This window comes from Dromiciops gliroides, chromosome 1 (assembly GCF_019393635.1).
Source record: "Dromiciops gliroides isolate mDroGli1 chromosome 1, mDroGli1.pri, whole genome shotgun sequence".
NCBI classification, from domain to species: domain Eukaryota; kingdom Metazoa; phylum Chordata; class Mammalia; order Microbiotheria; family Microbiotheriidae; genus Dromiciops; species Dromiciops gliroides.
The window spans coordinates 759,368,665-759,594,917 of record NC_057861.1 but is presented as its reverse complement, the minus strand read 5'-3'; the positions used below and the strand labels follow the sequence as shown (position 1 = coordinate 759,594,917).

Here is a 226,253-nt window from a genome sequence, read left to right as displayed (position 1 = left end):
ACTCGGCTGATGAGCCCTGACTCATCTTTGCTCATGCTCTGAACAGCCCTGGGGGTGGCCATGCTGGGGTACACACAGCGCTGAGGACTTTCCAAGCAGCCTTCCCTTCCCCAAACAAAGAAGGGGCCCAGTGCCAAATAATCAGCATTTATTAAGTGCCCATTGTATGCCAGGCACTGTGCTGAGCCCCTGCAGTCTGAAAGGGGAGACCCAGAAAAGGAGGCAGGAAAGATGGGGAGGGGAAGGGGACCTGGCTAGTGGGCATCTAGGTCTGAATGGGGGCACCTGAGAGCGGGTCCCTGCCCTCCACCCAGGAGGGCATTGGGAGTGCTTCATCCTGCAGAGGAGAATCGTCTGCCATCCAGGCTGGCACTTAGAGGGCAAGATGCTTCCGATGTCACACAGGAAGCAAAGGCAGGGGCAGGAGGAGGAGGCTCACCGCCTGACTCTCACTCAGAGGTGGTCAGCTGGCCAGACTCCCAAGCAGCTTTCAAGGTGAGTCCACTGCTTTGGCCACAGCTGCTGGGTCAAGGAGAGACCTTGAAGATGGAGGCACCAACTGGGGTCTTCTGGGGGGTGCAGCCAGTCCCTGACCGTCTCACGCTCAGAGTCTAGTTGGGAAAATGAGACAGCTTAATGCAGGAGCAAGAGTCCTGACTCAGAGTCAGAAGGCCTGGGTTCACGCGCCCATGCCAACAGATCCTGTCTAGAGCATGGCTAATGGAAGCAATCTCTCTGAGCCTTCGATTTCACACCCACAAAGTGGGGTTACTACCACTTGTGCCGACCAGCTCAGAGTCTGTGTAAGGAATACACTTTTTTTTTCTTTTTTTTTTGGCAGGGCAGTGAGGGTTAAGTGACTTTCCCCGGGGTCACACAGCTAGTGTCAAGTGTCTGAGGCTGGATTTGAACTCAGGTCCTCCTGACTCCAGGGTCAGTGCTCTACCCACTGCGCCCCCTAGCTGCTCCCTGGAATGCACTTTTGTGAAGAAAAACTTGAAGGCTGTAGAGATGTGTTGTTCTTGTTATTAGTTCTTGTTGTTCAGTTGTATCCAACTCTACAGGACCCCATGGACATTGTCCACCGAGTTTTCTTGGCAAAGATACTGGAGTGCTTTGCCATTTCCTTCTCCAGTGTGTCCCCGTTTTACAGCTGAGGAAACTGAGGCAAATAGGGGGTAAATGGCTTGCCCAGGGTCACCCAGGTAATAAGTGTCTGAGGATGGGGGGTGGCTAGGTGGCACAGTGGATGAAGCACTGGCCCTGGATTCAGGAGTACCTGAGTTCAAATCCAGCCTCAGACACTTGACACTTACTAGCTGTGTGACCCTGGGCAAGTCACTTAACCCCCATTGCCCTGCAAAAAAAACAAAAACAAAACAAAAAAGTGTCTGAGGCTGCATTTGAGCTTAGATCTTCCTGACCCTGGACCGAGCGCTTGATGCACTGGGGCGCCACCTGGTGGCCTCGTGTTATTCAAACATAAAGGTGAGGGGTTTATTCTCACCCCAGTTGCAATAAGGGAAGAAAGCAGGGGCCACTAGCACTCCTAGCGACTGATGAGGCACCAAATCATGAACCCTGAATCTAAACTCTGTCGTTCTGCTGCAGAATTTTTTGTTTTGTTTCCTGATGACTGTAAATGTCAAACATTTATGGGTCGGACAGAATTATAATTAGGGGAAAACGACCCTTCCGACCTCACTTTAAGTAGAAATAATTGTATATGTGTGGCCGCTAGAGAGTGCTCTAGTACACACAGCACCAGGCCTGGAGTCAGGAAGACTCATCTTCCAGAAGTCAAATCTGGCCTCAGACGCTAGCTTCATGACCTTGGGCAAGTTGCTGAACCCGGTTTGCCTCAGTTTCCTTAGCTGTAAAATGAGCTGAGAAGGACATGGCTCCAGTATCTTTACCAAGAAAGCTCCGAATGGGGTCGCAGAGTTGGGCACAGTTAACTGTTAACCCCCCAAACCCCAAACCCCACTGTATCTGACTAACTCTCTGGCAGCGTGTGTGCTGCCCTCCCTGGGAGGGGAATCCCTCCCATCCCATGGATTCATCTTCGGGGCCGGGGGAGCAGAGGGCTGAGGTCTTCTGTGTAGCAGTGGGATTGAGGAGAAGGCCCCGTTTTAGGGGCCACAGCAGCAGGCACCAAGCCCCCAGGCCACTCTGCCGGCCCTTTCGGCCCCCTCCGGCAGCCTGGTCCCAAACCAGGCCCGCCATCTGGTCTGCCGCTGGGGGCCTTGGGGAAGCTCTCCTTGCGGCTGCCTGACTACCCACAGTGGAGGGTTTAGGGGATCTGTCTTGTTTTAGAGGTGAGGAAACCGGGCGAGAGAAGAGGAAGGCTCTGCTGGAGCAGGAGGGAGCGAGGTCACATGGAAGGGCGGAAGGATGCACCTACTGTCTGTGAGCCCCTGGCCCGGTCCCTCTATCCCTCTGTGCTTGGGCAGGTTGGCTTCAGGGGAGGGTGCTTCTTCACTGGGACACACAAGAAAGAATGAGGCGTCGAGCCAGTCTGGAGAGAGGGTCTGCACTCTAAAAGGGAGATTGGAAAAGACCCTAACTCTGGGAGGATGCTGGCTCAGAATGGAGAGAGGTGGAGGCTTCTCCAGCGAGGACACTGTGGACTCCTGGCCCTGTACCTCAGTCAGCGCAGCCCAGTGCTCTGCACGCAGTAGGCACTCAGTAAATGCTGTCTGAGTTGAAGGGAGAATCAGTCCAAGAATTCATGTGGTGGAAGTGGGACAGAGGTGGAGTCAGAGGCCCTGAGTTCAAACTCTACCTCAGCCACTCATTGCCACCCTTGGGTCTCAGTTTTCCTGTCTATAGAAGGAGGGGGTTGGACTCCACAGTAGCCCTAGAGGATTCTGGGTTGCCAGGAAACTGTAAGGGAGAACAGGAAATAGGTGTCCCCCAGACTGATCCAGGCCTTGGCCCCCGCCCCCAGATGAACACCGTGGCTCCAGGAGGTGGGAGCATGAGCCCTGAAGGCACACTCTAGGCCTGCCAATGGTGCAGACCCCAGCAAGTGATCGCTGACAATGGATGCACGCAGCCGCAGTCCCTCCATTCTAAGTTCTTGGGCCAATGCTATCTTGGCTGGCTGACCTCAAGTGGGGTGGGGTGGGGCAGGGGCTCCCCTTCCTGGAGGTCTTGACACAGAGGTGCATGACCACTGGCCAAGAAGGATGTGTGGGCTTCCTCTGCAGCTCCTCTGATTCAGAAATCTGTGATTGGGAGGTGTGAGGGCCCAGCTTCCCAGGACTCCCGCAGTTCATGGGAGTCAGCCTGGCACTGGATCATCCCTGGCTCTCTATCTTGTTAAAGAGCAAAGGGTCAAAGGCTTTGGGCCGACACCAAAATGAGGGAAGTCTGACCCCCAATCCTGAAACAACACTGGGCTCCATTTACATCCTGCTGACTTTCAATGCCCAGAAATCTCCACTGAGCAAAGGCCTGTGTGTCACGCCCAGGATGTCATGGGGTTAGGGCTGCAAGGGACCTTAGAGCTGCTTGTTCACCATCACCTCAGGGGCTACTTCCCAGACTTGTCTGGGAAGGAGCACTGATCACTGAACCCAGCCTTCCTCACTTCCTGTTCAGCACTCTTTCCATCTAAGCCCAGCGGGGACTGGACAGGCAGGAAGTGAGAAGTTCAAAGCCAAACCTCCTGCCTCCCTTCTGATTTCAGACAGGTGACCCTAGAATAGGATTGCTAGGGGGAAGACTGACTTTTGGGGGGAAAGTATATTGTTTATCTTTAATATTCTTTTCTTCTAGAATTTCTGAGTCTCAGATTCTCTCCCTCCCCCACCCACTGAGAAGGAAAGCAGTATATCAATTATTCATGTGAAATCACGCAAAACATTCCCGTATTATCCGTATCATAAAAAGAGAAGAACGTTTTAAAGCAAGAAAATTATGCTTCAATTTGCACTCCGTTCATCAGTTGTATCTCCGGAGGTACATAGCAGTTTTTTCATCATGAGTCCTTTGGAACGGTCTTGGGTAACTGTAGTGATCAGAGTACCCAAGTCTTCCACAATTGGTCATCATTACAACATTGCTATTACTATGCACTATGATCTCCCAGTTCAAGAAAAAATAAAACCAAGTCAAGAGACTGAAAGGATAGAAGAAAATGTGAACCCTCTAATTGGAAAAACAATTGACCTGGAGGTGAGATAATTTCATATAAGAATTAATTTAATTTAAAGAATTAAATTAAAAATAATTTAAGAATTGCTGGACTACCTGAAAGCCATGATCAAAAAAAGGATCCTAGACACCATACTGCAAGAAATTATCAAGGAAAACTGCTCCGGTATCCTAGAACCAGAAGGCAAAATGGAAACGGAAAGAATCTACTGATCATCTCCTGAGAAAGAGCCCCAAAGGAAAACTCCCAGGAATATTATAGCCAAATTCCAGAGCTCCCAGGTCAAGGAGAAAATACTGCAAGCAGCCAGAAAGAAGCAAAGTATTGTGGAGCCACAGTAAGGATGACACAAGATTTAGCAGCTTCTTCATTAAAAGAGTAGAAGGCTTGGAATATGGTTATTTTGGAAGGCAAAGGAGCTAGGAATACAACCAAGAATCACCTACCCAACAAGATAGGGTATAATCCTTCAGGGGGAAAAATGGACAGTCAATGAAAAGAAAGACTTTCAAGCATTCCTGATGAAGACCAGGGCTGAATAGAAAATGTGACTTTCACATACAAGACTCAAGAGAAACATAAAAAGGTAAACATGAAAGAGAAGTCATAGGGACTCAATGGAGTTAAACTGTATCCATTTTTTTTTTTTTTTAGTGAGGCAATTGGGGTTAAGTGACTTGCCCAGGGTCACACAGCTAGTAAGTGTTAAGTGTCTGAGGCCGGATTTGAACCCAGGTAATCCTGACTCCAGGGCCGGTGCTCTATCCACTGCGCCATCTAGCTGCCCCAACTGTATCCATTTCTACATGGGAAGATGATACATGTAACTCCTAAGAACTTTATCATTATTAGGGCAGTTCGAAGCCATCTGCATAGAGAGCACAGCATGCGTGTGAGTCAATTGTGTTGGGATGATCTTCAAAAAGAAGAAGAAGAGGTGAGAAAGAGGGATGCACAGGGGAAAGGAAGAGGTAGAATGAGGAAGCTTTTCTGACATAAAAGAGGCTCGTAAGGAAGAGATTTTATAGGGTTGGGGGGCAATACTCATTGGAATTGGTTTGAAGGGAAGAATACACACGGAGTTGGGGATAGAAATCTATCTTACCCAATAGGGAGATAGGAGGGGAATAGCATCAGAGAGATGGGGGAGGGGTGAAAAGGGGAAGGGCAAATTGCAGAGGCAGTGGTCAGAAGCAAAACAGACTTTTGAGGAGGAACAGGATGAAAAGGAGAGAAGGTGAAACAGAAAAATGTGATGGAGGGAAATGGCAGTTAGTGATCATAACTATGAATGTGAATGGGATGAGCTCACCCATAAAATGGAAGCAAACAGAAGAATGGATTGGAAACCAGAACCCAACAGTATGTTGTGTACAAGAGACATCCTTGGCAAAGAGTCTAGGGCTGGAGCAGTTCCTTATGCTTCATCTGAAGTGAAGAGGGCAGGCAGCAATCGTGATCAGACAAAGCAAAACCAAAGCGAGACCTAATTGAAAGAGATCACTAGGGAAACAGCATTTACTAAAAGATACATAGACAATGAAGTGGTAGCAAAAAAATTACGGCAAACTTTTTGGATAAAGGCTTCCATTTCTCAAAATATATAGGAAAGATTAATTTTTAAAAAACCCAAAAAAGAAATGATTTGTAGTGCTCACTCAAGCTGCTTTTCATCCCTCAAAGGATCCCATAGTTTCATCAGATCTGTGGAAAAGGAATTCAGACTGGACTCGATGAAGAACACAAGGGCCCCAGAAGAGATTCTGGAGGGATGGAGGAAGGAAGGAGGAGGACAGCTTTTCCCTGGGATGCCTTGAAGGTGGGGCCCAGAGGACAGATGACCTGGCAGGGGGCTCAGGCCCTGGGCTGCCTTGGGAAGAGGCAGAGGCAGCAGAGAAGGGAGAGACAAGGGAGGTGTATAGGAAGCTCCCTTGGGTGAGCAGGTGGAGAGCCCAGGCACCTCGCAAGCTCGGCTGGCTGGCTGGCTGGACAAAAATTGGGCCCTTCAGGAGGCTCATCACCACTCAGGGCCTCACCAGATCCCAAGGCCCCCTCCTTCCCACTTGGCCCCTGGACTTTCTAGAAGACATCCTGCCTGGTATGGTGCCCTGGGAGGCTACTGTTAGTCGGGCTAGGTCTCAGGAAGGCAGTCTACCCTGCTGTGGAAACATCAACAGAGACTTCTAAAAAATAAAGACCAAGATGTAGCCAAGGGCTAGAATGAGATTAGAGGCTAGATCTAGAAGGGAGCTTAGAGACCAAAGACTAACCCTGATTTTACAGAGGAGGAAACTGAGGCACAGATAGGGCAAGAAAAGTGCCCAAAGTCAGACAGCCTTTCAGGGAGTGCTCTCTCTACCCAAGACTCCACGCTACCTCCTTAGGTGTGGGGAAGCCCAACTCTCTCTAATGGGTGACTGTTGCAGAGGGGCCTGGCGACACGTAGGCAGAGCTAAAAACCAACCCAACCAGGTGGCCAGGTTCCCCTCCCTGCCCTGCCAGCTGAGGACCCCCCCAACCTTCAGAACCAAAGCCCCTCCGTGTGAGCTGCATCTCCATCCTCAGGGCCAGGGAGGAGCTTGGCCTCAGGTTTATACAGAGCAATCAGCCTGTGGTGCCACAGACTGTAACAACAGAACCTGGTGCCAAGGGCGCAAGCCTGGCGTCCTCACCCTCCGTGTGCATGAAGGTCAGTGACTTGCCAGAGCTCACACAGGTAGTGACAAGAGCCAGGTCAGGAGCTCAGGTCTCCTCATTCCTAGCCCTTCTGCCGGGCCACACTGCCCCCTTCCAAGCCAGCAGCCGCCCAGATAACCTGAAGGTCGTTTCAAACGTGGGATTAGGAGCCGTTTTGTTCAGTACATGGACAGATCTGGGGGCTCAGCTACAGGAAGAAGGGGTCCCTTTGTAGCTTAGAAGTCATTCTGATCCAGATAAATCGGATGCTCTTTCACTCACTTTGGTTCCTCCAGGATCTCTACCTGTTCCCATAAGGCTTTGTGAAGCTTACTTGGGGGTCCCTTCGCACGAGGAGTCCCTATTTACCAGAGACATGAGTTGGTCCCTGACTTACCCCAGGGCCGGGGCACCTTCCAGAGCAGGCCTGTCATTCTCATAGCCTTTAAGCCCCAGTGAGGACCAAATGAGATAAGAAGTGTGTAACTGCTTGGCAGAAGGCCAAGCACAAAGTATACGTAAGGTTAGCTATTATTTCCTTCAATTGTGACTTAGAAACAAACAGACCGCAGAGATATTCCAAAAGGGGTCCACAGATTTCACCTGTCACATAAAAGGTTGGCATGGGCTGCTTCAAAGGCAGGAAACCATCTTCCTCACTCTCAGGGACTTGCTCCCGTCTGTCCTCCCCCCCCCCCCACTACAGGCTCCTTCCCCCCTAGGCTTTACTTTTCTTTATTAGCCAGGGGCTAGCAAATGCTTAACTGAGGCTTGCTTACAAATCTCTCTTCCTCTCTCAAAACCATTTTAACTACAGTTTCTCCTCCACAACCCTAAGAGATCAGAGCCAGTGAACTTGGCCTCCCTTCAGTGTCAGGTTTGGCTGCTCGCGAGTCCCCACTGACCCCCCCTGCTTTGGACAATGGAAGGTGAAGGAGGGGCGGGGAGGGGCGGGGGGAGTCAGGCCTCCTGTTGGGATGGTGCTTCTCTAAGTGGGAGGGTTCTGGACCGTGTACACAGCCTGTGGGCCTTCCTCTGAGAACCCCAGGACAGGAGAAGTGACATCACCACCATCACAGCCCTACTGGGTCCGCTGGCCTTTCTGCCTTCCTGGATTGCCGTGGCTCTCTGGTTCCCTACGCCGGACCTCCTCTGCTTCCTTTACCGTCATTCTCTCCTCTGCCTGTAAACAGACCACCCCACCCCACTCCCATCTCCTGGGACTCTTCTCTGTGATCACATCAGGTTCCTGGGGTCAATCATGATCTCCATGCACATAATTCCCATCTTCTGGATGTCTTACTGGCACTTTAAACTCCACATACCCAAAGTCGAATTCATTGTATTCCCCTATCCCCACACATCCACCAACTTCTGCACTGATGGGGCCACCATCCTTCCACAGCTGCCCAGGCTTGGAGTGACCCCTCTCCTTGCAGTAGCCTCCCTGACGCCATTCTCTCCCCCACTCCAACACCTCTTCCTCACAACAGCCATCACATTCCCCATCTACTCAAAAACCTTTCGTGGTGCCACATTGCTTCTAGGACATCTGATTTTGTACCACTGCCCTGCCTGGGTTCTGTTCCCCAGACACGACATTCCATCTCTGGCCTCCACACTTTTTTTTTTTGGTGAGGCAATTGGGGTTAAGTGACTTGCCTAGGGTCACACAGCTAGTAAGTGTTAAGTGTCTGAGGATGGATTTGAACTCAGGTCCTCCTGACTCCAGGGCCGGTGCTCTATCCACTGAGCCACCTAGCTGCCCCTGGCCTCCACACTTTTGAATAGACATGTCCCTTCATTCCTAGATCCTGTCAAACGTTGGACCCGATGCCACCATTCGCACCGGGGTCTTCTCGCCCATCCCCACCATCACCCCACGTAGTTGGCGCATAGTGTGTGGTCACTTCTCTGGCTGTAGGCTGTTCCTCTTCAAGCAAGGCCTCAACAACTAGTTTAGGGGTTCAGGGGAGATGGAGTCAGAATTAGGCTTAGAGGAAGTAGCATCCAGGGGCTTTATTTCAGAACGTCAAGGTTACTTCTAATAACAGCTGGTCGCTACTGAAAATCTCAACAGTTTACAACACAAACATCACATACTTTAAACATTTGAACAAAGATGTAGAAGGAAATGACAATTGTGTTCCACCTGGCACACAGTAGGTACTCAAAAGCTTCTAGTGTCTCATCTCGATAGACTTCCCTGGGCTGACGGTGTATAGGTGGAGTCTACTTAGAATCCCAGCAGCTGCCCGGGCCTGGCGTTTCCCATGCTAGAAATCTGCTTCAGGGAACAACACTCTGAGACACTTCAGAAGCACAATCCTTTGACAAAGAGACTTAAGGAATCACTGCTTTGCAACAGGAGACACTGAGTTCTGCAGTGACGGTAAAACAGAATGGGGCCACAGGTCACCATTGGCCAGAATCATCCAGCTCACCCAGTCCTTCCCTCGAGAGAAAGACATCTGCTCTTTCATCCTCTTCCCCCGCACCGTGGCTGAAATCCTGTGTTTCTATCAGAAATACATGGAAACTGCACTTGAAGGGATAAGACAGCGGGAGGCCACGTACAATGTGTCATGACAAGGAGTTCATGGTCTGGTCTAAGGGTCCAGTGTGCACCACCAGGTTCCCACACTGAAAAGTATTCAAAATATTGGCTTTATGGTCCCTGGCGTGAGGACATTTGCCTGCCCTTGTAACTATTTGTGAATGCATTTTAACAAAGTCAGTGTGATCCAAAAATCCTTTCTCCTCATCGTGAATCTTGATTTTACTTTTAAAACCATTAAGGCAGGAGGAGAAAACGCCTGGTTACAACTGCAGAGGGTAAAGAGTTTCATTCTATTTCATCTTAGAGCTAGAAAATTAAGGCTACTGTGATTTTTCTTCTTGACTCTGCACAACACTGAGCTTAACAATGTTATTGCCCAGGAATGCAAAATACACCAGTGTTTCCAATGAGCCTGGATCATCAGCACCCACATTTCTGCCCACATTTTAATCTGTGCTACCAAGTGGGAAGTGCTTCATTTCAGTTTTCAATGAGGTCTGAGGAAACTTGGGAGCATCTGCCACTGCCGTCTGATGTTTTAAAGACAAGCGGCCGGCCAGATGAAGAGCTGACTCTCTCCCGGGGAGGCCCCTGCTTTTGGAAGCATTGCCTCTTCCCACAATGGCTTTGGGGAATCTATGCAGCTGTGTCCATTGACACGCATGGAGGACATACTAGCCCACTGAAGAACAAACCGTGTGCATGGGCATTTCCATATCCTGCTCCAAAGGTACTGCCCGTGCCTGCCAAGTTTTCCACAGTGAAACCTTTCAAGAAACCCAGCTGACTGACATCCATGCCAGTATGTCTTCACTGGCCCAGCTCCCCACCCCCAGCCCAGGCCCTTGGTCTGTGGTGGAGGGGAGGTCCACTCAACACCTGGAGAGCTTATGACAAATGTTTCCTTATGATGACGGCTCTTAGCCAACATCCTCCAACTGATCTGTGTAGGGCAGGATCCGGCCACCTTCACAGTCTTGGCCAGCTTCCTGTTCAGCTGATTGAGTCCATTTCCAAAAAGACTGAAGACAACGCTCCAGTATGACCTGACTAGGCTGGAGTACAGGGCACCCTCACCTCACCCCCTCTTCTTCACACACTCAAAGCCTCTCGGGGGATACAAGACTTGCATCAGCCCTTGACCACCACATTATGTTCTGACACAGTGACCTCACTGTCCACCAAAACCTTGGTGTCTCTTCCAGACAAACTCTGTCCACATTTCTCCCATCTCATATTTGGGGAGCCAGATGTCTTCCTCAGATGCAGGCCAGAGCTGGAGCTGGGTGAGCTCTTTGGGCATCCACTGTGTCAGCTATCTTCCCAGAGGGAACAGCAAACAGCCCGGGGCCAAGGACAGGGCCCCAGGGCCTCCACAACAGACCAAGCCATTCATGTCAGCTCTGCGAGCACAGATTTTCACCCAACCCCAGATGCATGTGACGACTGAGTCGAACCCACGTCTCTCCAGTTTTCTGAAAGGACGACACGAGAGACCCCTCCCCCCCCCCCCACTGATCTGCTGAAATCTAAGTTCATCTTCCTCCACATGGTCTCCGGGACAATTCCCCTGAATGCACAATGAGCCCTATCAATTCTGGTAGCAAAGCCTGGGAAGGGCTGTGGGGAAAGAAGATGCAGGTGAGCGGCCCGGTGGGCGTCACTGCCCTAACAATGTGGCCCAGGCCAAACGGACTGACCAGAACATCAAGCTGTTTGTTGTCCCACCGACCCATCTTGCACATCCCGACAGGGCGGGGCCAGGTCACAGGTCACTCTGGATCTGTTCCCTGGTACAGTCTTATAGAGGCTTTGTTCTTCCCACGGCTCATCCATCCTGGTAACACAGTCGTGTTCATTTGGCTTTTTGCTGCTGGGGAAGAACTGTGGGCTCTGAAGAAAGGAAGCTGCACCTTTGGAGGGAGTGGTCTGAGGGTGGGGAATGGGAGGGAAAGTAAAGACCCACTCCTATCATTCCCATCAGCCTTAGCTGGGGAAGAAATATGGCCCTTGTGGTCATTTCCAGTGTCCAGTACGAATCGCCTCCAACGCCACGTCAGCCACGTGGACCATGGCTGGCTCCGCCATTGATGGTCAGTCTCCACATCACATGGCTGTATAAAACCATACTGAATACCCCAAATCGAGTACTCCAGTGATTGTTTTTCTCTATTCCAAGTATAAATCCCTTTGAATAAACAGTCTCCCCCACCTCCATTTCTGATATCAAAACATTTAAGAGCTTGCACTTAGGACAGCCCCTCCCCCCCCTTCCCAACCCGAGGCCCTAAGTGTCGGCTAAGAAAGAGAAGGGATGGGAAAGGAAAGCACTTGCTGAGTCAAGGGGAAGCCAAACGAGAGGCCACCGTGAGGCCCCTTGCATGAAGCCAACAGAGGGGCTCCAGCCGGCCTGGGATCCACTGGAGAGGCTGACTGTTACACTGAGAAGAGAACCAAAAAGAGCTGACTTTTGCCCCCCGCAAAGAAACATTTCTGGGAAATTGTTTCAGGTTTGTATTTGAACGCACTTAAAAACCATTGCTGAATATGCAGATCTTCCTCACCAAAAACGCGGAATAAATCGCTGCTTTGCTTCCCTAAGGTTCTGACAGCGCCCGGCCCAGGTGCGTCTGCGGCTCTCCAGGGGCGCGTCAGCTGTCAGTATATGAGATCTCGGAGTTCCTTGTCAGTCAGCTCATTCACGTCCATGATTTTCTGTAGTTGCTCCATGTACCGTTCGTTGTCTTGCAGGAAATGCGGCACCCTCAGGTTTTCTGTGACAGCCAGCGTTTTCAAGCGCTCCACGTCCTCAAAGGACACCTGGGAAGGAAGGGGATAAGGTGAGATCAGAGTGACAAGCGTGGCCTGGGCTCAGCGGGGAGCCTGGCCCTGAGGTGAAAGCAAACCACCCCAGGGACCCCGTCCATCCGGATTGTCTAGGGAACCCTTCTCTGGGTCTCGGCGGGCCAGTTCTTAGATGTCTTTTGGCTAACAGAATCTCAAGAGAAAGCTCACTTTTCACTGAAAAACGGAAATCATCTGCTTCATTCCACTGGCCTAGCAAGCGAACTGGCTCTCCATTTCTTCTGCCATGCCCACCTAATCAATCTATTTATCTAGTGAGCTCTCGCACTCTCTCATTCCTCTCCGTCTCAAGCTCTGTCTCTCCTCTCTCTCTCTCTCTCTCCCTCCCTCCCTGCCGTCTCTCTCTTCCATGTTCTCGTTCTCTCTCTCCCTCCCTCTCTTTTTTTCTCTTTCCCTTCTCCCTCTCTTCTTCTTTTCTCTCTCTCTGAGATAAGGCAAGATTCAATGTAACCTTGTTCAGAAGTTGTTCATAGAGATGAGAGGGCTCTTGGAGGCCCAGAGACAGGAAGGGATGTGCCCGAGCTCACCGTGCCCATAAAGCCAGAACCAGGATCTGAATTTGGGCCTCCTGACTGTCAGTCTGGCCTTTCTCTTCCTGTGGGCTCTAAGACCCATCTTGGAATTGGCCAAGCTTTCTGGAAAGGCACTGCCTGCATCCTGGGTGGATGCTACTCTCTGTGGCTGGCTGGCACCCAGCAGTGCTGCTTTCTTCAGGGCCTTGGGAAGTGCCAGCTTGGATTCTACCCAGGTCAAGTTATGGGCTCTTCTCTCTGCATAACAAGGAGCCACTCAAGGGACCTCAGTGGAGCAGCCTGGTCTGGGAGGGCCTGAGGTCACAGCAGCCACAGAGGAGACTTTTAGCTGTTGTCTTGGTGGCCAGGCCACATTCCTGGCCACATCCCTGGCCTCATCCCTGGTCTTGTCCCTGGCCACATCCCTGGCCTTGTCCCTGGTCTTGTCCTGGTCTCATCCCTGGCCTCGTCCTGGCCCTCCTCGGTTCTAGGGTCTCTGCTGAGTCTTGGGCTGTGTCAGATTCTCTTCTTTTCTTGAGATTTCCTTGTTCTCATAGATTAATGAGGGGGTTTGCCAAAGATAACAATATGTTTACAAGATCCTCCGTGTCCCTCTGTCGTACAACATTGTAGATACGATATTCCCTGTAACAGCCCAGTGTGGTCAGCCAGTACCAGTGAGAAAGCCTGGCGCCAGGGCCTCAGCTCTCAGTATCCCAGCCTGTCACTACGCCAGCCTGGATCTTCTCCTAAAGCAGAGGCTGGACCCTCTGGGCCACGCGTCACAGATGCTCTAGGAAACATTCTCCGGCCTGCCATGGGTGGGGCACCATGTAGATGAATCCATGTGGAATCTTTCTGTTTCCCCTGTACGGCTCCCTTTCTCCCGCCAAGCAGAGCGCTTCTTAAAGAGACAGGAGTATTCCAGGATTTGCTGCCCACACCATGCTGGGATGGTCTGAATCATTAACGCCAAGCCTAAGCTTTCTGTGAAGCTTTCCCATGCTGCCCCTGGTGCTGCCGTTCGGGGCTGAGGAAGCCGGGTGGATCCCTCTCCCATGGGCTGGGCCGTCACAGACTTGAAAACAGCCTTGTATTTCCCCTAATGCTTCTCTCCATCCGACAGGAGCCCGGGCCCTTCAGGGAGTCGCTCCAGTGACCTCAGCGGCTGAGGTCTGCACTGTCTTTTCTGCCACATGGGCCGCAGGCCCTGACACAAACACCAGCCTGCTCCAGGCCCTCATCCTCCCGCTCTGCTGCCTCAGTGGCATTCCCAGAGCCTCCTGGGGCAGCCCACAAAGCCCCAGCCCCCACTCCCCCTTGCCCCAGTGCCTCTAGGAGAATGTCCTCAGCTCCCTGTGCACACCCTCTCACCTCCTCTCTCTGAAGGGCCTGCGTGGCAGCCTCTTGGTCACCTCTGTGAAACACAAGCTTCCTACAAAGCTCAGCTGGGGGCCAGCTCTAAAACGACCCCTTTTGAGTGCACCCCCTCCCAATCACTGTGTGCGTCCTATGCAAAGTATCTAAAAGCAATGAGAGGGAGTTGGTGCCAGGAGCGCTGGGCCTAGGGTTAAGAAGCTCTGAGTTCGAATATGACCCCAGGCACCTACTAGCAAAGACTCTGGTGAGTCACTGCTGTCTGCCTCAGTCTCCTCATCTGTAAAATGGGGATCCTGGTAGCCCCTGCCTCCCAGGGTTGTTGTTGGGATCCAGTGACATCACCCATATAAAGGCACTGTGTGATTGTGAGGACTGTTTACTCAGACCCCCTCTAGGAGTGAGGGGCTATGTCATTGTTCTCTGTGCCCCAGAGTCTGACATGGGCAGGGGACTGAACCAGGGGTCTCCCTTTGCCCATACTCTGCAGCTGGGTCTCAGAAGGTTGCCTGGTCAGGGAGGGGTTAACTTAAGACTTGTCCTGGCTCACACGGCCAGGTCTTCCTGGCTGACTAGCAATACTACCTCATGCTGCTCCTGCCTGGCAGTGTCCGTGGAAAAACGGGTCTCATGGCAGACACTTTTGAATTCCTCTTTCCCCCTCCAACATGCAGTTTTCAGAATCTAATGCCTTGCTGCCCTTTCAATCCAGTCCCCTCTGTCAGCCCCCTTTCTCCCTGCCTGCAGTGTCTCCCGGGCTCCTGGCTCCTTCCCTATACCTACAAACACATCCACATCTCCCCCAAGCCCTCGCTTGATCCATCCATCTCTGAGAGCCGCCATCCCACTCCCTTTGACAGCTAACCTCTTTGAGAATGCTGTGTAGACCCAGTGCCTCTCTGTGCTTTGGCTTCTGACCTCATCATCCCACCCAAACCGTTTTCTCCAGAGCTACCGAGGAATGATCTCCTGGCTGCCCAAAGCAATGGCCTCTCTTTGCTCTCTGACATCCTGGCAGCCTTTGACCTGTGCACCCTCTCTCCCCGTAGCTCTCGGACGCTCCTGCCAGGCATGCCAGCTCACCACGGGTGAGGACATGGGTGTGACCCATGGCTTTGTCTCAGGTCCTCTTCTTGCCTGCCTCCACACTGCTGTGCTTGGTGATCCCCTCAGCTCCCAAGCATTCCCAAGCAAACCTACTTAGCCAGCCCTAACCTCTCTCCTGACCTCTAGTCTTACAATCTCAGCGGCCTGTTAGATTGTCCTGAGCAGGACACCTCACATGCAGACATCTGAAATTCAGCGTGACCCAAACTGAACTTGACTTCTCTCCGCTCAGCCGAGCCTGCAGCCTGGGCGTCCCCCTTGACTCTCTCAGCTCAGCGGCCACTAAGTTGCTAACTCATGATTTCTCTCTCTCTAAACCTGTCTTACCCACCTCCTTCTCTCCTCTGACAAGGCCACTCCCCTGGTCCAGGCCTCCTCACGTCCCCTGGCTCTTGCAATCACCTACTGGTTTTCCTTCCTCAAGGGTCTCCCTGCTCAACTGTCCAGTGGAGTTTTTAAGTCACACAGCGTGCTGCAGGATAGGCTTTTAAAGCTCTTCCTCCCCCAGCCCCTCCGACCTTTTCCGGCGCTGTGACACTGACCTCCTCCATGATCCGCTGGCTGGGACCCTCTCATCTCCACAACATGGCTCCCTTCCGGTCTCCCCTACTGTACCACCTTCTCTAGGACGCCTTTCCCAGTTCTCCATAAGCTGAATGCTCTCCCTCTGAGACTCGCTCCAACCATCGTGTCTCTCTTGTCTGTCCCTAGGTCTTTGCCTGTTGTCTCCTTCGTTAGACCTAGAAAGCAGGGCCTGCCTTTTGTTTTCATCTGTTCTGGCCTGTCTGGTCTCCTCAGTCCTTAGCCCAGCACCCAGCAGGGACTGAAGGAACGCATGCTGACTTGGCTCAGGCACCTGCTGTGTCCCAGGCTGGGTGCTAGGCACCCAGAGACAAACAACAAGACGGTCCTTGCCTTCAGGGGACTCCTCCTGCTTGCTGGGCATAATGCCACATGAACCAACACACACCAAATGCCTTGAGCATCGCAGAGCACACTACAAGCATCTCATCTGATCTTCCAACAACCCTGGGAGGTTGGTGCTTTTGTTAACTCCATTTTAAAGACGAAGGCTGAGACAATACTGAGACTGGCCCGGCGTCAAAGAGCTCTGAAGTGTCTGAACCTTCAAACCGAGGTCCTCCTGATGCCTGCCTGTGTGCCATCTACCCTGATAACCAACCAGCGCGAGACTCGTGACCAGGACTCCTTTTTCTGCACATTTCCTAGTCTGGACTCCCCAGGGAGTGTTTGCCAAATTATTCACCAGATAAGTCCCTAAACAGAGTAACAGAATTAACCATCCGGCCTTTGTCCATGGAGCTATGGGACCGATTCACTTCCCACGAGACTGATGCTCCCTCTAAGCTGTCTCTCCAACACTACATCAATTGAGCTCTTGCCTGGATCTTCTGTGCTCAGACCCCAGAGCACTGAGTGGGTGCCATTCCCCCTCCTCAAAGCCTGGCCCGGACTTCCACCCTGAGAGCAGAGGCGGCTTGATCCTGGGGCACAGACCAGCTTGGAGCTGTCGCCGTGCCATGGCTGACAGCTCACCGTGCCAGTCTGTGTTCAAAGACAGTGTGAATCCAGGTAAATGGGCCCCCATACCCAGCACTGGACCTCCCACTTTGGTGGGGGGCTTTAATGGCTATTTACCCTCAGACTGAGCCACAGTCTCCATCCCACAAACCCTCTGTCTCGGCATCTCCACCATGGAAGCCTGGATAATCTTCCCCCAGCCCTTCCTGCTCCTGCCTGACTCCCCATTTCTTGGTGTCCCAATCTGGGTCTCCAGATCCATTCTCTACCCCTTCCTTCCCTCCCTCCATTCTTAGAGTTCTCTGCAGACCCTCCCCATTCATCTCCTTGCAGTCACCCCATCCTGCCTTTACGTTCCTACTGTCCTCACTGTTGAGGCCAGGGAAGAGGGGCCCCGGCTCTGACCTGTCCCCACCCCCTCCCCCTTTGCTCAGCTCCTGCACTGTGACCCTCCATCCTTGCTGCTGCTGCCACCACCTGCTCTCAGGGATGCCGGCGGCCGGCATGGTCCCCCACAGGCCCCATCCATGCTGTACCCTCTTGAGGCCCTGCACCTGTGGGGAGGCTTGGCTCGGCCCACAGCATAACCTAGTTGTGAATCAAATTCAGCAGAAGTGACTCTTTTTTAAAATGAAATTTTATTGATATTTTCAGTTAGGAAAATTGACTTTTATGTCTTCTGTTTCCTTCTTCGCCTTATTACTTAGCAAGCCTCAGTTTGTTTTTTTACAATGAACTCATATTTTTTCCCTGTGTTCTTAGACAAAAATGTAATTGAACAAAAATGTTAAGGTCTGAGTTTGCCCTTCCTTGAGTGTCCAAAGATGCCCACTGGACAGCCTGGGGACCAGGCCAACAAGCTGAGGGTGCTTACCTTGCCCAAGGTGGTCAGCAAGTGGAAGTCAATGGATTCTCTGTATCTCAAGATTTGGAGAATGCCGTCCAGGTAGACTTGGTCTTTATTGAAACAACCTGACGGAGCAAAGGAACACGCAGATCGGTCAGACATCTTTCACTGTGGGAAGCGCCCTCACAGACAAACTCTTCTCCATCGTCTGGGGTCAGGAAGACCAGAATGGAGGGACAGGCAGGATAGGCGATGCGGAGTCTCGACAACCAACAGGAACGTTTTTAGGAATCCCAAAGCAGATCACACAGCCCCTCCCTACTCAAACCTGCCCAGATTCCACCACCCCCCCCCCCCGCAAGAAGCTGCCCCAACATGGCTCTTGCCCTGCAGTGCTTGGGGCCATGGGACCCATCTGGAAAACCAACGGTGTTTAGGAGAAGCTGAGGAAGGACGACATGGAGCCAGGCAGAAACCGCTTACGGCACCTGTGGCTGGCCATGGAGAGGGCCGGGTGCATCCAGAGGTGGCCCCCTCCCACTGTCCAAATAGCTTGTTGCGCTGTGTGAAATTCTGCTCCACAGAGCAAGTCATCTGGGTCAGTGAGAATGCCCTTTCTTGGAATTCCCCTTTTTTTGTTTCAGAAAACAAACCTTTACTTTCTCTCCCTCCCACCAAGCAAATCTGCTTAGTCAAGCAAACCAAACTGCACCATGGCCCAGTCCCAAGCAGCTCGTCTAGTCATCCCCCTGGTGTCAGGAGGACAGGAAGCAGCCATCCAGTTCTGGGGGCCTCTGGGCCAGCCTTCACCCCGAGCAGCCTTCTCAAGACGTCCCCTCACAGTGCTTACCTGGCTTGGAAGTGTCCGTCCAACCCCTCTTGGCTCGCACGCAGTAATCCCACCGGGTGTTGGGGTCCTTGACGAACTTGCCCACATCCTGGAAGAGCTCACTGAAGGACATCTGGCTGGCTTGGTAGACTGTGTAGTAGAGGAGGGCGGCCCGCCACAGAAGGGGGTCCTTCCGGAAGAGCACACTGTGGATGCTCGCCAGCCCTTCCTCTGTGGGGTTGTTGGGCCGCAGGCCGTACTTTTTACGGCCCGTCCAGTTGCTCCAAGGCTGCTGAAGATTGTTGATCCCGCGAAAGTAGTGTGTTCCTACAAAAAAGCCCAGGAGAAACAGGCTCTGAGGCAAAGGAACCGCTTCTCCCTTTCACTGTTCTGCATGACAGAGGCGCCTCGCGGATCCAAGAGCCCAGGCCCCGACCCAACTTTAAAAAAGACCCATGCTGCATGTAAGATGGTGTGTTGTGAAGTCGGGGCTATTTTCAAAGGAAGAGCTACAGAATGTGGCACCGGTCTCACCCGGTTGCCTCATTTTGCCCCTGAAGCTGAAGTGACTTGTTGGAGGGGACCTGCCTAGGCAGGAGCCTGACGGCAACTCTCAGTGTGGGGGAGGAGAGCGCTGGGAGGAGGCAGCATCGGACAAGAAGAAGCCGCCTGAGCCAAAGGGAAAATGCTGCCTTTACCTATTTCGTGCCTCAGCATCCCCTCCAGCCAGTGCTCACGCGCAGTGGAGACGTTGATGGTCAGGGTTGGACAACCGTTGACCACTGTCATTGATGCTCGGGATAGCAGATCTTCAGTGAGATGAACCACAATCTAAGAACAGAGAGGAAACAGAGCTGGGCTGTGTCCTGTAAAGGAAAGCCCTCCCCGCAAGGGACACAGGAATCCACACGCTGTCCCTTCCTCACCTTGAAGACTCAAGAACACAGCCCTTCCTGAGCGGGGCCTGGGGCAGCAGGTGAGGTGCTGGGCCCCCCGGCCTCTGGCCAGGAGCATGCAGCCTGGAGCAGACTGGAAGCACAGTCCCTGGCTTGGCCTCTTGTGCTCACCCCACATTATACTAGGCTCTACAGGCATTTACAAAATGGCAGCCACATCTGTTGTCCTGCCGGTCATTACAGCCAAAGCAAACCCCCCACCATGCTGAGCGTGGCTACGATAGGAAGCTACCTGGACAGACAGGATCATGGGTGGTCTCTGGATGATAACTGGCTCTCCATGTAGACATCTCACAACACTGAAATCTGTTCAATTCCCCAATCCAAACTAGTGCCCACATGTTTATTGAATTGGCCAAAGGATGGGGAAAAGGCAGAGGTGGAGGTGGGCCCAGAAAACTGCATCCACAGATAGCACACAACTCTTCTGGACAAAGGAACCACTGGTGTACAGGCCTGGGTTGTTTCAAGGAGAACCGAGGGCTCCTTTACAACTATTTAACTGGATGATCTGCTGAGGACTGGCAAGATGGAACTCCTACGATGTTCTCTTTCTTTCCTCCAAATTTATTAGTATCATTTAAACATTCTTTGTAAAAAATTGTTGAGTTTTAAGTTCTCTCCCTCCCTCCCCCCCACTCACTGAGAAGGCAAACAATATGATCCCCATTATATATGGGAAATCCTACAAAACACATTTCCACGTTAGCCATGTTGGGGGGAAAAGGAAAAGCAAGAAAAACGGAGTAAAAAAGTATGCTTCCGGGGCAGCTAGGTGGCGCAGTGGATAGAGCACTGGCCCTGGAGTCAGGAGGACCTGGGTTCAAATCCGGCCTCAGACACTTAACACTTACTAGCTGTGTGACCCTGGGCAAGTCACTTAACCCCAATTGCCTCACTAAAAAGAAAAGTATGCTTCAATTTGCACTCCACAGTTCTCTCTCTGGAGGTGGAGAGCGTTTTTCATCATGAGTCCTTTGGAGCTGTCTTGCATTTACGATCTCCTTTAAGGCCACTGGCCAACAGTTGGTCGTGTAGGGTAAGCGCTGGAAGCGATGTGGACAACTTACCTCTCCGAGGCAGCCTTCCTTGGTCATGTACTTCCTTACGTGACTCCAGATGCGGGTTTTAGACAATAAGCAGCCTCCGGTGGCCTGCTCAAAGTTCTCATAACTCCCATATCTCTGTAGCGTCCTTTCCATAATGCTGACAGACTGCAAGAGGCAGAGACACAATGATGTTAAGGGGCTAGAAGTACAGTGCGGGAGTGAAGCCCTTCTGGGCTAACTGCTCATCGCCCTTCCTCCTAATGACCATGAGCACTTGTTGGGTCGGATCTCGTGTTAACCGGCATTCTCTGGCTTGCAGTGTTTGGGGCCTTGCCTCCGGAAGACCCAACAGTACAGACACCTGACGAATATGTCTTAAGGTATAGTCAGTGTCTACATTTAAGGACAGAGAAGCTGCTTCAGGGGAGTTCTGAAGCCTTCTCACGTCTCGGCGTAATTAGCTGGAGAAGGAGCAGTGGAATATGGGTTTCCTACTTCCTGTTTATCAGCTTGTCGTGAATGTCGCCACTGAGATAAAGAAAACTTGGGGAACACTTATTTTTCTTCCAAGGGAAAAAGCAAAATCGTTTAATAACCTTCTAAGATGACTATTGCAGAATACTCATTTTACCCTAATTCTGACCAGGTCACTTGTGCTTTTAAAGCAGGCTTGGATAACCTAGGAACTTGCTGTCCAACCCTCATGTTCTCTCCCCATTTTTTCCTCTTTGAGGCACTTTTACAGATACCACCTCACTGGATTCTCACCACAGCCCTGAAAAGTGGGGGCAAAGTAATTACAGCCGAGGAAACTGAGGCAAACAGAGGCAAAGTGACTTTTCTCCGTTCTGAGGATCGGCGCCTGCCCTCAGAGCACTCGCCTCAGGAGGGGACCTCATCCTAGAAGAAGGAAGTTGGGTTGGATGCCTCAAAGCAATGACCTCATGAGCTGGCTTACAGGGAAAACCCAGTTTTAGTAGCTAGGAAATGGCGCCCCCTGCTGGGCCTGGCTAAGCAGGACGGGCATCGTCTGTAGAGGGTTTCTGCACCCACCAGTGGTGTCACCCTTCCACGCTCCCCTGTCTCGCGCCCCAAACCAGAAGGCAGGTGGGTGGCGGCACTGACAGACCTGGACCTGGAGTAGACCCCTCTGAAGTGCCGCCTTCCCTGCCCTAAAACCAGCTCTTATCCCCACAGCAGCTTCCTGCCTCGAGCCACCTGGGCCTAGCAAAGCCACTGGTCCCTGTGTTTCTGAGCAAGTTGCAAAGGGAAACCGCCCAGTCGAAGCCCCCGTGTGTGGCATCTGGGAACCGCTGGGCAAATGGCGAGCTGCACAGTGACAAAACAGACCCAGAGCCTGAGCCTCAACCCAGGACCATGGCCGCTTGCCCTGCACCCTTCCTCGGTGGTTCTCTGCCACTGGACCCTCAGCCTGTAGACCCTCCCCTCCAATTCAATTCAACTCAACAAGCCCGGATAAATCCCCTCCTCCCATGTGGCCCGGGCCCGCCAAGCTGGGGACACAGAGACAAAACCGACCACATCCCCCTCCTTTTAGGAACGTTCATCCCACTGATTAAACAGACTTTGGTTACTCCAGGATGCGGTGTGGGACAGTGGTCAGAGCACTAGACTCGTCAGAAGAGAGCCAGCTCCAAATTCTGCCTTTGCCACTTACTAGCTTTGCAAGTCTGGCCTTCATCATCCATAAAATGAGGAGAATAATACCTGTAAACGGGCAGCTATGTGGTACAGTGGATAGAGTGCCAGGTCTGGAGTCAGGAAGGCCTGAGTTTAAATCTGGTCTCTGATACTTAACTAGCTGCGTGACCCTGGGCAAGTCACTTTACCCTGTTTGCCTCAGTGTCCTCATCTGTCAAAGGACATGGCCGACCACTCCAATGGGGTCATGAGGTCAGACACGACTGAAACAAGTGCACAACAATAGACCTTTAATACCCGTGTGATAGAATTTTTGTGAGGATGCCTGTATTCTGGAAACCTTAAGGCCCTATCCAATGCCAGCTACCACAGAGATGACACGGGATGTCAAGAAAGGACCAGCAGCTACTCTCTGGCTGCCTCATGGCTCGGGCGGCTCCTGTCATTCTAGGGAGGCTTCCGGTCCAGGCCCAATACCAGACACTGAGAGAAGGATGTGCTGGGCAGAGGGAGGCTGAGCACCACCAGGTGGGTGAATGAGTGCCAACCTTTCGAGGCCACACCTCATGAGACCTTCCCCTAAGCCCGGGAAGCCACCCAGGAGACGCCCACCTCTGAAAAGCTCAAGCTGGGGTGTTGGTTGGGACTACGCTTACCGGGACCTGACACCCACATCCTGCCCCGGGGCTGCCCCGGCGCCATACCTGCTTCAGGAAGCGGTCGGACGCCTGGCCGTGCTTGGCCAGCACGGCGGGCACAGTAGGATTGGCATATTCAAACTGAGGGTCGTAGGCGAACTCTGCCTTGAAGAACTTGGCTTTCTCTCTCTCCAAGTTGGTGGGCTTGATGGCCGTAAGGATGCAGAGCTTCTTGGCTGGGTCATCTCCCTTCTCAAAGTTCTTCGGCACTGTGGGAGGCTGCTTGGGCTTGGCCAGTGTGGAGAAGCCGTGCCGCCTGGCCTTGGTCTTGGTCTTCGGGGTCAGGGTGCTTCCCGTCACACTGAAGCTGCTGGAGAACTTGACATTGCCGGCGAGCGGGTTGTTGACAAAGATGGAGGGCTGCTTGTTGAGGTAACACCAGCTACTGTTGGTCAGGGGCATGGGGACCTTGATCTTGCGGTGATGTTGCTCTTTACCACGCGGGGAGCCAGGAGACCTGTTGGGCTTTCGGTGGCGTCGGTGGTGGGCCGGGGACGACGGCTTTTGGAGCTGGTTTTTCTTCTCTTCTTTAGACTGGAGCAGGACATTATAGCTACTGGTTCCGGTCGTGAAAATGTCTTTGAGTATTCCAGAGGTCACCTGGGAAATGTCATTTTCACAGTCAATGATCAGTTTCTCTCCAGGGCTCAGAAGGGACTTATTAGTAAATTCTTGCTCAGGCCAGTGAAGCTTTTCTGGAAAAAAAGACAATCGTTTGTGCAAAGGCTTTTTAATTTTATATACTCAAAATGGTCTATTTGGCATTTTGTCTTGCTCTCTGTACCTTCTTTGGTGCTAAATTCGTCCTCTGCCCAAAAATCTGACAGACACATGATTCAATGCTCTCTTGATTTGCCGGTGGTATCAGCCTTTATGTGGAAATCCTTTACCCATTTTGACCTTTTTTTAGTATGCAGGAGCTGCTGGTCTGCACCTGGTTTCTGCCCTGCTGTTTTCCAGTTTTCCCAGCTGTCTTTGTCAAATAATGCATTTTTGTTCCAAAAGCTTGGATCTTTGGATTCATCATATACTAGATTACTACAGTGATTTACCATGGTGTAACTTATACCTATTCTGGTCCACTGATCTACCTCTTTATTTCTTAGCCACTATCGGATTGTTTTGAGAATGACTGCTTTATAATACAGTTTGAGATCTAGTACAGATAGACCGCCTTCTCATGCACTTTTTCATTGACCCCCTTGATATCCTTGAGCTTTTGCTCTTTCAGATTAATTTTGTTATTATTTTTTCTAGAGCTATAAAAGAATTTTTTGATAGTCTGGTGTGGAACTAAATCAATAGATTAATTTAGGTAGGATCGTCATTTTTATTATATTGGCTCAGCCTACCCATGAGCAATTAATACTTTTCCAATTGTTTAGACCCGACTTTATCTGAGTGATAAGTGTTTTATAGGCCAACAGATTACTTGTACGGTAACAGCCTAACCACAAGATAACTTCTGACAAATGTAAATAAAACCCACTTATAATACACTGAAAATCTGTGGTTTTACAATGAACTTTTTAAGATAATTACTATAGGATCAAACTACTAGACTATGTATATTAACGACTTATTTTTTCTCACTTAAACCCTCCAGGTCAACCCTATTCAAACAAACTCATTTTATTAAGCATGTGCTGCATGCCAGCATGGGATACAAACCAGCTATTTTAAGAAAAATCCTTGATCTAAAATTCATTTCTATAACCAAGATCTAACTGCACAGTATACAAACATGTTCATCAAAAGAAGTCATTTACTCCAGAATTCTATGAAATGACACATTGTTCAGTGAAAGCGCACAATGGGAAATTGAAAGAGTTCAAGGAAAGTTCAGATAATACAACTTTGATAATTCACTCTAATGGGAAGCAACATCTATTTCATTTAATGAAAAGCCCATCACGATGCTGACAAGGACAGTCTGCTACATTGTCAGGAGCGCTTCCCTCCTATCTGCTTTCCCAAAGAGATACAAATGGTCCCCACATAGTGCCATCCACACTACTGAAGCTACTACTGAAGGGGTGCTTGGGGAAAATGGGAGGGTGCTGGCCTTGGCATCAGGAAGGCCTGTTTTAGAGTCTGGTCTCAGATGCTTATTGGTTGTGTTACCCTAGGCAAGTCACTTCACCCCTGCCTGTTTCCTCATCTGTAAAATGGGGGTCATAGTGGCAGTTTCCTCTGGGGTCATTAAGTGCTGTGCAAACCTAAAGATGCATATCAATGCTAACTATTGTCATCATTAAGCTCAAAAGGAACAGGAATCATGCAAGTTTAGAGAATCCAGCCCAGATGTTCACATGGACTATTTGTGCCCAACCTGTGGTAGAGTCTCCCGGAGGCACATCGTGGTCTGCTCAGCCAATCTGTTCATGCCGTGTTGGTCCTCTTCCAGATTAGGACCAACAGCCACCACTAATTGTGTGACTAACTGTGTGATCATGTGCACAGGCACATGGGAGCCTTCCCTTCATGTGCTTCAAATCTAGTTGGGGAGGGGGGGCAAACTACCCAGTGTGTTAGGCGGCAGACATTCATTCAGTGTTCCCCATATGCCCAGCACTGGCCTGAGGAGCTGGGCATCCAAAGAAAAGCAGCAGCAGAGACTCTGTAATACAGCGGGAAAGAACTAGATGCATAAAAGACTGACAGAGTAGATGGAAGACTGGAGAGAGAGGAAGGTGCCACAGCTGGGGAGGGGGAGGGGGAGAGAGGAAGGTGCCACAGCTGGGGAGGGGGAAGAGAGGAAGGTGCCACAGCTGGAGAGGGGGAAGAGAGGAAGGTGCCACAGCTGGAGAGGGGGAGAGATGGAGACACCACAGCTGGGGGAGGGAGAGAGAGGAGGGCACCACAGCTGGGGAGGGGGAGAGAGGAAGGTGCCACAGCTGGGGGAGGGAGAGAGAGGAGGGCACCACAGCTGGGGAGGGGGAGAGAGGAGGGCACCACAGCTGGGGAGGGGGAGAGAGGAGGGCACCACAGCTGGAGGGGTATAGAGCTTGGGGAGCTGTACAAGATCTCAGCCACACACTGTGTGACCCACGAGCGTCATGCCCCACAGAGATCCCCACTCAAACATACCCAACAAGTGGTTTCCAGTCTCTGGCTGAAGACCAAGGCGGGAACAGTCCACGGCTCCCAGAGGCAGCCCCCTCCACCCTGGGAAAGCTGCAGGTTTATTCTGGCCCAGGAACCGGTGCCTCTTTGCAGCTGCGGTGCCTCACTGTTGGCCAGGGGCTCTGGGACCCAACAGAGCCGTCTGCTCCCTCCCCAATGCGACAGCCCTTCAAATAGTCGCATGCTGCCATCCTATCCCTTGCACGTGCTCTCTTTTCCAAGCCCCATATCTGCAGTGCCTTCACACAGTCTTCCTGTGACGTGACCTCAGAGCCCTTTGCCATGATGGTTGTCTTCTACTGGACAACCTCCAGCTTATCAAACCATGGCCCAGATCTGAACCCAACCCTGCAAGGGAGACCTGAGCAAGACAGAGCACAGGGACTTTCACCTGCTGGTTTCTGGGCACTGGGCATCTTTTCATGAAGCCTCCCACTGCTGACTCCCACGGGGCTTAGGGACCACTTGGCACCCCAGCTCTTTTTCATAATGGTTGTCTAATCCCATCTACCCCACCTTATACAGAAATGTACCCTGATTTAAGGGAAGCTGCTTTTTGTATCCAAGTACCAACCTTTACATCTAGCCTTATGGAATTTTATCTTACTGGATTTGGCCTCATGAGCCGGCCGGAGAGAAAGCACTCCTCCTAGTGTCACATGTCAATGAAAATCAGATGAGAATCTAATTGGTCCCTTTATGCAAGTCAGTGCTAAGAATGTGAAGCAGCAGGGGTGGGGGAAGGGCAGCACGACAGGGGGCAGGGAGCCTCCCACGGAAGACCTGGAGCCGCACTGCACTGACCCCTCCCTTCTCTGCCAGCCAGCTGGGTCCCCGTCTCCACCCACAAGGAGAGTGGGGGATAGTGACCACACACCAGGCTAAAATGCAGGCCTTGAATACCCCAGAATTCCCTTCTCAGACCAGTTTAGGAATTCTCCTTTGAACAAAAGTGTTGCATGAGCCCTTCTGGCTGCAGCCACGTTGGCTCTTTGTGCCATAGCTTTGCCACCTGTCTTTCTAATGGCCAGTTTTAGAATTTGCCCAGGAATTGAAGCTTCCAGTCTCTTTTTCCCCTTTCAGAAAACTGGGCCAGCACCTGCCCTTGTCCAGGCTTGGGCGAGTTCTCCCCATGTTCCAGGATCTTTCAGCTGTCACTGATGGGGGCCGGCTTTTCCAGGACCCAAGGAAAGAGGCCATCGAGGTCTGCTGACCTGCCCTCGTCAAAGGTGCCAGAGCAGGCTCTCTTACCGTCTCCGATATCGACGGGTTTTCATTCCATCATTTCCAGCGTGAAGGTCATTGTCCTTGGCAGAGAAAACCAGCAAAACCCAAACTGGGCGGCTCTGGCTCCTCTCTACTGCCCGTTATCATCGCCCATCCATCTCCTGTACCTCAACCATAATACAAGGCAGTGAGTGACTGAGTGCCCAAAGGAGTGGCACAAAGTAAGTACTGTTGAGGACATGGGGGAGGATGGCAGTGGGCAGGGGCATCACAGAAGCTGAGGCAGGTCTTTGTTTGTGTCCGGAAGAAAAGGAAAGATTGGGCGAGGTGGAGCAGCAAGGCAAAGGCACCCCAGGTGAAGGGAACAGCATTAACAAAAGCCAGGGAGGAGGATGACCTGGTACCATGGGAGGTAAGTAAATCAGGCTTGACGGAAAAGATGAGCAAAGTTTCGTTTGATCCCATCAATACTGGGAAGCCACTGAAGGCTTCTGGGCAGGAAAGTGGTACAATGAAAAACGATTTCAGGAAGCTGAGCATCTTGAGGGGATGTGGGAAAACTGGGACACTGATGCTCTGCTGGTGGAGTTGTGAACTAGTCCAACCATTCAGGATGATAACACTCTGGAACTATGCCCAAAGGGTTATAGAACTGCATTTCTTTTGGCCACAGAATACCTCGTGTTCTTCTTTATCCCAAAGAGATCAGAGAAAATATTTATATTTTTGTGGTGGCAAAGGATTGGAAACTGAGGGGATGCCCATCCACTGGGGAATGGCTGAACAAGTCATTACTATGATGTTGTAAGAAATGATGAGGGGGATGGTTTCAGATAATCACTATAGGATCAAACTACTAGACAAGACTTATATGAACTGATGCAAAGTGAAATGAGCAGAACCAGGAGAACAGTGTATGCAGTGACATGATATAAAATGCTATCTGCCTCCAGATAGAAAAGGGATGGACTCGGAAGCCAGCTGATGGAAAGACCTTGCGCCATTCATTTTCTTTTTTTTAAGTGACATTTTTAAAAACAGCATCTTGTTTTTCCAATTATGTGTTAGACAATTTTCAACATTGATTTTTTTTTTTTTTTTGCGGGGCAATGGGGCTTAAGTGACTTGTCCAGGGTTACACAGCTAGTAAGTGTTAAGTGTCTGAGGCCAGATTTGAACTCAGGTCCTCCTGAATCCGGGGCCGGTTCTTTATCCACTGTGCCACCTAGCCACCCCAACATTGATTTTTTAATAAGATTTTGAGTTCCAGATTTTTTCTCCCCACCTCCTTCCCCTCTTCCCTCCCCAAGATAGAAGGAATCTGATATAAGTTATACATGTGCACCACTGATTTTCTGAGGAAGACCTCTCCTAAACAGTGGCAAGTGGTGTTGTTTCTGAGGTCTCGGCCCCAAAGATACCAAGGGGCAGAAATACTGGTAGCAGCTCCTTTTGTGGTGGATAAGACCTGGAAACTGAGGAGGTGCTTGTCAATTGAGGAATGGCATCTAATGGGGAGATCAATTACAAAGTTACTGCCATAGTTCTGGCACTCGCTGATGAGGGTCTGCACCAGGGTGGCGGCCATGTGAGGGGAGAGAAGGGGCAGATACAGAGATGTCAGGGAGGTCAACAGGACTAGATTTGACAACAGACCGGATTGTGGCTAAGTGTGGGGGAGGAATGCAGGATGACATGAGGTCGCAAGACTGGGTAACCTGGAGAGTGGTGATGCCCTTACCAATTGATAAGAAAGTTGGAGGGCTTGGGGTGCCAGGCTAATGCATTCTCTTTTGGAAGGCTGAGTTGGAGATGCCTATGGGACTTGCAAATCAAGGTGTCCAAAAGCAGAGAGAGAGAGGAGTGGGGAGAAAAGGGTAGGGGGAGAGAGGGGGAGAGGAATGGAATATAGCCATCCCTTCCATTTCCTGAAGGCTAGGGGCACAGTGCCCCCGTGATCTGGACAATCTGTGGTATTAAAATATGTTGGCGTTATATAATACTATCCATATGCTTTATGTATTTCTGAGTTTCTATGCTTTTCCTGTGTCATCTACTGGCCTTCACATTTCATCTGTGGCATCTGCAAGACGCCCCCCAAATTCCCATTCCATTTTTTATGCAGACTCACAACAGATTGAAACCAAGATGGGGAAAGCTCCAACGTGGGAGGGATGCCCATATAGAAGCGGGGATCGTCTGCACAGAAACGGCAGCTGGACCCATGGAAACAAATCGGATCACCAAGTGAAAGAGTATCAAGGGAGAGGAAAAAGGGGCTCCCAGGTGGAGTGTTGGGGACACCCAAGGTTAGTCAGCATGACCTAGAGGAGTATCCAGTGAAGAAGCATCCAGAGAGGATGGAGGGGAAGCAGGGCGGGGGGAGGAGGCCAAGGAGGATGAGGATGGAGAAAGGCCAGTGGACTGGGCAGCTGGGAGATCCCGTTTAACTGCACAGAGATTGGTATCGTCAGAAGGATGAGGTCTCGAGGTGAGATGCTAACACGAAGAGGAGGAAATATCCAAGGTGCCAGCTAACAGGCCTCTTGGATCAAGTGAAACCTTTAAAGGACAGAGAAGACAAGAGTGTTTGTAGGCAATAGGGAGGGAGATGGTATAGAGAGGGAGGGAGACTGAAGATTAGAGGGAAGGGAGGCGCCCAGCAGGCCTAAGCAGGGATCGAGGCTAATGAGCAGATTCCCTTTTCAGACGCATGTGTCCTACTTTGGGGTCCCGTGCCATAGCATCCACCAGAAAAGGTTTTCCTTTTCCTCAAACAGCCCCTTCATCATCTCATATGCTGGGGAAATGCTGCTATATGGATACTAGACAGATGCTCCTTTGCCTTCCAGCTGAGCTGAGCTGAGAAGAGACTTCCATTCAGAAGATGTGGGAGTGGCAAGCGCTCAACAGCATGGATCAGTCCACAAGCATTTATTAAACATGCACCAGGCACAAATGAGATTCACACACACACTCTCTCTACACACCTTTGCCTATCTAAAGCATCAGTGAGCCTAAAGATATGGTGACTGAAAACTCTGACCAGACTGGATACAAAAAGAAGCTTTTGGAAACATGTATAAATATACAGGCAGGGTGGCTCCAGTGATGTCCATCCTGCGGAGCCTTTCTTCATGAGCGAGATTTCCACAAAGACTTGTTTCTTTGGTTTTCTCCTCACTGAATAAAAGGTCTTGGTTACAGATCTTTCCTCCTGTTTCTCCCACTCCACAGGTCCCACAGAGAGTGGCTGTTTAGTGAAGAACAAGCTGGTAGGGTTTTTCCTACCTCATTGAACTCGAGGTCCCAACTCGTTGGCTCAAGACTTTTAATCACACTGTCAACTTATTTCGTTCACTCTGTGACAGTGTAAGACCTTGAGGAATAAGCTTTCTGCTGCCTCAGGTCAGGCCGTCAGCGACTGCATGTGTTACATTTCAGGGCATAGATTTTTCAAATTCACCTGGAGCCCTGCCAAGAGCACCAGGACCCCGGCTCCTCTCCCCGCTCCGTCAATGAGCCTCGGTCGCTAACCCGGCAGAGCCCCCCTCCCTTTTCTCAGCTAAGAGAACAGAGGCAACCTGATCATGTGGCTCTTGGGACAGTGCTTCCCAAGGGAGAGTCAAGTTCCAGTCACCCTGCCATCCACAGCTCACGGGGACTCCGAAACACGGTCATCTAAACAAATTAGACAGTGAGCACCTGTGAAACCTGAGGGCCCTTGGCTGTTTTTGTCCGAAAAGAATAAGGCCGTTTGAAAGAAAACCCCGGAGTCTTCATCCTACCAAGGTTTTTTTTTTTCCACTTAAAACTCAAACCAGTAAATCATGTCTGCCATTTTTTCTTCTTTGGAGCAACTGGTGGTACAGTGGAGACAGTGCCAGGTTTGGAGTCAGGAAGATTCATCTTCCAGAGTTCAAATCTAGCCTCGGACATTTACTATCTGGGTGACCCCGGGCAAGTCACTTCACCCAGTTTGCCTCAGTTTCCTCATCTGTCAAATGAGCTGGAGAAGAAATGGCAAATAACTCCAGCATCTCTGCCAAGAGAACCCCAAACGGGGTCACAAAGAATCAGACATGACTGAACAACAGCTACAATTTTTTTCACCACATGCTATTTAGATGTTTTAGAATATAACCACATTATATAATACATATAATATAACCAAATACCCATTGTTTCTTATCTCAGTGTAGCATTAAATGAGGAGCAGGTATAAAAGATTCCCCTAAAATTATCCCATAGGTAAGAAACACAAAGTGCATGGAGTTTCCCTGATTTCATCACTAGTATGACCACTGTTATTAATGGTGAGAATGAATAGCAAGGACACCCTTTGTGGTCAGAAACTTCATTTACCAGAGGCAAAGATAAAGCAGTGAAGACTCCTCTGGGAGGCTGGGGTGGCGAGGCCATGGCTTTGAGCACAAAGACGCCTTTAAGTGCTATAAGAATGCCAAGTGCACAGGCATTAAAGATGTGCCTGGGAAGTGGGGGCCCAGGGAGAGAAGGAGGAAGGCAATGATGGTTATCTGTGCTCTAAGCAGGGGAGGGACGAGGAGCCAGCCTGGAAACTGTGCTCCCAGGCAGAGAGAACCAGCACGTGGTCTTTTCATCAGCTACCACCTCCCTGACATGGAGGACCCCAAAATGAAAGACCAAGGCGCTCCCAAGCCAACGCCGGGTCTTAGAGGAAGTGTGTGATAGGAGGGCTTGTGAAAAGGCATCCAAGCAAAAGGCACGTGGAAGAGTCCAGTGTCTGCCAGCAGGGGAGACGCTGAGGTTCCCTTATGACCCCGAGATGAGGACTGTAAATCTATATGCTGAGTAATCTCAACAAGTATGTTTCACTTGGCCACAACAGAACTATGGCCTCCCGTCAGTGTGCCTGCGATCCAGCGACGCCGTCTGCCGGCTCTTCCTTCATCTCTGCTGCAGGCCTGGCATTCTCTCTTTCTCCTGGCTCCCTTCAAGATCCAGCTAACAACCCCCCCCCATGCCATACACACACACACACACACACACACACACACACACACACACAAGGCTGCTGGTGCCTTCATGTCTCAGGCTTGCTTGTCTGTACTCCATCTGCCCCTCGGAAGGGGCAAAGGGACTGTCCTTTTGCCTTTCTCTCTCCCCCCAGCATCTAGCACAGTGTCTGGCACAGACTAGGCACTCAGTAAGGGCTTGCTGATTGGACTGAGTAGCCATTCATATGCTTGGCTTATGGGAAATGTCGCTGAGGGTTATGGAAACTTGTCTTGGAATTTAATAGAACATTTTAGTACAAACTGTCACCAGAGGGCCCTGATTCATGCCAGCACCCTATTTTTTAGCCTACACCAACAGATGCAGCTCAAGAACCTTTCCCCATAAAGCTTTTGCCAAGGGCTAGACTCTCACTTTTGTCTTCTTATCCAGAACTCCCAGACCAGCACCTGGTACACAGAGAGAGATGAATAAATGCTTAGGACAAGAGCCGGGCCCTGTGCCAAGTGCTGAGGATACAAAAAGCTAAAAGACAGGCCCTGCCCTCAAGGCGCTCACAATCTAAGGGCGTGGAGGGGTCAGAGGGACAGCAATGGAACAGATCTATACAAAGCTATAGACAGGCTGGATAATGAAGAGAGAGGGCCTGGGGAAGGCTTCCTGAAGGAGGTGGGAAGAGTCAGAGGGCCAGTGTCCCTGTGTGGCGGGCAATGAGGTGCTGGAGACTGTGAAGGAATCAGTCAGAAAGTGAGGAACTTCCAGACTCTAAGAAGACTGGAAAGGAAGGAGGGGCTCCGAATGCCAAACAGCATTTTGGATTTGTTCCTGGAGACCACAGGGAGTTGATGGAGGTTACTGAAGAGGGGGTGACATAGTCAGACCCAGCCTTGGGGAAGATTCCTTTGGCAGCTGAGTGGCAGATGGACAGAGCTGGCAGAGACCCCCAGTAATGAAGGTGTGAGGTGCTGAGGGCCTGCACCTGGGAGGTGAAGTGAACAGGTCTTAGGAAAAACTTGGTGATGGGGGGAGGTTCGGGGACTGCTGGGTGATGGGGGGTGAGAGGGAGAGTCCAGGGTGAGTCCTAGGGTGTGAGCGAGATGTTCTGGGAGGGGGGGTACCCTAGGCTGTAACTGAGAAGGTGGAGGGGGAGGCGAGGGTAGGGAGTGGAAGTTTGAGGAAGATGATGGGTTCTGCCTGGGATGAGCTCCGTGCTTAGTTTAAGATATAGAAAAGAGAGAAAATGTTACTGCTATAACTTGGCCATGCTGCAAATCCACAACATTATAATTACATATATATGTGTGTGTGTGTGTATACACACATAGATATATACCATATTTACACCATACATATGTAATTATATGTGTCAAGTGAATACGTGGATGCTGTAACATAAGCTAGTATGAAACCATAACCGTAACACTGTTAATACCCCACCCCCTCCTGTACATTCATCTTGTTTGGTGCCTGTAGAGACGACGATAGGCACCAAACCTGTGTCCCAGCCCAGAAACGTTAAGCCAATGGCCACGGTCACACAGCAAGTGTCTGGGCAGAGAAGCTATGTCATGAATGGTTTCCTTTCCCCCCAAAACTTGGGGCTTGACAACGTAAGAACTTATAGGAAGGAGTCACATCACAGAAAGTTACACCACTTCAGTGTCTTTGAGTAAGAAAGAGGGGTCTGGTTTGACATTCACTGCCTCAGGAATGGTGGAGAAGGGGAAGAACTCTTACTAAGCAGCAGTTGTGTACAGATGTGGTGGGTCCTTCACTCTGCCACCCACAACACGGGAACAGAAGGAGATCATCTTTCAGGCTGGGGCTGGGCAGCACAAGGAGACAACTGGGAAGCCTTCCTGAAGAAACAATGTTACTGGGGGCAGCTAGGCGGCTCAGTAGATAATGCACTGGCCCTGGATTCAGGAGGACCTGAGTTCAAATTTGATCTCAGACACTTGACACTAGCTGTGTGATCCTGGGCAACTCACTTAACCCTCATTGCCCCGCCAAAAAACAAAAAGAAGAAAAAGAAAAAAGAAACAATGTTACTGGTACAGAAGATACAAAGTCCCCACAGGCCCAGGAAAAGGGTCAGCTGCCGGAGATGTTCCAATTTTAGGCTTGGTCTTTGAGCTCAAACTGAGAAGTGATGAGAGGTCCAGGACTGGACTCCTGATTTCGAGGGTACAAGTAAGGAGCTTAGGGTTAGAGGGTGAAGAAACTCCCTCTCCTAATGGGGGGGGGATTGTCTCTGCAGTTACAGGGAGAGAGTAAGGGTGGGCATTCCTAGAGCCAGGCTGTGTGCCAAGGAGCCCGGGAACTCTGCTGTCTGGTTCCCAGGCCGAGGTGTTACTCTAGGCTAGGGAGAGGGAGAGAGGGGGCAGAGAGACAGAGGAATAAGAGACAGAAGAAGATGACAACGACAGAGACCCAGATCCAGACCCAGACACCCTGGGACCTGGACAGACGGACAGAGCTGCCCAGCCCAAAGCCTCCTCCCACCCAGTCAAGCTCCGCGATTCCGGGCATGGCCCACGAAAGGGGGCGGGTCCCGCTCTCGGCCTCGGGGCCCATCCTCCCGGTACTCACTCCCGGAGGGTGGGGTGGGGGATGGATGCTGGGGGGCTGCCCTCGCCCCCTGCCCCCTGTCCCGCCCTGCCCCGCGCGCGGGCACTCACCCGTGACCCGGATCCCCTCCAGCATCCTGGGCCGGGGCCTCCTCCGGCTCTTGGTGGGGCGGCGCGCGTGGCGCGGCCCGGGGGTGGCCGCAGCAGCGGCAGCGGCCGCGGCCGCGGAGGCGGCGCGGCGGGCAGAGGCGGCGCGGCGGGCAGAGGCGGCGGCCACGGCCCGCGCTCGCCGGTGGATGGCGGCGGAGGCGGCGGCGGCTGCCGAGCGGGGGCAGCGCCGGCCCCGCGTGGCCGCCCGCAGCCTGGGGCCTCGGCCGGGCCGCAGCGCTCCGGCGGCTGGCGCGGCGGGGGCACTGGAGGCGCCGCGGGCGGGCGGCGGCCGAGCCGGCGGGGCTCGGGCTCGGGCTCGGGCGGGGGCGGCCCGGGCGGCCCGGGAGGCTCGGGAGGCCGAGGGTGAGGAGCGCGGGGGGCGGCGGCGGGAGCGGGGCGCGGGCGCGGGGGGCGGCGGTCAGCGCCGCCGTGTGCATGGGTGCGCCCGCAGCCCGGGTCTCAGGCCGCGGCGGGCGGCCGGGGCGGGGTGGTGGCAGTGACGGGGGCGGGGGCACGGCGGGGCCACCTGGGGAGGGGCGCAGGTGAAGGGCAGCCCGGGGTCTCCGCTGGTCCCTGCGGCCAGCTCCCAGCGAGCGGCAGTGACGTGCGCCGCTCCCGCGGTTGCTAGGATACGGCTCCCGGAGCCCCGCCCCTCGCCCGGCCCCGCCCCCCGAGCAGGTGGGCGTGCAGGTTGGGAGGGAGCGAAGGAACTACGAGTCCCGGCAGGCACAGCGAGCCGACGTGGATGCCGGGGAAAGCGCCCCCCTCTCAGTCACCAATCGAGATTCGGGGCTCCAGAGGCACTTATTTAGGCGCGGAGTCCCCTCCCCGCCCGCCCCGTGGGAGCGGGAGGCCGTTTGCCTGGTTCTCGGTTTCGCTCGCCCTCTCCCTCAACCCTTCACCCCGCGCCCTTGCTCAGACCCCCTGGCACTTAGTCACCTAAGTGGTCAAGAGTACAGGAAATCCCGCGTTAGACACCTACTAGTTGCAACCTTGGGGCAGGCACATCATTAAACCTCTGTCCTCATCTGTAAATTGGGAATCATGACAGCACCTCCCTCCCAGGGTTGTCATGAGGATCAAGTGAGCTAAAATGTATACAGCACTTTGCAAACCTTAAAGCACTGTTACTATTGTTCTAGCTTCGAAGTGATGAATGCTTGTTGATTCATTCATGTTATACATACATATATGTATGTATGCGGATGTATAAATCTAGGTATGTGTTGTTTATTATTCAGTTGTTCGGCCATTTCCGACACGTTGTGACCCGCTACGGTCCATAGCACTCCAGCCCCCCCCCCCTCCCCGCTATCCCCTACTACCGTATTTATTGTTTCCCGACACCATCCATCTCATCCTCTGCCGTCTCCCCCTTTCCTTTTGCTTTCAATCTTTTCCAGCATTAGGGTCTTTTCCAATGAGGCCTTTCTTCTCATCATGTGACCAAAGTACTTCAGCTTCAGCATTTTATACATACATACATGCATAGACACACACATGTATATGTATGTATGTAGGTATATCAGCCCCCCTCTCTCTCTGAAACATTACTCACACAGCTAGTAAATATTAAGTGTCTGAGGTCGAATTTGAACTCAGGTACTCCTGAATCCAGGGCCGGTGCTCTATCCACTGCACCACCTAGCTGCCCCTAAGAGACAAATTTATGACCAAACAAAAGACAGAGAGGATCATAAGAAGTAAAATGGATAATTTTAATTACCTGAAATTTAAAATTTCTTGCAGAAATAAAACCAACATAGCCAAAATTAGAAGTAGGAAATGGAGAAAACATTTTACAAGTTTCTCTAAGAAAGATCTTGTTTTTAAAATTTACAGTGAACTGAGCCAAATTCATAAAAATAAGAGCCATTCTCCAATTGATAGTCAAAGGATATGAGCAGAGTTTTCAGAAGAAGAAATCAATAGACATATGAAAAAATGTTCTAAATCAGTAATAATTAGAGCATGCAAATTAAAACAGTTCTGAAATACCACTTCATACCTTTCCGATTGGCTAATGTGACAGAAAAGGAAATGCTAGAAGGGATGTGGGGGGAAAAAGGGCATATCAAGACACTGTTGGTAGAGTTTTGAACTGTTCAGACGATTCTGGAGAAAAATGTGGAATTATGCCCAAAGGGTTATAAAACTGTTGTTGTTCAGTTGTGTCCATCTCTTTATGATCTATTTGGGGTTTTCTTGGTGTGTTGTTTAAAATCTAAATTGTGGGTTCTAATTTGCCTTCCCCCAGTCTTGGGGGGAAGCTAGCTAAAATCACTGATAAATTCAGCAAGAGTCTAGGCTTTTAAAGATTTATTAAAATATATATTATAAGTTAGTGAAGAGAGGGAGATTGAGAACAGATTCCTTATAGCATGGAAATCCTAGCTCAGATCTAATTCAGTATAGTCAGAGAGAAAGAAAGCAATTAATTTCCTTTCTTAGCAGCTCATGTGAAATCTCTCACCACCAAACCGGTATCTGAACGACTAAGAGCTCCCCCCCCCCCCTCCATCTACTGACATGCTGGTTCCTCCTCACCAAAAATAAAAAAAAGTTCTTCTATCAGGGAGTGTCCCCTTCCTAATTCCTCTCTCCCTCCCCGCAAGGGGAGGTCCTTCAAGCTGGTTGGTTGAGAGTGGTCTCTTGCTGATGTCAGTAGTACACCAACACTCACTCAGGGCCAGCCAGGTGTGGCTTCTATCCAATCATCCTTAAGGTACTTAGTCAGTTTCTCATTCTCACCCAATTCAAACAATACTAAATCAATCAGGTGGGCCCCCTGGGTGTCTGCCAAATTCTATTTTTTTATCACATGGGCAAAGATGGGGCAGCTAGGTGGTGCAGTGGATAAAGCACCGGCCCTGGATTCAGGAGTACCTAAGTTCAAATCTGGCCTCAGACACGTGACACTTACTAGCTGTGTGACCCTGGGCAAGTCACTTAGCCCCCATTGCCCCGCAAAAAACAAAACTAAAAACAAAACATTGGCAAAGATGTTAAAGCTGTTTAGCATTTCCTTCTCCAGCTCATTTTACAGGTGTGGAAACTGAGGCAAACAGGTAAAGTGATTTGCCCAGATTAGAACTCAGGAAGATGAATTTTCCTGACTTCAAGCCTGTCGTTCCACCTAGCTGCATAGCCTTTAACTCCACAATACGTCTACTCGGTCTATATCCCAAAGAATTCAAAGAAAAGAGAAAAGGACCTATTTGTACCCCAAAACCCCCACAAAAACCAAAACCAAAAACAAACCTTATAGCAGCTCCCTTTTTGTGGTGGCAAAGAATTAGAAATTTAGGGGATGCCCATTGATTGGGGAATGCCTGAACAAGTTGTGGTATATAATTGTGATGGTATATGAAGTGACAAAGCTGTGTGACCCTGGGCAAGTCACTTAACCCCAATTGCCTCACACACAAAAAAGTGACAAGCAGAATGGTTTCAGAAAACCCCAGGAAAACTTATATGAAGTGATGCTGAGTGAAGTGAGCATAACTAGGAGAATATTGTACACAGAGACAGACACATTGAGTAATGATCAATTGTGAAAGACAGCTTCATGATCAAGACAACTCCAAAGGACTCTTGATGAAAAATGCTATCTCCCCCCCTCCCCCTGCAGGGAGAACTGATGAATTCTGAGTGGGTAGGGAAGCGTACTTTTTTCACTTTGTTTTTCTTGTCTTTTTTTTTCCTTAAGCTTGGCTAATATGGAAATGTTTTTCATGACTTCACCTGGAAAATTGACATCATATTGCTTGCCTTCTCAATGGGTGGGGGAAGGGTTGAAGAGAGGGAATTTGGAAATTGAAATTTTAAAATGATTTTATGTCTTTGTTTTGTGTACATGTTCAAGTTGTCTTCTCTTAGAGAATACAAACTCCTTGAGGCTGGGGACTGTTTGTTCCTGCCTTTGCATCCCCAGTATCCAGTGCAGGGCTTGGGTTTGAATTCTGGCTCTACCTGAGTCTGTCTCGACACCAGTTGCTCTGTCTCCTTGGCATTCTGTTTCCTCATCTGTTAAATGAGGGGCCTAGAATGATTCTAAATCAAAGAATTTGAGAGTTCGAAGAAACCTTTTAGATCATCTGGTCCAGGCTATGAACAAAAGGAATTTCAACACTGGACAAGTGGTAGTTCAGTCTCTGGCTGAGGTCTCAGAGCAGAGGGAAGGCAATGTCTCTCAAAGGTCCCTGTCTACTCTGGAGCACGTCTGTCAGGAACCTTGCCCTGATCTCCAGTTGTACTTAGTCGCTGCCACATCTACTAAGTTTCCCTGGTTAGGCTCACTCGGGTCAAACAGAATAAACCTAATCTCTCCTCCTCAGGCTCACCCTCCCCACCTCAAGTCTTCTTGGCTCCCCCTGGCTCCCCCATCCCCAAGGGAAAAAAAAAAAAAACATTTGAGAGAAACACAGGTACAATTCTGTTCAACCAACAGACCTTTCTTTTTCTTTTTCTTTTTTTTTTTTTGGTGAAGCAATTGGGGTTAAGTGACGTGCCCAGGGTCACACAGCTAGTGAGTGTTAAGTGTCTGAGGCTGGATTTGAACTCAGGTACTCCCGACTCCAGGGCCGGTGCTCTATCCACCGTGCCACCTAGCTGCCCCCCAACAGACTTTTCTATCCAAGGGGCTAGAAAGCCCCAACCTCAAGACGTGCCTGTCCTCCATGGGGGCGCACCAAATACTTGGTTGTGTTTGTTGTCCCACCTCAATAGGTGGGCATTCTTTTCCTGGACACGGATTGTGGTTCTGTGTTGGCCAGTTCCGTAGTGAAGTCAGAGGGCCCACAGAGGGCGTAGGAGGGGAGGAGATGAAAGAGGACAGCTCCTGCTGCTGGGGATGCCTGAGCAGGGGCTGACAGAAGCAGCCAGACACCTTTTCCTGCTTCATGATTGATCAAACCAAACCGCTGTCCCTTGGAGCATGGTTCCTTCTCAAACGCTTTGGCCTGGTGCTATTGTTTACAGTCTCGGCTCATTGCATTTGTTAATGAGCCTGTAATTTAATTGATACAGCAATCAACCCATGAAGAAACTCCTCTTCCTGTGCTGGTTGGCACCTCCTCTGCAGCTGTAGTCATATTGACAAGGGAGCCACAAGGGCCCAGGATGTCAGAGAAGGGACATGAGCCCGGGTCTTCCTGACTTCTAGGCTCACTCTCTGTCTGGTACACCATGATGTCTCTTATGTCAAGTGATATTAGCAAAATATTAGACTGTCTAATATTATACAAGGCTATAAACTATGGCATGTTTGGAAGCAGCTAGGTGGCTGCAGTGGATAAAACACTGGCCCTGAAGTTGGGAGGACCTGAGTTCAAATGTCACACTAGCTGTGTGATCCTGAGCAAGTCACTTAACCCCAATTGCCTTAAACCCCCCAGGGCCATCTCCAGGTGTCCTGCTAACCCTAACCCTAACCCTAATGCGATCCCTAATGCCACTGGACCCAGCTGGCTCTGGAGGAGAGAGTGAGGCTGGTAACCTTGCACAGCCCTCCCTCACTTAAATCCAATTCAGTGCAAGTCATAGCATCACCTCCTTCTGTCATGGTCCTCTTGAGGAACCAAGGACAAACAACAACAATTTGTCAAGTCTAATACTTTTTTTTTTTAAACACGATATGTAGGCATGAGAGGGGCATAAGCAGTAAGAGACATTGTGCTCAGAGGAAAACAGTTTTATTCTCCCTTCTGAATCATTGTCATAGTGACTGAAATGGAGCCAGAAAGCCCAAACAGCTGCTTCTCTGTCCATGACAAGCCAGAGAGAGAAGTAAAAGACAAAAAGGCCCAAAGGTGACTCCTTTGAGCTGGTGCTGAGCAGGTAAGTGGGAAAGGCTCCAAGGACCCATGGGCCCCATATCGTGTTTGAACAGGAACGTCCTTGTTGTTCCTCTCAATGGGACAGCTTTGTCCTGCGGTCAGCAAGGAGACAGCACAGTGAAGGGACTGACCTGCAGTGACTCTGACAACCTTCCTACAAAGGACAGCAGATGGTAAAAGAAAGTTGTGGCTCAGTGGAAAGGTGGGCCCCAGGTTCTCCTTGGAAAGGCAAATAACGAAGTTGGTGGAATTGGTTTTAACTCATGTCTGAGGGCAGCCATTACATTACATTGTTTTGTTTTGAGACATTACATTGTTTAGTTATTTTATGTCTGTCCATCAATCAACAAGCTTTTATCAGTGTCAAGCACTGAGCTCAGGCTGGGGCTACAAAGACAAAAGGGAAAATAGTCCTTGCCTTCAGAAGCCTGCCTTCTACCCTGGGGAGAAGTGTGTGTGTGTGTGTGTGTGTGTGTGTGTTCTTTATCTAAATCTATGCAAAACAGACACAAGGTCATGGGGCTTGGGAGGGGGCAGCTGGGGGTGAGGATGGGGATGGGTCATGAAAAGGCTCACAGAGTCTGGAGTTACTTGGGCTAAACCTTATGACTAGGGATTCCAAGAAAGAGGGGAGAACCAGGGACTGCATTGAGGTAGTGGTTTGGGCAGATGAAGTGTAGTATATGAAGAGCTGCCAAGGACACCAGCTTAGCTGGGAGGGAGGGAGAGGGGAGACAGAGAGAGAGAGAGAGAGAGAGAGAGAGAGAGAGAGAGAGAGAGAGAGAGAGAGAGAGAGAGAGCCAGAGCCCTTCCTCTTTGCAGCCTCTGAAATGTTAACTAGAAGCTGGGTTGTAAATGGCTTTAAATGACAAACGGATGAGTTAATACTTGATCTTAAAAGGGATAGTGGAATTTATTTAGTAGGAAATGACGTGACAAGCACTCATTAAATGCTAGTTATGAGCCAGGCAGCGTGCTGAGCACCTTAGAAATATTGTCTCATTCGGTCTTCCCGATCCTGGGAGGCGGTGCTATTATTCCATTTTACAGATGAGAAAACTGATGCAGAAGTTAAGCATCGCTTGGGGTCATCCAGCTGGTAAGGTGTCAGGCTGGATTTGGACTCAGATCTTCCTGCCTCCAGGCCTAGGGTTCGAGCCACCTAACTTCCTCTAGTAAGGCGATTCGATTTTCGTTTCGTGTCTGTATCCCTAGCTTAGCACAGCCCAGCGTTTGGCACTTAATAAATGCTTGTTGGTTGGCAGATTTCCCTCCCCACCCCCTTCGGGCGCTATCAGTTCAGCTTCACCTTGAGGTCCTGTACCACCCTAACCCAGCTCAATGGGGTGTCCCAGAGAAAGCCCGGGGAAGCAATCAATCACCAAACGTTTATTCGTTGTCTAATGACGGGCCCTGGGGGAAACCTCCCAGAAGTCCCCGGAGAAAACCCCCACAGCCACAGGATCGTGGTTCTAAGAGTTGGGGGGGGGGAAGGGAGTGGCGTAGCAATCATCTGGACCCGCGTCCGAAAGAGGAAATTGAGGCTCTCAGAAAGTGTCTACGGGCGCCCGTGGACAGCAGCATCGGAGCCCAGCTCGGCCCGGCCTCCGGGCTCCCTCTGGACTGGGCTAGGACAGAAGCGGATACAAAGTATATGGAAGGAGCTGGGAGCGCTCGCGGCCTCCGGCGGCGGCTGCAGCAGGGGACTGGCTTGGATGACCTCCACGGCCATAGCTCCAGGCAGGAGGGGAAGTCGCACTTGGGCCATCCCTGCTCCCCCGCCAGGGCCAAGAATTGAGCAAGAAGGAAAAAGACGCGAGAACCCAGTCTAGCCATATGGGGAGGAGACAGCGCCCTCTGGCGCTCGCGCAGAGAAGCGGCCGCAGGGCGCAACTGCGGTGCTCGCCTCCCCGCCCAGGCAAGGGAGCCACGTGACCGCACGGTTCCCCGGGGCGCCGGGACGCGCCTCCTCCCCTCGCGCATGCGCAATTCCGAGGCGCTGAAATTCAAATTTGAACGGCAGCCCGGGCAGCCGCACCAGAGGGGGCCCCGATCCGGAGCTGAGCGAGTCGAGCGCTCCCGCATCGCCCCGTCCTCCCGACCTCGACCCCAGCCCGGCCTACCCCGCCAGACCCCTAGGCCCAAGCTTTCCCTTTTCTTTGGCGGCGCCGGGGCGGCTGGGGGTGCGAGCCGACTGCGGCGCTGGGCGCGATGGACCCGTTCACCGAGGTGAGCCGCGGCCGCGACTTCGCGGCCCTCCCTCACTCCAGCTCCTGCCCTCCTCCCGCCCTTCCTCCCGGGGTCCGCGGCACAGGCGTTGGGGTCCCCTCGGAGCTCGCGGGGAGGCGGCCAGTGCGCACGCGCGGTGGGGGTGGGGTGGGGAGGAGAAACACGCCTTGGTCGCACGGGGGAGGCTGCCAACGCGCACGCGCCAGGGGTCCCTCTACCCCTCTCGCTAGCCCGGAAGGTCGGGGTCGGGGCCGGGGCCGTGGCGTGGAAGAAGTTTCGCCCTGCATGGAAGGGTGTGGTTTCATGGAGCTCGGGCTGGGACTCTGGCCCACTTGATGACACGGGAGAGGGATCCGTGTCAACTTCTCAGGAGTAGGATGGGCGGGTCAGGGAAGCAGATCCGGGGGGCTCTAAGGTCTCTGGTCATTGGGGTCATAATGAGTCTAGAGGGTCTAGAGCCGAAAGGAATCCCAGTGGTCACCTGGTTCAACTCCCTGACTTTACAGATGGGGAAACTTAGGCCAGAGCCAGCAGGGGTCTGTTAGCATAAGCCGGGCGATCCGAGGCTGCTTTAAGAGGGGCCCAGCCCCAGCCCCAGCCCCAGCCAGGTGTGATTAACCTGTCATCCCCAAGGTGGAAAATGGTGCGAAATTTCCTAATGGAGCTGGAGATTTCCAAGAGTGGAATAAGCTGCCTGGGGAAGACGTGGACCCCCTCTCCTTAGAGGTGTCTGAGCAGAGCCCGCTTGTGGAGTTTGTTTTGTGGGGACATCCTTGTTCTGCTACGGATGGGACGGGGGCTTGCGAAGTCTCCCGTAGCGCTGAAGTTAGGGGATTCTAACACCTGGTTGTAGGTGAAGGAGGGGCGGGGTGGGTCTGACTGTCATTTACTGGCCACGAGACCTCGGGAAACTTCTCTCACTAGGCCCCTCCCTCTTGAAAGACCCGGCCGGCCGGTACGCCCCTTCTAAATTCAAATGAGTCCCAGCTTATAGGGAAAAACTGCATCGAGGGTGGAGTCAGGCGGCTGGTGTAACTGAATCGCTGTAACTGACATTTTGAAACTGACAGATCCTTTGGGTCTCCTGACCCTAAAGATGAAAGGGAAGGGCAGTCACCCCCTGCATCTCTTGTTTTACCCAGAAGACTTGGGCTTTTGTTTTCCAAGAAAATAAGCAGTAATTAGAGTGAATCCAGAGGTGAATTGTTTAATTAAGAATCCTGTTAGATTTCATTCATTGCTGTATTCATCTTTCTAGGCAGCTGGGTGGCACAGTGGGTAAATCCATTACATACACTTATTAGCAGAGTGGCTTATCTTAAGTGCTAGCCATTGTCATTATTATTGTGGACCTCTGTGCAGGGCTGGGGAGGTCAAGGGTAGTATGGGTTAAATGCTTTGGAGCCTGTTGTGGACTCCACCTGTCCAAGGAACTTTTGGGGAATGGTTATGGGGTGATTGGGGGAGCTGCAGAGCTTGCACTTCGATTCAGCAGCTATTTCTAAGTAGCTATTGTGTCCAAGATACTAGGTATACCTCTTCATAGAGCCTGCAGTCTTATAGGTGAGATGATACACCCAGAAGTACACATGAGATGGAGGCTAGAAAGAGCCCTTTTGACCTAAGCTGGACCTTTAAGGAAGTGAAGGATTTCTTCTTGAAGACATTATTCAGTGGAAAGAACCTAGTAATTTGAAATCAGAGGACTAAGTTTGATTTCTGGCTCTGCCCATAACTCTCTCTGACTTTGACCAGGTGGCCTGGAGAGGTTTGGGGTGGGGGTCCAGGCCGGCTGGCCTGAGGGCAGGGCAATAGGAAACAGTTGTTCTGGAGTCTTGTGGAACTCTTCTAGGCCTGGGACTGTCACTTGATACATCTTTTTGCAACCCTCCACGCCAGGCACAGGGCCCAGCACATAACCAAGTAAACATCCCTCTCCCCCCTCCCCTTTTTCTTTGACTTGTGTCTCTGTGCCTAGGCTGGAAATGCAGGGGCCCTTTCCAGGCCCATCCCTCAGAGAAGCTTTGGCCCATTCCTTAACCAACTTTGTGCTATTCAGGCCTTCCCCCACTCCCCCCTGAAAAAGCCTGCTGAATAGATTCATGGCCAACCACTTCACACAGTCAACTCTGAATATTTATTGAACTGAGTGAACAGCCAAGACCTCCGTATTTAGGCAATAAAGAATTACTGAGTGCCTGTGGATAGTGGTCTTTGACATGCTTAGACCTATGTGCATTAGGAAGGTTTTTGACTCTTGGCAGGAAAGGATTGGAGGGAGGAGAGGCTAATTAGGAGTTTCTTTGAAGAGATAATGAAGGTTTTAGTTAACCAGGGAGGAACCCTGGCTGTGAGATTAAAGGCTTGGGCTGTGGACTTGATTCCTTGTTGAGGCAGAATTGGCAGCTGATTGGCTGTGAAGGAGGAAGTCACATCTGTTGTGGCTGAGTTCAGTCTAGTCACCAAGCATTGATTAAGTGCCTACTGTGTGCTGGGCACTGGGGATACCAAGGCTCCCTGGAGCACCCGGTCTAATGGGGAGACAACATGTAAACAGCTGTGTGTGAACCAGCAGATGAGGATGCTCTCAGGGGTAGGCACAGAGATTGAATCAGTGTTTGGAAAAGACTTCACCCAGAAGTTGGGCTTTAGCTGAGACCTAAGGGAGGCCAGGAGATGCAAGAGAAGTCTGGTCAGCCAATGAAAATGGATGGAAGGAGGCTGGCTTCCCTGGGCTGCCTGGAAAGGCAGGACTCACAGCCAAAGAGGATTTGATGTTTGCTCTTAGAAGAAACAGGGACCACTGGAATTGTCTGGTGGGTCAGTTTGACAGCCAGGCTGAGGATGGATAAGAGCAGGACCACCCACCTGTGGCAATGGGCCTGCATCCCACAGGGTGCAGGGTGAGAGGAGTGAGGGGGCCTGGGGGGAAGGGGGCCAGCAAAGCAGAAGGGGAGGGCCGTCGGGCCAGCTCAGGGGAGATGGCAGTGTTGGACATGCACCCATCAGGAAACCCCGAGGAAGGCTGGGGGATCCTTCACCAGGGGAGCCCAGAGGTGGAAAGCCAGGGCCACTCCGCCCAGGCCAGGCTAAGAGGCATTTAGGCAGAGCAGGGGCCCTGCCTCCTTTTGTTCCTGCTTGGCCATCCTTAGTCTGCTAACTGCTAGTAACAGAATGTTGTGAGAATGGGCTCATTGTGCATTCTTAGCTGATTAGCCGGTGGACAGTTTGCATCCTGCCTTTTTCACATGTTAGTGCCTGCCACTGGTGGGTTTTCCTTAGTAGGTAAGGAATGACACAACACACTCTTGGGCTGGGTCCATCTTCAGGCTGCTAACGGCTGGAGATTCAAATCCCAGCCCCCCTCTCCCCCTTTCTCTTCAAGTCAAGAGCCTGTGTGCTTAGAACTTGGTAGTTAGGTGCAGGGACTGGCAGGAGCTGGGGCAGGAACTGGGGCAGGAGCTAGGGTGGGGCCTGGGGGCAGGGGGCAGGGGCTGGGGCAGGAGCTAGGGTAGGGCCTGGGGGCTGGGGGCTGGGGGCAGGAGCTAGGGTAGGGGCTGGGGGCAGGGGCTGGGGCAGGGGCTAGGGTAGGGCCTGGGGGCTGGGGGCTGGGGCTGGGGCAGGGGCAGGGGCAGGAGCTGAGGCCTGAGCTAGAGCAGGGGTTTGGCTGGGGCTGGGTGGGGCAGGGCAAGGCAGGCCCTCAGTTCTCCCTTCTCAGTTCTACTTCCCTTGGCTTTTGAGAAAGATGAGTCAGAAGCTGGAGAGTTGAGGCAGCCTGGGCCAAGCTGCCCGGGCGCCGTGGCTGGTGGGCAAAGTTACATTCTTTGGGGATGACACACTGCACACAGTAACTGGAAACTGCTGGAGGGTTTCTAACTGGAAAGACTGGAATGTGGACCTGCCCCTGGGAGGGAACAAGCAGCGATTTAAGCGCCTACTGTGTTCTGGGCCTGTGCTGGTGGATGTGGCTGTGGGGGGATGGGGAAGTTCAGAAATAAGCTTCACTTGAAAACCTGAACTTTGGCTCTTTACACCTCCCCCCTTGCTTGGGAGCTTCTGCAAAGACACTTTCCATGGCAAAGGTGGTGATTGAGTGACTGCTAAATGCAGCCCTTGTGAGCCTGCAGTCAGAGCTGATTTCACACTTCTCCCGGAGCCCGTTGGAGGACTGCTCTCCAAGAAACAGCGGGCGGGCTTTCCAGACAGCACTGACTTGGAAGCAGCCTGGCCTTGTCCTTAATCCAAGATGGCTCTTGGGCCGTCCCTTGTCCTTTTCCCTTGGTCCCAAAGGTCTGCTGTGCAGGGCCCCGGGAACAGTTGCTCCTCCCTTTGCCCAGACTCTTGCTTTAAGTTCAGCCTTGATTGTTCTTTGCTCTTCGTTAATTATGGAGATGGGCAGGAGGAGGCCTCCCTCCCTTCCCAGAGTTTACCCAGCTGCTATTCTGGTAAGAACAATTGAGGACTGACATGTACTAGAATGGGGAAACTCCTAGTTCTATTCTCCCCCCTCAGCACCAATTCAGGCCAGTGATTCTTCTGGAACTCAGCTTTCCTCTCTAGTCTTCCCCCCTCCTATTGCTGGGTGCTCCAGCCTCCTCCCCAGCCCCCAGGGCTCACACCTAGGGGTCATTCTGGACTCCTTCCCCTCACTACCCCAGAGCCAAGGCCTGTCATTTCCACCTTCAACATCCTCAAATTGCCCCCTTCTCCCCTCAACCCCCACCCTGGTACAGGCCCTCATCACCTCAGGCTTGGCTTAGTGTAGTAACTTCTGGGGAGGGGGCTCTGCCTGTCTCGAGTCCCACCCCCATTCCATCTTCTATTTAGCCACCAAAGCAAAGGTCAGACCATGCCACCCCCACCCCCCACCCCCCAATAAACTCCAGTGTCTCTCTATGGCTTCCAGGAGCAAGTACAAAGTGCTCTGGTCAGCATTCAAAGCCCCTCCTGCCTTTCCAGTCTCCTTCCCCTCATTCCCTAAGCACTTCCTCTTTGGTGCAGGGGCACCAGCCTCCTGGCTGCTCCATCTCTCCATTCTGGTGTTCCCCAAGCCTGGAATGTGCTCCTTCTTCTGCTCTGACCACTGACCTCCCTGGCCTTTCCCCCATTAATTATTTCCCATTGAGTCTCCTTTGTCAGACTGCTGGGAGTTCCTTGGGACTGGGGCTGGCCCTTTGCCTCTCGGTATCCCCAGTGGGGCCTGTGTAGTGCCCTGCACACAGTAGAACTGAAACATGGATGACAGATTGACTTCACGGGGCCCTGAGAGATCAGGGAGACAGCTTAGGTGGGGCAGCACTCACTCCTGTTGCCCGTAGTTATTCTTGTAACACAGAATGTGAGCTCATCATGCGACTCTGTCTTTTGAAAAGTGGCTCGTCCTTTGTTTTTAGCATTGTTAGAAACGCAGCTAACTGCTCTTGGTGTTGGTCAGCTCAGTGTCAGCAGCCCTGGTGTTGGAGGCTTGAGTGTCAGCAGCTCTACTGTCGGCCCTAGTGTTGCTAGCAGGTCACTGTTCAAAAATCCCAAGCAGGCAGCAGTTGGTGAGCGAAGGCTTTATTCATCTTCGAAGATGGGCACTCTTCTGAATGTGCCGAGAGGGCCCTGAAGTGAGGTCCCTCACCCCTATTTATACCCCTCAAGGGATCCCCTCTGACCAATCACATTAAGGCCTTTGGATACCCCTCATTTACATTTCTGTTGTTACAGTTATTACAGTTGCTATTTATACAGAATAACAGTAACAGCCTAAGAACCTATCAGGTGGTACCACTTAACCAATCAGATTTTACAAACTAGATACCAGGCCTTAACCTATTCTGGGCAAGAGTGTCTGCATTAGCATGCATAACTCTTCAAGAAAGAAAACCTGTCTTGGGGTTTGACCAATCGGATTGCTCCGTTTATCAACCAATCAGATTGCTGCCTTAGGCCCCAACCCTATGCTGGAGTAAGAATGTCCCCATTCTGTACTAAACAGTGCTTGTATGAACATAACCTTTCTTTTTAAAAAACTAATTAATTAATTAGTTTTCACTGACCACCTTTTTATTTATTTGTTTGTTTTGTGGGGCAGTGAAGGTTAAGTGACTTGCCCACGGGTCACACAGCTAGTAAGTGTTAAGTGTCTGAGGTCGGATTTGAACTCGGGTCCTCCTGAATCCAGGGCCAGTGCTTTATCCACTGCAGCACCTAGCTGCCCCTATTTGTTAGTTTTCAACATTTGTTTATATCAGATTTCCAATTTCAAATTTTTCTCCCCCCCTTCCCTAGATAGCAGGTAATCTGATATAGGTTAGATATACATAATAAAATTAAACATATTTCTGCATTAGTCATGTTATAAGAGAAGAATCAGAGCAAAAAGGAAAAAATCTCAAAACAGAAAAACAACAGCACCAAAACCAAAAGAAATAATATGGTCCAATCGGCATCCATATTCCACAGTTCCCTTTTTTTTTCCTGGATTTGGAGAGCCTTTTCCATCATGAGTCCTTTGGAACTTTCTTATACCATTGAATTGGTGAGAAGAATCTAGTCTATCACAGTTGATCAACACATAATGTTGATGATGCTGTGTATAAAAACATAACCTTTCAAAACAAAATTCAAGTCAGAGCTTGAGCTCCGAGTCACGTGGGAATCACCTCGGGCGCCTCAAGGTGAACTCCCAACCCAGCTCGACTCCCATAAAACCCAGGCCCTTCTTCAGGCCCTGATCGGGCCTAAGGCCCAGGAGCCTCAATGCCCAGCGGTCCCCTGCTGGGAGGTTTGGGGCCACAAAGCTGTTGGCTTGAAACCAGACTCACTCTCTGCCTTTAGGGCTCTGAGAAGAGTCCAAATAGTCTTTTTTCTCAGCATGATAACTTGGCGTGTTTTATTCTCATTCTTACAACTCTGCTTCCCTTCATGGGCCTCAGGTCACAGTGCGTGTTTCAGAAACACCACGGGGCTCACTCATCCAGTGGCTGCTGGAAACTCTTCAACTTTGGACGTCACTGACCATTTATCCCGTTAATTCCTCAGAAACTCCTCGAACGAACTCGCGCCAGACGAGAGAACCTTCAGAAAAAGATGGCTGAGCGGCCTAAGGCAGCGGGTCGGGCCACAGCCCAGACCAAGAGACCTCGGGAGCCACTGGCAGAAACCAACAACCACCTGCCACCCCAAGAGGGGGAAGGTAAAGGTCTGGGTGCCCATGTGGGCCTTCAGCTTCCCGTTGGTCAGGATGGAGCATTTATTGCGATTCTGCTGTGTGGAAGGTGCTGGATGGCGCAGGTGGTGGGGAGAGGGTGCATTTAAATGCTGATGACCCCTGCCCTCTGGGAGCTTGGACCCCATGGTGGGGCAGGGGGTGGGGCATGTGGGGGGCCGATGGCCGCCTTGCACAGAAATGTTCCCAAAATGTGGGTGAGCGTTTGTCCCCTGGCTCAGAAGGGCAAGGAGAGTGTGGGCGCGGGATGGTAGCGTGGTTGGCACGCACTGGCCCAGGATGGTTGGAGAGGGACGTGAAGGGGAGAGAGGAAGTGAAGGCCCAAGTTGGCCTCTGGCTGTGAGCTAAAGGGGAGCCAAGGGGACTGACAGGCGCACAGGGGAAGAGACAGCAATGGCGCCGAGAGGCCCTGTTGGCTCTGAGATGCCGGCAGGTAGATGGGTGAGGCTGTGGCTGGCACTGAGCGAGGAGGGGCGGGGGCTGTGCATTTGTTTGGAGGCTGTTTTTATAGAGAAGATGAGCCCATCAGAGGGGGAAGGGTGGAGAGCAAGGTGAAGAAACTGTCAGGCCAGAGGTTGGAGGGGGGGCCCAGGAGAGGGGGTGGGGAGCAGGGGGGGAGGGGGGAGAGAGAGGGGGAGGGGGGAGAGAGTGCGTGAGCTAGCTCACAGGAGGGGCTGGCGTCTGGGGGTCACAGATCTAGAGTCAGAGAGGGACCTCAGGCAACTGAGGCCCCAGTCTTTGGTCTCATCATTGGAGGGAGGGTCAGTGTAGATGCTTGTGATTGCTGTCTCTGCGGGGGGTCGGGAGGCTGAGATGGGTTAAGTGGCTCTGAAGCATTGGAAATCTGGTCAATGTTTGTTTGCTCACCTATTAACACAAATGGATGATTTGGGTCATCTCTCTTAACACTTGTCCCTAACGCCTCCAAAGAGCTGGGCATTTGCAATATTTCCTAGGGAGATTATATAGCATATTCCCTAATGTTTTTGTCAGAGAAAGGGACCCACTTACAGAGGGACTGAGTAGTGTTTGTCAGATTTTGGGAAGACCTGGCTCCGAAGGATTTCATGACATTGAGTAGCTGTGTGACCTTAGGCAAGTCACTGAACCTTTCTGCTTTAGTTTCCCCACGTGTGAAATGGAGATATGAGGAGGACCCATTCAGAGGGTTGTCATGAGGATCAGGAGAAAGCTTTCTGGCAGCTTCGGTTCTTGTAACATTCATAGCAAAATTCCCCAAGTTTTGGGGTTAAAGTAAATGGCTGCCCTGACGTCACTGTTACCCTGTTTAATATCTAGAAAGAACTTGTACCAAGCCGTCGCCCTCCAAGAGGCCCTGCTCAGACCACCACGCACAAGTACCGGCTTCTAACCTGGAGAATGAGCAGCCGGTGGAGTCACCACCATCCACAGGCTCTCGCTCTCCGAAATACCTTTCTTCTCACAGCGTGGCCCAGCCTGCCTTACCGCCCGTGGCTGCTGAGCCCCCGGCGGAGCTGGGACCGCTGCTGGGGGAGGCGGAAGTGCCGACCGCCAAACCTGAAGTGCCTGCCGCCGCCTCTGTGAAGACGCGCATGCAGAAGCTGGCGCAGCAGCGTCGCGGGTGGGACAGTGACGGTAGGTGCCCTTCTGAGTGAGCCTCGGGGCCTTTCCCCCAGGGGTGTCACTGGCGCTTGGACAGCTGCCACTGCAAGGGCTCCTGTTCTTCGGGCTCCCTTCCTTGTTGCCCCATGTTCTCATGGCTGCCCCATTTCACAGGTGAGGAGACCTTGGCCAGTGCTCGTTAGGGGCTGGGGTGGCAGGCGAGCCCTGGGCTCTCTCACCGCTGCCTCTTTATGAGGAGATGCTTTTCCCACTGCTCAGACATTGCCCTTCTTGCCCTTGATGGTGTGAATGATTGCCTGCGGCAGCCACTGAAGGCTCTAGAGCCCTCTGGGGAGGCAGAGAGCCCTGGGTCAGGCCGGGCAAGCTGGACCCAAGGCAGTCTGCCCCCAGCACAGGCGGGTGCCCTAGGGAGGCCTCGGGGGGCATGGCAGCAGCCCCTTCATTGACAGATGAGGAAACTGGCCCAGGCAGGGGAAGTATTTTGCTCAGAGATGGGTTTTGAACTCGGCTCCCCTGTCCCGAGAGCCTCTGTGCTGCTCCTTAGTAGCTTGCCCTGCTGCCGCCGGCCACAGGCCTACCCTTTCCTCCCCCGCCCCGTCCTGTGTGTTGGGAAACGCATGCCCTGAGCTGGTCTTGAAGAAAATAGGGACTTTCTGAGGCCGAGGGAGGAGGGGCAGCCCAGACAAGGGCCCTGAGCAGGAAACACACAGAGGAGGCCGGGTCAGCGGGGCACAGAATGTGGGAGGGGTCCTCAGAAAGGAGACTGGGAGGTGGGCCGAGGGACAGAGCGTGGAGAGGGGGCGCGACGAGGGTCTGGGGTCAGACTGGGCCGCCCTGGGGGTGATGCCGGTTTGTGGCACAGCTCAGTGCCCCGAGGGGCTGCGGTCAGCCCTCCTGTGCATTGGCTCCCTCTCCCTTTCCAGACGGCGCCCTCGAGCACCCCTGCCCCCTCGAGCACCCTTGCCCCGGCCCTGCAGTCGAACGGGCCGTGGCTCCCCCGGCCCCAGGTCCCAGCGCAGACGCGGCTGCCCCGATCGGGAGACGGGGCCGCCTGGCCGACCTTGCTGCTACCATTTGTTCCTGGGAAGATGACCTCAGCCGTCCATCTGCAAAGCCCAGCCGTGGCCAAGAGCAGCCTGGCACGGCTTGTTTGTCCCCACCGTCCTCCTCCACGGCAGCATCTGCTCGCATCAATAGCGGCTCTGTTGGCCAGAGAACTCCCGGCTGCTCCCGCCTGGAGCTGGGGGCCTCGGCGGCTGGCTCGGCAGCCGCCTCAAGGGAGGCCTCTCATAGTCGTGGGGCGGCAGCGACGGTGGTGGCTAGCAGCAGCCCTCAGGTGAGTGTCTTTGTGGGTAGGGGACCTGTTGGTAACTCAGTGATCTATAGGGATCTTTTTCTCCAGTTGTTGGATATAAGTCAGAGAGATGGTAACAGCAAAGGACTTCATTTATCCAGAATGCCAGGGACAGGAGAGAGCTTAGCCAAGTGGAAACCAGACATGTGGAGAGTCGGATGTTCCCAGTGTAGCTCTGGGTGTTAGTAAGGGGATGGGGGCTTCATGGGACCCTGAGAACACCAAGCAAGGAATGAGACTGAGGTGGGGTCCCAGCATGGCCCCTAGGAATGCAGAGCACGCATGCCATCCCAACCAGGCATGGGATGTCCAGTCAGCGGCTCCCCAGGGGATGGTCAGGAGACCTTGGCTCTGCTGTGGCTCAGCCCGGGGGAACCCAGCTCGAGCCTTGCCCGGGTTTGCTTTTTCAGAAAGTTGCTTCTTCCCCGGTGAAGTCCTGCACGGCCCCCACGAGTAGCCCCTCCCGGGGGAAGGGGAAGGATCCAGAGCCACTTTCCCCCGCACATCCTTCCAGCCCGACTCTGCAGAGCGAGCTCGTGAAGCCTAGCCTCAGGAACACTTCATCCCAGCCGGGACAGTGCAGGGGAGCCCGGGGGCCGCCCCCGAAAGAGCAGGCGGTGACTCCAGGTGATTGATGTCTCCTGGCTGGAGGGGGTGGGGCGGGAGGGGCCCTTGGAAGGAGCCCACAGAGCCAGCCCCTTGCAAAGAGCTTTGGCTGCTTTTAGCTGTTCTTGTGAGAGGCCCTGCCATGGGTGGTACAGAGTAGGTGCCAACTTCATGCTTGTTTTCTTCCTGACCCGCAGTGCCCCAGGATGGTACCATTGTTACTGTCCCATTTTACAGGGGAGCCAGCTGAGGCAGATGGGCTAAGTGACTTGCCCAGGGTCCTACAGCTAGTACGTGTCTTGAGACTGGACTTGAACTCGGGCCTTCCTGGCTCCTGGCCCAGTGTTCAGGGTGCTGTGGTCCCCCTGCAGCCCCGGCTGCTTCCCAAAAATTCTTTGCCTCCCAACCCATCCAGTGGGTCTGCTTGGACGGCAGCTTTGTGTCTTTCTCTGAGCCTGGGAAGGGAAGGGACTTGGTGGAGAGACCCTCCCGATCCCCTTGGAGCCGTCTGCCCCCACCGGCCCAGCCCCTACCAGTCTCCCTCATCTCATGTGACCGGCAGCACTTTGGGGTTTGGGCACCAGCCCAGATGGCGATAGACGGAGCTGGGTCTCCGAGTTTCTGAGAAGTGGGGGCAATCGAGTCCTTTTTCAAGATGTTCTTTCACAGGATTCTCCAGGGGCTTCTCCTTTGGTTGGGGGGGTTTGGGGGCCTGGTGGGGGAGCAGGGCCCTTCCTTCCGGGGCCTCCCCTCAGGGTGACTGGAGGCAGCTGCTGCCCGCTCCTCTTCCGTCCTCACCTGCGTCCCCAGGGTGACCTCTGACTTCCTGCTGTGTGTGTAGGGGGGGCCGGCATCAAACCTTTCCTGGAACGTTTTGGAGAACGCTGCCAGGAGCACAGCAGAGCCAGCCCCGCGGGGCCGACCGTGCCTCGAACTCCCCTCGTCACGCCCAACACAAAGGCCCTCCAGGAGAGGTTGTTCAAGCAGAGCTCAGCGCCGTCCTCCGTCACCCTCAGCCAGCAGCTCAAGCAGGTGGGGCAGGCGGGCTCTGGCGTTGGCCCATTGCGAGCCCCGGGGCAGGGGTGGAGGCGGTCACCGACCCGCTGGCCTGGCTCTAGGGCCGCTGGGCTCACTTTGTCCCACGTGATTTCAGGAACGAGAGAAAGAACTTGCTTGTCTTCGTGGCCGTCTGGACAAGGGCAATTTGTGGATTTCAGAGCGAGGAGAAAACTCAAGGAGTAAATGGACGGAGGCCAAAGAGGTGAGAGAAAACGTAGCGATTTGGGATTGGCTATCGTGTGGGAGTCGAGGGAGGGCAAGGCTGGCAGCGGTGACCCACAGCCCTCAAACCAGAGACATGTCCTCGTGCCCATGAGCTACAGGTCGTGCGTCTTCACCCAGCAGCCCCTGTGGGCCCTCTCCGCCAGTCTGGCCCTGCTCCCGCACCTTGATGGGCATTCCCTGCCTTTTACCTCTTCTCACTTGCTTGTCTTTTTGTGCTCCTCTATCTGCTCTCTCTTCCCCTACTGTGCCTCTTGTCCAGGGGCTTCACGGCAACTTGGCAGCCCCCATACAGTGGATTCCTGGAGAGATGAGGGGAGATGGTCATGCTCTCCTCTGCCCTGTCCTGCCCATTCTCGCCACTCACCACCAGCAGCAAAGCCCCTTCACATGCCAACAGCTCCTAGACCTTTTCCCTGTATTCCTTTAAAAAGCATTCTTTTCTTTTTTTGATTAACTGAAATTAATCTTCTCTCCCACTGAAAAATAAGCAGACCCAAACCCCTATAACAAATGAGCAGAGTTAGCGGAGTAGCCGCTGCCCCACCTTGATGATGTCCTTTCCAGTGTGCCCCTTGACCTGTGCCCTGTCCATCTCCATGGATCCGGGGCCAGTGTGTGCCTGCTCCCTGGAGGGGCCATGGCCAGTCACCCTCCCCGCTTAGAGAGCAGAGCTGCCCCAGGAAGTGAGCAGCCAGATTGTCTAGCTAGCTGAGGGTTGCTTCCTCCTCCTAGTTGGGAAACGAGGTCCCGGTAGCACTGACCCAAGACTGCACGAGGAAGATGGTTTTTCTCTGTGAGTTACGGAGGCGTCACCTGTCGGTGTTGGTGCTGGGTGGGTCCCCAGAAAGGATGGGAAAGAGGACTGGCCCACAGGTTGTGTGGCGCCCTGGTGGGCCAGGGCCTAGGTCAGAGGGCATGGGGGCCTTGGAGGTCTTAGTAGAGAAAGAAAGGACAGGCAGGGACGGCTGAGAGAGCTGGGATCCCAAGACCTGGAACTCGGAGGAACCTTGTGGGTGAGAAAAGATCCCACGAGAGCTCAGTGGCAGAATTCAGATTCACATGCAGGCTGCCTGCCTCTGGACCCCCTCCCCCAACCTCTCTGGATCCACTCCACCCCCCCCCCCCCCAACCTCTCTGGATCCACTCCACACCCCCCCCCCCCCCCCCCGGCTCGGGACATTGAACAGGAAGGCTGTGTCCGATGCTCTGGGCCGCTACCAGCACCCACAGCAAGAGGAGGGGAGGGTCTGCTCTGGGCAGAAGATGGAGTCGATTTTGAACATGCTGACTTTTGAGCAGCTGCTTGGAAATAGGTTTCCCTTGTGAGGAGATAATTTTAACTACTGGTTGGGGGTGGGGTGAGGCAGAAGTCAGCTCCCCATAGGTTCTGTATTTCTCGCTCGACTCAATTCTCTGGCCTCCTCCTCCCCCAAAAGGTGTTGAATAGACTGCATAGACACATAGAGCTGAAACTACGAATGAGAAAGTTGTGCAGGTGCAGGGCGCACGTGTGTGTGTGTGTGTGTGTGTGTGTGTGTGTGTGTGTGTATGAGAGAGGACGAGAGACCTCTGGAACCCCATGGGTGGGCAGCCAGTCTCTTGGAGCCTCGGGGGCCTCTTACAAGCATGCTTTTGTAAATATTTGAAGGAGACGCTAGATTCCAATTTGAGGTCAGCAAAGATAATGACGTCTTTCTCTTCCCACCAAGTTCAGGGACCCTTGGACACGAGCCCGTGGGCTCCTTGTGGGTCTGTGGACTCTAGAGAATACGACTTCGGTGAACACACGGTCTGTCTGGCCCATCTGGCATTGGTGAAGCAGGAGAACTTACTTGTCGTCTCTGGTGCATCTCCTTCCGTAGGAAGCCCCCCGTCAGAATGGTTCACCAGGAAACCGTCGGGCCGATTGTGAGAAGGAGCCGGCCGCGGGACCGCAGACACCCGTAAAGCCTCCCGGCGTCCAGCCTGTGGGTGAGTTTCTTTCTCAAGATGTGGACCCATGATTGATGTTGGAAATGATCTGCAAGGAGGCCAGTAGCACTCGAGAGGCGGAGCCGTGCTGACGCTAAGTGGGCGTGAGGTCTCCCGGCCTCGTCCCTGGAGGCCGTGGGCAGGGCTCATGGGGCCCTGCTCCTTGGAGGCCTGTGGGGTCACGTATGCAGTACAAGGAGGTTACCTTTATCTCCTTCCTTCTGCTGGGGAGCGGGGCACGGGGCAGGGCATGGGGCAGGGTGGCTCCTTGGCCCCTCACAGTCTGAGGTGTGCTGGCATGGTTTGGCAGGGGCGCTCTCCCCTCCCCCATTACTGTTTAGGCCAGGAAGGGCCCCGCTGATCTCGGTCCTTGCAGGGGCTCCCACCTCTCCCCCTCCAAGATTCCAAAGCTGTTTGCTTGTTGCTGCCGGGGATGTGTGGAGGAGAGACTTCTACTCGTGGTGTTTCGGGCGACTTTTATGTTAATTCTTCCATTTAGAGTCAGATGTTTTATTTCATAAACTAAGGGGGATGAAGAATTGGGCAGAGGCCGTTCTGGACATTGGTTCCTTTCCTGATGCTCAATGTGAAGCAGCGGATGGATGGGGCTGCTGAGCTTGAAGCCTGGAGTGACCCAGGAGTGCATTTATGGAGCACTTTCTGTGTACCAAGCACTATCAGGAGGACTGAGCTCGCTCACAGCCTGACCCTGGGCAAGGCCTGCATGCCTGGGCCTCGGTGCCCTTATCTGTGAAGAGGGGACAGTCACGGCTATATTGCCACCCACCCCCACGCTCACGCACACGTGCCCTGAATCATTGGAAGGCTCATGGGAGAGAATGTCTGTCCATGTGTGCAAACCATCCGGGGTTATCTCAGCGTCTGTGATTCTTTAAAAGATGTGAGAACGCTGAGGGTGTGAAGTGGCCGAATCTTTAGGCTTCTGGAATCCGTTTTGGCTTGTGGAGATGAGGTGGGTATCTGTTTCCCATATTTTCTAGGCATTCCTGAAAACGAAATGACCACATCTAGCCCTTTGAAAATCACTCTGTTCTTAGAGGAAAAGTCCCCCAAAGTCTCTCTGGACCCCAAGGTTGAGAAGCAGACAGGTGCGCTGATCCCTATTTCCTCTTATGGGGTCTGTAGCCCCCACTGGGTCTGGGCGGGTGACCCGTGGGCTCCCCCGCTGTGCCTGCTGCGATGGGCATCACTTAAGGGGGTCGCTGGGCATCGGGCAAGAGTTTCTGTGAGCCAGGAACATGTATGTTGGCCACATTCTCTTGGGGTTTTTCAGAACAGCCCGGACTTCTGGGTCAGCGGTATTGGAGATGGAGCTAGGGACCGCGGCCTTTGGGCAGAGGCACGGGGTTAGATAGGGTCGGCCCCTCAGCCTCAGTGTGTCCTCTTCCCTTTAGAAGAGGTGCGTGAGGGAGAGAGCAGCTTGGGCGATGAGGAGATTCTCAACAGCTCCAGGGTCATTAATGACATCTTCAGTGGCGTCTTGGAGGAGAACGACATAGGCCTGGAGCCTTTGGAAAGTAGTGAGGACGCAGACAGCCCCGACGAGCCAGGGGATGCCCTGAATATTTCCTCCATGTCCTTACTGGCCCCGGTAGTAGAAACAGTGAACGTGAGAAGTCCCGAGGTGAGCAAGCACTCGGCGACAGGGCTGAGCACGGTGAGGGGGCGGGGAGGCCGGCCAAGGCTTCCTCTCAGGACAAGGGCGCCCTTGGGGCTGAAAGCACAGCTCCCCCTCGTTTTGCAAGCAGACTTTGCCTCGGTCTCTGTCCAGCTCTCTGAATGTTTCCTGAAACAGGGAGTGTTATTCAGAAGGATTCTGCTGGTGGCCATGCTGTTTATCTGACAGTCCTGTTTAGGTGGAGGATGGGTGCAAAGAGCTGACGGGGTCATTCTGGGGATGGACTCATCTCGCTGGGACTCGAGATGTGTGGGATCCTCATCACTGTCTGAAATGTGCTTTTCCTCAGGTGTTTGCTTCCTCTCCCAGTTTGGAAGTCAAAGATAGCGGTGCAAGTGATGAGAGCCCAAAGCCTGGGAAATACCAGAGGACCCGGGTCCCGAGAGCTGAGTCTGAGGATAGCATCAGTTCGGGAGAGCGTGAGCTTCTCTATAGGTGAAGGGAGGAGAAGACCCGCCTCTGGGGGAAGCGGTCACTGGTGGCTGATTGAGAAAAGTGGCCCAAGGGAGGGGGGGTGGCTGGGCCTGGCAGCAGGAGGCCTGAATCTGAATCCTGCCGCCTTGGGCCCTTCCCCTGGGGGGCCCCAGGCCAGGGAATCCTGAGAGCTTTGATCCCCGGCTGGCTGGGAGCGTGCAGTGAGGCCGTCTTTGTGTCCAGTGCCTGTGAGCCACTGGGGACACAGAGGGGAAAGCCTTTTTTGTCTCGTGTGATGTCCCTTTGGGGGAGACACTGCCCTTGGATTCTGTGGAAGGTGGGGCTGGTGGTGGCTACCGGTGAGACGTCCCCCCTTCCTTCTTCACAGCATTGATGCCTACCGGTCTCAGAGGTTCAAAGGGACGGAACGTCCCTCGATAAAGCAGGTGATTGTCCGCAGAGAAGACATCTCCTCGAAACTGGAAGAGAGGAAGAACGAGCCCTCCCCCTTTCAAGTGAATGCCAAACAGAAGATACAGGTCAGTTCTGTTTTCTGAGGGACAACCAGGCCTCTGTAGCTGATTTTCCCTGGGTGTGAGTCAGGCATGCGTCGTCACGTGTGTCTCCATTCACTCCTGTCAATGGCAGTTTGGCCAAATTGTTGTTCCGTTGGCAGTGCGTGGCACTGGGCGTGGGGCAGGGGACACAGACCAGGAAAGACCCTGCTCTTGGGGGTCATTCCTGGGGAGGGTTAGGGAAGGCCGCGGTGGGGGGGCTCTCCCAGCTGACAGGGGCCAGCCATGCACGGGGCTCACTTGGCCACCGTCCTGGTGATTACTGCCATGGGACCAGAGACTTCGCTGTCTTAACTGTTCCTCGATTCTGGCTAAACTCATGAACTTGGATTTGACAGGAGCTGAACAACGAGATCAATTTGCAGCAGACGGTGATCTACCAGGCCAGCCAGGCCCTGAACTGCTGTACCGACGGCGAGCACGGAAAGGGCTCCTTGGAAGAGGCGGAAGCTGAGAGGCTCCTCCTGATTGCGAGTACGGGGGTGTGGCCGGTGTGGGGGGGCCCCGGGGGGGGGGGGGTGACACAAGTCCCCACGGCCGGGAGGTCTTTTACCTTTCCCCTCTAGAGCCCCGGTGAACGTTGGACCTTTCTGAAGGAGCCGAGACGCGGAGGGCTCTGGGGTTAGGGGAGCCTTGGGCCATGGAGCCAGGGCTTCTGTCATGCTGCCCAGGGCAGGATGGGGAGGGCTAGAGCGCTACCTGAGAGTGACCTGCCCCACGGGCCCATTTCCTGCCTGCCTCCCTCGAGATACCGGCCGGTCCAATACGTGGCCTCTTTTGACACAGCCGAGAAGAGGACAGCTCTGATCGAAGAGCTAAACAAACTGAAGGCTGAGGGGCCTCAGCGACGGCCCAAAGCCAGCCCGACGTCTGGCGAGCTGGCCCCATCGAGGGGTTCCATCGCGCTCTCCGAGTTCCGGCTGCCTCTGAAAGCTGACTTTGTCTGTGACCCAGCTCAGAGAGCAGGTAGGGCCGCCCCTCCCTAGACGGGGACAGACCTGGGCATCGACAGCGTGGGGGATGATGGCTCTGCTTAGGTGGAATGATAGACGTGTGTTCTGGGCCGAGGCAGAAAGTCTGGTCTGAACACGTCCTCACCATCCTTGCTGGGCATACGTCGGGTGACCTAGAGATTGGGGCGTCGAGGGGAGTGGGCGTTGTAACTCTGCTCTGGGGACAGGAGCAGCTTGTCACCGGGCTTATGTGGCTAACGTGTCCTAAGAGAGTGCAGTTCCTCGTCTGTGCGCCTTCTGAAGGCCTTCCCTCACAGACAAAAGTGTTGGGGCCCGCTGCCTTGGAGTGCTGCCGGGTCATGCCTTTTGTGGGGCTGAGACTCGCTCTCTCCATAGAATAAGAATATTTGTCACACAGGGACCTCCCCAGCCCTGCTCTGGCCATTGTTGGGCCCGGTGGCACAGCCTCAGAGAAGGTGTGAACTTGAGACACTTCTGGAAAGCCTGTGCATTTTGAAGGGCATGATGCCCGGGGGCGTCACCTCCATGTGGGGTGCTCCGGGCCTTTCTGAGCTCGAGTGTGGCTCGTGTTGCATCTGAAGTCGATGTCTCGTTTCCTGCAGAAGCCACAAACTACTACTTGATCATGCTGAAAGCAGGGGCTGAGAACATGGTTGCAACGCCACTGGCGAGCACTGCGGACTCTCTCGCTGGGGACGCTCTGACGTTCACCACCACGTTCACTCTGTGAGTAAGAGGGTCCTGGGAGTGTCCTTTTCAACAAGCTACGAAGCCACGGTTCATTTGTTCGACCCAGATGGGAGAGGGCCCGGGGTGGGGGTGGCCAAGTGGCCGACCAGCTCTGGGGATGGAGATTCTAGGCCCTCGAGCCTGGGAGTCATTGACCAAGTCAGCCAGAGCCCCGTCTCTGATACTGATAACCTGCATCATCCTCAAGCCAATGCACTTTGCTCAAGGGCCAGGCCCGGCTGCGTCACCTCCCACAATCGGTTAAACCCCAGCGGTAGCTCACAGGCCTCAAACCTGTGGGTGAGTCAGGGCCGAATGGGCGGAGGAGAACACCGTGTTCCAAGGGCTGTGAAGGTGGCTGAAGCAGGGGAGAGCCCAGAGCTGGGTCAGACAGCCAAGACGCCAAGGTCACCCACTGCGTCCCGGGCCATCGCCCGTTGGGACATCGCCTGTGAGGCCACTGGTCCTCTCGCAAAGGAAGGATGAGCCTCAAGTGGCCCCAGCTAGAAGTGCCTCTGTTCTTTAAAGGCCCTCTGCGGCTGACTCACCTGGGAGGTGTCCCGGTGTCCTGCCTTCTGGGCCTCCCACTTCCTGTCTCTGTGTCATGGCCATTCCCCTCCTCCTCCCTCTCCAGCCTAGATTTCCATTTTTCTGGTCACCCTGGCTCCTGGCTTTAGAGCCTCCATAGGAAGCCACGCCCCATACAGGTGGTTCCCCGGGGGTGAGTGTTTTCTTTGCTTAGGGGCCTCCTCACTGTGGGATGAGGACCCAGGCTGGGCAGGAGGCCCCTGGGGGAGGGAGCTGCCCCCCCCCCCAAGGCTTGGTGGCCAGGAGGCTCCGGGCCCTGTCGCCTCCTTGTCCTAGGCTTTCACGGGCGGTTGGAGGAACCGGCACTGACGCTTCCTTTATCATCTCTAGGCAAGACGTGTCCAATGACTTTGAAATCAGTGTTGAAGTTTACAGCTTGGTGAGTGTTTTCTGATTCTTACAGCCGCCCCAAGAGTCTGAGGTTGTCAGGCTTTCCATGTAGTTCTCTGGTCGATGACGTGGAGGGCCTGCCCCGAGCCCCCTCCCCCAGAGCAGGGGGAAGACGGGCTCTTGGAAAGGTCCGGTGCTTCTGTTTGTACAGGTCCAAAGGAAAGCTTGCTCTGGGCCCGACAAGAAGAGGAAGACATCTAAGGCCAAGGTAAGGAACCCGTGCGGGAAGCTGCCGGCTTTAGGCATCATTCCGTTGTCTCTGGAAGGCGCTGACCTCTTCCCCTCCCCCCACGTCATGGTCATCGCCCATCAGGTCACAGGGACTTCTGGCCTCTGCTCGCTCTACAGTGGGCGTTTAATAAACACTTTTCATTCATTGACAACCTGAGAAAGGGCCGAGCCATCTGAATGGTGCAGAGGTCAGATCAGCAAGGGCAGGGGACGGAGGCAAGCGGCTTCCCTAGAGTTTGGCCCCCTGGTAAACAGGGAGGATGAGGAAGGCTCAGGGAAAGGGGAGATTTGGGCAGAGAGTAGAGAGGATGGAAGGGCACAGGAACAGAAGAGGAGAGATGGACAGGGCAGAGGGTGGAGGTCTGAGGTCCGGGCACAGGGGGCTCTAGAGGGGCAGGAGGGGGAGGGGGAGGGGGAGGGTCTTGAAAGGAGGCTGAGAAAACCTCCAGGCTCGCTCTCCCCCCCAGGCCTCTGGCTCCTTGCCTGGTTCACCTCACCTGAGCTTGCTTCCCTCCTAGGCCATCACTCCGAAGCGACTCTTGACCTCCATCACCACCGTAAGTAGCCCTGACTTCTTCCTTCGTAGAACTGAGCTTGGGGGCTCTTGGCGTGAAGACTGAGCCTTTCGGTTTGGGGAGTCTCAAACTTGGGCTTAGAATGAATTTTTACTACAAAAGGAGGGTCATCTGAACCACTGCTTTGGGTCCAACAAAGAAGGAAAACAAACTGCATTTCCTTTTCTTTCTTTTCTAGAAAAGCGGTCTCCATTCGTCAGGTGAGTCAGCCTCAACATCTTAAAGTGAAGTGGGGCTAAGAGGAGAAGGACAGCCAGCCGGTGGCAAGTAGGGGCATCTGAAGTCTCACTGGCAGGAGCAGAGCACAGGCCCTGGGGGGAGGGGGGTCCCTCCGGGCTCCTCCCATGCTCACTTCCTATGTAAACTTGTGTCTCTTCTCCATAGTGATGGCGAGCCCAGGGGGTCTCCACGCCGTGCGCACCAGCAATTTTGTACTCGTTGGGTCTCACACCCTCACACTGTCATCCATAGGAAGCACCAAATTTGCTTTGGACAAGGTAATCTGATGTCTTTTTTTTTTCTTTTTTTGATGAGGCAATTGGGGCTAAGTGACTTGCCCAGGGTCACACAGCTAGGAAGATTCTGATGTCTTTAATAAAGGTTTGTCTAAGGTCATTTTTATTTCCCCCCAAAAGCCAATTAAAAAAATGAAAGGACTTTTCAAATAATAATTTCATCATTTAAAAACAGTGATGTTTTAAGAATCTGGTGAAATGGCACAGTGTGTTTTGATAGGTCTCCTTTTGAAAAGCCATTGGTCGCTTTGAGTAAATCAGTCTTCCCTGATTCTTAGAGATATTTGACCCAAGATTGTGTGGCTAATCCCCTTGTGCCTCAACTGAGCTCTTTGGGTTCCTTGTCCCCTTATGATACTGAGGGGACCCTGCACCTGATGTGCTGGGTTTGAGGCACATTTTGGGCCCTTTCCCACTGACCTTTGGCAACGAAAGGTAGAATATCCCAAGGGGTAATTCTGGCCACCTACCTGGGGAATGTGGAACTTAAGTTTGAGATGAAATCGTTGGGTTTCTAATGCCATGACATTTTCTCACTGTGAATTAGCTGATGTGTTCAGTGTGAATCTTTTAGCTAGCAAGCTCTTTGGGGTCACCCAGCAAAAAGAACACGCTTTCCATTTGTTGAGGCGGCTCATCCTTTTTATATATATATATATATATAATCAGACTACACTAAATGTCTCCGTATTTAATCTCACTCTGGGAGGGGGTGGAGCAGAAGAGGACGCGTAGATCAGGGCCTTAGCTGGCTGTCATCCAACAGAGCATATGAGAAACTTCAGTTTTCAAGCTGTTAACCAAGTTTTTCCCTAATGTTGAAAACTTTAACGATAAAACCTTAAAATTCAGTTAACGTCAGCTAGTCTAACAAAGAGCAGTGATCCTGGTATTTCTTTTCTTTTTTTATTTTCACATTTTAGATAAATTATGATGTAAAAGAGCGAGAGCTACTGGGTTATATGTTCCAGGACAAGGTTGCTATATTTAATTTGCTTAAAACTAATAAGCGTCAAGAAAGGCCCCACCCTAACTCTAACTCTTGGCTGCATGTTCTATGTTTACCTTACTAACCCGTTACTCTTAAGAAAGTAAGGGGAAAAAACCTACGATTCATAACCTTATGTCAATGACCCTTTTTCTGGACTCTTGGCAAATGCTTTGGTTTGTTTGGGGTCACGTGGACTCTTCTAGTGAGGGAGAATGGGCTCCTTCTCGTGCATGCCTGTGGGTATGAGATTTCTTTCCACCTTTCATGATTCAGTACAATCCTGGGCTCCCTCTGCCATCATCTAGCAAACCTTGGAATTGCTAAGAAAATAGTCTCGTTGCATTTGGAGTCCTTGACCTTTCATGGGCGTTGGGTCTTTCTATAAGAGCCTGTGTGTGAAAAGTTTCTCCTTGGTAGCCCGTTTACAACAAATGTTCTTGTGCTAATGCACCGGATGGGTCATTTGGTGTGGGGGCCTAGCGAAGGTGCTGTTTGCCTGGGGGCGTTGGGGTGCTGGGTTTGGGGGGGCTGTTCTGCAGAATAGATGGAGATGGCCACTGTTCAAATGCCTGACTTGCAGTTGTTTGGTCATTTTATTCATATCTGACTCTCTGTGACCCCATTGAGGGTTTTCTTGGCAAAGATACTCGAGCGCTTTGCCATTTCCTTCTTCAGCTCATATTACAGATGAGGAAACTGAGGCAAGCGGGGCAAGCAAGTGACTTGCCCAGGGTCACATGTTAAGTGTCTGAGGCTGGATTTGAACTCGGAAAGATGAGTCTTCCTGACTCCAGGCTGTCACACTATCCACTGCAGCGCCACCTAGCTGCCCGACTTGAAATGAATACATATGTAATGTGTAATGGTAAAGTGCTGGAGAAGCGGGTGGCCAAGAAAACCCCAGGCGGGTCACGGAGAGTTGGAAGTGACTGAAAACAACTGGACGACGGCAGTGAATGGTAGCGAATAGACCACAGGGCCATTGTTAACGCGGATCCTGGGCTGTAGCTATGCTTATGTGTCACGAAGCAATTGATGGAGTTTTCTTTACTTTTGAAAGGTCCTAACGAATGACGGAGAGAGAGGAGAGGGAGAGAGGAGAGAGGGAGAGGAGAGAGGAGAGAGAGAAAGAGGAGAGGGAGAGGAGAGAGAGAGAGAGAGAGAGAAAGAGGAGAGGAGAGAGAGAGAAGAGGAGAGGAGAGAGAGAGAAGAGGAGAGGGAGAGGAGAGAGAAAAAAGAGGGGAGAGAGAGAAAAAAGAGGGGAGAGAGAGAAAGAGGAGAGGGGAGAGAGAGAAAGAGGAGAGGAGAGAGAGAGAAGAGGAGAGGGAGAGAGAGAGGAGAGAGAGAGAAAGGAGAGGAGAGGGAGAGGAGAGAGAGAGGAGAGGAGAGGGAGGGTTGGAGGGGGGAGAGAGCAAAAGAGGAGAGGGGAAAGAGAGAGAAGAGAGGAGAGGCGAGAAAGAAAAAGGGGAGAGAAAGGAGGGGAGAGAGCTCTCAGTTCAGGGCTTGGCACTAGGATCTCTCTTTCCTGCCCATAGCACAGATAAGGCTGAAAGCTTAGGTTTGAGGGGCAGACATTTTCCCATCTTCGCCCCCAGACGTCTCACAACATATTGTTGAACAGATAGGTGGAATGTCGTGGGTACCACAGCCCCCACTGACTGACAGTTGTCACAGTGCTGGTTGTTGATGCTCCTCGGGGTCTTCCTCCTTATGAGGAGGCCAGTCCGTTGGTCAGCTTGCTCTCCACCAGCCTCTCAGTGCTTCGTGTGGCCAGTCTTGCGCATATCCTGCCAGGCAGGATAAGCCTCAAGCCCCTTGCCCACCCTGTGATGTGTCCTTGGAGTGGTCTTTGCAAGTGGCTGTTGTTATCTCCTGGAGAGGTGGCCCCCCCTACAGGCCACTACGTGCCGTGGGCTCCATCCTTCTTGGCCTGTGGTCCTTGGTTGGTGTTGGCGAGGGGGCAGTGTCTCAGGTGGTTTTTCCCCCTAGGATCCATGAGCGCCCCTGTGGAGCGCCTGCTGCCCATGTGAACGTCTCCATCTCCATTTCTCTGTCGTGCTCTGAAGGCCCTCTTAGGGGGCCTCATATCGCTTTGACTTTTTAAATCGTGCTTCTTGTTGCTAAGGTCAGATGCTGGAAATAGGCATCTCCCCCGCACGAGTGTCGCTCCAGAGGCCGTCCCTCACCTACCTGGCTCCCCTGGGCTCGGGAGGCCTGAGGATAGCCCCCTTCCTGTTTCAGTGTGACTGTGACCGCCATGGTGCGTGCGCTCAGGCTGCTGTCACCAGGCCGCGAGGCAGCCTCCTATCGTGCCTTTGTTTTCACAGGTGCCTTTCTTGTGTCCTTTGGAGGGCCACATTCACTTAAAAATAAAGTGCCAGGTGAACTCCTTCGTGGAAGAAAAGGGATTTCTGGTGAGTACAACTTGTGCTTTCACTCTCCTCAGATACTGTGGTTGGTTTGAGGGTGCTAGTGAAGGCCGCGTGGGGGCTCCCAGAAGTGCTCGCGCTGCAGGCGCCTTCTGCCTCACTCCTGCAGCCAGGAAGCAGCCTGAGAACTTGCATTTCGGGTAGAAGCCCCGGCCGTCTTGTCCCATTGTTGCTGGAATCTCACTTGGAGTTCCCAGGTCCTTAACAGCGGGGGCTTCTACTCTGGGCCTGAGCCCTGGGTCATCCCTCCGGTCCTGCTGTCAAGCTCCACATAGCATCGCTTGCATTAGGAAACCCAGCTGGCCCTTGGTGACGAAAGGGAGGAGGAGTGCTGGACAAGGAGCTGGCCAGTGTCCGGAGCCTCACGGAGTAGGGGTGGGGCTGCTCCTATTTTCTGTAAGATACCTACATACAGACATACCAAGCCAATGGGGCGGGCAGAAAATGCCCTAATGACCTCGGGAGGGAGAGCCCCCCGGAAGGGAAGAGGCTGCAGGAGGAGGGGGTTCACCAAAAACCCCATTTCCAAGTTTTCTTCTTCTATCTGCAGTTACAAGTGGATCCAGCAGGTGGCAGCAGATGTGCTTTGAAATCCCATTTTCAGAAGCTTGGCCCCAGTTTTTAGAGAGCTTTAAATGCTGAATTTAAAACTGTTTTTTCAATTGATTGGGGGTGGGGTGGGGTGGGGGAGCAGAATTTGGTTTTCTAAGACAAACATTTGGCTGTGGTGCAATTGGCAGCTGTGTTAGGGTACTTTGAGCAGTTGGTTTATTTGGGGGCTCGGGCCAATGACACCCAGATTATTGTTTGCTTGGCTGCCAGCCCCTCCCCTCCCCTCAGCCTCACCTTCAACACAAAGGAGTCATTTTAGATGGAAGGATGCCCAGGCCAGCAGAGGACCCTAGTCAGAAAGGGAGTCCACCTTGTCCCTGGAGGTCACTGGAGAATTCGGTGCTCTGTGACTTCAGAGCTGACAAATTTTGGCTGAGCCAGTGGAGTGATGACATGGTGGTTTGGGTAATAAGTTGTCCCTGATCGAGGCTGCCTTCTGCCAGTTTGTCTGACACTTCTCTGGTCCAAAGCAAGCAAAAAGAGAAAGGGAAACGGGAACCTAAGGGCAAGCTCTGGGCTCCCAGGCGCATAGTAGGTTGACTGGTTTTGTGGTACTTTATGCTTCCCCAGAAACAGAATGAATTTATTCTTAGGAGAAACAAGTATGGGTGTGGGCGGAGACAGGGCAAAACAAAACCCCTGGCTCTCCCACCAAGCCTGTGTTGTTTTTTGTGAGCTTGATGAATGATTCTGCTTCAGAACCAGATTAAATGTCTCATCATAAAGAATCCCATCATTAGTAAAATTAGGGCCAGAAACTGTTGCCAGAGAAAAAGTTCAGTTTTCTTTAGGCTAAACTCATCCAGTGGCAGTGGCGTGGGGCCTGGACCCTTCTCTGACCAGAGCCATTCTGAAGCACAAGTTGAAATTTGTCAAAGCCCACTTAATTTTTTTATTTTTTTTTATTTTTTTTTTTGGTAAGGCAATTGGGGTTAAGTGACTTGCCCAGGGTCACACAGCTAGTAAGTGTTAAGTGTCTGAGGTTGAATTTGAATTCAGATCCTCCTGACTCCAGGGCCGGTGCTCTATCCACTGCGCCATCTAGCTGCTCCTCACTTTATTTTTTATTATTATTATTTTTTTCCTGTGGGGCAAAGAGGGTTAAGTGACTTGCCCAGGGTCACACAGCTGGTAAGTGTCAAGGGTCTGAGTCTGGATTTGAACTCAGGTCCTCCTGACTCCAGGGCCGATGCTCTGTCCGCTGCACCACCAAGCTGCCCTCAAAGCCCACTTTAAAAATAGATGATGAAGGACAATCGGATCTCACCAGGCCATCTGGCTTTGTGCTGGGGGCTGAGCCCTTGCTGGCTTTCCCAGAGCCCCCGTGCATGTGCGTGCCTATCCCCGGGGTTCGGGCAGCACCCAGGAGCTGCTGATTCCTAGAACTTAACATGGGTCTCAGACTTCTCAGTGACAACTTGTTGGCTCCACTCATTTTGCCAACAAGTTCAGACCTGGCCTCTTCTCCCTTCCTGCCCTGCCCTGTCAAAGAGGGTTGGTTTGCCTTGGCTCACTGGCCATCCGATTTTTCCAGACCATATTTGAGGACGTCAGTGGCTTTGGAGCTTGGCACAGGCGCTGGTGTGTTCTTTCTGGAAACTGCATCTCTTACTGGACCTACCCAGATGATGAGAAGCGAAAGGTAGCGAGGGTTTTGGGGGGCTGCGGAGCACTTGCTGGGGCACCGTGCTGGGGCTGCCTTTGTTGGGAGGGCTGGAGCTTCACATGGCTCGTTTCACTAGACTTTCAACCAGTGAAAACTGACCCACTGTGCTTCAGCCGGCGACGGCCCCCTTCCAGCCATTCCTTTTTGGAAGATGCTCCATCCGGAGCCCTCTTTCTTCCTCCCAGGATTTCTTGAGGAAGTCTTTGTTGTTAGGTGATGTACACACAAAAGGGTGGCAGGAGGTGAATACTAGAGAACCACCCACGGCCCAGCTGCAGAGCCCTGATGATGGGGCATCACTGGGGGGTGTGGGACTGAGGCAGGTGCCCCCCAGGTCACCTTGGCCCCTGCATTCTAAGAATGACCCTCCTTCCCTGCCTCTTCAGCAGTGGCAGCCAACTGGCTTCACTTGGAGGGAGACGGGCTCTGAGTCAGGTATCTTTTTTTTTTTTGGTGGGGCAATGAGGGTTAAGTGACTTGTCCAGGGTCACACAACTAGTCTGTGTCAAGTGTCTGAGGCCAGACTTGAACTCAGGTCCTCCTGAATCCAGGGCCGGTGCTTCATCCACTGCGCTACCCAGCTGCCCCATGAGGTGGGCATCTTAGCAGGTGCACTTACTATCCAGAAAATAACAACGGAATGGTGATTTTTTGGTTTGTTTTTTTAGAACTTTTGATCCATAGTTTAACATAAGTAAATAAAAATGTTTGGCATAATTCGTGCTGGCTTAAAATGTGATTTATGATGTGGAAAGTTTGTGTTTGTGTTTCTTAAAGACCCCCTTAGGGAGGATAAACTTGGCCAATTGTACCAGTCGTCAGATTGAGCCAGCCAACCGAGAATTCTGTGCCCGACGAAACACGTTTGAGTTAATTACTGTCCGGCCACAAAGAGAAGATGACAAAGAGACTCTGGTCAGTCAGTGCAGAGACACGCTCTGTGTCACTAAGTAAGTATTGCCCTACACAGTCATGCCCAGCAGTTAGCAGGCCTGCGGCGCGCCTTGCTCGGGGTGGTGTAAGGGGAATAGCTTTGGCTTCGAGGGGCACAGGTGGGGAGAGGCCGGACATACAAGCAGTCAGGAAGCAGAACTGTGAGCCTCCATTTTGGTGTTTCTCCCATCCCAGCTGGGCTGTGGAGAGCCTGGGGGGGGGGGGTGAGCTTGGGAAGGCTCCTGAGCCGTTTGAGGGCCAAGGATCTGGAGTTGGGTTTTGCAGTTCAGCTCTTTGTGCCCCTCCCCCCCCCAATCTGATTTGTGGTGGGAAGAGGTTGAAGACCACCCAAGGGCTTGTATACTGTGTGTGAGTCAGCTGGCGGTCGTGGGCAGAGCCTCCGGGACTAGGGCCCTCGTCACCCACATCGGCCCTCAATGGCATCCTGTCCTGGGGCCAGAGCTCAGGACCGTCACGGGTCACCTGGAGAGCATGGGGGGGGGGGGGACACATGGGGGATGAAGGGCATCAAGTTCTTGTCAGGTAGGGGCTGGGGAAAGGAAGGGGGTAGGGTGACGGACCTTCAAGCTGTGGGGCTTGGGCCTGGGAGCAGAAGGCAGGTGTGGGGAGAGCAGTCTGTTCCCAGGGCAGGAGGGGCTCCTCCCTGGAGGTCTTCAGCAAAGACTCTGAGAGCCTGGGAAAAGAGAACCCCAGTGGGAAGCCAACACCCCGTTATTGGCCAAAGTGAATGAGCTGGAGGAATCAGAGGAGAGACGTTGGCAGACTCTTTGGGGGGAAAAGCGAGAGTGAGGGTGCTTGGGGGCTGGTGACAGGACCCTGGGGACGCCTGCTTGGCTGGCATGGTTGGACCAGTTTTACTGGGGATGCCCTGGGTATCAGCCGCTCTCTCCATAGAGCGGTGCCTGGCAGGAGCCCGGGAGCCTCCCTGTCTCCCCCCGGTCATGGGGGGCATGGCCCACCCACCTGGGAAGGCCTGCTGATGTGGCGCCCTTCTCCCCGTAGGAACTGGCTGTCAGCTGATACTAAAGAAGAAAGGGACCTGTGGATGCAGAAACTGAACCAGGTCCTGGTGGACATCCGACTCTGGCAGCCTGATGCCTGCTACAAGCCTGTGGGGAAGGCCTGAGCCCCTGTGGGAGGGCAGATCGGGAGGGCTCTTGGCGCCAGCAGAGGCAGGCACTGACTTGGGTTTGGGGCACACGGGTCTCAACGTTTCTATTGCTCTTCTCTGTGTGTGCAGACCTTTCACTACTAACCTCTCCTCTGGCGCCCATGGACAGCAGGGCAGCCAGCCTGGCACAAGCTATGCTGCCCCTTCTTTCTGAACCTCCCTGTCCTGGCCAGGCCTTGTGGCCCCTGTCCGTGTATGATGGGGTGAGGTGAGGGAGCCTCTGCTTGGCCTCCTGCCGTGGCCAGAGAGCAGGGAAGGGTGTTGGAGCAAGGCTTCGTTGGGCCAGGATTTTACTACGGCTTTAGGACTTTTCCCTACAGATACTTGACTCTCCTAGCACCACTTCCCTCACGGTGGGAGAACACTATAGAAGGCGTGCTTACCGTCACTCGCTATCACGGGCCAGCGGCCCTGGGCCAGGCTGCGGTCTTCTCACGTAGCTCACAGACTTTGCACACGCTCCTGTCCCCCCAACTGCCCCGAGATGAAAGGCGTTGCAGAAATTGCTGTGGAATTGTGACATAAAGGCAGTAACTTTTATGAAGCTGCTATGGACTAACACTTTCTTGCCAAAAGTCTTGTTTGTTCTGTGTCCAGAAATGGCAATGTCTACATGCTACACTTACTCATCAGGGAAGCCTCAGGCATGTGCGCAGTTCCTAAAAACGATCAAGCAGGGTCCGTCAGCTGGCCACCATTTTAAGGAGCCTTGGAATCTTTCCTCTGAATCTTAAAGCTGTTGGTTCTCACTTAAAAACACTAATTTCCGTCATTGTTTTCTTGTTATATGCTATTATTTCTTTGGAAATCTAGTTTTTCTCAAATATATATATATATATATCTCCTAAAAATATATTTTATGTATTTACCCAAATAAATGCTTGTAAATATCTTATTGAATTGGCTATTTTTCACAGTACACTGAAACCTCAATGCACATTGAGGGAGGCTATGTGGCCTGGTGGAGCCATCACTGACCTTGGACATGTGGGGGGATCTGGGGGGACCCTCCAGGACCTTCTCCTTCCATCCTCAGTTGGCATCTAGCGCTCATACTAAGGGACCTCCCTCAAATACCTGAACCTGCTTGCTTCCCATGATGCCCTCCTCCAGCCCAGCTCAGCTGCACACAGATGTGGCCTTTCTTTCCCCATGAACCAAGTGTCCAAGGGTCACCAACCATGAGAGTCTATTTGATCATAACTTGTTTTTTTTGTTTTGTTTTTTGTTTTTTTTTTTTGCAGGGCAATGAGGGTTAAGTGACTTGCCCAGGGTCACACAGTTAGTAAGTGTCAAGCGTCTGAGTCTGGATTTGAACTCAGGTTCTCCTGAATCCAGGGCCAGTGCTCTATCCACTGCGCCACCTAGCTGCCCCATAACTTGTTTTTTAATTGAAAAAAGTTGAGTTTTATTTTCAGATCAGCCATCTCACCTTCCCCTCTCCTTCCCTGCCAACACACACACACACACACTGATAACTGGGAAAGCAGAAAGAGCCCAAAAAGCCCAACCCCCAGTACAAGATGTGAAACAAAGCCCCATTGGGCACATTCCAGAGATCTGCTTCACTCTGTGCTTGGGGTGGGCAGGGCAAGGGGCAGAATCACTGTGCTTTAATGACACTGATTGTGGGGCTGCAAAGAAGGGCTCCCACCAGCTTGGTTCTTGACAGGCTGTGCTAGGCTTCCTTAGGCTAGTGGAGGAAGTTTGCCCACAAGAGGCCAGTCGTGCTGGGCAGCTGCAGGACAGAGCAGCATCATGGACGTCTGAACCATCCCCGGGCCAGGTCAGACAGCAGAGCAAAGAAGGCGCGGTGCCAGGGATGGCCCAGGGTCCCGTGTGAGTGTTGGTGCCTCCTTTGCCATTTACCTCTCTACTCAAGGTGGTTGCGGTTCTTCTGCAGACTCATGGGTCACTTGGGTCCTCTGGCCCAGAGCTTTTTATTCCACCCTTCCCTCTGCCTCGTGGCCCCTCAGGTCCACCTTGACCCTTCGCTTCCCAGGCCGGCTACAGCCACCACCTTCCCTCATCTTGCCCCGTGCCTCTTCTCTACTGAAGAGCCTGCCAGATCCCAGCCTTGGATCCCTCCCAACATCCTGTCTTTGCTTCTATTCACATGCCTCGGAACAGGGGGGAAAGAAACGAAGCGGCGGCTGGATCCACCCCAGACGGTGTTGGGTGATCTCAGCTGGGTCCTAATCGATGGAGAAGGAAATGGAGAACCACTTGTGTCTTTACCGAGACAACCCCCAATGGGGTCACGGAGAATAGGGCACGACTGAAAATGCCGGAACAACCACAAAGGAAGTCATTGTCACACCCTACGTGTGGCCCTTCCAAACCTCCCTCCCTCCCCACCCCACCAACTGCTCTTCTCCCCCTTCCTCCACCCTCTCCCCGAGAGCTGGGCTTCCTGTTTCACTGAGAGCTCCTTCCCAGGTGCCTTCCGCCACCATGGTCTCCTGTCCTCCCCTGCAGAGTGGGCAGCCCTTCCTGCCCAGGCATAAGTGCTCATTCCATCCCATATTTATCCCTTTCTTTTCTGCAGTCATTTTTCAGTTGTGGCTGACTCGGTAACCCCATTTGGGGCTTTCTTTGCAAAGATACTGGAGTGGTTTGCCATTTCCTTCTCCAACATATTTTACAGGTGAGGAACCTGAGGCACACGTGGTTAAGTGACTCATCCAGGGTCACACAGCCAGAAAGTATCTGAGGTCAGATTTGAATTCAGGTCTTCCTAACTTCAGGCCTGCCACTCTATGCACCATGGCACCCCCTAGCTGCCCCTTACCACCCCTACTCTCTCACTAATCTTGGTTCTCTCTGTCTACTGCCTACAAACATGCCAATGTCTTCTCTATCCTCCAGAGCCTCATGGGCTGTCTTCCTGGGTCTCATCTTATTTTTCTTGTTGGCTAAACTCCTTCAAGAAACCACCCACCACAGGTGCATCCACTTCCTTTCTAGTAACAATCTGTCTTCCTCTCCACGTGCTCCAGAGTTAATCTTTTAATTGCCAAACCTAATGGCCTTTTCTCACTCCTCATCTTCCTTGACGTTTCTTCAGCCTTCGACATTGTCAATCAACCTCTTCTCTCAGATTTGCCCATTGCTCTTGCCTGGCTCTCCTCTTACCTATCTGACACCTCCTTTGCTGCATCTTCATCGAAGGCACACCCACTAGCAGCGGGAGCCCTCCAAGGGCTGTCCTGGGCCGCCTTCTCCCTTAATACTGTTTCACTTGGTGATCTCATGGGCTCCCGTGGATTCAAATCTCATCTCTGAGTCAGTGACCTCCTGTCTCACATCTCCAACTGGATGCCTGATAGACATTTAGACCCAGTGCCCAAAACAATTTACTTTTTCCTCCCAAACTCTCTGTCTTCCTAACTTCCCTATCACTGTCAAGTGGACTCTTGTCTCTCCTGCCATCCAAGCTTGCAACCTATGTGTCATCCTTGGTTCCTCACTCTCACTCCCTCTTATGCAATGTGATCCTGTGCAGCTTTCGTCACCTCACACCTAGACTATGGCACTAGTCTGCGGCTGGGTCTGCCCACCTCAAGGATCCCCCCCCCCCCCCCCGCTCCAATCCATCCTTTACTCAGCTGTCAAATTGATCTTCCGAAAATGAAGGTCTGACGCCATGTCACCTCTACTCAAAATTCTTCAGAGGCTCTCCATTACCTTCAGCTTCAAACATTAAATCCTCCATATGGCTTTTAAATGCCTTCATAACTTGACCCCTTCATATGTTTCTTTCTTTTTTTTCTTTTTCTTAGGGCAATGGGGGTTAAGTGACTTGCCCAGGGTCACACAGCTAGTAACTGTCAAGTGTCCGAGGCCAGATTTGAACTCAGGTACTCCTGAATCCAGGGCCGGTGTTTTATCCACTGTGCCACCGAGCCACCCCCTATGTTTCTTTTTAGACAATGAAAATCCAACTGTCCTCCTGCCTGCCCCCATTGAGAAAGAAAGCCTAGTCCTCTTTTTCACAAGCGTGTGTGTGTGTGTGTGTGTGTGTGTGTGTGTGTGTGTGGTCAAGCAAAATCAATTTCGGCATTGGCTATGTCCAAAATAATGCCTCAATCTGCCCTCTGGGTCCATCACTTCTCTGTAAAGAGGTGAGCAGCATATTTCATCAGGAGACCTCTGGAAGGGTGATTCATAATTGCATTGGTGATGTGCCCAAAGGGCTCTAGAAAATGTGCATCCCCTTTGATCCAGCAATACCACTGCTAGTTTTCTATCCCAAAGACAACCCCCATACAAACATTTCTAGCAGCTTTTTGTGGTAGCTAAGAATTGGAAATCAAAGAAATGCCCATCCATTGGGGAATGGCTAAACAAGCTGTGGTATAGGATGGTGATGGAATATTATTGTGCTATAAGAAAAGACAAGCAGGATGATTTCAGAAAGGCCTGGAAAGACTTGTATGAACTGATGTATAGTGAAGTGAGCAGAACCAGGAGAATGTTGTGCACAGTGACAGCCATATTGTGTGGTGAAGAACTGTGAAGGACTTCACTATTCTTAGCAATCCGATGATCCAAGACGATCCCAAAGGACTCATAATGAAGCAGACTGTCCACCTCCAGAGAAAGAACTGATATTGAGGGAACAGACTGAAGCAGGCGATTTTTCACTTTCATTTTTTCCTTTTATTCAAGTTTTCTTATACAAATTGACTAATATGGTCATGTTCTGCATAATTGCAGATATACAACACATATCAGATTGCTTGCTGCCTCAGGGAGGGTGGGACGGAGGGAGGGAAGGAGGGATAAAAATTGGAACTCAAAACTATAAATAATATATATGTTTGTTATTTAAACATTTAAAATATGTGCAAAAATATTTGCATTGGTGTTTTTAAGTCTTTCAAAGTTGTTTCTTTACACTATTGTTATGGTATAAAATGCTCTCCTGGTTCTGCTCACTTTATTCTGCAACAGTTTATACAACTCTTCCCACACTAGGTGCTAGGAATGGGAAGAAAGACAAAAGACAGGCCCAGTCCTTCAGAAGCTCACAGTCGAATGGGGAAGACAACGTGCCAACTAATATTTACAAACAAGCTGTATTCAGGATCCACTGGAGATTGTCAACAGAGGGAAGGCTCTAGCATTAAGTGGGAGCAGGGAAGGCTTCAGGTAGCAGGTGAGATCTAAGCTGAGGCTTGAAGGAAGCCGGGAAAGCCAGGGACGACAGCCAATGAGGCGCGGAGTCCGGTGTCACTGGATGGTTGGCTGCGTGCGGGCGTAAACGTCGGGAACCTGGGAGGAGAGCAAGGAGAAGGTGACGTTTTCAGTGTCACCTTCATAGCACATGATGAGAAACGTGAGCTAAAAGGATAGGTTGGAGGTAACCCTAGAAAAGAGCATGCGATAAGGAATAATGAAGGGGACAGCTCCAGGGAAGACTGATACGGACTGATGCAGAGTGAGGCAAGCAGAACCAGAACAACATATATATATATATATAATCTATCTATCATCTCTCTATCTATCTCTATCTGTCTCTCTCTCTGTATCTATCTATCATCTATCTATCTACCAATAGCTATATTATAAAGGCAAACTACTCTGAAGGACTTAGGAACATTGATGAACACAATAACCAATCGCGATTCCAGTATATTTGTGATAAAAACAAGCTGTCCACCTCCTGATAGAAGGTTGATGGCCTCGGGGCAGGCATTGTGCTTGGTATCAGGGATAAAAGGACAAAAATGCAAATGTCCTTGTCCTCAAGAAGCTTATATTCCACCAAATTATGAAAGTAGAGATGAAAAAATATTTGGCTGGTAACTCAAAATTCAGAGGGGTGTGATGTTTAAAATCTAACTGTGGGTCCTAATCTGCCTCCCCCCCCCTCCCCAGTATTTTGGGGGAAACTGGCTAACATCACAGATAAATTCAGCAAGAGTTTAGGCTTTTAAGGATTTATTAAAGTGTATTAGAAGTTAGTGAAGAGAGAGTCAGTATAGCCAGAGAGAAACCCTTGCTTTTCCTGGCAGTCCACGTGAAGTCCCTCTCCACACCAAAGTCCTGGACAGAAAGGGGGGGCCCTCCTGTTCTCTGTCTCCCGCCACCATGTCAGTTCCAGACCAAAAGAGACTGATTCAGCGAGCCAGTCTCACCTTCCTACTTCCTGTCTCCTTCTCCAAAAGGAGAGGTCCTTCAAGCTGATTGGTTGAGGGTCATCGCCTGCTGATGTCAGTAGTCCACAGCCTCTGAGAACAACAACCCACTCAGGGCCAGCCAGGCCTGTCTTGATTTAATCATTCTTTTTTTTTTTTTTTAAAGTGAGGCAATTGGGGTTAAGTGACTTGCTCAGGGTCACACAGCTAGTAAGTGTTAAGTGTCTGAGGCTGGATTTGAACTCAGGTACTCCTGACTCCAGGGCCGGTGCTCTATCCACTGCACCACCTAGCTGCCCCGATTTAATCATTCTTAAGTAGATACTCAGTTTCTCAGTCTCACCCAATTCAAACAATTCTAAATCAATCTTCAGGTGGGGCCCCTGGGTGTCTGCCAAATCCCATTATTTTATCACAGGGGGGAAAGACTGGGTCCAAGGACCAGCTAAGAGGCTATTATAGTTCATCTAGGCATGGAATAATAGACTAGGGACTTATGTAATTTAATGGTCAGTTATATTTCTGGGAGAGAGACTATGGAATCCTCTTCCAAAAAAAAACAACAACAAACCAACCCATGAAACAAAGGAAGGTAAGACACTAAAGCCCCATATGTAAGTCCTGAATTGAATTGTTGAATTTGACCACTGGATGTCTTGAGTTTGTAGCCTCGATTTTTTAAAAATGGAAGTAATCGGAATTCTTTTAATTCAGGGTAAAGGACTAATGATGACTCATACTACCCACCTCCAAAGAAAGAACTGATAATGGTTGAGCACAGACTGAAGCCTGCTCTTTTTCACTTTCTTTTATTTGTTTTCTTGTACAAAATGACTAACATGGCAATGTCTTACATAATTGCACATGGATACCCCACATCTGGCTACTGACCACCTCAGGGAGAGGGGAGGGGAGGGATAGAACTGGGAACTCAAAACTATCAATACAAATGTTTATTATTATTTTTTTTAAATGCTGCACTTAGAGTCAGCAGAGATTTGTGAATCTCAGTTTCCAATTTTGTAAAATGAGGCTAACATGGCTGTAATAGCTATTCTATACCTAAGATGACTGAGAAATTCCAGTAGTTAACACTACTATTATAACAACCACTACTTGTGGCTGATACATTGTTATATTGCATCAGCATGGAAACATTATAAGGGAAGTTCTTTGTGTTAGAACATTCATCACAGAGTCTGGCATATAGAATGCCCTTAATCAATGTTTATTCATTGAAAAAAGAAAGAATTTCAGGGAAGTTCTCTGCTATTATTTCCTTTATTATGATCTTAAGGTTTTTTTGTCTGTCATGTTCTTTTGGGAGACCCAGAATCCTCAAATTGTCTCTATACATCCTGTCTTTGAGATCTATAGATTTTTTTGGGGGGTGAGGCAATTGGGGTTAAGTGACTTGTCCAGGATCACACAGCTAGTAAGTGTCAAGTGTCAACTGGATTTGAATTCAGGTCCTCCTGAATCCAGGGCTGGTGCTCTATCCACTGTGCCACCTAGCTGCCCTGAGATCTGTAGATTTTGCTTGCTTTTAATGTTCTTGAATTTTTCTTCTCTTAGATCCATTTTTCTCTCTTTTCTTTCTTTGGTGAGACATCATCACAGAGGACAAGTCTTCTATTTTGCCCATTTTGGCTGTGGAGTCCATATATTCTTCTCATTAAATCTCATTCCTCTTTTGAACTACTCAGGAACAACATAATGTGGTTCTGTGTTCTCACATTGCATAGAGTCCCCTCTCTCCTCAACTGTAAGATTATTTCCCATTGTTTTGCCACTTAATTTCTGTTTTGGAAAGGTCAGAGAAAATTGCTAGTCCTTTATTTTGTTGCTCACATGACCCAGAAATGTGAATTTTAGCAAAAACTGTAGCATTTTAAAAAGCCCTCCCAGACTCTCTGGAATTGGTAGAAGGTCAAGGTGACTCGGAGGTCTGAGCAGTGGGGTCCACGGATCTTTCTTTTCTTGAGGACTCAGTAAACCATGCAGGCACATGCTGGCCACTGGACCTCTGCTCTGCCTTGCCTTGCCAACTTTCTGGGTCAGTGTAGCATCCAAGACTTCTACCTTTGTTTTAGCTGGAGACCATCTCATTTTGGACCTACCTGCTGATGTTTCTCAGTGGATCTCTCTGACCCCTCCCAGATGTACGGGAAGAAGCCACATGGGTATGGCTGCCCTTGGACCTAGGCAAGCAGGGCCCCTAGCCCTGTCCTGAGTCTCATTGGGCCCCAGCTTTAGAGGACCTTCCTCTATCATAGGCCAAAACCATGATTGAGATAAAAATGAAATATGCCGAATAAGACAAAATAATTCTAAATGACCGGCATGACCAAGCAAATGTTACCTTATTTACATGGGATTTGGGTTTGGGGTATGGTAACATCTCAATACCCCTACATTCAGCCAGTCACTTGTCCTGGCTCAGACAGGATATTTCTGGGCTCCAACAGCCCCAGATCCCTGTATGGTGATGAGCCCTGGCAAGCGTCCCATACCGACCCCACGTTTTCCGAGTGTGATTTCCCTCTTGACTCACATAGCATCGAATCGCCAAAGTGCTCATGGATTTATCACTTTTTGTTAGTTAACTGTTCTGTTACTTGAAAATACAAGACAAGGTGTTGACAGTGTTACTCAGAATTACTCAGAATACATTGTTGTAGACAATAAATTTAATAACAACACAAATATTCACTAATGTGCACAGCAACAACGTGTGGCTAAAAACCATAAGTCTTGTTACAAGATAGTATTTTGGGGGGGGGGGAGCCAAGAGGATTAAGTGACTTGCCCAGGGTCACACAGCTGCTAAGTGTCAAGTGTCTGATGCTAGATTTGAACTCAGGTCCTCCTGAATCCAGGGCTGGTACTTTATCCCAAGATAGTATTTTATATGAGAAAGGAAGTGTAATAGCATGCTGCCATCAGTTGCAGTCGAAAACTTGTAATGTGGACCCCATGGACGGGAATCATCTGGTTTTCTAACTTGGGGGAAGAACTGAAAGATCATTGTTGAATTTGAGGCTTTTCTTTTGACAGCTCATGAAAATATGTTACATTGGGTTTGGAGAACATTACTCTTGACATCTTGATGGGAATAATACACTCTCTCTCTTCTGGGCAGTGCATTGCTCTGGATGGCCTCAATTTGCTTCTTAAAAATGTTTAGTATGTCACACATTGGCTTCTGAAATATTGTGGGTGCTTTACCTGAATGCCTCATCATTCACAAGAAGCCTCTAGTTCTTTAAATCTTCTTTTAATCTATATTCTAATCATTGACATTATGACAGTAACTATAATAAACCACATTTAAAAACTCTCCTTTCAAAGGAAGGGAAAGATTGATGGCTACCATCAAAGGCTCCATCCATACGGTCCAGCTCCTCATGTTGTGTAGGTAGCTGTCTTCTGTTACATGAGGTTGCATTAAAGGTGTGCACAGACCAGAATATTTGAATTTTCTACTTTTTGTGTTTGTGTTTAAGTATCATAAACAATATTTAACACCAACAAAAAACCAAACCCCAAACAAACTCTAACACCACCAAGGTGTGGTGTGATTTTTATTATGAAAATATTACGTTTGTATCAACACTTGAAATGTAAGTTTCACTTGATTTCGTTTTCTTAAATTATAGTTTTGATGTCTTGTATATTTAGTACAGAGTGGTCACTCTTCTAATTTCAAGAAAGACAGAACAGAATTATTGTATCTGACATTTCAAAATGCAGGATACTATGAAATGTAAAGACAATATCAACATTGTATTTTCTGAATTACTTGTACTGTCAACACAACAACTAATATTTTATTTTATTTTTTTTGAGGGTAATGAGGGTTTAGTGACTTGCCCAAGGTCACACAGCTAGTAAGTGTCAAGTGTCTGAGGCCAGATTTGAACTCAGGTCCTCCTGAATCCAGGGCCAGTGCTTTATCCATTGCACCACCTAGCTGCCCCCACAATAACTAATTTTTTTTTTTTTTTTAGTGAGGCAATTGGGGTTAAGTGACTTGCCCAGGGTCACACAGCTAGTAAGTGTTAAGTGTCTGAAGCCAGATTTGAACTCAGGTACTCCTGACTCCAGGGCCAGTGCTCTATCCACTGTGCCACCTAGCTGCCCCAATAACTAATATTTTAAAGACAACAACTTAAACTTTAGAATAGATGGGGATTCTGCATTTTATTAGTCAATGTTCAGGTGTGCCAAACAGAATTATAAAGCAAATGGTTGTGTGGATCCAGTGGAAATCTACACTTAGCCGGTCATTTTAACTCTACACACACACACACACACACACACACACACACACACACACATTTGCATATATATATATAGACATGCATATCTATATCTGCATTTAGATAATTGGTTCACTTTACAATCCTTTGTATTTTGCATTTAAAAACATTATTCTGGGGGGCAGCTAGGTGGTGTATTGGATAAAGCACCAGCCCTGGATTCAGGAGGACCTGAGTTCAAATCTGGCCTCAGACACTTGACACTTACTAGCTGTGTGACCCTGGGCACGTCATTTAACCCTCATTGCCCCACCAAAACCAAACCAAAACCAAAACAAACAAAAAACCCATTATTCTGAGAAGGAACCTGTAAGACTTCACCAGTTTTTAAATATAATAGAAATCATATTTTTATAATATATAAAGACATGTATTTACTTTTTTTTCTTATGAAAAGGATCATGAGGAGGGAGAGATGGTATCTGGTCATTATGAAAAATGTAGGGTTAGACTGGATTGATTGGGCAGTCAACCAATACCAAAGTACCTCTTCTCTACCCATTATTCTAAATCTTCACTGAAAAATCAATATACCTCAATGGACGCATGAATTTTATAACACATTTTTTTTGAAACCAAATAGTTTCTGTAGACAGGGTCCCGCACAAAGAACAAAATAGTAAAATTGCCCAAGGCCCTGTGCATCCTGGGGACAATCCTGCATGGCTGGATTTAGCCTAGTGGCCTGACTTCCAGACTGGCACCAGGATAGGACCTCAGAGACACTGAGCCACAGGGGAATGAATCGGTTGCTAGGAAAAGAATGGCCCTCTCTTGGGGAAGGTCTACGTTGCCTGGACTAGATCAGGGGGCCATCTGCTGGGACATGGCAGAGAAAGTGGGCTGCAGAATCAGGGGCAGGGCCAGAGAGTAAAGTAATGTCCAAATACCAGCTTCAGGGGGCTGTGACCTTTCAAAATGCTATTTCGATATAATTGGTTTCCTTTTGTAAAGAGGGTAGTGCCCTCCCAACCCCTGCCCCCCCCATAGCATGGACACGTCATGTGGCTCCAAGGGAGGCAGAATAGACATCGCTCCCCTTTTCTCCCCTTTGCCCTTATCCAAGGGAGACTTTGCTGCCCTGAGACGAGAAAGGAGGTGGGGCCAGAAGCTTGGTCACTCGGCAGTTCTCAGAGAGGCGATATCAGGCTAAAATGACATATCTGCTCCTCTCAATAGTACTAGTCTAGGGCGTGTGACTCTGGTTCGATCTCGCTTCTGAGGGCTGTTTCATTAATTGGGGGAAGCAGGGCCCCAGGCTTCCTATCCTCTCCTTGTCCCCTTTCCCACCATATAGTTCCACAGCGAACACAAAGAGCAGGTAGCAAAGAAACCCATTTATCCAGTTCGGTAACAAAACAGAAATTGGAGAAGGAAATCAGACCTCATGGAAAAGGGAGGAGCAGGATGCTGACCTTTGTTAGCAACTCCAGGTTGGAATCATGTAGCCCAGGGGGAGCCTTTCATTCTCCAAGATCGTTCGCATTATTGTAGTCACTGGGAGTGACTATTCTAGGCCAAATCAGGAAAACGAGGTCCCTCAGGGCTGACAAGTGCGCTCACAACATACCCTGCCCTCCACCATGCTGGGAGCCTCTTCCTGCTCTTCATGCCAGCTGGTTGATCTGGTTTTGTGTGTCATCTGCATCCCAGAGCCTACTAGCCCAGGACTCTGTCCTCCTTAGCCAAGTTCAGTGCCAGGGTGTCTGCATGAGGTTCGGGGTGCAGCTGGAGAGAACAGGAAAGCTCATGTGTCTTCGGGTCTTCAAAATTTTTAGAGCTTGAGAGTCTCTTTGGCTCTGTCAGGAGTTTGAGTCTCTTCAGGCTCTGCTGGTGCCTTGGGGGCTGCTGGCTTCCAGCTTCGAGGGAAGATGCATGAGGCCAAGCCCACTTTGGGCTGCTTCAGGAAAAGCCTCTAGGAAGACACAAGAGGAGCCAGCAGATTGCTCACCCCCAGACTGCTAGAGCTGAGCCCCTTGGATGAGATTCTCGGTTGATCTGAGTTCCCTCCCTCTCAATAAGAGGGCTTCCTCATTCTGCATTTTCTGGTACAAATCCTCCTCCGAATCCATTCTCTGGTTTCTGTTTTGCTATGACTTGGACAAATGGGTTTCTTTCCTATTTACTATCCGTGTGGTCATTGTGGAGCTGGCATTTGGTGGGAAGGGGGTTGAGCCTTGAATACAAAGCATAGGCCTGGCTTCCCTTGGTTAACGAAAGTTAGATTGATCTGAAGACCACATCCTCTAGACTAAAACTATCTAAGGGAAAAGAGAGAGAGAATTCTAGGGGCCAGGTAGCCCCTCTCTCTGAGGAGAGCAGAGCGACCGACCAAGCTTCTGGCTCAACCTGCCACTTCCCCTCTCGGAAGAGATTAAAGTCTGCTTTGGAGAAGGGTTGGGGAAGAAGAGGCTAAAAACATCTCTTCTGCCTCCCTTCAAGCTACCCAGTACACCTCCATGCCACATGTGAGGGGCAGCCCTCACATGAGATTGGATTGAATCTCAATTATGTGATTTTTCCTCCCAATGAATAAAAGGGAAACAGCAAATGATAAACTCTTGAAATTGAAAAGGGCCCTATATGTTGTCCTGTCTAAACCCCAATACTGCCAGAGAGGACTGGCCAAGGAGAAAATGGTCTGGCCATTTTATTTTGTACTTTTGGAGAACCTGAGTCTCCCTGCCTTTGCTCTTACTGTGGGATATGGAATTCTACCCCTGCTCCCAAGAGCCAGGTGTTGAATTGTCTTTTATAGAGCCTCGGATCACTGTGTAGCTGGTCAACCCTCCTTTGTTCACCGCCGATGGGGACTTCACTATTCCTTGAATCAGCCTATTCCATTTCTGGTCCCCTTGAATTCTTGGGAAAAGATAGAAACTCTTTCTATAGCCACATAGAGATATCTATAGCTAGAGCAAAACATAAAATTATTTTTCCTAAGAATTCAAGGGAACCAAAAATGGAATAGGCTGCTTTAAGAAGTGGTGATCTCCCTCCCTCCTTCCCTCCCCTCTGCATGTATGCATACCTGCATGCACATACATATGTCTGTGTATCCACCCTCAGTAAATCCCACCAATTAGTTGTAGTTCTCCCTTCTGGAGTCAGAAAAAAAGAAGTCTCTCTTCAAAATGATGACCCTTCTTCTCCTGCTCTTCCTCTTCCTCCTCATTACAGATAGCTAGCACTCTAAGGTTGGTAAAGTGCTTTTAAACATGCTCTCATTTGATCTTCACAACAAACGGGGTGGGGGGGTGTCGATGCTATCAGCATCTCCCTTGTATAGATGAGCCAATTGAGGCAGGCATATCTCTGAAGATGGTGATTGTACTTGCCTGAAGATTTCTCAATCCAATTTATTCCTCCTGGAAGGAAATGGGGAATGGTCTCCTCTCAATAAGAATCTAAGTCACCACTCCTCCGGACCTGTTTGAGGAAAAAGGGCTCAGTCCCCTCCTTCCTCTCCAGCAAACAAGATCACATGGTTCAAGGAGCCCTGACTTGGTCTCCACTAGGTCCTCCCTGAGCTATGTCCACATAAGGCAGGATTTAAGAAATGCCCCTGTGTCACCTGCCCCATTGGCTAAGAACCTAATTATGGAAATTAGGGTTAGGAACACTGCATTCTGGTTAGCTAATTTTTGCACGTAGATTGTAACCCTTGAGTAATCATACCAGTGATGAAAAAGGGAAGGTTCCATTTGCCTTAGGGACTAGGGTTTAAAACGGGACCTGCAAGCCCCCATTCTTTGCACCCACCAGCGGCACACTGGGTTGCCCATTCTCGAGAGAAAGATAATAAATGAGCCTTTGACACATCACCGCTGCTGCATTCCAGAGAATTATTGAGCAGGAGTCATTTTGCTCACACCTCCCCTGTCCCTGGATGTCTCAGCTCCCTCCAGAATCGGGTCATTTGGACACCCTTTACTGTACTGGTCACTCCAGGTTGGGCCTGAGCATTGACAGAAATGGGCAGATGTTCATTGAAGATCTCTGATTTCGAGACACACATGTTCCTGTCCTTCCCCTCCCTCCGTCTCGATCCAACTTTACCACCAAACATATCTAACACCCATGCTACCTGCCTACAGGCAGCGTACAGGCAAACATAGGCAGGAACGTGGCTAGAGGGAACTTTTCCTGGGATTTCCTGAGGGATTTTTAACCATAGGTGAGATAGGGGTTTTGACAGAGATCCTAACTTCTTCATTGGGAGGTTACAGTTAAAAACCAGTGGCTGGGCAGGGTGGGGGGGGGGTGCGCTAGGTGGCCAAGTGGATAAAGCACCAGCCCTGGATTCAGGAGGACCTGTGTTCAAATTTGGCCTCAGATACTTGACACTACCTGTGTGACCCTGGGCAAGTCACTTAACCCTCATTGCCCTGGGGGAAAAAAAACAAACAAACATCCGGAAGCTTGGAGGCACAAATTAGTAAGGACTCGCAGGTCATCCAAAGGCCTCCAGTCCTGAGACAAGGTCTCCTGGTGAGGAAATTTCTATTGCAGTCCAGTCTTTGAGCCTGACCAGACCTCCCCTACCCCCTTTCTGGGAGGGAAAGCCATTGAGGACTTTTTCCTAGACCAGTGACAGGGTATGCGAGGTATGTGCCTTGATCAGAGCTATGACTAAAAGCTTCTGGGCTTTGAGGTAAGAGAGGTGGTAGAGCCCACTAATCCTGTTATGGAGAAGAGGGGGCCTTTCAGCTGAAGGAAAGAGAAGTGTCAGCCAGTGGCACCGGGCTAGCGGTGACCACAAGAGACATCAGGGCCAATGGAGGAGCATTCTACAGTGGCCAGGAGAGACCGGTAGGGAGGAAGCAATGGCAAATGCTCTGCTCCACACTCCCCACTGGACAGAAATCACACACTTGGTAGAGACTGCATGGCATGGAAGACCAGGAGGGGGCTGCTCAGCAAGAAGCCTACAAGGACCTTGCTAGAAGGCATGGGACAGTCAGGCAGAATGGGAAGTGTGGGCTACCCCTTGCTACACGTGCCCCTTTCATCTGTAACCTGGACACAACTATCCCTAGCTGTGGGTCCTTCCATGTGTGACAGATAATGGGGACTGTGCTGTATAAGTCACAGCAGCCTGCACTTGGCTCACTCACTTCCCTGCTTTCTGTAACTTCCTGAACAACAGGCTGTGGATCAATCAGTTAATTAACCAGTGATGGAGCACAATATGTCATTTGGCCAGCAGGTGGCATGCCCTCAAGCAACCAGCCCGAAGCAAGTTGTTCCTCAAAGGGTAATCCGTGTGTATGCACTTCGGGAGTTCCCAAAGGCTGCTGCGTGCCCATTGCCCACCAGAGTGCGCTCAACTTACGACCTACAAGACCCTTTCCCATCCCTCCATCTTGAGCTCACACAGCTCTTGTCTATTGGGGGTTGGCCCTAATTCAATATGGATAGAGGTATCCAGGTGGAATATCACTCTGAAATAGTAATGCTGTGAACATCTTGATGTTTTCCTCCCTTAACAAATATTTGAGAAACCTGCTTTTAACCTGCTTTAACCAACTTCATACGAAACAGGTTCAAACAATTGATTTTAAAAATGGGCACATTATAAAAATAGGAAAATTTCGATGTACACAACACACGGTATATTGTACTGTGCACGTGTACTTGTGTGCACATGCATGTATGCACATACACAATGTGTATATTGTCCAAGACACAGAGGGAATGAGGATAAAAGAGAGAAAGGTCTGCCTCCCTGCCCCCTTCTGCTTACCATCCCTCCTAACTCCAAAACTGCTGCTCATTCCCAGCACTTACTTGGGAAGCAACATCCCTCGAAACCTTGGCTGGAAACTTGCATGTCTGTTCCAGGTCCCAGGCTGCAGAGCTGATTGGCCCCGGTCAGAGCAGGCAGCATCTCAGATGCGGCGGGAGGAGCAAAAGCAGTGACAATGCTGGGTAGCAGCTGCATGCCTCCCTCTCTGGTTCTCCATCCCTCCCTCTCTCTCAGCTCTCTGGCACCCAAACCAGCAACTGAACGGGAAAGAATGGCAGAGGGGCCACATGGAAAAACTCAAAGGGAATGCAATGAAAACCTGAACTCTCTGGGATGAAGCCTGTAAAGCAATCACAGGGGCAGTGTATGAAAATCTCACCCCTCTCCCGGCCTTTCACATGCTGTTATTACATGCAGAGATGACGCCATTTCTTAGACATCATGAAGACAGCCTTTTGGCCCCCCACACTCCCATCAGCCTAGCCTGATGCCTGTCCAGGATCTAGCAATGGTTGTGGAATACCAACACTGGGGGCCTTACCGACCCCTGGCTCTCAGGCCAAACCCCATCACATCTGGGGGCTTGTTCTTTCTCCCTGGTCTCACAGTCTTGTGACAATGGGGACAGATGCCTCAGCTGTCCACTAGAGAGGCTGAATGGGCTCTGGCGTTGTTCTTGAAGAGGCCAGGAGGGGGCGCTACCCTCAAGGAAACATGGCCCCAAGTTCCCCATTTGCTTGCGCTCCCTCTGCCTTTTCTTGCTAGCAGCTTCTGCTGTAGGTAACCCTCTACCATGACAACCTCCCGGGAGCTAATCCCCATTTCCCCTTTGTTTCTGAAGCCAAGGCCTGGTAGAAAGGGCTTCAGTGGCAGGACCGCCTGTTCCTGGAGAGATGTGAGCCAGATCACATGACGGGAGTGCGTGCTGCCGGGCCAATCAACACCCAGGGGCACAATCGCCTTGAGAAAACAGCCTTTGGATTGCCTGTTGGTGCCGCTATTCAGCCAACCTTCCATACAGTTGGGTTGCAGAGAGCTTTCTTTATTTCTTGATTTTTATGAGAAAATCCACTCTGATGAGAGAAAAAAATCCAGCCTCAATCCAGTTTAGCTCCAGTCAATCAGCAAATCTATATTCAATACTTAACTATGAGTAAGGGGAAGGGTATAAGCGCCTACTACGCATCAGGCATCATTCTAAGCACTTCACAACTCTTATCTCATTTGAGCCTCACACCCTGTGAGAGAGGTGCCATTAATATCCCCATTTTATAGTTGGGGAAACAGAGGCAATGGAGGTTAAGTGACATACCCAGGGCCACCCAGCTAGTAAGCATCTGAGGTCAAATTTGAACTCAGGTTTTCCTGGCTCCAGGCTAGGCTTCCACTGTACCACCTAGCTGCTTTGTAAGTAAGGCACTGGGCTAGGCAAGGTGTACAATGACAAATAGGTCCTTGCCCTGAATGAGTTTAGATTCTTTTTAAGAAATATTTTAATAAACATTTTTATTTAAAGTTTTGATTTCCAAATTCTATTTCTCCTTCCCTCCCCTTTCCCCATCTCTGAGGCAGTAAACAATCAGATATAGGTTGTACATGTGTAATTATGCAAAACATTGCCATATTAGTCCTATTGTACAAGAAAACTTGAATAAAAGAAAAGAAAGAAAGTGAAAAACAGCTTGCTCCAGTCTGTGTTCAATCAGTACCAATTCTTTCTTTGGAGGTTCATAGTGTGCTTCATCATTAGTTCTTTGGGATTGTCTTGGATTATTGGACTGATGAAAATTGCTGTGCACAATGTTCTCCTGGTTCTGCTCCCTTCACTCTACATCAGTTCATCTAAGTCTTCCCAGGCCTTTCTGAAGTCCTCCTGCTGGTCATTGCTTAGAGCACAATACATTCCCTCACCATCATATAGCACAGCTTAGCCACAGTTTAGCCATTCCCCAATGGATGGGCATTCCTTTGATGAGCTTGCATTCTATTTCTTTTCTTTTTTTGGTGGGGCAAAGAGGGTTAAGTGACTTGCCCAGGGTCACACAGCTAGTAAGTGTCAAGTGTTTGAGGCCAGATTCGAACTCAGGTCCTCCTGAATCCAGGGCCGGTGCTTTATCCACCGCGCCACCTAGCTGCCCCATGAGCTTGTATTCTAATGGAGGAACGTATGACATGAACATAGATGAGAAATCCAAAGTTTATGATGTGATTTCAAGAGGAAGACAATCCTAAAATTGTTTTAGAATTAATGTAGTTAATTAATGCAATTAGGACTAATGTAAAACGGGCAGATCAGGAAAGGCCACTGTGGGAGGCTTGGTGTTCTGCCAGGCTGGGGGAAGAGGACATGCTTTCCAGATCTGGGGCACACACCTGGGCAAAGGTAATGTGAGGAGGGAGAGAACACTGAGGGGGGTGGGGTGGGCAGGGAAGATTAGGAAAGACTCCATGGAGCATCTTCTCCCCAGGCTGATGAAGGATGACAGATTCCAACAAGGCGGAAATGAGAGGGCAACCCAGTCCAGGCAGAGGGGACAGTCAGTGAAGGCAGGAAGGCAGAGGCAGAATGTCAGGTTCAAGGAATAGCAGATAGGCCAGTTTGGCTGGAACTCAATGCATAGAGCAAAGTCATGAGCACAGTTTGGGAAAGGAAGGCCCTGGCTTCAAGCGCCAGACACAAGGGTGGGTATGGGATCCTCCGGGCAGCAGAGTCACTGAAGGTTTCTGAACAGAGAGATGCCATGGCCAGCCCTTGTGCCTTGGGAAGATCATCTTGGCAGCCGAGTGGGGGCTGGGCTGGAGAGGGGAGGGACTTGAGGCAGGGAGACCAATGAACAAAGAGGCTACTGCAATGTGCCAAGTGGAAGAGGAGATCGGGGTTTGGATGGAAGAGCCACTCTGGAGGCTGGATCATCAGGACTTGGCAGCTGATTGGACACGGTGGGTGAGGTAGAGAAAAGAGCTGGGGATGACTCTGAAGCTATGAAACTGGCCAACCGGAAGAACCCCATCTCTAGAGCTGGGAGGAACCCTAGATATCATCGAGTCAGTCCTCTCATTTTACAGATGAGGAAATGGAGGCCCATAGAAAGGAAGGAACATGGTCAAGGTCACCTGGAAGATATCGGGCATGGGATTTGAACCCAGGACTCCCTGATTCCAAGCCCAGTGCCCTGGCCGTGCTTCCTCTCTGGGAATTTTGTGGGAGTGCCGCTTTTAGGAGGGAAGATGAGCGTGGGCTTAGGCAATAGCATCATTATTTGCTAGCTGGAGAACAGAGTCGTCAGATTCTCCCATTCTAGCCATCGAGATGTTTCTGGGACAACCAAGGGGAAAGACTGCCCAGGCATCTGGTGATGCCGAGCCAGAGGTCAGGAGGAAGCCAGGCTGCATGTGCCAGTCTGGGAGTCACTAGCTGCACAAGAGCAGATGCAATCCCCAAGGAAATGGAGCCTAGAAGTGCAATGGAGATGCTGCTGTGAGTCTTGGGACATGCCCTTCCTGGGTACATTGGGGTGTATTCATTCTGATCGGGGGTAGGGCCAAGGGACATTTTGCTCCAGCTTCCGGAGGTCAAAGGCAGTGTTGCCTGAGAGCCAGACACTCAGTGACCTCCTTGATCTCCAAACAGATGCTCAATCTGATCGTTGAATGGATTCTCCTTTCCAAGGACATGGGGCCATTTCTGGAGGACTTTCTCCCAGAACAACTTTGCTGTTAGCTGGGAAGCTACCTGTGAGAGAGAATCAAACTCTTAACCTGGCTTTGGGCTGTGTGTCTCCTGGGCAGCATATCTTGGTTCGGGAGTCATCAGACGCCCTCCCTCAGGGGCCATCAGTCCAATGACCCACTAAAACCAGTGGTAGTCAGCCAGGCTTTGCTTGAAGACACACCTCCCCTCCCAGGGAGAGGGAATTCCCAAGGCTGCCCCCTCTGCTCTGGGAGAGCCCCCTCCTACTGAGCCCATGTTTGCCTCTGAGTTCTGCCCTCTGGGGACAAGCACAACAAATCCTCCTTCCTCTCCCACATCCAGCCCTTTCTGATGCCTGAGTACGGCTACTTACCATGCTGAGCCTTCTCTTCTCCATTCTGAATGCTCCTTACTAGATTTGTTTTAAAAGAATGATCTTTTAGCACAGTCCCCAAAGCAAGTTCTGGCGCCCTTCAACATGCAGGGTAGATGTGTGTGTTTGGCCATCGCTAATTAAGTTTTTTGAACTGTATGGCTCTGTGAACCAGGTAGCCCAACATGTCAAAAACTGAACTCACCACCTTTCCCCTCAAACGGCCCCTTTTCCTAATTCTCTATTATCATCAAGGTTACCATCCTTCTCCTGGTCATGAAAACTCACCACCTAGGGGCCAACTTTTACCGGCTCTCTCCCCATTCCTTCAATATATATAATCATTTTCCAAGGGTTGTCCTTTCTACCTACATCACATCTTTAGTACATGTTCCCTTCTCTCGTTTGACACAGTCACCCCACCCAGTGCTGGCCTTTATCACCTTGAGCTTAGGCTACTGAGATAGCTGCTGCTGCAGTTGCCTGCCTCAGATCTCACCCCATTCCAGTTCATCTTCTATTGACCTTCCTAAGGTATGGGTCTGAACATGTCCCTACTTCCCCTAGGACCTAAAAAATGGTCCTGTTTGGCTTTTAAAGCCCTTCATAGAGGGTAGTTAGGTGGTACAGTAGATAAAGCACCAAACCTGGATTCGGGAAGACTTGAGTTCAAATCCTGCCTTAGACACTTGACACGTACTAGCTGTGTGACCCTGGGCAAGTCACTTAACTCTCATTGCCCCACCAAAAAAAAAAAAAAAGCCCTTCATGGCCTGGCTCCTTTCTCCCCTTCTAGTCTTCTTACATGTTCTGTCTGTCCATGTGACACTGGCCTCTTTTCTGCTCCTCCAACAAGATGCACCATCTCCTGACTCCAGGCATTTTCACTGGCCAGCCTCCATTCCTGGAATTCTCTCCCTCCTCATCTCCACCACCTGGTTTCCCTGACTTCCTTTAGGTTCCACTTGCAATCCCACCTTGTGCAAGAAGCCCTTCTCCATTCTCCTTAATTCTAGGGTCTCCCTCTGCTGACTCTCTCCAGCTTAGCCTGTCCATTGTTTGTCCATAGCAGTTTTATATTGTTGCCCCTGTTAGACTGGGATGTCATTGAGAGAGGGACTGTTGTTGTTTTAACTTGTCTTGGTATCCTCAGCACTTGGCCCAGGGCCTGGTACACAGTAAGTGTTTAATAAATGCTTGCTGACCTGGCAGTGCTGGCATCCTTGTCTCATGCCTCCTGTCCCTCTAGTCCATCTTCCTAACAGCTGTCAAAGTCATTTTCTCTAAGAAGAAATATGGCCACATCAGCCCCTGCTCTGTGAGCCCTGGGACTAGAATCAAACATAAATTCCCTAATGCAGCCTGGAAGCTCTTCACTCCCTGGTCCCAACCCATTTTTTCAGCTTCACTGGACATTCCTGGACTCTGTGAATCCAGCCAAACTGACCTTCTCTCTGGCCCTCACACAGGGCATACCATTTCCCATCACCACACCTTTGCATGGCCTGGCGCACACTCCCTCCTCACCTTTGCCTCAGGGGATCCCTAGTTTTCTTCAAGGCTCAGTTTAAGTTCTTCCTTCTATATGAAGCCTTCCTTGATTCCCCTAAGCTGCTAGTACCTCTCTGCCCTTCTTCAGTTGTACATTCCGTTAGAATAGAAACTTCCTGAGGGGAGGGGCTTTTCCTCTTTTGTCTTCGGATCCTCAGCACTTAACATAGTGGCAGAAGCATAGGTCTTAATAAATGCTCGTTCACTGATTGTATCTATTTTCTATCTATGTATCTGTCTGTCTCTCCATCTCTATCCTTCTGTTTGTATGCCTATATCTAGCTAGCTGTATGTCTGTTTATTTATCTCTATATATCTGTCTGTGGGTCCATTCATCCATCCATCCACCCACTCATCCACCCATCCATCCATCCATCCATCCATCCATCCATCCATCCATCCATCCATCCACCCACTCATCCACCCATCCATCCATCCATCCACCCACTCATCCACCCATCCATCCATCCATCCATCCACCCACTCATCCACCCATCCATCCATCCATCCATCCATCCATCCATCCATCCATCCATCCATCCACCCACCCATCCATCCATCCATCCATCCATCCATCTCTCTCTCTCTCTCTCTCTGTTGCCTCCCCTGGCCAGAATGCCAGTCTCCCAAGGGAAGGGGGAATGTTTCACTTTCATCTTGGCACACCCCGCAGCTACCATACTGCTTGGCATGTAGTAAGTGCTAAATAAATGGTATTAATGCAACGTATAAAGCAGGATTTATACCCATGTTCTCCTCCAAGTCTAACATGATGAATAGTATGGTTAAGTCAGTGAGTGTGAAGAGCAATTAGTCTTTCAGAAACTCCATTCCTACAGGGCTTTTCCCAGAATGAAAGTAGAACCGTTTCTTGGTTGGGTTGTCTTCAGTTTGTCATTGATATGCCTTGGTCACTGGTTCCTTTTTAGAGGGAAGTCTTGGACACTCCTTACACTGACTTTGACCTTAGCCTCCATCTCCACTGCTAGGACTAGTCACTCCACTCCCAGGTTAAGTGTCTCACTTTCTTGGTCAAACGATCTCACATTCTCAGGATTAAATACAATTACTCAAGTCTGTATACCCATTGCCACCAAAGTTTTAGCTTCTTCTTCCAAGAAAACTTGGTTTTTGAAATGTTCATCTATCCCCAAACATACTCTCTGCATCCTGTTCTTTATCTAGCTCTAGTAGCTATTATGAGGTGAATGCTGAAATGTCTCTAATTCACAGATAAGAAGGCCATTAGACAGGTTCTCTTCAGGGATTAATATCTGAGAGAAACAGGTCTAATGCACACTGAAGCCAAGCATGGTTTTGCATGAAAATATAACTTGATATTAAAATAACTGTCAATCCTTGATAATGCCTGCAACTTCATCTAATAAAAAATTGGAATTTTCTAATAATCATAAACTGGGAGTGACCTTGGGTGAGTCACTTCACCTTGGGCTTCAGTTTTCTCATCTGTAAAGTGACAGTGTTGGACTAGATGACCTTGTAGGACCCTTCTAGCTCTAGCCCAGGGGCCTCTAAGGAATAAGCAGTTGAGAACCATGTGCTACATGGGGATGGGATGGTGATCTTTCTATGAACAAGGGCAAAAGGAGTGTGTTGTGTTGGCTTTCCAAATTGGAAAGAACCAAATTATTTGTAATAAAAGAACAGATTTTTGGGGCAGACATTGTAGGTAGCATTTCTCCTGTTTTACATAGGAGGAAATGAGGCTCAGAGAGAGGTGAAGTGACTTAAGGTCACACAATGTATGAGTCTGAGGCAGAACTCATACTCACACCAAGACCAGGGCTCTGTTTGTCTCACCGTGCTGCCTCATGGCTCAGAGAGGTGTGGCAGAAAGATGGTTCCTGGCTTGTAATGAAATGCACCTGCACAAAGCAATCAGCTTTCTGGAAACAAGACACTGGCCCCAGAGCCAGGGAACTGCCAAGCTCAGTGGGGGCAAATGAAATTGCTGAAAGTTATGTGGAAATTAACTGGTCTGCTTAAAAAAACCAAACATCAGCTAAGCTATTTTCCTAAAAATCGTATGAAACCAAGGTACATGGTGTAATTTCCCCATAGGATTCGGTAATTGAGGTGGGAGAGGTGAGGATAAGGAGGTGGAAACAGAAATGAATTAGCTTGGATTTGAGCAAGCTGCAAATAAGTTTCAGAGAGAAATTAGCTGGATGTTATCTTAACGTTTATATAAAAGATCAGTTGGTAGATTGTGGGGTGTGCATTATTAAGTTACACTATTAACTCTATAAAGAGTGGAAATAGCACAGGTGATTTCAATGGCCTTTTCTTGGTCCCCATCTGCATTGCCCACCTTGGACACATCTTGGCTGTGGGACTCTGGGCAAGTCACTTCCCTCAGTGCTCAGGTAGCTCTCCAAGGGTCTGAGGGGCAGAGAAGATGCTCACCCGCATCAGAAGAGGGCCTTCCCTTTTCCCAGGAAATTATGGACCCGATCCCAACCCTGGTCCTTGCTCTCTGTAGCTTCTCTGGAGTGCCCCTTTCCCCAGTACACTCTTCTCTGGGCTTACGTGAGACTGACCTCACCTGGTTTGTCTCCACTCTCTCTACTTCTTCAAAGTCTCCTTTGTTGGAAGTTCCCCCTATCTCTTTCCGTCTAAGTGTGCTTGACTTGATCAATCAATCGAGGCACAGGGATACAGACAGAAGTAGAACAGGCTTTGCTCTCAAAGAATTTATAGCTTAACTGGAGAAACTATCTATCTATCATGGATCCATCCATCCATCCATCCACCCACCCTCCCATTCACCCACCCTCACCCATCTATCCATCGATCTAATCTAGCTATCATAGCTATCTATGTTTATGTAAGATATCTCTCTATATCTCTCTTGTATATATCTAAGATATCTACGTATCTAAACCTGAGATCTCTCTCCCCCCTCTCCCTCCCTCCCCCCTCCTCCCCCTCCTTCCTTCCACTGTGCTATACTCTCTCCCCAAAGACTTCATCTACTTCCGTGGGTCCAACTTTAGCCCTCAACAGATGCCTGCAAAGGTGCAGCCCCAGCTCCAAGCTCTCTCTTGAGCACCTGTCTTGCAGTCCTGGTTGCCTGTGAGGCACCTCAGACTCCACACATCCCACTCCACCTACCCCAGATCATCATCTGCTCCCCCCTCCACCTGCTCATCTGGTCCAGGAGGGAAGTGCCAGCAATCTTCCAATCTCCCAGGTTCACCCCCTCACAGTCCTGTTGGACCCATTCTTCTCTTGCCTTTGTGCATTCACTCCTAACACCCCCCCCCACCACCACCATGTCTTCCTTGGTTGCTTCAGCCTATGAAAATCCTTAACTTCCTTCAAGGCTCAGCTCAGTGCCACCTCCTCCCTGAAGCCTTCCCTCATCTTTCCCCCTGCCCCAAACAGCCAGTTGTTAGCAGGGTCTGGCTCCTTGGATCGACTTGTATTCATTTATCTGTGACACTGTCCTCTTCATTCAAGTGTTAGGCTGCCTGAGAGCAGAGGCAATTTCACTATGGTCTTTGCATTCCCAGCATAAACACATAGTCAGTGCTTATTGAATGAACTTAATAGGCATGAGTTTCCCCCCTCGTTTTCTATATAATGAATTGTATAATAAAAAAGCACCCCCAGCCAATGGGCCCAAGTGGCAGTTGGGAGGAAGTCCCTGGAGCGCTCCTTCCAGCCCTTGTGTTTATAGACACTCACAGGCTGTTGTTGTGTTTTTAAAAACATAGTTGCAGTTGGTGTGGATACAAAACTTCACTTGCTTTGGTCTCTGCTTCATTTATTCGTTCCTCCCCTGGAAGCCCACATGGTTAGTCCTTAGTGCCTGGAAATGATTCTGGGAGATTTAGGGTAGCCTCTCCTAGAACACGCACACCAGGGGTCCACCCCTCTTGGATGAGTAGTTATGTGGTGCCGTGGATAGTGGGCTGGATCCACATGCAAGAAGACCTAGGTTCAAATCCAGCCTCAGACACTCACTAGCTGCGTGACCCTGGGTAAATAATTTAACCACTATCTGTGTCAGTTTCCTCACCTGCAAATTTGGGGTGATAATAGCACCTACTTTGCATTGTTGTCATAAGGATAAAATGAGATAACATTTTTTGGGGGGGCAGTGAGGGTTAAGTGACTTGCCCTGGGTCACACAGCTAGTGTCAAGTGTCTGAGGCTAGATTTGAACTCAGGTCCTCCTGAATCCAAGGCCAGTGCTGAGATAACATTTGTAAAGGGCTTCACTAACCTTAAAGTGCTATTATGATGAAATCTGAGATCCGCTGAAATACGATTCAAACAAAGGCTTTCTAAGGACATCTAAGGATTGGGATAGTTGTGGGAGAAAAGTTGGGGGCAGGAGAGGAAAAGGGAGGAAGAAGGAGCCAGACTTGGGCTGAGGCATCGCGCATCATAAGGAAGTCTGATGGGCATAATAGGAGGAACATGGAGAGACTGAGTCAAGTAATAGGGAAGAGTCGAAGGAACCCAGCAACCTATGTGCCTCAGTTTCCTCTTAGGACTTCCTCTTAGCAAGCTGATGTTGGCTGTTTTCAGAGAGGTCACGTGCCTCTTGCTGGTCTCATTGGCAGTGTGGAAGGTGAGGGACGAGTAGCCCTTGTCAGATGGGAAGTCTGGGAGGTGAGAAGGGTCTGGAGGAAGCCAAAGGTTTGCTGTAGCAGCCCGAGAGAGGAAGAGCAAAACCCCGGGCCACACGGGAGCTCAGCAGCATCTGGCCGAGCCCCGCCCTGGGCATCCCTCTGGCTGGAGCCACTGCCACCGGCTCCTTGGAGTGCCCTTCCTGGCCTCCCTGCAGGCTGCCCCACGGGCATGCACCGCTCTTACCTCATTGGGATGGAAGCCGTCGGCGGGCTCGATCAGCTGCCAGGTCTGTCCCCCTCTCTTCTGCCACTCCTCAGCTACTGTAGAGTACACAACAGAGGGGAATAGCAGTCACAACCAGAGCAAGCACCTGGCAGCCTCATCATCCTCGAAACTGGAAGGCGGGTTCGCTGGTATTATTGTTGCCATTCCCCAGAAGAGGAAACTGAGGCCCAGTGAGGTTAAAGGCCATACAGAAGGGACGCAGCAGGGAGATTCGAACCCATCTCCTTGGAGTCCCTGCTTTTGGACTCCAAGTCTGGGACGGGGAGAGGTGGCTCTCAGAACAAGCCTGCACGCTTACATAGTCGCCCATGTACACGTGTGCGCCCCAGGGCGCTCCTTTCCTGACTTCTGCCGGCAGCACCAGAAGGCCTCTTGCTTTGGAGGCCGGCTCCCCACCCAGCCAGGCCTTCAGTCTAGGTCTGCAGCAGAAAGAGCGCCGGCTGTTGGCTTCGCGGGCAGCTTGGGTGACCCAAGCGCTGCCCAACATGAGCGGGTCTGCAACAAGACTCCAAGGGCAGGGAAGCCCGGGCCAGCCGCCCTCTGATGTCACGGGCCAAAGGCTCTGTAAATGCTGCCCCAGAGGCTGGAGAACAATCAGATCCCATTTCAGATGGGGAAGGGAGTGAGGTGCCTGCATCCAGGTAGTTTACAAGCTTTCCCAGCCCTTCTCAGTCAGCCAAGGCAGAGGCAGGGTCAAAAGTGAGGGAGTCAGGCTCCCACGCCAGGCTGAGCCGATGGACCAACGAATGAATGAATGAACGAAGGCGCGAACGAATGAAGCAATCACTAAGTGCTTCCTACGTGCAAAGCTCTGGGCCATGGCGGAGACACAAGTACAAGTCAGGCCCCGCTCGCGAGGCGCTCTCGTTGGAAGGAGCAGGTGCCCCACGGAGGAGGTTTCTGCCACAGGCGCGATGGGAAGATCCCGTGGTCCTCCGGAGGCTGCGGCAGGGCAGACAGGTGGCCAGGCCCCTTCTCAGCGGCCATTTCCCTGAGTAAAGCCCGATGCATTTCTGACGTCGGCACGCCTGCTGGTGCCAGAGATTCTCCGGCTGGCGAGCCGCGCGTGTCCGCTTCCACGCCCCGAAGCCTCATTCCCTGCATGGGGCCCGCAGGGCTGGGCTTCTGTTCCCAGGCTCTTGGGCCACCTCCCCAGGGATGGGAGAGGGGGCGGTGGCCAAGGTGGCAATGGTCCGTATCCTCCCCTAATGTGCCACAGAGACTTCACCCAGTGCCGCCCCCCCCCCCTCCCCAATGAGGAAGAGAGCAGCAGGGGCAGCACTGGGAACTGGGGCCGGAGAAGGGATGCCGTGGGCATCTAGCATCGTGAGCTCGGGAAGCAGCAGGTTGTGGCTCATGCACGCGCCCTATCTCGGTTAGTGGATTCTACGGAGGCTCAATCCGTGAAAGCCTTAGCGAAAGGCAGGCTCCCTCCACGTGACTCGCAGAGGTTAGACAAGGGTGGGAGGGACCCAGCTGGCCCAGTCGCCCTCGCTTTTGCAGAGCTTTGGAGCTGGCGCCCTGCCTCCCTCCCTTCCTTCCTTCTTTCCTCCCTCCCTTCTTTCCTCCCTCCCTTCCTTCCTTCCTTCCTTCCTTCCTTCCTTCCTTCCTTCCTTCCTTCCTTCCTTCCTTCCTTCCTTCCTTCCTTCCTTCCTTCCTTCCTTCCTTCCTTCCTTCCCCCCTTTCCCCCTCTCATGCCTACATATAAATCAGTTTTCCAGACACTTGGGAATGCCAGAGGAATCAAGGAACCTCACCTCATGTTTTATAGAAAAATTGAGGCCAGTCTCCATGAGCTCCCCCTTCTTGCTTCCTATCTCTCGGGCACCTTCTGCCCCTCCCTCCTCCTTCACCCCAGTCCGACATGATGAGGTGGCCTAACCCTTACCCTCCCCCTCCCATCCATCCCACCTCCTCCAACAGATTTTCTCATTTGTCGTCCCCCTCTTTCAATGATTTCAAATTCTCCTTTCCTATTGCCTATAAACAAGGCAATGTCTGTCCATCCTCAAAAACCCCTCACTTGATCCTTCCATCCCCACTCTAGACTTACTTCTCTGTCCTTCGTAGCTAAATTCCTGGAAAAGGTCACCTACGATAGGGGTCTACACTTTTTATCCTCTCCTATTTTTTTCTTTTTCTAATTTTGCAGGTCATTGAGGGTTAAGTGACTTGCCCAGGGTCACACAGCTAGCAAGTGCCAAGTGTCTGAGGCTGGATTTGAACTCAGGTCCTCCTGAATCCAGGGCAGTGCTTTATCTACCTAGCTGCCCCGATCCTCTCCTTTTTTTAAAAAAATATTTTCCCAGGGGCAGCTAGGTGGCGCAGTGGATAGAGCGCTGGCCCTGGAGTCAGGAGGACCTGAGTTCAAATCCAGCCTCAGACACTTAACACTTACTAGCTGTGTGACCCTGGGCAAGTCACTTAATCCCAATTGCCTATATATATATATATTCCCCCCTAATTAGATGTAAAACAATTTTTAAACATTTAAAAAAAGTTTTGAGTTCCAAATTCTCTCTCTCCTTCCCCCTACCCTGAGACGGTAGGCAATATGATGTAGGTTCTACATGTGCAATCATGTAAACACATTTCCCTCTTAGTCACTTTGCTCTCACTCTCTCCTTAACCCCTTACACAAGCTCTGAGCTCATCATTCTACCCAAAGTCTCCGGTGATTTCTTAGTTACCAAATCCAGTGGCTGTTGCCCAGTCCTCATGCTCTTTGACCTCTCTGCAGCCTTGAATGCTCCTGGTCACTCTCTCCCCTTTGATACTCTCCTCCCTCTGGTTTTTTGAGACTCCCCCCCCCCAACCCCGGTTCTCCTCCTTCCTCTCTGCCGGCTCCTCCTCTGCTCCTTGGCTGAATACTCCTGCAGATCACCCCCTCTGACAGTGGGGTCCCTCAGGGCTCTGGCCTGGGCTCTCTTCTCTCTCCCCTCTGTTCTACTTCACTTGGTAGCTCCCAGGGGTTTAATCTCTTTGCTGAGGATTCTCAAATCTGCTTCATCTATTCTAATCTCTCTGCTGGCCTCCAATCTTGCATCTCTAACCGCCTTTCAGACATCTTGAACTGCGTGTGCAGAAGACATCTTACACTAAGTCTAAAATAGACTCATCATCTTTCTCCCCACACCCCATTCCCTGTTACTGCAGAGGACGCCCCCATTCTTTTAGTTCCTCAAGCTCACAACCTAGGAATCACACTATCCACCCCTGCCATAGCCAATAAAATGCCAAAGCCTGCCAATCTCTCCTCTGCAGGCTCTCTCCAGTACGCCCCCTTCTCTCTTCTGACGCTGCCCCAACCCTGGTGTACCCCTTCCCTCCTGGATCACTGCAATGGCTACTGGGGGCGTGCCTGCCTCGAATCTCTCCACTGCACTTCATCCTCCATCACCAAAGTGATTTTTCTAAAGCATGTCACTCCCCTACTCTGCAAAGTGCAGTGGCTCCCTATTGCCTCCAGGAGAAAATGCAAATTCTCTGGCTGACATTCTTACTTGACTGGTCCATGAACAAGACCCTTCATCTCTCGGCTCTGGGCATTCTCTCTGGCCGTCCCCTAGGCCTGGCCCGCTCTTCCTCCTCCACACTGACCACTGATCTCCCTGGCTGCCTTTCAGTCCCACCTAAGACCCCGGCCCTTTCACGAAGTCTTTTCCTGCCCCTCTGAATCCCAGGGCCTTCCCTGTTCCTTGGCTCCTCTCCATCTTGTCGATAGCTTTGCTCCACACATTTCCCTTTGCTTGTCATCTCCCCCTTAGACTGTCAGCTCCCCGAGGGCAGAGACTGCCTTCTGACTCTTTTTGTAGGTGAAAAAATCAAGGCCTCTGGAGGGGCGATGACTAGTCCAAGCTCACACTGGCAGTAAGAGGTACAGTCAGAATTAGAACTTGGGTCCCCAGAGTCTAAATGTAGCCATTTTCCCCCTGAGCCTCGCAGAAGAGTTGGGGTCACCATATTTTAAAAACTTGCTCTCCCAGCAGGCTGGGAGAGCCTGAGGCTCAGGCCGCGCTGGCTACTGGATGCTTCTTCCACCCCCAAATGGAAGGGCATACTCACTTTCTCTGAAAGGGTAATCCAGGTAGAGGAGACTCAGGTTGGCAAATTTCTCACTGGCTGCAATTTTTTCCAGAACGTTGGAAAGTTGCCCGGCTCTCTGCATATAGGGAAGTGGGCGGGAACGGGAACAGTCAGGGTCTAGTGCAGGATTTCAAAACTTCGCCCTCCTGGCCCCTCCCAGACTCCCACCCCTATCCTAGCCAGAGATCAGGTCTAACAGAAGTCAGGCTGAGCTTAATTTCCTCCCTTCTTCCTTTTCTTATTTCTTCCCTCCCTTCTTCCCTCTTTCCCTCCCTCCTTTTTTTCTTCCCTCTCTCCTTCCTTCTCTCCCTCCTCTTCTCTCCTTTTCGTCCTCCCTCCCTTCTTTTCTCCCTTTTCTCCTTCCCTCCTCTCTCCACCTTTCCCTCCTTTCTTTCTTCCCTCTCTTTCTCCCTTCTTTCCCCCCTCCCTTGCTTTCCCCCTTCCTTCCCTCCTCCATCTCTCCCTCCCTCCCTTCCCTCTTTCCCTCCCTCTCTTCCTCCCTTCCTTCCTCCTTCCCACCTCTCCCCTCTCTCCCTTCTTTCCTGACAGGTTTCCATACTAAACAGAAGCTTGGCTGTGGGGCTCACTTAGAGCAGACCCCCTCCTAGAGAACACAGAAGGGTCAGCGTGTCGTACTTGGGAAGTGAGAGTGCGGAGGGTCTCATTGGAGGACATCCAGCCTCGGCAGGGGTTCACCTGCAGATGAACAACATTGGGTACTTTGGTGAGAGGGGAAAAGGCCGTAGTGCGGAGTCCTTGTCTGGCACCAACCCCAGGGACCTGCTTACCTGGAGGCAGCTGAGGAAGGCGTAGAGCTGCTCATAAGTGACATCTTTATTCAGCTGGCCTAGAAGACAGAGGGATTGTCTGCATCAGAAGTGATCAGACACTTGTGACAGAGGGGGCAGAAAGCCACAGCCTTCAAAGGTTCCCAATGCACTGCTTTTTCACTGGGGTAAATGCTTGTCACCTGGGCACACGTCCTACTCCGACCTTCAGGCCTCAGGGCATCCCTGGTTCTGGGAGGCTCTGAAAGCAGGCCTAGTATTGAGTTGGAGTCCAAAGGAGTCTAGAGCTGACCGGAAGGGACCAGCGCAGCCTTGGGGCAGGCCAATGCTTCCTGGGCCTGGGCTTTAACTGGGGAAGAGACCTGGATGGGGGGGCTGCTAAGGGTGGAACCATCCCAACACATGCCAGGGTGGAAAAAAGGGTCCTGAAGGCTGGCACCCCATTCTGGGCATGGCCTGGGATCCAAATTATGGAGGGCCTTGAAATAACACTTTCAATCTTACCCTGTGGACACAGCCACCTGCTGATGGAAGCAACCCTTCTACCCACCCCTGACTCCTGGGGGCACATTGGGACTAACTGAGATGATTTGTTACAACTGTAGAGCTGACCCCCCCATCCTGCCCCTCCCTCACCCCCCCACACTCACACACACACTTGCTCTCGCTCTCACACAGACATACACTCACACACATATTCTCTCTTACACACTTGCTCTCACACAGACATACACTCTCACACACACACACACACACACACGCACGCACGCATGCACACACACACACACACACACACACACAGAGGACTCTCTCCCCATCCCTCCAGGTTTCCTGACTCCCACTCTTCGGCTGAGCTCCCATCCTGCCCCTTCCTCACCCCCCCCACTCACACACACTCACACACACACACACACACACACACACACACAGAGGACTCTCTCCCCATCCCTCCAGGTTCCCCAACTCCCACTCTTCGGCTGAGCTCCCATCCTGCCCCTCCCTCACCCCCCCCCCACACTCACACACACACACACACTTGCTCTCGCTCTCACACAGACATACACTCTCTCTCACACTCACACACACACACAGAGGACTCTCTCCCCATCCCTCCAGGTTTCCCGACTCCCACTCTTCGGCTGAGCTCCCATCCTGCCCCTCCCTCACCCCCCCCCACTCACACATACACACACACGCATGCACACACACATGCATGCACACACACACACAGAGGACTCTCTCCCCATCCCTCCAGGTTTCCCGACTCCCACTCTTCGGCTGAGCTCCCATCCTGCCCCTCCCTCACCCCCCCCCACTCACACACACACACTTGCTCTCGCTCTCACACAGACATACACTCTCTCTCTCTCTCTCTCTCTCTCTCTCACACACACACACACACACACACACACACACACACACACACACACACAGAGGACTCTCTCCCCATCCCTCCAGGTTTCCCGACTCCCACTCTTCGGCTGAGCTCCCATCCTGCCCTCCCCCTCTCCCCTCTAGGAAGATGACTAGTGCCTTGTGTGAGAACATGTCTCTTGCTCTGCCCAAATGGATGAAATCGAGGTCACATCTCAAAGCCGTTGGCGAGATTGATGGTGACAGTGCGCAGGCTTATTTTTCACTTTGCTCCCAGATGGGCTGGACTGAGAGATTGCTAGATTCCATTTCCCTGTCAAAGAGGTGGCTCTGCCCATGTGGGTGAGTGAGTGGGCGAGCCCCCGGCTGGCTCCACAGCCAAGCCGGAGTCCCAGGGACAGACGGGAGTCTCTCTTGGGATTCTGTCAAAGTGTCTGGATGCTTCAATTAGGCAGAAAACCAACAATTAAAACCAAGCTTCCCCCAGCTGCCCTTCTGCCAGGGAGCTCAGGTAATACTGAGCTACATCTCCTGCTTTTGGCTGCTTCCAAACTTTCAAGTTTCCCTTGCTCTGATTTCTAGTGCTCCACTGTCTTCTGCTCCAACCTGCAGCCCTGTGTGCATTCGATGGGCATTTAAGTGTCACTGTTAGGCCAAGCAATGTGGTAGGGCCAAGAGGGGAAAGAGAGAAAGGGCAACACGATCTCTCTTGGCAGCCTTGCCTAACCCCTGTGACTCCCTTCCCTTCCCCTTGGTCCTAGGGCTCTCTGGTAAAGACCTTGCCTGTGCTGAGCAGCTGCCCTATTCTTCATGCCTTCACTCGTTCATTTATTCATCTACTCACTTATTCATCCATTCACTTATTCATTCACTCATTCATTTACTCACCCACTCACTCACTCATTCGTTAACTCATCCATTCACTTATTCATTCACTCATTCATTTACTCACCCACTCACTCACTCATTCGTTAACTCATTCCTTCCTTCATTCCACAAGCCTCTTCTTTGGGCACATATGTTTCTGGGAGGAGAACACTATGGCTTCACATCCTCCCTCCTCCCTGAGGTTTCCTCTGACGACTCTAGCCTTCATAGGCTACAGGTACAGATATGTGCAACAACCAATATCCCACAGCCATTTGCCTGCGTGCTCCCAGCCTGGAGAAAGGGTTGAGAATGGAGGCTCTTGCTTCCAAACCGCAGGAAGCCACAGAGTATGTGATGGCTGTGTTTCCGTTGTGGCCAACTTTCTGCTCTGAGTGCTCAAGGCACAGGCTTGTCTCCTTCCTAGATTTCCATCAAAGGGCCTTGGGGCTCTCGTTCCACTGGCTCGGTTATCAAGGAGAACCAGGCGTCCTAAAAGTGGACGAGGGATTTCAAGGCAAAATCAAAGAAGACCAAAGACAGGTTGTTGGTATGTTCTTAGTCGCTCGGTATCTCCCTCATTAAACTGTGAGCTCTTTGAAGACAGGGACTGTCTCTTGCCTTTGTATCCCAAGAGTTTAACCCTGTCTCTGGCACACAGTAGATGCTTAACACATGTTTACTGACTAACTGACTAAGAGGTAGAGGGGAATCCTGACCCACATGGGGAAGGTGAAAGAAGGGGTGACCAAGGAGCCTGGGAAGGACCACCAAGCATTGGGAGTCAAACTCTTCCTGAAGGAAATACAGCTGAAGACTCCTTGGGGATGGGACAGTACTGATACAGTTCTTTGTTGACTTAATCCACAAGCATTAATGAAGCACCTACTATGTGCTAAGCACTGGGCTAACCTCTGGGATACAATGCTTCATAATAGCACTAGAAAGAACTGTTGTCTTCTGGGGGCTGGTACCTAGAACTTCAAAGAGTCCATCAAACTGGATGAGTATTGGGAGCAAGAGTCCAGTGACTGCCCACGTGACTGCTGGCTGCACCCCCTTATAGCCAACCAGGATCCAGAAATCCAGCCCTGTTCTCACAAAGCATGCTCTAGACCAGCTCTTTGATTCCCAGCCTCTGGCTTCCAAAGCCATGGCTCAGTGGTTAGCTTGAAGACAACCCCAGCAGTTCCTTTAGGCTCTTCAGTCTCTTGACCAAGACTTCAGAATTCCAAGAGCACTGCTCCCTGTTGGTAGCACCATTTGTGCCCATGTTAGTCAGCCAGGTCAGCATTCCATCCATGACACCCCAGGTAATGCTGTTGGTTTTAACCATGTACCTAGAATCTAGGAGCCCTTGGGAATTCAGAGCTAAGAGACCCAGAATCGATCCTGATTTTTACCCAGTGGATGGTATCGGTCATGCAAATGGTCCCAGAGGATGCGTCCATCTGCCAGGCCATAGAGGACCACATGGCTGCCCGGAGGGAGGTGAGAATTCAGAAACATCAATGTTTCCATGACATGAGCCCGCATGTTCTCTGGCGTGGTCATGTGTGACACTGAGTCAACATACCTGTTGGTGAAAGAAGCAGAGGAAAGCCCTGAGCAGCAGGCCCAAGGCAGAAGTGGCCACCTCCCCACCCCACACACACCCCTGGGGAAACTGTGCTCTCCCAGCATTCCCGAGCCCTCGATCTCTCACAAACCACAGGGACCAAAAACTAGAAAGGAAATTCATGACTCCAGGCATCAAGATGGGACCGTTCCCTTTCCTCTATGAAGTCAATGTCCAATCAGCTTCACTGAATTAGAAGGGCCAGCTATATTATCCTCTGAGTGGGGGCTGGAGCCTCCCTGCTCAGGAAGCACTCTGGGCTTTTCCCACTTCCCACCTGCAGGGTGTGGCCTTCAAGCATTTCTTGCAGACTTCTTGCTGGAGTTTTATCTCTGGCTTAGTTATGGAAGTGGAGCTCCCAGAATCTTGGCAAGGACGTGTGGGGGTCACGGCCTCACAGGATCTCTCCTTGGAAGTCCCTGGGCCCTCCTTCCTGCCTTTGGGCTCAGATCACTGCCAAGCTGCTAAAATGATTTGGTTCTTCCATGGAGGATGAAGGGCCCAGAGCTGGAGCCAGAAGGACCCCGTAAGAGGCCAATGAATCCAACCTCCTCCTTTTACAGAAGAGGACGCGGAGAGTGGGAAAACCCAGGTGATGTGTCCAGGGTCATCTTTGCATAGAGTGAGGGCTTGATAAGGCTTCATTCATTCACTCACTCACCCAAGTGTCTAAAGAGCAATTTGAACCTGGCTCTTCCTGAGCCCTGTTCCATGACGATCCCTAGGCATGCCCTTCCAGATACCACAGGAAAGGGCCCCTCACCACAGGCACCTATTTTCTGACAAAGACCATCCCAGGCACATCAACGCCCCTTTGACTTGTGGGTCATCTGACTGTTGACCACACAGTGTCTCCCAAAGAAAGGCGCAGGGCGGCAGGCAGCATTCCGAGAAACTCAGAAAGAAAAACCAACCCCAACTGTTCTTGGTGCCTTCCTTGCTAAACGCCATCTGGTCTCCATCTGACCGGCAATGAGAAGAAGGGCTGGCCAGTGGAGATCCCAAACCTACCCTGTGTTTTCTGAGGCTGGGATTCTTCTCAGGCTCATCTGTACCATCTTCTGCGTCCCATGTCTGTCTAGCCACCCCAGGGTCCTATCCCTAACTCCTCAGAAAATACTGGATCTAATCACACACAGTCTCAAGGCCAGGGGACCATAGTATTGAGCATAGCTGACACTGACATGATACATCAAGATCTGTCACCCACTTGGGGCATATTGGCCTCCCCACCATCTATGCTCCAGGGCCTGGCTTTGGAAGGGGGTGGGAGGGGCTGAGCTTCTGGAGGCAGAGCAGCCCAGTTTAGACAAGGGGGAGCAATGGAGTGAAGGAAGACATCTGCCCCATTGCCTCGGGATCCTGCCAGGCAGCTGCACCATCCCCAGTCACCATGCTCCTGGCCCTGGCGAGCTGTGCCCACCCCAGCAGAATGAGCCTGTTGGTGCCAAGCTGGCCCTGACAGACATACTTCTGCTGAAGCCCATTTCACCATCAGCAGCCAAACACAGTCACTGCCGGAAATCTCTGCCTGCCGACTGTCACCATTTCCCCTTGGCCTTCTCCCTTCCTCTTCAGAGGAAGTGGGCCCACACCTTTGGGACTGGCACCTTCCTCCCTTCTTGGCAGAGGGACTGTTGGTTTTGTCTTGGCATCCCCAGGCCTCTTGCTAAATGCTTGTTGGATTTGATGGGTCCTTCCCCCAACCCCCTCACTTGTCAGATTTAACAGAAAACAGAGGCCTTGGCAAGTAAAGAGACTTGCCCTAGGTCACTGCAGCTAGAAATGCCAGGCTGTGCTCAGAATACTTCTTCCTATTTTATACCCAAAGGTTTTCACTCAAATGGCAGAACATTTTTAGAAATAGCTATGGGGGAAAGTTTGTATAATTTTTCAATATAGAGAGTTCTAACCTCCTCTTTGTCTCCTGTCCCCTCAGGACCAGCATGGGGGAAGGGGCATTCTTCCACCATCCCCTGACACATGCTGGTGTTACACCTGTCATGCAGCCTGTGTGCAATGGTGCTACCCATTGACTCTCAAAGGTCAAGGGAATGCCCAGAGAGTTCTGAGAAGTGCAAGGACAGAGTCCCTCTGGCAGGGGTGCCCCAGCCCTGCCCAGGCACAGCAGAGGGAATCTGTGCCCAAATCTCTACTGGACGCGCCTTCCTTGTTTGGGTGCAGATGTTTGCACTGTGGCTTATGGGAATACTTTGCCCACTGCCCTGCTCCTGCACCTTGCTCCTGGGAGCCCCCTCAGCACATTGGCAGCCTTCTGTACCACCTGGGCTGGTCTTGTTTCTGAGGCCTATGAGGACCTGGGGAATCAGGAATGTCCAGTGGAGACCTGGTTCTTGGTGAGTAGATGTACCTGAGTCATTTTGTATTAGTGATGCAGTATGGCATGAGATATGAGGCAATGTAGGCAACGGGAAAAATGCTGGCGTTGGAGTCTGGGGAAGACTGCATTTGAATTCTCTCTGCCCTTGTAAAGTTGATTAGTCTTTTTTATTAGTCTTTCAGGGCCTCAGTTTCCTTGTCTGTAAAGTAGAGATAAGAACACTTGCTCTGCCTCCCTCACAGGGTTTTATTTATTGAGCAAATCAGATGAAAATGAACCCTTGGGCATGAAGCCCCTTGTAGATGTGATGTTGCTTGGGAAGCTTAGTTTTTGTTCATGCCAGGCTTGAATGGCAGATAAGAGGGTATCAGGGGAGGGGAGAGGGGCAGAGCTGAGCCTGTGCTTTTCCCCCAGAGGTTGCAGTGGAAATGATCTCCTACTGAGGATTCTTCCCGTAAGGGAGAGGGTATATGGGATCCTGGGGCATGCTTGAAAGGAAGTAGGAACAGAAAAGGGCCTTGGGAACCTCGACGTTAATTTCTAGCACAGTCTTGGCTGGAAAATTGGGGAGAAGGTGTTGGGCAAGGACAGCACTGTTGAGTTCTGTTTCTACCTTCTGGGCCTCTCAGCTTGGACCCTCATTAGCTGTGCGATCAAGGACATGGGCTGCATTCCCTCATCTGTAAATGACAGTGGTTGGATCCCATGATCCATCTGGAAGACTGCTTTGAGCTTAGACACTGAATGTTCTATTTCACTTGCACTGGGTACCAAGGTAGAAAGAAGGGAGGAGGGTCAAACACTGGAAAGACTAACCAGAATGACCACAAGCCTTTGTCAACTACTCACCCGTTACACACATCATTCCCAAGCATGGTGTAGATGACAAGGGCGGGCTGATCCAACAACTGGTTCCTGGACAAGCTGATAAACCAGAGAGAAAGGTAGAGTTAGGGAACTTCTTGACTCAGAACTCAGGCTGAGTGATCTCTGAGAATCTAGGGTTGCTAGAATCCTCCATCTAAGCAGGTTGTTCCTTACAATAATGCTTCCTGTCTTAATTTCTTTCCCTCAAGTTTTCCTCTTCCTATAGTGATAGATCACTTTCTCAGTTCTTTTATTTTCTTCTGTGATCTTAGTTCCACCACCCATTTCTCAGCAGGAGGAGTCCAAACCAATTAAATAGATTTGAAAATAATGGACCATGAGGGTGACTATATGGGCAGGTCTTGGAATGCCACGATTTCAGCAAGACATTTGACAAACATTTATCATGACATCCAAACTGACCTGATATTGATGTGCGCGATAAGATGATGCTATAGTAAATGACTTGGAAATGTCTGGATCCACAAAATACTTATTATCAGATTGATGTCAACCCAGAGGAAAGTCTGTAGAGAGTTGATGAAGGTATCTCTCTATGGCTTTCTGCTACTCACTATTTTCCTTAATTAAATGATTAGTCTTATCAAATATGAGGATAATACAAAGTTGGGAGAGAGCTAAAATACTGGACAACAGAACTGAGATCCAAAAAGTTCTTGGCAGACTACAAGTATAAGTTGAAACCAATATGATGAAATTTAATAGGGATAAACAATATATTTTGTTTTAGTGGACTGAAAAATGAAATGGATTATACTTAATGGACAAGAAAAGATTCTATTGATGTTGGAGTCATCTTTTAATCAGCTCTCTGTGTAGTCAGACTATTATCTTCTTCTTCCTTTTTCTTTTTTTTTTTTGGTGGGGCAATAAAGGTTAAGTGACTTGCCCAGGGTCACACAGCTAGTAAGTGTCAAGTGTCTGAGGCCACATTTGAACTCAGGTACTCCTGACTTTAGGGCTGGTGCTCTATCCACTGCACCACCTAGCTGCCCGAGACTATTATCTTCTTAAAGCAAAAGTCAGATTTAGTTTTTGAAAAAAGCTAGAAGAAGAATAGTGAGTGAGATATTACATAGAATTGAAACAACTTCAAGCAAGAAAATGATAATGGAAGGTGGGTGGTGGATGTTATGAGTGGTATTGACACATAAAGTAGAGAGTGGCAGTGGGAATTAAAACAGTTCATAGAAAGCTTTGGAAAGACATCTAATTAAACAAAGTCATCCCAAGGGCTAACATTTAAGGACAAAAAAATGAAGGAGAGCAAATAGAAAAAAAAATGGAAAAGATCTGCAAAGAAGAGGAGATAATACCAAAAATATGGCGGGGGGATCTCAATGTTACATGACAACTACAGACTTACACGCCTACTTTCCCATTTCTACAAAATCTCTGAGAATTATCTACACATCACCAATGGTCTGCTAGACAAGGGTTTCAGTAGGGAACAGGCAAGCCTTCATGAACGAGCCATACACTACCAGAGGACCACACCCTGACCGTCTTAAAATTGGCTGGAAGGTGTAGACAACGGGAGATCCCATTAAGCTTCCTCTTTGTGTAATATAACAAAGCCTTTGATGGAGTACAATGGCAGAGAATCCCCTTCAAGCCGCCTCCAACAAGCTACCTCCTGTTTGTGCATCACAATAATTTTGGGTTCCTTGAACATTTGAGAGCTGAATAGACACTGTTCGACAGCCCTGTGATGGTACACTTGGGTGAGGCATGATCATCGGAGGAATATGTCCCATGATGGAGGAGACCCAGGACAGAGTATAAGATGAAGGAGATTCTGTGTGCAGGGTGTGGTCCTGCATAGGCTCCCATTGGCAGATGACAGTGTGATGATTGCGTCAAGCCCCCAAACATCAGTGAGCCTCCTGGAAGAGACTCAGAAGCACTGGAAGGGGTTTGGCCTGACTATTCACACAGAAAGGACCCAGGGAGTGAGGAATGCCAGATTACAAGAGGCAGTTGGATGGGCAGTGTGTATGCTTGGGACAGCCAGTACAAATGGACAAGATAAAACAGGAGGAGGAAAGTGGGTGCTATTGCTTTTTGGGAAATGACAGAGATTTTTTTAGGAGTCCAAGCAAAGATGCTCTATTTAGTCCCAATATTTACAAGTTTTGTTGTTGTATGACTGTGAGACACAGAACAGAACAGTCTCTGGAGGATGGGAAAAGGAGATCGGCTGGAGGGCAGTGGAGAGGCCCCAGAGGGTGGGCCGGAGGGTGACCAGGCTGCCATGTAGAATCAATGGAGAACCCCAAAGAAGAACAGGCTTAAATTAAGGAATTGGATGACAGGAAAGAAGGGATGGGAGAACCCATGGACAACAAGCGAGGCCACAGGGACCCTCATGATATCAAGAGAAACTGAGGAAGGGATCCAGCCTGTAGGGTACATTCTCTGTGGTGCTCATGGGAGCACACAGACAAGAGGTGGGCAGGAGGCAGTGGGGATCAGAACCTTTCCAGGGAACATCCAGACGGAGATTCCAGGTCCATTGGAGGAAATAAAAACTTCCACTTTAAGTTAAACAAGTACAAGATGGGGGAGATTTAGCAAAAAAAAGATCTGGGGAGTCCTGGTGGACCTCAGGTTCAGTATGAGTCAGTTGTGTAACATGGAGCCAAAAGGTCCCCACCGAATTCTTGGTTCTTGGTCTGCATTAGAAGAAGCTCAATGTGATAAGAAATGATGAGCAGGATGACTTCAGAAAGGCCTGGAAAGACTGACATGAAGTGGTGCAGAGTGAAGTGAGCAGAACCAGGAGAACACTGGACACAGTAACAGCAACAATGTATCAGCTGTGAGTGGCTTAGCTCTTCTCAGCAGTGCGATGATCCAAGACAACCCCAAAGGACTCATGATGAAGCATGCTCTCCACCTCCAGAGAAAGAACTGATATGGATGGAACACAGACCGAAACTTGCTATCTTTCACTTTTCTTCTTTTCCTTTTATTTGAGTCTTCCTGTACAATATGACTAATATGGAACTGTTTCACATAATTGCATATGTATAACCTATAGCTGACTGCTTACCATCTCAAGGGAGAGGGGATAGAATTTGGAACTCAAAACTTTAAATAAAAATGTGAAAAAATTGGAAAAAAGAACAGGTATAATGTCCACGCTGAAGACGGCAGTGGAACTTCCTCTGTCCTCCACCCTGGTCAGACCATGGCTGGAGCTTGGCAGCTAGCTCGGTGGATTATGTTTTAGGAGGCTATTGACAAGTTGGAACACAGCCAGAGGAAGGCGGCAGGACGGTGCGGGCCGGGACACCAGGCCATACAAGTGTTGGTGGAAGGAGCTAGCGTGGCTTAACCTGCTTAAGACTTAAGGGTCCAGCTGCTGGCTCTTTTCAAATGTTTGAAGGGCCATCACCTGGAAGAGGAATGAAGGCCTCAGAGGGCAGACCTAGAGATGAGGAAGGAAAACCTTCTTAACAATCCCCAGGGGGTGATTAGCTGCTTTAAGAGGGTGAGTTCCCTTGCAGTAGAAGTCATCATTTGTTATGGAGAATATCTGTTAAAGTGTGTGAAGGTCCAGATGACCTTTGAACTTCCTTCTAAGTCTGTTGTGTCAGGAACCTGGGTCAAATCTCATGATGGAAGAGGCTTCATTCGTGGCCTGAGTCCCAGGAAACCTCAGGCCAGCCTCTGCTGGCTGTTCTTTTCACACCTGCCAATCCCTTTGCATTCTGGTTTGGCTCCTTTCCTCATCATCTCTGCAAACTCCTCCCTGAGGTGTGTACACAGTGGTCACCAGCCTGGCCCTGGGACTGCCTGTAATATTGTCTCCTACACTAACTCTCTGCACTGGGCATCTTTTCATTTTGTGTTCAGACTTAGAAAATATATTTGAAAACCTTTGTTGCGTTGCCATCCAAGTACTTACCTTCCTATGAACCTCTTAAGGTTTTGGGAAGAAGCACCTAGATCAGGGAGAAAAGGAATAAGTGAAATCTGACAGCAGCAAATGAGGGGTGGATTGGAGAGTTTGAAATGAAAGAGTAATTAAAAAATAGCCCCGAACACACATGATCTCATGGAGTCTCACAATAACCTGGTGAGGCAAGTGCCATTATTACCCTCTGTTTATTGAAACTGAGCCTGAGGGCAGTTAAGTGACTTGCCCAGGGTCTCACTGGCAGGAAATGTCTGAGGAGGGATTCAAACTCAGGTTTCCCTGATGTCACCCTAGCCACATTAGGTACTGGTGTTTTCAAAGCTGTGGCTGATTTTGGAGAACAAACTAACTGGGGGGCTCTGCCTCTTTTTCTAAAGTTCTGAAGTGTCTGCTTGATGTCCCATTGTGGGCACTTCATTTTCTTTACCCCCACAGTGAGAGAGTCTCACCTGTCACAATCTGCATTTCCTGTGTTCACCTTGTCCTTCCTCTTCCATATTGTTCTCTTTCTCTAGCACTTCCCAGATTCAGTTCCTTTTCCCCATCTTTTTGCTGGGTTAACAGCTTCATCTGAGCTGTACTTCCCTTCTTACTTCCCTCCTCTACTGGAATGTCTTTCCTCCTCCTGATAGCTTTCATTTTCTTATGCATAAACTACCACCCAGCTGCACCCCACATGCCTACCCTGCCCTGCCCTGCCCCCACATAATCCAGCCATCAGCTGAAGCATCTCTCCTCAGCCTATTGAGAAAACCAGCAATGCCCTGGAGTGTTCCACCTCCTGTTTGCTTTTAGTTCAGTTTCATCCCATACTGGATGTTGCCCACTGGGTTACCTCTCCCTCCATGCTTGGTGTCACCTGCAGACCCAATGAGCATGTCCAGGTCACTGATAAAAATATTAGCTAGAACAAGGCCAAGGACAGATCCCCGTTTCTTAGCAACTGTTACACATAGAAGATATATTCTTGGGAAGGTGAAATTAAGACTATAACACTTATCTATGACTCTTTTAAAAATTATTACTAGAAAAACCATCCATGAGAAATAAAAATATTCAAATATGCCCCTTTCCAACCTTTACCAAAACATATACACACTCATACAACATAATACATTTTGTAATTTCTACTATTGAGACTGTAAGCTATTTTTAAAAACTCAACTTTTACATCTTCCCTCCTTTTTGAGACTGTGCTACTCCTCTGAGATTACTTCTGCTCCTTTTAACCTCTTCTACCTGCTTTGCCACATTTATTTTCTTCTTTTCTTTATCTGTGACAACCACAAGCAACTTATTCCTCTTTTCCCTATCCCCTATCCTTATCTCCAAAGTCTATCTGTATAACTTAGTTGTGAATCAAAACAATACTATTGCTTTGTCACCCTAGATGGCAACAATTTAATGACATCTGTCACTTCTTCTATACCTTGCAATTTTGAGGATCCTCTTTTTTCTTGAGCTATTCAAGTCAACATTAAAGCTGCCTTAATGTTAACACCCTACAAATGCTTGAAATCCCTGTGAAATCATAAATGTCCTTCATCTTCAAAGATAATTCTTAACCAGAAAACTGATTTGATAATGATGAAGTGCTGCATTTCTTAATTTTATGCATATCATATAACAGATCAATCATTTCTTGTTTATATAGAAATATTCTGTGCCATTTTAGCTACTTGTTTTTGATATTTGATGTTTTCCTGCTTGATTGCTTGTAATACCATCTGCTTATCATTGTACTGTTGAAGCTTCACCATGATATGTTTGAGTGAATTGAATTTGGGATTCACTTTTATTGACACAAAGTGAGTTCCATTTGCAATCTGTCCTTTTTCAGTGTTTCTGTGAAAGTTTCCAGTATGATTTCCCATAATGTAGCAGTCAGATCCTTGGTTCAGTTTTCAAGCAGTTGGATAATCTAACAATCTTTCCTTGCCCTGTTTTCCATAGTGGTTATTTGTATATGCAAAAATTCCAAGTATTTTTCAAGCTGTGTCATTTTCTTGACATATTTTTCTGCTCTCTCTGATGTTTCTGACATATCATTCTTCACTGAAATAATTCTGTTTTTCATTGAGTCTATTGTTTTTTTTTCCGAAATCATTCTCTTAGTAATAGCTGACATCTACATAGTAACAATTTACCAACCATTTTACATATATTATCTCATTTGATTGGAAAATTTAGCCACAAGTTTAGTTTAAAAAAATTTTTTTGGGGGCAGCTGGGTGGCGCAGTGGATGGAGCGCCAGCCCTGGATTCAGGAGTACTCGAGTTCAAATTCGGCCTCAGACACTTGACACTTACTGGCTGTGTGACCCTGGGCAGGTCACTTGACCCCAATTGCCTTACCGAAAAAAAAAAAAACCAAACAAACAAAAACAAAAAATTTTTTTCAGGGCAATGAGGGTTAAGTGACTTGCCCAGGGTCACACAGCCAGTAAGTGTCAAGTGTCTGAGGCCGAATTTGAACTCGGGAACTCCGGAATCCAAGGCCACTGCTTTATCCACTGCGCCACCTAGCTGCCCCCACAAGTTTAGCTTTTCTTTAAAAAAAGATGTGTACAGATGATATAACTAAGGGTGGGCAACAGAGAATTAACACACAAGCATGGGATTATATTAAAACAAGTGTCAGGACTGCTAGTTTGGATGAAGTTGAGACTGATGAAGAAAGCTAAGGATACCAAGCTTTTCTTGCTTTGCTTTAAAAAAAATGGGAAGAAAATAGGGGAACAATGAAGGGATGGGACCAATGCTTGGGAGTGGGTAGGAAAAGGACAACTGGAGATAGAGATCGGGAGGAGCCGCTGGGCTCATTTAACTTGTGTTCTCTGCCAGGGAGAATGACTCTTGGACTGCAAAGCACAGAACCAAAGTGGCCAGTTGGAAGCTGGTACCTAAGATAAGGGAGGTGCTGGGAAGAGGATACTTAGATCCCTGGATAAATGCAAGTCACCTGGTTGTTGTCAGAGAGGGAGGAGGGAGCTAGTTTATGAAGGGCTTGAATGCCCACAGAGCAGCAAAGCCTCGCCTTGCCTCGGGCAGAGCCAGTAAAGAGTACGGTAAAGTAAAGGGCTCCGGACGCTTCAGGGCTCAGGGTTCACTTCCCTTGATCCCTTTGCTGATCCTTTCACTCTGGCCCCGGGGAGCGGGCCTGGTAAAGAATGAAAGTACAGGATGTCAGCATGGCCCGGAGAAGGTTCCCCTTCACCGCTCAGCCCCGGTATCCTTCCCCGAGAAGTGAGGAGGCTGGACCAGGGGGCTCTGGTGAAGTGAGGAGGCTGGGACGGGGGGGGGGGGGGCGGCGTGGCTCTGGGTCTCAGCGGCTCCTGTCTTTGAACCGAAGGTGGTGCCAGAGGGGAGAAAGTCTCCTGATCCCACTCCCTGGCCCGTGCTCCCATACGCCATCATATGGACGATCACCGAGGAACAACGCGCACAGACAGCCCCAGTCTGCGCAAGGGTCCCTCGGAAGAGAGCTGGGGAGCGCACGTACCATTTCTGGAGATGCTCTGGTAGTCCCGGTGATTGCAGCGGTTCCTCTGACGTAGGCGGAGGTAAATAGAGCGTTCGCGAAATCTGAAAAGAGTTCACAGCTCTTAGACGGGCCAATAAAAAGACCCAAAGAGACATCTGGCTTTGTTGGATTCCCCCCAGCAGGAGATTGTTGGTAAGGGCTTAGTGAGCTCAGCAAACGAACTCAGGGCGGCTGCATTCTCCGCTGATCGGATCAGTCAGTGAATCAGCACTCCTGCTGAGGTACCTACTGTGTGCCTGGTTCTGTGCTGGTGCTGGGGATGTCAGAAGGTGCACTTGGACCCCAAACTACTAACTGAGTACCAGTTCTCGTCGTCTCGGCTCCTCTGTCACCTAGCAGCTCGTCTTCAGAATTGTCGAGTAGCCCTCTCTGTCTGCAGCCTTAGACGGGATGCTCCCGGGAGGACAGGTGTGAGGACCATCCCAGATGGGACAGGCCTTGATGGGGGCTTTCGGAAGTCTCAGGTCATCCTTTCCCCAGCCAGGATGAAGCTTTGGAGGAGAACATTAGCGGAGGGCAGTGCTCCTCAGAGGCAGGATTTGAACCCAAGTCTCTCTGGGTTTCAAGTCCAGGGCTCATTCACTACCTTGCTGCCACTGGAATTCCTAGATTTCAGGCCTAGATTTCAGGTTAGCGAACTCTACAAAGTGTCACTGCAACAACTCCTTCCTCGGCTTTTCATAATCCACAGCATTTGACAGCATTGGAGGTCAGCAAAGCCTTTCACATGTCTTATCTAACTGGCTCCTCACAAACAGCCCAGCGAAGTAAGTTCTAGTTTTATCTCTCATTACAGGTGAGGAAAACACCAGCTACCTGTGGTGAGCCCTGGGCTTAAGTGCTGGGGATATAAAGAAAGCCCAGAACAGTGCCTTCCCTCAAGGGGCTCATAATCTGAAGGGGTAGACAACACACAGATAATGATACACATCCAAGATATACTCAGATTAAATGGAAGGTAGACTCAAAGACAAGTAGCATATGCACATGTGCCCATGGGTGCATGTATGTGTGTACACGTACATGTATGTGTGTACATCTGTGTGCACATGTGTGTGTGCACACACCTGAGTGCATGTAGGTGGGCAGAGAGACCAGGAAAGATCCTCAGAAGAAGGTAAGATTTGAGCAGAGACCAAGCTAGATCCCAAATAGAGCCTAATTAAGGAGAATCAGCTTTGAAGCTATCCAGGAGCTCACAGGAGATGCATTCCCAGATAGGAGTAAGTCTTCACAAATACACAATGTTTGTACAACAAGCAAGATTAACCAGAGGTCCTAAGGCAACAATGGTGTGTGTGTGTGTGTGTGTGTGTGTGTGTGTGTATTGGGGGGGGGTTGGGAGATGAAACCCATAAAGGGAAGATGACTGTGGCTGGGTGCACCATATTCAAAAGAAACAGATAAAAGGGAATATGGTGCAGTATTGTATGTTGACGGCATAATAAAGGGGGGGGGGTGGAATCCAGGGAGGAATCCTGGTGGAGATCACTGGGGTGAAGATCGATACAAAACAAAAGTGCTTTTGCCATGAGAGTAGCTCACAACCCACCAGGGTGTGCCAGCCACCAGAGTGTGCCAGCCACCAGGGTTCGCCAGCCACCAGAGTGTACCAGCCACTAGGGTGGCACAGAGGCAGGCTGCAGTAGTGATGGTATACTCCAACCACCCAAGCGCCAGTTTTTCTGGCAGAAGCAGAGCTGCTTATAATTTATTGCTTTACCTTGATAGTAAAATGGAAGAACCAAAAAAAAAAAAAGCAAACTGCTTTTGTGAATCAAATTCTCATCAATAAGAAGGGATGACCCACTGGGAGTGGACAGCATCCCCGGAGAATGGAGAACTCTGGGAGGTGGGGGGAAGTGACTGTAAACTTGGTTGTGACAGAGGAGAGAAACGCTGGACCTCATCCCATGCCAGATTTGGGGAGAGCCAACTTCAAAGGAGAGAGAGAAAGTTTAGCCTGGACCCAGGGAGTAAAATTCTACAGGGTAAATCAAACTGAGGAGGGATGGGAAACTTCTCCAAACTCAAATTCTGAAGACACAAAGTGGAACAATTTCAAGGAAGAAAAACACCAGGTGTTATATGGAGAACTGGATGTGAATGCACAAACAACTCATCTGCCAATGAGATTTTTCAAAGGGAAGCACAAGGGGATGAGGTGCCGGTTGGATTTGCTTAACTTTGTTTTTTCCTCTTCTTTCTTTTGATCTTTGCTACCAGGAATGGAGGCTTATTAGGTAAGGGAGGGAGAGAGAGAGAGATCAGAGGGGAAAGCGATATAAAAAGATGTCAGTATGATAAGACAGAAGATGTAAGCAAGGGCAGGTGACAGAGAAATAATCCAAATATTGGAAGGATAGTGAGTGCAAGAGGTGATAAAGCCCAGGATGAGCTGAGGCTAGCAAGAAAGCAGGGGACTAAAGAAACGATTTAAACATACAAACGCACGAAATCCTTATTGGAGGAAGAGGAGGATTTGAGAAAGGTTGAGCATAATGCTCAGGGTGGATGGGAGAGTGACGACTGGCCACAATGGGAAGGCAGAGCCGCTCCAATACTATCATGCTTTGTTTCCTCCTTCAGGGAAGATGATGTTTGCACTGGAAAGGGCAGAGCAGAAATGGCAAATGGGAAGTCGGAGAGAATAAGCAAGTACTCAGCTCCCCACTTGGTTAGGAACCTGGGGAGGAGTCGGGTGGAATAACTGGTGGGTATGATCCTTGCTGAGCCCCCATTGTCAGTGAAGTTTGGGGAGACCAGGAGACACCCCCTAGGGCTAAAATAGAGCAGAGTTTGTCCCAATGTGCAGAAAGGGAAGCTATGGGAGTCTGCAGGGCCAGGGTGCTAGATTGGATTTGTTATTAAAGAGATGGTTAGTGGACATCTAGAGAGGAAGCTAAGCTGCTAGAGAACCCACTTGGCCACATTAGGAACAAATCATGTCAGAATAACCCAATTCCTTTTCCTTTTTGGCAGAATTGCTCAACTGGCAGATTAAGGGACTGCTAGTGATGTTAAGCAAAACATTGAGTTTCTCACCTATTCTTTTGGAAAATATGGAATGATGTGAGTGAAGAAATGGGAAAATTAGGTTTAGAACTGATTGAGTCGTTGGACACAGCAACCACTGACATTTTGAAGCTGAATTGGAAAGAAGTCTCTGGTGGAGAACCCCAGGGATCTCTCCTGGGCCCTGTGCTGTTGGTGTTTTTATCACTGACTCTAAAAAAAGCATCAATGAGATCTGTATCAAATCAGCAGACGAGACAAAGTCAGAAGCCATAGCTAATAGACCTCATGACAAAATTGGGATCCCAAAAGATTTTGGCATGCTAGAACATTGGGCTGAATCGATCAAGACTAAATTTGATAGGAATGTAAGGGTAGTGGCTGATTGAGTCAAGCAATCATTTGTCCCATTCCAGTTAAGGTAATGAGCTAAGCCCTCCATTTCTAATACTTTTATTGGGTGAGAACATCTCCGTTGAATGAATAAATCAATCAAAGGCACTAAATGGATGTATACCCAGCCATGCCCTGTTGGTCCTCTATAAAACAGCACACCAGTTTGGAAACAAGACTAATTTGCGTGTTTGGCATCATAGAGGAAAGAGCATTGCAGCTGAGCTCCTGAAATGCAATCACATGGTGGGGGCCAGCAGGGGGAGGGAAAGGAGAGAGAACCTTCTTCTCCTTTCCCTGCCCCCAGACCAGATGAGGACTCTACAAAGGAGCCCAACAGAAAAACGAACCCAAACCTAAGGGAACCATCCCAAAGGCTCCAGCCAAGAGGGTTCTAGGAGGTGGAGGTCACCCCCTTTGCCCCATTTTGGGGACTTTTGGGGATCGATACTTTTGGGGAATGTTTTGTACTGACTGTACTACCTTAAGTAAAATATACTGTCTTGCTGACTAATTGATACCAACTAATACTCATTAGGGGAAACACACTGGTGGGGGCTTGTGGATGCTGGTGCTAGAAGCCATTGCCCTAGTCCCTCAGGCTCCCCGAGTCTTTTTCCCCCCTAGAGTCTTGAGGAGACAATTGCCCATCTGCCCTCTAGAGACCCAGTTTGCCACTGTCATTGGGGAATTGGAATCGGTGATTGGTCCCAGAGCCCATGCTGTAGAGATAAATATAAAGTCATGTAGTTCACTTGGGTTCCAAAAAGTCAGTTTCTCAAGTACAAGTTGGGATAGCCATGATGAGATAGCAGCGCATCTGAAAATGGAGGTTTGAGTGTCCTGCAGGCTATGAGTCAACAACATGGTATGTTTCACACCCCCCAAGCTAATGTGATCTTAGGCTGCATCAAGAGAGGCAGTGACTGCTCTGTAGTCCCCTGCCTTGGTCAGGCCATTTAGACTCGCATTCTGGGCAGTTTAGGAAGGACATTGATAAGTTTTGAGAGGCTCCTGAGAGGGGCAGCCAGGACGGGAAGACCCACGTCATTCATCGGAGCACAGGTTGAATGAATGGAATTCACTTAATGTAAGCCTTTGCCTGCTCTCTGTGCGCCAGGCACTGAGTGAAGAGCTGGGAATCCAAATTCAAGAGACCGATCACCCCTGCCCTCAAGGCTCTTCCATCCTAATAAGGGATGAATAGAGAATGGAGTAACATGCCAGGAGGATAGTCCAGGTAGCATGGTCAGGGGTCTGGGGTCAGCTGCTGGAGGGGGCTCTCACCAGTCAGGACTGCGTGGCCCTGGGTGGGAACCTGAGCTCACCCAGGGAAGTCTCTGAAGGAACTAGAGATGTCTGTGCTGCAGAGAAAGCTGGGACCAGTATGAGGACAGTCCAGTATTCGAATGGCTGTTATATAGCAAAGGGGCTGCACTTTTGGCTTGGTCCCCGAGGGCAGAAGCAGGAGCAATGTGTGTGTGTGTGGTGTTGTAGAGAGATGCATTTTGGTTTGATGTCTGTATGGCCCCGAGTGGAATGAAGGCTCCGAGAGAGAGAGAGAGAGAGAGAGAGAGAGAGAGAGAGAGAGAGAGAGAGAGAGAGAGAGAGAGAGAGAGAGAGAGAGAGGGGGGGGGGTGTCGAATTCTCCCTTCCCAGAGCTCTTCAAGCAAAGGCAGGACAACCATCCATCACATATGGGAACATTTTAATTTTCTGGTATGGACTGGCTTCTTCTAACGCCACAAATCTATGACTGATCGTGTGACTGAGAGAGAGAGAGATGCCGGGGACAATGAGCTCACAAGCCACAGAGACCCGGCTCAAGTCCCACTTCTGACCCATATTGGCTATGTGACCCCGGGCACTTCAATTAAATCCACAGTACCCAGGCAATTCTCTAGGACTATAAATTGTAGCATAGAGAGGTGCGGACTTACATTGATAGAGGAAGTTCTCTCATGTGGGAGTGCCCTGCAACAGTAAAATCACAGGCTCAGTCCCTAACCCTGTGACTAAAGAGAACCTTTTCTCTCACCGGAAAACCTTATTTCCTTGCTCCAAACAGGGAACCTCTCCTATCAATTCTATAAATTGAATTTCTCATCGAGGACTTGAGAGCTGTGAGAAAATTGAATAATCAATAGCTCATTTTGTGACAGAAAGGACTGTGAAATGGAAACCATATATAGGCAAGGTTGCCTTGACCTTGTATTAATAAGAAATCAAAGATACCTTGCTTAAAAGAGTTTAGGACATGTAACACCCCCATCCCAAGATGTAGACACACTCTCTGCCTCTGTCTCCCTCCCCCCCTCTTTCTCCTGCTATTTTGTCTGTCTGTCTGTCCTGGCTCTCCCCTAACTTCTATTAGTATTCCTGGCTTCTTTCAAAGCCCAGCCCGGGTGCTAGCACTTGTGTAATTCTTCCCATCCACAGCTGCCAGGGCTTCCCCCAATGATTCCCTTGCATTTACCCTGCATATATTATCTAGAGGCGTGCCCATTGTTTTGCGGTATAGAAGGCGAGCCTCTTCAGGGTGCAGCCTGACTTCAGTCAGTATCTTCAGTGTCTGGCTCAGAGAAGGAGTGGGGGGTGCAGAGGACTCCTGACTCCCTGGGTGCTGCCCCCTCCCACCTTCCAGCTTCCTTTAGGCATGATTTTCATCCATTAGAATGTTAGCTCCTTGAGGGCAGGGACCATCCTTGTGCTCGTGTTTGTATAGTGGGGGCTCACCACGTTATTGATTGATGCTTAATAAGGCTCGAGGGACTGACCGTGGGCATAGGAAGCAGTGGTCAAGCTCTTTAGTCTCCTGCTGCTAAATTCTGTCCTAATCATTTCGTGATGCGCACGATGAGCCTTTTAGGGCTAGAACTCCCTTTTCTGTGTGGGAGTACAATCTTACTCCACATCCGGTGCATGTTTGTACACTGGGAACCATTTTTTTAACCGTCCCCTCTTTCTGGGAATGCCCTTAGACTTCAAGCCTTAACTTGAACAATTTTCCCCAGGAGAAATGGCATGAGGATGATAAACCAATGGCTAGGAGGATGGCTCCTTCCCCCACGGAGAAGTCGTTTCTCTAATAGCGAACCTGGGTGGGCCAGGGTGGCTGGGGAAAGGCCAGCGACGCGCTGGGATTTCAGCGGAGCCTTTATGTTAGATGTAGCTGTGAGAAGCTCATGCTTCTGGGCTGGGCTCTGGATTCTGGGCCACCTTGGAAAGCCGAGCTTCTCTCCAGGGGAAGGAAATCAGGGAAGTGCTGAAATGAACCAGTGGGAGTTCTAGGCTGACATTAACGTGCAGAGCTTTTATCTGGAGCAGGTGGGCCGAGGAGACGCGCTCACCTTTCTAACTTCATTTGCTGAGTGGAGACAAGTTCAGCTCCTGTTAGAGATGCTGGCTGTGGGGCACATGCTGCCAGGCCACTGTCCCTGAGGAGGCCACAAAGGACTGAGCCCTGGGGTCTTCTGGGACAGAGGGAAAGGGAAGAAGCCTGCGGGTGATCCACCCAGCAGGATGTAGAGGGATGCACTCTCGCCTCTACAAATGAAGGGGAGACAACCTGCACGGTACTCACCAAGAACAGGCAAAATAGATGCGGAAGAAATGCAGAATCATTCCTAAGGGGTGGGGCCAGAGCTGGCAGCTGGAGAGATCCGGGAAGGCTCCCGGTAAGAGGTGGGCTCTGAGCAGTGCTAAAAGAACCTAGTGATTTTACAGCCCTCAGGTGGGGCACGAAGCCGCTGCAGGTGAGGGAGGCATCTGGGCAACCGGGACTCGGGAGGTGGAATGTTGTTGTATACGAGGAAGAGAAGGGAGGTCAGCTTGGCCCGAGTGTAGAGTTCATGGGAGATCTGCCTGGAGAGACAGCTGAAGCCAAGCTGCGAAGCACTTTAAGTACCCAATAGAGGCGTCTTAGAGGTAATAGACATTGCCGTTGGTCAGAGCCGAGCTTTAGGAAGTCCTTTTGCCAACTCTACAGAGAGAGACACACACACACACAGAGACGCAGAGACCGAGCGCGCGCGCACACACACACACACACACACACACACACACACACACACACACGGCAGGAGGGCCAGTCAGAAAACTATGGTCACCCAGGGAGGTGATGAGGGACTGAATGGGGTGGGGCGCTGCGTGAGTGTGAAAGGTTTAGCCCCTTGCCACCCCTGATACCCCCCTTCTCTGTTGTTTTTTTGGGTAATGTGCAGAACCCCCTGGGTCTGCTTTGAAATGGAGTGAGCTCCCTGTCCCTGAAAGGATTCAAAAAGAGGCCGATTGATTGTGGTTAATGATAGAGTGTGTTCCTCTACAGCAGGGATAGGACGCTTCGGTAGACACTTCTGGATGGCATGAGGACAACGGTCAGTTTCTTTCCTGTCTCTGCAGAAAGGTGGAGCCCTGGGGTGGGCCCTGGGGTGGTCAGGTTCAGGCCAGGCTCTCTTCCACCCATTTCTCCAATAAGATCTCAGCCGGCTTGCGTCATAGCCAGGCTGAGCTGGAAGAGGCCATTTTACCACAGAGAAACTGAGGCCTGGATAGGTTGAGTGACTCACCTAAGGTCACCCCTTTAGCCATCATCTCCCTGAGGGTAGGGACTTTTGTCTTACCCAGCCTATAACCACTTAGCAAATGCTTGCTCGAAGACTGACTTGGAGGTGGCTTCCAAAGGTATGTGACTATCAAGCCGTCACATTTGATCTTTTTTCCTGAGAGCTTTTCTCATGCCCAACCCCTCATCAAAGCTTTGTCCTCCCACCTCAGCTCCTACCTCACCCCAAATTCCCATCTCCCAGTGGATTTCCACTACCTGAGTGACCTTAGGCAAGTCACTTAACTCGACTGGACCTCAGTTTGCTCATCTGTAAAATGAGGGGCATGAACAAGATGGCCTTCAAGATCCCTGGAAGTTGTATGAAGCTACACTTTAGCCCGAGATCCCCCTTTAGAGAAGAGACTGCCTTTTCACTTAATCAAGAATAAATATTTCCTCAGGACTGTCAGATAAGAGAACAGTGTTGAAAGTGTTGACTCAGCTGAACCAAGGAAGGATGTGCTAACCTCAGGGCTTATGTTTGTTTCTTGACACACACACACACTTTTAGGTAGAGGACAACGGGCAGGGCGGAGAGTGGCCACCGTTGTCTGGCCACCCCAGGCTGGAACAGGAGGCTGCTTTGACCTGGCCCTCGCCTGCCTCACCTGAGTAACAGAGTTAATGCGATTTCTGCCCACGCCCTCTCTCTTCATTCATCTCTTCATCTCCACCCACCCCCGCTCCCAACCTTCTCATATCCCTGTGCTCATTCTCCTGTCCGGTGCCAAGAGAATCCTCCCAATGCACAGATCGGAGTCTAGTCAGCAAGGGTTTGAGATGCCTCAACCGCCCTCCCCAGCTGTCTGTACACTTTCTGTTTACTGATCTGTGTACTTGTCGCCCCTGTCCTAGACACAACTTGGGGGCAGAGAGCTGGGGTTCGAATCCTCTCTCTGATGATGACTTTGGTCAAGTCACTCAATTTCCCTGGTCTCCGTTTGCTCATCTGTAAAATGAAGGGCTTAAGTTAGATGCCTCTTCTGGCTCTAGATCTAGGATTCTAAGTGGACACAGTCGGTGTTTAATAAATGTGTGTTGAATTGAATTCAATTTTATGCATTTCCTTTCACAAATGTTCATACCTGTGATTGGATATTAGACAATTCCCCTCTGTCTAAGCTACCCATCTAGTGGCATTTTCTTTTCTTTTTTTCTTTTTTATTTTTTTGTGAGGCAATTGGGGTTAAGTGACTTGCCCAGGGTCACACGGCTAGGAAGTGTTAAGTGTCTGGGGCTGGATTTGAACTCAGGTCCTCCTGAATCCAGGGCCGGTGCTCTATCCACTGCACCACCTAGCTGCCCCCTTTCTTTCATTTTTGATAACTTTTATTTTCCTTTCACCTTCATTTCTCGGTATATGCCTCCCCTCCCCTCCTATCTCTGGTAACAAAATATAAAGAAAAACAGGGGAAAACCAAATCAATTTGGCAAAACTAACCACTCCAACCATTTTCTATCTGAGGTCAGTGCCATGGGCTGTGCAGGGATATTTGTCTTAGTTACAATCCAGCTTCCTGTCCAGCCCCCAGGAGCTAGGCTGGGGCTCAGCAGGGCCTGCCCCATCTAATGATGCTCCCCCTCCCCCCTCCAGTAAGAAGGCACAAGCCTGAGCCCCAGGCCTCTCCCCAAACAGCCCAGACACGCGCACTTACCCACTGGTAGAATTCAGAAATCCCGTCAGGCCTGAGAGCTGGGGCCAGTCGAGCTCATTGCTCACAGCCATTGGTAGATTGGAGAAAGTTTTCTAAAATAAAGAAAAAACAAGGAACTCTGTTTAGTAGGGAACCCTTTCTCCCTTCTAGCCCCAGCTCACTAAACACTTTTAGGAAAGGGTGAACATTTCGTTAGAGTTGATGAGCAGCCCGAGCTACCTGTCAGTGGACAATCCACAAGATTTTCCAGGGTGAGGCCTTACAGGCCCCGGTGACCTTCCTCCTTGTCCTAATTGGGTGGGTTGGTTCCAGCGTAGGCTGCTCTTCATATGTTGAGTCAAATCACCATCTCTTGTTGGTTGTCTCTGCCAGGGGCTTCCTGTGGAATTTCTGTGGAATCCTGTGGATTTTAGCTGGGACTTGAAGGTAGCAGGGGAACCAGGAGGCAGGGATGAGGAGGGAGAGTATTGCAGGTAGGGGGACAATCACTGAAAATGTCCTGAGTCAGGGGAGGCCAGTGTCACTGCAGGGAAGAGTGGAGGAGGAGGAAGGTGGAAGAACCTACAAGAGGGGGCGGAGCCAAGATGGAGGAGGAAAGACATTAAATGCACAGAGCTCCTGATACAATCACCCCAAAGAACCTACAAGAGGGGGCAGGCTCTGAAGAGAGGATCCTGAAGGTGACAAGGAGTCTGTTGGGAGTGACTTGCCCACACTTGGGCAGCTGAATGGGGGAGGATGGAGGATGGACGGAAGGGGCACCAGGTGATCTCGGAGTGGACCCTGGAGCCCGGGCATCGACACCATGGAGGCGAGGGGAATGGCTCTGGGTCTCACAAATAGGTACCGAGTCCTAATATAAGTCGCAGAGCCGACCTCTATCAGAGCGTGCACTCAATGCTATCCCCCCAATGAAGGGCTCCCCATGTCTTTTTCAGAATATCTACCAAAGAGGGAGATTTCCCCATCATGTGTTGGAAAGCGTTTTGTCTTGGTTGCCTTCCTATGTGTGCTGTTTCCCACTCTCATTTCTTCCTTCGACTGTTTTACAGAGTTTCTGAAGCCCTTTGGCCCTCATTTCAGAGGTGGGGGGGTCCCCAGTGTTCCTGCTGCAGTCTCCCCCTTCTCGCTATGGTGAGGTCTTCTCATCACTTTCCTTTGCTCCATCCTGCCCAGCCCTCTTTGGGTTTGGAACCCACTTGGCTGATGTTTGCTGGTCTCTGCATGGTTTGTCCTAAAGATGGATTCCTTTCCTTTCCCCTTTTGTTTTTGGCTTTTGTATTCTTGCTTTTGCTTTCTGAGCAATCTTTGCTGTTTGGGGGTGTGGAGGGGAGCTGGGCTCTGACAAGACCTTGCATTCAGCCCCCTGCCTAAAACCCTCTCCTGGGACATTTGGCTTTTCTCCCCCTTGTCAGCACCTCTTCATTTCTCCCATCTCCCTCTTTTATTATTTATACTTGATGCGCTAACATCATGATTTATTTATTCCAGGAGGTGAGGGATCCATTTGTCTAAAAGCCAGCCTGCCCGTCTCCCCCTCCCCCAAGGCCGATGCATTTAGCAGTTCATTGTCTTCCACTGGGGTGATTTTGTGTTCTCTTTTTCCAAGGGGGGGGGGTGTCAAAATTATGAAAGAGGAGGGGGGGACAGCTTGGGGTTTGGGGTTTTTTTCTGCTTCAAGGATGAGAACATTCTCTCTCCTTTCTGCGCCTCCATCCTTGGCAGCGAGAGAGAGGGGAACAATCCTTCCTCGAAAGTCAGTACCTTCCAGAGATTTCTATGTGCTCTCTGGGGCTCTTGGTTGGTCTCATTTAAAGCTTCCTGATGCCAACATGTCTCAGATGGGGGGGGGAGTTGTTATCTTAGGGAAATAAACTTTGAGAGGCGGTAAGACAAAAACAAACCCAAAACAACAACCTACTATCCTATTTCTTTTTTCTTTTTTTCAGTAAGGCAATTGGGGCTTAAGTGAGTTCCCCAGGGTCACACAGCTAGTAAGTTTTAAATTTTTTTTTTTTTTGTGGGGCAATGAGGGTTAAGTGACTTGCCGAAGGACACAACTAGTATCAAGTATCTGAGGTTGGATTTGAACCCAGGTCCTCTTGAATCCAGGGCTGGTGCTTTATCCACTGTGCCACCTAGCTGCTCCCCTATCCTATTTCAAAGGGGATACTTGGCAGGGGTACATGGCTCGGGTGGCTCGGGATTGGGGCTGTCATGAAGAGATCAGTTGAGAGCTCCCATAATTACCTGTCAGTCAACAATAAGCAGTTGTCCAGCATTTTCTGTGCCAGGCTCCGTGCTAAATGCTGAAACTACAAAGGGAACCCTGAGACGGTGCCTGCCCTTGAAGGGCTCCCAGTCCAACAGAAAGCCAAGCTGGCCCCAGAGAAGCATGGTGGATTCTCCTGTCAGATGTCCAGGTCACCTCATGGACATCACAGAGCTAGGGAGCGTCCTCAGAGCCTGTCCTCTCTCCCTCCATCCAGTCCCTTCCCTTTGTTGTTGTAGTTGTTCCTCCTTCCTTCTCTTTATTTTATTTTATTTTTTATCTTCTTTTTCTTTTTTTGGTGAGGCAATTGGGGTTAAGTGGCTTTCCCAGGGTCACACAGCTAGTAAGTGTTAAGTGTCTGAGGCTGGATTTGAACTCAGGTTTTTCTTTCTTTCTTTCTTTCTTTCTTTCTTTCTTTCTTTCTTTCTTTCTTTCTTTCTTTCTTTCTTTCTTTCTTTCTTTCTTTCTTTCTTTCTTTCTTTCTTTCTTTCTTTCTTTCTTTCTTTCTTTCTTTCTTTCTTTCTTTCTTTCTTTCTTTCTTTCTTTCTTTCTTTCTTTCTTTCTTTCTTTCTTTCTTTCTTTCTTTCTTTCTTTCTTTCTTTCTTTCTTTCTTTCTTTCTTTCTTTCTTTCTTTCTTTCTTTCTTTCTTTCTTTCTTTCTTTCTTTCTTTCTTTCTTTCTTTCTTTCTTTCTTGTCCTCCTTCCTTCTCAAAGAAGATCGATGACATCACAGTCTTAACTTGTGGGTCCTGGGCTTTAAGTGAGGCACAGCTGCTTCCCTTGAGCTCTCACCCCAAAGAGCTCTCAGGGTCATCCCAGCATTCCCAATCGGTCTCAGAAATAGATGCAGTATCAACCCAGTTCAACCCAGGCACAAAGCTCTGAATTCTTATTCAGAGTGCCACACATCCTCTCACCAACCCCCTACCCCAATTGTTACAGAATCGTGGGACCTTGGAGGTTAGCTATTCCAGACTCCTTCTCTGGCAAGTATGAGTCTCCGTTATGAAGTTCTTGATATACCTTCCAGTCCCTGCTTGAATAACTTTAGTGACAGGGAGCTCACTACTGAATAAGGAAGCCCATTGCTGGGCATCTTCAGTGACTCGCTGATTCTTTTTTTTTGGTGAGGCAATTGAGGTTAAGTGACTTGCCCAGGGTCACACGGCTAGTAAGTGTTAAGCATCTGGGGCCGGATTTGAACTCAGGTCCTCCTGAATCCAGGGCCAGTGCTCTATCCACTGCGCCACCTAGCTGCCCCTCGCTGATTCTTCATGAGGTTCCTATTTTGGTTAAGGAGTTCTTTTCTCCTGTCTCACTCACTGGAGACCTCTGGAGCTACATGGCCCTTAATCAAATACAGGAAGATCTCTACCATAAGCATCATTCAAGTCTGTGTTCTAAGCTAAAAAGAGCATTTGGTTTCCTGGTCCTTTCCCAATCCTAGTCACTCTCCTCTCAATACCCTCTGGGTTGTCAATGGTTTTTCTGAAAATGTGCCCTCCCAGAGGTGAACCTGGTACCCCAAGCACGGTTGGAGCCAGTCAACCTGAAAGGTAGAGCCAGGTGATGAGGCTAGCATCAGAGACTGAGAGCTGGCAGGGACCTAGAGGCTATTGGGATCAACAGCCCCATTTTGCAGAGGAAAGATGAGGCCCAGAAAGTTACAGTCATTTGTTCAGTGGGCCCTCTCTGCGCACCCCCCCCCCCAGTTAATGTCTGGGGCAGGAAGTGTTCTCAGGTCTTTCTGAGTCCAGTCCCAGCTTTCTGTCCACTGTACCACCTTAGGTCCTCTTGGCAGGAACTGCTGTGTGACCACCCTCCCCCTGCCCCGTACTTGTTCTTTTGGTGTTTTTTTCTTAACCAGAGATTAAAAACTATACAGCTATCTCTATAAACTTTAACCTTCCTAAATTCTATTCCTCATTCTAACCTGTCAAGATATTTTTAGATCCTGATTTTGCAATCAAACAGAATTTTTTGTTTTGTGCCACTTACAAATGCAATGAAATAAGCATTTGACTCTTGATCCAAGGGAGGAATAAAAAGGTTAACCTCAGGGTGGTCGATGACAGAGCCCTGTGGCTCACCACTAGAGACTTCCTCTCAGGTTGATTATTTAATGAACACTTTCTAGTTGTAATAATACTTTTAGAATATAACAATACTTTTTCAGTTAAACAGTTGTGAGCTCCCCTAGGGCAGGGGCTGTCTTTTTGCCTCTCATACCTTGGTGCTTAGCACAGCCCCTGGCATATGGTAGGTACTTAATAAATGCTTATTGACTGGTGGAGGTAATTATATCATTAACCAGTTTACATTTTCCCATCTTGTCTACAAGTATATAATGAGAAACTCTGTCACATTAAAGAATCACAAGATGACCAATATAGGGCTGGAGGACTTCAGGATTATCTAGTCTGATCTCTCATTTCATAGATAAATCAGAGGCTCCCACAAGTAAAGGGATCTGCCCACACTTGTACAAATAGTAAGTGGCACTGGCATGATTTGAACCCAGGCCCATTCCAAACCCAGCACTCTTTAAAGTGTCCCATCATGCCTCAGACTACAGCCCTAGTTGGAAAAGTTGGTGGGGTGAGCTTGGAGGACCACCTCTCTGAGTACAGAGGCCAACCCTTCTGTAATGATGCTGGGGATGGAGGCCAAGCTCTGTCATCCACAGTCTGTGGAATCTTCCTTCTTCATCTTTTTGGAAATTAGGATGGTGCTTGGCCAGTGCCTCAGAATTACCAGTGATGGGTGGGCACCTGCATCTGAAAGAATCACTTGGGCTGTCCTTTGTTAGGTTGGGGCATTCAAATTAATTCAGAGTGGTGAGGTGATCTCTTACCATTGCCTTGTTTATCTTTTGAATGATGTAAATATCATTTTCTTTCACTGAGGCATTTTCCTTTCTCTGTACCCTGTGTTACTGCTCCTCCTGGCTGTCCCATTGGCTGGGGCTAAGAGCCTTCTCTGGTGGTGGTGAAGAGTCTTCACCACTCTGGCATAGTTGTCTGCCTGCCTTGCCAGGGAGTAAGACATGAGTGTCTTTGAGGGGGTGGTAGACAGTTAACAAAACACCATTATTCCAGGAAGTAGATCAATTCCTTCCACATTCTCTTTGTGTCCAGGAGAGCTTAAGAAACTCTCTTTGTTGTCTTGGAAGATTTCTGTTATAGACATAGTAGAGTGATCCATTTTGAGCTATAATTTTCCTGATATTATTTTGAAAAGTTTTTGCCCTCTTGTATTATATGCTCTCGTTTATATCTTTTCCACATGCCCTTTTAAAATCTGGGCTTATTAGAGAGCTCCCTATGCATCCACAATATCCTTTTTAGGTACTTTTCCCCACTTAGAGATCAAGGACTTAGAGCTGGGTAGGAACTCAAGGATCTTGGAGCCAACCTCTTTATTTTATAGAGGAAGAAACTGAAGTCTTGTTAGGCTGAGTAACTAGTTTAAGGACATTCACATAGTAAGTGGTAGTCAACATTTGAACTCAGGGCTTGACTCCCAATTTAATACTCCTTCTATTATACCATGCTGCCTCTTCCTTGGCAGCATCATTCTTACTATCTTCGAATGTTCTTTGACCACATAGAGTCAACTTCCCTTTTAGAGCCTCAGATGATGGAGTTAAGCCTATTTTTGCTCTAAACTTTTTGAATTTGCTTTTTTGAGATCTTGTGTGCACATCTGATTACATCCAGCATTCTCCTCTTTGTCCATTATGAACTCTAAGGTGAGATGCCCATTCCCAAGATTTCTGATGCTTCCACTTCATGGAGCAGTTCCGCATTGGTGATGATAATTAGCTCGGAATAGCAATTCCTTTTGCTACTTTCTCTAGTTTCTGAGAGATAAAGTTGTCAGAAAGACTCAGATTTTTGTCATATCCTCTCTGCTGTATTTTGTATTTTATATTCAGGTTCGACAGACCTTTATCAAGTTCTGTGTGCCAGGCTTGTGCTTGGTAGCAGTGATACAAAATCAGAAATGAATCCACCACTGCCTTCAATGGACTCATCGTCTACCACATGCATTTCTCCTAAACAGTCCATGTGGTTGCATTATCATGTCAAAGGGTGAGGACCTCACAGCCAAGAAAGTCAACTCATATCTAAAATGAAGAAAAGGACCAAATCTGGAATTGAACGCCCTTGAGTTTGCAAAGCAAATGAAGGTTTGAAGACATCTCTGGCTTCATGCTGTCCTGACCTTGGGAATTATCCAAGAAATCTTGTTGGGAGTACAGCCACATGGACTGAATAATTCCAAATGCCTTTCACAATTATGCAGCTTAAAATAATTTTCTCTTTTATTTACTTGTAAATGTTTAGCTTGGCTTTCTCAGAAAGTAATTTGGGGAAATTGGGAGGTCACCTTTTTTCTTCAGAAGAAATGCAGAGACTAGCCAGCATGTTCCCTCCACTGCTGGCAGGTAGAAGACCTGAGGGCTCACCTTCAGCATGTGGGAGAAGGGCATTGAATTCATCAGAACTCGGTCCGCCAGCTGTCGGGTCTGTCATCACAAAAAATGGAAAGCAACAGAAATAACCAACTGTCCCCTGTGGTTTGGTCACTGTCTGCAGGAAATGCGTACCGAGGCAAATGCAAAGTCCTTTTCTGATAGAAGAAACGAGTGGTGACTTGGCTGGCCATCTCCTTTCCAAACTCCAGCATCTCAATCTTCCTGGCTATAGCATCAGAGGCAAAAAGGAGTTGGTTTTGCCAAAGGGAATCTTGGAGACCAAAGAAATCCATTTTTTAAAATGACCCAAACGTGGAGGTAAAGTCACCTTACCAAGACTGGTGGTCCATTTTCTACGGACCTGTGAATGCTTTCCCCCAACTCCAATCTCCCTTTTAGGCCCAGGGACCTTCTCTGCATCTGGTGATTCTCCCAGGGAGTATGGAAGCTGGGCTGTGAAATAGTTCAATAGCATGAGGCATTCTGTGGCAGTGGAAAGAACACTGACCTTGGAGCCATGGTACCCAAGTTCAAATCTTGGCTCTACCATCACCACCTGTGTGACTTTGGGCAAACCACTTAACCACCACGGGCCTCAGTTTCCTCTTCTGTAAAATGAGGGGGTAGGGCTGGACAACCTCTAAGGTCTCTTCAGACCTAAGTCCATGATCCTTTGCACAGTGCTCTGTTTAATAAATTGAATCAGATAAGAACCTCATCTCCCAGAGTAATATAAGATGTGACCTGGAAAGAGCCACATCTCCTTGGTCCCGGGTAAATATGCATTTGTTTCCTCCCGAAAAGCTGAAAGAGTCATCAGACCCTGGGCACAGAAGGAAGCTCGCAGATGGGCTGCCTCCCAGACAATGGTCAGACGAGGGTGCAGGGGCGATGGCAGCCGATGGCCCCATGATGGGCACTTGGAAGATCAGATGTCTCTGGCTCAGCTGTCCTCCCACTGCCACGCACCTGGAGATGCTGCTTCCATGAAAAGACAGCTAAAATATTCGAGAAATCACTGACGAACAGATGGGTGCCATGGCAGGAGGGCACCATCTCCTGCCAGGCTGGAGTACTTGGCTGTCTGGTTTTTTCTCCTGTTTTTCTTTTCAAGGGAAAATTAGTCAAGCAGAGAAGGCCTTTTTCAAAGACAAAGATACTGATTTACATTCACAGGTCTGCTCGTGCCCCCTGCGGTAGCCCCCAGACATCACTTTGGGTATCTGGAAGTTGACATGGTTGTAGTCGGCTCATTTTGTCCCTGTCTGATTTCCCTAGAGTCAGGAAGAGTCATCTTTGTGAATTCAAATTTGGTCTCAGACACTAGCTCTGTGACCCTGAGCAAGTCACTTAATCCTGTTTGCCTCCATTTCCTCATTTGTAAAATGAGCTGGAGAAGGAAATGACAAGCCACTCCAGTATCTTTACCAAGAAAATCCCAAATGGGGTCATCAAGAGTCAGACACGACTGAAAGATGACTGAACAACAATAGTGACCAGGGGCTATTCGAGGAGGGGGCATAGGTCTTCAGCCTCCTTTGTGCCTTGGTACCTGTGCTTTTGTTAGAAGTGGGAGGGATAAAACATTTCTAGAGAAGCCTGGGGGCACATTTCACCCTCTTCTTATTGACGACAAATATCTTTGCAGCTGAATCTTCAGGCAATCAGATCTGTTGGAACCCCCCCCCCCCGCCCCGGGGCCACCTTGCTTAGGGAGGGGGTGGCGCCAGAACCAAGGAGGGGTGGGGGTTCTGTTAGGACTGCTAGAAGAGAAAGCAAGTGTGCCTCTCTAGAGGTTCTCAGGTGTGTGCAGTGGAGGAGATGGGTGTGGCAGGCTGGGGTACAAGGACAACGACAGAAGAGCATTACCCATCAATGCTCTTTGCTGGACCTTGGACCCTCAAATACCTCAATGCTCAAGGGCTTTGGACAGCTTTAGGGGGAACTCCAGGTGAGAAAACCCCCTTCCAGCTAAAACAGTGCTAGAGCCTTGGCTGAGCCTGAGTCTGAGCCCAAGGCAGTGTCCCAGGTGGGGCTGAAGCTGCATCTTCTGGACTCTGAGGTCAGCTCTATAACTACTAGGCCATCCTGCCTTTCCAAAGTTGCGCAGTAAGCCTTGATCCCCACATCCTTCCTTATGTTCTCGACAGACAACAGAATGATCTCCTTGGTCCGAGACAGTGAAGTGGAAAGGAATTGTTTCCTCTCTCTGGTGAAGGGGCCACACGCTGATGAAGCCCTCATGACCTCCTTCCCTTTCACACCCTCCTGCTAAACTTTCTGGCTCTTCATACTCCTATTCTTCACACAGGACAATCCATCTCCGGCCTCTCTGCCTTTGAATTGGCTGTGCCCCATGACAGGCATGCCCTCTCCTCTTGCCTCTGCCTCCCAAGGCTCTGATCAGGTACCAGAAGCCTCTCTCCCTCCTCAGGTGACCTTATATTTACTTACCTATCAGCACCACCCCCCCCCTTCCCCTGCAGACTGGAGCTCCCAGGGGGCAGCGACTATTTCTGTTGTGTCTTGGGGCCTAGCAAGTGCTGCACACTTGGTCTGTTCTTAATAACTCTTGTCTAAATGGAATTGGGCTGAAGGAGATGGGCACTGTTTGAAGTGGGTCACATGCCCCACGGGGCCCAGATTGCCTCAGGCTGGGCTTCTCTTTGAGTTTGTAAACCAGAAAATCAGGCAGGCTGGAGCAGCCTCCCCACCCCCACCCAATCTGTTTTCCTGCATTGCTTTTGCTGCTCTGGCCTTGACACTCTCACTCTGAGGCACTTGGGAGCAAAGGCAATTCGAAAGCCGCATTCCCAGTAGGAGAAGCCCGTCCAGAGCTCTGCATTCCCGCATCCTGGAAGCTGCTCATACCCAATTCATGGAAAGAGATGATGCTGGAGCTGACATTCTGCTCCCGCGGAAGCCTGACAGCCTATCCAGTCCAGAGAGGAAAACTAGAGAGGGCAGGGTGTTGAATGGAGGGCCTGTCTCTGACTCCTGGTGGGAGCCTGAGCTCCATCCCACTCCCCAGCTCCCAGAGAAGCTACTGAAGGCGGCCTGTGTCCCAGCAGTAATCAGAGAGCAGAGCACCTGGGAACATTGCAGGATCTGGAAGAAGCTTTCAAGCCCAACCCCTTCCTTGTACAGATAAGTAAACTGAGGCACAGAGAGGCTAAGAGTCTTGCCCAGCATCACACAGCTAGTGAGTGTCTGAGGTAGAGGCTGTTTCCAGATTGGCCTGGATTCCATTGGCAGGGCTGCCCCCACCACTTCTCTGGGACTGCTCACATTTTCCCAGCTGTGTGAGGGCAAGGCAGAGCTCAGCCAGAGCTGGGTCAGAGAGGACCACCCCCCACCTGTCCAAGTCACACCAATAAGATCTCCTTCTGCAATGTAGCTGATGTGGCCATCCGACTGCCACTCCGGTGAGCTCTCAGCTGCTCCCACCTCATGAGGGAGGCAGCCATCCCTCCCCGGCACAGCTGAGGTTGTTGGCAGTTCATTCTGATCCAAGGCCCGAATGCGCCAATTGTAACTTCTCCCCATCCTGCCCTAGGGGGCCCAGCAGCTCACAGAATCTCAGGGTGAGACGGAGCCTTGGCCCAGAGTAGCCACAGCTTGGGGTCAGCTGTGTTCTGGGGGATATGTTGAATGCAAGGGAGAAAGGGAGAGTGGCAGCGGGGGAAACAGGCAAGCAGGGGCTCAGAGAGCCTTCAGAAATCACAGCCGCCTGGCCCCCACATTGGGGGAGCTCTGCCAACCCCTTGGTGCGGCAGAGGATGCTGGAATGCTGGAAAGCTGCTCACAAATCCTCTGGGACCTGCTTCCAATAACACAAGAATAGCACGATCCCTGTTAATGGTCCTGCATACCAGCCAGGGTCGGAAAGGCAAGCCTGCTCCAGCAGAGAACTCCTAGAAGTTTGTATCTTTCCATTCTTCTGGAGAGAGGGAAGTTTAAAATCCAAAGGCATCCCTCATAACCTCAGGCCTCCCTCTGCCCCATCCATCAGCTTTGATGGATCAGAATCGATGGGAACACCTTCCCTGACCTCAGCCTATCACCTCACCAGGCCAGCATCTCTCTGGGCATGGGCAGGGCTGGTGCCCCCAGAGCTTTAGATTGGATGGAAAGAGGCAATGCCAGCCAAGCATTCATTGATGCCCAATCTTCAATTTGTATACCTATTATCCATGAGCTGGAGTTGGGATTAAAAAAAGATAAGGATCCTGACTGTGAGAGATTCAAAACACAGCAGTCACAAAGACTGAAATGATACTGCTATCACTGCTGTACTTAATGATGTCACTGCCATGGTCAATATCATTGCTGTGGTCTATGATGGCACTTCCTGGTCAATGTCACTGCTGCAGTCAATGATGTCACTACTATGGTCAGTGTCATTGCCCCAGTTACTGACAAGGTCAATTATGTCCCTGCCTCATCACTGCTAAGGTGGGGGCAGGAGGAGTGCCACTCCAATAACTGCTAAGCATTGTTGCTGCTACACCAATCAGGCAAGACTTTCATTGAGTTTGACCCCTCAGAGATAATCATTATCCCTGACATTTCCATAGACCTTTCAAGTTTGCAAAGCGCTTTAGCAATCGATCAATCAAGAACCATCTCTTAAGCCTCCACAGTATGCCAGGCACTGACTGAGACACTGGGGATAGGAAGGCAGAAACCAAATCCTAAAAAGAGCTCACGTTCATTCTCTCATTTAATCCTTTTTAAAAATCAAAATGTTTTTTCAATGAATGAAAATCTGCTTCCTCTCCTTCCCATGTCTCCACCGCCCCCGAGCAAGAAAGAGAAACAGAAGCCCTGCTGAATAGTCAAGAAACACCAAGCGTGTCTAAGAACCAAGCCTCAGTCTCCCCAAGTCCATCTCCTCTCCATCCAGAGAGGGGCAGCTCGCTCTTATCATGAATCCCCTGGAGCTGTGCTGGGTCACTGGGTTGACAGATGTTCTTGAGCCCCTCAAAGCCATTCGTCTGTGCAATGTTGTTGTTATTGTACAAATGGTTCTCTTGGTTCTGCTCACTTTACCCTGCACTGGTTCATGCAGGTCTCCCCAGGTTTCTCTGAAGTGGCCCCTTTCATCATTTCTTATGACACAACAGCTTTCTAGCCCCTTCACGCACCACAATTGGTTCATCCATTCCCCAATCGATGGGTGCCCTAGTGTTTGCAATGCTCTGCCACAGGAGAAAGAGCTGCTATAAATATGTTTGTACATATGAGTCCTTTTCTCGCTGAATCCTTTCAGCATCTGTGTGAGGCAGGGCTGTCATTATCTCTATTTTACATTCTAGGAAAACTGAAGCTCTGAGTTTCACTGGCTCGTCTGTGGTCACAGCCAGGAAGTGTCAGAGATGGGAACTGAACTCAGGTCTTAGGACCTTGGGATCAAGGATTCAGAGGGGCCGGGCTGGCTTCTGCATTCCATCGTTGCAGAAATGGAGGTACAGAGAGGCTGCAAGTGGGATTTGAGGTAGAATTTGAAGTGGGATTTGAATCCAGGTCTTTGTGATTCCAAGTCTAGTGCCTCAGCTGCTTTGCCGCATGACCTCACCAATGTTCTTGGTTCCTGACATTCCTCGGCAGCCCTTCCATCTGTCAGCTCTTTAAAGATGGGGGCAGGAGGAGTGCCACTCCAATAACTGCTAACGTAGAATACTTCCATCGGGCCCTGGTAGAGTCAGCAGGATGTGGACAGCACCTGCTCTCCATGAACGGTCACTGCTATGCCTCAGACAGAGTCAGGCAGTGCCCTCTCCAGCCCTTGGATCCCCCGGAAGGCCAAGGGAGCTAGACTTGGGATAAGGAAAAGAAGAGAATGACTACGTCAGGGGGAGGGGCATCCCAGCCCTTCCAGGTGGGAAGAGTCTTTGGGGGCTTCTATCTGGAAATGAGCCTGGAGCCCTGGATTGGGAACTCAAGAGTTCTAGGCTCAGTCCCAGGATGGCCAGTGTGGGAGAAGCTTTGCTTTCATAAAGACCCGCCCGTCCACCCACCATTTACAGATAATGGCGTTTGGGTGGGTTCAGCATCCACCCCCATCTCTGCAGCTTGTTACTGTTTTGGGTCTATGCTCCGGACATAGTTCGGAACTATAGACATAGAACATAGACATATGCTCCCAGAGTCTGTGTGTCTGCCCAGCCACTGGGGGCTTCACTGAGTCACAGATGCAGCCGGTGCTGTGGGCAATGGGTTCCCAGGGAGGCAGAGGCCACCAGGCAAAGACCTGCTGCATTCTCATTCAGTTGCAGGATGTTCCATCTCAGAGATTCTTGGAGGATTCCAAAGCACGGCAAAATAGGGGATGGAGAAGGGAAGGCTCAGGGGGACATCAGGCTTTGACAAGCTGCACGGTGCGGGGGATGTGGGCTCATCTGGGAAAAGACCATCCAGAGAGAAGCGACCAGGAGGGTGAAAGGCCTAGAGGTTTGCTAGAAGGCACTGGAATGCTTAGTCTGGGAAGAGGCCTCGAGGAACCAAAGAGCCGTCCTGTCTGGCTGTTGTGGGGGAAGGGACTGGATCCTCAGCCATGGGAGCAGAGAGGCAAACGTGTCTCCTCAGGAGGGCTGCTCCAGGGTGGAAAGAACAGCCCGTGGAGGCAGCCATCCGGCTTGGCCGGCTGCTTGGAAGGATGCTCTGGCTCGGGCCATGCTGGGCTTTCTGGCTCTGGGGTCCCTTCCAAAGCTGAGCTTCTTGGCCTCTGTGAAGAGGGAGGGCCCCCTTTGAAGGCCGCTGGCCCGAGAAGGTCAAGTCCAGAGGCCTGGGGCCATTCTTTGCTCCCCTCCTTTGACCCTCTTTCGCATGAACAAGCTTGCTTCAGCTCCCATAGAGGCTCCAGGGCCTGATGAGGCATGCCCACGGACAGCCGTGCCCTTTCAGGGAGACCCTCAAACGTGAGTACAACCCAGAGCATGGGAATGGGCTGATATAGTGGGGAAATGTGGGGAGGGGACGGGACCTGCCCTGCTGAGGGAGGCCCTGCACCAACAAGGCCATGGATTGGGGGGCTCTGAATGACCCCCCTGTCAGCAATAACTGTGGCAACAGTAATAGGGTCCCCTTTTTTTTTGGTGCTTTCTAATTTACAGCATCAAGGGGGCTTCATAGGGCACAGAGCACCGAGTCTGGAGTCAGGAAGACCTGAATTCAAATCTGACCTCAGACACTTACTAGCTGTGTGATCCTGGGCAAGTCACTTAACCTAGTTTGCCTCAGTTTCCTCCTCTGTCAAATGAGCTGGAGAAGGCAATGGTAGACCACTCCAGTATTTTCCCAAGAAAACCCCAAATGGGTTATGAAGAGTCGGACACAACTGAACAACAACAAATTTACAAAACTTTTGGCAGACAATGTTTTCTGGATGAGGAAGCTGAGAAGAGACTTGCCCGCTCCTGGGTGCCAAGGGTGGGAAGTGTAGGAACCAGGACCTGCCCTGGGTCTCCTGAGTCTGGGCCCTGAGCTTAGGCCCTAGAAGGGGCTGCTTCTTGCCTCTTTTCGTATCCCAGCACTTAGCAGAGTGCCCGGCACATAGTAGGCTCTTAATAAATGTTTATTGATCAGTTGGTAGGGTGGGGCAGCAGGAGGAGACAGGCAGCCTGTGGTCTGGCCGGAAGGCTAACCACCTCAGGCGACACTTACCACAGACATGTTCGCTGCTATCAGCCACTCTGGGGGGATGTGGAAATGGGCTGCGGCCGAGTCCCCCAACACGATGAGACCCCTGGCTTCTGAACCTAGGAAGGACAGTTAGGGTCATCTCTGCTCTGGGGGCGGGGATGGTGTCCAGAGCGGGCAGCAGGAAGGCTCCCCAGCACACTCAGGGCCCAGCAGAGCACCCCGCCCCTTGCTGCCGCTAGGAGAGATTTATGATGCAGAGCCAAAAGGAGAGTTTGGTGCTCCAACAAAACCAATACAGGTGTGTACGAGCTGGGCGTAGTGTGGAATCCAGGTTAGAGGATCTGGATTCAAATTTCACCTCTGCCTCCCGGTGTGACTGGGCAAATCGCCTCATTTCCCTGGGCTTGATTCTTGGAAAATAAGAGAATGGGGCTGAGCCGCTTAGGAGGGCCCTTCCAGCTCCAGAGCCACGATCTGATCCTCCAGGCGTGTCGGCGCCACCCGCCATTGACTGAGGAATCACAGCAGCATCAGTGCCCATGAGAAGAGGGGCCTTCCTCTAGTCTAGTCCTGCCCCTTCCTTCCTAGAGGAGAAGCTGGGCTCCCCTGAATGCATAATTACGTCCTGACGCTCAGCACTGCAAACTCACTGAGAAAGAGAGGGCCCATTTCTGTGGGGGCAGATCCTGGAGCACTGTCTGCATTCTGGGCACAGTGATCCATGCAAAGATCGTGCAAGTGAAACCCTCTTCTTCTGGCTTCTGGCTGAGGGGTAGAGACGCGGAGGCTGTTATGAGCCTTCCTCCTGTCTCCTTGAGCAGTGAGTGCTCTTTGTAAAATTTAATTTGATTTAATTTTTCAATTAGCCAGCATTCATTTCCCCCTGTTCCTTTTAACCCTGAGAGCTGGTCCCATTCAGGGGAGGGCCTTAGATGGAAGATAGGCAGGAGCCCTGGCACCGTGTCTCGGGTGTGACTTTGGGTGACCTTGGAGAAGTAGACAGCCCTGGGGGCCGTCCCAGTCTGGGGCCAAGGAAGGATGTGCCCAGGAAATGTAGATCCATACAGCTAGAGCATAGGCTTACTTTAGGCCGAATTCTTGCCAGGTGAAATGCAGTCCCCATGAGGGACTTGGGCATAGACACAAATGAAGCACTGTCCTGTGCTGGGCTCTCTCTTTTTCTCTCTGACCTCGTCAGTTCCCACAGATTCAATTATCTTCTCTATTGCTGACAATTCCCAGATTTGCAGCCCTCGTCTCTAGCCTGCGCTCCCAGCCCACATCACCAATGGCCTGTTTGACATGGCCACCTGGATGTTTGGATGTTCCACCGGCTGCTCAAGGACAAAGCAGAGCTCATTGTCCTCAGAACTTTCTCCTTAGGGGCAGCTAGGTGGCGCAGTGGATAGAGCACCGGCCCTGGAGTCAGGAGTACCTGAGTTCAAATCCAGCTCAGACACTTAACACTTACTAGCTGTGTGACCCTGGGCAAGTCACTTAACCCCCATTGCCTCACTAAAAAAAAAAAAAAGAAAAGAAAAAAAAAAGAACTTTCTCCTTGTTTCTGTCAAGGGTGCCACCCCCTCCTAGGACCCCTGGATTGTGACCTTGAAGTCATCCTCAATTCTTCCCCCCCCATCCAATATGGTGCTCATTCTTGCCAATTTCACTTGGTAGAGTCTCTCCTTTATAGACTACCACTGCCCTGTTCCAGGCCCTCGTCACCTCTACTCTGGCTGTTTTGAGAGCCTTCTCCTCCCTTGCCTCCAGGCACCCCCCTCTCCCATCCATCCTACACCTCCCCAGTCACCTAAAGCATAGTTTTGACCACATCCCTGACCCCTGATCAGTAAGCCTCATTGCCTTCTTAGCTCTAGAATAAAGTTCAAGTTTCTCTGTTTGGCACTGAAGAGCCTTCCCAGTCTGACTCCAGATGATCCTTCCTCAATAACTGGAGATGACCCTTTGATATTACCCACCACTCTGTACTTGAGGGGAAATGACTTCTTTGCTGTTCCCTGCAGATGACACCTTAGTCCCCACTCTGACTTTGCCCAGGCCATCTCCCAAGCCAGGAATCCTTTCCATCTTTGACTTTCCCTCTTGCAATTCTGAAATCCCTTTGAGGCTCAGTTTAAGCACCATCTCCTTCAAAAGCCTCCCTTTCCTGACCCCCCCATCATTAATGCCCTACCTTCACCTCATGTTTATATTGTACATGCAGTGCTCCATTAGGGTTGCATTACAGAGGAGCCCTTCCCTCACTTCAGAGGAGACACAGATAAGCTGTGTTTCCTATCAGCCATAAAGACACTCTTAGCTGGCTGCTGAACTGAAGTCTGTGGATATACTTAAAGGAAATTCCTGCCTCTCGTGTTTTTCCTCCTTCAGGCTTCAAGGTCTCCATTCTATCTTCCCAGACTTGTTTCTTTCAGCAACCTCAAGTGGCATTGGCCTCATCTATCCTCCCTCTGGAGTGCCCAAAGTGACTTGAAGACAGCTCTAAGACCAAAGAGCTCTCCTCTCTCTACTCTGCCAACTCCTCCCTGCCCTTCACCCAGGTGGGGCTATTGATCTTTACCAATAAGGAGAGAGTCCTATACCACAAGGCTTTGGGGTCAAGGTTACATTTAAAAATCCATTTTATCTTTGCACTAACTGCCCAGCTGTGGGCTGGCCCTGTTGGTTTGATCCAGAATGAACAAAACAGATTAGAATCAGCTATTAGACCTAAAGACGTACCTTCACAGAACTTCTTCTCATATGGAATGCCATCTTTTGGATCTATGCCCTGTCAAGGAAAGGATCAAGAGATTAGCAGGTGTTTGTGAATTGGTGCAACAAAGTAAACACTTTCCAAATAGCTTGAAGAGATTAATAAGTGTGAGACCCCCAAGTAAAGTATAGTAGTGCCCTCCTACATCAATCTGTATCCGTGTTCAGATATGGATCAGGTCAGATCTAACTATACAGGCCTGATGGAACAGCATATAAAACAATCCTGTTCTGCTATCAGAAAGACCTGGAAGGACCTACATGAGCTGATACAAAGTGAAATGTACTGTAAACAAAATAACAGCAATATTGTAAAATGACCTGCTGTGAACGACTCAGATATTTTTAGCAATGCAATGATCCAAGACAAGTCTGATGGTCTTATGAAAAATTCAGTCCATCTACAGAGAGAGGACTGATGGTATCTGAATACAGATTGAAGCATAATTTTTGTTAGTTCCTTTATCTGAAGTTTAGTTTTTGTCTGTTTTCTTTCACAACCTGGCTAATGTGGAAATGCAAAACTGCATGACTACTCATGTGTAGCTTATATTGAATTGCTTGAGTTCTTGAGGATGGGGTGGGGCAGGAGGGAGGAAGAGAATTTGGATCACAAAGTTTTTTTAAAAATTGATGTCAAAATTTGTATTTTACATGTAATTTGGGAAAATACAATTCTAAATATATAAAAAACCAAAATAATCCTGTTCATTGTTATCAGTGTCAGGGTAGGGATTTAGTCAATCAACCAAGCCCACGCCCTTCAAGTAGTTGCCAAAATGGTCACCAGCTAAACCATCTCCTTTGAGACAATCAATCAGAATTGTGAAGTCGGTGGGAACATGTCCAAGACATCTCTATTGAATGAGCATTCATACTGTAATGATTGGAATGACGCCACCTGCTGGAGACTTACTGTAGGAAAGCTCCAACATGAGGAGAGGGCCTCTGAGGGCAGGACCATGCGTCTTTTCTTTGGCGTCAGGAAGTGACGTTTGCTGGTGGGGGGAAGAAGGGGGAGGCTGGTGCTCTGACTCGTGCTCTTTCGTGTGGACTCTGGCGGAGAGCGGAGCTAGGAATGCTCTCTCCCTTTAATAGATAGAGGAATGCAGGCCTTTCTCTTTCTCTTTCTCTTTACCAAATTCTTATTCTCCTTAATAAATTCTTAAAAGTCTAACTCTTGCTAAAGCTTATAATTTATTGGTGACCACTCATTAGATATTTTGGACAGTATAGCTAGAATTTTAGCCTTTACATTCATTCATTCATTCATTCATTCATTCATTCATTCATTCATTCATTCAATCATTCATAGTCTTTATATCCAAAAATTACTTCATCAATTTAGAAATCCTTGAAACCCATCAGATGAAGTAGTCATGTGGCACTGGGAGTATATTCTATTGGGTGAGACTTGGCCACATCCTGTGGGATTTGTATAAAATAGCAAGCTAATTCAGAAATGTGTATTTGAGGAGAATATTGGGAAGAGGAGAGAAGAGCTGTTCCTACCAATCTCTGAGAAGGAATCACTTTGGGGGGACAGCTGGAGAGCCCTTACCTCTCTCTCAGTCTCCTCCCCTCTTCTAACTCTTGGCCAGAGGAGGGCTTTTCAAGCTTTGGGAGATCAGAGGATTTGGAACTTTTCATTGATGTCCTGGCAGTGAACCTGGACCAGCAGTAGCTGGTGGCCATGTCTACAACAGGAACCAAGAACAAACTAGACATGCCAAGGAAAAGACAGCTTCAGGATTTTATAAGGAACCCAGAAGAAATCTACACCACACACACCTCAGGGGAACTTCATGAGTACTCTTCAAAGTGAAAAAAGACTTTCAGTGACCAAAAGTTAGTAGTATCTCTTTTGCCACATGTGCTGTTTAAGCGTGAGCCCATCTTCCCCTAGAAGACTGGGTCATAGATTTTTTTGGGGGGGGAGTGGGTAGGAGGAAGAAGAATATTTGTACCAATTGTTCTTACTAAATCACCCTAGTAAATACCCCTTCCTCAAAGCCAATTAAGTCTGGGTAACTAATTGACATGAACTGATGATTATGGGGTGGGGAGAAGTATATGAGTGGGCACTGACCCTTCTGGGTTAAGTCTAGAGGCCCGAGGGGGAGGAATTGACACCTACAGCTATTTCTACTGCGAGATCCAGCCTGTTATTTTAAGTGGAAGTTGGGAGAATAGCTCTGGAGAATGTGCTACATGAGCATTCAGAAGAAAGTTTCCAGTGAGGGGAGCAAAGGAAAAGTATCCAAGAAATCAATGTGGCTGCACAGGGACCTCTTTATTGAGCCCAGCTATCTAGAGAGCTCATACAAAAGAATAGGCAGAGGTATATAACAAAGGAATAACAAAAGTCTGGATTGATCTTGGACTGGTATTTTCAGGGAGACTAAAGACCAGCATGAGCATAGGCTTGTGAACAATGCCAAGTATAAGTAACTACTTGTCTATCTTTTAATCTCAGCTCAGGTCAAGATCACCAATAAGTTTAAGGTAGTGCCACTGGGTAGACAGATTGGTGAGTTGTTAGCAGATGACAGAAAAAGAATGAGTGATATTTTATTTTTTTTCCTTTCTTCTTCGCCAAGGAGAACAGTTTTTCTATTTGAAAAGACAGCGGTGGTGAAGGGAATGTTATAAAAGGAAATTGAAACCCAGGATAGGAGAGGATTTTGTAAGAAAGGCTCCAGTGTCCAGGCCCAGAGAAATTAGGGCCCAAGATATTACAGTAGCCAGAAGGGTGATTGCAGCACTGCTGTTGGCCATTTGTAAGAAAGTGTGAAGAATGGGCAAAGCAGCAGGAGGCCAGAGCTGGAAGGATATCGTCCTGATTGGGAAGGTGGATTTCATGAACTGTTGCTCAGTTAGGTTGGGGTCGGTCTCTGGCTAAGCTTTAGAATGTAATTGGTCATCAGGTCTCCCAGCTGAATGTAACCTCCTTGAAAGCGGGGACTGACCTTCACTTCTCCTCTTTTATCCCAAGCCCTTGGCATAGCACAGACCATCATCTGTGTTTAATGATTATTCGTTGAATTGAAATGACTTAGAAAAGAAAGACCTTGTAGGCTCAGGACTGGAAAGGACCTCAGGTTCTCTCATTTTACAGGTGGGAACTGAAGTCTAGAGAAGCTCAGTGACTTGTCCCTGACCACACAGGGATGTAAGTGGCAGGGCTGGGGTTTCAACCCAAGGAGTCCAGTGATCTTCCTACTGTGCCACACTGCCTGCTCTTGGATGGTCCCTGGAAGCCAACATGAGTTAAGAATAAATCGAACGTAATTCAGACTGACTTCCTTCTTGGGCAGGTGATGGTTGGGAGATTAGGCAGATGCTGTCCTTACAAGGGACAGTGACTTTAGCAAGGTGTTTGACAAAGTTTGTCACATCTTATGATTAAGACTAACCATTGAGGGCAATCATGTGATAAGTTCGGATGCTGCTGTTTGAAAATCTCTGCCCAAAGAGTGTTGATTCATTTGTTCATCTCCCTCTGAAGGAAGTCCCTAAAGTACTGCTGAAGGGCTCTGTATGAGCTCTGGGCCTTTCTCGCCTTTTTAGCAAGCCCTGGGGCAGAGCTATAGAAGATACACACAACCAGTGAGCCAAGGACCTTGTGGTGGAGGGAGAGAGAGGGCAGCAGCAATGTGGCTTATTTTAGGCCAGAGGAGAGCTGAGTCCACCGGAGTAAGGCAGCTTCTGTCCAGTCACAACACGGACTGCTGGAGGCCGTGAGCACAGACTTGCTTCCCTCCAGTGCCATGAAGAAAGCAAGAAAAACATGGATTGTACCCACCATGGGCTCAGACCTGTGGAGCCCAGAGCCCTGGGTACAAATTCACACTATGTCTGCTCCTGCTGACTTCCCTGGCAAATAACCTGCTGGAAAGGCTTGGGTGGCCAACTGTGGACCCCAGATGAGCACGTGGTGCTCTGACTATTGGATCCAAGTCTGAAAAACAGTGATCAGAAAGTAGTGGCAGCAGGTGGTTTGTCCATTCATTCAAGCACAGGAAACATGTGATTGCATGCCCTTCCCATCCCACACCTCCATCAGTTTACTTCCTCTTAGCTTTGTTGATAACTTATGGAAAGGAAGCAGGGCCTAAAAGCCTCCTTCCATGCACATCTACACTGAAACTTTAATTCAGTGACCAATCCAAGAAGCAGTAATTAGACTGACTGTGCACCAGGCACTGTTCCAAGCACTGGGAAAGCAAGGACAAAAGTGAACACACCCTCAAGGAGCTTAAATTCTCCTTTAGTCAGGAAGGGACTGGAGGAGCTCCCTCCACCTCATGCCCATCATGCCCAGTTGGCAAATCTGCATTCAGAATTCTGGAGCTCACTCTTTTTTTCAGGGCAATGAGGGTTAAGTGACTTGCCCAAGGTCACACAGCTAGTAAGTGTCAAGTGTCTGAGGCCCGATTTGAACTCAGGTCCTCCTGAATCCAGGGCCAGTGCTTTATCCACTGTGCCACTGAGCTGTCCCTGTAGCTCACTCTTCCAAGGTCCCAGAAGGGAGGGCACATTATATGACCTAATTTTGTCCTACCTTTTTATACTTCCCACACTCTATGCTCCAGGCAGACTGTCAGTTCTCCAAGATAATAGTCCATCTACCACCTCCAGACCTTTGCACAGGCTGTTTTGTATATATATGTTGACTTCTCTGTCATGTTGCCTCCCCTCAGCAAACAACTTCTAGGGCAGGGATTGCTTCATTCTTTGTCCTGAAATCCCGAGAGTGAAGCACAGTGCTTGGCACATAAAAATGCTTCCTGAATTGAATTGAATTGAATAATGTGGAGGGGAAGGCTATTTGTAAGGGATGGCAAATTCAGAAGGGAAGTTAGGACCATCTTTCTGTGACTTACCCAAATGCCATTACAATTGGAATCCTGCTGTGCATCCCAGTTCTCTGGGCTGAAAAGGAAACAACAAAATTGCTATTTCTTACCCCAAAAGGTGGTGTCAGTGAAGGAAAATGAAATGGGCCCTGTCTGTTAGCTTTGGCTTGTTTTGCACACACACGTGCACATGTATATATGTATATCTGTACACACACGTATATATGCATATGTGTGTATACATACACACATATATGTATACACACACGCAGAAGTTGTGGACCACTGGAGCCACCAATGTGGCAATCCACATGGCCCTGACTCTAAACACAAGATGGACAATGTGAGGTGTGGCATGGCTGTGGCAGCCTGGTGAGTCCAGGCATCTTTGGGATTGATGCCAATGGCTACCACCCAGTCAGGCATAGTCTGAGGACCCTTGCTTCAATCCCTGGGGACATGATTCATAGAGCAGCCACGTGTTAGTCTGCTAATATCGGCTGGATCTATAACAACATTGAAGAAGCATATATAATATCTGGTCAATTTAGAATTAACCCAACTGACTGGACTCTGAGCAGATCCCCTAACTCCTCTGTGCCTCACGTTCCTTATCTCTAAAATGAGGGCCTTGGGTTTACTAGTCCCTAAGGTCTATCCCAGCTCTAAGTCTATATCTGAGCACCGGTCACAGCCAGATGCCACCTCTCCTCGTTCTGGTAAACTCAGAAGAGACTGGACAGACTGAGCCATGAGCCCTCTGGGGCCAGGTAGTCACAGCCCCACAGCAGATACTCATGTTTTACAACAACTCACCTGAACCCCAAAACACAAATCTCTGAAGTGGACATAAGTTGCTTATTTGTGCATCAGGCTTCCCCCCCCCCAAGAGGACACAAGTTGGGCACTTCTTGCTACAAATGAGAAGAGCTCAAAGCTCAGGAGCCCCTGTTTTTAGGAGATATCTTCAAAAAACTCCGGGCAATTGGGAAAGTTACCGTCGGCCTGGATAGATGTTCCTGTTTCTGTCATTGCAGTCTCGTCCTCTCCAGTAAAAGCCTCTCAGAGTCTGAAATGTCAGAGATGATTCTGTTTATTTTTTCAGTAGTTGATGGTGAGGTTCATCCTGGATCTCAAGGTTCTCAGATGTCATTGCTGTCTCCTAGGCACAGAGTCTAGAGGCTAGAAGGGCCCTCGGAGGCTTCTAGTCCAACATGGAGCTGATCAAAGACCTGACAAGCTGGCACCAGACTTTGCTTGAATTCTCTTCAGTGAAGGGGAGCTCCCTACTTTCCTGGCCAATCCATCCTCTGTCATGACAAAACCTGCCTTTGGGCCATGTCCCCCCATCCCACTGCTCCTGAGGCTGCTCCCTGGGGCTGAGCAGAACACGGCTCATCCTTCCTCACGAAAGCAGCCATAGCCCTCTCCCTCCCCCCTCTCCCCTGTCCCCAGTCTTCTCTAGAACAAATACCCCTGGGTTCTGCAACTGAACTCAACAAGGCTTGGGTTCAAGGTTCCTGGCGATCTTGGTAAGACTTTTTGAAATCTTTTCTCTCTGAGTCAGAGCCAGCCCAGCCCTAGCCAAATTCACTCGCTGTAACAGGACCTATATCAATTATAACCACATAGCATTAGGTGTTAGGGGTGTCCATCACATCTCTCTCCTGAGGTCTCAGTAGGCTCACATTATACTGTAATACAATCCAATGCCAAGACCATTTCTTACCATTTTACCACTAATCCTTCAAGGAGCCTGCTGGAGTCAGCCAAACAGGGAAATCGAACTAGAAGGGACTTGGCAGAAGCAAGGGGCAAAGGTCAAAGTCAATCCAAGCTGGCTTGGCAGACAGCCCCACCATCCTGTATTCTAAGGCACTGGCAAGATGGAAATGTGGTGGCCTCTGCATACCTGCTCCTCCATACCCTGTGAAACATGCTAATGGCCTGGGGTAATTTTAAAAGCTAGAATTAATTGTTTTTGAGAATTATTGAAAGTTTCGTGAGATCTTCTTTAAAAAAAAAACCAACAACCACCAACCATGGATTCTATTGTCTTTATGAACATTTGTGCCACAATGTGACAGAACGGAGGGAGGTCTGGACAGGAAGATGTTGGTTCAAATACCACCTCTGTCACATGACCCTGGAAAGGTAATTTTATCTCTCTCTACCTCAGTTTCCTCATCTGGAAAATGGGGGCAGTATTTGTTGTTGGTTAAGTCAAAAGGTGGAGAAAGAGACAGATGGACACAGAGAGAGAGAGAGTCAGAGACAGAGAGAGACACAGAGAGAGACAAAGAGAGAGACACAGAGCTCACATGGCTATTGAGAGGCTCCAGTGAGGTGTTTACAAAGGGGTTTATAAATGTCTTGAAATGCTTTATAAATGCCACTTGTTGTGATTATGGGAGCTTGGAGGCTGCTGGCCCCTAGTAGATATTTACTGAGTGATCGTGATGGACTGATGGACTGACGAGCAGGCGCCCTTAAAAGAGCGTAAAGAGGAATCTTTTCCCCAATGCACCTCACACTTAAAGTACAGTAAATCCCATCTGTTTGCTCTAAGCAGTGGGGCTTTGCGGAAAGGAAGAGACATTCTGAGGAAACGCTTGGCGGGCGGCGGCTTGTCCTTGTACTCACCGGGAACTTGCTGTACTTGTCCCTGTCTGTGTCTTCGAAGGGTAGGGCAGAGTTCAGAACGCTGGGGAGCAAAAGAGCAGAGCTCGGTAATGATCATGCAAGGCCCTCCTGGGACTTGTCACAACAAAGGCAACTGATGGCTGGGAATTGAAGAACGATGTGCCCCACTCTCGGTGACCCCAGAGGTTTCTTCCAGAGAGCTAGGTGCATGCCCTGCCCTCCCGCACCCCGGGGGCTGTGTCTTTTCTCTCCCTCCTTTAGGTCTCTCCTCTCTCTGTCTCTATCACTGTCTCTGTCTTCCCTCTCCTTCTGTCTCCATCTGTGTCTGTCTCTGTCTCTCCCTGTGTCTGTCTCTCTGTGCGTGTGTGTCTTTCTCTCTCTCTGTCTCTCTCTCTCCACCTTTTGGCTTAGCCAACTCCCTCACCACAGCAGTTTCACCTGGGCTTTCACTGGACAGATTCCAGTCTCTTTAGTTGAGCATCCCAAGACATTTTATCATCAGTAGAAACTCTTTCTGATGGCTTCCTCTGACACAGTTTGGGGGCAGTCTGGGGAGAGAGCTGTACAACTCCATATTCACTGGCTGAGCCAAGACTCCAGACTGAGAGGGTGGGACAGCTAGGGCTGCAGTGCTGGACTTGGAGACACAAATGAGCTGTGCGACTCTGGACAAGTCACTTAACCTCTGCCTGCCTCAGTTTCCTCACCTGTAAAAGTGAGCTATCTCACAAAGTTTTTTGTGAGGATCAAATAAGATGACATCTATAAAGCACCTTGCAAAACTTAAAGTGACATATAAATGGTAGCAATTAAGGGTGGACTTTCAGCAAGTGGCTCTTCACCTCAGAACCAGTTACCCTCCTGTGCTGTACTCTGTAATGATGATGGTGCTAAGACTATATAGTGCTTACTATGGGCCATGTGCAAAGGAAAGCTTTGTTTTGCCTTATGAACTGAAGCAACATATGGAAGTGTGATGTGCTCCCCCCCCCACACACACACTCTAGAGTAAACAGGGACAGGGGCAGATCTGGGCCGTAGACACACCCTCTTTATGTCCCTCGTCCCCTACCCCAATACACATACTTGGGCACCCCCAACCTTGACCAACACAGGCCCCTTCCCAAGCTCATTGCTAACCAGCCAAGCATGGACTGGGTGGACAATTCCATGGGCTGGAATCTGTTCCTAGGACTAAGTCACTGTGGGGCCCAGGATGGGTAAGACACTGCCCCTCTCTGGATGTCTGTCTCCTCATCTGTAAAACAAGGGAGTTGAATGAAATGATCTCGGAGGTTCCTTTGACCCTGAGTGATGGTGGGAAAAAGACCCAAACAAACGACAGCTGAAAATTAAGCCATGGAATGAGCTCAGGAAGGTTGAAGTGCTGTACTTACTATTCAATTTTCTGGCAGATCTTGGCCAAGGCAGGAATTGAACAGAACTTCAGCATGCCACCATGGCTGGCCTAGGAAAAGGAGGAAGGTGGGTTAGGTCCTGGAAGGGACCCACTTGGCATTTCCCCTGTAACCTGGCCTTAGCTCAGTGCCTCGGGCTGCTCCTCGCTGTCCCCGAATGTCTCAGGCACAGTCAGGACCCCCTGGACTTACTCCAAGGCTTCTAGCACCTCCCCAGGATCTTCCCTGGGTGCTCTGTGCCCTGATTGTTTATTGTTACTACTACTGCTACTACTACTACTACTTCTACTACTACTACTACTTCTACTAGTACTACTACTACTTCTACTGCTACTGCTACTACTACTGCTACTGCTACTACTACTTCTACTACTACTACTTCTACTACTACTACTACTACTTCTACTACTACTACTACTTCTACTGCTACTGCTACTACTACTGCTACTGCTACGACTACTTCTACTACTACTACTACTACTACTTCTACTACTTCTACTACTACTACTTCTACTACTACTACTACTACTTCTACTACTTCTACTACTACTACTTCTACTACTACTACTACTACTTCTACTACTACTACTACTTCTACTACTACTACTACTACTTCTACTACTTCTACTACTACTACTACTACTTCTACTACTACTACTACTACTACTACTTCTTCTACTACTACTACTACTTCTACTACTACTACTACTTCTTCTTCTTCTTCTTCTTCTTCTTCTTCTTCTTCTTCTTCTTCTTCTTCTTCTTCTTCTTCTTCTTCTTCTTCTTCTTCTTCGTGGGGCAATGAGGGCTAAGTGACTTGCCCAGGGGTCACACAGCTAGTAAGTGTCAAGTGTTTGAGGTTGGATTTGAACTCAGGTTTTCCTGAATCCAGGGCTGGTGCTTTATCCACTGCGCCACCTAGCTGCCCCTTGTGCCCTGATTGTTGAGATTCCTCCCCAAGTTTTCCCCCATCCTATGGCTCAGGGGACGGGGAGGAGAGGGGGATACAGCATGTAGAAAGCACTTTTATAATGTGTCTAATAGGGAGCCAGAGCGCCTTGTGTGTCACAGGAATAGACATGGGGAGGAGGTCTGGCCCACCCCTCCCCAAGGGACCCCGTGATCTCTGACTTTGGGGGAGCAGGAGGAAGGGCAGCCATAACTGGACACTTGTTTCTTCCCTTGCCTGTGTCAAGAAGGGTATTGGGTGTCTAAGGGGATGATGCTTTGGACAAAGGTCATTTCCTCTCATCATTCTCCAGGGGAGCTTCTTCTCACCTTTTTAGCTTCTTTCCATCAAATACTGGTGACACTAATGGCCATCATAAGGAGTCCCTACATCTCTTTTTCCAAGTAAGAATTAAACAGAAAATGGGGAAGTTTATTAGAACAGGCCAAAGTATACACAAAAATAAATGGTGTCTTTGGTTGAGTTGGGAGATAAGATCTTGGCTCAATAAAGAAGAGAGAAGATTATCTCACCAAGGAGAGTCTACTCTTAGCAGTCCCTTAGATGTTAAGGGACATGTTGGGAGCCAGCTCCTCGCGTGTCTGGGGCTCCAGGGAGATCTGCTGTCTGCCATTCAAAAGTCCAAGCTCGCTCTCTCTGCTATCTCACAGTCCACCAACTATCTGAAGAAACCCTTTCTCTACTCACACAAGCATGCTGTACTAGATGTATAAGAGGACATGACTCCTATTGAATTCTGAGCTGGGATACAGCATGCTGGCTTACCCTACGCTAATGCATCATTTTGTGCAAGAGAGAGAGGGATGGGAGGGGAGGCTGCTAGCTCTCTCTCGTCTGCCTGCTTGCCTTTGCCGGAGGGGCTCAGAGACACTGAGGGAGGACCTGACAGCTGGTCCAGAGCCCTGGGGCTCCATGGCCCCCACAAGCTCAGGTCCAGCTCCAAACTGGCCGAGGTCTCACAGGGAATCTGGACAATGAGGAAGATGGGGCCCACGTGGTGACTCAGGTCTTGGCATCAGCAGCATCAACTCAAGCTCCAGGTTTCTCTTCAGCAGGGGATGCTCCCTGACCATGAAGGATGGGCTCTGAGGAGAGCTGAGGCTCAGAGTTAGGTGACTTGTCTAAGGTCCCATGGCTTATGAGTATCCTCCAAACTCCACCGGCCACACATGAGTGTCCCAGATAGAGGAAAGGAGGCCCCTGAGCTTCCCAGCCAATCCTTCCCAGCTCAGAACCTGAGGGCAGCTCTGGGGCATGGGGGAGGGGCTTACCAAGGTTGGTGAGTGCCGGACAAGCTCTCTGGCCCTGATCAGGGCTCTCTTCAGGCCCTCCTGCAAAGGCACAGTTGAATGGAGTTAGGGTCAGAAAATACTTTACGCTTCCCATACTCTGTGTGTGTGTGTGTGTGTGTGTCTGTGTGATTGTATGTGGGTGAGTGTGAGAGTGTGTAGGGACTGGCTGGGATATAAGGAAGGTGGGGCCCAGGTTTTAAGACACAGTGAGGACCCCTGGATGACAACAGGACTATCTTTCTCATGGTTTGGGCCTGGGCTGGGTTGATGACCAAGCAGCCCTGCTCAGGGACAGGCCTCTTGGCCACATGTTTGGAAAGACGTGCAGGGGACATGTGTCCCTTTCGATCCCAAGCAGGAAACACTCCCCGATAGGAAGCAAAGGACTGTGCTGTCATAGAACCTGAGGATCTCAACGAGGGAAGAGGCCTTAGTGGCGCTAGTCCGACCATCCTGAGAGGAAGGCCCGCCATCCTGAGCTTGAAGCTCTAAGGAGGGGAAGATGCCCCCCACCCCACCCCAGGGCAGCTCTTTCCAATGGGACAGCTCCAAGTTGTAGGAATGTTTCCTGACCTCAGCCCAAATTTGTGGCAGACACTCCTGTCCATCCTTCTGCCCTGGGGGGCCAATCCCCCCAGGAGGGGCAGCCCTCTCTCCCACTGTGCCTCAGGCCTTCCCCATTAAACACCCCAAGCTCCCTCAGAGGATTCTACCTCATCAATTCAAGACCCTCCCCATGCTAGCTGCCTTTCCCTGGGCTTCCTCTAGCCAGTCAAACTCTTGGTTCTTTCTCTTTGGAAACGACCAGACCAGGAAATGCTGCATCTGTGACTCAGATGCAGGCATGAGCTCGCTTGGAGTCCAGCCTGGTCCAGCCCCTTTGCAGACTGGCCCCAGATTGCCAGGGAGGTTGGGAACAGGAGGAGAAACCTTGTTTCCCACCCACAGCAATAGAAAACATTTTCACATTTCCAAAATCCAATGCTTCTGGGATGAGGCTGTCAGGCTGAGGGTCCCCTGGGGTTAACTCGTGGCCTTCTGGGAGGGGCCAGGGCTTTCAGGAGGCAAAGTCCCACTAACAAGTCTGGGCCAGTGTCCCTGGCTCCCCCCTGCCCTGAACCTGCTGTCCTCTGCACCTGAGATGTAGCTCATGGCTCCCCAACAGGGCTGATGGGTAATTAGTAGCTATCCTCAGGAAGTGCCAACTTCCTTTAGTTCCCTCACAAGGCTGGGAGCCTCTCAACCTCTTTTTTGGGGTGGAAGGAAGCAGAGCCATCCCCCCCTTCTTCCCTCCTCCCCCCCGCTCCAGTTGTCTCCCAGGACTGGCCCAGCTGTCCTGCTCCCTCTTCCTGAAGCCCAAGGATGTTCCCATGGGCCGCTTGGCCGGCTGGCACTGCCACATGCCTGCCATCCATTCCTCTGCCCTCACCTTGTGCTGACGCTGGGCCTGGCCTGCTGTTGTCCCCTCCCCTCCATGTGTAGGACTTTCGTCCTGACGCACCTGCCCAGGAGACAGTGTGGCCCAGGGCTCTGGGGTCAGAGAACATGGATTCTAATCCTGCCTGATCTGCACTGCCTGAATGACCTTGGAGGAATCACGACCTTTCTCTGGGCCCTAGCTCTACCAAATGAAGTCGGACGTGCTGACCTCCCTTCCACCTTGACATCTGTGATGAGAGTTTGCGGTCCGATGCCAGGCATCAGACCCCGGGGGCCTGGGGCGTCCTTTGCTGGCACTCTGCAATGCAGGTAAGGAGCCTTGGAAAGGTCGGGTTTTCCGGGAGGGAGGGGCTTAAGTGCTCCGAGGCGTTTTAGAAAGCGAATCCATCCGAAGCTCTTTAATGAAGAGGAAAGTGGCAAATGGACTGCGTGCTGTAGAAATGGAAATAATTGCTCCTTCTCCCCGATGATCTATTTTCCATGTTGGTAATTCTGTGTGTGCGCCAGCCTTGGTCTCTGAAGTGCAGAGGCTGTTCCCCTATCTCCTGAACGAGTTATGACTTTTAGATTGCAAGGAGCAATTATCTCGGGTGGTTCCGACAAGGCTTGGAGATGGATGGGACTGCCGCCCTCCTCGGCACGTTCTGATGGAGGTGCCGCAGCCAGAGCCAAGGACAAGGAGGGGCATCGATCCCCATGAGGCGCCGGGGTCGGGGGGCACAGCTGAGCCCCGCTCGTGGTGCTGAGGAAAGCAGCGGGTTTGGAGAGATGTCACAGGTTGGGGGGAGGTGGTGGTGCGTGTGCTAATGCAGGAGCCGTCAGGCAAAGGCAGCAAACGCGCGGCAGGTAATGGAATCAGAGAGGAGAGGCTGGTCAGAAGCAAACCCAAACCCAGGTGAAAAAGAAATCTGAGAAGGACAGTGAGAGGCAAAGACACGGGCAGGCGACTGGCGAGGGGAGCAGCCGGGGCCCACACCCAACAGAGTCCTCTCATTGGGCCAGGAAAAGCTCTTTGAGACCCTGCGTGTTTGTGCCTGAAGAGTTTGGGCTCCAGAGCTGAGGACCTGGGTTCAAATCCCTCCTCTGACCTGTCTTGTAATCTCGGGCAGGTCACTTTAACCTCTCTGGGCCTCAGTTTCCTCATTTGTAAAATGAAGGTGTTGATCTATGCACAGGGGGAAGAGTTCCTGACCAAACAAGGGATGGAGATCACAGAGGATAAAATGGACAATTTTGATCACATGACATGAAATCGGTTTTGCATCAGCAAAAAACATGCCATGCAGTTACATTTTAAAGGAAAGCAGATAACTGGGAGGAAAATATAATTTTTTTCTTTTTTCTTTTTTCTTTTTCAGAGCAAGTTTCTCTGGTGAGGATCTCATTTCCAAGATATATATATATATATATAAAGATTCAAATGTATAAGAATAAGAACCATTCCCCAGGTGATAAGTGGTCATAGGATATGAAGATCAGATCTCTAAGAAAGAAATCCAAGGTAATTATAGCCATATATATGAAAAACAAAAACCAAAAACAACTGCTCCAAATCGCTAATAACTAGAGAAATGCAAATTAAGTTCTGAGGTTCTATTTTATTCATATCAGACTGGCAAAGCTGACAAAAAAAGAGAATGACAAATGTTGGAGGGGTTGTGAGAAAATAATAACAGTAGCTAATATTTATATAGTGCTTGCTATGTGCCGGGCAGTGTTCTTAGTGCTTTACAATTGTTATCTCATTTGATCCTCACAACAACCCTAAGAGGTAGGTGCTGTTCTTATTTCTATTTTGCAGATTAGGAAACTGAGACAAACAGAGGTGAAGTGACTTGCTCAGGAATACCCAGCTAGTGTCTGAGGCTGGATTTGAACTCAGATCTTCCTGAATCCTGAATGAAGTCAGGTGGGCCTTTGGAAGCATTGCTAACTATAAGGCTAGAGAAGGGGATGGAATTCCAGCTCAACTATTTAAAATCCTAAAAGATGAAACTGTTTTTTTTTTGTTTGTTTTTTTGCAGGGCAATGGGGGTTAAGTGACTTGCCCAGGGTCACACAGCTACTAAGTGTCAAGTGTCTGAGGCCAGATTTGAACTCAGGTACTCCTGAATCCAGGGCCGGTGCTTTATCCACTGCACCACCTAGCTGCCCGATGAAACTGTTAAAGTGTTGTACTCAATGTACCAGCAAAGTTGGCAAACTCAACAGTGGCCACTGGATTGGAAAAGATCAGTTTATGTTGCAGTCCTAAATAAGGATAATACTAAGGGATGTTCAAATTACTGAACAATTGTGTTCATTTCACATGCCAGCAAAGTTATGCTAAAAAATCTGCAAGCTAGACTTCAGCAATATGTGAACCAAGAATTACCAGAAGAGCAGGCTGGTTTTCTTTTTCTTTCTTTCTTTTTTTTTTTGTTGTTGTTATTGTTGTTTTTTTTTTTTTTTTTAGTGAGGCAATTGGAGTTAAGTGACTTGCCCAGGGTCACACAGCTAGTAAGTGTTAAGTGTGAGGCTGGATCTGAACTCAGGTCCTCCTGACTCCAGGGCTGGTGCTCTATCCACTGTACCACCTAGCTGCCCCTGGGCTGGTTTTCAAAGAGGTAGAGGAACTAGAGACCAAATTGCCAACATTCCTACATTATGAAGAAAAGGGAGTTCCAGAAAAAAAAATCCACTTCTGCTTCATTGAATACACTAAAGCCTTTGTGTGGATCACAACAAAATGTGGCAAGTCCTCCAAGAGATGGGAGGACCAGATCATCTTATTAGTCTCCTGAGGAACCTGTATGCAGGTCAAGAAGCAACAGTTAGAACCAAACATGGAACAAATGATTGGCTGATGATTGGGAAAGAAGTATAACAAGGCTGTGTATTGTCATCTTATTTATTTAACTTATGTGCAGAGTGAATCATGAAAAATGCCAGATTGGATGACTCAGAAGCTGGAATTAAGGTTGCTGGGAGAAATAACAATCTAAGATATACCAGTAAGATGATACCACTCTGATGTCAGAAAATGAAGAGGAATTAAGAACCCTTTTGAGGAGGGGGAATGAGGAGAGTGTAAAAGCTGGCTTGATGCTTAACATAAAAACTCCCAAAGCAAAACAAAACTAAGATCTTGACAACTGGTCCCATCACTTCCTGGTAAACAGAGGGAGAAGGAATGGAAGCCATGTCCGATTTTCTATTCTTGGGCTCAAAGATCCCCACAGACAGTGAGTGCAGCCATGAAAATAAAAGATGCTTGCTCCTTGGAAGGAAAGCTCTGGCAAATCTGGACAGCAAACCAAAAGGCAAGGATATCACCTTGCTGACCAAGGTCCATATAGTCAAATCTGGGGTCTTTCCAGTAGTCGAATGGAAAGCTGAGTGCCACAATGGACGCTTTCAAATTGTGCTGGAGAAGACTTCTGAGTCCCTTGGATAGCAAGGTCAAATCAGTCAATACTTAAAGACATGAATTCAGTGGCAGGTCAAATGCTGAAGCTGTAGCTGAAATAGTTTGGCTATCATGAGGAGATGAGATTCATTGGAAAAGAGCCTGATGTTGGGGAAGATTGAAGGCAAAAGGAGAAGGGGCCAGCAGAGGAGGAGATGGATGGATGGTGTCACGGAAGCGATGGATGTGAGCTTGGACAGACTATGGGAGATGGTGGAGGATAGAAGGGCCTGAATGCTATGTGGTGTCACAAAGAATCAGACATGGCTGAACAACGTGAACAACTTCCTGAATCCATGCCTAGGGGACTTTGCACTGTGTCACCCAGCTGCCAAGAGAGACACGTTCCCACACCATGGGTAGAGAAGAACTACTGAACATCTGGAGCTTAGTAATGGAGTGTGGCACTCTCAGAGGATGAAACAGATCTTGTTTCCCACAGTGAGAATGGGAATCATAGGTATTGTCCAGGAAGGGTCAGAGGAAGAGGAGAAAAGCAGTGGTGGTTGGTGACTTCAAGCTGGGAAGTGCTGAGTTGGCTATTTATCAACCTGGCAACAGTAATAGCAGCGACAGAGAATATGGCCAGATGGGTGACCACTAGCCTGTATCTGTGTGTGAGAGGTTCCTGGGTGTCGGATGGATAATGGGCATACCTAGGACAAGGATGATTCTTAGCTCAGGTAGGCACAAGTAAGGCACTTAATACTGCTACCTCAGCACAGGATTCAAATGGACTGACTGGCTGGCAGAAAAAGTTTTAATGGAGGACATGAGAGGCAGCATGGGAAGAATTTGAAGGTGAAAAGGGACAGAAGGTTGAGGGCTGAGACTGAAGAAGGTGTATGCCTTCCTCTCAGGGAAAACACGTGGATAACTGAGGTAGCTGCTTAGTATGGGAAGCAGCCATTTGTGCCCTTGGCCAGGCAGGGACTCGATACGCATGTGCTCTCTGCTTCTCTGGAGAGTGACCCTCCTCTTCAGTCATAGCAGCTGAGTCTGATCATCAATTATCTACAAAGCCAAGAGCAGCAGCCATTGTGCCTGGCATCTCTCTCAGCCATCTGTGAGATGGAGAGAACGATCCAGCTTTGAAACAAATTGCTCACGATTGAGAACTGTGGGGACTCTTAAAATTCGTCTGCTTATGGAGTCATTCACCAGGGCTTTCATAGGGAATGGCTTGAGGGCTAGGGTCAGGTTTAGCCTGGTGGGACTCCACTGAGGGAAGGTTTTTTTTCTCAGGCATTATAATGAAATTCATGGTTAATGTGAGTTTGTCAACTCATATTGATTTTCTTATATTACTCTGCATCTTCCTTTTGCTAATTAGATTGTTTTGCTTGACCATGATGTTGAGGCTTAGGTGATGGAAATAACAGTCAGACAGATCCAGGAGGAAGAGTTTCTATTAGGATGAGGGAGAAACGACATGATTGACAAGCAATCCTAGATGGTGCTCAGGAATAAGAAGAGGGAAGAGGAAGCAGCTAGGTGGCGCAGTGGATAGAGCACTGGCCCTGGAGTCAGGAGTACCTGAGTTCAAATCCGGCCTCAGACACTTAACACACACTTACTAGCTGTGTGACCCTGGGCAAGTCACTTAACCCCCATTGCCTCAATTAAAAAAAAAAAGAAGAGGGAAGAGCAGGATGCTAGTTTATTGGTGGTTTGTTTGCAGAATATGCCTCTTCCAATTATCCAATTACGTGTAGGACATAGAACGGAACAACTCCATGACATATGGTGGCTACAGAGACTTGCTCTTTGTGGTTCTTTACATTTTCATCTATGCAGATGAATGAAAACTCCTAATTCTAAACTTCCAGCCCTATATTCTTATGACATAATTCTCTATTTCATTTAAAAAAATTGAAGCAATTTTCAGCATATGTATGAGTAACAAAATTTATTGCCTTTCTCCTCTTTGTTAATTTGACGGATATCAGGTAGAATCTATGGCTTCAATGTGCCTGTATTTCCTTGACTTTTAGAAATTTTGAACATTTTCTTTATGGTTCTGGATATTTGTGTTTCTTCTTCAACAACTGCTTGCTATTCTTGGGTTTTTTGCATACTAGAGAATGGGCTTTATTCTTATGAATCTAGGCCAGTTCCTTTTAGGTGCTGGATGTTAGACTTTTTTATGAGAAACATTAAATTCATGTTTCCCCAGTAATTTTTTTCTCCTTATTCCAAATGCATTGCTTTTTTCGTTGTTGTTGTGCAGAAGCTTTTTATTTTCAGTCTAATTGATTTCATATATTATTTGACTCATAATTTGCTCGAAGTCAGGGCTGGTTAAGAATTTGTCCCCTTTCCACAGCTGTGAAAAATGCAATAAACATTCTATTATCCTCTGGTACTTTTCACATTTTGATTATTGATCTGTTTGAAATTTAGTGTGGGGAGTACTGGGCTGGCCCCTTCCTCAATTTTTTTTTAAACCAAGCTCTTGTTATTCAGGGTTTGGTGAATAATGAATCCTTTCCTTAGTGTTTGGGCATGCTGGGAATATTGAGAGTAATCTGCATCTGGAGTCAGCTCGCCATGATTTCATCCATCCTACGTATCATCTTTTCTGTTTTATGTCTTCCAGTAACAGATTGAATTCCCTCTCAGGCTACACATTTTTAAACTTTGCTCAAATTACCTCTGTTGATGGTTTTGTTTGATTTGCATATCAAAAGTTCTAGCTGAGTCTGACCCCCTTTACCTGGGAAAGTTGGGCTTCTGGATGGATTTGCATATCAAAGGTCCTATTGGGGTTTACTGGCTTTCTATAGATAATATTGGCAGCATTTGAGGAGTTTTTCTTCCTTTAATGTGTCTGGGTGAGTTCAGCCTGACAGTCATTTCTGTAGGTGTCCAGTAGTTCTGCCACTCTATACTCTGTCCTTTGTTCTCAATCATTTAGGAAAATTTCTGTGCCACTTCCTAAAATATGGTGGTTGGAGTTTTTCCTGCTCTCACATTATTTGGGGAATTCGACTGGAGACCCTCCAGTTCTCTCTTGGCACTCCTTCGTCTCCTGTGACCTTGACTTATGTGCAAAGTCATGGAGCCTTGTTCATCCATCCCAGAGAGTCGTTCTTTGATCTGGTTTTGCTGCTGATCCTGTTTTTGTCTTCTGGCAGAAGCTTTCAATTTCTCTTTGGTTCTCTATCCCTGTTTATATTGTCCACATGTCTCGGTGCATTTGCTTTCTAGGACCATTTTTTTCCATTTGGCTTGCAGCAGATCTCTTTACAGATGTCAAGTTTTGTCTTTAGTGGCATCTAGTTCCCTTTTTAGTTCCCTTACAGTGTTTATTATCCAATCCAGAGACTCTCCTTGATATTAATGATTTTTTTCTTTCTGATGTTATCTCCCTGGATGCTTTAAACCATAATATTTGTTCTTTATGCTCTAGTTTAGTTCTTACTAACTCATTCTCTTGATAATTTTTCCCCTTTATGAGAAACTAATCTCTTTTGAGAATTTTTTGGTTATTCTCTGTTATTTCCCTTCTCCCCCACCCCTTTGGGGCATTTCTCTATTCGTATGGTGGGCATTGGAAAAAAATCTGATCTGTCCTAATACCTCCTACTCTCTTCATTTTATTGGAAATATTTCTTCCTCTCCCCCCTTTTAACCCTTGCTTGGGCTGTCACAACAGGCCATAACTTCCTAAGGTCAGAGAGTATTTTATTTTTTCTCTTTATACCTGCAGAACTTAGCACAGTGTCTGTCACACAGTAGGAGATTAATTGTTTGTTAAATTGAAATGAAGTCAGTCAATAAACATTTATTAAACACCTACTATGTGCTAAACACTGTGCTAAGCACTGGGAAAACAAAAAAAAAGGCAAAAGACAATCCCTGCCCTCAAAGAGCTCATATTCTAATGGGGGAAGACAATAAGCGTGTACAACAAATATGTACAAACAAGTTATATACAGGGTAAATAGGAAATAATTAAGAGAGGAAAGGGAACTGGGAAAGGCTTCCCAGGGAAGTCAGTAGACTAGAAGCCCCGTTAGAATGTGTCCCCCCACCCCAGTTTAGTGTGGCTGGGGTGGGGGGAGAGGTTGGGATCCTTATGGTGCCTGGAATCTGCATTTCCTCATCTTGTCCAGGCTGCCCTCAGCAATAGAACAAGATTAACTAAGGCTCAGACTCATCCGTCCTATGGGGGAAACATCCCTCTGCCCTCCTTGGAGGCTTCAATTCAATGCAACAAAGATTTTCAAGTACGTGGCTCAGCACCTTTGTCAGCTTCAAGGGAGAAAATGTTCAGTCACTGCAGTTCTCAAAGGCTGGATGCCCATGGATGGCACTGTGTCCTTATCCTTATTCCTTTTGCTCCAGTTACCTCCCAGATACAGAATCCATTTCAAAAGGCAGCGCCCCTCCTGTGGTCCTACCACAGCCTCCCTCCCTCCCTCCCTCCCTCCTTCCTTCCTTCCTTCCTTCCTTCCTTCCTTCCTTCCTTCCTTCCTTCCTTCCTTCCTTCCTTCCTTCCTTCCTTCCTTCCTTCCTTCCTTCCTTCCTTCCTTCCTTCCTTCCTTCTCACATCTCCAACTGGCTTTCAGATATTGGGCTATTAATCATATATAGTTCACAAATATGCGGGAATCAAGTGAAATAATAGAGCAAAGTACTCAGCAAACCTTATGGCGCGATGTAAAGTGAGCATTAGGGCCACCAGCTCTTAAACATTAGGTGAGCATGTGTTAAATGCCTACTACATACCAGGCAGTCTACCATGCAGATGTGAAGAAGAAATGAAAGTCCCTGATCCAAAGAGTCTGCATTCTGGCAGACACGGAGAGAAGGGGAAAGAGGGTACAGATCTTAACTTGCTCTAACCAGAAGAAATCCAAGATCAAATCTCAGAACTGGAAGGTAGCACAGGGGCCACCTATCTCAAACTTGAACAAAAATTTTCTCTATAGTGAACTGACAAGTGCTCATCCAACCTCTTGTGGGGGTGGGGGGTGGGGGAGTTAGGGCGAGGGCAGCTCTTGTTGGAGGGAGCTCTGTCTTCGCCTCCAGCCTTCATTGGCCTCTTTTCCATTTCTCCCCATTGCTTAGGGTTTTGCCTTCTGGGGAGCAATTAATAAACTCCCACCAAAATGAGAACAGGTTGGGTTGTATTTTGCTGAGTCTCCTAAAGGTGTCTCTATTTGATTGTACCCTAAGTACTTTTTTTTTTTTTTTTGCAGGGCAATGAGGGTTAAGTGACTTGCCTAGGGTCACACAGCTAGTTAAGTGTCAAGTATCTGAGGCTGGATTTGAACTCAGGTGCTCCTGAATCCAAGGCCAGTGTTTTATCCACTGCGCCACCTAGCTGCCCCCAACCTAAATACTTTTTAAAGAGATGACTTGTCACCTACTTAGAGTCCACTGCTAACTTCCCATTTGCATTACTGAGCCATTGGCCCTAATAATTATCCACTACCAGGCAAGATTCCCTAAACATTTACAGATAGCCTCTCATTTCCAGATGTGGGACTTCAATCTTCAGTTAGTCTCCCTGAAATGGCTTGCTGAAAAAGAATGGACACGAGCCTAGCAGTTGGAAACACACATGCACCACAGTCATACACGCTCACTTACACACACACACACTCACACTTACTCACACTCACTCTCACACACAGGCACCCTACACATATTCATGGTATATGTAAGTCTCTGAATAGCCTAAAACCAATTTAATTGATTATTAAAGCCCTTCCTATTTGTATTCTGTTAGGATTATTTCCCCTCTCAAAGCCTCAGTTTCCTCATCTGAAAAAAGAATATAACGACACTCCCCACATTTGTCTTTCATAATTGCAGGGCATTTGACAGGGCAGGTGCTTTCATCCTCAAACTCTGCTACAGTTTCTGTCTTTCTGTCCAAAAATGGGGAACTGAAGTGTTCCCAGAAGCCACTGCTCGGAGCCATCCTGTGCCACTGTCTTGTTCTGTCCTCTCTCTCCTCTCTATCATTTGCCTCCTCTTCTATTTGTTCCTTCTCTCTTATGGGGACGGTCAGTGCTCCACCCCCACAGTGACTCTCAAGGCTAAGTCGACACTGACAGCTTGACACACTTCACTCATGTTCTGGGCTATTTCAGGACCATCCAGGGCTGGAGCCAGCATCGGGTCTTCCATTTCCAGACCAAGCTTGTGATTTCCTGACAACTTGTCAAGGCAAAGCAGAAGGTCGAGCCAGAATGGAGAAAGGAGATGTCCCTGACTGGAGGATTTGACAGCACCGATGCTTGTCTTTCCCTTGACTGATTTGTCTTCCCAGAGGCTTGGCGGTAGGAAAGCAGACTCGTGCTCTATCCCAAGTTCCTTGGGAGGAAAGAGGCTGAGCAAACACGAGCGATGGATGATGAGCGTCTGGGACTGTAGCTGAAAAGCCACCATGTCCCCATTGGCTTCGTGCTCTCGTCTACACTGTTATTCGTCACGAATGTCCTCCTCAGTTTTTTTCCTATAGAGCCACGAGCTGGAAGTCACCAAGCTTCCATTGCTGTGAGTATGCAATAGTTTATCTTACTGGCTGACATTCTAACAGTGCCTTAAGGTTTGCAAAGAATTGTATACATATTACGTCATGGGAGCCTCACATCATAGCTCCAAGAAGCAGAGAGTGCTAATGTGACTTTTCCCATTTGACAGATGAAGAAAAGGAGGCACACAGAGACAGCATGGAAAGAGCGATGGACTTGGGTTCAAGTCTTGGCTCTACTATATGCTATGTGTATGACCTTGGGCAAGTCACTCAACGTCCCTAGAGGGGACTGGGCCAGTCAGTCTCTGTGGTCTAAGGTCTTTGACTGTGAATAGCCTGAGAGGGCTTTATTTCACTCTGGGTGTGGTCTAAGGTCTTTGACTGTGAATAGCCTGAGAGGGCTTTATTTCACTCTGGGTGTGGTCTAAGGTCTTAGACGGTGAATAGTCTGAGAGGGCTTTATTTCACTCTGGGATAGTCTGGGTTTTTGTGGTTCAACCCTCAGTCTCAGAGTTTCTATTCATCAGTCAGCGAATGCCAATGCGCCCTTGCTGTTTCTCTCTGCTTCTTATGGAAGCAGCATGGATCCAGTCCTGTCCTTCCCTTCCCCCGTTTCTGCACACACTTGTTTGAATTCCACAGCATTCGGATTGACAGTACTTAGGTGCTCACTCGCTACACACCCAGACACGGACAATGACCTGGTGGTTGCTTGGTCCCAGGTGGGTGGAGGGTATAACCCTCTTGCAATATGGGCTCTCACCTCGAGCCAACAGGTCTCTCCTGGCAGCAGAAATGCAAGGGTGACTCAAGGCGGAGGAGAAGAGCACAGAGCTTGTAGGAAGCCTTCTTAAATGAGCTTGGACCCTGATTGGGGTTAAAATGGTGGGCATGCAGTCTAGTCTGGGTGTCCACACTATTGCTACATGCCCTGTGATGGAGCCATCCACTTAAGACAGTGCTGGAGAAGCCCTCACCGTGTAGTCCAACCCTGAAGCTTGGACTAAGATTTTCCAGGAAGGGCCTTGACAAGCTGGGGTCAGTCCAGAGGGGGCAGCTGGGGTGAGAGGAGGGCCCTAAGTCCTACCACGTGAACATCTGTGGCTTAGGCCATCCCTCCACAACAAAGGACCATGTGAGCTAACAGGGCCCTCAGAGGTCAACTTGTCTGACTCTTTCATGATAGAGATAAGAAAGCTGAGACACAGGAGGTGAAACTACTTACTTAGGGCTCTGCAGGTAGGAAGTTGTAGAGCTGGGATTAAATGCAGCTTTTCTGACTCTAAATGCAGCCCTCTCTCCGTGACATCACACTCCTGCCTCAGTTCACTCAACTCTTCATTCAACCTTCCCTTGAAAGACTCCCAGTGTTGGTGAGCTCACCACCTTTTGGCACAACCCATTCTATCTCTGGGCAGTGTTAACGTTAGGAATTGGCTCCTCTGTGGCATCAACTCGATGGGCCCAGTCCTGGGACTGAACAGAACCAGGCTCATTGCTCCTTGTGGTACATGGAGATGACGGGTCCTTGGCCGCTCCTGTGCCCTGCTCAAGTCTTCTCTCCTCTAGGCTCAAGATCCTCCAGTTCTTCAACTGCTGTCACTTAGACTCAAGGCCCTTCCCCTCTTCTGGGCATTCCCCTGGATGGAGGCCAGCTTCCTTAGGTCCTGCCCAGGCCACAGTCCTTGGAACCAAGTGCAGCTCCTTAGTAACTTGTCAATGGTTTTCTCTGCCTAGGGTTGGACATGAGTGGATCTACTTCCCATTTTGTCTAATTAGGTATTTTCTGGTTTTGTCGGTGTTCTCCTTCTCTGGCATTTTTAGGTGCACTATCATATACTGAACTCTGATACTTTACAAATTTGGGGGTTGCTTCGATCTTCCTTCTTCATTTGTAATTTTGGTAATTAACATTTTCTTTCTTCTTTTTCTTATCATGTTTCCTAAATACACACTGATTTTCTGGGTATTTTCCAGGTCTATCCCTTGGTTTTCGATAGCAATTCGATGGTTCTTTTATTTTCCATTTTATTAATTTTTGGACTAATATTGATAGTTTCTCCTTTTCTGTCTTTTGGCATATCACTCTCCTTATTTTCTGATTTCTTTAAATGCAGGCTCAATTAATCGAGTTTCTCCCTCTTTTAATAAATTCAGGCCATCCTCTAAGTACTACTTTGTGTCCTATGAATTTAGGTGGTGTAGTGATCTAATGCTGGGCCTGGAGTCAGGAACTTATCTTCAGAGGTTCAAATCTGGCCCAGAAACTCACTAGCTATGTGACCCTAGCTTAGTCACTTCACCCTTTTGGTCTCAGTTTCCTCATCTGTAAAATGATCTGGGGAAGGAAGTGGCAGACCACTCCAGGAGCTTTGCCAAGAAAATCCCAAAAGGGGTCACTCAGAGTTGGACATGACTGAAAACCACTCAACAATGACAACAAATGAACTTTGGTGCATTCTACTTGCATCAGCACTGAAGTCATCTGGTCTGGCTTCGATTATTTGCGCGATTGTCTTTGGTTGGTTCTCTGATACCTTCAGGTCAGCTTGTCTCGGTTTCCTTCTAGACTGATTGTGCTGTGGCATGTCAAAGGAGGGTTTCTTATTTCTATTTTTCGACATTCAATGAGCAATTTTCTACATCCTTGAACATGATCTTTTGGGTGATTATCTCATGCTATTGATTAAGTCTCTATTGATGCATGTATTTATGATGTGTATTAGAGAAGGAATATGGTGGGGTAGACAGAGAGCCAGCTGGCCTTGGAGCCAAGAAGATCTAGGTTGTAGTCTCACTTCTGCTGTGGACTGGCTCGGTGACAGAAGAGTCATTAAACCTTTCATTTCTCTCTAGGAAACCCTCAAGACTGTCTGTTTCAGAGATGAGGCTGACCTGCATTGGTGGAAGGAGCTCTCTTATCTGGGAGTTCTCTGTAGTAATGGAGTCATGGGTTCAGTCAATAGGTCAAGTTGAAGCAACAAGTATCTATGAAATACCTGCTGGGGCCAGGCAATGTGCTCAGCTCTATCCCCATGATGGGTACATGAATGTGTGTAGTCCCTGTTTTTCCATTAAGTTCTTTCCACATGTCTATTAATTCCAGAGGGTTTTTTTGAGCACTCTCTTGAATTCTGTGGAGACTTCAGTCTATTTATATCCACTTCACAATTGTTAAATTTAGCTTCACTAAATTTTTTATTCATTTTGTCAGAAGAGGGTAACAGTTTCTTATTTTACTATCCACCTTTTGTTTGATCTATCATACTTGGATATAGGGATGGTTTAATCTTCTCCCTTATTAATTTTCCACAGATTTCTTTTTTCAAGATTGTGGGCTTTTCCTTTATAAATGTGACTATACGTCTATGTTTAAAATAGATGTTCGTTCATTATCCATGGGGCCTTTTCACCCTGCAGGTTCCTGGAGGACAAGACCTAGCATTTGCCTCTCTCTGAATCCTCAGTGCTTATCATAGTGCTTGGCACATAGTAGGTGCTTTGTAAATGGTTATTGACTGTGGACTACATGGGCTTTATTATCCAGTGATACTGACCGCCCTGCCCAGGATGCTCCAGCTATGACTGGGCACTTTCTCTGGTTGTTCCCCCCCACCCCTTCCGGCTTCCTTCAAGTCCCATCTTCTGCAGGATGGGTTTGCTGGTCTTCCTTACTGTAAGCACCTCTCAACTCAGATTTCCTACCTTCTGTCTGTTTTGCATGCACACAGTTGTCTGCATAGTGCCTCTCCAATTAGACTGGAGCTCCTTGAGGACAGGGGCAGGGTGGTTTTTTGGGGTTGCTTCTACTTTGTGTTCCCAGCACAGTGCTTGGCACAGAGAAAGCACCTAGTATGTGCTCATGGCTGCTTGATGCTTAGTCAGACAGGCTCAGTCAATCCCCTCCCGAATGTCTTCGGGTGTCTTGTCCTCTCTATTGAAATGAGATTCTTTCTCAGGTCATTTGTGGTATCAAAGCCCTAAAGTCTCCTCCAGACTTCAGACTGATTCAGTGATAAGTAAAGGCTTGGCAATTGGATGCGTGGCTGGACACAAGCAAATTCGAGATTGTCCCTGATCTTGCTTGGCTTGGTCCAAATCCCTAATCCTTCTATTCGAATTTAGAATGCTTTCTCTTGTTCTGGGTCAGGGGGTGGGGGTGGGGGTGGGGGGTTGATTAGCATTCCTCATCAGGTAATTAATTTCCATTTTGGAGTTCTGAACCACTGATATTTGGGAAGGGTGTTTAGACATATGCTGGGCAGTGCAGACATGTCCGTCTGGGGTCAACAACTCTGTGGAGATGAGCAAAGGAGACAGAAATTCAACCCTCCCCACTGCTGTCCACACCGTGTTTACCCTCATTTCTTGTCCTGAATGGTCTCTGACATAAGATGACAGTCTCATCTCCTTCATCTAAGAGCATGTTTATCCCCTTGTAACTGTCTCCACACTAAATACCCCTGTGTATCAGCAGTGCTTGGCCCCCAAAGTCTCCCAAAGGTGGCACATGACCAATTATCCTTGATGTGGGGGATGTGTTCCCAGGATGCCCAGGGTCCCCACTTCATAGGAGACATGCTACTGGCTGCTTGAGTGGCCACTGGGCCAGTGCTAGGCAGGACTGGATTGTGATCACCACCCTTCCCCCACACTACTAGTAATGGAAGCTGGCTGATCCCTTAATTCGAACACAGGACTTCAGACAGATTTTTCTCATGAGTTTCAGACCAAGTCTAGGAAGAGGGTTCTGCAGGTATTCTCCTCTGTGTCACCCCCGACTCAACTCTGACTGAGCATGATGGAGACTCACAGCCAGATAGGGAAGTGGAGGTGGGGACCTACAAGGGATGAATGGTGAATAGGAAGGGGGAGGGAGGAACAAATGGAACTGTGATGAAATAATGGGATTTAGCACATACTCAAAGACCCACCTGGAGATTAATCTAGACTGATTGAATCAAGTGAGTGTGATTGACTGCTGATTAAGCCTACTTCAAGTTAATTGGATTGTAATCTCACCTGGCTTTCCCTTAAGAAGGTATTGTTCTCAGAAACTAGACTGTGAACTCAATTTGAGAACACCTTCAAAGACAATGGATTTGGATGACGCCAACCAATCACCTTGAAGCAGTGTGTAAGAACCGCCTCTGTTCCAGATCTATAAAAAGCTTCCATAAACAGTTTGCTAAGGAGTTCCTGATTAAAGCAGGCTCGTGGAGGAGGACTTCAGGGAGAACCCAACCAGGCTGGAACTCTAGGCTAGGTAGGACTTCTTTTTCTTAACTCCTTGTGAATACCTCTATGCTTTAATAAATGTTTAATGCCTAAAGACTGGTGCTGAAGCTTCTGATTTAAGGTGACCACAATTTAGATTTTAAACATCACTGAACCCTACCAGTGGCATTGTGTGTTTCCTCTAAGCCTGGGCAGGATGGATCTGATACTCAGGTGGGAGAACAGCCCCCTCCCCCAAACCCAAATAAACAAATCTCCACCGTAACAGACACAGTTAAAGTCAACAAGCCTCTGCTGGGGGCTTACTACATGCCAGACACTGCATTAAGCACTGAGGAGACAACAGAGGGCAGAAAAGCATGGTCCCTGCCCTCAGGGGGCTTACATTCTAGTGCCATGCCTCTCTTGGAAGGGATCCATCTAGAGCCCCAGCAAATGGCTGGAGAGTTCCCAGAGAACAGAGGCCCTGCATTAATGCCTTTCACCTCACTGTTGAGAGTATTGGAGAGGACCTCTGATGGGAATGTACCCATCACCTCTGGTCTGGATCATAGCAGCCCAGCTGCTAAGCTGCTAGTCCTCCCTGCCTCGAGACTCCCCACTTCAGTACATTCTACATCTGCTGCCAAAGGCACTTTCCTGAAGTGCAAATATGACCAGGTTACTCCTCTACTCAACCAGCTACACTTGCTCCCTATTGCCTCTAGAATCAAGAGTGAATTCCTTTGTTGGCTTTGAAAAGGAATCTTACCCAATCTGGCCCCATTTTATGCTTATGTGAAAATCACTCCCCCTCTTACATATGGGAGTGCATTCAGAGTGGCCACTTATGAGACCCAAGTGGAAATCTCATTTGCTTCATGTTTGTGCTGTATGTATTTGTATATGTACTTGTCTCCCCTACCTCAACATCAGCCCATTGTGAGTAGGGATAGTTTCATTTTTTTGTACTTGTTTTCTTAGCATCTAGCATGGTGCTGGGCATATACTAGGTGCTTAATAAATGCTTGCTTGATCACTGGGGCCAAAGTGCCTGCCTGCTATGTCTGTTCCATCCTCCATCAGGAGTCAAAGACTGCTTAATTTATTTTTTTCTCTTTGTATCCCCAGCACCTTGTACATAATTAGAGCTTAATCAATGCTCATTAATTGAATGAGTCAAATTCCCATTCTGCCAAATAATTAAAGCCCAACAGTTCTTTCTAGCATTTATCAGATAATTCCAGGTATTCAGGGGGTAGAGGTAGATGAAAAACCACTCACCTGGGGAGTGTGGTAGAGGTGGCAAAGAGGCTGCCCAGCCTTCTCTTTACAAAATTGAAGGGCATGACAGACCACATCTGCATTCATCTTCAAGCTAAGCCTATAGGGAAATGGAGCAAAAGAAAGGTCAGGAACATTTCCCTTGCTGCAAAGAGTAGAAGCTACTAGAACAGAAAAGTAAGCACCCAGAATCAATTCTACTGCCCTGAGCTCATTTCTATTTGGCCTTTGAATTTACCCAGCAGGGCTTTGGGGGCCAGGAGATTGTCTGCCATATTGTTCTAAGCAGTGTTTAAAATGAGTCCACGGGGTAGAAGTGCTGAGCTTTGTACTCAGCATCAGATTCAAGCTCTCCAGCACTGGGGTGGGTCCTTTCCAAAAGGATGATAAACAAAACTAAGCTGGGTTAAATTAACTATGAGGTCATTCTATAGGGACCCAGTTTTGTTACTTTCTGAATTCATACCAAGAGAGCACTTAGAGAGTTTGATACTTCTAGGTTCTTCTCCTAGGCATCATTTAAGCCTTTTTGGTTTTAAATTTAAGACATTTCTCCTTCTTATGAATTAAATTTAAATATTAATTAATTGAATCAAAATATTCATGAATATAAGACTGAGGCTGATTGAGTAAATCAATCCAGTCATCTCACCCCACTTAGAATAAGTGAGAAGTTGCCTTGTTGCCTTAATGAAGTGAGAACAATTTGCCTTCATCAATCCATCCATCCATCCTAGGTTTTAGACTAAATCCAAGAAATCCTTGAACAACTCTAGTCCTTGACTGAGTTGGAAGAAGCACCAGAGTTGGAGGATGCTCAAGACTCCTGCTTAGAAGGGCTGAAGAAACTTGGCCATGACCTAGGGATCATCTACAAAGTAGCAAGTGAATTGAGAAGTGGAGCTATTCCCAAGACTGGGGTGAGGGGAATATCCTAGTTAAACCCTAAGGTGGAGCAGCTTTAAGGAGAAGGAGGGGCCATAGCTCTGGCCTTGGCTTCTTTGTCCCTCTGTAGCCCCCTTCGGCCAGAGGGCAACCTTCTGAGCTTCAGAGGGTCTGGAGGATCTTAGACTTCTCATTTTCCCATCAGTGTCCGGTCAGTGTTCTGGGACCAGAGGACAACAGCATCAGATTTGGAAGCCAATGACAGACAGGACATAAACTTTTGACTTCACAAAGAGTCCAACAAAGAAGTTATAGTGTGGTTGAGGGGAACTTTTTTTTTTTGGTGGGGCAATAAGGGTTAAGTGACTTGCCCAGGGTCACACAGCTAGTAAGTGTCACGTGTCTGAGGCTGGATTTGAACTCAGGACCTCCTGACTCCAGGGTCAGTGCTTTATCCACTGCACCACCTAGGTGCTTCAAAGGGGAACTTCTGAAGGGAAGAAAAAAGAATGGCAGCATCCAGGAGCTGTGAGCTACCCCTTTGCCCCATGAAATTTCTGAGCTGCCCACTTTCTCCTGGATTCTAAGGAATGGTGGGAGAATGTATCATAGACTTTTTTGGGGGGATGTCTTATGCTGACTATACCACTTTAGGAAATTCCCCTTTCTAAAAGCTAATTTGAGTTTGCCCCAAAAAGAAAATATATTGTGAGGATATAAACAACGAGGCTGCAGATGGAATGGAGGTCTTATCCTGAGGACACTTTGGAAAATGCTGGTTGGTTACACAAACAAAACCAATACAGCCAAAATTAGAAGGAAAGCAGAAAAATGGGAACAATTTTTACAGCAAATTTCTCTGATAATGGCCTCATGCCTCAAATATGTAGAAAACTGAGTCAAATTTATAAGAATATGAGTCATTCTCCAATGTTTAAATGGTCAAAGAATATGAACAGGCAGTTTTCAGATAAAGAAACCAAAGCTATGCATAGACATGAAAAAATGCTCTAAATCGCTATTGATTGGAGAAATGCACATTAACACACCTCACACCTATCAGATCATCTAATGTGACAGAAAAGGAAAATGGCAAATGTTGGAGAGGATGTGGGAAAACTGGTTTCTACAACAGCAGCTTTTCTTTGCATTTAAAAATTAAATTATATAGCATGCTCATCTGGAGACCATATATATATATATATATATATATATATGAGCTATCATTTTTGTGACCTGTTACAGAAAAACCTTACAGTGTTTTCATATATGCCTAAAAATTGTTACCCTACAAAAATACTGTATGGATGTGTAATGAGTCATTAACTCTGAAAAGGTATTTTTAAATCATCTTTCATCATTTAATATCTATATTCAAGTACAAAACGACCTCCCAGGGTTTAGAATATGTCCCTTCAAGAATTCTAGGTCTCCAGACTGGAATTTATTGCTCTGAAGAAGAAAATGAAAATGTCCACAAAACAGAGCCTTTTTTATGAAAGATCACAGGAAGAGACACAAGTCCAGATTCCAGGATGGCCTCTCATGGGCCCCAGACAGTCTCTCTCAGAAAGATGAGGTTGTCAGGGGCTCAGGGCCAGGAGCAGCCATTAGACTCATACCCCTCCCAGAGACAGGCAGCCCTGGCCCTGGATGTGGAAAAATTAAGACACTGATGCACTGTTCGTGGAGTTGTGAACTGAGTCAACAATTTTGGAGAGCAATTTGGAGCTACAAAAAAGGGTTGTAAAACTGGGCACACCCTTTGACCCAGCAATGCTATTACCAAATCTGTATCCCAAAATGATCATAAAAAGGGAAAAAGACCTGCATGTACAAAAATATTCATAGCAGTTCTTTTTGTGGTGGTAAAGATTTGGAAATTGAGAGAATGTCCATCTTTTGGGGAATGGCTAAACAAGTTTTGAAATATGATTGTGATGGACTACTACTATGCTATAAGGAATGAAAAGCAGGATGTTCTCAGAAAAACCTGGAAAGATTTACATGAACTGATGCTAAGTGAAGTGATCAGAACCATGAGAACATTGTACATAGTAACAGAAATATTGTAAGTATAATCAGCTGGGAAAGATGTAGTTACTTTGATCAAGACAATGATCCAAGACAGTTCTGAAGGACTTATGATGAAAAGTTCTATCCTCCTCCAGAGAAAGAACTGATAGAGTCTGAATTCAAATAGAAGCACACTGTTTTTTAAAAACTATTTTTTTGGGGGATGGAGCCAAGATGGTGGAGGAAAGGCTGTGGCTCTCCCTGCTCCCAACAAACCCGTCCACAAACTCCGAAAATCATGCTATATGACGACTTCTAGAGCAGCATAACCCACAAAAGAATAGAGTGAGACTATTTTCCAGCCAAAGAGGGGTTAATTAGGTGACTGGAATCACCTGCTGTTTGGGCTGAGAAAGGAGTGTAAGAGCATCACAGAACCAGCCCTGGGCAGGTCACGCCTCTAGAACCTCGTAATCTTTATCTATTTCTTCTGAAGCTTGGCTAGAGGACTGGTGAGGAGGTCCAGCAGTTGGGGGGAATAGCTGAGGTCTCTGCTGGAACTGGGGTGAGGTGCCCATGTTCTGAACCAGCAAGCAAACTCTAGGGACAGTCATGCAGTGGGGGAGGGGCACAGGCACATCAAGCTTCTGACCATAGAGAATCAGATTTCAATCAGACATCTGTTTCTGGATCAAAGAGAAAGTGGGTCACGGTTACTTATAGGCCAGGCAGGCTGAGAACAAGCCCAATCACCCCCTGGGCCATGCTGTAGCTTGGGACAGTGAGTCCTGGAATCAGTGCTACATGTTAAGGAGTTAAAAGTCAAGAAATAGGTGGTCAAGATGAGTAGGCAGAGAAAACAGCAGACCATAGAAATCACCTTTGGGGGAAAGGTAGACCAGAATACACCCTCAGAGGAAGATAATAACAAAGTTAAAGCTCCTGCATCCAAAGTTTTGAAGAAAAATATCTATTGGTCTCAGGCCATGGAAGTGCTCAAAAAGGACTTTGAAGAGAAAGTAAAAGAGATACAGTGAAGATTTAGAGAGGTAGAGGGGAAAATAGAAAGAGAAATGAGAGTGATGCAGGAAAGTCATGAGAAAAAAGTCAACAGTTTAAAAAGCCAAATGGAAAAGGAGATACAAAAACTCTCTGAAGAAATAATTGCCTAAGAATTAAGATTGAACAAATGGAAGCTAGTGACTTTATGAGAAACCAAGACACAATAAAATAAATACAAATGAATAAAAAATAGAGGGCAATATGAACTATCTCCTTGGAAAAACAGCTGATATGGAAAATAGATCCAGGAGAGATCATTTAAAAACCATTGGACTATCTGAAAACCATGATCAAAATAAGAGTTTAGACATCATCTTCCAAGAACTTGTCAGGGAAAATTACCCTGATATTCTAGAAGCAGTGGGTAAAATAGAAATGGGAAGAATTCACTGATCATCTCCATAAAGAGATCCCAAAAGGAAAATTTCCAGGGATAGTATAGCCAAATGCCACATATCCCAGGTCAAGGAGAAAATACTGCAAGCAGCTAGAAAAAGGAATCCAAATACTGTGGAGCTACAGTAAAGATAACACAAGATCTAGCAGCTTCTACATAAAACTATTTTTTCTAGTTTTTTTTTTTTGGTTTGTGTTTTCTTTCACAACATGACTAATATAGAAAATTTTTTGCAAGACTGCACATGTATAACTTTTATCAGATTGCTTATCTTCTCAATGAGGGGGGAGAAGAAAGGTGAGAAAGAACTTGGAACTCAAAATTGTTAAAAACAAAGGTTAAAATTGGTTTTATAACTGTGTATACCCTTTGACCCAGCAATACCACTACTAGGTCCATATCCCAAAGAGATCATAAAAAAGGGAAAAGGACCCACATGTACAAAAATATTTATAGCATCTTTTTTTGTGATGTCAAAGAATTGGAATTTTAGGGGATGTCCATCAATTGGGGAATGGCTAAAGAAGTTGTGGTATATGAATATAATGGAATACTATTGTGCTTTACGAATGTAATGAAATACTATTCTGCTGTAAGAAATGATGAGCAATTCAACTACTCATGTATAACTTATATTGAATTGCTTGAGTTCTTGGGTGGCGTGAGGAAGGAGGGACAAAGAGAATTTGGAACACAAAGTTTAAAAGAATTGATGTCAAAATCTGTTTTACATGTAATTTGGGAAAATAAAACTTCTAAATAAAAATAAAGAAATGATGAGCAGATGGATTTCAGAAAAACTTGGAAAGACTTACATGAACTGATGCTGAGTGAAATGAGCAGAACCAAAAGAACACTGTACAAAGTATCAACAAAATTGTATGATGACCAACTGTGATAGACTTAGCTCTTCTTAGCAATACAATGATCAAAAACAATGTGGAAAGACTTATGATGGAAAATGTTCTCCCCATCCAGAAAAATAACTATGGAGTCTGAATGCAAATTAAACCATAGCATTTTCACTTTTTTTTTCTTTCTTGTGGTTATTTCCTTTTGTTCTTATTCTTCTCTCACAACATGACTAATGTGGAAATATGTTTGACATGGTGGTAATGTATGTATAATTTATATGAGATTTCTCACTGGCTTGGGGAGGGGGGGAGGGAAGGAGAAAAATTTGGAACTAAAAATCTTACAAAAATGAATGTTGAAAACTATCTTTATATGTAATTGAAGACAATAAAATACTATTTTAAAATTGTGTTTACATGTAATTGGGAAAAATGAAATATTAAAATTTTTTAAAAAACCAAATGTTGGTTGGGCCTCAGGCTCTGATGGGAAGAGATTGCTGCATACCCCATACCTTTCTTCATCAGTATTACATAGGCAAAATTCCACTGTGCCAATCGACCTGCACGGCAGATATCCAGGGGAGAGTCACTCTTTCCTCCAGGCTGCTGGGACCAACTAGCCTAGGGAGACATCTGACCTATTTTGGCTGAGCTATGGCCCCTTGGGTAGGAGTGCCTTGGGAGAGGGAGGTTGGGTCAATCCTCCCTAACCGTCTCTGTATTCTCTATGTTACCTGTATCTTAGAGATATCATTTTGCTTGCCTTTTTGATGGGTAGGGGAGAGGTTGGAGGGAGGGAGAGAATTTGGAACTAAAAATAAGTACTTTTAACAAGAAAAAAATCATTTCTCAAATTTCATAGCACCTCAATTTGCAAATACTTTATCTCTTATTTGCATACTTGATAATAATTAATATACTACTTTGAAATATTTTATCATCATTATTCTTATTAAAAATGTCAAGCCCAAGATTTCCAGTTGCCCTACTTAGCTGACAGGTCTTTTATAAGAAGAAGACATAGTGGTTAGTTAGATATAGGGGTTAGAAGATATAGGTGGCACAGTGGATAAAGCACTGGCCCTGGATTCAGGAGGACCTGAGTTCAAATTTGGCCATAGACACTTGGCACTTACTAGCTGTGTGACCATGGGCAAGTCACTTAACCCTCATTGCCCCACAAAAAAAGAAGATAGAGGAATGTCAAATGGACCTTGATCAACATAATGGAATGATTAGTAGAGATGTCGATCATGTGTCAACAGGGGAGAAAGGCAAGATCTACTTCAGAAAGTGCACGTGATTATGGTCATTTTCAGGTAAAATTAAAGTGTCCTTCTTTCCTGGGCATGTCTTAGTAGCACTGTGGAGTTAACTGGATGAATGAGCTATGAGATCTTAGGATCATGAAAAAGTAAGTTTCCAACAGTTAACACGTAAATAAAAATACACAAAATAGCGCAATGAAGGCTCACATCATAGACTTCACAGCTGAAAGGTCTGGACACCCAGAGACAACAATAGTGATAGTGAGACCTTGTTTTTAAAGACTGTTAGAGAAAAATACCATACCCCATCTGTTAACCCCTCTGTAGGAGTACTCTGATTCTTATAGTCTTAAATATTAACTCTATGCAAATCTACAACTTTGTTGTTTCCAGTTCAATAGGGAAGTCAGTCCATTTGCAGATGGGCATGGCCTTGACTGTCCAAGTGAGTCATGGACAAAGGTATAGAGGTGGAGAGAAGGAAAATAAGAGAATAGGAAAATAAATCAGAGCAGGAGGAGAAAATGTATAACAAGGATCAGGTAAAGAAGAATAGATGACAAGAAGATGTGAGTGAAGAGTTAGAAATATGGACAAGTAAACCTGACTTGCCAATGGCTGGAAGGCATTTTGTTTGTGAAAATTCTTATTACAAAATTTAATGGCTCCATGGGTGGAACCTGAACCAAATTTCCATGTTGTTTAGCTCAAGGTGGGCATTTGCTTGAACAAGACAAACAATGCCCCAAGTTTCAGCTTTTCTCTTCTTTACTGAGCAGATCAAGCTGGAAATACCCACTCCCTTTTCTTGTCTGCACCCCCTCTCCTCTCCTGGCAAGTTCATTTCATTGACATGGTTCCATTTATACTCACATTTTGATGATGTCTGGCCCAAGCACTTCTGCCGTGAGATAGCAGATGCTTTTCAGGAACAGCTTTTCTGCAAAAATGCAAGAAATCTCTCAGTTACAATCAGTTCAACCCCACAATGTATGTGTGTATGTATGTATGTATAAGTATATACGTATGTTAAAATTAATTTATTTTATACCAAGAGTCCATCAAATATTCCTATCAAAACTTATAATCATTGTATAGGGTAAATACTTTAACAAATGATTCTGGTGCAGTTATAATAACAATTCCTTCATGAATTGGTTACAGTCTAAGTAGATTTTCTATGCAACAGACATCATTCCTAACATATATCTAGGTAACAATGTTTTTGCTAACTTTCAATCCTGAGCATTTTCTAGGATTACTAATAAAACATAGCAAACCTTTAAAATAACTGTATCATCTCAGACACTGGGTGAAGGGACTGGATTAATTCAGCCTGGAGTAGAGATGACTTGAAGGAGTGTATATTTCTGTGTGTATGTGTGACATGACATCCATCTTCAAGTATGTGAGGTGAAGGAGGTCCTAGACTGGTCCTTATTGGTCCTTAAGGGTAGAACCAGATCAGTGGATGGAAATTATAAACAGTGACTTTAGGTAAGGGAAGGCATTTGGAAAATTTGCTAATATGAGTGTTGCCCCAAGGATTGCATGGAATGTGCTGTCTTTGCAACTTTCTTTTTTAAAAAAAATTAATATTTTATTTTCCCCAAATTACATCTAAAACCAATTTTTAACATTTGTTTTCTGAAAAAAAAGAAGTTTCACATTTTCTCTCTCCCTGCTTCCCCTCCTTCACTGAGAAAGCAAGCGATTTGATATAGGTTATATATGTGCAGTCATGCAAAACATATTTCCAGGGGGCAGCCAGATGGCTTGGTGGATAAAACACCAGCCTTGAATTCATGAGGACCTGAGTTCAAATCCGACCTCAGACACTTGACACTTACTAGCTGTGTGACCCTGGGCAAGTCACTTAACCCTTATTGCCCTGGGGGGGATAAAAAACATATTTTCATATTAGTCAAGAAAAATAAAGTTTTAAGAAGTATGTTTTGATCTGCACTCAAACTCCATCAATTCTTTCTCTGGAGGTGAATGGAATTTTTATTTTTTTATCATAAATCCTTCGGAATTGCCTTGGCTCATTGTATTGCTGAGAATAGCTAAGTCATTCACAGTTGATCGTCATGCAATATTGTTGTTACTGTGTACAATGTTCTCCTGGTTCTGCTCACTTCACTTTGCATCTGTTTACATGTCTTTCCAGGTTTTTCTGAAAGCATCCTGTTCATCATTTCTTATATTACAATAGTATTCCATCACAATCATATGACACAACTTGATCAGCCATTTCCCAATTGATGGGCATCTCAATTTCCAAATTTTTGCCTCCACTAAAAGAGCTGCTATAAATATTTTTGTACATATAAGTTATTTTCCTTTTTAAAAAAATCTCTTTGGGCTATAGACCTAGTAGTAGTATTGGAGGGTCAAAGAATATGCACATATATTTATATATATAGGTATATATACATATGTATATATGTGTACAATATGTTTTATAAGCATGTGTGTATATACACATAAATACACATGTATATACTCCTGAGGAACAAAAGGGTGGTAAAAAGTTTTAACAATCGGTTAGCGATAATGGAGAGACGCCAGTTTTTTTAAGGACCACCCTTTCGGGGAGGAGACCAACGGCATGAACTACGCACACCAGTCCTCCTGCTGAGCACTCACCTTCCGGGGTGCGGGCTTAAAAGGCAAGGAGAGAACGGAAGTGGGGCCTTTTTTCCTGCTCTGCTGGTCCCCTGACTGCGCTGCACAGACAGAAGCTGACTGGAGTTTGACTTGGTCCGGCTCGCGGTTAGCAGCACGTGCTTGACTTGGTCTCTCTCTCTCTCCCCAAAGGTGGCCTTGGGCTTTCAGTGAGTTTTATATGGAATATAGACTAAGCTTAGACTTCAGACTATTTGTTTTGTATTTCTACTTTCCTATCCCTCTAATCAACATCACCTGGTAACTACCACACAATAAAGCTCTAACTAGAAAACCAGAAGCTTCTTCCATTTACTAGTCTGGGAGATAAATTAAGGGAAAGGTTAAAGAGGGGAGATTTATGATCTAATATCCAATTTTAAATCTCACAATACACATGCATACATGCATACATATTACAGCCCATTGGGTGTAGTTCTGGTGTATTTTTGTTTTTGTTTTTTGCAGGGCAATGAGGGTTAAGTAACTTGCCCAGGGTCACACAGCTAGGAAGTGTCAAGTGTCTGAGGTCAAATTTGAACTCAGGTCCTCCTGAATCCAAGGCCACTGCTTTATCCACTGCTCCACCTAGTGGCCCCAGTTGGGTGTAGTTCTGAATTGTTCTCCAGAATGGTTGAATCAGTTCACAACTTGACCAACAATGCATTAGTGACCCAATTTTCCCACATCCTCTCCAGCATTTGTCATTTCCCTTTTCTGTCATATTAGCCACTCTGATAGGTGTGAGGTGGTACCTCAGAGTTGTTTTAATTTGCATTTCTCTAATCAAAGTGATTTTAAGCATTTTCCCATATGAGTATATATAAGCTTTGATTACTTTGAAGATTGTCTGTTTGTGTCCTTTGATCATTTATCAATTGGGACTAGCTCTTATTCATATATATTAAAAATTTTATTTTATTTTATTTTTATTTTTGCGAGGCAATGGGGGTTAAGTGATTTGCCCAGGGTCACCCAGCTAGGAAGTGTCAAGTGTCTGAGCCTGGATTTGAACTTGGGTACTCCTGAATCCAGGGCTGGCGCTTTATCCACTGCACCACCTAGCTGCCCCTCTTATTCATATATATGACTCAGTTCTCTAAATATTTGAAAAATGAGACCTTTATCTGAGAAACTTGCCATAATTTTTTCACAGTTATGATTGCTATATGTTTCCCTCTATCCTGTTTCTCCCATTTATCCTTCTCTTTCTTTCCTTCTACCCTGTCCATCCTCAAGTGTTTTGCTTCTTTTTTTGTCTTTAAAAATAATAAACATTTTTATTTATAGTTTTGGGTTCCAATTTTTATCGCTCTTTCCTTCCCTCCCCTTCCCTCTCCCTGAGGTGGCAAATAATCTGATATGGATGATTACTACCTCCCCCTATCCCACCTCTCTTCTATCAGCTTCCCTCCTCTTATGCCCTTCCCCTTCTACTTACCTGTGGGGTAAGATAAATTTATATACCTAACTTAATGTGTATGTAACTCCCTCTTTGAGTCAATTCTGATGAGAGTAAAGTTCATGTGCTTACCTCAACTCCCTCATCTTCACCTCCACTGTATTAACTCTTTTGTTCCACTTTTTTGTCAGATAATTTACCACATCCAGCCTCTCACTTTCCCCTTCTCCAGTATATTCCTCTTTCTCACCCCTTATTTTATTTTTCAGAAATCATCCCGTAATATTTAACTCACACCTGGGCTCTGTGTCTATGTATATTTATTTTTAACTGTTCTAATAATGATAAAGTTTTTAGGAATTACAGGTATCATCTTCCCATGTAGGAATGCCAACAGTTTAATTTTATTAAATCCCTTGATTTCCCTTTCCTGTTTATCTTTTTATACTTCTTTTGAGTCTTGTATTTGAAAATGTGATGAAATAATGGGATTTAGCAGATACTCAAAGACCCACCTGTAGATTAATCTAGACTGATTGAATCAAGTGAGAGTGATTGACTGCTGATTAAGCCTACTTCAAGTTAATTGGATTGTAATCACACCTGGCTATCCCTTAAGATATTGTTCTCAGAAACTAGACTGTGAACTCAACTTGAGAACGCCTTCAAAGACAATGGATTTGGATGACGCCAACCAATCACCTTGAAGCAGTGTGTAAGGACCGCCTCTGTTCCAGATCTATGAAAAAGCTTCCACAAACAGCTTGGAAGGGTGTTCCTGATTAAAGCGGGCTTGTGGAGGAGGACTTCAGGAAGAACCTAACCAGGCTGGAACTCTAGGCTAGACTGAAGCTGAAGCTTCTGATTTAAGGCGACCACAATTTAGATTTTAAACATCACAAAAGTCAAATTTTCTATTCACCTCTGGTCTTTTCCTTAGGATTGTTTGAAAGTCCTCTGTTTCATTGAAAATTCATTCTTCCCCCTTAAGGATTATAATCAGTTTTGCTGGGTAGATAATTCTAGGGTTTTTTTGTTTGTTTGTTTGTTTTTGCGGGGCAATGGGGGTGAAGTGACTTGCCCAGGGTCACACAGCTAGTAAGTGTCAAGTGTCTGAGGCTGGATTTGAACTCAGGTACTCCTGAATCCAGGGCCAGCGTTTTAACCACTGCTCCATCTAGCTGCCCCCGATAATTCTAGGTTTTAATCCTAGTTAATTTGCCCTCTGGAATATCATATTCCTTCCCCTCTTCTTCTTCTTCTTTTTTTTTTTTTTTGGCGGGGCAATGAGGGTTAAGTGACTTGCCCATGTTCACACAGCTAGTAAATGTCAATTTCTGAGGCTGGATTCGAATTCAGGTTGTCCTGAATCCAGGGCCTGTGCTTTATTCACTGCATGACCTAGCTGTCCCTCTTTTGTTCTTTAATGTAGAAGCTGCTAAGTCTTGTGTAATCCTGACTGTAGCTTCATGATACTTGAACTGTTTCTTTCTGGCTGCTTGTAATCTTTTCTCCTTGACCTGGAAGTTCTGGAATTTGGTTATAATGTAGCTGGAAGTTTTCATTTTAGGATGTCTTTCAGGAGGTGATCAGTGGATTCTTTCAATGACTTTTTTACCCTCTGTTTCTAGTATATCAGGGCAGTTTTCCCTGACTGGCTCTGAGTCTCATAGGATAGGATGTAATTGAGATAGGATCCCAGGACCTGTGACTCCAAGGCAGACTTCTTTCTGCTCCCTTCGCTACATTTCTATGTGGTTGACTGTCTGCAAAGTGCCTCAGGCATGTGATGCCACTGGTTCTCAAAACCCTGTGAACTAAAAACTCCAGTTATTGTCACCCCAGTTTTACATATGAAGAAACTGAGTCTCAGAGAGGTAAAATCACATAACTAGTAAGTGTCAGGGGTGGGATATGGACCAGGTCCAGGGGTAACACTCTATCCTGTATGTTCAAGGCTGCATCTTTCTGCTGGGCTCACTCCAGTGTTGACTGTGCCTCTGACAGACTCCTGTGTTTATTTTAACGATGCTGTTAGCCTTGACATTCATAGCCATCGTTAGAAGGCAAACATGTATCGTCTTTGTTTTCTTCTCCTTGGCATGGAAAATTGGAATGTTGATGAAGACTTCATTTACTAACGATGAAGGAACCATGGCTTGTGCCCAAACTGAGAAGCTGAAATATCACACGGCCAAAGATAGTCTCCTCTTGCGTGCAATTGTAAAAAATCATGCCTTGGCTATTTTCTTATTCCAGGGAGAAAGAGAGGCAGTAGGGTCTTTTTACTATACATCAGCAGCAAGGCAAGAACCAAGAGCATTTTGTAGGGAAATGAAGATCCTGGGTGTGACCCTTTTCCCCTCACCAAAACTTGTGACTGGTTCTTTCTCATGGGATGCTGATGAAGTGCCAGAGTCTTGGGAGTGACTGGGGGGTCTCAGTATAGACAAAGGGTGAGTGCCTGTGATGGGCCTGATAAAGCCCACCAAAAGGGGGAGAAGCCTGGGGGCCAAAGTATCTGGGGAGGGGGCTGGGGGTTGGGTGGATGAGCTGTCCAGGCTTTTTGAGCTCTGCATCCTATGAAATGCCAATGAGCTTTGAAAAGGAAATGAAGCTCTCAATGATGTGAAGCTAAGCCTTTAAAAATGAACCTATTAGGATGCTCTTATGAGATATGGCAACTTGATATATCTGCTGTAGAGACTTTGAAAGGTAGAGGAAACCCAACCCCTTCTCCCATGGACTAGGGCTTCCTTCCAATGACCCCAGATTGTTCTCCACACTCACACCACTCATCTAGGCACGTACAGGTGGGCAGGGTCCTCCTCTGGAGTGAAGAGGATTTGAGATAAGGGTATGGTTTAGGGTCCAACAGATGTGGTCATATCCTTGAAGGCAATGAGATATCCAGGGATGGTGTTCTCATCCTGGTCCTCACTTCTTGTGTGTGGTCTGAGACTACAAATGGCCTCCTCTCGCTTGTTCAATCCAACTCTGCTACATGGGCAAGGGAGGGGATTTCTCCTCTTAACAACTTAATGATGAGGAAAATGTGGCTTGGAGCAGCTGGGACTTTATGGAATCACAATGTTTTTCAAGCTGAGATACCTCCCAGCATCTTGGGCATCACCAAACAAACCACCACACCTTTTATGTGAGGGTCCTACCTCCTACCTGGGTGACCTTGGGCTACTTAACCCCTTTTGCCTGCCCTTTCCTAATCTGGGGTACAAACAAATCACATTTGTTATTATAAGACTTTATGTTTTGCAAGACAAGCTCCTTACAAGCAATACTCTGATGTAAGCATGGTGAGTATCCTCTAGTCCAATGGGGACACAAAGGGGATCCAAGGCCTGCCCTCAAGGAACTTAGTCTGTTAGGGAGACAATAAGAATATCATAGATACAGGAGGTCACATATCTCCTAAGCATGCAGGTGACACAGGCTCAAATCCTGCTTCAGACACTTATTAGGTATGTGACTATGGGGCAGGTAGGGGGCACCATGGTGCACGGAGTACTGGGCTTGGAGTCAGTAAAACTCATCTTTCCAAGTTCAAATCTGGCCCCAGACACTTAGTAGCTATGTGACCCTGTGCAAGTCACTTCACCCTGTTTGCCTCAGTTTCCTCATATGTCAAACGAGTTGGAGAAGGAAATGGCAAACCCCTCCAGTATCTCTGCCTAGAAAACCTCAAAAGGGGTCACAGAGTTGGTTACGACTGAACAACAAGACTGTGGGCAAGTCACCTAACTTCCCTTGAGGGCAAAAAAGTTGAGGATTTGTGACCTTGAGAGAGAAAGCAGCATCCCCACCATCTCCATAGGACCCCAGGCTGGGAGAACAGGGGAGTGAGCCATCGTCCCAGCTCCCACTTGTCTGCAGACCTCGGGTGTGCAAGCACTCTCACTCCTGATCTCATTAGGTCCTCACAAATGCCTTGGTGGGGAGGTGCTTTTGTTATTCCCTCAGGCAGAGAGATGGGGCCAGGAGGAGATAAGGATCTCCTGTAACTTCCCTACTTCTCACGGGCAGCCCCAGAGCTGCCCTTCGTCAGGGAGGGCAGCCCCTGTGTCAAGTGAGAGATGGAGAAAGTGATGGCAGAAGGGGGTGGGACAGATGAGTCTTCTTCCTGATCTTCCCCAGCCTTAGTGTGAGGCAAAAAGGCAAAAGGAAGGCCAGAGAGGGACTCCTCTGACAGGCTACTTTGGTGACCTAGGGTCTTTGGAGGGACAAACTAATGAGGGGTCTTAGAGACCCCCTTTAACACTAACTAACATTGGTCAGATGGCTTCATTCTCAGCGATTCCCCGCCAATGTCTGGCTGAGTTACCTAGTATTTATGTTGTCTTCATTCTACAGCACTCACCACTGGCGGGAGCTTGGGCAAGTCACTTAATATAACTAGGCTTCAGATTCTTCACCTGAGAATGGAAAGGGGGTTACCCCAGGTGGTTTCCAGCTTTAAATCCATGACCTTACAATCCTCTGCTATCCCCTTCGAGGGCAGGACTGTCCCAATTGTCTTTGTAACTGCATTGCATACCACAGTAGGTCCTGATAGATGGTTGTTGACTGGCTGATCCCCGCCCTCCCCCCATTTTCCTCCCCTGCAGGAGAAGAGAGCTAATTAGGAACAGAGGGATGGTTTTTGCCTTTTCTGGCTATACAGTTTTTGTATAGAAATGTTTCAAGAAACAGGCTCAGTGATAGCAGGGGTTCTCTTGAATCCTGGGGTCTCTGCCACCAACAAGCTCCATCTAACATGAACAATTCCGTCAGCTGAATTATTCCCTTTGTCACTTGGAAATGGGGCTTGTTTCTTTCCCGGTACATTGGACAGGGCCTGTGTGTCCCTAGGGATGCAGGAACAAAAGGCACACAGACATCACGATATCTATTCACTGTTTGCGGAAGGCTTGGGCTCCTTCGGAGAAAGGAGCTGCAGGCAACGATGGCAGAATCCTTCTTAGCATGAGCACAAATCTTTGGTTCAAAGGAAAAATAACTAGGGTGACCTCCAAGAGTGGGTTTTCTGGCATTAGTAAAAATCTATTTCTCAGAGCAGTTCATTCATTACAACTTCCCCCAGTTTGGGTCATGCTCAAGGGAGGGATGAATCAATATTTAGACATTTCTGGCTGAAATACAAACCCAGTCTATATTGCAACTCCTGTGCCCCCCCCCATTTGAACCATAGTCCAGGGTGACTACCCCAGGATGGACAGTGAGTAAGTAAAGGCAGATTCAACTCAGTTCCAGTTCTTGTGAAATTGGTCACTGATTCCAATGACACTGACCAGCTGGGACCCCATCTGGGTTTGGGGGTCTGTGCAGCGTCCAGGCTGTAACCACTGTCCGTGGCTCAAGGGGGCTCCAAAATTTACTAAATCGCTTCCTCACAACAACCCTATGAGCTTGGCAATGAGAGTGGGATTATTCCTATTTTCCAGATGCTGTTGCTGAGGCACAGAACACTCCTTGTCCAGGACTGTGCCCTCTCATTGATATGAAGTGTTCAAGACTGGGCTGGATCTGCTAGCTTGATTATGGCATGGAGCAGTGTGTGTGTGTGTGTGTGTGTGTGTGTGTGTGTGTGTGTGTGTGTGTGTGTGTGTGTGTGTGTGTGTGTTTCTGTGAAGGCAGAAAAGCTGCCCATAATAATGAATCATTTCATTAACCTCCCCTGGGCTGCTGTCAGGGTGCAGCACAGCAAACAGTCTGTGATAAATGACCAAGGGAGATAGCATCGAGGCAGAATGGACATTATGAATGAGCCACATAAAATAGCCATTGGATCATCCACATCTTATTCCCTGAGTGACCACAGCAATTTCTGTCTCCACTTCAAAAAATAAGAGACTCTCAGGACTGCATTGTGTGTGTGTTTGTGTGAAAGAGAGAGGGATAGAGAGGGAGAGGGAGAGAGAGAGGGAGAGAGGGAGAGAATCCTTTGTGAGTTCTTTGCAGGTTGCTGCTCTCCGTGGGATGCTCCATCGCTCATCACAGGGGACTATGTGACCCTTTCTGGGGTAAGCTTTCAAACAAAGAGCCTACAATAGACCTTCCCTAGAGAGGTGCCAGGGTCTCTACTTACCAGGAAGGTAGTGGCACAGTCTCTCCATCTCCTCCCATGCAGTAGAGTTGTGGACTTGTATCAGCTGTTCCACTATGGACACTATCAGCACACATCCTGACAATGAACAAAAGACAGTTTTGTTCAACCCACACAGAAATGGGGCATCGGCCATTCAATCAACAAATATGGATTAAGTTCTCGATAGGTGCCAGATACTAAGCTAAGCAATGGGCTTATAAAAATTCAAGCAAGGGGCAGCTAGGTGGCGCAGTGGATAGAGCGCTGGCCCTGGAGTCCGGAGTACCTGAGTTCAAATCCGGCCTCAGACACTTAACACTTGCTAGCTGTGTGACCCTGGGCAAGTCACTTAACCCCAGTTGCCTCATTAAAAAAAAAATCAAGCAAAACTGGGAACTATTTGGAAGAGGGGAGATGGGAAATCAGTATAGTGAATTAATGAGAGGAACTACGATGTCAAAAGGGGAAAGAGATAGTGATGTCCTCTGAATAGCCCCCAGTACTGGACAGGTCTGTTTGAGCCCAGGAGCTGGAATGCCCTGGGCCAGAGGCTACATCATAAAATCAAAGAAACAGCAATTTCCCCCAATCCTCCTCCTTGCCCCTCATACACCCCTCTTATACCCACTTAGAAGAATCCAGTGAATGAAGAAAACATTTCTTCTTGTTTTCTTTAATTTCCTCCATAACATACAATGATTCATGCCCCATGGTAGCAATACATTTTGGGTAGAGGACTATCGAAGAGAGAGTAGAGAGACAAAGGACTCACTGTGGCTTATAAACAATCAATATAATTATCTTCTGCCTCCCTTGAGCCTTACCTTTCTCCCAAGGTCTTAAATCACTTCCCTCTAGACTTAAAGCACCCTTCCCCCACCCCTACGATTGTATTCCCTTCAGAAGGGAAACAGATCTGGTGTTAATGAGGCAATTCCCATGCCTGATATTATCTGATTATTCACTTCTGAGCCCTAGGGTGTGTCCCCAGGGTTTGGAGGCTTCCCGCAGAATGAACGTGAACTTGAGGCTACTAGAGATGATTCCTCCTTCCTTTTATACCTCCAAATAAATCGTGGTAAAATCAGAAGTGAAGAAGCCCAGAACTTTGGTTCCTGCATGTTGTGGTTTGGTCCCTTGCTGCTCCTCCACTTCATGGCCAAGGGTCTCATCATCCTCATCTCCCATCAGGAGCTCCCTCTTCTAGCTCTGAAAGCCTCTGCCCCACCCCTCTTTAATTTGGAGGTGCTAGAGGCAATCTTGAGGCTTATATCACAGTCAGGATCTCCCCTTTTCTCCCTAGAAGGTTGGGGTGCAGGAACTCGCTCCCCCTCTCCTGGGTGCATATGGTGGAGGCTAAGTACAATCACAAAGCGCTTCCTCCTGTACCCCTGCAGGCCTGGGTCCAGGTCCTCAGAATGCAGGCACTCTGGCCTTTCCACCCTTCTCCTGACAAGAGTTGCCTTCTGGGAGCTGGGTAGGGTGTGATGCGTTGGTACCCGGGCTGTGCTGATGGCCAAGTGTTCCATAGGGGCCAGAGCCCATGCTCAGCTCTGTGGCCTCTGACTTGTGCTCGGTTCTCTCTGGATTTTTCTGACTAGGGCAAAGCCCCAGCTGTCACCGAGCTCTTTTTTCTGGGCCCAGCACTAAGGAGCAGTTCAGGCTCACAGTAGTCTGAAACAACTGATTCATCCTAATCGATTTACAACAGCTCACACTTGTCCCTGTCCCTTCATCCCCAATCCTTTCCTAAGTCTCAATCAAAGACTTCTAAGCCCTTCAATTCACAGGCTTCCCCCATCAGCTCCTGGGGAGTCCGAAGCTCTAGAGAGAGGCTGTCCCTTGTCCACTGACCAATATGCCTTGTGATAGCCTCTCCCCGACCTCATTGTCTCTTGTCTAGGCTCTGTGTTATGGGTTCATTACAGGAGATGACTCCATAGCTGAAGCCTGTGTTTCACAGCCAATTTCCTTTTCAGGCAAAACAGTGTGTTCTGTAGCAAATTGACCCAATGTATCATCTGGTATCAAAGGAGTGAGCTGGCAGCATCCATGCTGGGCGTGCTGCTGCCATTGTGAGGGCTTGCCACTGCCGGAGGCTGATGTCACATGGTCTTATCGACAGGAAAATAGAAAGGGGACTTAATGGGTCGGGACTGCGGGGATGGCCAGCAGTGAAATTAGGAAAGCTGAAGCTGACAACAAAGTGGACAGATGTCATTGCAAATGCTGTTGTGTGGGGACCGGCATGAGTCATTGTAACTCTGGCTGTCCCCAGCATGACCGATGAGAACTCAACATCCCGAATGACAACACGGCATCATCTCGGCTAAATGGAACACAGCTAGCAGGATGCTCAGTGAGCTGGGATGTTGAAAGCTTTTGACCAAAGGAGCAAATTAGTTTTTAAAAACCTACTTCACATTTCTATAGTATTTTAGCTTTTACAAAGCACACTGCCACTGTGAAGAGGAAATTTGAATGTTTCCAGGTAAGGAAACTGAATTTCTTTTCTTTTCTTTCTTTTTTTTTTTCGGGGCAATGAGTGTTAAGTGACTCGCCCAGGGTCACACAGCTAGTAAGTGTCAAGTGTCTGAGGCCGGATTTGAACTCAGGTCCTCCTGAATCCGGGGTTGGTGCTCTATCCACTGCGCCACCTAGCGGCCCCTTGAGTTTCAAAGAGATGACGGTGGTGACGGTGGTGACGATGTAGACCACAATAATGATGATCATGATACAGCTCTCTGAGGTTTGCAAAGAACTTCACAAACATCTCACTTGATCCTCCTGGCAATCCTGGGAGGAAAGTACTTTCATTTCCCTTGTTTTAGAGTGGAAGAAGCCCAGGCACAAAGAGGTGGCTCCTGCTCAGGGGCATGTAGCTAGTAAGTGCCTAAGGCTGGATTAGAACTTGGATCTTCCTGACTTTCAGATGCCTCCTTCTCTCCCTGCTGGACAGTAGCAGGGGCTCCTTTGGTGCAATTTCTTTTGTTATTTTGGGAGAGTGAATGTGGGGTTTTCTCACAGACATTTGCTTAGCTCACAGGGGCCTTTATGGGCTCCTTAGCTCTCCTGGATAAAAGTGGGAATCGTTAGGGAGGCAAAAGGAAAATAGAAGAGACATTGGCCGGCTTTGGAGGCTTTAGTGAAACAGTTCCTTCATCCCTGCTTTGCCTTGTGTCAGAGGAATGACTATCAAAGGTACTGGATTATGCCCAAAGGGCTATAAAACTGTGCATACCCTTTGACCTAGCAATACCACTATTAGGTCTTTTTCCCAAAGAGATCATAAGAAAGGGAAAAGGACCCTCATGTACAAAAATATTTATAGCTGCTCTTTTTGTGGTGGCAAGGAATTGGAAATTGAGGGGATGCCCATCAATTAGGGAATGGCTGAACAAGTTGTGGTATGTGAATGTAATGGAATACTATTGTGCTGTAAGAAATGATGGGCAGGCCAATTTCAGAGAAGCCTGGAAGGACTTGCATAAACTTATGATGAGTGAGATGAGCAGAACCAGTAGAACATTGTACACAGTATCATCATCATTTATTTATTTATTTGTTTGTTTTTAGTGAGGCAATTGGGGTTAAGTGACTTGCTCAGGGTCACACAGCTAGTAAGTGTTAAGTGTCTCAGGCCGGATTTGAACTCAGGTACTCCTGACTCCAGGGTTGGTGCTCTATGCACTGTGCCATCTAGCTGCCCCTTACAGTATCATCATTATGTGTTGATCAACTGTGATAGACTTGATTCTTCTCAGCAATACAATAGTACAAGATAGTTCCAAAGGACTCATGATGGAAAATGCTCTCCAAATCCAGAATATGGATACAGATTGCACCATACTATTTCTATTGTTGTTGTTGTTGTTGTTGTTTTTCTTTTTTGAGGTATTTCCTTTTTGCTCTGATTCTTCTCTCATAACATGACTAATGCAGAAATATGTTTAATGTGACTGTACATATATAACTTATATCAGATTACTTGCTGTCTTGGGGAGGGGAAGGGAGGCGAGGCGGGAGAAAAATTTGAAACTAGAAATCTTATAAAAACAAATGTTGAAAACTATCTCTACATGTAACTGGAAAACAATAAAATACTTTTATAATTAAAAAAAGGTACTGGAACCTCCCCAGACCCGGGGCTCAGAGGAAGAACAAGTGAGGGGGGTTTGGACTTTGCAAACCTCAGACCAGGGACCCAGGGGGACACAGCGAGTGAGGGGCACATCTCCCTCATCCTATCAGAAGTCTGTTTGATCCCAGGCCAGATGAAGTGACTCCTGTGTGTGTTTCCCAGGGAATGAGGAGACGGAGAAGGGGGAAGTGGAGGAAGGGGGAGAGGGGGAGAAGCCAACTTGTCCACAGCTCTGCGTCTGTGGGCAGAGGAGTTTCAGGAGGATGGGGTGAATGTAGCATGTTTGATCTTGGGGAACCACAGAACCAGGGTGAGGTCCTCCAGCACACGTGCCCAAGAAGCCCTCTAGACACACATTCGAGTCATTTTCCCAAGGGTTATCAGATGGGGGAAAAGATGAGGGGAAGCTTCCTGCCAATATAAATGACGGACCACTGGAGATTATGAGAATAAGCCAAATGGAGCCTTCCGGCATCTTTGCACAAGAGTGCTTAGGTCTATAAGACCAACAGGTGGGCAGTCAGGACCAGGAAGCCTGCACAGACTGGAACAGCATCCCATCAACTACAGGAGCTCTAAGACATGGCTCTCTGGGGTGTAAGACCTCTGAATGCAGGTAGGTGGTGCTAGATAGAGCACTGGGACTGGAGGGAGGAAGACTTGAGGACAAATCCAGCCTCAGGCACTTACTAGCTGTGTGAGCTTAGACAAGTCACTTTATCTCTGCTTGCCTCAGTTTCCTCAACTGCAAAATGGGAATAATAAGAGTACCTCCCTCCCACAGTTGTTGTGAGGATTGAATGGGATAACATCTGGAAAGTGCTTAAAAGGCACAGTGCCTGGCACTTATTAAATGCTTGGAATTAAGAGGGATTGGGAAAGGCTTCTGGCAGAAGGGAGGACATTAGCCGGGACTTGCAGGAAGTCCCTGGATTCCTGGGATGAACAGCATCCCGCCTCTGCCTTTTTTTGGGGGGGGGGTGGGGCATGGGAGCACGGTGACCAATGAAGCCAGATCCAGGGGCTGGCCCACACTCTTCCTGCTGATGGTCCTGGGCTCTGGGTGCTCTGAGGACCACCTCCCATGCCATTCTCTCTCCTGGCTTCCCTTCTGCCCTGGGGCCAGCGGGCTATCAGCTCTCATAGATATTGATGGAAGGGAGGTGCCTTCCTGGAGACTCTGCATCACCACCGCCAGGCTGCTCCAATTTGCTCCCTACTTTGATCTCTTACTCTCCATTGCTCTGTAATTCAGTGTCTTTTTTGGCTCAAAAAACCACCAGCAAATAACAGCAAGAACTAGAAATGAGCATTAGAAAGATCATCAACCACTTAATTAAACTACAAGCATTTAGTAAGTACTTAAGTGTTTAGGCACTGTCCTAGGTGCTGAGGATATAGTACAAGCATGAGATAATCCCTACTCAAGGAGTTTATGTGTGCCTGCCCTATCCCCCAGCCCCTGGCCTATATTTCTCTCTTTTTTATGGGGCAATGAGGGTTAAGTGACTTGCCCAGGGTCACACAGCTAGTAAGTGTTAAGTGTCTGAGGCCGGATTTGAACTCAGGTCCTCCTGAATCCAGGGCCGGTGCTTTATCCACTGCGCCACCTAGCTGCCCCCCTATATATCTCTTGTGACATTTTATACCACTTTCCCCAAGTAACAAGTAATTCTTCACTTTTAATGTTCACATCATTGCCTTTTGGTCGATTCTTCAGAGACTGGTGTTCTGTGGCTCATAGCCATACAACAATGCTAGGAGATTATTGGCATTAAGAAGATGAGATGGGTCTTTGTTTGAGGAAGAAACCTGGAGTCACTGAAAACACTAAGTAATTTTCTAAAGGCAATCCAATGCTGTTCTCCTCTTCAGTTCTGGGCTCAACTAATTTTCCATTTTCAGTATTTGTCTCAGAAACCTATACTTCTAGACAAATTCTATGAATTGTCCAACTAATCTCTTATCAGGGTTTTCATCCACTTGTTTTCCATGTGGACTGTAAGGCCAAAGTCTCTTAAGGGGGTACAGGTCTCATAGGAGGCTCTGCGGTGTTCTTGGGTACACTGTAATTCATATGGTGTTATCTGCAAATAGGAGCTAGCTTACACCATAGGTTTTGAAACACAACCCATCTGGAAGTTGGTGATGGCCCCCAAATCAAGCTGGATTGGCAAAGAACCAAAGAATATTTGTCCTCTTCCGGTTCTAGCAAGATTAGTCCGGGGACATTTGCAAGAGCTTTGGAGGAACACAAGGAGATTATTGTGGCTGAAGTAAAGGAACCTCCATGGGGAGACAAGAGATGATATTGAAAAGAAGAGGAGGCTGGAGGACTCCTACATTCAGAAGCTAAGGTTTCTCTATATTTACTGAGAGAGTGGTACTCAGTATCATTTGAGTATTACAACATTATCAAGCAAATGCCAGTTCTGGGTTGATCTCATCTTACTTTTAAGAAAGCCTAAATAGAGACCAGTGCCTCTGGGAAAAGAGGCTGATGACTCAGTTCTCCTCTGATGGCACATTGGTGAACTGCCAGGCTGTTGAGCTCACTGCTATTCCATGTTCTCAACAAGCCAGGAGCCCTGGAAGTAGAATCCTGTGGCTTTACTTCCTCTTTTGAGGTGATGAGGATAACTAGCCTTGTATAATTCCTGAAGGCTAATTAAATATGAACTTTCCTCTTTTAAAATAATTATTGACTGATGTCTTTTGATTTTTCTATATTACCATAGTTTTCCCCAACATCCTTCCTACTCTCGCATCCACAGGGCCATTCCATACAACAAATAGTGTTTTTAAAGACAAAAAAGGAAAAAGAACGAGTCTAACAAGCCGTGCAATGTCCAGACCTTGTGGGCCCCTCTCCTTTGCAAAGGGGCTGAGTGGGAGGGTCTTCTCTTGTTTCTTCTTTCACAACAGGCTTCCTTGTCATAATTTTGACACTTTTGTGGGTTTTGTGTGTGGTTATTCTTCCTATTTGCATCATTGTGGGCACTGTGAATACTGTTTGCTGAGCCCTGCTTTACATAAGTTATTTCTCCACAGGAGGTTCGTTGTATAAAAGAAGAAACCGAGGCTCAGGAAGGTTAAGGGACCCATCTGAGATCCAAGGTAAGGTCTGAATCCAGGTCAATTCTAATTGTGAGATCAGGCCTCTCGACCATTTCCTCTGACAACCACAAACACATTCTCAGTCTGTCAATTCTTCAAAGGCCATCAGGGAAAAGCATGCAGAGCTTTTCACATAAATAAATAAACCAGCCAACTGCTGCATGGAGAGGATATGCCATTAGCAATACGGACATATGGAGGACGACTCTTCTCTAAAAGTTTCAGTGTCTGAAATGGCAGCTTTGAAGGAAAACACTTCCTCCCATTACCTGTAGCTTGTTGTTCTCTGGATACATTCATAGTAGTCTGAAGTATTTGGAGAATGGCTGGGGGGATGCCTGCTGGGAGAGGGGAAGGTATAGATGGAAGAATAAGGTTCATACTTGGCATTTAGTTTGGAGATACAAGAGTGCTAGTCTGTCTATTCAAATGAGAGAAATAGTTTCAACAAGAAATAATCAGTACTCCAAATAGACTCTTAAGAATAGTACTGTCTCAATCTGCTTGATTAAGTTTAACAAGCATTTCAATCATTTTCATTGCCCAGAAGCAACTCCCCCAAGGTCACAGAATGAGAGCACTTGAGAGTGGTAAGAGTCCTCAGCCTTAATTTCTTACTGTTGATGTCAGGGATGCCAAAACTCATGGGGCATGCCATTGGTCATGGACACAGCAGGGAGGGTTAGAGACCAGTCATGAAGCATCATGAATAACCCGACTGCCAAGACAGCAACTGATGACCCCAAGCCTACAACATTCACCTTCAAAAGATGAAGGTGTTGGGCTAACACTTTGCAGAGATTAAGGGAGTGGGCTAAGAGAGAAGTGCCCACAATGCTCAATGGCAGCAAGTCCTATAAGAACCAGCAGGGAGAGTCTATAAGGTGACATCTTTAAATAGTAGACCATGCCAGTGTATTGAGTGAGACCTGCTAATTTGATGCTTTGTCTGGCAAGCTCACAGCCTCAGAAGTGTTTCATTGCTAGAGCTGGCTGGACCCCACTTCCCATTTTGTGTAACGTGCATGCCCTGCCAAGGATCAAGGACTTGGGTCACTGATATGGACAGGCTTTTTCTCTGGATGGTTGGCTTATATTCTGAGGCCCCGCATCAAGCATAGGTTGTCCTGAGGAGTGAATCTAATGGTAGCCAAGACCCTGAATGGCCAGTGGCCTATAATGTAGAATGATTTATCTTTGAAAACCAATGAAGAGCCACAAATGAACTCTCAAAGAAAAAAGATGAGACCAGATGGATTTACAAGCAAATTCTACAAAACATGTAAAGAATGATTAATTTTAATACTATATAAACTGTTTGAAAAATAGGTAAAGAAAAGGTCCTACAAAATTCCTTCTGTGACACAAATATTGTCTTTTTTGTTGGTTTTTTGTTTTGTTACAAATATAGTCTTAATACCTAAATCAGGGAGAGTCAAAACAGAGAAAGGAAAGCATAGACCAATTTCTTTAAGTATATTGATGCAAAAATTTAAAATAAAACACTAACATGGGAACTACAGCAATATATCATAAATATATACTATGGGACAGCTAGGTGGCACCATGGATAAAGCACAGGCCCTGGATTCAGGAGTACCTAAGTTCAAATCTGACCTCAGACACTTGACACTTACTAGCTGTGTGGCCCTGGGCAAGTAACTTAACCCCCATTGCGGTGCAAAAAAAAAAAAAAGTATATACACTATAACAGGCAGCTAGGTGACACAGTAGATAGAACTCTGGGCCTAGGGTCAGTCAATAAGACCTGAGTTAAATTCTAGCTTCAGATCCTTACTAGCAAGATGCCCTTGGGTAAGTCACCTAACCCTCATTTACCTCAGTTTCTTCAACTTCAAATGGGGATGATAATAGCACCCACCTCCTAGGGTTTTTTTGGGGGGGCAAGAACTCACTATTTGACAGAAACTATTTGGAAAAGAGTCTGTCAGAAAATAGTTATAGATCAACATCTCAGACCATATACCAAGATAAGTTCAAAATGGGTGCATGATTTAAACATAAAAAGTGACATCACAAGTAAAAAAAAAAAGAACATGGAAGAAATTGTCTGACAAATCTATGGATAGGGGAAGAGTTCGTAGGAGAGAAAATGGATAGGGTTGATTACCTAAATTTTTTTTTAAAGTTTTTGCACAAACAAAACCGATGTATCTGAAATAAGAAGAGAAGCAGAAAGTTGGGGAAAATAATTGCAGTAAATTTATCTAATAAACATCTTATGTCTAAGACATGTTGGAATTGAGTCAAATGTATAAGAATAAGACCCATTCTCCAAATGATAAATGGTCAAAGGCTATGAATAGATGTTTTTCAAAGGAAGAAATCCAAGCTATTTGTAGCCATATTAAAAAATGTTTGCAATCACTAATAACTAGAAAAATACAAATTAAAACAATACTGAATTACTACCTCAACACTCACCAGATTAGTTAACATGACAGAAAAAGAAAATTATAAATTCTGGAGGGGATGTGGAAAAATAGGGGCACTAATACACTGTTGGTGGAGTTGTGAGTTAGTGCAATCATTCTGGAGAACAAATTTGGAATTATGCTGAAAGGAATATATCTTCTGACCCAGCAATACCACTACTAAGTCTGTATCCCAAAGAGATCAAAGAAAGAGGAAAAGGACGCATATGTACAAAAATATTTGTAGCAATTCTTTTAGTGGCAGCAAAGAATTAGAAACTGAGGGGATGCCCATCAATTGGGGAATGAACGAACAAGTAAGTTATGGCAAATGAATGTGATGCAATATTACTGTGCTGTGAGAAATGATGAAGGGGATGGTTTCAGGAAGAACTGGGAAGACTTATATGAACTCATACAAAATGAAGCCAGAGGAACCAAGAGAACATTGTACGCCATAACAGCATACTGTAATGACCTACTATGAAAGACTTAACTCCTCTGATCAATACAGTGATCCAAGACAATTCTAAAGGTCTCATGATGAAAACTGCTCCTCCAGAGAGAACTGATGGACTCAGTGGGTAGATTGAGGCATATTTCTTTTCTTTTCTTTCTTTTTTGGGGACATGGCTAATATGGGACATCTTTCTGTATGACTATACATATTTGTGATGGGTTATTTTTCTTACCTTCTCAATGGGTGGGGAAGGAGGGGTGGGAGGAAGAGAATTTGGAACTAAAAATTGAATTAAAAAACAGTAAACATGGGATGGGGGAGAGGGACAAAGGCAGCCATGTCTCTCCCTCCCTAGACCTGACTAGCTGTGGACCATGTGTTGTGGTGGTTACTGCTGAATGACATGAAACCAAGGAGATACTCATGTGGACTGGTATTACTTTAATTCTCTGTGAGGGGAGTGCATAATTTCACTGAAGGGTCAGATCTCAGAGGTGCCCCGGTGGCAGCTGAGTACAGGGTCTGCTAACTCCAGGGGATGCAATAGTCTTCCATTCTCCCCAGAGACCCATAGTGATGGGCCATTCCTAACAGGCACCTTCACTGCAGCTGTGGTCACCAAGCTGCCTTTTCTTCCTTGTTGTTTTCACAGCATCATATAGGATAGAGACAAGCCGTGCACCCCACCTAGCTCTCTGGCTACTTCCTCACTCCCTTAAACCCTACCTGCCCCTCAGTCACAACAGTTAGCTCCATTTTTCAGTTGGAAGAATCTCCCTGCTGCTGCTATTGTCTCAAAGACAAGCTCCTCGGGACTGGATCCGTTAGAAGCCGGATCCAAGCAGACATCTGTTAATGACTGACTCATCTTGGGTGCACTCATTCAGCTCTGAGTCTACCAGAGGCTCTAAGGCTTCAGAAGCTTGGGCCAGTGGAAAGAGCCCCAGATTTCATCTGTAAAATGGGCTTGGGAGGGGGCACTAAATGACCTCCATGATCCTTTCTGGGCCTAAATCAGCGATCCTCCTCTCTCTTGTCCATGAAGCAGGTGCCAAAGTCTCACGCTCTGCTGAACGTCTACAGAGCCTTGCTCCTCCTTGTTTGGGGAAGAAGGACACAAGATCTCCTGGCACTTGGCATCAGCCCTGGCTTCCTTCCTTTCGAGGGGCTGGATGGGTGGAATCCAGGCCTTGGTGACCAGTGTTGGAAAAGCTTGACCAACAGGGAGTGAAACACCTTTGTTTACAAATGTGGAAGGTGGGGAAAAGTGGGGGAGGGAAGGAGGCCCCTGAGGGCCTCACGGCTGTGTGACTATGACAGGTGGCTGAGCTGTATGGATTTTCAGCCCACAGCTCCCTTGGCCACACCCCAAAAGGTAAGAGCCCCACCCCCTCGAGGCCCAGGGCTGACTGCTTGAAGGCTTGCACACCACCCTCCATAACAACACGGGCAGTTTGATAGGGTGTCAGTGTTACTGTTTTACAGAAGAGGAAACTGAGGCTTAAAAAGTCCATGTGACGAGCCCATGATCACATAGCCAATAAGTAAAAGAGACAGGAATTGAAAGTGGTTCTATAGACTCATAGATCTAGAGCTGAGTGGAACCTTTGAGGACCCCTTTGACTTTACAGATGAGAAAATTAAGACTTGGAAAACTTGCTTGGGTTGTAATATGGCTGAGGTTGGATTTGAACCCAGGTCTTGCCGACTGTTGCACGATGGTGTCTCTCAAGTTCCCTCCTTTGGTCCTGTTTCCTTCTGTGTAAAATGGGGGGGGGGCTGGACCCTATGACCTCAGAAGACCCTCCCCCCAGCTCTGTCCACAACCCCCTGCTGCTTGGATGTCCCCTCTAGCATTCTCTGGACACTTTGCCGTACGTCCCCCAGTCTCGTGCTGAGCCTCCAAGCCCGTCCTCTGCGAGTGCCTGCGGGTGCAGACGCATCTTGGGGGCCAGAAGTCTTTCATGAGGCACAGAAGGTTCATGAAAAATCACACAGAGCACCCGCCCTCACCTCCATGACTTACCTACGCAGGAATAGCCATCTGAGAGGAGGGGGCTGGCTGGGCTCCTGGGAGCTGAAGAGGCGGGGCTGGTGCAAGAGCCGAGGAGAAGGGAAGCCAGAAGGAGGATCTGCCCGGTGATCTTCATTGCTGGAGAGACGCTACGGACCAAAGCAGCAGCATTTCTCAGTTCTCCCAGAACTCAGGGAAGGCAGGGCGTGCACACCTACATGTCCACATGCAGAACGCACACGGCCATCCATAGAACACACATACATGCCTGAATGCACACGTGTACACACACTCCCACACATGCACACCCCCCAACCATCCAATCCATACATACGTGCACATATATACATTCATACACACAGATATACCCACAGCATACACACATGCACACCCACACACAAGGCCATTGACCCTGGGCAGACCCACTCTCTCCCTGGGCACAAGACCAACCCAGGCCACTCCCAGAGCAGCACCTTGCTTCCTGGCCTTTGAGGGACTTCAGGCCACAGCCTGCCTGTCAGGCCGGTCAGAATCCAAAAGCCGCTAATGACAGAGACCTGGAAAGCCGCTACCAGGGCCCTCCCTGCGTCTGTGACCAGAAGCCCAGGCTTCTTGGAGGAGTTCAGGGGCTGCAGCCTCCTTTTCCTGTCTTGCAAAGCAAGTCAAGGCCACGCCTCCGCGCCGCCCCCCAGGCAGCCTCTTCACAAAAGGCTCAGCCTCAGCTTCCTCTTTGGGGAGGTCACCAGCTCAGGAGGTTCCCCTCCCCCCACAGCCCCCTCAGGGCTTGTTTCTACATCAGCCTCTTATGAAGTGGGCCTTTTCTGCCAGGAAGTGAGCTGGCCAACATGCACTGGCCCAGGCGGCTCAAGCCCTTTGGTTCTGAGCAAGGAAGAAGCTCGGCAAATGGCCAGTGGCCCAGGGAAGGCCCAGGGCGGGAACAGGATTGGAGCAGGCAGATCCACAGAACTGGCGGGTGGCTAGCAAAGTCATCTCAGCTCAGGGCCCCCCCTCTCCTCATCCATCTCTCTGGGTCTGCCGTCATCTCCCAACAGAGTGTGTGTGTGTGTGTGTGTGTGTGTGTGTGAGAGCATGTGTGTATATGTGTGTGAATATATATTTGTGAGTGTATGTATGTGTGAGAGCATGTGTGTATATTGTGAGTGTATATGTGTGTGAGAGCATTGTGTATGCATGTATATGTGTGTGAGTATATATTTGTGAGTGTATGTATGTGTGAGAGCATTGTGTATGCGTGTATGTGTGTGAGTATATATTTGTGTGTGTGAGTATGTGAGAGTATGTATTGTGTGTATATGTGTGTGTGCATGTATGTGCGCGTGTATTACAAATGTATAGTATGTAAGTGTATATGTGTGTGAGCGCATGTGTGTACGCATGTATATGTGCGAGCGTGTACATGTGTGTGTGTATGTGGGTGAGCATGTATGTGTGTGAACCTTTAAAAAAGAGCTCAGCACAGAGAACAGATGATTTCCTCCTTAAGATTAGATCTGAACATCCTGTCACTGCAAGGGGCTCTGGATTCCGCAGAGCTCTGGCTCTGAGCAGGCTTCTGTTCAGAAAAAGGAAACAGGCATCAGAGACAGAGGCAGAGAGATAAAGAGAGGGAGGGAGGGAGGGAAAGAGAAGGACAGAGGAGAGAAACACGAGACAGGAGAGAGAGACAGAGAGGAAAGACAGAGACAGAGAAAAGGAAAGAGGAGAGAGGAAGAGAGGGACAAAGAGATAGAGAGAGAAGAGACAGAGAGGGGAGAGACAGACAGAGAAAGGGACAAAAAGAGAGAGAAGAGACAGAGAGAGGAGAGATAAAGACAGAGACAGAGCAGAGGGAGGAGAGACAGAGAAAGGGACAAAGAGAGAGAGAAGAGACAGAGAAAAGGAAAGAGGAGAGAGGGAGAGAGGGACAAAGAGATAGAGAGAGAAGAGACAGAGAGAGGAGAGATAAAGACAGAGTCAGGGAGAGGAGAGACAAAGACAGAGACAGAGAGAGGAGAGACAAAGACAGAGACAGAGCGGGAGGAGACACAGAGGGAGGACAGGATCAGAGGAGCTCAGGGCCAGAGCTGGAAGAGACCTTGGAGACTGGCTAGCCCAACTCTCTCGGAAGTGACTTGCCCAAGGTTAGAGATGGTAAGTCTCTGAGGCAAGATTCAAACTCAGTCCTCTCACTCTAAAGTCCAGGCTCTTCCCACTGTGCTACCTTGCCACCTCCTCCTCATGGCCTATGATGTTTCCACCTTCTCTTCATTTTTGATCCCATGACCCTGGGGCCTGTGCTACAGCCTGGAATAATGGGAGGGGCACTGTCTCTAGCCCCTGAGGGTAAAGGTACCAGAGACTGCTTTTCTCCAGCCATTCTCTCCTCACCTGTCCTATTCACACTCCCACAAGCAAAGCCACTGGGACACTGCTCTTCCCCAGTCTCTGGGGAGGCCTTCAGTTCAAGCCCCTGAGTTACAAATTTAGGGTAGCCACCCAAGCTAACCTTTATTTTACAAAGGAGTAAACTGAGGCACAGAGAAGGAAGTAGTTTGTCCAAGGTCCCACAGCCAGGATTTGAACCCAGGTCTTGGTTACTATTCAACAAACATTTATCAAAGGGCTGCTATATGCAAAGCATTTCTTTCTTTAGTCCAAGTGGGGAAGAGGAGCAAGGAAACTTTGGAGAAAGGGAAGGAAGGATGGTCACTGGTGGACATTCCCTTAGTGGGAGCTTCTCTTTTCTTCTGTTTCTTCCCTCCTTCCCACAAAGCTAGGCCCCTCCTTCCTGGGGCTTTCTCCTGGTCATGTGCTTTGGGAAGCCCCCACTTGCCCAACCCACTCAGCAGGGAGGGGCAATGGGGGGGAAGGTCGGGGAGGAGCTCAGGCATCTACATTGGTGGCTGCCATTTCTTAAGATCTCAGAGGCTGACAACACACTTGACTCCCAGGCTTGGCCAAGGGGTGACGGTGGGGAGAACCCAGGGTTGCCCTCTGCCTGCCTACCCCAGCCTGGGGAAGGAAACCTTGACCCATGGTGAGTGGCTTCTTTGGTGCTCAGCCATGTGCAGGACTACCAGGACAACCCCCAGCCTGCAGAAATCAGAGAGCCTTTGCCTGTCGAGAAGAAACGAGATGCGGTTTGATGACGCAGACTGTCTTAAAAATAGTGCATTCCTTCTACATAAATCAGGGATTTAGCACCTGCTCCATCTTCTCATTTTCTCATTGCTTCTTTTTTTTAAAATTAATAAAGTATTTTATTTTTTCCATTACATGTAAAGATAGTTCTCAACTTTTGTTTATACAAGCTTTACAATTTCAGATTTTTCTCCCTCCCTCCCCCCTCCCCTAGACAGCAGGTAATCTGATATAGGTTATATATATATATATACACATAATAACATTAATCCTATTTCTGCATTAGTCATGTTATAAGAGAAAAAAATCAGAGCAATGATGGGAAACCTCAAAATAGAAAAAAAAAACCAACAGCATCAAAAACAAAAGAAATAGTATGGTTCATTCAGCATCTATACTCTGCAATTCTTTTTTTTTTTTTTCCCCTGGATTTGCAGATCCTCTTCCATCACAAGTTCCCTGGAACTCTTCTGTGCCATTGCACTGGTGAGAAGAATCTAGTCCATCACAGTAGATCAACACTCAATGTTGATGATACTGTGTACAATGTTCTTCTGGTTCTGCTCATCTCACTCATCATCGGCTCACACAAGACCTTCCAGGTTTCTCTGAACTCCTCCTGCTCATCGTTTCTTACAGCACAATAGTATTCCATTGTATTCATCTACCACAACTTGTCCAGCCATTCCCCAATGGATGGGCACCCCCTCAACTTCCAATTCCTTGCTACCACGTAAAGAGCAGCTATAAATATCTTTGTACACGTGGGTCCCTTTCCCCCTTTTCTCATTGCTTCTTAACAAATCTTTGGGGAAAATGGATGACTTTCTAATGAGTCTTGATGGCCTGGTTCTTAGTTAGGCTGAGAGTTTTTCACGAGGAGAAATTAGTCTTATGTGGAGGTAACCTCATCAAATGGATAAATGCTTGGGTGTCAGATAATGGGGCTGGGGGGGATAAAGGATCTGCATGTGTGAAAAAACCATGGAATCCTAGAGGGATGGCTTGGATTTAGGGAACGTTTACACCATCCTTTGGGACGCTGAGCCCGGCTACACGTTCAATCCCCCATGCCCACTTCTGCTGGTGAGAGCTGAGTCCGTCTTCACACCAGCCCTTAGGCTCGATTCCCAGCTGTCTGTGGGCAAGTACCATCTCCCTGCCATCGCTTCCCAAGGTATGTGGTGCCTCACCATCTGCCCTCGGGACCCTAAGGACCACTAGCAGAGAAGCCTAGATTCAAATCCCACCTCAGACATTTACTCTGTGACCCTGGTCAAGTCATTCAACCTCTCTCAGCATCAGTTTCTTCTTCTGTAAAAGGGATAAAGACAGCATCTACTTCACAAAGCTGTTGAGGTGTGAATGAAATAATGTGAGTGAAGCCCTGGGCAAAGGGCTTTCGAGTAACCTCCCAGTGAGAGCTGCAACATCACGTTTCTCAGGGACAGACCTCGAGTTTGCCCTGTGTACCTTGGCTTACAGAGGGAACTCATGGGAGTTTCCATTTCTTCTGCTCAGTTTTCTGAGGAGATAAATCCATTTCAGTTCAACAAAACCTTAATGAAGCACCTACTGTGTGGCAGTGTGAGTGAGAGAGGTTAAGAACAGCAAGAGCTGACATTCCCCACAGGTATAAAGATTCCCACACCATCTAATTGGAGCCTCACAACAACCCTTGGGAGGTGGGGGCTATTATCATCTCCATTTTACAGATGAGGAAACTAGGGCAGACAGAGGTGAAGTGACATGCTCAGGGTCACACAGCTAGGCAGTGTTGGAGGCTGGATGAGAGCCCAGGTCTTTCTGACTCCAAGTCCACTATGTCAGACTGACATGAGCCCACAGACTCTGCTCTCAAACTGTTTAGAGTCCAGGGTTGAGAAAGACACAAGGAAATAATGAAGCAAGGAGACCTCTGGGCAAAGTGCTCAGAGATATGTAGGAAAGAGAGATTGTTTCACGTGAGAGTAGTGGGGAGGGTTTATTGATGGCTTAAGCCCTGAGTTGGGCCTAGAAGGAAAGGAGAGATTTCAGTAGAGGGGTGTGTGTGTGTGTGTGTGTGTGTGTGTGGTAGGGTGTTGTACCTGGGATGGGACACAGTGTGAGCAAAGGCATGGAGGTGGGAGGTGAACTGATGACTGGAAATGATGGATTGTGACATGTGTAGAGGGGATTGTCACAGACAAATGGGATCATAGAAGTTCAGACTGGCAGAGACAGCTGGTTCAATCCTGCCAGGGTCTGCTGGATGCACATGGTGGCCTGGGGTCCCCAAGGAGTCCCTTCCCTGGAGGGGGGGCTTTGGCCTTTGAGTCATTAAGCCCCTGCTGTATGCTGGGCCCAGAGCTAAGCATGGAGATACAAGCCAAGCCAACGTCTGTCACTGCTTTCAAGGAGCTCACAGTCCAATGGAAGACGACACCATATGGAAACAGCAACGTACAAACAAGCTGCTGACAGATCAACTGGGAGTGATTTACAAAGGGTGGGCCCTGGCATTGAGGGGTTCTAGGAATGGCTTCTGGTGGGGGTGGGAGGGAGCCAAGGAAGCCGGGCCATGGAAAAGGGGAGAAAGTTCTAGGCCTGGGGGCATTTTGTGCCCAGGAGGCTGGGTCACCCCACCCCTGGATCTTGTTTCTAGCTGCGGACACACCCACAAGCCCACCTTGTTAAGAGTATCTCAAGTCCCCAGAAAAGGAAATTCCAGCCCCAGAGCTGGGAGGGAGTCCAAAGCAGAGGGGCCCAGGGAATGGAAGGGCCCCCAGGGCCCAGGCGGGGATGACAGAACTTGGGAGCCCTCTTTGCCTGCCCACCCCCAGCCTGACTCTGGGTGGCTGCGTGAGCCAAGCACATGCTTTAGAGAAGGGGCCAAGCACAGGCCACAAGTGTGTTCAACTGGACCTGGACAGAGAGGTGGAGGGATGGCCACAGGGAAGGCACCAGCATTAGATGGGGCTGGGATATGAAAGAAGCCAGTGGAGTCAGGAAGTGGAGATGGGCTGGGAGAGCCTTCTGGGCATGGGGGACAAAGGCACAGTGAGGAGATGAGAGGAGGCCAGGGTCACACCTCAGCGTTCCTGGAGGGGAACAAGATGTAAGGAGACTGGAAGGGGAGGAAGGGGCCAGCCTGGGAAAGGCTCAAAAGCCAACCATGGTCCCCATTGATAAATGCTCAAAGCATAAGAACAGGCAGTTTTCAGGCTAAGAAATCAAAGCTATCTATAGTCACATGAACAAAATGCTCTCAATGACTATGAATTAGAGGAATGCAAATGAAAATAACTCTCAGGTTGGCTAATATGACAGAAAGGGAAAGAAATTCTGGAGGGGATGTAGAGAAATTGGGGCACTAATGCACTAGTGGTGGAGTTCTGAATGGATCCAACCACTGTAGAGAGCAATTGGGAACTCTGCCCAAAGGGCGATAAAACTGGGCATCCCCTTTGATCCAGCAATGCCGCTGCGAGGCTTATGTACCAAGACATCCCAAAAAAGAGAAAAGATCCATTTGTACAAAAATACAAAAGCTCCTTTTGTGGCAAAGAATTGAAAATGTCCATCCATTGGGAAATGCCTAAACAAGTTAAGTTGTGGCATATGATTGTGATAGATACTATTGTGCTATAAGAAATGATAAGCAGGATCATTTCAGAAAAACCTCAGAAGACTTATGTGAACTGATACAAAGTGAACATTGTACACAGTAACAGCAATATTGTATGATGAAGAACTATGAATGACTTAGCTATTCTCAGCAATGGTCCAAGATAATCCCAAAGGCCTCATTGAGGAAAAATGTTATCCCCTTCCAGGAGAGAACCGATGAATTCCAAGAGTAGCTTGAAGCATATTTCTTTCACTTTCTTTATTTTTCTTGTGCTTTTTTGGTGTGTTTTTTGTAACATAGTTAATATGGGAAAATGTTTTGCATAACTTCACATGTATAATTCATATCAAATTTCTTGCCTTTTCCAGTGGGGGGGAGGGGTGGGAGGTGAGGGGGGTGGGCAGAGGTGGTAGGGAAAGAAAAAACTGAAACTCAAAATATTAGAAAATAAATATTTTTTTAAATTGACATGTAATTGGGAAGTATTTAACTGTGTATATACCATTTGGCCTTGCAGGGGAGAGGGCGCCACTGGAGTTGACTGAGGGGGTTGAGGCACAGCATGGTAACTGACGCCTCGTCAGTTGCGGTGCTGCCACTGGCCGGGGTGTCTTCTTGTCTCTCTCATTCTAGAAGCTGATAGAGGAGCCCTGGGGCCTGTCCTAGTTGGCTCATCCCATGAACAAGCTTTTATCCCCTACAGCCTGATTCCAGGGTTCTCCCTCTCTCCCTTGATTCCTAACTGACTGCTCAGGAGGGGAGAGGTCTCTCTCAGACCAGCTTCTCCTCTTTTCTTTGGGGACCAAGGAGCTTGGGGGGCTCCTTTCCTTCTTCCAGGTGACTACTACAGGCACGGACCTGAGGCTGGCAGAATCTTATAGGAATCTTTGTTTCTTAGACGTCCAGGGGTTTTGCTCGGCATTTCCTTTGTCGCTAGTCATAGTTGTCAGATGTACATTTTTATACCAAACTAGGAACTGGCTGGAGAGTCCTGGGGCTGGGGCCCTGTCCTGCCAGTACCCCAGACTCAGCATTTTTCTATAACCCACACACTTGCTAATTCCCCTTAAACAACCCCCCTCTCTCTAGCAAAATTGTGTCTTCCTTTGGTGAGGCTCAATTTCCAAGGACTAGGGGATTTTTAACCCTTTTGTGTCATAAACTACTTTGACAGCAATATGAAGTCCTTCACTGAACAATGCTTTAATTTAATTTTAATTTAAAAAAAATTTGCAAGGCAGTGGGGGTTACATGACTTGCCCAGGGTCACACAGCTAGTAAGTGTCAAGTGTCTGAGACCAGATTTGAACTCAGGTCCTCCTGAATTGAGGGCCAGTGCTTTATCCATTGAGCCACCTAGCTACCCCCTGAATAATGCTTTAAAAATCCATAATTGGGGGATGGCTAGGTGGCACAGTGGATAAAGTACCAGCCCTGGATTCAGGAGGACCTGAATACTCCAGTAATACTCTGAATGATTTTTTTTTGGGGGGGGGCAGGCAATGAGGGTTAACTGACTTGCTCAAGGTCACACAGCTAGTAAGTGTCAAGTGTCAGAGGTCAGATTTGAACTCAGGTCCTCCTGAATCCAGGGCCTGTGTTTTATCTACTGCATCATCTAGCTGCCCCCCCTTTTAAAAAAAAGTTTTTTTTTAAAAGGTTTTTTAAAAAAATTTATATTTTCTGTTTCACACATCACCAAAGATCTCATGTATCTTTTCCCCCTTCCTTTTCTTGTTTGTTTTTGTTTTTTTTCTGGGGCAATGAGGGTTAAGTGACTTGCCTAGGGTCACACAGCTAGTAAGTGTCAAGTGTCTGAGGTCGGATTTGAACTCAGGTCCTCCTGAATCCAGGGCCGGTTCTTTATCCACTGCGCCACCTAGCTGCCTCCAGGAATACTCTGAAAGGGCTAGCAGAGCAGGGGTGGGGGCAGTGGCAGACATTCTCTGAGGTCCTTGGGACCAGGCCTCTCTGGCACTATGGGAACTGGAAATCAGGCAAGAGAAATCATGGGTTCTGCAGGGGAGGCAGTTGTCGGAGGGTGAAGAGGACCCACTTGCTGGAAAGTCACAGCCAAAGCCCACCTCCAAAAGTTTCAGGGACCACAATTTCTGGCTAAGGAGACCAACCACTCATCCCCCGCCATTTGCTTCATTGGAGAGGTGAGCACATCGACCTTCCAGGAGCAATGGAAAATTCTCCATTTAGGGAAGTGCCTGCAGGGGCTGAGGCCCCATCTGGTTTGTCCTCCTGGTAGAGGTGGCCGACCCATCCCTTGACCTGTCCCTGGCTGAACTCACGTGGCTCACCCCTTCACTGCCCTCTGCCTCCCACCCCCTGCTCTCTGTTCAGAAGAGCAGCTGTGTTCATTTGGACTTTGCACCACAGCCCAGAGATCTCCCTCCTGGGGACCCAGGCTTGGGGCATCATGCAGAGATTTTTCAAAATTTATGGGACTGTGGTGGCAATCTAGTTACCTGGATTCCCGTTTGCCAGCGTAATGGAGGAATGGGGCATGGAGCAGAGTTACAAAGACATCCGCTGGGAGAAGATGTCAGCCAGAGGAGGCAAGTTCAGCTTCCATTTAATTATCAACATCAAATATTTATCGGGTTTCCCCTGTGAGCAGGGCGCTGTCGTCAGTGTGTGGGCAGACAATGATGAAGACTAATCATAAGAAAACCCTTGTCCTGAGCTGCCGGTCATCCAACACCAGCACATAGTGTGGATACAACACCCAAAGGGATTTGGTCATGGGACACTGTTGTCAAACGCGATTTAAGTGGACTCTATCAGCCCTTGGCCAGACATTGTGGGGAGATATGTTAGTGAGGGAGAAGGGAGGATGGGATCAACAGTGACAGTGGACAGGTCTTTGTTATTGGCTAGCTGTGTGACCTTATAGATGTCACAGCCCCTCTTTGGACCTCAGTTTACCCATATGTAAAATGAGAAGGTTACATTAAATACTCTCTAAGATCTCTTCTAGTTAATTCATTCACGATGAGACATTATTAAGCACTTACTGTGTGCAAGACATTGTATTAGGCTCTGGGCATCCAGATAAAAATAGTACATAGACCTTGCACCCATATAAATGGCAGAACTGGAGTTCAAATCCATGTCCTTTAACACCAAGTTCAGCACCCTTTTCACTCATCATCAGAGGAGGAGAGAATGGAATCTGAAGGGGAAAGAGGAGAAGAAGGAGGAAGATTTAGCTAAGGGGAAAGAGAGAAAGAGATTTTGTCCAGGACACTAGGACCAAGCAACTAGAAGCAGTCAAAGTCTGGTCATGTGGACACTCTTCACTTTTGTGAACCCAATGGTAAGGAAGTATTAATGTGCACTTTTAACATCTGATCTCATCAACGTGGGGACTAGGTCCTCCTCTAGTGCAGATTGCAGCCTATCCATGGACTTCAATGCATTCTTATCTTCTCATAAACTTTATTTTATTTTTGCTTAAACTAACTACTTTTTTAACCCTAGAATTTTCATTTTCTTTTTTTTGGGGGGGGGCGGTTTATTTTATTTGCTGAAAATTTCCCAATCACACGTAAAGATAATCTTTTTTTTTTTCAGGGCAATAAGGGTTAAGTGACTTGCCCAGGGTCATACAACTAGTGAGTATCAATTGTCTGAGGCTGGATTTGAACTCAGGTCCTCCTGAGTCCAGGGCTGGTGCTCTATCCACTGCAGCGCCACCTAGCTGCCCCCCATGTAAAGATAGTCTTTAACAATCTCTTTTTTTAAATTTGAGTTTCAAAGTCTTTTCTTTCCTCCTGCCCCTCTTCCACCCCTCAAGAAGGCAAGCAATTTGATACATGTGAGGTCATGCAAAACATATTTCTGTATTAACCATGCTGTAAAAGAAAACACACACAAACAAGAAAAATAAAGTTTAAAAAAGTATATTTCAATCTGCAGAGTCCATCAGTTCTCTCTCTGGAGGAGGATAGCATTTTTCCTCATGAATACTTTGGAAGTTTTGGATCATTGTATTCATCAGAGTAGCTAAGTCTTTCCCAGTTGTTTATACTTATTGTTTATATACTGATTATACTGTTACTATGTACAACGTTCTCCTGGTTCTGCTCACTTCACTTTGCATCAGTTCATATAAGTTTTGTAAGGTTTCTCTAAACTCCTCCTGCTCATCGTTTCTTACAGCACAATAGCATTCCATCACAGTCATATAGCACAGCTTGTTCAGCCCTTCCCTCATGGATGGACATCCCCTTAATTTCTCATTCTTTGCCACCACAAAAAGAGCTGCTGTAAATATTTTTGTAGATATAGGTCCTTCCCCCTCCCCGCCCCTTTGCTCTCTTTGGGATACAGACCTGGCAGTGGCATTGCTGGATCAAAGGGTCTGCACAATGCTATAGCCCTTAGGGCAGAGTTCCAAACTGTTCTCTAGAATGGTTGGAAAATTTTACAACTCCATCCATAATGTTCCAATGTCTCATTTATCATTTTCCTTTTCTGTCCTGTCAGCTAGTCTGCTAAGTGTCATGTGGTACCTCAGAGTTGCATTCATTTGCATTTCCCGAGTCAACAGTGGTTTAGAACATTTTTTCACGTGGCTACAGATAGCATTGATTTCTTTGTCTGAAAACTGCCTGTTTATATCCTTTGACAATTTATCAATTGAACTCCATACATTTCTTCTTCTTCTTCTTCTTCTTCTTCTTCTTCTTCTTCTTCTTCTTCTTCTTCTTCTTCTTCTTCTTCTTCTTCTTCTTCTCCTTCTTCTTCTTCTTCTTCTTCTTCTTCTTCTTCTTCTTCTTCTTCTTCTTCTTCTTCTCCTTCTCCTCCTCCTCCTTCCTGGTGGGGCAACGAGGGTTAAGTGACTTGCCCAGGGTCACACAGCTAGTACCTGAGGTCATATTTGAACTCAGGTCCTCCTGAGTCCAGGGCTGGTGCTTTATCCACTGTGGCACCTAGCTGCCCGAACCCCATACATTTTTAACAGGGAGTCTCTCCAACATGCTGATGGCTTTTTCACAGTCTTCTTGACAATGCTTGGGTACCAGTGGGGCACCTGGGCTGTCCATCACCCTCACTACTCGACTGGCTCACGTCTCCTTGCATTCATCTGTCTTTGTGATGACAGAACTTATGGGGTTCTCAGTATGGGGATGTTTTCTGGTCCTGTGCTCCAGCCTGTTTATATCCATCCTGCTCCAGTCCACTTCACTCCATTACACTTTGGGTCACATGCAGTTTAAATTTTGAGAAGGTATTTCATAACACACCCATCCTCAAACAGTCAATCAATCACTGGGCATTTATTCATTTTTATTGTGTGCTAACTGCTGGGCCACCAGAAGGAGACCAGTACCTTGGTCTCTGGAAGAAGCTTGGAGACAATGAAAACCCTTTCCCCAAATCTTTCCTCATGCTGTTTAATTCTGTGACCAGCTTGCTGTCCAAGATCTCTGTACTGATGATTGAGCTTTCTGTGTCATCCTTTCAATCACATGCCAAACCTGCCTCATCCACTTTGTTTTCCTGTGTGAGTTAGTTCGGGCTAAGTTCTTTTGAGTGACAGTGGGTCTCATTCAGGAGACTCAGCAGCATCCTGAGGCCGGGGCCGGCCAGCTATTGTCATCTGTAGACTTCATCATTCATGGGGAATCCTTCCTTTCCTTGGGCTGGACTGGACTCTTCTCCAACCTCCCTACTTCCTCATTTGCCATTAAAGCCCTGCAACAGGCATGCATACAAAGCCACAAGAGACAGATAGGAAATGATGCCTCTTTGCTTCTGGCCATTCCTCTCCTCGATGTTGACTTTCAAAAGTACCCCTCTGCTCAGGAGTGAAGTGAGTCATGATGGCCAGAGACTTCCTGAGATGGTCCAGGATAGGCAGTCACCTATCTGGGTGGGGGTGGGGCAGCAAGGGTTTGGAGGAAGAGATGGTCATAAAGTAGGGAGTGAAGATTCTTTATATTCATGGATGCTTTTGTGTGGCTTCTCTGGGCCAAGAAGGAGAAATCAAATCCCATGGTAGTATTACAAATACTTCATCATTATCTTATCTCCAGACTTAAAGCTAGAAGGGACATTCAAAGATCATTTAGTCCATTTCCCAGATGAGGAAACTGAGAGCCAGGGAACGTGACTTGTCCAAGATCACACAGCTGGTACCAGTGCCCCTGGCAACAAGTCTAGGACTCTTTATGCACTATCACATCCTTCCTGTTGCTTCATTTCTCCAGGTTAAACTGCCACCGTCTCTCAACTGATCCTCATATACCCCTCTGAAGACACTCTTCATTTGGTCAACGTTCTTCCTAAAACATGGTGCTCAGAACTGAATGCAGCTCTCTAGGTGTGCCATGCCTGTCCATGCAGCTGAAGCGTGTGTTCCTGGGAACCATATCACACTGTTGGCTCAGGCAGCATTAAACCTCCACTTAAGTTCACTACAACCCCCAGATCTTTTTCATGCTGTCTCGTCATGCCCCCTCCCATCTTATAAATGAAAGACATTATATTTGTCCCTATTGGATTTTATCTTACTTGATTTGGCTCAGTGTTCAAATATTTTTCTTTTTTCTTTTTCTTTTTTATCAAACATTTTTCAATCATATCTCTGTCATCCAGTATATTAGCTATCCCCGACAGCTTTGTGCCGTGTGCCAGCTCTGCCTTGATCCAAACTATCAAGTAGCATGGGTTCACACCCAAATCTCTGGGGTGCTCACTTAGAAATCTCCAAGTGGACACCAAGCTATTCTTTGGTTCTGCCCATTCAGTCAGCTCCCATTTCACCTCCCTTTCCTATTGCTTAGCCCATGTCCCTCCATTGTTTACAGAAGACTGGCTTGAGAGACCAAATCAAGGTCACTCACACAAAGACAGCATTCATCCATAAAGGAAACAAGTTCAGTGTTTTGTAATCCCCCTTGGCAGAAGTTGGGCTAGCTTGTTGTGATTTCTGCTTCCTTTTCTAGATATTCACTAAGCAGCCCTTTAATGATGCACCATACACTTTGTCTAGAAATCTGAGTCTAGCTTACTGAATGATGGGTTGCAGATTCCATTCTCTTCCCTCTTTTTTGAAAACAGGGACAACATTTGCCTTCTTCAGTCCTGTAACCCTTCTCCTGTCTCTGTGGTATTTTGGATACCACTGAAAATGCCCACCCCCAGTCCCCTCTGCTACATTCTTCAGTGCCCATGAGGGCGGTCCCTCAATTCATTGCCTGAAGCTGTGTTCTCTGCCATCACCTCATTCCTCTTCAGCCTCCATTCCCTGTTGATCATATTTTCTCTTCCTTCCCACTCTAAAGACTATTTTCCTCAGAAGAGAAAACAAACAGACTGAGTGAAGGAAGTCTCCCTTCTCACACACCTGTCATCATCATGCCATCCTACCTGCTCTAGAGAGAAAACAACTCCAGGAAATCTCTAGTTGAGCCTTAAAAGCTGTTCACTCCTCTCCCAGCTGTTCCCTCTCAGGTCTGATCCTGCTTCACACCAACTACCATGCCCCCGTAGATGTAGCTCACTTCCTCTTCCTCTTCCCCCATCAGAACGTCAGTTCCTTGAGAGTGGGGACTGTCTTATTTTCTTGTTTTCATATCTTTAGTGTTTAACCCGGGGCCTGGCATAGCGTGAATACTTCATAAATCCATTAGCTACCTACATACTTACCTAGTTACCTATTTATCAAGCTTCATCACCACCACCACCCTTTACGGACCACCAAGAATCACAGAGGGGGAAGATTCCCAAATAATGGGAGAGATCACAGATGGCATTATCAACCATCCAAGAAAGGTGACTGCGAAGGCATAAGCAACCAAGCCTATTTCTCATCTCCCCAAACCCTTCTTTAAATAGTTAATGCCTACATTCTGGGGGCATCCTTGATGAACAGGAAGGCTTTTGGACACAGTTATCTGCAGAAGATCACTTCTTCATAGTCAGGTACTTGACAGAGTTCTAGCGAATACTAAATTCCACTGAATTTCTTGCTTGTGGAGTATGTGGTAGAGGGGCAGCTAGGTGGTGCAGTGGATAGAGCACTGGCCCTGGAGTCAGGAGGAACTGAGTGCAAATCCAGCCTCAGACACTTGACACTTACCAGCTGTGTTACCCTGGGCAAGTCACTTAACCCTCATTGCCCCACCCCACAAACCAAACAAACAAACCCCCCCAAAACCATGGACATCAAGGAAGAGGCAGCTGCCATCCCCTCCCTTGAACAGTAGACAACCTTCATGATAAACGACATTTGAATAAATAACATCCCAAGCTCCTCAGATCTTCTCAAAGTGATACTCACTGCTCAAAGAGGAATCACAACTTTCCCTTCCTTCCTTTTTCTTTCTTTTTCTTTTTCTTTTTTTTTTTGGTGTAGGGCAATGAGGGTTAAGTGACTTGCCCAGGGTCACACAGCTAGTAAGTGTCAAGGGTCTGAGGCGGATTTGAACTCAAGTTGTCCTGAATCCAGGGCCAGTGCTTTATCCACTGTGCCACCTAGCTGTCCCCCAGAACTTTTTATTTCTTTATCAAGTTGAAAGATGATGTGGGCTTGCTCTTGGGGTGAGGGTAGGGGTTGGCCATGAATCCAGAGAACCCAAGGGATTTAGAATCACTAAGACTTGCAAATGATCACATGTGAGACAGACCGGGGGAGAAGAATTGGGGAGGGCTCCAAGGTCTTGAGCCTGAGTTCCTGGGAGGATAGAGATGCCATCAGAAAAAGAAGAAAATTCAAGGGAAGGCGCAGCTGGAGTATGGAGGAGGATGGACCTGGCATGCCCTGATGCCTCCTGTATCTGTTGTCTCCCTATTGAAATGTGAGATCCCTAAGGGCAGAGACTGTCTTGCTTTTTGCCTTGTATCTTTAGAGATCAGCACACAGCATAGGCTTGATAAATGTTTTTTCTTTCCTTCACCCCTGACCCAGTAAAGGGTCATGAGTGGACACCAATTCTATTTGAATTGTTCATAATGGGAGAGGCCCATATTAATGTCATACCCTTAGGCAAGTTTTGGTTTCCACAAACAGAAGCACCCATTAGCAGAAATGCCACAATGAGAAATGGAGCCCACTCCATAGGTCTTAGTGCTATTAAAGCTTATGGCTTCCCTAAGACTTTTGGAACACTATATATTTCCCTACACCTAACTGGGACAAGCCCTTGAGGCAGATCCTGCCTCCTATGGAGTGTTTGTATTTCACAGAACTGGGACTCTAATCTCTTACAAGAGGGCACCCCATGTCTCATGGGATATGGTCAGGACACTCATGAAAAACAAGGTTTGGAAAGCCAAGATAGGACCTGGCTGGAGGAATCTACCAGAAGACCCCTTTGTCCTTGGGATTCTAAGTGACTGGAGGTTTACAAAAGCATTTGGGGCTCCTGGGAATGTACAGACCAACATTTTGATTTTGTCCTTGTAATAAACCTTTCCCCTGCTATAGAGTGAACTAGGTGCTTACAACTGTGGCAAGGGGAGGGGTCAGGAATCAATCGGGGATTCTGGGGTTAGGGAACAACAAATATTATGTTCCCAGGTCTCCTGGCTTAGAGCGCTAAGCCAACAATATCTCAGGCCCTTTAGTCATAAACATCTCTAATGCTTCGGTTACATGTGGATTGGAGAATTATGTGGATAACGGCAGTTATTCAAGCCAGGGGGATGAAGAAGCAAACAGGGAGAGGGAGAGAGAAGAGAGTGTTCAGGACTGTGCCTGGGGCACACTAGGGTGGGGAGCAGGGGGCCAACAATGAGGATATCTTCTTTTCTTCTTTCTTGACTCCTCAGTAACAAGGATAATAATTACCCCAATAACTCTAGTCCCGCTCAGCTCACCAGGATGACTTCAAAGGGGCTGAGAGCTAAAATCAGCCAGCAGTATTTCTCCCACCCACCTGAAAACTGCCAGCCGGAGAGATGAATTCCTTTGGGCTGGGCATGAGATCCCCAGGAATTCCCTTTGAAGATGAATACTCTTTTGAGTGGGGCTTGCGGGAAGACTTGGAGCAAACTTAGGAAGAAGTAGGCCAGTTTGGTGCTAGCATCACGTGCTTGAGAGGAAGAAGTGTGTCATGAGGCTGGGAAGGGAAATAGGAACCAGGCTGGGAAGGGCCCCTGTCCAGGGAGATCCCTCACTTTAGCAATTGTTGCCGGGCTATCGAAAGATGTCATCAGTCACCCATTTCCCCTGCTCTGGTGCGCAAGTACTGCTCTGTGTCGAAAACATGGATTTCATTTTCAGCTGTTCTCTGGGAGTGCCCCCTTTCCGTCTGAGTAGACGGCCCCCAAATACCTCCCTGTAACCACCTTCTCTGAATGAAGCTGGAGGCTGAGCCTCAGTATCTCCTTGCCAGACAGCCTTAGTGTCACCCGGGTGCCCCAGTGGGTCCCTGAGAAGACAATGAATCGCATTCATCTCTTTCCATAGAGAGAGGCCAGCACACTCACACACCCGGTCCCTTAGACAACAGCCCAGGAAATTTGTGAGCTTCAATCTCTCCTTGTCATAACTGACATGTAGATGAAACTTGGAAGTGTATAAAGGGCTTTCCATCAGGCAGCTCATTCCAGTCTCCTGACACCCAGAAATGCACTGGCAGAAACCACAAAATCCTCGCTTAGGCTAAGACTTAGGAGGGAAAAAGCCTTTCTTCCCATGGCTTTCAGGGCTTCTGAGTCCTCCCCTCAACCTTCACCCTCTTGTCATTTAGGACCCCAGGGCTCACTACACTTTTCACGAATTTCACCCCAGAACTAAGTAGCTCTCTGTCTCCTTGCTCTTCTCCGACACCCTGCCCATCTGACTTCCATTCTGTAAGGGGACTATGATGCTCCTTCAAAGGAACCTATCTATATTGCCTAATTTGCTTATCCCAGGGTGACGTGGAAAGATCCCCTGAGCTGACATTAACTAGCTGTGCGCTCAATAAACACTTCTCAATTATTCGACCAACCATGGGTAAGTAATTTAACATCCTTGTGCCTCAGTTTCCCTTTCTGTAAAATGGGGATAATACTCCACATCCCTCGAGTTGTTGGGAGGGAAGCATTTTGTATATTGTAAAGTATTAAAATAAGATGTGTGAACTGTTATCACCCAGAGTTGTTCACTCCATCCACAATGGCCACTAGACCTATCTTCTGAATAGTCTTTAAAACACCAGCAAAGCCTATTATCCAGCAAGGTTAATTGTGTCCTGCCAACTCTGTCAATGTCTTGGGTTTCTTGGACTGGTTTCTATCCCATTTCCTCTGGGTATATCGTGCACCAGAAACTGCCCTCCTCTGTTAGACGTAAGGCCTGCTCCAGTACTTGAGGTCTTTGGGTTTATCAAACACAGGATAAAAGTTAATCTTCCACTGATTGACTTTTTTTTTAACCAGTACCAAATGTTTTAGATGCTCATGGCTTCCTAGTATACTCTGAGATCAGGGTACAGCTGGGTCCTCTTCCTTCATTCACATACACACACATATATGGGAGACAGCTAGGTGTCTCAGTGGATAGAGAGAGTGCTGGTCCTGGAGTCAGGAGGACCTGAGTTCAAATCTGGTCTCAGACACTTACTAGCTGTGTGACCCTGGACAAGTCACTTCACCCCAATTGCCTTAAACATTCAGGGCCATCTCCAGTCATCCTGATCTAAATCCCAGATGACTCTGGAGGAGAGAGTGAGGCTGGTGACCTTGCACAGCTGTCCTTCACTTAAATCCAATTCAGTGAAAGTCATGACATCACCCTGATGTCATGGTCCTCTTCCAGAATGAAGGACAAACAACAACACCTCCCCCCCACACACACATGCATTACTTACACATATATTTTTGTTTTGTTTTTGTGGCGGGGGGGGGGGCAATGAGGGTGAAGTGACTTGCCCAAGGTCACACAGCTACTAAGTGTCACATGTCTGAGACTGGATTTGAACTCAGGTCCTCCAGAATCCAGGGCTGGTGCTTTATCCACTGTACCACCTAGCTTCCCCCTACACATATATTTTATAGAAGTGTGTATATATCTCATTTCATATTTTTATCTCATTCACATAGAAATACATACATACACATATATATGTATGTATTGTAAAATTTCCTTTGAGATTCTTGACCTGCTTCTCCAGGTGAATTTCATTACCATTTTTTCTAGCTCTAAAAAAAATGCTCCTGCAGTTGTTTAGTTGTATGGCCACTTAGCCTTTTAGTTAGAAAAAGCATAGCAGGGAGTCAGGAGAAATGATGATTCTTCCATGTATTAGAAGGGTCTGTTAGTTTTCTTGAGTGAAGCATTTCTCAGGAAGCCAGTAGTCTTCCCAGCAGAGCAGGCTTCATCCTTTGATATTTCTTGCCTCCGTGTCTTCATCTGGGAAAGGGAATTAATGAAGCTTCCTGGGGATGCAGGAATCTACAAGGGCCTCCTTCAGTGGGAGGCTTGAAAAAATGGAAAGCAATGTTCTTTATGCAGACAAGTTGGTTGTAATTTCTGGTTGAGGATTATTTCTATTTCGAAACCTTTCCCGTTTATGAACTTGGGGAGTTGGGGGCAGGTTTCCTCTCAGTCTGGGGATTTCCGTAAATGTCTAAAATCTAGCCTAGAATTTCTCCAAAGCCCTTTCAATGAAATCCTCCCATCCTGAATGGTTTCTGGGTCTCTCCTTGCTCTGGCAATCTCTCTCTGAGGCCACTAGCTGCTTTCTGGGGACACAGCCGGCGTCCAGCCCAGCAACTAATCTGATTAAGGAATTAGCATTCACCACAGAAGGCTGCACCTTCATCCTTTTCCTCCAAACAGAATGGAAATTCTTTTTCATCCTGTCAATCAATGATCTACAGACTAGGGCCCAGGGTCTGACTCTGAAAGTTGTGAGATCAACCAATATGGGTGGAAAGATGGGTCACACTCCACCCTCCCCTTGAGCCAACTGTGGGTTGGGTTTCCAACCAATCACTCTTACCCTTTACCCATGATCCCCCCAATGCACCCCTCCCTCCACTGGGCAAGTTCCCAACAGGGATAGTTATATCTGCCACCAGGTGCCCACAGCAGTTTCTCAGGTACCAATGGGAAATTTCTGTGCCCCATCTGAACACCTCCCAGCCTACTCCCCTCTTACTCCATCTGGATCACTTGTGGTGGTGGTCTGTGGGTGAGGGAGAGTCCTCCTTCTCGCTCTGGGCTGGTCAGGTTGAGTTGGCATGGATGGATTACAGCAGGTCACAGGTTGCTTTTCATTATCTTCACCCAGATTTTATTACCAGCCAATTAGCTTGGAGCTGTGTGTGGGGGATATTCGCAGTTTCACAGGAGGCTTCTGGGAGGAAGGAGGAAGCGTTGGGTCCTTTTTGTTCCTGACCTCGCCGTGGTGGGTTGGATGATGGGGTCTCTTAGAAATACTTAGATTTTTAACTTTCTCTCTGACCCTAATGCTCTTTAATAAATGCTTAAACACTTAAATACTCTTGCTAAAGCTTATAATTTATTGGTGACCACTCATTAGATTTTAGATAGTAGAGCTAGAATTTTAGCCCCTTGCACTTCCCCAGCTCATTTGACAGATGAGGAAACTGAGGCAAACAGGGCTAAGTGACTCATCTAGGGCCATATAGTTAGTCAGTGCCTGGGGCCAGATTTAAACTCAGGTGTTCTTGACTCCAGGCCCAGCGCTCTATCTACTGAGCTACCTCAGTTGCTGCCTACTGAACCATCTATGGGCTCCCTGTGGCCTATAGGTTCAAATGTCATTTCATCTCTACCTCACTGTTTTCAAATTTTGTTTTTTTGGTGTCTGTTTTAGAATGTACTTACATTTTAGTAGATTTGTAACTGGTAAAACAGGTTTGCCCAGAGAGTATTGGCTAGTAGATCAAGGACAGTGTAATGCAAAAGAACAAACACTGGCTCTGGAGATAAAGGACCTGAGTTAAAATCCTGACTCCCACTTACTCCTTGGGTCAGTGGTCTCTGGTTTCTTCCTCTGTAAAATAGGACACCCCAGAGCTCTGTCCTGAATCCTCCTTGATGACTTGGGCAAGACCTTACAGCAGACTTGTGTGTGTAGATGACAATGTTCTGAGGGGCGTGAGCTCACATGGGCCTCAAAGGTTGAATTGTCCTATGTGGGGTCTTCTCTCTAGAAGAGAGGGGTCAGGGTGCCGATACCCCTCCCTCAGGCCGTCACAGCAGATCACTTAACAAGACATCATTCTTCATTCAATGGACCATGAGGACAGGGCCAAGTGAACAAGGGCCTTTCATTCTGAATGAGTATTTTTTGTTTTTCTTTTTGTTTTGTGGGGCAATGAGAGTTGAATGACTTGCCCAGGGTCACACAGCTAGTAAGTGTCAAGTGTCTGAGGCTAGATTTGAACTCAGGTCCTCCTGAATCCAGGGCTGGAGCTTTATCCACTGCACTACCTAGCTGCCCCCTGAATGAGTTTTTAATCACGTTCAGGCTTCTGAGTTCAGGGGGGTGGCTGAGGGTCACTCACAATGCATTTAATGAAGATGCAAGAAGAGTGTGGAGTTGATGAGGAGCTGGGCTTCCTGACAAGGGAAATTCAGCTTGCTGTGGTCTGATTGCACAGGCGGCCAAAGACCTTGATGCTCCAAGGAAGGCTCCTTCTGTCAGGTGAGGACGAGGATGCCGCCCACCCTGAAGCTGCCCCATCATCACATTGGCGCAGAACGGAATGCCGGGCATGGGGCTATCTTCTGAAGCCTTTGCCTTGGGCCCTCTGGTGACCAGGTCCATTCAACTCTTCCTCAGGCTGCCCAAAAACAGCAAAGAAAAGAGAGGACTCGGGCAGCCCAGGGAGCATGGGCAATGTGTGCAAAGGGGCAGAATGTAGTGAGGCTGGTGGCAGCAGTGGCAGCAGCCAGACTGGGAAGGGCTGTCAGGGCCAAGGCCAAGCAAAAGCCTCTGTTTTCTGTCCTAGAAGCACTGGGAGCTAATGATTATTCTTGGGCAAAGAGGTAATGTGGGCACGGAGGCAGGAAGACTGGGTTCAAATCCTGTGTGATCCTAGGTAAATTGCTAACCTCTCTGGGCCTTCCTACCCTCATCTGTCAAAGAAGGGGGCTGAGTGATGGCCCCAAGTCCCTCCAGCATCAGACTTAGGTCCTGCAGGGGAACGACGGGGGAATGTGGTTTTGACAACTGGGAGAAGGAGAGTTTGAAGGGGGAAGAGACCAGAGCCAAAGGTTCCGTGTTCAGGCACCACCTTAAGTCTTTCTGACAAGTCTCAGAGTTCCATCACGGCCCCAGCTCTTCCCCAGACCCAGAGGGGCTCCCTCTCCTCCGTCTATGGATTGATGCTCTCCTGTCAGGCACTGGGTGAGGCCCTTTGGAGGATCAAAGGAGGAATGGGACAAATCCGGGACCCTCATGGGATGGCAAGTCTAGTCAAGGAGACAGGGAGGTGACAGTATATTGGAAATAGTCAGGGACCTGGGTTCCATTCCTGACTGTCATTGACTGCCTATGTGATCCTGGGCTAGACACTAAGCCTCAGTTTTGTCATCTGTAAAATGGGAAGGTGGCCTGGGATGTCTCTTTCAGATCCAGAGCTGGAGTCCTGTGATAAAAGGCAGAGGCAAACAACTACCTCCAATAACTACTAGGCCACAGTTGCCTCTGTGAGCCAATAGGGCAAGGAAGGAGGATTCAGAAGGTTCCGAGGAAGGGAGCCTCATCTCTGTGAAAGACCTGGTCTACACATGCCCATCTCCTTTAACCAGTGACCCAGGAGTACTTATCACGTGTGGGCAGCTGCACCAAGCACTGGGGAAACAAAGAAATGCCAAAGCAGTTGCTGCCCTCAGGGAGCTTAGTCTGAAGGACCGTATATGTCGATAGGTCCATCCAAGATCATACAGAATCCATCCACTTAGAGAAGTAAGTCAGCGTTCACTGTCAGCCGCAATCTCACACACTCACCATCCTTGTGCACACAGGTGCGCCCACCCCAGTGTGGTCGCACTTCTCCATACCAGTGCCCATGTCCACACCAGTGGAGAGGTTTTTCTCCCCAAGGGGGCAAGGCTCTGCTATGCCAGTAGCTACAAGAAGTGGCCATTGACAGAAGCATGCAACCTATAGCTTCGTGGAGCCGCGGGTGAGAGCTGGGTGACAGGTGGACACCAAAGGTGGATGAGCAGCCCTCCCACCAGAGGGGATAGTCCTTCCTGAGCACCCCATAGGGGGTGTCTACCCAAGCATATGAAGACTTTCCCCAGCACAATGGGCACATGAGAACAAATTTTTCCAACATCCATGGAGGTGGCTGAAGCAGGTTCCTGGAGCGCTCAGAGCTTGGTCAGACACCAAAGATGCCAAGGTCACCCATTGCATCCTGGCTAGGCCATTGCCAGACTGTTGTCCTGCCCCTGGATTTCAATGACTCTGGAAAAGAGAGCAAGGTTGCCGATTTTGTGCAACTCTGCCTCACTTCAATCCAATTCATGGGTAAGTCAAGACATCCTCGCCCCAATAATGTCATTGGTCCTCTCTGAAAATGAAAAACAACACCTGTGTGCTCGTCCCTGTGAGAAGCTCTGTAAATGGAGACAGAAAATCGGAGACAATTCCTAAGCTCAAGGAGTTTACATCCCAATGGAGGGAAGCAACATGCTTAGGCTCTTTGGGTCTGGAAAGCTTCAGGGATGGTGAGTGGGACCCTTGGGGGCAGGGGAGATGGACACATTCCCCATCCAGGAGCAAGGGCAGAGCTGGTGTGATCACAGAGAGGGGGAATGGGAGAGAAGAGGCTTTCTGGGAAGTTCCCCATCAGTATGAGGGGCCCTAGGCCAGAAGTCCCTCCAGGCAGTGGGAAGGAGGTTGGAGGGGGGCTCTCTAGCTTGGGGGCTGGGCTAGGTAGGACTTTGTTACCTTGGTTCTTTCCTACTTCCTGCTGTCAGTGTTGATTTGTCCTCCTGAGATGCTCCACCATAGATTAAGGGAGAATCAATCACTTCTCGCCTTCTAGGGTTTGTGTCTGTGCAGAGCAGGGATGTTCAGTCTGGGCTCTGTGAACTCACTTTGGAAAACATTTGGTGATGATGCCAATGGAATTGGTGTCCTTGGCAGCCCTCTGTGTGTTACC

General features: G+C 48.6%; 3 protein-coding genes across 3 annotated transcripts; 1 reads left to right on the top strand and 2 right to left on the bottom strand.

Annotated features, from left to right (window-relative positions):
• Positions 1-8,639: 8,639 nt before the first annotated feature.
• Positions 8,640-34,987, bottom strand: KIAA0895 (KIAA0895 ortholog). The gene is made up of 7 exons (XM_043979433.1): positions 34,875-34,987; positions 22,849-23,537; positions 20,504-20,647; positions 19,176-19,308; positions 18,499-18,804; positions 17,676-17,773; positions 8,640-12,218 (listed from the first exon to the last, which is right to left on the bottom strand). The coding sequence occupies exons 1-7, from the start codon at positions 34,897-34,899 to the stop codon at positions 12,057-12,059; spliced, it is 1,557 nt and encodes a 518-aa protein (XP_043835368.1). The 5' UTR covers positions 34,900-34,987; the 3' UTR covers positions 8,640-12,056.
• A 7,795-nt stretch (positions 34,988-42,782) lies between these two features.
• ANLN (anillin actin binding protein) lies at positions 42,783-72,403 on the top strand. The gene is made up of 24 exons (XM_043978735.1): positions 42,783-42,979; positions 50,006-50,159; positions 51,492-51,809; positions 52,721-53,133; positions 53,562-53,778; positions 54,599-54,789; positions 54,911-55,018; positions 56,904-57,012; positions 58,014-58,121; positions 58,428-58,657; positions 59,001-59,146; positions 59,514-59,664; positions 60,039-60,174; positions 60,487-60,666; positions 61,277-61,400; positions 62,322-62,370; positions 62,533-62,589; positions 63,131-63,169; positions 63,366-63,387; positions 63,572-63,684; positions 67,021-67,107; positions 69,269-69,376; positions 70,178-70,350; positions 71,357-72,403. The coding sequence occupies exons 1-24, from the start codon at positions 42,962-42,964 to the stop codon at positions 71,478-71,480; spliced, it is 3,375 nt and encodes a 1,124-aa protein (XP_043834670.1). The 5' UTR covers positions 42,783-42,961; the 3' UTR covers positions 71,481-72,403.
• A 17,372-nt stretch (positions 72,404-89,775) lies between these two features.
• AOAH (acyloxyacyl hydrolase) lies at positions 89,776-203,017 on the bottom strand. The gene is made up of 22 exons (XM_043964531.1): positions 202,876-203,017; positions 202,415-202,551; positions 190,236-190,331; positions 180,937-181,003; positions 173,579-173,678; positions 155,676-155,735; positions 153,414-153,484; positions 152,017-152,077; positions 150,372-150,442; positions 149,401-149,449; positions 144,482-144,530; positions 141,761-141,855; positions 127,345-127,436; positions 117,634-117,716; positions 114,120-114,156; positions 110,168-110,242; positions 106,763-106,935; positions 103,119-103,177; positions 102,967-103,026; positions 102,310-102,406; positions 98,203-98,279; positions 89,776-91,472 (listed from the first exon to the last, which is right to left on the bottom strand). Exons 2-22 carry the CDS (start codon positions 202,536-202,538, stop codon positions 91,344-91,346), a joined length of 1,725 nt encoding a protein of 574 aa, XP_043820466.1. The 5' UTR covers positions 202,539-202,551; positions 202,876-203,017; the 3' UTR covers positions 89,776-91,343.
• Between the last annotated feature and the right edge of the window lie 23,236 nt (positions 203,018-226,253).

Bases quoted from the DNA above. Each gene is read 5' to 3' on its own strand.
- KIAA0895 (XM_043979433.1), bottom strand. From the start codon at position 34,899: ATGCTGGAGGGGATCCGGGTCACGG. The intron at 20,648-22,848 runs GTATGGCGCCGG...TGCCTCTTGCAG, and splicing joins CCGACCGCTTCCTGAAGCAG to TCTGTCAGCATTATGGAAAG. The intron at 19,309-20,503 runs GTAAGTTGTCCA...CTCTGTTCTTAG, and splicing joins AGGAAGGCTGCCTCGGAGAG to ATTGTGGTTCATCTCACTGA.
- ANLN (XM_043978735.1), top strand. The intron at 60,667-61,276 runs GTAGGGCCGCCC...CGTTTCCTGCAG, and splicing joins TGACCCAGCTCAGAGAGCAG to AAGCCACAAACTACTACTTG. The intron at 67,108-69,268 runs GTGAGTACAACT...CGATTTTTCCAG, and splicing joins TGGAAGAAAAGGGATTTCTG to ACCATATTTGAGGACGTCAG.
- AOAH (XM_043964531.1), bottom strand. From the start codon at position 202,538: ATGAAGATCACCGGGCAGATCCTCCTTCTGGCTTCCCTTCTCCTCGGC. The intron at 181,004-190,235 runs GTAAGTAGAGAC...GCATTTTTGCAG, and splicing joins ACTGTGCCACTACCTTCCTG to AAAAGCTGTTCCTGAAAAGC. The intron at 153,485-155,675 runs GTAAGCCCCTCC...TCCTTTTCCTAG, and splicing joins TCCGGCACTCACCAACCTTG to GCCAGCCATGGTGGCATGCT.